Below are 282,226 nucleotides of genomic sequence, written 5' to 3' on the forward strand. Positions count from 1 at the left end.
CGTGCAAACATCATCTGCACTTTTATTAAAATGTTTCCATTAGCTGGTGCTGATTTGACTCTCATTAACTTGCCTGTCATCAAAATGTGTTTTTAAAAGTCTGTCATTGTATCTTTGAGTAATGCTTACATTATTACCATTACTGAGCGTGAGCAGGTGTCAGTGACTCAGGAGTCCTCTGGTTTACCTCCAACTCCTCTCAGACTGGAAAGCTGCTCTGAACCAGTCAGGAGCTACTTTTATCTTGACGTTTAGTGAGTATGGCCTGAGGTCGTCCTCAGCCCTCATTTAACCTCATCTGTAAAAGCTGACAGACTGCTCTCAACATTTACTACTGATATTTATTATTGACATGTTACTTTGTCCTCATAAAACAATAAGAAATAGAACTTTATTGTAAAACTATGACTTGACTTTGATAGCATAATTTCATCTTGAGTTTCTTTTATTGTGGTCTTTGAGAATACTGACTTAGAAAAGTATAATGATAAAGAAAAGAAAATATAAATTTGCATTGAATGAAATTGAATGAATTTTGACTATACTGTGATACTATGGTCGAGCCCTCACTTTGTTTGACCAAAGAGCAACAGAATATTACAAAACAAAATATTAAAAATTCAGATAAAAGAACCAATAACATATGAGCTTTGCTAAGTTTGAAGTTATATGGCAAACTAAGCTGAACAGACAGCTTTGATTTTAGCTAGAACATGAAGATGAGGAGTTGCATAAAAAGAGCGGTGCTGCTGCCGTTTTATGGACATGATGCAGGTTTAAAAAGTCAGACAAGCAGAAAATGATTATCTCCAAATCATGTCACACAAAAGTAGTTATAAGTAGTGGTATTTGTTCTGTTTTTAATTCTAGTCTGGCACATTAAATGTTCTTAAAATACCTGTGCATTATGTGAAATATGTTCTAGTAATACAGTTCAGAATGTAGTAATAAATGCCAGGCAGTTATCATACCAGTTTTTGACTGCTTCAGAATAATTTAAATTCATTTTTTAAGAGAAATAAAAACAAAATGCTTTGACATACACACACACACACACACACACACACATACATATATATATATATATATAAATAAATATATGCCTTTCCGTCCATGCTTTAAGTGAACCATGAATACCCTAAATTTTAGGCCATACAGCCCAGTCCTATACTGAATGCAAAGTTTTACCATGTTCCTTGTTTTTCAATGAGAAGCAAAGTCTTCTTTGAGTCGTGCTTTTATTGTGAAAAGTAGTTCAGTCCTTTTTTTTAGAAAAGCAGATGTAGAAATGTTCCATAAAAAAATATTGTATCACAGAAAGTGAGGCGCACTTTCATTTATCTGTATAAAAATAACTATGCGACATTTGAAAAACAGAAGTGGTTAAGACAAATGTCAAGCAGCCAGGCGTTTTATGAAAATAAGATTTCACTTTTAACAAAACACACATTGATGAGGTCACTTTTGAGGACATTACACAGGCTTACATTCAGTTCCTGGAGACTGACCCAAACCATAACCTTAACCACTTACCCAAAGTCTGTTTTTTCCTAACTGGGGACACAGCTTTTGTCCCCATGTGGACAAACTGTCCTCAATAAACTGGTCTCTAGTCTGAAATGTGTCCCTGAAAGTAAGCTAAGTCACAAACAATACCAGGAATCTTTCTACAAACGTTTTATTTTAGCAATTTTAAGTGAAAATGTTTTATTCAAGCCTATCAGATTTGGTTTTAACTTTGAACTAGTATAAAATTGACCAACTGGCTCTAACATCTCCAGTATAGCAGCCAATCACAGCAGCAGCTCGTTAGCAAAGATGCTAATCAAGAGACAAAAACCTAAAGGGTCGTCCACAACAAGAACAATAACTGTGGTAACTGCAAATGTTCACATCTGAGGAAAACAGACCTTTTACTGCTGTACACCACACAGAGAAAATAGAAAACTAGAAGTTCTTCAAAGACAAGAGGAGGAGAATCCAACACTCTGTTATAAGGGATGTTGTTTTTTGAAGACACTTTTTATATATACTCTTGAATGTGTCAACATCGATTTGATGGGTCCTGGTGATCGTCACAGAGGACATCAGTAAGGACCAAACAAACTTGAGAGTCTCTATCAGCACCAAAGACAATTTGGCAAGGGCTGAACAATTCATCAAAACTTTAGTGAAATCGTGAAATGATCAAATGCAATTCTCCAAATCACAGGAGGCACAATATTTGTTAAAGGCAAAATGTGTCATTTTAAATAAAATGGAGTCGTGCTGCAGAGATGACCTGACCTACACTTCATATCTCATATATCACCTGTTCGGTACAAATCTCAGCAAGAGTCACACATTATCATTTTAGTATGTTTTTCAATGAAGAGGAGAATAATTACATTAAAATCAAAATTCCCTCTACATTGGGCTGCAAGTAATGATAATTTTGATTTTGATTAATCAATTAATAGTTGTCTGCCCATAAGATGTCAGGGAATAGTGATAAATGTTGATCAGTGTTTCCAAAAGTCCAAGATGACATTTAAAAAGCTGAAACTGATCAATCAATTATCAAAATAGTTGGTGATTAATTTAATAATCTAGTAATGGTTGCAGCTTTACCTCTATTACTGCATATCACACTGCAATTGTAGTATCAGTCAAAATCATCCAATTACTTTCTTTCCCCAAAAAAGTGTATCTCAGGTGAAATAGCTTTATATGTATAATTTGCAGCCCAAGATTGAATTACAAACACATTTAATAAGTTGTGGCCTATATCCTGTAAATTCAGGTGGATTTTGACTGACTGTTGTGTTTCTATCAGTCATTCATTCAAGATTTGAACGTGATCCCAACCAAATCATTTGCCACTTGTTGTTGTAACAGTTGTGTGGATTCTGCCGTCTACTTGTGTTGGAACGATTTATAGAACTATATATTTATATTTATTCAAAAATCATAAAATACTCCAAGGCACTCTCTTTTAAAACTATTAAAATTTTGGGACCCCCTCGAAAACGAGATGATACATCTCAAGGGCTTTATCCTAATAAATAAATTCTGATTATCATGGCACACATAAAGGCATTTCAACTGTTTTAAAAGAGGGTTCCTTGGAGAAGTGATTTTTTTCACACTGTCAGTAACAGGATGAATGAGTTCTTTAATTTCTAACAAATAAGAGCACTATCTTTTAAACACTTAATTTAGTAGTGACATCGCTACTTCTAAAAGGTGTGTAGGACTTAGAGGCAACTGGTGGTGAGCCTGCAGATTGCAACCACTTTGTCTCACCCCCTTTCAAGTTCGTAGGAGAACCTATGGTGGCCAGTGTTTTGTTTGTGTGCTCTGCGCTACTGTAAAAACATGGTGTCCTCCATGGAAGAGGACCTACTTACTCTGTAGACATTAAGGACTCATTCTGAGATAACGAAAAACACAACAATTCTTACTGTGAGGCCACAAAAACACATAAATATTATATTCTGCCAATAAACCCCCATAAATCTGACACACTGGACCTTAAACTTTAGATTTAGTTCAACTCTAATCCTCCTCAGTCCTTTTCAGTTTACATCTCAGACTCTACAGTTATAAAAGTCTCAGTGATGCCTGGAGTGTGCCTGTGTTTCCATGACACAGTGTGAGAACCAAACCAGTAAAACAAAAAGTAGTTAAAACAGAGTGAATCATCAGCTTAATTTCCTCAAGTGTGAACGCCTCATGAAAGGCAAAATAATTAATCCAGCAGCCTGAGTGACACCTCAGATCATTTGACATTCCTTTGGTCTATATTATGTCACATATATGTACACGTACACACACGTGTGCACACACACACATATTACCATAGCAACCAAAACACACAACCACAAAACATAGATAATAAATTCGGCTTAGCCCTACCAAACCAGTCTGCAGTCCATGTTCTTCAGCCTCCAGACGTCTTCAGGGATCACTAATGATAGATCCTTTTCCAACGTCAGTTTATCCTCATGATTACATCCTGTTTACATGTTCATTTTTCCTAAGTTCAATCCCAGTGAAAAATACCATTATAGATCCATTTTACAAACCCGGACGCACCTGAGGACGGCTAAACAACATTCTTTTAAACCTCAGGGTGCTGGGTCTTCTTGTTGTTATGAAACACAACAGGTATTCCAAATGGTACAATCCCCCTCTGTGTGACCGACCAGGCCGACCAATAAATCAAAATCCCATTCGAGACTTCTTCTTGGGTTGGGACGACTGTGACAGCCCCAGTCGACCCTGTGAACTCTGGGACTGGGACAGGGACTGGGAGAAACCCGACCAGACGGAGCTGTCCTGAGACAGACCCACCCTGACGCCCCTCTGAGAGACAGACATGGAGCTGCGGAGCTGATAAAGGGATGAGGCCACAGGTGAAGATGCTGGCTGATCAGTGCTCCCCTCTTCCAGGAAGTAACCGTCATGCTGCGAGCACTCTTCCTGGAAACAGAAAGGAGACGGATGTTTTGAGTGTAAAGCCCAGTGATTTTTCTGTGTTCTTAAACTTTAGATCATCTAAAAACGTCAGTTCCCCGTTGGAAAGCACTATCTGAAAAGATTGATCTCTGTGGGGATTCTTTCCATGATGTTGTCAGAATACTTAGAATAACCATCTGTGCCTGTCAGAAGCAAAACAAGAACTTTTAGTTGAGTGCAGTTCATTTTATGGCTGCTGGCTGAGGTGATCTGCTGGATCTACTGGTCATTTAGACCCCAAAATACAACCCAGACTGACCTGCCTGCAGTCCAGACCTGTCTCCCATTAAACATGTGTGGTGCATTATGAAGCACAAAATACAACAACAGAGACCCCAGACTGTTGAGCACCTCAAATTTTATATCTAACTAGAAAAAGACAAAATTTCACTTTTAAAACTTTAACAACTAGTGTCCTCAGTTCCAAAACACTTCCAAAGAGATGTAACACAATGCTGAACATCCTCCTGCCCCAACCTTTTTGGAATTATGGGTAAAAATAGTGCCCAGGTTTAAAAATAATGGAATTACCCTTTAAGTCCAGGTAACTTCTACAGTAGTGTTTGTGTTGGCTGGACAGATGGGTCATTAGAATTGGTTGAACATGACAAACTCCTGAACGCATCGCCTTTCTCTTACCTGTGGTGCATACAGAGCGCTGAGGTAGTCCTTGGCGGGACGTTTGTTTGTCTTCTGACTAGACGGTGTGGACTGAAGTTTTGGTGTCTGGGTCAAGGCGAGGATGCGGGGGCTGGTGCGAGCCTGCTGCTTACTTTGTTTATCTTTAACTTTTTGAGGGGTGGTGGTTGGCGTGGCAATCGACGTGGTGGCCGGTGTTTGAACCAAAGCCTCTGATTGCATTGTGGAGGGTGTTGCGGCTCTTGGTGTCCCATGGTCCAAAAAGCCCCCCAACTGGGATGCCATACTTTCTGAGTCTGACCACACCCCCTGGCTCCCTGCAGAAGACCAGCCCGACAATTCAGAGAAGTCACTCAGCTCTGACTGGGAGCCGACAGATGAGGTGAAGCTGCCGGATAGCTCCAGGCGCCGGCCAGACGCTCTCCTGGCCTCCTTCTCCCTCCTCCTCTTCCTCCTCAGAGCCTCCATCTTCTGCTCCCTGTTCAGCCCCAGCTGGTCCTCCCACCATGCCCGCCACTCCTCCTCCCCCTGCCAGGAGAGGGTCAGACGCTGGCTCAGGTGATCTGTCCAGTCTTCGGTGTCCACCGCGTTTGGAATCGGCGATACCACATCTGGAGCCCCGAGTGAGGCTGAGATGGTGCTTTGGACCAGCAGAGAACGTTTGGACATGCACGCCCTCAGATCCCGTCTCAGGTTCTGTACATGCTCCTCTTCTGTTGACTTACTCGCTTTGTCATTAGATGGGCAGAGGACGTCTTTAGTTTTGATGGTGAAGTTCAGCAGGCCGTGTGAGTGAGGATGCTTTTTGCGACTCTTCTGCATCAGTTTCTGGAGCCAGTGTTTCCACGTGGCCAGAGTGTTGTCACTGAGTTTCACCAGAGTCTTGTGACTCAAGCTGCTGGAGCCGCTAATTGCCTCCTCAACGCTGGTGGGTTCCTCAGTATTATCAGCCTTGTTTTCACCCACTTGTCCATCTTTCTTACTTGAGTCCAATGTGCTCTCGTCCTCCAGTTTGGCATCATCATTGACACTGACATGCAGCAAAAACTGGTTCCACTTTTGACGCTTCCTTTCTGATTCAGAATCTTCAGAGTTAGAGTCGGAGAACATATTCTGTGTTTGCTGTTCCTTCTCTGGTGTTTCAGCAACAAACTTCTTCGCAGTCGGAACTTGAGTTGGCCCGATTACGCCCTCATCGCTCGACGTGTCCGATACAATCAGCTGAGAGTCTGCTTGAAGCTGTTCTGCAGTTTTTCTTCCCGATATTGTGGTTTCTTTCAGAGTTGGCAATGTTTTGGCTGCTTGTTGAGGTGGCGTCTCCTCCTCTGCTGATGGACGCTGAGAGGTGTCTGTCTGCTCAGGCTCAAGGATCTGATAGAAAACATCTCCTGCTTCCGTCAGCTGCATGATACAGATGCACTCCTCACCACCTGCTTCTTTCTTCTGGATACAAGTCAAACCTGATAATAAAACAGAAAACTTCAGCCACATCACATAGGTGTAATTATTTTCAAGAGGACAATAATACAAATCTGGCAACCCCTGTCCATACCTGCAGCAGGTGAGGACAGTCTGTTAGTTGCGGTGTCCAGGCGGTGAGGGATCTGGACAGGAAGGTGTTTCAGACTGTCTCTGGGTCTGAGTAGGGCCTGAGGAGGACCTCGACTGAAACAGGCCTCTGCTCTGCCTCCTGAACACACACAGTTTTATAGAGATAGTTAATACAGAGGCTGAACCCTCTCTTGAGGTCACAAAGTGAGATTGACTGCATGCATCCATTTGATTTGCTCTAATCCCTGTCAACTGACCTGAGTACTGAAACAACATGATTTCCTGAGCAAAGTGGGAGCCCAACAGGACCTTAGAAGAGTCAAAGGAGGCAGAGCCGGGAAGCACATGACAAAACATAGGTGGTGACTGCATCATGTGATCCCACTTAAGCATGGGCACGGTGGGGAAACGCTCATCCACAATGTAGGCAGAGTACTGAAAGACAGAGACAGAGAGATCATGTTAATAGTTGTAAATCAAGAACTGCAGTATTTGGAGAAAAATGAATAGACTGCCTGAGAAAATTAAGATGTGAAGTCAGTTGTTTCAATGTGTCAGATTTGCATTTAATCCATATTTTATATATTCTGCTTCTCATTTTATTTTCAAGTTGGAGCTGCAAGTTGGGAACATGAATGGCTGTAAGTTTCTGTCTTTGAGTCTTAGCTATAGCTTAAGTTGCTTTCAAAAGCTTGAATAAACTTAAGAGATTTAAAAAGAGACTTAAATAAGCCCGACAAGCAAACAATATTGGCATTTTATTTCACTTCAATGTTAGTCTAAATAATGAATCACTGCAAAAAATGGTAGATGTGGTCAGTGATTAGTAAGACTAGTGCTCTACAACCATGCTAGCACCTTTGAGAAAATGTACCGAGGCACAGTGGTGCTCTGAACCAATGGTGAATTTCACTTACACTGGGAAGCCAGAATTTATTTAAGTTTACAGTCTTAATATGGAATATCCGCTGAAGTCTGATTTCTAACTCAAACAGTTGGAAGAACCTCACCCCAACCCCAACCTCAAAATCCATCCACTGTTTATGAGCACGTCTGTCTTTTGAGTCTCATTCAGTCAGTCGTACACACAGTACTGTCCACCTTCTATCTGTGGCCATGTTCCTACACTGTTTTTATGTGCAAAATACCGTAAATGAGCAAGTTCGACAAAGGTTTTTCCATCTTAGTTTTCTGACATGTACTTGAATGTGGTCAACTCTGGTGTGACATTATTTCCAGCACAGACTTCTGAGGTAGATAGAAGGCAGCATAAATACTAACATGCTCACAGTGACTATGTTAGATGTAATGTTTACCATGTTAACCATCTTAGTTTTGCATGTTAGCATGCTAGAATTTGCTGATGAGAAGATACTTCCAGGTACAAGTAAAAACTTTGACCTGCTGGTGGCGCTGCAGGAAAAGTCAGGGGATCACTTATGTCAGCAAAATTAATGTAAATAAAATGTAATCTGAACACAGTTAACTATTCCATTAACAACACAATTTAAGTTTTGAAAATTTCCCTAACAACATTTCCAAACTTTTTAGGTTCTAAGTATTAACGCTTAAGAGAAGCCATTTTTTTCAGCCTCTTAAAACCTTGTCTTCCAGCTGTGAGAACTCTGACATCTAGTGGTGACAAACAGGTACTGCAACACTCCATACAATGGAAATGTTACCTGCCTTGGGCATCATTTTAGACACTTTCCAAAATATTTATACATATTTGCCATCATTGGAAACTTTGGGATCTGAAGTAGACTTTAAAATTAAATTCTGTGGGTTTGAACAAACCTTAGACAAACTGAGCTGCTTGCATTTATGTTAACATTAATGTACCTGAGTGGTAACCAGGTGGTGGAAGGAGTGGATGTCTCCCAGATATCGACACAGAATGAGTCTCTCCCCACTGCGACACTCTGAAGTGCTGCTGATACGAAACAGGGTGTGGCTGACGACAGGATCCACCTGGAGGAGGGGAGGGAAAGGATGGATCAGGGGGATGAAAGACAGAGGCAGGGAAGAGAGGACACGGGGGCGCTTTAATGACCTGAAAATGAGTCTCAACGATCAACTATCTTTCTCCTTGATTGCTTGCTGCACCTTTCAGTGCAACAGCCCGGTCACAAACTCATGCGACAGACAGCTGTGGTATAGTGCTGCTATTTTTTCTTCACATTTAAATGCTTTCTTTTTATTCACAATTAGATTACATAATTGAATTTAGAAAATTCGTTGACAGCCTTACAAGACATGAGCAGTTAAGCCTGTGTAGCTGTTTTTCAGCTCAACTCAAAGATAACTCCCGTGTTGGATTCAGTTTCTCATTTGTTTATACTGCATTCTTTAGGGAAAAAATAAACTAACTAAACTGAATCTTGTCCACAAATGGTAAAAAACCAAACAAGAAACAAACAAACAAACGCAAAAAAAAAACAATTGAAACAACCTCCACATTATCCACAAACTCTCATCTCACCCTGATGTCTGTGAGCTCCACCCCTGTCCTATCCGCATACAGCATCACCCTTGGATGAGCGGAGAACTCGCACCATCGCCATGATGACTTGGCATTGAAGTACAGATTCTGGTTCTCCTCCCGAACCTTCTGCATCCTTTTGGGACAGAGTGTCACATGAAATTTAGTTTGAATCCTGATTGGACTTTAAACAAATAACCCCTACATCTGGAAGAGGAGTCAATTTAAAAACAAACAAACAAAAAAAACTTCCTTACCCTCTGCCAACAGTCCACAGCTTTGCTCCTCCGCTCTCACTCGCCACCAGAACTTCACCCAAAACATGAGGACTGACAACACAAAGCAAGCAATTTTGTTCACCTGGAACTCTGGATCTATGGAACTTCACTCGAAGTTGACGCATGATGATAATGAAAATCACTCACCTGACGCTGATGCAGGTCGCCACCTCTTTGGTGTTGACAACTTGAAGCAGACGAGGTTCATTCTTTTCACTGAACCTCCAAACTCCACACAGGTGATCCGACCGCACGGCAACACAACCTACAAACACAGAACAAACACACACGTTAAAATGTCTGCAGAGTCTGGAGGAAACCATAAAACCACATCACTCTCCTGATTACATTTTTTGATATTTCCTTGTTCTTACAGTCGTTTAACTGGGAGGTGGAGCTGATCTGTCTGACGGGGGCTTTCAGCTGGAAGCTGAACGGTTCGCTGCTGCTGGCGTCCACAAAGGAAAAACCTCCTCTTTGGTGCTGCAGCTCCACTTGGTGGAAGTCTGGGGTACTGTGTTAAGGGCCAAACGTGTCTTCACCTCTACTTGGAGAACCCTGAAGCAGTTCACAAGATGCATTTCTGTTCTTTAATCTAAAGCTAGAAACTGTAGAAATGAGCAGGGATTGTTTAACTCTGTGTGAGTGAAGGACCAGAGATTATTCAATTCACTGACTATTTTATTGATTCATTTATTAGTGAGAACTGTTTGCACTGTTCTACACTTTTTTGGCTTTTGCCTTTATCTCTGTCGGTATGACACTGAAATTTTCCAATGGGGATGAAAAGAGCTACTTCTTACTTATTATCAGGAAAATTACTGAACACCTTATACAACCTAAAAAACAATGCAAACTATTTTGATTGTTGAGTAATTGTGTCAGTCACTATTTAAAACCTAAAATTCAAATGCAAAACATTCTTTCCACCATCTCAAATTACAGGTTTTGATGCTTTTTGTTTGTGTATGATAGGAAACTGTTACAGTCTGGTGCTAGCCAGTAATTCTGATGAGAAAATTTAAAACTCATCCTTTTTAGATTCATCATTCAGTCTACAACATGCAAAAATAGTTTCCCAAAACACCCTCTTCAAATGTGTTGTTTTGTCTGGCCAACAGTTCAAAAGCCTAAACTGTCTGATATAAAGCAGTGAATTGTCACAGTGGAGAGGCTGAAGCCAGATGACCACCATTTTTGCTCTATTTACTGTAAAGTTAACAACTGGGTTCTATCTATCTGGTCAAAGATAAGGTTATGAATATGACAAGACATTTGATGCCATGTTTCAGAGCTTGACAGTTTAATACTTACTGCGACAGACACATTTAGGTTGGTGGCAAAAAGCACTCTGTCTGGCTCACAGTCCCAGTTGATTAATTTGCTGTCAATCAACTAATAAATCAATCAACTAATTATTTCAGTGCTAACTTTGGTATTGTTAGCCAAAAGGATTGTTTGAGGATTAAAGAAACGCTTCTTAAACAGTCTACTGAATTTTTAAATCAAGTCTGAGGTACTATATTTGTTGTATTACCTACAGGAGATGGTGGTCAACACCTAATGTTAATCTAATGTTGGTAAAACACTGACTAAATACATCATACAACCCCACCTCAAATACTCCAAACTATCCCTTTAAAAGTCTAGTGTTTCATCTCTTCTGCAGGATACTGAGGCATTCCAGGCCCTGGTTTGCGGGGTAGAGGAGGCAGCCCAGCTGAGAGCCACTGCCGCTCTGTGAGAAGGGGATGAAGGCCAGAGCGCCCCCCGTGGCTCCTTCAGAGAACAGCAGGCGGTCCCGTTGCTCCGTCAGCTCCTCGTACAGCAAGCCGCCCAGCAGATCAGGAGGGATGTCCTGCACCACGTCTGACATCAGGGCGCTGTACGTGTGCACCCGATCGGAAGAATACGCCTTGTGACATCTGGAGAGAAGATGCAACGTGACAAAATAAAACACCGGCCAGGCAAATGGAGACACTGAGCGGTTTGAAGTTTCCACAGACTAGGGCTGAGCAATATAATGATATTATATTGTATTGTGATATGACACTAGATATCGTGATAGATTTTGGATATCGTTATATCGTGATATGTCAGAAGTGTTGTCTTTTCCTGGTTTTAAAGGCTGTATTACAGTTAAGTGATGTCATTTTGACAATTAACCAGACTGTTCCAGCTGATCTCATATTTTCCTTTACTCACTTAGACATTATATCCACATCACTGATGATTATTTATAAAATAATCTCACATTTTGTGAAAGCACCAATAGTCATCCCTGTAATATTGTTGCAATATAATAAAACAAACCCTCAGCCACTTACAGCCTTTGTAGTACACGACATATCATCAGTCACAACTTACATGATAAAGAATTATTGATATCGACCAAAATCAAACTTCACTATCGTGACAGGTTGTTATCGCCCAGGCCTACCACAGACATTCACTTTCACAACAATCAGTCCGGTCCACTCACATTTTATACTTCAGTAGGTCAAGGAAGGATGTCACTATCCCCATTTTGACTTTTTTCACATCTTTCTACAAAACAAGAAAAACAAAACTGATAAACATTCTGATGACATGAAAACCAACAAACACTGCCTCCAGCTCAGAGCAGCTTCACACCACAGATGCTCTTTCACTTCATCTTATGTTTTTATCTTTTGCATGTCCAAATTGTACATTAAACAATAGATGTTAATAATCTATCACTGACTGATCAGTCACCAATGTTAAATAACAACAGATGGAGCAGCTTCACTTCAAACAGATGAATATTTTTGAGCCTTAACTGATATCTGTAAATTGTTTCCATTTAGAGTTGCAATGATTTAAATTAATATCTTTTGAGTTGTGGACAAAACAAGACATTTGAGGACGTTGTCTTGGGCTTTGGGGAACAGTGATCAATATTTTTTTATTTTTATGGACCAAACATGGACAAAATTAATTAACAGAGAAAATGATCAACAGAAAAAAATTGAAGATCTATTTTTCAAAGCACAACATTGTGACTGCATTACTTAATCAATTAATCGAGAAAATAATCAATGGATTAATCACCAATGAAAATAATCATTAGTTGCAGTCCTATTTACATCATCTAACAAACACTGAAACAAACAAAATAAAAGTTAAAGAGTAAAAATGAACAGTCTTGTCATAGAAAGTCGTTGTGAACCTCACCTTTTTCTGAAAGAGGTCGAAGTTGAAGTTTGTACCCAGAAGTTCACTCATGCACCCGAAGGCGTCCTGGCTGTGATCCAAGTAGAAGTTCTGCATCTACATACAAAACATGTTTACAGACCTCAGAGCACAAAAAGGCAAAAAATCAAAGGCCTGAGTGCTCGGTCTTGTTCATAGCAGTTCTCCTAATTCTGAACCTGATCTATGTTACGTCATCCACATCGTGAATTAAACGTCGCTTTCAACGTTTTTCATGTTAAAACCAAAACTTTTTAGTCTGTATGACTGTGAGCATGATTTTTATGATTTTAATATGTGCCAGGTCACTAAAGTCCAGAGTCATGTAGGAATATTTTGATATTTGATACTTTTGACAACATTAGTCCACAGTACAGATCTCTTAAACCTGACACTATCTTTAAAGTTTTTTATTTGTTGCTGAACTGTTGTACTCACATGTTCTGTGAAGTCCAGTGGATCTGGAGGTTTCGAAGACCAAAGCAAAGCTGGGAAAACAACATAACAATGAATTGCAGCAGAATTATATGTTTTCTCAGTATTTCATTTGGCAATATTTGGAAACTTTTTTTTAAAATGCATCCTGTTAACTACACCAATCTTTCTCTGGCCTGAGAGACCTCAAACCATTTTTGAAAATCAAGGTTTTGCGACCTTGCTTTATTTGTCGGTGTGTTTTAGAAATTTCTAGTTATTTATAATTACTAAAGGTCTCAGTGAAAGTTTACATTTTCAGTGCCTTGATGCCATTTTGGACAATAAAGTTTATTGTAAATATCCTGCTTCCATTATACACCTGTCACAAGGTCTTGACCACTTTTGAGAGATCATTGCCAAAAATCTGTGTGTGTGTGTGTATATTCAATTTTCTGTATAGTATATTCTGTATAAAGAAATTGGCTGATATGTTGATATTGGAATTTTAACTCCCCAGTATCTGTATCTGCCCCCAAAATCCAATATCGGTCAGACCCTAGTCTACAGACATTTTTTGTGTATCAGTCTGGTGAACTCAATCAATGCTAGTGATCTCAAAATGCCTGATAATCATTACCATATCTGAGACTGACTCTATTATTTCAAGAGCTTCTAATGCATTTGAAATTCTTTTTTTAAAATACCTACAATTGTGAGAAAATTGGCTCAAAAACAACAACCCTCCAAAATGGTATGTCACTGTACTCCAGCTTGTCACCTTTACGTTAAAGACTGAGTGGATCACATATCAGATATAGAGCTGGGCAATATATACAGTTGTATGAAAAAGTTTGGGCACCCCTCTGAGGCTGCATAATAATTTACTTTATCTTCACAGGAAATGATCAAAGTGGCATGCCATTCATTTCCTAATCAAAGCTGAGTACTGGGGTGTTTTTGAGACAAAAACTTTAAGTGTGGCGATATTCAATTGTATGTAATTAAATCAGAGGTTAGAAATAGGCTGTGCAAAAATTTGGGCACCCTTGTCATTTCACTGATTTGAATACCTGTAACTACTTATTGGAATACAAAATTGGTCTGATGAGCTCATTCAGCATTGAACTCCACACACAGGTGTATCCAATCATGAGAAAAGGTATTTAAGGTGGCCAATTTCAAGGTGTTCCTCTCTTTGACTCTCCTCTGAAGAGTGGCGACATGGGGGCTTCAAAACAACTCTCGAATGACCTGAAAACAAAGATTACTGAGCATTATGATTTAGGGGAAGGCTACAAAAAGCTATCTCAGAGATTTCAGCTGTCAGTTTCCACTGTGAGGAACATAGTGAAGAAATGGAAGGCTACAGGCACAGTTCTTGTTAAAGCCAGAAGTGGCAGGCCACGAAAAATATCAGAGAGGCAAAGGCGAAGGATGGTGAGAATGGTCAAAAACAACCCACAGACCACCTCCAAAGACCTTCAAGATCATCTTGCGTCAGATGGTGTGGATGTGCATCGTTCAACAATTCAGCGCACTTTGCACAAGGAAAAGTTGTACGGGAGAGTGATGCGGAAGAAGCCTTTTCTGAGCACACGCCTCAAACGGAGTCGCTTGAGGTATGCAAAGGCACATTTGGACAAGCCAGCTTCATTTTGGAATAAGGTGCTGTGGAGCGATGAAACAAAGATTGAGTTATTTGGGCATAACAAGCGCCATTATGGATGGCGGCAGAAGAACACAGCATTCCAAGAAAAAAACTTGTTACCCACAGTAAAATTTGGTGGAGGTTCCATCATGCTGTGGGGCTGTGTGGCGAGTGCTGGTACTGGGAATCTTGTTAAAGTTGAGGGTCGCATGGATTCCACTCAATACCAGCAAATTCTTGAGAATAATGTTCAAGAATCCGTCACAAAGTTGAAGTTACGCCGGGGCTGGATATTTCAACAAGACAATGACCCAAAACACTGCTCAAAATCTTCTCAGGCATTCATGCAGAGGAACAAATACAATGTTCTGGAATGGTCATCCCAGTCCCCAGACTTGAATATCATTGAAAATCTGTGGGATGATTTGAAGCGGGCTGTCCATGCTCGGAAACCATCGAACCTGACTGAACTAGAAATGTTTTGTAAGGAAGAATGGTCCAAAATACCTTCATCTAGAATCCAGACACTTATTACAGGCTATAGGAAGCGTCTGGTGGCTGTTATTTTTTCAAAAGGGGGCTCAACTAAATATTGATGGGATTTTTCTGTTGGGGTGCCCAAATTTATGCATGTGTCTAATTTTGTTTTGATTCATATTGCACATTAACTGTTAATCCAATAAACCTCATTTCACCACTGAAATATTACTGTGTCCATCAGTTATTTGATAGATCAAAATGAAGTTGCTGATACAAACACCCAGTGATTTATAAATGAAAATGATGGAAACTGTCAGGGGTGCCCAAACTTTTTCATACAACTGTAAATATTATATCGCGATATGACAGTGTTACCTTTTCCTGGTTTTAAAGGCTGCATTACAGTTAAGTGATGCATTTACTGAACTTATCAGACTGTTCTAGCTGTTACAGTATTTGTTTTTACCCACTTAGACATCATCTCCACATTACTGATGATTATTGATCAAAAATCTCATTGTGTTAATATTCTGTGAAAGCACCAATAGTCATCAATACAATACAGTTGCAATGATTGGTAAGTGTACAAAAATACTGTGACATTTACTCAATTTTATCACCTCAGCCACTTCTACCAGAAATAGTACACAACCTGCATGATGAATAATTATCAATATCGACTTCACTATTGTAATCAAATATTCAGCATAGAGTGCCAGACCTGGCCCAGCGCTCCAGATCTGAACTGGAGGGTGAACAGGGACTGATGTCTGAGAGCTAAACAACCTCCAGTGAGGTGAAACCAGTTGTCTGGGACTCACAGTTTTTAGGGGTCAGGAGGGGAACAGGTACCGGCTCAGTGTGAAGCCACGTCTCCCCTCTGGTCTGATGTCTGGGCGTAAATGTCCAGCTGGAGAGAGGACCAGAGCCGCCCTGAAACCACAAACACAATCAAACAATAAGAGTGTGACGGAGCAGACAGAGAACAGATGACATGCTCAAACTGTTGATCCAATCCTACTGACAGTCCAAATCCCCAACAGATTATATACAAACAGAGAAAGCACCACAGTGACAACCAAGGCTAATAGTGGTGTTTTCAACATAATCTAAATTTGATATAACAATAACTTTGTGTCCATTGAGGATCAAAAGTTTAACTTAATCAGGGCTCAATAATAAGGACTCGTGCCCAGGGCAAGTGAAATGCCATGTTGGGCAAGTAAATCTGACAACTCATTGAAAACAGGCAAAAAACAAACAAACTGCTGTACTATTTTGCTAATCATTAAAGCAATTTTTCATGCAAAATGGCAGACGGTAACGTCTCATAATTATTGACAGGTAGCTTTAAAGTAAAATAGCTGCAAAATTCTCAAATCATGTCTTCCTCCCAGTTTTCCCTGCAGCTGACTGTGAATTAAATGCAGCGTTATCTCTCTTATGCTTTCAGCCTCTCAAAAATGGACATTTCCAGTTTTTCTGACAAAATAGAATAGATGTTTTCCACTATTTGCCAATTAAGACACTGCAGCCCTACATTAGACATGACAGTTAACTTTAGTCTTTGTTGTTATTTAATAAATGCCAATAAAACAATTTGTTGGGAGCCAGTAACATTTGACTTTGGGCAAGAAGATTTCTGACCCACTTGTGTGTAAAAAAGTTGCTTTTGTTGACTTATTTTGAATTTGAAGTGCTTCTTTTAGTCCAATGAGTGTAAACTAGCTTCTGATAAAGGAAGAGTCTTTCATATTTCCTTGTTTTAGTCAACACTATTATGATCTCTTCATTACTGTCCTTTGATAACAGAAACCCATTTCTGCCAATGTGATGAAAGAAACATGATCCTGTAGTTATGAGAAACTTTCTTAAAATAATTACTATCTCAAAATTAAGACTTAAGATACTAACTCATTATTCCATGATACTCATTCATTATTGTGATAGCCTAACTCAATATGTTGAGATAATGACAAATTATTTTGATATACTAACTCAATATTTTGAGAGAGCTTCATTATCTGATATAATAACTCAAATGTTTTGAAATACTTGTTCATTATTTTGATATGCTAACTCAATATTTTGAGATACTAACTCAATATTTTGAGATATTAATTCATTTTTTTATATATACTGATTTAATATTTTGAAAAAGCAACATTATTTTGAGAGACTAGCTAAATCTTTGTTTTAAGATACTTATTTTGAGAAATTAAATTATTATGGGAGGATTCCCATTATTTTCAGATACTAAGTCACTATTTGGTATCCAAAATTTCTCTAAAGATTTTAACTACTTATAAGTAATTATAATTTATAATACAGTTCCATCACATTAAGGACAGTAATGGCTTTTGAATAAAAACACTTTTAGGGAAATATGTTTGGTACACATTTACCCAATAAATTATTAGCCTATTATAATATTCTTCTTCTAATGAAATGAAAAATAGCTCATACATTCTTACAATGCAGCTGATAATCTCACATGAAGTTTGGGTTATTACAGTCGGAAGCTATCACAAATTAGTAAGAAAACCTCTGGTTTGACACTTAACCTACCATTATAAACCGAGATGGTGTGTAAATAAAGGCATCTGTTTCTTTTGTAGGTAGTTGTATATGCTCATGTATTATTCCGGCATTAATCTGACAGCTGACTCACCTGAGGTCTGACTCTGTCATAGCAGCCCCAGTTTCCAGCGCAGTGCTTCAGGACCAAGTCTGGCGGTCCGCAGTTGTAAAACGAAGGAAAAAGCTGCTGTGGAAACTGATAATCCATTTTATTTGTCATTAATTAATCCCAATAACCGCCTGACTTTTTGGTGGCGCAGTTATCACTGTCCCCTCACTCTGTCAGCGAGTCTGGGAACATGTCTGAACATGTTGTTCTCCGGCTCAGCTAACGTTAGCTCCTGAACCGCCCCTGCTAACCAGCACTAATGAACGCGTTTCTCCTCTTTTAGTCATCACGACACGCGGTCAGCAAATCACACCACAAGCTGTACGTGTCGAAGCAAACAGGGTCATCCGGAAAAGTCTCCAAACTGTGATAAAATGGTCCAAAATCGTCACTGAATTGCCGAACACGTGCAGACTCGCGACCAGAAAAGGACAGTCAAGCTCGGCGCGTGGGCACAAGGGAACTACAACAATACAACTTCCGGCCGGCAGGTCGGTTTTTTTGGGGAGATGAATGAGAAATATTTTACACATAAATCTATAATATAATATAAACGTGGATTTACACACCTTCCCCGGAACTGTTAATCGCATAGTGTGATGTACTACTACTACTACTACTACTACTACTACTACTACTACTACTACTACTACTACTAATAATAATAAATGCTTATTATTAATTACCATTTATTACATAACTCAGTCTTCTGAAGAGGAAGACCATGACATGCAGTTGAAAACTCCTAAACAAATGAAGGATAAAAAATGGAAGTAAGTTAATTTTTACGTGAATTTGTTTTTCATTTATTTCATACTTTACTTTTATTATGTACTTATATTTGAATTATTAATTATTATTTTATCATTATCATCATTACTTATTCACATGGTAATTTATTTGTGAATTTATATATTTTTTGTCTGTATATAAAAAAGCTTTCCATTCTCGCATAAATGACGAAGACTTTATTGAGGACTAAGGGTCGTGTCTAGAAGGGAATCCCAGACCCGTGAGAGATCTCGCGAGAGTGATAATTTTAACACAAACCTTGATCGTTCCTTAACTCTTGCCAAGTGTTTTCTGTCACTAGACCTACTCACACTTTAATCACAGCGTTGTTATAATATAACGCATAACGAGTTTGGACAATGTACAGAAAGATGAAACAACGCCTACAAATCTCGCGAGAGCTTCATGGGTTAAGGTTTCCCTTCTAAACAGGACCTGACCACCGAATGCTGCATGCTTTTACTTTGAAAAACATGGCAACGGATATGGCTCTCAGTTGTCGCGTGATCAGCTGACCGAACGAATCAGTTTGTCAGTGGGACGAGCAGCTAAAAACAAGCCGTAAGGGAGGATAATTTCTGTTTTTATTCGGCACGGGGAGGAGCATTCGTCGACAAGCTTTCCATTAGAAGGAAATGTTCCAGTAGGACTCATTCTTCTGGTATGTTTATACAATTCTCAACAGTGTGTTTTGGTTGCGTTAGCCGTGTTGCTAACCCGGTAGTCGCGACATTGCAGGTGTTAGCCATGGTGTTAGCGTTAGCTCTTCACAGATCACTGCCCAGCTAATCTGTCCTCTAGCTAACGGTAACGTCTCATAATTATTGACAGGTAGCTTTAAAGTAAAATAGCTGCAAAATTCTCAAATCATGTCTTCCTCCCAGTTTTCCCTGCAGCTGACGGTGAATTAAATGCAGCGTTATCTCTCTTTATTGTCCAACGTTGCTGCGCAGCCTGTAAACCTGATTGTGTCGTTGATGCTGAACGTTTAATTATTCGATTGAAGCACACACCTTTAATGTGTCCATGTGTAAAGTCTGCACTATATGTTGCTTACTTCAGTCAAACGGTCACTGCTGTTTCTGTGCCTGTCGTCGTGACTGGACAGTGACTCGTGACTCACTGACTCATTGTATTTTTGTCTGTAACATGACTAATACGTTAACATACTGATCTGACAAGTCCCAACGTTAATGATTATATATACGGGGTGTAATGTTAATGTCAACATGTTGCTAGCTATATTGTGTGTACATATGATAATGTGCCAACATGTTACCTTAGCATATTAGCATGCTAATATATTGTATTTTATTTGTAAGGGACCATACACAATATTAAACTTAAATGCTACCATATGAACTACAGTTAGCCAGAGGCTGATTTTCATCTGCAGGCCTTTTGCAGGTCCCCTGGTCATCCACAGTGACGGAATAGAACAGCACTAAAGAAACTACACAAAAAAGACAAATGACACAATACAAATTACTCACAGCAGAACATCACACACACACACATACACACACATACACACCCTATGTCAGCACCATACTTATACCATACTAGACACTTAAAGATTTGTGCAGGGGGATTGAGTCACAAGAAAAAAGATGATTAAAAAAAGATGATAAAAGTGAAATTAAAATAAAAAAAACAATAGTCTAGATTAAATGGTATGGGCTGACAATCATCAATCAGAAGTAGAAGATGAAAGTCAAATAAAGGCAAGCTAAAGTCAGCCTGAAAGGGAGGTAGCATTATTGGGCAGCTGCTCTGGTGGCTCGGATCATAAAATTTAAAATGTGCTTTACCAAATGTTTTTTGTGCTACTGTCCAAAAATGAAAGACTTGTGTCAGAGGACCTTGGAGGCCTATTTGATTTATACATTACAAACATTACATGACAGGTACTGCAGGTAGGCTGGTGCAAGATCATATTTTGTGTAAGTGAGTAAAATAACATGGAAGATCAACAAAGGCGGTGTGTAATCCAGACTCCAATGTTTAGAGACATTAGTCTCTACAGTGTGTTTGGACAATATGATGATCAACACTGCAAGAAAACTGTCCATTCTAATACTGTTTACACCCAAGTATCCATGTCTTTTAATGTCTCTGGCTGTATTAGAGTGCTGTGGGCAATGTTGCAAATCAATGAACAGGTCTGCTTAATGGCAATATTGACTTTGTAGAGTGTTTGCATCAGTGTGTGGAAGATAATTAATTCACTGCATCAACCAACCGGTCATCCTGATCAGATCCTCTTATTTACAAAAGATTTTCAATGGATTTTCCAGAAAATTTACATCATCATGATATATTTTGACATGATATCAAGTGTATTTGCAAACATAAAACAGCATGATGATGACAAACAATCCATTAACATACATAAAAAGAATAAAAAAAAAAAAAAAGTTTGCCGATACATTTCTTTGCAACAGCATCTGTACTGCTCTTTGATCAATGCCTCATCACTGCCTTTTCACTGTGGTCTCTGTCTCATGTTGTCCCTCTTGCTCTTGCTCTCTCTTTCCAGACACATCAGCATCATGTCAGGGAACAGCTTGGTTCTACCCATAGTGCTGTGGGGCCGCACGGCTCCCACTCACTGCATCAGCAGCCTGCTGGTGATGGACGACTTCAGCACCATCATCACCGGCTGCCACGATGGACAGATCTGCCTCTGGGACATGACACCTGAGCTGGAGGTACTGAAAAGGATCAAGGTGGTGGTGGTGATGATGATGACGTGATCATCTTCTTATAACCCAGTGGTCTTCCTTGCTTTTCTTTTGTCTTCTGCTCAGATTTGTCCCAGGGCCATGTTATTTGGTCACACAGCCTCCATCACCTGTCTGTCTAAAGCCAGTGCGTGCAGTGACAAACAGTACATTGTTAGTGCATCAGAGAGCGGGTGAGTACATCGTTATCACACACACACACACCTATCAGACGGTGATGACTTGCTTTAAAATGTCACAACAAAATGACTTGTTCAGATGCATTTATAACCTCAACATCTTTTAAAAAAAACTCATACAGTTTTATGTTATTCCACTTTTTTGCTTTTTTGTTGTAACCGCAGTTTTTCAGATGTCTCCTATGTTGTTTCTTATTTAGTTATTTTTATCACATGGGTGTGTTTTTCAGTTTCTGTCCCAATTTGTGTTGCAAAATAGCCTAATTTCTGTATCCAACAGAACCAGACAGCAGCTGTTTAAGAATAGCGATCCTCTGAACTTTAGCACTTTTTATGGTCTACCTCTTTTGTTTTTGCCTTTTTTCTTCTCCTTGTTCTCCTGCTTATTCTTCTTTCTTCTCTATTTTCTTCTTGTCTTTCTCCTTAATTTCATTTCATCTTTGTCTTTTTACTTCTTCTCATTCTCCTTGTTCTTTCTTCTCCTTTACTATTTTGTCTCGTGTCTTTGCTCTTGTCCTTCTCTTTCTTCTTCTCATTCTTCTTCCATCTTCCTACTTCTTCTTCCTCTCCTTAATCTTCTTTCTCCTCGATTTTCTTATTGTTTCTTCCCTCCTTCCTCTTGTCCTCCTTCTTCATTTTCTGTCTTCTTCGTTTTCTTTGTGTCCTTGTTCTTCTTTCTTCTCCTAGATTATTTTTTCTCTTGTCCTCCTCACTCTTCTTCTTTTTCTTGTTCTCCTCTTTCTTCTCTTCATCTTCTTTCTTCTTTGTCTTCTCTGTTCTCAAAATTCCTGCAATACCTGCAACTCTGGTGTAATGTGTGTAGCCACTTGCGTTTTCTCACTTGGCAGGTAGCTCAACAAGAGTTGTCTAGGGTTGCTTACTCAGGCTCTGTGCTGTGTGGATTAGAGACATATGATTTCAAAGATATTTTTAATTTAAGAAGTTTTAAATAATTCTGGTCCTGGCAGTTATGTTGTCCTTCATATATTTGTCATTTGTCTTCATCCTAAACATACCTGTCTGTCATTGTATATACAGAAACTTTAATCTTAGTTAAACTGCAGATAACTTCCTGCTCATTTACTGTGCATCTAACTTCAGTTTGTTCATGTTTACAGAGAGATGTGTTTATGGGATGTGAATGATGGACGCTGTATTGAGTTCACCAAGCTGGCCTGTGCTCACACTGGCATACAGGTAAGACACACTCACATAGCCCGAATTCTCAGAAATAAGCTGGTGCTCAACTGTGGCTTAGTCTCACATAAGCACCAACACAAATCCTCTTTTTATTCACTGGTTATTTCCAATTGCTTATTCTTTGCCGTTTTTCTTCACACATCGTGCAGATTAGATTTTTCAGATTATAAGATGGAAGGAGCTGCCGGAAAGCTAAAAAGTGTTGTTTGTTCAAAATGTGCTGTCTCCCACTCATGTCTCCTCTTGCTCCTCTGTGGTTCTACAGTTCTATCAGTTCACCATTGGCACTCAGAAGGAGGGGCGTCTGCTTTGTAATGGCCATTACCCAGAAATCCTTGTGGTGGACGCCACCAGCCTGGAGGTCCTGTACTCGCTGGTGTCCAAGATTTCTCCTGACTGGATCAGCTCCATGAGCATCATCAGATCTCACCGAACACAAGGTGAGGGAGATGATCAGAGCTGGCGCAGAAGAGGAGAGTAAATAGGTGGATTTGTTTCTCTTGGGGAGGTTGGGTGACTTTAATTCTAATAAAATCAATGTTTGCAGAAAGCAAAAAAGACACCCTGTAATTTGGGTGAAGGCAGTCAGATTTAAAAAAGCTGTTTTCTTTATGAAAAGAAGTTAAAATTGTCCACATAAATAACAGTGTTGGTATCTGCAGTTTCTCAGACTGTATTTAATGTCAGTATTATGTATTTTTTATGTCGTTTAATGCAACATGTGCAGTGACTGTAGAGATGGAGGGTCATCTTGGATAAAATTTGGAGCAGCATAGTCAATGTCACCAATGCTTTACACTTCAAATCTACTTTTTATAAAGACGGGCAACATGTCTCCACTTCCTCCCATTCTACAAAAATGAAGCCAAAATATCCCAGATACAAGTGATGCCACCTTGAGCTGGCAATGCCATTTGGTGCCAGAGTCAGCACAGTATCGACTCTTTTACAGTTTGTAAACGGTGAGAAAGCTTCGCTCGCATTTTGGCAACGGAAGTATGGAGAACCACAACAGCTTGTCAGTGGGTCACTGCAAACACGAGCAGTTTTTTTTTTTTTAACTTTACGTTTTTGGGCTTTTCTTGCCTTTATTAGATAGGATAGCTGAAGAGTAGAACAGGAAAGGGGGGTGAAGAGAGAGGGGATGACACGCAGCAAAAGGCCACAGGCGGGAGTTGAACCAGTGGCCGCTGCAGAGGACTGACAGCCTCCATACATGGGGCGGATGCTCTAACAACTGAGCTAAACAGCCACCCCAACATGAGCAGTTTTGATCTCTATCCAGTCAACACATTTAATAGCTTGCAGCTGTAGATGCTGCTGATTGCTCTGAAATGGTTGTGATCTCATCGGAATTCTGAACAACTTAAGTTGAACAGTGGAATATTGATTCTGACGCATCACATACGCAACAAACATACGTTTTGGCGATTTTGGTGCTGGTAAAACAACTGCCTGGATGACTGGGGGAAACTGCTACTTCTGTTGCCGAAATGCGCGCGCAGCTTTTCGATGACCTCGGCTGTAAAAGGGTCTATAGGTCAAGGTTGGAGCTGCCATGTCGAGGTTCTGCCCACACAGTCGGCTGACTAGACCACAAGCATAGCTCCGCTGTTAATAATGACGTGAAACCTTTTTATGGCCCAGTCATACATACAGGAACTTTGGTGAACTTTGAGGGGGTGGAGTCACAGCCTCGGCCAATAGTAACGATGTATGTATGTGTACCGTTTGCCTCGACACATGATGGGCATTCCCCTGCATTTGCATATGTATAACCAGGCCTTTATAGCATCAAATAAGTCATTAAAACCAAATTTAGCAGAAAAATGAACACATGAACAAGCATCAGCATAAGAACTACTGCCACACAACACAGTTTATGGGGAAAATGTATTATTAGTGTACTTGAATGTTTTAGTTTGGCACATATCACATCATCAGGGTTCAGTTTTGAGTCTCTGTCAAGTTGTTCATCTTTATACACAGGCAGTGTTGCATGTTAATGTGTATAATATGTAAAATCATGTACTGTTAACAGGCAAATGGCTCTAACTGACTGTGTTCCCTCTGTCTGTCTGTGTAGAGGACACGGTGGTGGCGGTGTCAGTGACGGGGATTTTGAAGGTCTGGATCATCACAGCTGAGGTCAGCAGGATGCAGGTACACCGCCGTACAGATGTTTGTTTATTAAAAAAACAAAACAAACATCTTTTGTCAGACCTGTGTATACTGCCGGAAATTTGTAAGTCGAAGTGAACTTATAATATTGCTATGACTGTTGGAATGTGAAAGTTCATGAATAATGCGTAATAAATACACCTCAACTCCATTTCCCTCAATAAAATCCATATATCAAGAAACAAATCAAAACAAATATAATATATATCATTATCTATTTTTTTCCAGTCTCAATTATTTATGTGTAACAGCTCAGGCTCTCATTTGTGTGTTCAGGACCTGGACCCTGTGTTTGAAGAAGAGTCCAAACCCATCTACTGTCAGGGCTGTCAGAGTATTTCCTTCTGTACGTTCACTCAGAGCAGCCTGCTGGTCGTCTGCTCCAAGTATTGGAGGGTAAGAACCTGCATTACCACTAAATAATAATACACACTTAGTAGTGAAATTTTGGCCTTAGTCTGATCCAGCCCAAACTCACAGCCACGTTAATAAATATATGTATCTGTTTGTGTGTCAGGTGTTTGATGCAGGCGACTACTCGCTGCTCTGCTCGGTGCCCAGCGACAACGACCAGGCCTGGACCGGAGGAGAGTTCATCGCCGCAGACAAAGTCATCATTTGGACCGAAGACGGCTGCAGTTACATCTACAAGTTGCCTGCCAGGTAAAACCCGCTGCTCCTCTGGCTCTCATGTCACTGCTCAGTATCATCTGATGGTGTGTGAACCCCGCAGAGGAAAAACACAGACTCACTGTCAAACTCAGCCACAGTCGTAGGAGCTGTGCAAGCAGTGATGTTAAAATGATAGTTTGGATTATTTGATAAATCAGTAGTTAGTTTGGTGATGCACCACGTGTCACCAGCACAAAAGTTAAGTAATGAGTTGCTGCGGATGAGGTCAGAAACAACAGGTATTTTAACCACTTTTAAAAGGTCCACCTTTGAAGAAATCTATATCAGTTTAAGTGTCCATAATATTTAGAACATTTTCACCACTTTACCTTGCTGCCAGACAGCCCTTTCTGATACATGTAAGTATGTTTTTAAGCCAGATATCAAACCAACCAAACTCCACAGGCAAAATTAGTCACTTTACATTGGAGAAGATGGGAATTGCTGGTCGACTGCTGCCTCAATCTGTTGGTTAGTTTGTGTTATTGTGTGACTTCAGTAAATCCAAACTATCCTTTTAAAACACCAAGGTCACACAAACTAACTAGCACCTCGACGCAGCAGTAGACCAGCAACTCCCATGTTCTCCGGGGTAAAGTGACTAACTTTGCCTATGTTTTTTGATTGGTTTGGAGTGAGTGATCTTTGGCTTGTATAACGGTGGCTTCCCATTAGAAAAGGCTGCCTGACAGCAAATTAAAGTACACTTATATACTTAGATTGTTTTTTTTTTTTTCTTTCTTTCTTTCTTTCTTTCTTTCTTTTTTTTTCTTTCTTTCTTTGGTTTAGTTGGACTGTTCTGGCCAAAATAAAATACTTTTTGTTTCTGACCCTGGCTGCAGAAGTTAGTTGTAGCTTCTGTGCTGGTACTCCTCTGTGCTTCTCATAAACTACACCACCATCTACTCTAGGTAATACGATGACTGTGGATAGTACCTCATACAACACCACTTAAGATAATCTGAACTATCCCTTTAAAAGTGTCCATGTTTTTTTGATTACATAAATACTGTAAACTTCGACTTTTTGTGTGTGTGTGTGTGTGTGTGCATGCATTCCTCAGCTGTCTGTCTGCGAGTGAACATTTCCGCAGTGATGTTGGGAAAACCAAAGAGGGCTCCATCCCTCCGCTGATCTACAGCATTGCACACCACTCAGACAAACAGGTCAGTCCAACGTCCTTCGCTCTGTCCAGCTATCAGTGTATCATACAGACAGGTTGTTCATTTTAAAGCTGAAACTAATTTCTAGATAACACATGACTGATGTTTTTTGTTTTTTTTAAAAGGGAGCTACATAAGGACGGTTCCATTCCACACTGTCAGCAAAAAATATTGTAAACAAAGCTTTTGTCACTTTTGTGAGGAACGGTATGAGGCACGAAAGGAAAAACGTGACAGGTCAAATATTTTGTTTTTATTTTGCATTTCAAGAATAAAGTTAAAGTGTTTAAAATAAAATTGAAATGTCAAAAATAAAGTTGAGAATGACATTGAACTTTGATTATTGGTGCCAGACACATGAGAAGGAATTATTTCTTTCTTATTTATTTATTGCACTTTTGCGTTATAGTTAGTAATTTTTTTTTATGCCTGGCACAAAGTTCATCTTTATTCTTGATATTTTGACTTAATTCTGAAATTACGAATTCTTTAGCAGTATTTTTGTCCCTGACAAATTATATTCAAAATGGATTGTTTCACAGACCTGGAAGACATGGAACAGCTCAGAAAAGTGTTTACTGTACACTCTTATTGTACACCAGAAAAAATATTTCTGATGTCTTACATTTGTAGCATATTAAGACATTTTTTGTCCAGGATATTGTGGTTTCCTTCCAATAATCGATAGATACTGCAGCTAATGATGTAGCTGTCTGAGGCGACTGTTTCCAGAGATAGACTCGACACACGATCAGGGCCCTGTTATTCAAATGTGGCTTAAATAATTCATTTAACATGATCCCCACTAATTTGATTGTATGACACTGCAGTAAGCAGTAAATGTGGGACATAAATGGCTACATTTGTACAGGTAACTGTGTGTAGTTGTCCTGTGGTAGTTTGTTGGCCATCTGCCATAACTGTATTACATTTGTATTGATGGTGTTTGATTTGATGTAGGGCTCACGTCAAGCACATGGATTAGACCATGTAATTTTTTAAAGGCCAGAAGGAAAAAGAAGTGAAGTGAAAGTGTTTCTGTAATTTCCATCGCCTCTTTTATTGTCATACTTTCTATAGAAGGTGTAGGGTGTAAAGTGCAGTTCCCCACAAAGTAACAGAAGTGACAACATTACAGAACTGGAAAGACGACGTGGTGAAAGAGAGGAAGTGGAATAATTTAGGACTGTCCTGATGAATCAGTGTATTCTGGTCTTGACTTTCAGAATGAAGGCATGGACCATAAATTTGGCGTGGTTGCTGTTTCCTCCATGTTATTCTGTTGTCTTGATAAATTCAAAATGATGTCTCCTCAGCACTGATTCCAGAGTCATGTCATACTGATCACTCTGCTGCTCCGAGGTTCTCTTTTTAACATAAACTCTCAGTCTCTCATTCACTAATCAATAGCAGTGTGCTCTACTTAGTTGTTTTTTCCTGTAGCTGTCAAGCAGCAATCAATGAAACACAACACTGCACAGGTGTTTCACATAGGCCCTGATTACGCCTGGTACTAACATGCATCCTGGGTGCCCCGAGCACAACTGGACAGCTCTGTACAGATGTTAATGCATGCAAGATGCATTGTGACGATAACCTAGACCAACCTGTGCCCTGTTCTTTCAGCAGTGTGTATGCAATGTGTCCTGGGCTACAGTGAAGGACCACCTTCTCAAGAGTTGTTGAGTGAAGAGAAAATTTATAGACTTTGCAAAATGGCTACAAATTCTTTATCGTGCGCACCCTCTTGTAAATTCAGCATTATATGCAATACATTAAGCTGCACTACTACTCTATGCAACTCTATGTTGGGTTGTTTGAACACACCATTTCTGATTTCACCATTCACACAAAATTTATGAAAGAAGACAGCATTTTATTGATGGTAGATATGTCAATTTTTGCTGGTACAATAAATGGTAACAAATATAGCCTTTTTTTTTACTGTCTGTAGAAGAAAATGCCCAAACTTCCTTAAAAAATTGCGATCCCAATTTTGTGAGAACTTTGTGAAACGTTGTTTGTAACAAATTCTTAATCATTGTGTTTGTATGTCCCAGTGTGTTGGCTACTACTGTTGGGCTGTTGATTAAAATCAACAGCACATTTAGTCTTTGCAAACAGAAATGCTATAGCTCCATGTTTATCTGCATATAGAGCAGAGAGGTAACATCTGATCACAGGTGCAGAAAATGTTATGTTCAACTGGTGATGACTTAAAAGCAATTTAAAAAACCTGCAAAACAGAAAATGGTGAGTATGACATGACTCTGAGACATTGCCATTATTGGAAGAGCAGCTTTTATCTGAGAATATAATAATAATAATAATGAAATCTACAAAAGTAAAATTCTTACTACTTACTAAGCTAAATCATCAGTACCTTTTAGTTTTACACCAGATGGGGAAAGGTCTGGCTTAATCCATGTGTGTGAGCCTGATACTCGGTTCTTTCTTTCTTCTGTTTAGTTCTGATTTCATTTTGGACCTTCAGTATGTTGTTGTTATATGTGTATTTATAATTTAATGTCTTGTAGGTATTTATTTGTTGTCTGTGCATTTTGTTCTTTTTGTTGTTCCTTTTATCATTCTGTCCTTTGATGCTGCCATGCCCTCTCCCTCCTTTGACCTCCTCACTCCTCTCAGAAGGAAGGAGAAGGAGGTGAGGAGGAGGTGGTTGTGGAGGTGATGTGCCTCCCTGCCAGCGGGTACGACTTGGAGCTCTACACCGCAGAGCTGCAATACCGCCACCGGCCTATAGAGGCGCCAGTAAGCCCCAGAAAATGCACACTGAAAAAAGAAAACAAAGGCAGGAAGAACAAGAAGGTTAACCTTCTTGGCTGAGCTGCAAAAGCTAAAATGATCAGAATTCCAGCACTTACACCAGGCATTTGGTTGAAATATAGTCTTTAACAATCAAAGAGTCATTATTTTCACACCCACACCATTTTGCATGACAAAATGAACACAAATATTTACATGTGTGTATGCAAAATGGGTTAAAGTTCGATTTTCTGCACCATCAAATGAAAGTAAATCATTATACTATATTTAAAGGACCATGCCAGTAGTTGGGCATGTTTAGCCTGTTGACTGCAAATTGTTGATTCTTAATATTACTGCTGGATATGCTGTTTTTAATTATACCCTATACATATTGAATATTAGTAAAATTAAGCCAAACTTAAGGTTAATTTAGTTGGTTGTTGTTGTATTTTAAAAGGTTGATGTTCAGCAGCCAATTCTCATGTCCCAGAGGTCAGAGCGTCCTTGAATGCAGTCCTTTTCTTTTCAGAATTGGCTCCTGCAAACATATTACTGTATGATAACAACAGTTAGAAACACTTGGGCTGTAAATTAATCATTTTCAATGAGTATGTCGATTTTATTAAATGTTTTTTAATTAATTGGCTAACTTTTTTGTCTACAACATGTCACTTTAAAATGACAAGTGTGAAAAATGTCTCATTTTGTTTAACCAGCAAAATATATTCAGTTTATAATTAAATAAAACAGAGAAAAGCAGCAAATCCTCACATAGGAGAAGCTGAAACCAGAGAGGTTTTCTAGCAATCAAGTGATTTATTAAGAATGCAATCCCTATTAATAATAACAATTTCAGTCATCTAATCTTAGATAACTAAATGTTGACTAGTGAATTATCTCTCCTCAGCTTGATTCCTGCTCCAGTTTCACAGAAGAGAAGTTAAAGTCAAATATGTGAACAAACACTGGTATGGTCCTTTTATAGTGAGTCTGGTGTTTGATATAGATGTTCAGGCTTAAGATTTTAGATCAGTGTGAGGTTTTGAGATGAAGTGTTTGAAAAATTATTTATTTACTTTTTTTTAGTTTTTGCAAGAAAGGTTTTTTTTTTGTAAATTGTAACTTTGCAGCTCAGCCAGAAAATAATGACCGGAGATGAGAGGAGCAAACTGTGAGAACAGCAGTGAAAACACAGACATCCACTCAGTGGCTCACATTCACCCCGCACTGTTTTAACAAACAAGGAGGTGAAGTCGGTCTCATGTTGTGTATTTTTATTATTTCTAAGCCATCAAATTAAGTTGTTGCATTTCAGAAACAAAATGAAATGGCCTTAACTCATCAGAGTGGCTCAGAGGGAATTTCACCTCGTCATTAATTCTATAAATTTATGATGTAGAAAAATATCATTGAATTAAAAAATATCATAAGCACAAAAATGGTCAAATACATAGAAAAATTGGATTAATACTAATAATACATTAAAATCCTAAGAATTGAATGAATAGCGCCCTCTTTTAAGATTTATCTCTCCCTTTTACTGAATTCTTTTTAGAAATTAATTTTTTGACTCCATGAGCCAAAAGAAAGAAAGAAAAATTAGACAAATAATAAACAATAAATAAAATTACAGTCAGATGTTGCCGGATTTCACAATCTGTCCATCTTTACACTCAAACTTATAACACAAAGGATCATGTTTAACCAGTCAATCATAAGACAGACCCTGATACAACACATATCATTACAGATGTAGTTACTGTTTTAGATGGTAGTTTAACAATCGATGTCAGTCAGCAGAGGTGCTATTTACATCCTATTATAATCTCTAAAGATAACATCTTGGTGCTGTACTCTATAATCTGACTGAGCATGTATGGTAGGTAGATTGGGGGGAAAAACAGTGGGCCAAGCATGGACCCTTGGAGAACTCCATAATTAGTAGAAAAATAAAAAACGGTAATGTCTGTAAGTCTAACCAAAAAGTAGTTACATGTAACAGGTGGTACATTTGGTTTGAAGTGTTGGAGTAGAACTGTAAGCCACTGAGTCGATGACATTTAGGGAGCTACTGTCTGTTGTGTTTGCTCCTCTCTTTGGTTTCCCTCCTGCCTGACTGAGAGACTGAACTCATTCTGGTTCACCTGATTTCATGCTCTTTTCCCACTAAAATAAAACTCCTCTTCCAAAAGCACCATCACCCTCCTCATCTGTCTTCATACTGATGAAGATGCATGCAAAGTCCCCAAGCTGCTTTATAACTTAATATTGACCCGCCGAGTCCCTGAGTTTTTAACAAACAAAATATCCACAACAGGAAGTGATAGAATAACATTATGTGGATTAAATTTGGTTGCCAGGCACTTTGGACTACAGAGTTTATACATTTCTCTGTAAACTTTAAACGCAAAGGAGACACAGTAACGATGTAAAGAGATGAAATGTAGAAATGTTCTCGTCGTGACAAGATTCAGTTAAAGAACAGTCACCATCTGTGGAGTTCAGATTATAAGAAAAGCTCAGTATAAGAGATTCAACATTTACATATTTTGATATTTGTGTTTAAATACAGTGTCAGATACAGATAGGACAGGAGGAAATGGTGTTTCTGTGTGTGGTCATCGGACCTCGTTCAACAACTGATAGCAAAAAGTTTTTTTTGTTTGTTTCATCCCTCTGTGAATACTAGATGGGTGAGGTTTTCCTGTTGTCTGAACCTTTAAAGTTATCGAGCACTCAATTTCCCGTCTTAAATCACCCTGTTGGGCTTTATTTTGTCATCAGGACCTGCTCACTGTATGAAACTTCTCAAAGGGTAAAGTTTATTCACTTTAACTACAAATAGAAGCAGACCTTTATATTAGAGACAGGCCATTATATTTTATCAAAATTAAGCAAATAAGCCTCCCTGATTTCTGATCTACTTTATTTTGGATTTGTACATGATGGTATCAATTTAAACTAAATACTTCTTATGTGATTATTTGTTGTTGTTATTATGATAAATAATAGATTAAGGATAAAGTACATTTCCACAGAGAAATCCACCAGTCCAATCACCAGTCTGCTGCTCTGATTTTGTTTTCTCTCACAAAACACTATTTCCATCTGACCCTTCCTAAGCCCCACCTCTTTTCACTTTGTACTCCAGTAACAGTTGAGCAAGCTTTGAACCTGGGTGGAACCTCAGTCAACTTTCCCCATTTCCTGTATTTGTGCTTTGTGCATCTATGTTGAAAGGAAAATCAAATTTTGAAGATGGTGAAACATGTTGCTAGGGGACCAGTAAAAGCACCATGTAGTCACGTCTTAATTAAGCTAATGTTTGCAAAATGCTAGCTAAATAGCAAGCTAAGCTACATTAATTTTAGCTAGCTAGTTACATCTGTTAGCTACTGTTAGCAAAATGCTACCTCACTAGCTAGCCAGTCCACATCTGTCTAAATAAATAATATATAAACTATAATTTCGCTAACATTAGCTAACTTAAGATGTAACTACATAGGTATCCTTTACAGGTCCGGCCAAATGCCAAACTTGCTGAGCTGTTTTTGGAGCAAAGAGCAAAAAGAGGTGGGACTTAGGAAAGGTCAGTCTTCAACTTTGTCAGTTTTTAATCACAACTAGGATGCTGTCAGTGAAACTTTCTTCTCTGTTTCAGTAAAAGACTTTGTGCACAGATGTTTCAAATTAAAAGCCTTACAGATGTTCAAAAGAAATAATCTATCCTAAACCTGGTCGGCTTTCAATTTAAAATGTGCAGTAAGTCTTGAATTCTTTTCACAGTAGCTTTATACTAATTTAAAAAGGTGAGGAAAAAGTGATTGGAGTCACTTAGTGGATGAAAACTGAAGAGCATTGGAAATGTACATTCTTCTTGCCTCCATGGTGGAAATTTTCCTTGTAATTTTACACCTAATTTAAAGTCAAACTAGACTTATCCCTCTAAGTCATCACCCACGACCCACCAGACATTTGTGGCGGTACCTGCATCCTCGGAGACTCCACTCTCAGCCAGTACCTTCTTATTTTCTCGTTATTTCACTGTGCGTTTAACAACCCAAAAAAAATTATATTTGATGTCCTGGGAATCAGATTCACAGCTGACAAATCCTACTTATCCTACCTTTAAGTTAAGTTTAATTCAGATGAATGGGTCAAAACCCCACCCGTCTGCAGCACAGAGCCAATCAAAACAAACACAAAAAAAAAAAAAAAAAATCTGCAAGTCACCATGTGTTGATATTATCTTCTTCTGCTGTTTGCTCAGAACATAACACTCACTTATGTTGGATTTACTTATTCGCTTCTTGTATTGAGATGATGCTGTGTGTGTGTGTTGTTGTGTGTTTTTAAAAAAACATTTGGTGGCACTTTGCATACCCTCTCTGATCGTCCACAGTGTTCAGATGAGCTGAACTAACCGTTGTGGTACGCACTGGACACCTCAGCCATTCCTTGCTTCTGCACCTTTATAAATTTTCCAGTTGCCATGGTGATGGCAGCCCATCCTTCTTACACACCCACAGGTTTACTAGCTTTCATCCTGTACATCATTATCACTGCGATGGATCATTACAACCCTCCACCTGCCAGCAGCTCCTGGAAATGACCGTATTCTTAGTGCTGTGTTCAAGATTCAGTTAAACTGACTCTTATCTCTTGTTCGTTCTGTCAGAAGAAAGACCAGAATTAGCATTTAGCAGGCTAGATATTACAGTAAGGATTCCAAGCAGGGTATTTGTCCTCAACCTTTTGACATAACCATAGTGTCTATGTGTACTAACCTGGACAGGTGTGAATCCATGGGTCTGTCAGGGCCTTGACTACAGATATCAGTCCCTGCCACAGCATGATACTGCAAACTAACTGACTGCCTCTGCTGAGGTCCAGCTGCTCTCTGTTAATCCAGAATACCACCCTGAAGCAGAACTGCCAGGTTGACTGATTGGCATTATGTGTTGAACAGTTTTCATTGAAGTGGCCACTTTTTTTTGTCAAACATGTCTTTAGTGCTTTTCCACTGCAGGAATTAACAACTTGTAACCTGGGGCTTCTTTTAAACTGAGCTTTAAAAAGCTTGTGAGAAGGTTGTTCTACTGTTTTACAAACTAGGTGTTTATGCACTCTTAAGTAGGAGAGTGAACTAAGCAGCTGTAGGGTAGACAAAAATTTAAGTGGCACTGATATTGTTATTGACTTTGTGTCATGTTTATGTGAACATGAACCAATGGAGGAGAATGTAGTTTAATGTTTAACTGCTTGCTTTTAAGTGCTTTCCATTTCCCCCTGAATGATCTCATCCACCCAGTATTAATGAGGCCTCTTTGTTTCTCCAATGAGCATGCTTCATTATTTTGCTTTTTGACAGGCTAGCAGAGGTAAAAATAGTCAGGGTTCGGACTTCTGTTTCAAGCTACTACCTCTGTTACTTTTTTTAATGTGCAGTCAAGTGCAACACTATGAATACTTTCAAGTAGAGCCAGAAAGTTTGCACTATTAGCTTTATTTGTATGACTCAGCACATCTGGCCTCTGTGTGGCCTTTCAGAACATGTATAAACACTTTGGTATGTTGAAGTTGTAGGACATCTAGTAAGTCCCAGAGGTGCGGACTCGAGTCATAGGAATTGGACTCAAGTAACACTCAATAAAATTAAAGAAGAATTACAACTTGACTTGTACTTACAGACCAATGACCATGACTTCAAGCCCACAGAATTAACTACGTTCCTAAATCAACCAATGTTGACGCTGCTCATCCAGATCCACTTTGTTACGTTACTGAGCGGCAGTTGGGAAAAAATATATCAAAGACTATTATATCCAACTACTAAAACTATGCAGTGGTCAAAAAATGAATTGCAGTTTGCAAAACATGCATGTTGGAAATTGACTCAGGACTTGCCTGCCTTCGCTTGGAACTTTACTCAAGACTTGTCTGTCTTGACCTGGAAATTTACTCAGGACTTGCCCATTTTTACGTGGAACCTTACTCGGGACTTGTCTGTCTTGACATGGAACTTTACTTAAGACTTAGTTATGACTTGCAAACAATGACTTAGTCCCACCTCTGGTGAGTCCTGTATTGTAAAGCTTACTACTGAGGCCTTTAGTATCTCCTCTTGAGCAGTGCCCAAATTTAGTTCCAGGAACAGTGGAAACAATCAAACACACATAACAATGACTACATTGTAGGTTTTGTTTAGTTCCTGCAGTAAAAATGGGCTGTAAGTACAGACACCTTTTCTTTTGATTAAGTTATATCCTACAAGCTAGGAACTTTTAACGCAAATAGAAATTTCCAATGTACCCTTCTTCTTCACATGTTTTTGAATGACTGTTTATTTATAGTCTAGTGCTGCCTTCAAATGGAACTCTTAAGCTTGTGACAATGACATCAAAAGTCATTTACACAATATGCTTGGTGATCAAGTGGTTATGAGAAGACCACTGCTAGGCAATGGCAACATGGATGCCCCACAGTCTAGATGTCTAGATGCCACCAAGGCTAACAATTCAGCAAGGTAGCAAACAGATAATGTAATTTAGGAAATGCAAAGTCATAATCCAAAGATGAAGCCATTGGGAATATCAACATCTTCCTAAAATTACGAAGAAGACATTGCAGTCTATTACCTATTATCATCCATTGAAAGATGAAGTTCCATGGCCTCCACCATGTCTGAAAACATCAGCAAACACGTCACAACTCAAACAATGAGGTTTCAAAAAATGTTCACTTGTGAGTTCATGAATGCCACAAGAAGAAGGGCGTTCATATGGACTGTTCTTGTCAACACAACCCCATTTGAAGGCAGCAGATAAAGCAAAGACAAATCTGAGGGTTCTCTCTTTTTGAGTAATCACTATGGGAAACTCTAATTACCATTGAACAAAACAAGTTAGTTCTGTTTTGGGGTGGATTGTCCCTTTTTGTGGATAAAAAGCTATGCTGCCCTCCTCCCATCTTCACCATTATTCCCCGGTAACCTCTGTAGTGGTCATAGTGCAGTTTAAAATGTGAACAAAAAGGGAAGTATGTGTTGTGATTCCAGCAGGACTTATTTGGTAGAGGTCAGTTTTATCAATAAGGGCTGAAATTACTGAGCTGTGGTACATCAGGCTTTTGATTGGGCTCAGAACGGCACCAGGATAAAGTTGAAGCCAACCGCTGCACCCAGTTTGGTGATTATTAACAAAACTGACCTCATTTCACTTGGTGCTACTCTCTCATTGGAGCCCTGGTAGGTCTCCTACCTCATGTTTAAACCCGTCAGGCTCTCATGTATCCAGAGCGATAGATCTGACACAGCTGTCCATGTCTATGGCTCTTGATTTTGTCCATGATTTCCTTCAGTGGACAGACGTTACACCTCACAGTGCTGCCTGGCAAACTCACCTGTTAATGGACAGTGATAGCTACTGTAAAGACACCTGATCCACTTCATGTTCCACAATGTCAACTAGCCCTTACCTGAATGAAAACCCCAGTAAAACCCAAACCGCATGTTAGAGTCAGTTGGTATTTACTATTAAATGATTTTTACATGTGTCTCTGGTGAATCTGAGATGTGTGGTTCTGTTTTCATGCAGTTTGCTGTGTGTTGTTGCTGTTTGAATGAAGGCAACCAGAGAGCAAAACCAAACATTTCAGCTTCACATGGCCCTCAGATAGAAAAATACTCATTGTTAAGAAATATATGAGCACTCTGATGAATTTTGGGCTGATTTTCAGATGTTGACATGTCTTTTTTTTTCCCCACCATCCTCCAGCTCCTGATCTGTCCCCCTGTGACTCGGTTCTTCTTTGGCCGACGGGAGCCCTTCCATAAGCTGCTGATCCAGGGAGACTCAGCGGGCAGACTGTCCCTGTGGAGCATCCCAGACGCCTCACCGCCGCAGCAATCGACCACTCCAGGTAAGCATGGTGTGACTGACATGACACTTAATTATTGCCTCTTTATTATCAAGCTATTACCCCACTATTACCATGGTACAACTGAGCTATCATTTCCCCAAATATATTCTTATTTATATAAGAAAAGTTCAAAAGAGCATATGTGACACATAAACAACAACAAGAACTCGTTGCCTTCAGTCACCCCTCTTAGTAGTCATTAATACTTGCCACTGTCTGTGGCTCAGGACGTATAGTGGGTCATCCACTAATTGGAGGACTGGCAATTCAATCCATGGCTCCTCCAGTCTGCATGTCAAAGTGTCCTCACCTTGCCACTGACGGCTGTTCCATTAGTGTGTACGTGTGTGTGATTATGTGAATGCATGGGTGAACGTGACAAGTAGCTGTAAAAGCATTTAAGTAGTTGATAGAAAAGTTTTCTATAAATGCAAGTCCATTTACCATAAACCAATATCAGTTCAACATAAAAATGAAGACAGAAAGTCCATATGCTTCACATAGTTAATCAATGGTCCACAACACTGGTTTATTACTAAGCAAAGTGATAAATTAACGTCTTTTCAGGTGACTTTTTGTTAGTGTGTTGAGTGTTTTGGTGATGTAAATTCCCTTAGATGGTGGTGGTAAAACATGGAGGTTGAGTGACATCTAGTGGCCAAAATGTGTCATGGTGTTGTTGACTTAAACTCAATTTTGTTTATATTTTTTTTGTTGGTTTTTTTTTACATGGCTCATGAATCAGGAATAGAAATGTACTGTTGTAAAAATTAAAGTAAAGACAAATACCCAAATTTTACTTGTGTAAATAAACAAAACTTCTCTTCAGTTTGATTTTATTCAAATTAATTGACAAAGGACATTTAATTTTTAATTAGTGGGATTTGAGCAAACCAGACACATTCGATTACCTAAAAAAACAACAGAAAATATATTCCATTATACAGTATGGAATAATATATATATATATGTATATATATATGTATATATATGTATATATACATTAAATTTTGTTGAGATGATAAGCCACCATATCCTGATGTATCTCACATCATTTATTTAATAGATGTTGGTCTCAGTAGTCACCCTTAAATAATATAATAAATAAATAAATGAATTCACAATTAAATATTGCATGCATGTGCCTTGTGATATAGTTTCTCTTCTTAAAGTTTAATGTTTTATTTCATCTTGCTTCCCCCTGGTCTTGACCGTTTGTCGTCTCTCTCTCTGTCTCTGTGCAGAGCTGCAGGTGTCATCCACCATCAGTCTCCAGGAGGCGTTTGATAAGTTGACCCCCGTGTCTTCAGGGATCATTGACCAGCTCAGTGTCCTGCCTGGAAAAGATGAACCCATCAAGGTTTGAACCCAGACAATGGACCTCTTGTGTTTTAAGTCCAAGGACATAATAAAATGTTTGAAGAATGTGCTTCATGTAGACAACAAAGGGCTCCACTATCCTGTAAAAAGTACCTTCAATTTAGCGTTTACAGTCAGACATCTAGATGGTATAGTTGGTGTTTCTGATCCTGATTTTCAGTTTCTCTTTAATTCTAGTTGTCTGAATATCCTCTCTGACATTATTTGTATTTGTGGAAAGTCCAGACATTGTAATATATTTGTGTGTGTTTGTGTTTCCTCAGGTGACAGCCAGCGTGTACATCCCCTCTCAGGGTCGCCTGGTGTGTGGGAGAGAGGACGGCAGCATCATCCTAGTTCCTGCCACTCAGACCGCCATTGTCCAGCTGCTGCAGGGGGAGCACATGCTCAGGAGAGGTGAGACAAGGAGGGACACAGGGAGAGGACGAATGTTGTGGGCTGAAAAAATGGAAGCCCCAGTTAACTTCTGTGAGACTGAAGGTTTAAATCAGTTCTGAAGTCACCCTGCTACTGACTTCAGTTGTATAAGCCCCGTCATCTATCCTCAGCATCTCATGTCTTCATCCATTGTGAGTGTTGTGTCCATCTGTCCTGCAGGCTGGCCGCCACATCGTACCCTGCGCGGTCACCGGAACAAGGTGACATGCGTCCTGTATCCGTACCAGATCTCCCCTCGCTATGACCAGCGCTCTCTGGTGTCCGGAGGAGTGGACTTCTCCGTCATTGTCTGGGACATTTTCACCGGAGAGATGAAGCATATTTTCTGCGTCCACGGAGGAGAGATCACCCAGCTCATTGTCCCGCCTGAAAACTGCAGCGTAAGACCACTGACAAAAAAAAAAACTGATGTCTTTGTTTCTTTGAAGTCTGTTCTTTTTGTTACAGAGCAGCTAACTAAACTCCTTTTCTTTTTTCAGTCTTATGTTTCTTTTCTTTTCTTTGTGGTCTGTGTCATAAACACGCACAATCTGACATTAGATTCAAATATTACAGAGGTGATTTATTGTTGCTATGGAAATAACTTTAATGATATTGTGTTGTTGTGGTCAGATGTGAATACACTGACACACACACAGCTACCCATTAAAACAAATGAAAACACCACATTGTTTGACTGACATTAAGATGAAATAGTCTGAACTGTGTTGTTGCTATGGAGACCAGATGTCAGATACTGTTGTGTTGTTGGATCTTTACTATAATGACCTATCACATACATGCTTTAATAAATATATTTTATGTTTTGCATCTACTCACTCTTAGTAAATCAGTGAAAGTGAAAGTTTTTAAAATCTTATAAAACTATTCCCTTGCAGACTCGGGTGCAGCACTGCGTCTGCTCGGTGGCCAGCGACCACTCGGTCGGCCTGCTCAGCCTTAGGGAGAGGAAGTGCATCATGCTGGCCTCGCGACACCTCTTCCCCATCCAGGTCATCAAATGGCGTCCGGCAGACGACTACCTGGTGGTGGGATGCTCTGATGGCTCCGTCTACGTCTGGCAGATGGATACAGGTGAGAGCTGGGTGATGTGGCTGCACTCATTATCATCCTGGAATAGGGGGCAAACTCTCTGGCTTGTTTGTATTTCTTTAAACCATTAACTGTAAAGATGAATGATGAGTCTCTGCTTTCTGCCACTGTAGAGAAAAGACATCAAAACTTCCCAAATACTAGCTCGACTAGTTACAGTAGAGAGTGTGCTGTTGTGTGTAGAAAGGAGCCCTAGCTTTATGAAACTCTTGCACATGAGCAGTTGATTCAGCACAATGGTGCTTGACTTGGCAACGCAGCTTCCTGAGCATCTCCCTTTATATCTGAGTCTAAATATTCTTGTATTCTTGGCCAAGTTTGAAGCGTATCCAGTGATATGAGGGAAACACTAAGACTAATTTTATTATTCTTGTCATCTCCATGTCTGACAACAAAGGACTATGAAAGACTGATATCTTTAGGGGTAGGAATCTCTTGCCACCTCACAATTTGATTTTATTCCAATTCCACTACTTTTAAAACATAGTGTATTTGTAATAATCCAGAATTACTTTAGTTAGACACAACTTATGTGCAGTTTGGCTCCTGTCCAGATCTCTTTTCTCCTCAACTTCATACAACCGGAGCGGGCAGAATGATTCCAAAGTATCGATACTTCCGACATGTCTCATTTTTGAAGATTGAGTCTGGTATAGGAAAAACAACACCAAGGAAGGAATCAGTTTCAGCTCCTCTTTTCTGCATTTTACCGTTTTTATTTAATCAAAGAGCAGAACAGCTCAACAGCCCTCAGTTGTGTGGTGAATGTGTTCTTTGCTTCTCCACTGCTGTCTGTGTCTGTGTGCACTCAAACAACACGCATCATGCCTGCACAGCGTTCCACGGTGAGCACCCTGGACAGTTTAATCCAACACAGTGACGGCTGAATGAAAGAGTAGCTTTGTTTGGAGATATTTCACAGCTGTTAATGAACACGTGTGGTCAGAACACGACAGCTTTGTTCAAACACTCAACAGAACACTACGAGGTAGAGAACTTGGAGCTGCGACAGAAAAGAAGGGAGGAGGTGGAGGAGGGAATGCTTCAGCATCCAGAACCCCAACACAGAGACACAGTTGATGGGAGGTTTTTTTTTCCAGAGAAGCTCAGGCAGAAATATCCAGGTATATAGTAATTAAATGTAATTTTAGTGAAAGTGGCTCTTCAGCACTACTTAATGTCACATTTTTAAACTGTAACTTCTCATCACATTAGATATATATTCAGACATTAAAATTAGATTTTCAGAAACTTGTTATCTAAATTAATTCTGCTAATGTAATTGAACATATACATATACGTCAAAGTTGAAATATGAAAGTGGCTGAAAATAATAACCTACAGTGTAACAGTTAAAGGATTTCTATGTTTTGGCAGATTTAGCACGCTGTTCTCTACATGAAAGAACATGAGCAGCACCTCATAAAAAAAATTATTGGTATTGGTGATTCTGGCCCTGAATTACTTGGTATCAGATCAAAACTGATTTTTCTGGTATTTCCCACCCCTGCCTGATTCCAAAAAAGTCATGATGCTGTGTAAAACATAATTTAACACAGAATGTGTTCGTTTGCTGATCCTTTTTGACATATCAATTGAAAACAAAGATCATATATTTTATATTTTATCTTGTCAACTTCATTTTTGTTTAGTAAATATATGCTCTACATGTTTCAAAAAAGTTGGGACAGGGACGACAAAAGACTGAAAGTTGTTGAACGGTGAATGGTTAACCGCTAACAGGTGATCGTATCATGATTGGATATGATGCACATGTTTATGTCCATTACATCATAATGTCAAGAACTGGGTTTTAAATCTCTGACTTTTCTGCATCAATTCATAATATTTCCAGAGAGAATCACAGTGCATCTAAGAATCAGTGTTTTCCCTAAGTCACCCTAAATCACAGCTTGTCAGATTTATACTTTGTCTTTTTTACAGATTAAACAAACAAGATGCAGGATGTTAATGAGTTAACATTAGAGGTGTTTGTCAGTGTATTATTGAACCTTGACTGATCCAGTCTTTATGATTAGCTGGGCTCCTGAATCCAGCTCTGTACTGAACACACAGAGATGAGATTAATACTGATTATTTCATATAACGCTGAGAAAAAAAGTAAAAACACTATCCCTTCCTTTAAACTCATCTTCAGTGTTCAACCTGCACCTTTAATCCTCTGTTTATTCGTTACCATGACAGTACAATCTGCAGTAAACATGTATGTGGCACAGCATAGAGGTAACATCAGCCTGAATGATGACTAGCCACTGGAAAGGACTGTGGTACCTGTGTGTGTGTGTGTGTGTGTGTGTGTGTGTGTGTGTGTGTGTGTGTGTGTGTGTGTGTGTGTGTGTGCGACCTGAGTGAGCTGTAGTGCTGGGAGATTGCAGGGTAGCTAAGTGTGAAATTAAGGAAGGTGTGTGTGTACTCAGGCGTTAGACATGTAATAGGGCCATGGCTCACAGGCTCTTCTTCTCTCTCTCTCTCTCTCTCTCTCTCTCTCTCTCTCTCTCTCTCTCTCTCTCTCTCGCACACACACACACTCACACACACAGGTACAACGGTAGCACTTCTCCTCTCACTCAATACCTGAGCCGATACTGATGTCATCTCTGTCTGCAGCTAATGATGTCTCTCTAAAGCTCTGTCTCTTTCTGTAAAGGTGGGGGATTGCTGCAGTCAGAGATGGAGAAGACTCTATCTGTGAGCTGAATCATATTCAAGAGACAATAGATGATGATGCTGAGAGCGTGGAGACAAACTGAGTTGGAGACCGTTTGAAAGAGAGATGAGAAGATTGATGTAAATTGCAGGAGAGTGCAAGGGCAAGAAGAGAAAGATTAATAGAAATAGAGAGCGCAGACAGAGAGAGGCTGAGATGAAACTAGTCTGTTTTTCACTCGGTGTACCCTCGTACACTACATGGCCAAAAGTCTGTAGACACTTGAACATTACAGCCATATGTGGCCTTACAGAAAAAAAAAAGGTTTATCCATTGTTTTACAGCCGCTCGACTCGAGCTTTGTTGTCTTTAGTTAAAGACACACCATCAAGTAGTTCATAACGGAGATGCAAATCCTTGCCTCACTGGGCTGACTTGCCGAGTCAAACCGAGTCAAGCCAGGCCAACATGTGTATGGAAACACCTAGTGATAAAAAAGCAGTATTACCAGTCTGTTATTTGGCTTTATAGCAAACCGGTTTGAAAATTTTTTGCATCGTCACAATCATAAACTGAACATGATGTTCTAAATCCATGAGCATTAATCTACGCCTCCACAACAGACCATCTCTCACATTAAGTGTTTGAAACGGGATTGTTTGCTTGTTTGTGTTTTCAGGAGCCTTGGATCGCTGTGTGATGGGTATAACGGCCGTGGAGATCCTGAACGCCTGTGACGAGCTGGCTCCGGCCACCGTGGATGCTCTGAGCCACTCGGCCGTGAACCTGAAGCAGGCGATGACTCGCCGCAGCCTGGCAGCACTGAAGAACATGGCCCAGCACAAACTGCAGACGCTCGCCACCAACCTGCTGGCTGCAGACAACGCCGACAAGGTAACGGTCATTCTACTCTCACCACTCTAAAGGACATTGTCCAGGTGGTTAATGATTCTCCTAGCTATATTCTTACAGCGCTTGGTGTAAATTTCCTTTAGGCTGGGTAGAACATCACCTACCGTATGTTCGGCCACACCAGCCACAGTCTTCTTGCTGTCCTGTTTGCTGTTACTTTACAAGTGAGTGATGTTCCCCGTCAGGTAACTTTTGATTGTGCAGGAGTAGAAATTCTTCAGTTTTTGAGGGGGTCTTTAAGTGGCTGAGGTGAAACAGCCTTGTGTTTATCTCCACAGAATCAGTATGTTGTGCCCAAGTCAGGCTCTTGGTGATGTGGACAGTAAGGCCCTTAAAACCACCCTCTCCACAATGACCCGTTGATATTAAGGGGGCTGTAGTTCCTGCCCTGCTTCGTTGTGACTCCAGCTGGACAAATAAACTCACAAGAAGTGCTGCATGACCTGCTGCCTGTCGCCATTGTTTGATTTCCTCAGTGACTCCATGTAGCTCTCATGATGTTAGGCGACATCACCAGAGCTGTCAAATGAATGATTTACCTGTCAGGCTATGTGACTTCATGTTCACAGCTCTGTGTTCATTTGTAATTAGTCAGTTTGAACATAAACCTGACCTGCTCTGGACAAAATAAACCCGGGAAATGAAAGAGATGAAAGAAGACAATGGAATCGTTGTTTTGTCGTCACTCTGCTGACATCTGATGCTGAGTTTGAATTGATTAAGATCTGATTTATGTGAAGTTCAGATGTCTCTTCCTCCTCATGTTGTCTTTTCTCTTTCTCTGACTCTTTGTGTCTTTTATCACAAAACAGACACACAATACCTTTAACTAACACACACACACACACACACACACACACACACACACACACACACACACACACGGACTGGTCATCTTGGTCAGATAGCTGCCTAAAGTCACAGACCAATTAAAACTCTGCTGGAGACGAACCAAAGGTCAACACTGCGGCCAGCGTGTGTGCGTGTGTGTGACCACTGGTGTCTCCCAGGGAAGGATGAACTATCTTAAATGTCAAAATAATAAAAAAAAAAAAAAAAAAAAAAAAGAAGAAGTGCAGGGTTTCTTTTCTCTGAGCTGGACTTTCCAGAGAGCAGGTTTACGGGTTTAAAGAAAAATTCCGCCCAGATTTAAAGAGCTGTGAGCCACTGTTACAGAATGGACTCCATTACTCTTGTTTTTAATTTCTCTTGTTGAGAAACCCTGTCTTTTAATATTAATTTTTCAAAGTTCATCAGTCATTGTTATGCTCTTGTCTAATAGGTGTTTTCGGACTAGAGGACTTTTGTCATAGTTTTGAGAAAGTTAGAGGACCTCCTAGTTTGTATCGTTTCAGCACCACAGGAAATAGGAACAGCTCTAGCTCTCCTAACACAGTTTGAAGGAACTTTTTTTTTAGTCCCAGCTTCACAGTGGGTGCTTCCAGTTACTTAGAGCGATGTATGTGTACTGTGATCGGTCCAGGTGTAAATGTAATTCACTGGTCAACACATGAGCCAGTCCTTGTAAACATGAGCTTTAGGTAAGATTTAAATAGTTCCTACATAAAAGTGCTCACAACAAGGTGTGTGGATTATCTTGAGTAACCGGGTCATGATTTCTAGAAAGAGAGATTGCTGTGGAGTTTTTCAAAAAGAATTTGAGGGGTGCTTTGAGCACCCCAAGCCGAGAGCCACCTAGTCATAGATAGTTATTATATTCAGAACAGCGCAGACATCTTTATAGACAGTCTCTCCAAAACTTGGCAACTCAGGCTTGGCTACTCGACAAAAGTATTGAGATAAATAGCGTGATAGGTAAGAGTAAAATGGATATTTTTGATTTTGGGGTGAACTGTCCCTTTAAACATGAAAACAGGGTTTGTGGTCACAGTTTTAGGATTCATTGTTGAATGTCAGCTGGAAACCTGTCAGTGGTTTATTCTTAATTCTAAGTATGAGTAACATTACATTTCATTCATAAAGTACCCTGATTTATACGGTTGCAAATTTTGTGCATTTCCCATAACCAGTAGTTCAACATGTAAAATCAATGATTTATTAATCGTTGATAATTAATAAAATACAATACAGTTGAAGTTTTATTTGAACAGTCCTAGTAACATTAGTTTTTTTGAAACATTAATTTATGAAGCACAAACAATTTAAGTGAACAGAATAATAAAACCTTAAGACTCTCCTTACTCAACAAATGGCAAATAAAACAAGGTCAGATGGGGCACAATTACATCAAGTCATTTTTAGACTTACAAGGCAGAACAAACTGAACCGTGAGAAAACCTGTGAGTGTCTCAGAGAGGGTGAACCAAACCTACATTATTGGTTAATAAATTTTGAATCTGTTAAATTTTTAACAGCAAAAGATTGATTGGTTAGTGGTTGGTTCATGATCGATTAATCATGAACATCCATGAAAGCATTGCATTTCCAATATATCTTATATATGTACTTTGGCTGCTATTACAATTTAATTTCTCTCCAGATCAGAGTAAACTATATTTACCTGCATACCTACCATTGGTTATGTTTACTAATTTGCATATTTTTTTGTATGTAAAATTGAATTCTGACTAGTTATACAAGAATTTGTAGATACCTCAAATAAAATTATTTCTAGTGTGAATATAATTTTGACTTTTTACTTCAGATTTACAGATCTAAAATTCAATTCTCTTATTAGTTAGGTCCAAGCCGACATTAATGTCAGTAATTTAATTTAATTTAATTTTGATGAGTCACAATTGAATTTTAGACATCTAGAAATCCATTAATGGATTGTAATTGCAATTGTAGACATCTATAACTGATGTTGCCACTAGTATAAATTTCATGGTTGAAAAATTGACATTTCCACTAATGAGAATTGAACTGTCTATCAATAGTTACATTTTTTTTAATCATAATTAATATTTTGAGGATTGAGTTGTAGATATCACTAATTAGATTTCTAACTACTCAAAATTCCATTATGGATGTGTTGGCTTGGAATGATAACATGTCAACGTTGAGTTATTGTTGATATCTGTAGTTGAGTTTAAATAAAAGTCAATGGTAAAAGATGACTAGCTGTAATTAAGTGACAGTGTGTCAACAATGGATACTTATGCTCTTAGGAAATTGATTGTGGATATTTAGAATGACCAACTTTTCTTTTTTCACATGCTTTGTTTTCCATGATACAAACTGATATCGTTGTACAATACAAATAAATCAAATTCAGACAAGTGAGAGATGAACTGTAGATATCTTCATCAAAATCTGGATGTGCATTATGGATGTGTTGGAATTCTAAGTGATCAAAAAGCAGTTGTTGATATCTACATTTGCTACAACTGCGACTGATTAAATGTTAAAAGGGCTTGTCTTAGAGTTGCAGTAATAAAATATAAAAGCAGTACAAGCTGAACTGAGCTCTGTGTAAGCAGTTCATCTATCTAATGCAGAATGAATGAGTCAAATCAATTCCTGCAAGATCACACAAAGGAACATGGTTGTACAGCAGCACAGAAACAACATTAAACATGAAAACAGAGTTTGTGTTGTAGTTTTAGGATTTAATATTGAATTTCAGCTTTTATGAGAAAGGTGGAAAGCTTTTGTACCATATAACAGGTGTCAAACAAATACAAGTTGTCATATTGAATGATCTGAGCCACAGTTCAGACTTCTGTCAAAAACTCCACTTTCTTTATGTGGAGCAGTTTGTCTGTGTCGACCCCTCAGAGGATCAGAGGTTCACTTGTCAGACTCCGATGATCTGATCTGCCCTGACGGAGTAAACCCCGCCCACCTGGGCCTCCCAGCACAGAAAACAAACGCTATGAATAATTTAGTATCTGAACAGCGTTTAGTTCAGCTGCTGGTACAGTTTGACTTTTACAGTTTCACCCGGATGCCATTTAGCTCAGTGCTCCGTCTCCTCTTGTGTTCGCTCCGTCCTTTTTCATCCTCTTCCCTTCCAGCAGATAACCTTTGTGTTGTTTCTTCTCCCTCCTCGGTTTATTGTAGGTGTCTCCCGGGTTTTTCCTGCCATAACTGCCCATAATCACAGCTCTTTTCTGAAAAGGCCAACACACAACAGCTGCAATCTTTTCTCTCCCCGTTCTATCAGAAATACATCACTGTTGTTCTCTTGTCTGCCTCCCACCTCTCTGTCATTTCTCTCTCATATCCACTCAAATTATGGGTCAAAACCACCCACTATCCCCAGTGTGTGTGAGAGTGTGTGCTCCCCTGATGTGTGTAATGACAGATAATGACTGTGAAATGTCAGACTATCAACCCAAACATTACACCCAGCCGGCCCCGAGCCTTCATCTGTGTGTATGTGTGTTTACAACGGATGTTTGTTGTTGTTCAGATTTCTGTTTGTGTGTGTGAGGAAGTCAATGTGCGACTTTGGGTTTGTCCTCCGGCAGGTTTGCTGAACCTGCCAATCTGTGGACGTGTTTGTCGTTTGAAGGAAAAAAAAAAACCTGGAGCTAAAACAAATAATAGAAGAACAGAAAATGTATCAAACACTGTTTTATCAGTTAAAAATGTCAGATTTTCTGTTCTCAAATGCGAGGATTTTCTATTTTTCTGTTGTATTTAAATGCAAACTGAATATCTTTCGGTTTTGGACTGTTGCTCCAACAAAATAAGACATTTGGAAATTAAGGCTGCAACTATAACAACAATTTTAATTATCAATTAATCTGCTGATTATTTTCATTATTTGTGTATTATTGTTTTATTCTGTGAAATGTCAAAAACTGTGAAAAATGCTCATCACAATTTCTCAGAGCACAAAGTGGATGTCTTTGAACTGCTTCTTTTGTACAACCAACAATCCAAGTGAGGTTTCTGCAGGTCCTTAAAAAGCCTAAAATCCAATAATTGTAGGTCCCAAAATGTCTTGAAGGGACAGTTTGACCCAAAATCAAAAGCACATTTTATTTCCCCAGGCCCGTAGTGCTATTCGTCCATCTCGAGTTGACAAAAAATACGTTTGAACAACTCAGCAACAGTGTCCCTTTCCAAAAATCATGACTCGGTTACAAAAGATAATCCACAGACCCTGTTGTGAGCAGTTTAATGCAGGAACTAGTAGTAAAGGGAGTAGTGTTAGGAACTGCTTTCTTTTTTATTAGGAAGAAAGTAGTTCTGGTAGATTCTACTGCAGAAAGAAAATATGTTCCTACATGAAACTGCTCACAACAAGGTGTGTGGTGGTGTGTAGGCAGACATCTCTACAGCTGATATTTGCAAAACTCACACACCAAAAAATCAAAATGATACACCAAAATCTAAATGATAAACTGCACCACAGGCCAGGGGAAAATATGTGTTTTTGAACTATCCCTGTTAATGTTAATTTATGAAATTGCATTAACTTAAGACTCTCTATAAATCTGTTTTTTAGAATAAAAAAAATATGTATTGATCACTTGAACAACTCCAAAACAAACATTCAAACAATAACATGTTTGTTTACTTTGTTGGCAGTATGGACATGAAATAGGTCTTTAATTACATTCATAATGATAATTTTAAAAGGTATTAAATTGAACTTGTTGAAACCTGCAGAAACCTGCCAAAGACGCTGCACTTACTGTCATAAATGACAAAGAAAAGCTGCAAATCTTCACATGGAACCAGCATAAATTTGACATTTTTGCTTTTAAAAATGACTGAAATGATAAATTGATCAAAATCTCTGGCAACTAATTTTCGTTTGATCGACTATTCAGTCGCATGACTAATCGTTACAGCTCTCTTGGAAATAATTGTTTTGGAGTTTTGGGCTCACGATCGGCAATGTTCTTTTTTTCGCTTTACTATTCAAAGACCGTACAGCTTGATTAGAAAAAATGCAATGAAAATCATTAGTTGCAGCCTGGAATAAAAACTGCACTGTTCCAGATTACCAAAAATTCATTGATTAAGACAAACCGTCGACCTAATAAACTTTTATATAGCACCTTTGATACATTTGGTTTAACAACAAACTATAAAATAAGGTAAAATTATTTGAAATTCTTTTTAAGAAATAGCAGAATAGCAGTCCAGCAGATAAAAATGGGAAAAGGTCAAATTAAGGCGAAACAGATTATTTTATCCAATTTTTGGCTGGAAGTGAAAAGACTAAACTGGATCTGATCATGAATGTAAAATAATTTCACACAATGTTGAATATTTATTCAGGCTTACAAATCTCTCTCTGGTAGCTCTGCACTCTTCCATAAATCTTGCCACATGTTTGTGCTCTGCACTCCTTTCTGCTTCACTCCACAGTCTCCCTACCTTTACTTCTGTAACGTTCACAATCACAATGTAGATTATTTTCATTTAGTTTAGTCATGTGACTCAAGGCGGTATGGTGCACAAACAGAACATACAATAATAACCAACTGACAGCAGACAACATGGCTAAAATAATGTTACTTAGACAAAACAACTGTCTTTTTATGAAAACAAAATTAATTTATAAATAGATAGATGGTTCAAATTAAACTAATCAGATACTTTTCTCTAGTCTAGAATTCATTATACTCACATTTTTACATTAAAACAAAACAAGATATTATCTCCCAGATGGTGTCATTACAAAGGTTGCAGATCCTCTGCTTTCTATGCAGCCATTTATATCTTCCACTGACTCCGTAATTCTGGTGTTGTTGACTCTAAAATTACAGATAGCCTTTTGGTTTTCATACAACAAATACTTTTCAGTTTGATCTCTTAAATTCTACATGCATTTCTACATAATATATCACATGATGCCATACATCTGAGCTCAGTCCATCACTTTTGCATGAGCTGATCTTTCAGTTTCTGTTCAGCTGGCTGCTGCGCAGTTTGCAGACAGTCACAGAAGGCACCTAATGGTGGCTTTGAAGTATCAGCTTTTTTTGCCCAGTCTTTAAGATTCCACTGCCCTCTGTTTTCCTCTTTTCTTTCTCTGTGAAAGTCTGTCAACCAGGCTTGTTCCTGGGCTCTGATCTACAACAGTAACACACAGACATTAGTACCTGATAGTCAAAGGTATAATGGGTATTAAAGGTCCATGAGTATTCAAGTGACGAGATCAAAATCTGATTACAAAGACCTGACAGTTGGCTGATGTCTCTTAAATTTCTGAAGTCAAAATTGTAAGCAGAAGAGTGTCCTTTACTGTTTTTCTCTTAAATTCCAGAGTGCTGATTTCTACCTTCTTTTGCAGTCAAACAGGTGAAGTGTGCAGAGAAGAAGATGTTGAAAGAATTTTCTTCATGTTTATATTCAGTGTGTGTGTGTGTGTGTGTGTGTGTTTGTCTGTGTGTTTTGGACTCCAGTGGTGTTTGCCAGAAGGGCCCTGCAGGACAGTGACCTTTAGACCTACTGCCCAGCAGCTATAGGACACTTTGTGTGTGTTTGTTTGTGTGTGTGCGTGCATGCATGCTTGTGTGTGTGCATGCGTGTGTGCGTGTGAGTGTGCAAAGATAAGATATTGAATTGAAACGTCAGTTTATCTGAAACAGAAAAGACACAAAACAAGACTAAATATAGCCAAAATCTCTCTCTTTGCATAGATCCAGGAGTCAAGATTATTTATTTTCATTGAACTACTGCAAGACAACAACAAAACAAAATCATGATGCCAGTCTCTGGGATTAGACAAAACGGTATAAAGAGAACAATAAATATAGTCAACAATAAAGTGAATATTATAAATTAATAAAATATAGAAATATGTGTATGATTTTGTCTAAAACACTGCCTCATGCACTAAGAAGATTTTGAGGAAAAATGTTCAAAATCTTCCAGTTTATTCTGTGAAAATCCTCAGTTTTTTTGCTCCAAGGTGTGTGTGTGTGTGTGTGTGTGTGTGTGTGTGTGTGTGTGTGTGTGTGTGTGTGTGTGTGTGTGTGTGTGTTCATTTAATACCAGGACAATCACAAAATCATCCAACATCTGTGTGCTCATTATTGTCTGTGGGTATGTGGTTGCAATGTGGCTGTTTGCCTTTAGATGGCAGTGTTCATCCACCAAAACAGCACACACTTGCAGACCTGCACACACACACACACACACACACACACACACACACACACACACACACACACACACACACACACACACACACACACACACACACACTGACATTGACACTGAAAAATGGAGATGAGCTTGTCCTGCTTTTGCCAGGAAAAAAAAATCCAAGACATCTAACAAAACCAAAACTATGTGTGCTGAGATCACTGAGGCCACTTCACTCTGCTCATATGTGACATGCAAGCTAGCACAGTGTATTTTATGATAAAGCACACACAGTGTTCTGTTTGCTGTCTTTGTGGGAAAATTTTGAGCTTGAATCAAACAGCTCTGGGAATGAATGAATAAATAAAGGATGGGAGGGAAAGCAACAGTAAGCTGCATTTATACACTCATGAATTTACATGCATTTGTCGACAGCTGACTTTTTTTCACCCCTCGTTCACACACACACACACACACACACACACACACACACACACACACACACAGAAACCCTCAGGGAGGACTTTCCTGTCAAAGCTGTGATGCTGCTCCTCTGTGTGTGTGTGTGTGTGTGTCCGTGTGTCCCAGCTGCAGGTGTATTGTGTCTCTCGGTCAGTCAGGAGTCTCCAGAGCTAATTATTGTTCTGTCTCTGTCTCTGTCACACAGTCACATCCAGTTCAATTCAAATAGCTTTAATGGCGTGGAAGGTTAAAAACAGTGTTTCCAAAAGCAGAAGGTGCAACACAGAAACACATGAACTATTTGATTAGCTACAATAATAGAAACAATATGAAGAAAACAGCCAAATCTGAAGCATTTCCACACATTGAGAAACAAACATTACATAACTGCAGAAACCACATCATACCAGAAACCATATATTCAAATGTGTCCTCAACAGGCACTGTTATTTTGTCCAGTTCTGCTTTGGGTGGAGAGTGAGTAAAAATAAAAAGACAATTATGGAGACACAGATGGCTGGAAGATGTAGACAGTATGTCAGTCTGTCTGTTCTGCAGCAAAGTCCAGCTCCATATTCCAGCTAGGGAAGGGAATTGTTAAGATTTTATTGATTCCCATGCCATTATTGATTCTGCTCATCGGCCTAATTCTTTGTCAGTTCCTTCATTGATTGCTTATCAGTTTTTGTGTGGGGAAAAAAGTAGGAAGGAGGAAGAGTCTGCCTGTCATCATCTAAAACGGATGAAATGAGAATATTTGTGCATCATTCCGTTTCATTGAGTTTTTTTTTGTCAAAGAAACAAATCTGCCTCTGTGGTGCTGATGTTATTGTAACATCTACCCTCGGTGTGGATGTGCTGCTCAGCACATCAGTGGCGCTCATGTGTGAAGTGTCAAATACATGGCATTCCTGGAATTTAAGCTCCTGTTGTGTAGAAGATTGTTTCCATGTATTGCTGGTCTTTCCACCCTTACTTGAAATGATCATTTTACAGACATTACAATAAGCACTACTGTCATTTTTCTTTGTGAAATGAAGCCACACTTTGGACAGTTAAGAGAAACAAATGGAAAATCCCCCATGAGACACATTCCCATTAAAATCCAGTTTTGCCATTTCTTTCCCTTTATTTCCTCGCGTCATTCTTCCCTCCCTGCCTCGCAGAGCGACTCTAACAGGATCACAGTTGTCTGATTGCAGCCATCATCAGGTCATTAACATGTAAACAAACAGAGCTGTTCTACATACAGCTCCACACAGGTGTCTCTGCTAATTTCATTAAAATCGAGTAATGTGTTAGTATTGGTGGCAATTACAGCTAATGGGGTGTGTGTGTTTTGTGTATCTGTGTGTCTGAATAATACTTCGTCTTTAAGGGGATGACTTATTTAAATCATTATTCTCTGCAGTAGTTTAGCTCTATATAGGTAAAGAAATATGTTTGTTGGCAGTCTTGTCATCAGTCCACTTATCAGTATGATTTTATTTTAACACTGGATAATATAAGTCACTTTTAGTGGCTGTTTACTAGGGCTGCAACTAATGATTAATCGATTGGTTATAAAATCTCAGAAAATAGTGAAAAATGTCAATTAGTGTTTCCTGAAGCCCGAGATTATGTTCTCAAATACCTTGTTTTGTCCACAATCCAAAGATTCACAATGCTCAACTGAGAGAATTTGAACTTTTTTCTTAAAAAAATGACTGATATTGAGTAATAATTATCAAAATAGGTGGCCATCACTTTAATAATTGATTAACAATCAATTATTCGATCAGTCGTTGCAGCTCCACTCATAAACAGACACTCATTCAAGATTAATTTGCACTCTTATTAACGTGAAACGGGTAAACAAGTGTGACACCACGGCTGTAGCGTTGTTGTCAGCGTAGCGAGCATTTCAACTTAACATGTCCTCGATCTCTGATGACGCATCGTGGTCATTTTATGACTTATTACAGCAAATATGTTGCATATTTATCTTTCAAAAGACACGGGGAGGCAGGGAGTACTCAACCCAGTTGCCTTATGAGAGATGTAGAGAGATGTTTGGAGCTTGAGTCGTTTTAGGGAATAAAAGTCAGAATATCTCAGCCTTCATCAGTCTTGTGTTTTTTTTTGTTTTTTTTTGTGCAGACAACACAATGTCTCCTTCATCTCTTCAAAAACCAAACAAGCAAAAATAATGCAACATTCAAATACAAATTTTGACATCCCTTACAATGACAACAGAGCACTACAAGCAAGAAGCTTCGAGGCATTTGGGTCACCCCTAGACTTTAAAACGTGTCTAGTCATAAAGAAGGACATATGGACTGTGACTGGCCGGTCAGGTGACAGATTGAATATGTCCCCAGAGGGAGCTCTGCCATCTGACTCTCATTAGTCTTCATATTTTCTTTTTTTCTACAGGAACAAAGCACAATATGATCACAAAGTTGGAATCAGAGATTCATCACTGCGTTTAGGTCTTATTTTTTATTTTTTTTTCTGTGTCCCCCAGGGCAACCTGCCAAAATACTCCCATAATGCCCTGGTGGTCCAGGCCATGAAGACCAACCTGACGGACCCTGACATGCACGTGCTGTTCTTCGATGTGGAAGCGGTAATTATCCAGCTGCTGACAGAGGAGGCCCAGAGACCGAACCCCACGCTGGTGTCTCCAGAGACGCTGCAGAAGAGCCAGGCTGGGGCCGACAAGGGGGGGTCCTTCCTGGCCAACAAGATCTTTAAACAGGTCAGTGAACACAACATGGACATCAGCAGGTTTTAAATAAATAGACACGATATAATTTGTCTTAGAATTTTTAGGATTTTATTTAGTTTTTTAATCTTGTTCTTTTTGTCTCATACCACCAGGTGAAGGAGACAATGAAGGAGACCATCAAGGAGCACCTGCTGGATGAAGACGAGGAGGAGGAGGAGGAGATGAGGAGGCGGGAGGAGAAGTCCAAGTCTCTGAGTCTGCTGGAGTACAACCTGACCATGGACACAGCCAAACTCTTCATGTCCTGCCTGCATGCCTGGGGTCTCAACGAACAGCTGGACAGCATCTGTCTGGAGCGACTGGGCATGCTCAGACCGCACTGCCCCATCTCCTTCGGCCTGATCTCCAGGGGGGGTCACATGTCCCTCATGCTGCCCACCTTCAAGGTAAGCTATCCATCTGGTGAGAAAACGAGCTTATTTCATTATCTCAAGGTGATGAAATGGTTAATTTATGATCTCGAGATAACAGCATTAAAAAATTTGCAAGGACGGCCATTCTCTGCTTCCATTTATTTCAAAATGAATAATGAATAACATAAAGAAAAATAGATGTTTTATATTTTACACTTTAGATTCCATCACTGTCTGCCAAAGCACAAAGTTATGAAGTGCTCCACATTAAATAATAAGATAATACAATAATAAAATAATAACACAATCAGAATAAATGAACAAAAAAAAAGACCTGACAGCGGCTTCCTTCTCTGACTGTTCACAGAGGGACGTCAGACATATCTGTAATAACAGTTTCAGTAAGTGATTGACGTTTCTGTAGCACCCTTATGGAGCGAGTGTCATAAAGTGCTTCAGCAGTCAATAAAAACAACTCAACACCAACAAATAACAAAGTGAGACAATACAGAGAGTGTCAGGTCTGTCTGTAGAGAAAGGTTTTCAGATCCTGTTTAAAATGTCCACTCTGCAGTTTGAATGATCTGACAGGAAACACATGAGGCAGTATGTGGCATCTGAGCTGAAGAAAACACAGATAAAACACACAACTGGTCACTCATGTTGACCTGTTTACAACACACACGCTTCAGCATTTCCACAGCCGCCGGTTGATTTGTCTGCCTCTTTTTTTTTTTTTTTTTTTTTTTTTTTTTTGTCCCCAGGAGTCCTTGCTGCGGCAGCTGTCCCTGGCGACGGGTCTGAAGCTGACTCTGTCGGACATCGTGGGAAAGGGGACGTATGGCGTGTCGAGGGCCGTCACCACGCAGCACCTCCTGTCTGTCATTTCATTGGCCAACACTCTGATGGGCATGACCAACGCCACGTTTGTCGGAGAGCACATGAAGAAAGCACCGGCCAGGTAAACTATATTTTATCTAAGTATCGACCAGGACTTTCCTCAGAAAAAGTGAAATTACCTTCCGTGACACTAAATTCTTCCGGTAAAAGTTTATTCAGAAATTGCTGGTTTTCTTATTCCATTCAATACAGTTCAAAGAGAATTCTGTGAGCAGCTCTTAGTGGCCATTTGGGGAACTGCAGTTGAACACACTTGAGTTGGGGATTGTCCTGATTTTATCCTGATTGGTTTTAAGTCAGACCTCTGAGCTGATGAGCAGTGTGTGAAAACTTATTTGAATTTTTAGATAAGTGGACATCAGTTAATAAAACCAGTCCATAAAACTTTAGGATCTTTGTAGCTCTGACTGCAAAAACCAAAGATGTTACCCGATACAATTCCTATACCTGAGGACCACGTATCAGATTCAAATTCAAAACGTCAGTGGATGCTTTGTCCAGAGTATCTGAAAGATATTGAGAAGAAAATCTGAGCTCAAGCTCAACTTATCTGGATTCTCCAGGCAGAAAAACACACCCCTGATCCATCATCAGTGATTCCAGCTGAAATACAAAATAACAATCCAAACAAGCGAGAACGGTAACTAAATTCAAAGCACAGAAACACAGACGCTGTTCACATACACAAAGATACCAGCAGCAGGTTAAGTTCAACTACTGTCAAGTGTGTGTGTGTATGTGTGTGTGCGTGTGTGCGTGCGTGTGTGAGAAGCTGATTGTTTAGTCTGTCTGAGCTCTCATTGTGCTGTGAAAGATTTAACACGGAGGTCGAGGTCCTGCTGCTGTAACGCCAACACACAACATTTCATCATTTCGTCAACCTGCACAGAATAACCCTGCAGGGAGGGCGAGCAAGGAAGAGTTAGAGGGGAAAAAGGCAGAGAGAGAGAGAGAGAGAGAGAGAGAGCACGAGAGACAGAGAGATGTGTAGGGAATAAAGGTGGTCGAATGTTTCAGCCTCCTCAGATTTTTATTTCACCTGTTTTTATTCTTTAATTTCTGTTTAATCATCTTTATTAAATAATTTGGTTAAACATAAAACTCCATTATAACTCTCTCTGTAGTTTAGCCTCTGTAAAGGTTCAACATATCAGTGCTCTGAAGTTAATTTTATACAGTAGCTTTAAGACCTCTCAAACATCCCCTAAAGTTATGATGAAATGAGTACAGGTTGGATAGGTTCTCCACTGGGGTCTTGTCTTACACTGGTGTACAACAGGTTCTAAATTCTATCATAAGAGCTGTGTTTTTAGAGTCCGAGATGATTAAAAAGACCCTCCACCCTAACATGGTCTCTCTAGTGTGATCGTTTCCACCAAAAATAATCTCATTGGGACCCAAAAAGTTGGTTCCTACATGGAACCAAAAAATTTTTGCACCTCAAGTCAAGTTTTTCCTTGACTTGAGGTGCAACCTGAAGTGGGCGTGTCATTTACTACAGGTTTTTGTGCTTTGCTCAAGGCGATTCATTGATAACATATCCTTCATTACAATGATTCTGCCCAGTATTAGTGGAAATGTGGGCTGGTTTGCTAGAAAGCACTAAGGTTCCAAGTAGGGCTGCATGATTAATTGCAGTCATAATAAAATCATGATATGGCCAAGTGCAGTATCCAAATCGCAGAACAAAATCACTGTTTTTTGAAAAAGGAAAAACGTGTGAGAAAGTGCCTTCTGCACAGATGACCTGGTCTAAAATTCTGGTTCTTCAGATGAAAGAAAACATGTTTGTTTGGTGCCAACCTCCAGAAATATCACATCATCAGGATTTCAATAGCTTTTTTAGTGAACACGAAATGCAATGCAAGACTGATCATTTCTGCCAATCGTATCACATATCGCAATCGCAATTTTAAAGTAACTGCAATATAACTTTTTTTTTTTTTTTTTTACCAAATCATGCAGCCTTAGTTCCAAGCATCTTTAATGGAACCATCTCAAGAATTAGAGAGGATTCGGAGGAAAAGGCGTATCAGTCACTTGAGCCATAACCATCTCTCAAGTGTGTATATGTCAAGTATACATGATCAGTGCTGATCAGTGTCGGTAGACAGACTACATCCTATGTGAGCACGATTTATTCCTCTTGAGTGGCAGTTAATGTTGTGTTGCTGATAACTGTGCCATATTCAGAGCTGGACCCCCAACATTGCATACTATGTAGCCATGCCTCTTATAGTCCCGGCTCTCCCAAGTTTATAGTGGAAATTTTGGATATAGTTACCCTTTAAGTCTTCTGGGGCAAGTCCAAGTCTCATCAAAACCAGTCAAAACTAGTCAGAACCAGTCAGAACCAGTCAAAACCACTCAATCAAATGTCAAGTCCTTCAATGCAAATTTATTTTACAACTCCAGTCAATCAAAATGAGTCCAATTTGTGGTTTAAGACTTGTTAAAGGCAGTCTCAGATCATGCTGATTTCAAATCCTTGAGGGTAAGTATAAGTCCAAAGTGAACTGGGACAAGTCAAGGGTCAAGTAAAGTCGTGTCATTCTTGTCAGGTCCAGGTCAAGTCTCAAGTGCTCTCAAAGCCAGTTTCAAGGCAGGAGATACGTCATGGAGATACGTCCAAATACAAAGGTCTTTTCAAAGCAAGCCACAAGTCAAATATGATATCCTTCAACGCAAGTCCACATCAAGTCTGAAGTCCTTGAGAGCAAGTCCAGTTCAAGTCAATTGAGACTACTTCAGATCATGTTCTCAAGTCAGTTTCAAGTCAAATCTCAACTCTGTGAGGGCAAGTCTAAGTCAAGTCTTCAGTTTTCATAAGCAAGCAGTTTTCAAAAGAAAAACAGAGGTGATAAACAGCAAGTGTCAGCTACAACAGCAGAAACAAAGAGCACCACAGCGAGAGGACAGAGGACACTGCACAGCCTTTTCAAAGGTGCTTATTATTATCTTATAAAGAACTCCTCCTCCATGTTATGTCCAGATCAGAGAAGGTGATTGTGCAACTACAGGTGGAAGCTGAAGACTTCTTTTTAAAACTCAAACAAGGATCTTCTCTCTAGCTGTCTCCACTTCGACACTTCAAACCAGCAGTGGTGAATATTTGAACGTGTTTGGGTTTTTGGCTTTTTCATGTTCTCTATCTTACATTTATGACAGCAGAGAAGCTTCCTCACTGTGTGCTGGAATTTGAAAAGATGTACCCCCGAACTCTTGGTCTTTTAGTATTTCATCACAACCACAACAGCACTGCTGACACCAACTCAGAATGAGGGCTTGAGCTTGTCTGTGGGACAAGACCTGAAAGTCTTCCCTTTTGGAAGACAGTCCTAGACAAAACGTGTCTTGCTCTTGTTTCCTTTCCTAACTCCGGTCTGAGAAAATAGCTGCTTACTGTATGAATTACATCAAGCGCCTTCTTCTCTAGGACGTATATCCACTTCGAGCTGGCTAAATTACAAACAACGCATCTTTTTCTTTGTTTTGGGGAGATTTCTAGTTTTCCTGTTGGTCAGGTTCTTCGGTGTGGTCAGAAGTCGTGTTCAATCTTTACTTTACTGAGGAAGAAGGGCTTGTTGGAGTATTTTTTTCCAGCATTGACACAACCTGCGCTGTACGCTTGCAAAGCAGGAGAGGACAGTTCTAGATTGAAGATAGACTAAAGATAGGACAGAAGGACACATTTAAAGACCCATAATCTACACTCCTCCATATGGATTGATTTTCACTTTCCATTAAATGTGTCCCACAATTCCATGTTAATGTGTTAAGTTTGACTTGTAGGCAGAAAAACACGTGAAGAACATTTAAACACTCTGAGCAGAATTTTGAAGTGATTTTTTTTCTTTGGTTTAAATTGAATCAAGTAAAAATGGTTGGATTTAGATGGATTTAGATGTGATTTAGATAACAGCCCTAAACCCCATTTACCAGCTTGTACACACATTACACATGCAGATACAAAAAGCAGCACTCCGATAACACCGTGAATTGACAACCCACACACTGAATTTATTTAGCCTGATAAAGCCTCATATCAAATATAAGTCACATAAACACATGGAGTCTGAGGAGGAAAATTAAGTTTGGTGACCAACTGTAAAAGCCAACCATAGTCTCTTCAGTGTAAGAATGTATTGAATTATTTCTCTTCTCATTCTGTTATATTGCGGAGTCTGGTGCAGTTTGTGCTGTAATCACCATCCACTGCAGCTCAGCACGGAAAGCATTGTCCGTAGAAACACAAAGAGGGAGTTTTTATTAAAACGACAGAACTTTGTAAGCTACTCTCCTGACTTGTCTTACTCAGACTCTACATGTAAACTTCAAATGAACAGGAAAAATAAATTATTAAACAAAGACTGGATTTTGTCTTTGTGAATTGTATTTTACTAGAATTTGTTGTGCATAATCTTTGTGTTTGTTAGCGAGACAGGTACCCATTTTCCACTGTTACATTCAAGTTCGCACACCTAATTTTGAACCTGAGCCTTTCGACCAAAATTAAATGGGAAAATTTGGTGCCAAAAAATAGCAGGTTTTCCTCAACCTGATGATCAAACTGTGACATTGTCATATTCTACAGGTTGAAAAGAGAGGATGGACAACAATGAAGAAGTCAAGCAGTAGTTGACATTAACCATGGCCTGATGGCCTGTAGCCACAAAAAATACTCTGTGGCCACCAAATATTCCATGTAGGTGCCCCCATGTGGCCACCAAGTTTTATCCCCGTACTGCAAGCCCTCCCCAACACAATGTGACACCTCTACAAACATCCCTTGGATTCCTCCGTGCCTGATTGTTCAGCATTCTATGAAAACAGCGAGCTAACTACCAATATGTTGGGACTACCAAAGTCTGGGTTTATGAAGCCTACTCAAACTGCTAACATGTTTCTTACAGAAAAAACAGAAACACACAAAGGCAACTATGGAAAAAATGAAATGACAACAAAAAGTATCAGTGAATGGAAGCGGGAGCTTAAGTGGTAAATAATGCCTTCACAGTGTCACAGTCAAGTTGCATTAAAATTCATTTTTTGTATTATTTTTTACATGCGTTTACATTTGGGCTACCAAGAATGTACTTGGGCCACCAAAATTATAGTCTTGGAGGTCTGTGGTGCCGGTGCTTAAAAATATTAGCATCTGTCTGTGTTGAGTTTGAAATTGTCATCAAAAGTGTGTGCCGCTAAAAACAAATGAATAACAGAACAAAAGCTTGCAGGTAATCAGTGATCTGCCATCTTGCCGTTACTGTTTAGATTCATGGTGCAGCGCCCTCTGTTGATGACCTTGGTCTATTTATTTTCTGGATAGCACCAAGATTCCAAAAATCCTGAAGGTAACTGGTTAAAGAACCAGAGCTAATTTGGTGGAAAGACAATAAATGTGTGTATTTCTTTGTGTTTTTGTGTGCCACACTGATACAAAGATGTGTGTGTGTGTGTGTGTGTGTGTGTGTGTGTGTGTGTGTGTGTGTGTGAGAGTGAGAGAGATTGTCTGTGTGTGTGTGAGAGAGAGAGCTATATTGAAAGGCAGGGAGAGCAGGTGTGTGAGTCGGGTGGGGGTGTGAGGGGCATGCAGGTGCACGTTCTTGGACTCTGTGTGCTGAATAGTTCTCACTGGATGTTCTTTGTAGAAAAAATAATTCTGTGTGTGTGTGTGTGTGTGTGTGTGTTGGAACTATTGAGAAAAGCAACAGAAATATAATAGTAAGCAATAGTAAGAAGAAGACGAGAAGTTAACTTTTTTTTTTTTGTTGTTTTTTGAGAATTTGCTTGCTTTCTACTATTTGCTGTAGTCCAATGAAGACTTTTAAGGTTCCCCTTTCTCTTATTTATTTTTAACTGTCCTGTTGGGTACTTCTCAGTACATTTATTGAAACAAACAAACTAGCCTTCTGTTTTGTATTTAACTTATTTTAGGGGCTTGAAAGTTTATCCGGTAATTGTCAAACACAAAGTCCTGTTACTAACATGAGTGTTGTTTGTAAGAATGATGGGAATGTACATTATACTGTATTTATCAGGACAACAGGAGGAAGTGTAAAGTTTGCATCCACAGTAACTTAGAACAGAAGCAGATGAGAAAATGGAGAAGCTTCTACATAAAATGATCAACTTTAATTTTGAAATGGGGCAAATCAGAAATAATTGTCTTATTCTAATATAAGCCTGTTTCAAATAAAAGGTCTCTCTGTAGTTCTCTCTGTTGACTATTTGAGAATTTATGGTAATGCACTCATAATACACCTGATTTATTTTGTGACACTGCAGCCCACCTGACTCCTGTGTTTTTGAAAATTCACCATATCATGGACACTTCTCATCTTAAGTCTAAAGACAGGAAGTCTTGAGTTAAACTATGAAGAGTCTAGAGCCCAGTTTGATATTATAGAAGCAAATCCTAATTAAAGGAATCCTGTCTCATCCGATCTAATCATATCTTATCACAGGTTAGGAAATACTAAATACTTAATCCAACATTTCTTATCAACTTTTATGTCTGTTACCTAGCAACCAACCTAATTTAGTTATATAGCCCGCACTAAACAACATGGTAACTGTTGTTTTTTTTTTTTTTTAAAAACATACTGAAACCTACATTGAAGCACGTGAAAAATGAAGTAAACACAGTGATGGGCAGGAATCCAAAGATGTTCATTTTGAAAAATTTACAACAAGGCTAACTTGGGAGATAATAGAGAGAGTGGGCTAATATAACAGATGCTGTAGCTAACCCTACCGTTCGCTAGTTAGCTAATACTACAGGTGGAAAAGTGAAAAGCTGGACAACAGTTACCCTAACATTAGGAGGGCTTCCAAAGTCTGGGTTTGCTAAGCCTACTAAAACTGCTAACGTGTTCCTTACAGAAATAAGTAAGTTAAAATAGCAACATTGACTTAGGGATAATTCATCTGTAATGGCTTTTTTCCCCCTACGTCAGGCGCTAACCCTAATTACCATGGTAACCAAACAAGAAAGGTTGGGCCAATTATGAAATTTCTGAACTACAGCCAATGGACAAAATAGATGTGCTAGTGCTTCTACCCTGTTTGTAAAAACAAGCCTGGGATCCCAATCCAGACTGACTTTTGTCGCTTTTCCTAGCGGTAGATTTTTGGTAGTTTTACTTGCTAATTGTTGCCTGGCAACCGATGGTGATCATTCCATTGATTGTTGTATTGGAAGTGTTTGTGTGTCTCTGGAAGTTAGATGCCGCCAGTCTGTTCAGACTCTGGATTGTGTCCTCCACCCAAAATTCAATAGGCTGGAGCCTGAGAACACACACGCACACACTGAATTTCTGTGTGTGTGTGTGTGTGTGTGTATATGTGTGTGTGTGTGTGTGTGTGTGAAATTGAAGCCGTTGTTTTCAGGAAACCAAAATAAAAGACATTTGTTTATGTGGGCACCCGGTTTTATGTATGTATGTGTTTCTGTGACTTTGTTTCTTTGTATTTTGCTGTGTGTGTGTGTGTGTGTGTGTGTGTGTGTGTGTGTGTGTGTGTGTGTGTGTTTGTGTTGGCCCTCCTCTCTCCTCCCTGCTCCTTTTAATATTTCATGCCTCCTCTTTGTGATCCTCCTCCAGGCCTCCCAGACCAGGAGGAACCCCGGAGACTCCTCGCAGGACGCAGGCCGCCCCCCCTCAGCCTTCCAACCCGGCGCTACAGGCCCAGATCAAACAAGGTAACTACAAAAGGAGGGGGCACTCGCTTCACACACCCCCAGGGCCCTGCGGGGAGGGTGGGAGGGAAGAGAGGCGGGGGTTTGATAATGCAGCCCACCGGCAATAAAACCCACAGAGAGTTATAGAAAAAAAAACAGAAATATCACAGGAGGAAGCTGCTGCTGTTTCCTCGGTCAGCAGGTCTTTAAAGGGATGTTCTGCTGTTTCTGACGTGAGGGTAGAGTTGTTGGAACTTGAGCTGGAGGACAAACCTGCAGCTTTGTTTCTGGTCTCTTCTCTCTCAGAATTTATTTTTATTCGTGAAAGACTGACTGAGCACCGGAATTGTTAATTTTAAAAAACGAAACAGTTTCACATGGCAAACCACAGACTCACATGGGGGTTATGGCGTTCTGTGCAATGCTCAGTGGAACTCAGTGGAAGTATTTTGAGGAGAGGCTGATCCACATTCACTTTGACAGCTGTGGTTTTTGCTACAAATTCAGAGATTCATACTGGAAATATTGAGACTATCCTCACATGAAAAGAGGATTATGTTTTGTTCAAATGTCTAAAATAACTATTTTTTTCTGCTTACCTTATAAGGGCCTGTGAAGATGTCTGAATTATAACAGTTGTCTGTCAGGAACAAACAAAAAAGTAGTCCAGCGTTTGTAGGGCAGCCCCCGAATAAAGATTTTCTTAGTCGACTAATAGTCATTAATGCTATGCTATGTTTCAGACAAATATAAAATCATAATACTGAGCTTTTAAAATGTGCTTTTTCCAAGTTGCATGACGCAAACTGTAAATGTTAAACACTGAACATGTAGTTAATTTATTTCAACGTAGTGTAAACCCACACAGGTGTTGTGGTTCATAACACAAGAATATGTATATAGTTTCCAACTTCACAAAATCCACTTATCAACATGACAGATGATTTATTCTTACAAATAAACTTGCTACAAACTCCCTCCTCAACTGCTTCATCCCTCCTGTCGCCGCCTTAACCTAGCATGTCTTTCATCCCCAGTTTCTGAGTCCTGGTCTCTAAACGCTTTTCTCATTGCTACAACTGAGTGGAAATGATTCAAGAGTTTTTAAAAAAGCTATACTGCAGAACCAACCAATGTTAGTCTGTTATTTTGGGGCAGTGACATGCATAAGTCTTGTGCCTACCACTGAGGAGAATGGTAGGCGGAAAGGATCTTGTCTGGTTAGGTCAGTGCTCAAAAAGTTTCAGGGGCAAAGGTTTGTTAGCAGCTGTTCTCGCCACTGTTGGAGCAATTATTTTGCATTTAGAAATCCCCAGGGGCCAATATTTCAGCGATTTTAATCTAAGGATTAAATCTCAAATGTTGGTATTTCAAAACCAGGAGACGTCATGCTGATCCTACAAAACTGGGATTTGGTAACGGAATCCAGGTCAGATATTATTTTGGGGTGTTTCAAAACGCTAATATGGAAATAAGGATGTTTTTTTGTGCTAAAAATAAGCATTTTCCTGATTCCGGTGAGAAGGTAGATTCAGCATTTGTTGGACATAGAGATGTAGAGCTCGTGGGATGTATTTTATCATTCTTCTTTCATATTAAATTAACACAGATGATGTCAAAACAATTTTCATTCTAAATTAAACAATTTATAAACCAATATTTTCAATTATAAACCAAGGAAACTCCAAGCCGTTAAAAATGGGTAGGTGCAAAAATAAGAACTTCACGTTTCTTCATCTGAAAGTGCAATATGCTAAAAACGCTAACAGGAGTAAGGTTCTGCTTTAGGTCACCCTGACCTACCACTGGCAGCACTGACCAACAGTCAGTGCTGGTTTGTTTTTTAACGATGACCTTGGTCTTTCTCTAACCTTTACCAAGTAGAAACCAAACATTAATCACAGCAGTGCTAAATCAGAAAATGGTCACACAAATAAGGCCATTTGTGATGCTTTTGGAAGCCACTGGTAGTCGTAATGATAGGACCAAAAGATCATAGTCGAAAGAAGTGACAAATGAGTTGTTTTGTCCTTTCTGTGAGGGTTGGAAATATTACGGTATGAATCACAGGAAAGAGATTTGATTTTATAGAATCATCAGCGTGATCAGACATTTCTTGAATCAAGGCAACGGATTCGGCTCCATGTGTTATGTCCGTAGCTCCTTATACTACAGTTGTGAGGAGGCACGTCATGTGTCAGTCCAACAACAAAGGAGAGGTGGATGGAGCAAATGTCTATAGAGACGGAAACAAAGATACAAGTAATACAAATGGAGACAGGGGGATTTCACTCAGTAGAGATGAACAAAAGTAAAGTTTTGAGTCTTTCTTTGAAGAGAAAACCCTGCTCTGGTTCACTGTAGGGGACATTTTAACCAGCCATCACCATCTGCCTACCACACACACACACACACAGCTACCTACCACACTACAACAAGCTCAATACCTACAAATACACACACCAAAAATCAAGTTTGTGAGTGCAGACACTGCACACACACACACACACACACACACACACACACACACACACACACACACACACACACACACATACATACATATGCCATGGGTGGCACCCTCAGGTGTTGGGGGGAGGCGGGGTTTTAGTGCTATTGTCACGCCTTAATGGAGGCCAAGCGTGACAAGCGTGCGGACTTATTCACGCCACACGCCTATTCACCACCATTCAGGGGGAACGCTCGGCCGTGACCTCTGCTCAGCCAGCTCCTCCAACCTGATGTGTGTGTGTGTGTGTGTGTGTGTGTGTGTGTGTGTGTGTGTGTGTGTGTGTGTGTCAGAGGCTTTGTGAGGGGGAGCGCTCTTAACCCTGCTCACCGCCCCTTTTCACATGGAAATAAATGAGGAGGCCCCTCTAATATACTGCAACATTTACAGTGAGATGAACAGAGAGAGCAGGGTGTCTGCTTTCAATTTAACACACCTAAAACCATCTTACAGATACTATTTTACCGTCATGTCCACATTAATGCAGGGAAGCTTGCAAAAAATATCTTTATTTTGTTCTTCTTCGGCCCACACACTGCCAGCAGTTTTTACCAGTAAGTTTTTCCGAGACACTTAGTGAGTGGATCAGAACAAAGGATAATTCCATGGGTTTGGGACAAACCAAGCAATGAAAAAACCCCTCGCAAGCTGTGCTAAAATGATCCTTTAATAGTCTACAGATGGTTAGACAAAATGGGGCTTTCTGAAAATGCAGATGTATAGAGATGTAATGATACCAGAAACTCACAGTATAATACCATGATAAAAAAAGTCCACTTTACAATATTTATGGCAATATTAAAAAACAAAGAAAACTTGAAAAAATGTCCATTATCGAATAATAAATCTAATGTGTACAGCATTAATTGTCTGTATAAAATGTTTTTCCTTTTTGTTTTTGTTTTGAAGAGCAAAGAACGGAACTGAAAGCCTTTTTTTTTCAATGGAAAAGATGTTTTTGCTCTTCTCCTGACCGATGGGTTTAAGTTAGCCTGTATTACATGTGAAAGTGCCTGCCCCTTTCCAAACAGTTTCTGAGGACGACTTCCCAGATGTTTCTCTGTAACAGACCATCTGGCATGTCAGGTTAGGAATCCCAGTCTGATGGCTGGAATCTGCTCCCTACAAGGACTTTGTTGTTCTTTATACCTAAACTGGGGGTCCAGGTGTAAACATTAGATTTATAATTCCTTAGTTAAGACACCAAATTTTCAAATTAGAAATGAGTATTTCAGTATTGTCTGCATGTATAATGATTGTTTAATTTACCACTAACATCCTAGTCTTTTTAGAGGACGCTGTCCTGCAGGCTCAGCCACTGGATGACAAATTATTTTTAACCTCCTCATACTGGAGATCTTCCTTTGAAATATTTTTTTTTTTTTTCCCACACCTCCTCCTCCTCTTTATAGCTAAACTAGGGGTCCAGGTGTAAGTGGCTGAATAGCTGCCATGTGACTGTTCTCATCCAGATGCAAGTAGACACCCTGTTACATTATATTTATAATTCCTTAGTTTAACCACTTGTCAGGTACTGAATTTTTAGGTTATATATAAGTATTAAAGTATCATCTGCAGATGTAACTATGATTTCATCACCAGCATCCAAGTCTTTTAAAGATGGCGTCGTCCTGCAGGGTCAGCCCTAAAGCAAATGATATGTAATATAAGATGGCCAAATTATATTTAACCTCCTCATACAGCAGATCTTCATTTGAAACTTTTGGTTTTTCCACACCAAAGCTGACAAACTGCTGTTGACTGCCCTCAGCCATCTCCTCTGCCTATCTTTCTAATTTCTGTCTCACCCCTCCTCTGTTCTTCTCTTTCTCTGTCCGTCTCTCTCCATCTTAACACTGTTGTCCACTGCATGGCTTCAGCCTGCTGCCTGTTCTCTAGAAAAACAAAAAATAATGTTCCACGAACACACACACTCTTCAGTGTTTCAACTTTCATTCACTCTCTCTTTTGTATTTGTGCACATCTTTCTTTCACTGTTTCTCTCTGTTTTTGTGTTTTTTCCCTTCTTGACCATCAACTGACACAATGTTGCTGTACCTGTGTTCTCTGTTGTGTCTGTGCTACATGTTTTCTCTGTGATATATGGACTATTTTATTGACAGTTTTTAAATGTGTACCTGTTGCATTTAGCTGCTTAGCTGGTTTTGTGTGAACAGTAAAGCTCTGCACTGTTTATGTCGGTACTGAAATGTTAAAAAAAAATGTCATTAGCTGTTGTATATTTCATATGTTTAAGACATGATTTTACTTTTGAGAGAAAAGCTGGGATTTCCTTTCTTTCTTTGTCAAATACCTTTAATGGGATTTTAAAAATTAAAGTGTTCAGATTCTTTATTATTTGATCTTCACAGTGTAAAGGTTTCAGGTTTTTGGCCCTAGTGTAAAGAAACATAAAATGTATATTGTTATTACAGGATGCATCAGATCAAAATATTTTGAACTGCATGTAGCTTGTTTTTAGACATATGGGTCATATTTTTTTTGAAACAAGGTTAATGTTTTTTTTGTTTTTTTTTATTGTTAATAGTTTTTTCAGCGTTCAGTACTGGTTGATAAAATGCTAGTGCTGCAGTCTGAAACCTTTGTTTCCTGGTCAAGGCAAGGACTTATGTCAGCTTTTGTTTGTTTGAGCGTGGTTGGTCTCCAAACTAACAGCTAATTTTTCATCTCTTTGCCAAGTGCTTGCTGGGAAATCAAGTGCTATCTTTGTTTTATTTTTACATTTTTGTGCCTTTCACGAACTTGTCTTCTATAACTTTGTCACTTTTCTCTGCATGGAGGGTCCTCCTCTGCTTTTTTTTTTTATTTTTATCATTTATGTTTTTTATTTTGTTTTCTTTTTCTTCCTAATTTTGGGAGAATCATTTTGCTAAAACACCTTTCTTTTTTTGGGGTCTTTTTTTTTTATGGAAATAAATGATTCACCTGTAGCTAGGTGGGAAAACACTGTCCAGAGAACGTTTACCTACAGAAGATGAAGACCAACCCAGTTTTATGGATGACGTATTCAAAATTTCACAGTAGTCTTTGGATCAGGTTCTGAGTTGAGAAAGAGTCCAAAAATGGTTTATTTATTTGATCGGTCCATATGAGCATAATGGATTTTTAGAATCTGAATTCTTGAATTTCATAATTTATTTCACTCACACTGTTTGCTTAAACTACATGAAAATGTGTGTGTGTTGTGCCAGTATTTCTTTCTTTAGTCTTGCTAATGTTTGCAGCTTTTACTTACTATTTTGTTCTGTGTATTGTTTTACATATGTTCACAGGACCTTGTATTAAATAGCAAGCAGCAGGTGTACATTAACTTTTAAAATGATTAACTTGATAATGTTATTTATCATGTGTTTTGTGGAGAATCAAACTGTAAAGTTGTCAGCAGTAATATTAAGTACCCCAATTTATGTAATTACTCCTAGGTTGTTTGAGCAGTAGTGTGTGGATGTGGTAGTCTGTATGGAAATTTTTTTGCAATTCGATAATGAAAGTTGAAATGTCGAATAACGTCAAAATGTTGGGGGAAAAAAATTGAAAAGTAAGCAATAAAGTCAAAATATTAGGAATAAACATCTTAACAAAATGCCAAAACAACAAGCAAAAATCTTCTCTCAACATTTCAACTTTATTCTCGACATTTTGACTTAGTTCTCGAAATGCAAAATTTAGAGAAATCTTCCTCCCCATACGCCTGGCTCTAATACTGCTCTATAACTGGTGAATGAAATGGATTAACATACGTCCATTTGCTGTAATCCCTTGATTTCTACTTTCTTCAACTTTATACCCATTGCCCATGGGAATTATTTTCATTGGATAATCTAGCACCTCATAAAATATGTCCAATATGTCCATTCAGTGATAATGCACTGTTTTATTTATGTGCTGTGCACAGTTGTGAAATAAGGGAGTGGAGGTAAGGATGGTGGATGTTTTTGTTGCGTGCGTGACTTTTACTAGGAGACTGCAGATCACATCCTGTCACAGCCTTTTTATTTTAACCATAACTGATCTTTCACTGATATTAGCCATATCTCAGCCACGGTTTATTTACCATGACCACTGTTTTTCTCAAACAAACGAGGCTTATTTTCCTAGTTTTTCATTGTTTTTTCACCAAAGACTCTCTCAATGTAAATGTTTAACCTGCTTATTTTGGAATAAGGGCTATTGGGTTTGATGTAAACCCAGTGTATTTTTTTTTTACTTCTTATTTCTTTCCATGTGGCAGCTTTTTCTTTCTTTTCTTTTGTATATATGTTTTTGTTTTCTCTTCTTGCGTGTTATAAATACATTTTCTTCTCCCCTGCTTCCTGACTGCTTGTTTCCTCTCTCTGTTTGCCATTGTATATATTTATATCTTCCTAACCTGTTCTTTCTTTCTTGACTTTCTCTCCTTTTCTTCCTTTACAAGCTGCTGTAGCTGCCACAGCCAACACCAGTACTGTTACTGCTACTGCTGGGGCTCCAGGGGCCCCTGGGGGTCATCCTCAGGGGGCCCCTGGCTCCCCCAGCCCCGGCCCTGCTTCTCATAACATCCCCTCAGTCAACGAAGGTACAGACTGAACTGATGGGTACCACTTAGGGAAAATCTCGCAGCCATACTCTTTTTTCAGTTACTTCTCTTTGTCTTTGGAGATCTTCTGCTTCCTAGATCTTCTTTACTTCCACCCTTCCATCTGTCTTTTCATTTAGTTCCTTCTTTTCTTCCCATCTATATTTTTATATTTTAATTTTTCACTCTCCATTCCCATTTTTGCTTTTCCTTTGTTCTGTTGTCTTTTCTCTCTCTCTCGATGCCATTAGAATTCTTCACCTCCCTTCTCTTCACTCCATTAGTTATTTATCTCTTAACTTTTTTCCACTGTTTCCATCCTTCTTAGGTCTCATCACCTCATTTCTATTTTCTTGCATCAGTCTTGTTTTTTCCCGCAGACAATGCTAGGGTTTCATCTCAGGTGTATAGCTCCAGTTTTTGCTCCAGTGTCTTTGTCTATGTTTTGGTCTACAGCGCTGTCTGTTTATCTGCCTGTCCGTCATAGCTGAGTTCAGTCCACTTTCAAACCAGTCAGATGAAGAAATAGGTAGTTTTTGGTCTCCAAATTTGAATTATGTTAAACTTTTGGCACAGGAAACTGTGATCTGATTTAGTCATGGGAAATTAAACCAGTCCTGCAATATTTGCAAGAGATATCAGTTTGGCAAACTTAAGTAAAGAAAAAAAAAAATTAGTCAATCTGCTCCAAATTCAATAATTTCTGACCACAGTAATCACAGCAAATACTCGAGTGGCCAGGACAAGTTTCCTAGTGCAGCAAAATTTGATGAGACATACAGCTGTGTCATCTGCAAACAAGTGGACTTTACTGATGTTTGGATCTGATGCATTTGAGAGTGCATTGACCACAGTCCTTATGCCCTGGTCCTTTGTCTTTTTTCAGTTGTTGGCAGTATTGTGCAGTCCTGCCCTGTCTCTAAGTCTACCTGTCTGTCCTGAATGTGTCCATGTGTCCTGACGTTTCACTGTCTTTGCGCTCACTGTTTGCATGCTTGCTATTTCCACCTGATGGAATGGGGAGTGTGTCACCGGGGAGAAAAACAAGCCAACAAAAACAATTTAAACAGACCAAATTTAAAAAAAATAATAATAATCTAATTTGTGCTCAGTAATGCTGACATTCAGCTGTCCCTCTGTATTCACTTGCAGCACGTCAGTCTGACGCTGTTCTTACAAGCTTTTAAGAGGGATACAAAGAAGACTGAACGTTAACTAATTTTTTGAGTTAATCATTTTAGGTTTTCTTGTAAATTAACTCAAATGTCATCATTGCAACTTCTAGTTGGAGTCTTTCTGGTTTTCCACACAGAGCCTAATGTGTGTTTTTCTTTTTAAACAGCTGTTATAAATGCTTCCTATTTTTTTTAACAGGATGTTGGCTTTTTCCATGGAGGCTTGTTGCCCCATCCAATGAATGTTCTCTCAAATGATTCAAACTGTTCCACAGTTGTGGTTTCTTCAGGGAAATAAAGTGCCTTTCAAAGATGATAACCTTTAGTTTCCAGTTTACTAAAACACTGATCAAATATTTTTGTTTCGTTTTATACCGGAAAACAGCAAGCATGCACACAGAGGCTCATTCCTTCTCAGTACATATAGGAATATTTAGAACTGAAATTGCCTCTAAATTTCTGTAGGGGTTAATGGCAACAGTAGGAAATATGTTAAGTTTTTGTATGATGCTTAATCCCAAAACACTGTCCTGCAGAAACCTGATTATTTTCAATGATTTGAATGATATAGAGAAAGAGAACCCTCATGTTTTCTACTCCAGCCAATTGTGGTGAATGTAATTGTTGCTACTTTTTATACTGTATTGTAGTTTGATCTACAGAAATGCATCATATTTTACTTGGTTTTATGTAAAATATTTATTGCTAAACTAATTTGTTTTAAAGCAGTTAGATAAATGTAATTCAGTTAAAAGTTTGATATAAAAAAGTTTAAAATGGCACAAAATGGAAATACTCAAGTAAAGTGCAAGTACCTCAGATTTGTACTCAAGGGTTAGTCATTGAGAACTGATTCCAAGTAGGAATCAAAATAATTTTCTTTATTTTTAATTTTTTAAATTTTGATTCTGCTTATTGATTCTGACACAAATTTCACGCAAATTAAACCTTTTACTGAAAACACCTTCCATGTATTTACCTAGCTTTCTGTCTGTGCTTGTAGACATGCTAATTGAATGCATGCCTTCCATCTCCTAATGCATTCCTCGTATTTAATCTGAAGTTTAGCTTTATTCTCAGTTAACATACCAAGCCATTGTTAGGTTTCCTGACTAGCAGGTGAATGCAGCACACAAGGACAAGAGGCTGCCATCTCTAAGGCTATTCAGCTAATGTCAGCTTAGCTCAGTGTTTCCACTGGTACTCAGCCGTGAAGAATACAGGAGGACACTCAAAGAATTGTAATGGAGAATTGTTAAGAACTGAAATCGATAAGCAGAATCAGAATTGTTCAAATCAAATAATACCCAACCTCATACTGAAGTAACTACTTGAGTAAAGTTAAAAACTTTCCACCACTACTTTTAGCCTATATTTTAGTTTGTAGTATCTGGTCTGTCAAGTCAACCAGCCTGCATTTCCACCAGTTTTGAGTGGAACCATTATAATCAAGGCTGTCATCGACAGACCGCACTGCAGAATGCACAACAACCTGTAGAATATGACACACAGACTTTAGTTCCCAAAGAAAACCTGCTACTGTTTTGGGCTACAACTGGGAATCAACCTTTCAGGTTCTGAATCTGTTTATTTTTGGTGGAAATGCGTGGTATGGTTGAATGAGACTTGGGCCGGTTCCATGTTGGTGGAAAAGGCTTCTGTGTTGTCCTTCGTAGAGCTCTGCTAGTAGTAGCGTGATTTTGCTAGATTTTGCATAGCGAGTTACACAAAAGACACTTTAATGTCTGATTTGTACAGCCATAGCATCTGGACTGTGAAACATCTATAGAAATTTGCTTGGAAAAACATTTAAAACTAACTCAACTCAAATATTTGGATCTGATTTGCAAAATTTGCAGTTCATGTGGTGTTCTAAAATCAGTCTGCCTTTAGAGCTGTAGCTCATAGAGTCTGGTAAGATGATGAAGCAGGGTGTGCCATATCATACTGGTATCATGACCCTTCTTTTGTTTAGTAACTCCAGAAATAGCAGGTAGCAGGTGAACTGACTGGATTTCTGTTTTTCCCCCAGCATGAGTTTTTTGCTTTACTGTTTTTGATTAAAAAAAAATTGGTGACTGCACTGAGCAGTGAAGAATAACAATTTGTAGTGGTGGTGGGAGGTAACAGATTTAATATGATTTTAGGAACAAATTTAACAAAATGATTCCAATTGTAATATTTAAACATTTGAGGTTTCTGCAAGACAGTGTTGCACATGATGCGACTAGAGGTTGACTGATTATGTTTTCTGATTGCCGTTACTGAGACAATTTGGTTTTAATGGTGTAAGACAGACATCACATATTTGACAATATTTTTGTGATATTGATTGCAATAAATCTGTCAACCTCTACATAGAACGATCCTGAATACAGTATATTTGTACTGCACCTAACAGTTTGAGTTTCCCCTTTATATTTCGATGGCGGAGGTAAGTTTATATGGTGCCCTGGGCAAAGAAATTTGTATGGAATTTCTTTCCTGCTCAAAAGCAATTCAGTGTCCATTCAAGTGCATCTCACATACATGCATCTTCTCTGGAAACCATATATTGAACCAATATATGTGAATAAGGTCCTTGGTTTATGTTGAGTATCAGCAAATACACATTTCAGCCCATTTTTTGTCGCAGACATGTATACAGTAAAGCTGGTGTACATTTCTCTTGTGCTTGGTGTCAAATATCCAGTAAATATATATACCATTGTTTTGACTCAGACTGATACAGCCGGATTTGAGCCCTGTTAAAGCGATACCAAGTCATTTTGAATGTCAGGATAATGCAACTGTGAAAAAGAGTCATGTACTCATAGAATCTGTGTCATTTGTTCTGAAAACCTACAAGCTATTTTAAAGCTTCTCTTGTAGTGTTCCTGAGTGAAATGAAACACACTCAAGTTCATCATGCCAAGGTATCGTTATGAGGCTTTTGTCGATCCAACTGACAGTGCTGTATATCTGTTGTTTACCTGTTAAATGCTATCAGGCATACTCAGGCTCTGGTTAGCTGAAATAACTTTGCTCTAACCATGACCACAAATAATAGCCAGTAATGTTCCCATCCTGTATTTAACTGTCGCTGTGTGAAGATGGTGTGACATACGAAGTCGAAGTGTATGTGTTTGAGGATTTGAGAAACTCGCTGGTGTCATATGAAAACATTTTCTTCAGTATGAAGAGGCAACTTAAAAAAAAAAAAAATTAAAACATTACTTGCTTTTTTCCAAGTCCATACTTAATTGATATTAGTCTCATGTCTGTACTGCATTTAAGTGAAGCTTAATGCAGTGTTTAATCAGTCAGCTTTTGCTAGCACTCTTTTTTTCTACACAAATTTATTTATTATTTATTTTTTTTCTAATTTTAATTTCAAACCACTCAAAAGGCAGTTAAATTTGAGCACAATTTATTAATTGATAATTGTAACAATCTGAAAAATATTGGAGCTAATGTTAGCTGCCAGTCTGCCACAGTGTGGCTAACATTAGCAACAGCTGCAGCCTGCTCTGCTCGCAGGTTAATGTCCATATCTGTGCTGAATGTGGTCACACATTGCTCCAGTCGAATAGTTCTATCCCAGTCTATTCTGATACAGACTACATTCATTCTTATTTTCACTGTCGATATCAAGATTCTGCCAAACTGCGCTTCTTTTACTTAGCCGTTAACAACATCTAGGCTGTCAGGGCATTGCACTGAGCAACAGACAGCTGCATAACATCTTAGAGGCAACAGTTGACTGGTACTGTTCATTAATGAAATACTGATAGATAGTTAATGACTTGTATTTCTGATGCTGACTAGTGACAAAGGTGACTGATCGCACATAAGCCTAGTTTTGATACTGATACTAGGGTATCAACAGTTATGCAAGTCTATGTACAATCAGATGTTATCTATAGATATTTTTCTTCCCCTGAGGATAATCCAAGTTATTTTGTCACCCCTCAAACTTTCCATCAGCTTGCACACAAAACAAATCAGAAAACAGTGCTGATGAGGTGCTAAGAAAAGCTTCATTACATTGGAGAAACTCTTGTACATCTGGTCAGACTTCACTCTGATGAACAAAAGCATAAACTCGAGGTTACATCTTACAGAATCACATATCATCAGGGCACTAGACAGGAGGACGCTACCTTACATAAACAACAATAGCACAAAAGCTGTTAGGACTTTATGAAAGGCTCAAGGTATCTGTGTACCAGACAGACTGGCAATCTTAAGACAAAATATGAAACATTCCAGTCTAAAGGACACCATTGTCACCACGTCTGACAGAATTATACATCAGGCACGTATTAAAGTTATTAAAAGTTGTCTTTACTCATTAATAAAAGTTCTTTTTAATCATTAACTCTTGGACAGCATGTTTGTACTGTCACTTTCAAACAAAAAGTGTTTTTATATGACAGCAGCAAGATTTGTTAGGAGCACGAGAGGCTTTGAAATATAGAATATCCCTATTCTCTTTTCTGACTGTGTATGTGTTTGTGTGTATGTGTTTGTGTGTGTGTGTGTGTGTGTGTGTGTGTGCGTGCACAGGTTGGAGCCAGCTGGCAGCCATGCACTGCGTGATGCTCCCCGACCTCCTTGGCCTTGACAAGTTCAGACCTCCTCTGCTGGAGATGCTGGCGAGGAGATGGCAGGACCGCTGCCTGGAGGTAACACGCACTCAGTGTATGCAAGCCTCACAGGCCAAACAGTCTACTCCAAATTATATTTATATACTCCACCTTACCAACAGCAAACACATCATAAAGAAACTTAAAGTTGCCTGGATTACTGTTTTTTATTAACAGGATGAAGAAACATTTTAATGCAATGTTGGATAATGTCAGCGTGCTTTTGTAATCTGCAAAGTATTTACTGTTTATGATATATCTTTATTTGTTTCTGCTACTATTAGCCGTCCATCTGTTCATTTTTCTTGAAATGGAAATGATTTACGTTAAAAATCGTCTCAGTCATAAGTGAACTCTTTGTGGTTTTAGGTGCGAGAAGCAGCACAAGCTCTACTATTGGCTGAATTAAGGAGGATTGGCCAATCAGGACGTAAGGACACCATCGACATGTGGGCTCCCTACCTGCCCCAGTATGTGGACACCGTCAGCTCCCGTAAGTACCTCACGCTGCTTTATATCTCAGAGAATGAAATCATGAAACGTGCTAATTGTGAGCTTGTTAACATGCCAACGTTAGAATGCTAACATGCTAACATGCTAGCATTCCAATTGTGAAAAGGGAACTGATTTTACACACCAAAGTCTGTTTCCAAGTGTTGAGGAGCTTTAGCCGCCACTAGCGTACCACACCTGAATCACTGACCAAAGTGTTGGCAGTTGACTAGAATTGGATGGTGGGTAATGTAGGCACCAGGTTTTGACAAAGAAGAAGCATGTGAGTATTTTAAGTATGTTAGCATGCTCACATAGCAATTAGCTGAAAGCACAACTGCACCTAAGTACGAGTCCTAACCTGACAATCTGACTAATAGACTTTTTCAGTACACATATGCTAGCTTGGTTTAACTCACTTTGCCTCCACACATCAGCCCAGCACTGCAGGGATTTGCATCACCATTACAAAGGGTCTTCCCATTTGATGGTGTATCTTTTAACTGATGATGTTCCTGTCTTGAGTCGAGTAGCTGTAACATATTTAATTTCCTATAAATGCTTTATAGTAAAATTCTCCTGGTATTTTGTCACTCAAAAGCTTTTGTAAAGAAGCAGCAAAATTATGAAATATTGGATTTTCATTAGCAGTGACATCACGCAACTCATATACAACTGAAAGTGAATACGAGATGGTAAAATAAAGCAGATACCTGAAAATACAAACAGTGGTGCAGGAGAGGAGATAAACTTGAAACCACAGAGGTTCAGTTGGAAGCTACAAAAGTAGAGAGAGCTGAACACACAAACACTTTTAATACTCTGCTCTCCTGCACAGTCATGAGTTGAGCAACACATGCTTGTTTGAGGGGAAGAATTTGGGTCGTAACGGGTTTGCTGTGGTCACAGCAACCTGCATGGAGGTGGGTGGAGCGCACTTTTGCCTGACTCAGGAGATGGTTAATCCTTGGTGCAACTTGGCACAGCTTGACGTGTTTAAACTGGCAATGGAAATGCAAATCAAAAGTAACGATGGAAAGACTTTACTTTAGTCTGATGCTGTGTTAATGTTAGCTGAATTCTGTTCAGTCGCAGTGGTTTCTGTGTGAGATTTCTGCCCTCTCTCGGATGTAATGGAACTAGATGTCACTTGGCTTGTGGTGGTCAAAGTGCCAAAAGACATTTATATGAAAAACTCAACAGCAATGTCTATTTCCAGAAATCATGACCCGCTTACTCAAGATAATCCACACACCTTGTTGTGGGCAGTTTCATGAAGGAACTATTTTATTTCTTATTTTAGAGAAAGTAAGAGTATTTCAAATGTATATTTTTGGCGCTTTGATCAAGTTGAGTGCCATTTAGTCCCATTATATTGGAGAAGCTGATATCTCTAAAAACTCTGGATAAATAGCAGGCCAGAGGAAAGAAATATATTTTTGATTTTGTCCCTGTTATTCACTTCCATCAAAGAAATATGTTGGTTTAGAAATTATTTCTCGAATACAAATTACAACAATATGTACAGCTGCATCCATCTCATCCAGTTATCTCCGTTGTTGTGGCTGCTTTAATGGATGTAGCAAGATATTTAGCTAGCTGGCTATGTGGAAAGATGATGAACCTGTTCTTAATCCCACCTACAAAGCTGCGATTGGTCAGTTGTTTCTTTAACTGAGAGAAATGGCTATAAATGAGCCCAACATGAAGCCTGCTTGAATCTAACATCTCTATCTCTCTATCCCCCTCTCTCTTTCCATTCGTCTGTCTCTGTCTTTCCTTCACCGTCTTTTCTCTGTGTCTCTCTCTGGCTATAGTTAGACCTGCTGATGGGAAGAAAGGTGAATCTCCACCTTCTTTTACTAGAAACAGCCTTCTAAAATGCTGTGTGTGTATGTGTGTGTGTTCAGGAGTCGCCCTGTGGTTGCTGAGGATGCTGGGGGTTTCTCAGGGGAACAGTTGCCATGGAAACGGGCACCGGTCAGTGTTGTGTTACCACAGCAGTACCGCAGGCAGGGGAGGTGGGAGGGGGAGGCGATGGGCCGGTGACCTCGGGGGACGAGGGAGGATGGAGGGAGGGGGGGGGGAGGGGGAACAGAGAGAGAGGGAGATAGAGCGAGGTTAAAGGGTCATTGAATTTGATCCGTGTGCTGCACAGCAGGACTGGAACAGACAGTAAGATGACTCCTGCTGGTCCTGGAAATCCTGGAATATCATGGGAGAGACAGGAATGTGTTGAATCCTCTGGAGAAGGCCTTTGAACTTGAAGCTGTTTGTGGGGGTGTGTTTTCTACAACACCAAATATGTTGTTTCCACACATTTTGAACCCAAAATCCAGCCTTTCTCTTCTTGTAAAACAGGGTATGGCAACCTTTTCTGCACTGTGACCCCCTGTTTTGTTCTCGAAATTGTCTTGACCCCCACTCTACCATCACATAAATACTGCAAGTCTGCTTTTGCCCTGAAGGTAACCAGCAGTAGCAGCAGTAACATGGCTTAAAGCTTTGGATTTGAAAGCTAAAAATGTCTGCAGTCCACGAAATCTATTCTTGTCCCAATGGAAAAAAAAAACATTTTGTTTGAATTCTTTTAATTTCTAAACTTGCTCTGTGCCAGAAAACAGCCTTGTCCCTGACAAGAACTCACTCATTTGAACATTTTAAAAATGTGTTAAAAGCCTTCAAAATCCAAAACCCACAGTACCTATGTGCTAGTATAATCATCTTTGATTTAAAATATTTTTTTATGTTTTTAATATATATTTTAATGAAAATGTTGACCCTTTAAAGTTGTGTCTGAAATTTCCATCAGATTTTTACAAAAACACGATATAAAAAATGTTAACTATACTCTAAGGACCCCTTTGAAGGTTCTAAATCGCCACAGTCCCCAAGGCTTTGATGGCTCTATTAAGAGGAAGATGACAAATGTTTTCCACCTATCATTAAGTTAAGTTTTTTTCACCATCAAACTTATCATTTTTAGTTTGTTCTCTGACTGTGCATTCACTCCTGAAGTTTGTCATCAGTGTTGTAGCCTCTACTGAAGGTTCCATCCATTGAATCCACACCAACTCTGACCTCCATCACAGCTTCATTGTTCTCAGAGGCAGCTGTCCTGTCAGCACCGCTGTACCTGAGGAGCTGAGAGGTCAGCAGTAGGACTAATTGTCTTCACCAGGTGGAGTAACATAAAAGAATTACAGGAAAAAAATTGTTTGCAAGCAGTCTCCAAGCCTTGAACATTGATCAATTTAATAATTATTATCTTTGCAAGCTGCAAGAATTCCTCTGTATGTCACGATTCTCAGTGTGCGGAGTTAAAGTGAGCTGTAGTGTGTGTTGTTGAGGCTGCAGAGCTATGCAGCACAAAATTCACAAAATGTACTTGCACAGCAGACAGTGTTGTAGGGGAGAAAATATGAGCAGAGACGGGAAAAGGAAATAATTTGAGTTTTCACTATAAAATAAGCGCACAATCGTTTTCATGATACAATACACAGTATGTGACATACTGTAGTGCTGACTGCTGTCCTTCACCTGGGATGGTGAGTGTAACATAAGTGGAGTGATGGGACTTATTCCACACTGTTGACACTGTCATCAAATAGCCTCTCTGTCTCTGTCCCTGTCTGTGTGTCTCTGTCTCTGTGCAGCAGCAGCAGAGTGGTTGGTGTTTGAAGGAAGACACCTGTATTTATCCATTAGCTTTTAGTGCAGAGGAAATGTCACTGAGTCAGTGAAGGAAACCCACTGTCACAGCATGGGGCTGACCAGACAACAACAACAACAGCACACACACACACACACACACACACACACACACACACACACACACACACACACACACACACACACACAGAGCCGTGGCCATGACCTTTCAGCTCCTGGAAGTGTTTAAAAGGCTTTAACACAAAGGAAACAGGGCCAGCTGGAGTTGTTAACCTGCACTCAGAGGGAGAAGGAGAGAAATAAAGTGTCCACTCCATCTTCATTGTTGCTGTGGTGTAATTAGCTGTTTTTACCTGAAAGGGACACTCCACCCCAAAATCAAAAATATGTATTTTAACCAGGCCAGTAGTGGTGTTCATCCCTTCAGCTGTGTTTTTTTTTTTTTTTTTTGGTCTAAGTTGCAAAGTTCTTTCTAGTCAGTTACACTAATTATTGATATTTCACTCATGTGCAATGCCAGTGGACATTGTACTAAATTATTAGAGTGAAAAACAGAGGGGACAAGCTTATAACTGTTAACAAAAGCAACGCTCTGGAGTCTAAACCACAGAACTGTAGAATAACATTAGGCTTCATGATTAAAGACCATCCAGTCAACACTTCTGTTCATATTTGCACACTCCTATTCTCACATTTACCCCCACTCAAGAAGCACATGTGCATGAGAAAAGAGCAAAACAGACACAGACGTTACCAACAGAGGTGACAGGCCATCATTCCTTCAGTCAAACGAGGCAAAAATTAGTGTGTCCACCTGGCTGACATGATTCTATCAATACTGATCAGAGCTAGAGCCAATAAATATGGAAATATGATATTCATTTTATTCTGTTAATTGGAAACCCAATAAAAACAGGTCCATCACCCGTTTTAGGACACTAAATTTGGGAAATGCTGCTCTTAAAGCTAAAGTGAAACTATTTCTTGGTGAACATCAGCCAGGAGCAGAGACATCTTGCAACCTGTGCTAGCTGGAGATGCTGCACAGCAGTACTAACAGACAATAAAACACGAGCGTGAAGCTTTAATCTTCGGCGTGGAAGACTTCCAGAGCTGCAGGGGGGGACAAAAGGGAGCAGGGAAGGCCCGGGAGAGAGCCTACGAGGCTGGGCAGGGAGAAAGAGTCAACCTGGGGGGGCTCTATACACACTTTACACTCTCATATTCACACACACTTGATTAAACAAAGTCCCCAGCATTGTTCGCCCTCACACACGCATGAACACACACAGTTTGAAGGGTCAAACTGTGTGCGTGTGTGAAGCAGCTGTTTCTTTGATCACTGAACAGCAGTCGCCATTTCCTCTCTCTCTCTCTCTCTCCCCTGTCTTTGGTTTGCTGTCTGCCTCGATCGCCCGGTCCTGTCAATGACCTGCTGCTGTTAAAGATCCGCCTCCTCCTCTTTTCTTCTCTCCTTCACTTTTCTTCTTGTCCTCTCATCTCCATCTCCTCACCTTCTTCTTTTTTGCATGTCTCTTCATCACTTGTCCTGCTCCTCCTTCTCTTCCTCTTCTTCGCTCTTCTTATTTTTCTTCAGTTTGTTTTGTTTATTCTTCATTTGATTTTCCCTCCTGTCCATCTTTCCTAACCCTTCCCTGTTTCCTTTCTTCCGTCTCTGCTGGGTGGATGGATTTTAGTTGAGTAAGTTGAGTAGTTTCTTCTTATATTCTTCTATACATCCGTCCTCAATATTGTGACCCAAAATAGGTCTCAGACCTGTTTTTATTGGGTTATCAATTAACAGAGTAGAATGCATACATATATCCTCCTAAATACTGACTGGGGCCTTTATTTGAAACAGGCTTATAATTGAGGTAAACATTTATAATTCCGTCAATTTGATAAGAGTAATTGCTCAAAATGGATCAGGAAACGCAGAATGAGAGACAGACGAAGTATTTCAGCATGTCAACCCTCAACCCTCATTAACCCCCACTCAATATGTTCTTATATAATAGATATCCTATATATAATTTTTAAATAATAAACAACAAAACATGTTGAGAATTTAAGATATAAAATGATGAAAATTGAATATGAAAGGAAACATGACAGAAACAGCAGACACTGAACATGTGGAAGTCTTGTCTCAGTAGAAGAATAAGAACAGCCATGACACATATCTGAAATATGTATGTAAATGCAAAAAAGTTTCCAAAAATAATTCAGTATTAAATGATAATACAAATGCTTTAAAGGAAGCTGACCAACTTCATCTTGAAGAACCATGAAAAAACTGTTTTGTTAATCATTTTAGCAATAATTCTTAAAATAAACAAGGCTGAACAATTCATTGAAATATTATTATTAAAATTGCAATATAGTGCAAATCCAAATCACAGGAGCTGCAGTCTTTTTTAATAAAGGCAAAATTTATGATAACATACCATTTAGGTATTTCATTGTCAATTTATCTGTCAGTTATTTTCTTGATAAAATGTCAGAAACTGGTGAAAAATGTCAGTCGTTGTTTCCCCAAAGTCCAAGATGACGTCCACAAACAAAAATTTTCAATTAACTGTCATAAATGAGTAAAGAAAGAAAAAATAGTCACACACAAAGACATCTGACCTTTTTTTTTCCTTAAAAACTGACTCAAATGGATTAATTTATAAACCAAATAGTTGATGGTAATAATTGATTAATTGTTGCAGCTGTAATTAAAAAAGCATTGTGGTGCTACATTCTTTTTGTGAGTACCATTCCCACTAAAATTGTGACTCATATTGCAAATGCAGTATCTGTAAAAATAATCACTGTTTTTTTTTTTTTTTGCCTACCATTCAGGCCTTAAGAAATCAAAATATTAAAAAAAAAAAACATGATCAGAATGAAAAAGAGACTGAAGCTGAGTGTCGAGTCGTCTGTGATCTAAAGAACTAGAAGTGTGTGTTTTAAACAGGAGGAGGGAGAGCAACAGACAGAGGATCCTGGAGGTTAACAAGGCATGCTGGGAGCTATGTGTCATGGCTGACATGACAAGCTTGACCTTGGAGCAGGGCAGAATGCCTACTCCTCCTCCTCCTCCTCCCCCTCTACTCCCCCTGTCATCCACCCCTCCTCCATCTCCCTCCCTCAGCTCCTGCATCCCTCTTTCTCATTCCCGCACCCAGAACAGTTGAGTTATAGGTCGGGCCTCTCTGTGTGTGTGTGTGTGTGTGTGTGTGTGTGTGTGTGTGTGTGTGTGTGTGTGTGTGCGCGTGCGCGCCTCCGTGCCTGCGTGATGAACCACCTTAAATAAAGGCTGCAGACCAGAATGAGCCGAATCTGCACAGTGGTTATTTTGAGGTTCATTTTTATAACTCTGACGTAACAGACATAATTTCTGAATATTGGCGCATTCTCATGACTTACATCAAGAGCCAGTGCAGGAGGTAGTGTGTCCTCTGTGAAGTGAGGGTGTGGAAGTCCCACCCTAATGCAGGGAAACAGAGTTTGTGTCCTGTTACAGACATACGATTAATGCTTGTTTAAAAAATAATCCACAAAAAGGATCATTCCTCTCCTAACTTTAACCTTTTTTTAACATATAGAATGTAGGGCCAGGCTCTTACCTATTTGCTTAGTGTATATTGTTGCATACAGTAACACAAAAATCCCCAAAACTGTACACACATATCTCTATCCAAAGAACACCTCAAACTTTAAACTTTCAACTTGAGTCAAGTAATTGCTCCCACTCAAACATTTTTGATAGTGAAGTACAAAGTATTCTTCTCAAAAATTTCTCAGAGTATTAGTCACTTTTTAAATGACTGTGATGATTGAATGTGAAAATCATTGTGTTTTAGGTCTACATCTGACAGTCTGCCATCATAAGAGTAGGCAGAATCATGTTAATTTCACTACAGGGGAGACTTGATGTTCTCAAAAAGTGTATGCATATATCAGTAAACAGCCATAATTAGTTGGAAAATAGCACCATATTGCATAACAGCGAAAATCCAATATTGTGCATACCTATAAATATATACATTATATTTTGTTTATATGTAAATTCCCATGTGATATATTGTGCTACTGTGTAACTCATTATAATTCTGTTTCTCTACATTGTTATTTACTGCTGCCACCTCTGTCTGTGCTGTATGGCCTCTGTTGCATATCTGTCGCTCTTCATGAGGTTCCCCTCTTTTTTTCTCTAAAGTGTTTTGTTCCACAGTGTTTCCTCAGAATCAAGGGTCAAAGATGTTGTTTGATATACAGATTGTAAAACCTTCTCAATCCAACTGGTTCTTCTTTTCTATTGTAGTGTTTTGCAGTGATACAGAACACTGTCGTCCGTCCTGTCAGTAAAACTCACGTGGACTGAAACTGAACTGAGCGTGAGGCAGAGTTTATGTAGAAACATCAACCCGTCTTTTTGTCCAATCACAGCAGAACATCAGTTATGTTTTAATTAAGTTCAATTAAGTTTTTATCACTTTAACGTTTGAGACGGATAATCAACAACCAGGCCGTGTATTGGCTTTCTCTCAGTGTGTCTGTGTGTGTGTGTGTGTGTGTGCATGTGTGTGATATAAAGCTGTACAGAGTCATTATGTTGAGCTGTCAGCAGTGTGTGTGAGCAGGTTAATTGGAACATGAAGCACAATGTTAACCCGGATTAATCAATGTAATTGCACACAGTGTAATTACAGTTTTTTTTTTTTTTATCGGTGTGTTCAGGGTCTCCTCGTGAACTCACGTGATGGTTGTATTATTATTATCTTTTTTCTTTTTTTAAATTTAAATGATACAATTTCTGAAATTAACTCTTTTTTTTGCTTGGTTTCTGTTGTTTTTCTTGCGCAGGGGAACACTGATGAGGGAGTGCGGATGTGTTTGTGTGTGTATGCATGTGTGTAATTCATTAATTCGTCTGTTTTCCCAGAGATTAGCCCAGTACAGGCTCTGTTACCTTTAGTCGCTTCATTCATTAGCGCAGCAACATTCATTAACCTAGCCGCTAATGAAAAGCCACTCTTAATTGGCAAAGGAGAGATAAGGGCTAAATGAAAACACTAAATATAGAGGGGGCAGCTGTGTGTGTGTGTGTGTGTGTGTGTGTGTGTGTGTGTGTGTGTCCATTAATTCTCTAGATAACGAGGTGGCCCAATAAACCTTTATTAGCTACTTAACCAGGACAGTTAGCCTGATAATAAGGATCAACACAGAAACCTGGTGTGATGAGCTCGCTAACAACACACACATACATGCATAATGGGGGTCATTGAAATACCACACACACATGTATATGTGTTCATGTACTTTTACTACACGTGTGCACACATGTATGTTAGTGCTGCTTGAAATGCCTCTACCACACTGTGCACATCTATGTTTCTATCTAGGTTTATATAATACTTCTATGGGTCTTACGCTTCAAACTGTGATGCTCTAGATACCTGTCTTGCATCAGTTTTGCATGTGCAGTGGTTTTCTCTAAACTGCATATGTTTTGTCAGTCAAAAAAGGGGTAAACATTGATTTTGGTTTCACAGAGGACACAATCCCTGGTCTGCTGGGTCAAAGTCCTATGTTTGAGGGTTGAAGTCCTGTCCTACTTAGTATAACTTAAATCTGTTACATAAGTTAATAAGAAGTCAATTTTGACATTTTGTTTCACGCAGGACACAAACTCCACCCTCTTGGGTGAAAGTCTTGTGTTTGTTTACCCAGTCATCCACCCCGCTCCTCCATACATGGACTTTCTCGCCTTTTATTCTGCAAAATCTGGAGCATAGACACACACAAACACACCCCTGCTGGTCCATCCATTCCGTGTAACAATACATGCTGATATATTGACCAAAATGTCTGTCTCTCTCTCTCTCTCTCTCCTCAGCTGGGACAACCACTGAGCCCTCCCCACCAGCCCCGCCTCCTCCTGAGGCTCAGCCAATAGAGACCAAGGCTCCTGAGGAGGAAATGGACGTCACGGATGATGACATCACAGCAGGTAGGGGCATAAAAGTCTCTTTGACTTAGTAGATTTTGAGTAAAGATGTTACAGGTTTAATATTCATTTTTTTCATTTAGAAATGTTGAGTTTCAAACTCATTTAGAAACTATCGGTGTTGGGCCGATTGGTGATGTAAGGACGTGTGATATCAGAACCGTCGCTGTGTCTAATCATGAGTTATTCTCTTAGAAGGTCAGTGTGGGGATGAATAGACATGGAGAAGGCATTTTTAAGGGAAATGGGTGACATGACCACGTGTTAGCTGAAAACTGCACTTGAAATTTCTTTTGTTCATGCTCCAGAGACTTATTGACTGTGGTTCAAACCTTCCTACCATCAATACTGACATATCAGGATCCTGGAAAGCTCGCTGTGCTCATGATAATTAAAATAAACCATTCTGTGGATGACAGGGATCAGGAGAGGTGGGGTTGACAGGAGGATATTCAACATCTTATCAAAGATCCAAAATGACTTAATCTTGCCTGAAAACAACGTCACATTTCACCTTAAAGTTAGTGTGAAATGTTTGAAGTGCGAAATGAAAGGATCTTATTCCCCTGTGACCTGTGGAGCCTCATCTGGTTTCATATAAGAAACATTAAAAACACATTTATCATTTATGTGCGGCTGAATTCAGGAGTCTTGCTCTGGTGATTCTGAATGTAGGTTAATCACAGTGTGTGTGTGAGTGTGTGTTTTCTAATCAGTGTCACACAGCCATGTGTAATGCCAGTGTACTGTGACCTGCACGGTGTTAAAAGCAGTTTGGTGTTTAGTGGGCACACATGCTCGCTCTCTCTCTCTCTCTCTCACTCACACACACACACACACACACACACACACACACACACACACACACACACACACACACTCACACCCAGTCACACTCACACACACACGATAAGGTGAGAAACATTTCTCCCCATGAAACGACTCACACCTGCAATACAGGTAGGAAACACACACACACACGCTTTTCCAGTCCATTTATCTTTTGTCACATTTCTCTGAAAGTTTAGCTGTGATGGACTCACAGACTCAGACAGACAGACAGACAGACACACAGAAAGGTCTAGTGATTTGTGGTATTTTCACCTCATCATTTGTTCGTTTTGAGTTGTTCCTTTTTCTTCCACCGCCTTTTTGTTTCCTTTGTTGTTCCCTACTTCCTCCTCTAGCAGCTGATCACCATCATCTCATTAACTATAATGGATTCAAAAATCACAGAAAAATAAAAGTGAATTAACTCATATGTCTAAAGGGAAATTTACATTCTCTCAGCAATCATATATTCTAGAAAAAAGCCTGCAAAAACACTGCTCTGTGTTTTCACCCTCTTTCCTTCCTCCTCCCTCCGTCCTCCTCTCAGACCAGTCAATATCGCAGATGTGTCTGACAATTTATCATTTCTCACAGCTCATTTTTCTCCTATTGACAGCAGTGTTTTTTCCATTCAGTCTCTGCAGTATTAAATCTGTTAGCAGACGCCTCAAACACAGTCAGAACCTGCTCTGCTGTGGAGGAAGAAACTCATCGAGTTTTCAAACTTTTCTGCTTTTTGTTTCACTGTCTCTCTTCCATCCATTCAATCCTTTCCCCCCTCCTGCCTCTGTCTCTTTTGTCAACTTTTCTTTTGTTAAATCCATCTTTCAGAATTGTGAATGCGGTTGTGCTATTTTAGTTTCAAACAGCTGCACGTGTAGTTTCTGATATTACGAAGCAGTTACAAAGCTGCCCTTTAGAGCTGCAATGATCAGTCAATTAAACAATTACTAACTGACTGTTAAATAAATCGCCAACTATTTTGATAATTGATTAATTGTTTTGAGCCATCTTTTAGGAAAAATGTCAAAATTCTCTGATTGGAGCTTCTCAAATGTGAATATTTTATGGTTTCTTTACTTGTCTATGACAGTGACTCTCGATTCTGTGATTCTGTGACTGAATGTCTTTGGGTTGTCAACAAAAGAAGACATTGATCAACATTTTTCATTATTTTCTGACAGTTTATGACTAAAACAACAAATGGATTAATTGAGAAAATAATAAACTGATTAATCAATATTGAGTTGCAGCCCTACTGCCCTTTAAAGCAATAGTTCTGATTTTTTGAGGTGGGACTTGTATGAGGTGCTTGCCGATAATCAGTGCATTACCTACAGTAGATGATGTTCAGTGTGGTCCCAGTTTGTAGAACTAGAGAGAAGTCCTGGCATGGAAGCTTAGCTTTGTACTGAGACTTGTTTGTTCGAACAGTCCAGCAAAAAAGACACACACACCATCACTGAGATCTTAAGAAAAGTAAAGTTTTAATTCAGTCTGGTCTTGCAATTTTCTGAACCAAACAGCTGATATGCAGTGTGATACAGTGCAACACAGGCAGGTGCTCTAATACATAGTAATAGCTACGGAAGTATACGGTTGAGAAAATGTACTTGTACTTTGGTACTGGCGGGGTCCGCCATTCCTTGAGGGCTTCACAGATAAACGATGCATGTAATCCAACATGACTTTAACTCATTGATATCAGCCTCACAGTTTACTGTTCACTCTCTTTGCAACATGGGAGCAGTGTGGAGGATTTAGTGGCATCTAGCAGTGAGGGTTCAGATTGTAACCAACTTGTCTCATCCTCCCCTTTCTCATATAAAATGTAAGAAAATGGTGAAAAATGCTTCCCAAAACCCAGAGATGATGTCCTCAGATTTCTTTTTTCTTTCGTCCACAACACAAAGATGTTAAGTTTACTGTCATAGAGGAGTAATGAAAGCAGAAAATAATGAAAACATACTTATATGATATTCCATTTCTTAAATATTCTGCCAATAGATCCCTCTAAATGTTACACACTGGACCTTTAAGTTAAAGAGCAGTCGAACTGTTGCTGATTCACATTAAAAGTGGTCAAACAAGGGGGAAGTTGTATTCTAAAGCAGCCTCAGTAGAAATAGTGTCAATGTCGGTCACCAACATCATTCCACAATGACCTGTTATAATACAGTAATAGTCAAAAGTTATATTGACCAAAGCAGGGCTTCAGCTGATCATTATTTTCATTATCTATTAATATATTGATTTTTTTTTGTTGTTGTTCAATTGTAAAGTATATGAAATATCAGAAAAAAGTGAAAAGTTCTGAGTGTTAGAGGCAAACATGTTGATTTTGTTAACAATCTCTAGAGATATTCAGGGTTGCAGTAACAGAGAAAAGCAGCAGCTTGTCACACTGGAGAAGCTGGAACAAGAAGGAAGGGAGCAAAACAGCAGGAAAAAAGAAGGGAGGGAAGGAAAAGTGGAGGGAAGAAGGAAGATGACAGGAGAAGGGGAAAATGGAAAGGAAGGAGGAGGCAGGAGGAAACAAAAGAGGAGGAGACAAGAAGAGGAGACAAAGGAAAAAAATGACAGAGATGTCGACACAGAATCACTTGGCTGGAGGCTGTTACCACGGCGATAGACTCATCACTTCAGTCTACTGTCTCCCCTGTTACACACACACACACACACACACACACACACACACACACACACACACACACACACACACACACACAGTTCAGGATGCGCAGGTGACAACAGTTGTTGCTCGGTGCCACAGCTGCAAAACCTCCCAGGCCAGAGCTCACACACACACACACACACAAACACACACACACACACACACACACGTAAAAACATAAAAACCTGTGTGTGTTGCTGTAATTATGTCCCTAGCAGTGTCAGGGGATGTCATTAGGATCCACAGCACCCCCACCCCCACCCCTGACACACACACACAAACACACACTCTCCCTCTCTCTCTCTCTGTCTCTCTCATTCACACACACACACACACACACACACACACACACACACACACACACACACACACATTTAGTTAATTGAATCTCTAATGGCATGACATTTTGATGTAAAAACATGTAGCCAAACAGAGTATACAGTAAATAATATATACAGTGAATACATGACAAACACTAATGATTCACTTTGAATGGAATGGAATAAGGAAAAAAAGTGGTATACTGATAACATGAGAATAAAACAAGAAATACTCAGAAACAACGTAGTACAGTTCAATTTTCTACCATGAATAGAGGTTAGATGTCAGGAAAAATTCATTATCTGGTATATAGTATTTTCATTCAAGTACAACTTTTTTATCATAAAAATATAAACATTCAACTTAGCATTATTGCTGTAATAAAAAATAAATTAATAAATGTAAGTGGTCCATCTATGGATGCTGAGAGCAACTGCTTTATTTCAGCTTGTGGTCCCAGTACAGGAACAGGAGACTGATGCACTCATTAAGGAGGAGGCTCAAGCTCTGCACCTGTGTGACACTGTTGCAGATGGTTGCATATATTTTCATGTTTGTATTTTTCATCCTATCAATCCATTTATTCCATCCATCCATTGTCTTGCTATTATCCAGAGTTGTTTTGCAGTGGCATCAGTCTAAGCAGGGTATCCCAGACATCCCTCTCCCCAGCAACGCTTTTCAGCTCCTCCTGGGGGATCTCGAGCCGTTCCTAGGCCAGATGAGATATGTAATCCCTGCAGAAGGTGTGGTGGTGTAAAGGGAGGTGTGCAGGAAGCATCCTTATTAGATGAATGAACCACCTCAGCTGGTTCTTTTCGATGTGAGGGAGCAGCGGTTCTACTCTGAACTCCCTTCAGAAGCCATAATTCTTATTTAGCTTTGAGTCAGAAGTGCTAAAGAGTTGACATATTATGGTCGAGACACATCTGAAATCAATATTATTTAATGAATTTGTCTAAAAATAGAATGTTTACCAGTGCCAAGCAGTATTCCCACCTTTTTTAAACCAGGAAGTGAGACAGGGGTACCTTAGGGTATAGCTAACCCTTTTTTATGCCGTTGACAGAAGTCTGGGACACAACTTTAAAGGGTCAACATGAGAAGGCATTGTTAGTTTCGGAGGCTTTTAAAAACATTTTTAATTTGTTTGAAGTTGTGAATTCTTGTCTGGGACAAGGCTGTTTTCTGGCACATGCAATGGACTTGGAGTGTTGATACGTTTTTTTTTTTTTAATCAGAGATTTTTACCCAAAAAAAATCCACAGTTTGTTGGCAAAATTTGCCAAAAATTGATTTTAATATTCGTCTGACAGCAGCTGCCCATGGTTGGTTATCTCTGACTGCTGGCTGTCACTGCTTCACCAAGAGGTGTTCAGTCTGTCTCTGCTCCTACTACTGTATGTAGCCATGAGGCCACGCCCCCTACACCCACCTCCCTCCTCAAGGATTTGCTCCTCCCCTCTGTTCTATCTTATCTATAGAATTTGGGTTTTGTTGTTTGGATTATTCTCCTGTCTTCTGGACCATTATTCAGGCTGTAACAACATTGTTAGAACATTGTGGTGTACTTTTCATTTTAACACAAAATATCTGCTTCTGCATTAAAACCTGATCATATCCATGTGGAACAGTATTGTGGTTCCACACAGAGAGAGTACTTCATCTCTCTCTCTGATGGAGGAGCTGACCCCGGGGAGGTCAAAGGTCCCTGCTGGACTCCCCCCCCTCCCTCACACACTGAAACACACACAAACACATTTTCTCCATGCTGCCACTCCTTTTGTCTCCTTCAGGATTCAGAGCCCTGCAGACACGACCAGCTTATTTGTGTAAAATTCAACTACAGATGGATAATTGCAGTAGTATTATTTTCTATTGGACGGTAGCTCCTCACCCTGCTTGTTGGCAGGAGGGAAGGTAAGCGCCCTTGCGGGGCGTCTACAGCAGCACAGATAGAGGTCAGAGGTCGAAGGTCGGGCTGACCTTCGCCTCTCGGTGTCATTAGCCCGGCTGTGATTTGGTTAGCTGAAACGCTAGCCTCCCCTGCTAATCTAATATCAGAGCCTGGAGGTCGTTTGGGTCAGATCACATTTCTGCTCACAACAGATTGAACTTATGGAGAGATAAATGGTCAGAGCCGCGACTGCGAGCGCTCTGATTGTTTCTGATGATTGTGTCTCTTGTGTTTGACGCAGTGAGGGACACAGCTGGTGTATGGGAATATTATTATATTACAGACAGACAGAAGAGTGAAGTTATTGTCCAAATGTTATTAATGTACAGGAATGTATTTCTGATGGCTCTGGTGCAGAAACAGCAACATCTAAGACATGGGATAATGTAGTATACTAGGTGACATTGTAGTATGGTATGATGCAGCATTGTATGCTACGTAGTAGTGTAGTAGGGCTGCACAATTAATCAAAATTTTATCGAAATCGAAATACGGCTTTTTATAATTTTCAAATTGCAGGAGGTGCAATATTTGTCAAAGGCAAAATGTGTGTCAAAAAAAACGTTTAAATGAATGAGATTCCACAGACTATTAGGTGAGACAGGTACATAGGAGAGAGGCAAGTATTAGAGTTGGGCGATATGTGAAAATGTTCCAAACGATCATTAGGTACGTTCGTGATTAACTGCGCCTCGCCTGGAGAGTAGACGAGATCAGGAGGCTGCAGCAGGAGGTGGAGACAAAAAGCTGCAGTCAAGTCGGACAGTTTTCAACAGACTTACGAGAGAATAGAGGAGGAGACACGAACATCCTGTTAGATCACCTGTAGGTTACCTGTAGTCTGCAGACCATGCTCATAGCTGAAGAAATAAAGTGCGTTCTTGATCGCTGATTGACATTAAAATAGAAGAGATCCTCCTTTTGACGCATGTGACATCTGTTCTTTTATCTGCCTTGTAAAGCACTAAACTGTTCTTTTGATAAGTCATATATATATAACCTTTATTATTATCAGACACAAAATATCTGCTTGCTGACAGATTAAAACTTCATTGCACAACAGAAGACTGATATATCCAGCATTAAATATTACAATTACTCAGAAAATTAGTATTTTATACAACACATGGTGTTTGTTGTCAAAATTAAGAGCCAATCAGAGCCTGTCAGCTTGTCGATCAGGTGACAGCCGGGCGTTTGCAGTCGGTGGAGAGCAGCTGCGGCGCCTGGCTCTACAAACTGTGGCCGCCTCGATCTCGTGAGGTTATGGTTGCCTATGTGTGCATGACGTCAGAACAAGTCGGGATCAAGTCGGACACAAATCTAACCAGCATGCACTGTGCGGCGATCACCGCTGATCGATTCTGCGCAGGCCTGGCTCATCTCGAACGCACCTATTGTCAGCCCATCCATCGGCGATTGGTGATATCATCGTCCCCCTCCCATCTCCTCCCGTCCTCTCGGGTCTCAGCTGGGAGACGTGCACAAGTGGTGAATTCAGTATGTTACACAAAATAGACAAAATAAACTCACGAACTGTCTATAAATTACATGTTCTCACAATTATTTTCCATTTTAAACGGAGAAATACAACCATACACATTCTGAATTTTAGTTTCTTTCTTTTACTGAACTAAGACGACCTTAATTGGCTCATTAACGCCTTAATTCAAACTCAACAGAAAAGCTTGTAAAACTCATCAGAACTGTCTTTGTTAGTCTGTCCACTCTTCCAGCAATCACCAACTCTGGTTTGGTCAAAATAAGTCCTCACTTTACAGCGTGGAAAGAGTTTAAAGAGTCTGACTCCGCAGGCTGTTTTCCTCTCACTCGTCACTCAGCTCAGCTCACTCATGGTCGGCTGAGTGGGTGTGTACCGTGCCGCTGGATGAGAGCGCGGTACAGAGCAGACGCTGTCACTCTGCAGACTACATTAGCAGAATAAAATGACAAATATCATCCTAAAAAATCGTCCAAAAAAAGCAATCGGCGATTGGTTCAGCCCACCGTTGACAGACAATATATTCGTTCAGTCGCCCAACCCTAGCAAGTAGACCAAAAAGTTGCAAAAGGACTCCTGCACACTGTCTGACTTGCAATCTAACATTTATTTGCGTTGTTTCAGTCGTAGACCTTCACCAGACAAACCTGATGAAGGTCTAGTACCAAAACCTTGTGAAATAAATGCTGGATTGCACGTCAGAGTTAGTTAGTTATTGGGACTTAATTATATTGGGTCGGGTTACAAGTTGATAGATCACCAATAAAGTGAATGTATATAATCAATAATGTCCATTCATTAATTGGTCCTGAACTGGAAAGCAACTACAAGAAAAGAAACAAAGACAAGAACAACAAAAACTTCTGCCAGTCACATTTTAATATTGTGTTTTTGTTTTGCTTTAATCAAGATTTAGTCATTTATTTAATAACTTTCATTTCAGAGCCTGTACTTTTTCACCTTTACTTCACTAAAGAAGTTGAATTAATACTTCTACTTTTACACAAGTATCTGTACTTCTACCTGAGTACAGAATGTGTGTACTTATGCCACCTCTACTATTCATTCATATACAGATCATTTGTGTTGAAAACCTGTGAAACACTCAGTATGGTATTGAACCACAGAAAAAAGACACACACTCATTCGCTGCTTTAGTAGCTTTAATAATATCGATAACATATTGATAATAATATGACACACATTCTCTTCCTCTCTCATGCACTCACACACGTACACACCTGTCTTATGGTTGAGTGGACGGTGTGATAATGTGCACATGAAGGGGGGATGGGCAGAGTGTGTGTGATCGTGTGTGTGTGTGTCAGGGTTTATGAATGTGTCACAAAGATAAAGCACTGGCCTTGGGCTTGTGTGTGTGATGTGTGTGTGTGTGTGATGTGTGTGTGTGTTAGTCTGCTCACGGTTTGAACACAGGTGTAGATGGAGAGTCGTGGAGACAGAAACGACTGGTTTACTGACCACTGGATTTCTGGGTCACTGTCTGGATGCCTGACTGGCTGTTTGATTACTGACTGACTTAATTTCAGCCTGATTGGCTGTTTGACTGAAGGACCAAGACTGCTGACTTACCGACTGATGTTTTTGCTAACTGGTTTAAAAACGAGGTGATTGGTTGGTTAACTATCTCAGCTCCCAGTTAAAAGCCTATCACAGACAGCCATTCACAGCGTGATGGTTTGACTGCTAAAGTTTTTGTATTATTAGATTTTTAGGGGCTGTCAGCTCAGTCCTGTACCTGGAAAGTTATGTTAAATAAAAACGTCATTTAGGTCACACAAAGATTCACACATTATACTCCTCGCACACTCTTATATCTCAGAAAATTAAGTCAAAGCTAAAAAAAATCAATGCATAAGCAAGAACTGTTTTAAATTCCAAGAAAATGTAAATGCTTGCATATATCCATTTGTGAAGAAACACATTACAGAAAAATAGTTCCTTCAATTTCAAGGTCAGAAAAACTGCTGGAGAGCAGCATGCTCTGGTCACTGCCATGAAAGTAGGGCCCCGTCTATGTGAAATTTTATATTTTAAGTAAACTACCAACCACCATCAGTTTCACTTTCTTCCTCACAACTGTATTTACATTTTTCTGTCCATTTCATTCAGATTCACTTTTCTTTCTTTCTGTTTCCTCTGTTTTACTGTCAGCAGTGATCCACTTCAGGAAAACACTGAATTCTGACGTTCTCAGATACTTTTTCACTGCAGAGATCTGCCTGTTGAGTCTAATCCAGTTGGATTAGACAGTCAGACTTCTTGAATTAATCTTCACTTCAGACTCAAGACAACAAACTATAAATTTGTCATCAAGCTTTGTTTTTATTTCATTGTTTGTTTGTTTTGTTTTTTTAATATTTCATGGCATTTGTATATGAAAAATGGCTCCTATCCTCTTTAGCAATCTGATACACAACAAGATATAATATGATTATAATTATTTAAAGTAGTAAAGTAGAGAAGTTCTGTCAAAGATCGGAAAAGTCTGATTAAATATTGAAGTAAAAACTTATTTTTTTTTTTTTTTTTTTTACAATTCTGAAAGTTTTGCCTTGGCAGATTTGGCATCTTCGCCCAGAACCATTTGTCTAATATTGTAACATTCTGAAGGTCCCCCTCATGTTGTCAAAACAGCTCTGACCCATTGATGCATGGACTCAACAAAAAGACTGAAGACGTTAGCGGCAGATCCTTTACGTCCTGTAACTTGTGAACTGGGGCCTCCGTGGATCAGACTTGTTCTTCCAGCACATCCCGCAGTTGCTCGATCAGGAATTTAGTGGCCAAGCCAACACCTCGTCACTGCAAGGCCACCGTCCACCACTGCTCCATGGTCTAGTTCTGATGCCCAAGCATCCATTGTGGGAGGTCTTGGCAGTGGACAGGGGTCAGCATGGACACTGTGATGACACCTTCCTATCATAGCCAGGATTAACTTTTTCAGCAGTTTGTGCTACAGGAGCTCTGCTGTGGGATGAGATCGATTAGGCCTCACTCCCAAGGAGCCTCAATCAAACTTGGGCACCCATGACCCTGTTGCTGGTTCACCACTTGTCCTTCTTTGGACCACTTTTGATAGGAACAAACCACTGCATACTGGGAACACCCACAAGACCTGCCATTTCAGAGATGTTCTGACTCAGTCATCTAGCCGTTACAGTTCGGCTCTTGTCAAAGTCACTCAGATCCTTACGTTGCCCATTTTTCCTGCTTCCAACACATCAAATCACAGAACTGACTGTTCACCTGCTGCCTAATATATCCCACCACTTGACAGATGCCATTATAGCGAGATGATCAATGTTATTAACTTAACCTTTCCAGAGGTTTAATACTGTGACTGATGCAACTTCTAATGAGTCTTTTCAATGCAACAACTTAATCGACAGAAAGTTGTTTACTTTTTAAAGTGGACAGTGCAGTGTAATGCAGCATGTCTTTGGACTGTGGGAGGAAGCCGGAACACCCAGAGAGAACCCACACAAACATGAGGACAACATGCAAACTCCTCACAGAAAGGCCCTGCCTGCCACTCAAAAAGATATTGATATATAGATTTGCCTTGATATAGTATTATAGATTCTCTTTTTATGATCTGTAAATCTAGATGAGGCTGTTGACAGTGTTTTAACTGTGGTTTAAACCTCCAGCTATAGTGAGGTAAGATCAGGAACTGCAAACTTTATGCAAACATAAAATCATAATCTGAACAATGAATGAAGAGACAGTAAAAAGTTGAACAGTAGCATGACAGAATACATTTAATACACTGAAGATGTTTTAGGTAAAAGAACTCTTGAACTCACATGCTCATTCTGCATCCTCCAAATTGAGGGATTTGTTTTAATTTGAAGGATTAAAATGTGCACTGATGCTTTGAAATCTCTAAAATTAAGACCTATCCAGCATCTAACTCTTTCCCCTGATGACTTGGCCCTGTTGGATTTATGTGAAGATTTTAATAGCTCTGTAAGATCTTGCTGTCCCTCCTACCTACCTGTGTGTGTGTGTGGTAGGAAGATAATTTTCTTTGCCTCTCACTGTAAGTTGTGATGCTTTTCATTTGGCGCAGTCGAAATCTAATTCTGTCAGTTGGCTCTGATTCATCTGCGAGCGAGAGGAGAGTGTGACTAAGCTGTGGTGGCTTTAATAAAAATAATTCCTTCTTTATGAAGAAGTGGCGTGATGGAGGCCCTCCACTGTCCCCCGCATTAGGGAAATTAACATCCAGAGCCATTTTTCAGAGCGCTCCATTAACAGCATGAATCTGACAGCCGCAGAGAGCCGAAAATATTGGTTGTATTAAAAACCTGTCGGATCGTAAATTAAACTGCAAAACAAACACATAATAGATAATGGAGGATAGAAAAATAAGACCTCAGGCTTTCAATATTGCCAATCTGTGCCTTCATACAGTCACACTGAGTGGAACAAAGTTAATGTGATTGAGGGTAGATGTTGCTGGAGAAAAGTCCTTGTACATGCGTTTATACTGCATCTGTCTGAGGCGTATTAGAAGAGGCGAGGAGTGGAAGAACTCCAGTCAAAACTGCACCTCTCAGTTGAAATCTTAACCTAATAATCATTATTTAATCTCTGTAAACACATGTCTGCATATGAATGCAGGGTCTGTTGGCAAAGAAGAGGATTTTCATATTGGAAGCGTTCTGGTTCCCTAGTCTGAGTAATATTGACCAATCACGTTCAGTCAACAGGCTCCAGGGCACAGACATGGAAAAAGCCCCCTGCCCCTAATTTACAGGTGTAAGCCCACATTGAAACACATAGTGTCTCTTTTTTTGTTGTTTGTGTCATTTTGTAGTTGTATTATGTCTCTTCAGTTAGTTTTCATCTCATTGTGGTAGTTTTATGCCTCTTTGTCATACTTTTATGTCTCCTTAGTGTCTCTTTGTTGTAGTTTTCTGTCTCAGCTGTCATTTTGTGTCACTTTGTGGTCATTTTGTGTCTATTTGCGGTTGACTAGTTGTTGTTTCCCTTTGTGGTAGCTTTGTGTCTCTTCTGTGGCTTTTAACTCTTTGTGGTAGTTTTGTATCTCTTTGTGGTAGTTTTGTGTCTTTTTATGGTAGTTTTGTGTCTCTTTGTGGTAGTTTTGTGTCTCTTTTGTGGATTTGTATCTCTATGTGGTACTTAATTGTCTCTGTTGATTTGTATCTTAATGGTAGTTTTGTATGTCTTTGTGTCTCTGTTGTGATCTTTGTTGTATTTTGTCTCTTGGTAGCTGCATGATTTACTTTGCAGAGAAATGTTAACAGAGACTTCAAATAGACATTCTGAACCCAGAGACAAACAGTTCACACTCAGAGGACGTGTTTGTACTAACAGCACCTGTCTCATAACTTCCTGTTGACCATTCATCCTTTGTCGATCAGTTTATACTCTAACAGACAGAGTTTAGATAAAAACTGGATGGTACAACACAGCTAATGAGCCACTGTAGCTTCCTCTGTTTCTGTGCGTCTCTCTGTTGACTTAAAGGTCAACACTGTCAGACGACTCGCAGTTGGTCAAGGAGAATAATCCATCTGAAAACTGATGGATGTTAGTTAAAGGACTAATAAAAGCAGCAGTTTGACTTTGTCTGTTCTTCTTCTCTAACAAACTTGTATCCAGTTTGTTGGAGGTATCTCATGCGGACGCCCCGTGACCCCTCCCACCCGCCTCCCGTGCGGTCTAATTGAAGCGCTGTGTTTCCAGCGAGCGCAGATAGCTCCTCTGTCTGTGTCTTAAGACGGTAAAATACACTTAACCTTCAGATGGACTCGCTCCGGTTGGAAGGGCAGCCACCGTTTCAGGACTCAAATCTTTTTTCTCTATCAACTTAATTGTGTTTTTCAATTATTTCCCCAGATTTTCTGTCTCCTGACATTTGCTGTAAGGACAGTGTTTTACCCCGCCGACTCCCCTCGACCCCCCACACTCCCCCACTCCCCCCCACGGAGCACCAGCGCTCTTTTGTTTTATCCAGCTTCATCCAGAGTAATATAAAGGCTTGTCTCAGGCTTGAAGCTTTTGTCTTCGAGTTCTTGTATATTCATTTTTTTTTTTCACTAAATCTTTTTCTCTCACAGCATTTTACTGTCTGTCGTTCACTTTTTCTCTTCTTCCCTCTTTCGTTCTCACATCAGTTTCCTGCTGGTATTGATCCCTTTCCTCAGTCCCTGGTGATCAGGTTTTACCAGTCTCCCATTGATTACCAATGGAGGCAGAGTTGAGGTGCATCATGGGAAGATGCTGGGGCTGCAGCTCAAGAGGGAAGGGATGGGAAGGTTGTTGGTTTGATTTCCTCAGCAGTGTTACTAAAAAACAAGACATGGGCTCTTTTTATCATAACAGAAACATATAATATATACAGTTTATTTATAGATCTTTGTCTTGTTGTGTATGTATTATGTATTATGTATTATGTATATATCCATATTTCATTATGGCTGGGTGGCAATTCGTGAAATTAAAAAAAAAATTCTCAGACTTCACGTTTTCAAAACTCTTCACACAATCAACACAGGGGCAGCCAGTGTGGACTTAACTGTATGTAATTCATTGCTTTGACACGTGATGCATTCAGTGATCATAAGATTTCAAGATTCATGCATTGTTCTCTCACTCAAACACATGGATTTATAGCCAATTTCATTCATGTTGAATACAGTCTTAAAAACTGTTTAATTTACCTTCAAAATCTAACATAATACAAAATTAAGCTGCAAAGAATTAAATAACATTATTTATAGAAACTGGTAGCTGTCTTACTGGATACACATGTCTGGTTTAATCTTACTGGGTGCACTTAAAGTCTCTATACTTAGCATTCATTCACAGTATACGCACGTGTGGTTATGATTAAGGCTTGTCTCAGGTGATAAAAACTAATAAAATTGTTGATAAATACCGAAAATTAATTTACTGTGACATGAGGTTTATTGGCAAGGTTTATAGGAACTTTTTTTTTTAGGCTTTCATCTTCAGACTCATTTGCAAATGTAACTGCCAGAGCAAATGAAAACATGAGCTCAGCTGATTTGTCTGGTTCACAGGCTGCTCCTGGTTTGGTGCATAAAAATAAACAAAGTAAATATAAAAAAAAGATTTAAAAAAAAGTAGCATAAATATATGCCAAAAATAAGTGTGCAATATGTGCAATATGTTATTTAAATTAGAGAGCTGAACAGTTTTGTGCAGGAATGTGCAGAGTATTCTCCAGGGAATGTGCAGAAGCTCACATAATGCAGTCTATAAATAAATATATAAAATATACTTGAAGATAACATACAATAAACCACCAATAAAGTTTCAGTCACAATACAGATCAACAACTAAAAATAAAACACGCTTTTATTTAGACTGTCACTCAGTTGAATACTGAGGATAAATCAACAGCTTTTATTATCTGGATGACAAGTTAATTGGCTGAGAGCTGACCCCAGTTGTGTGTATGAGTGTGTGTGTGCATGCATGGGTGTGTGTATGTATACTGCTGTATTGATTATTGTTCTACAGACAAAGAAATCACAGATTTTCTTTCTTCCTTTCTTCTCTTCTTTTTTCTTTCTCACAAATAAATATGATTACAAAACGTAGCAAACATTAAAATATAGATTTCAGTGTAATAAAAAAAAATAATTGACGTAATATAAAATCTAGCTTTACCTTCGATAAAGGTGAAAGAGCTCTTACAGTTTTTCCTTTGTTCAGTAACATTTCAGTTTTTTCTGATCTTTTTATGACTCGTCCATATTTTCCAGTGATTGCATGGACTCCACAGGTTGTTGCATTACACCATCCTGCCCTTTTTTAATAGATTCTTTCCTTTATGGATAATGTCATTTCAGCCAGAGAGCCTTTTTATCCCGATCCATCCCATGGTTTTTATGAAGATTTAGCTGAGCTGAGGCGAGCGGCGAGGGGAGCTCGTCCGTCCCCCTCTTTAGTTTATTGGGTTATGTTTGGGAGCAGGTTGGCCAACAAATAGGATTTAGATGCAATGTCATTATAATAGATCTGCCGGTCGTGAAGGAAGCAGATCGATAGGCTTCAAAAATCAATCAGCCCCGTCCGCACGGGTCGGGAGGCAGCAGGTACGCGCAGACAGGAAGTGATGCTACCTGACGAGTGTCCACAGAAAACCTCACATCTCGCAAATGATGACAATTCAGGACATCTGCAAGTCTGGTGTTTGGTGTGTTTGGAAATCCTTAGTTTGAATCTGTGAAAATATTCCAACAGGCTTCAGTAATGGAATATTTGAAAGCACATCCGTAAAAACTAGAAACCAGTAAAACCTGACGTTTCTCTGCTCGCTTTTAGTTTCCAACAGCTGTCACCAGTTATGCTCCACTTATAAAGGAAAATTCAGATATTTCTTATTCTTTCTTATGTTTTATTCTTATCATTGTGTCCAATTTGACTATTTTAACAAAGATAATAATACAAAAATGTCCTGAAGTTCATTAATTATGACCAATAGAATGACCACATTTATGAGAATTAGACTCTGATGAAAGAATTTTCCTTGACGACGGTCTAAGAAGTGAAGAACACAATGAAGTCATCTTTATACAGTGCATATACACTCATCCTGAATCAAACTATACAAAGATAAATTATATTTTCCCAAGAAAAACACAGAGGCATAAGCAGAAATCCCAGGGGGGACAGTAGGGGACACAACCAGTCCATCCAGGGAAAAATATGATTTGCCTCCCCATCCCCCAATATATCACTGTAAACACAACTGTGTCATTTCACTGTATTATTAATAATCAATGAAAGACCTTGTGCTGATTATTGACTATTAGTAGGACATTTTTTTAAGAATGAAAAGATTGTGACTCCTCCCCATCTTGTGCCAAATTGTTTTGGGTACTGATGGGCAAGTGCTTCTTGCCTTCATTGATTAGGGTGGTTAAACATGAGGAGTGAGATTGGTTACATGTGTGGTGTGAGTGAGGTCTGACGTTGGTGGCTGACCTTCTTTAGGTACTTCACAGAAAGGATATGTTAGAAATTTCCTATCTGCAACATTTTTCCAAAAAATGTCATCATCAGCTATGAGCCATTAGAAGTGTGTGGAGGTGACTGTATCAGCAGAGAACCTGCCCTCTGCCTGTATTTCCTTATTTTTTCTCATTGTTTTGCCGTGCGAAGGATGTTTCACCAAGTTATAATGTTGGTATTTGACATCCTGATGTGTTCATGAACAGCTCGGGCAAATAGTACTCACTCTACGTTAATTTCTAACCAATCAATACACTAAAACACATTTGTAATCGCCACCAGTCTTCATTTTTGCGGCTTTGAGTTACAGGTCACTCTAAATCTTAGCTAGCGGTTAGCAGAAGTTTGCTAGCCAACCACAGTAACATCAACCAGCGTTTGAAGCTTGCAGGATGACGTGTGTGTGGTAATAGCACTGCTTTTGGTGTTCCCCTCAAGAACTGCTCTGGAGTAGAAATTCAATTTAATCCTCCCCTCCAAAACTGATATCAGATTTTGCCCCTGCGTAGAATCAGAAGGTTAAGGCAGCTTTTACATATGCAGCCTGACAGACAAAAAACAAGGAGGAAAAAACCCAATCAGCATTTGCTGCTACTCATGAAACTTATTTCAGTAAGCGCATGGTAGCAATTGAACCCAGATGAATGCATCAGGATTTTGGTGGCGGCCTCTATTCCTACAGTATAATTTGTCTGGACTTGGTGATGTTGTGTTGATGATGTTGCCTCAAGTTGTTAAGTCAGCTTAAATTTTATCCTGTGGAGTCAGTTTTCATTTTTAAATTAAATTGTCTGTTCTATGTTGGGTTTTTAAATGAAATGTCAATAAAAACTCTTGTTTTCTGTTGATCACATAGAGAAAATGTAAAGCTCATAAGCTCAGTGCAGGATTTTAGTCTAGAAAACAGCCAGAGAATTGATTGAGCTTGACAAATTGGACTAGTCAGTCACTGTGGGCAGGATGTCACCACCTTGTCAATCTCCTGAATATTGTCAATAAATTTTTAGTAATTTCATAAATTGGGTGTTTGAGATCTAAAACCAAATGTGCTTCTGTAGGTGTGCAGCCTGTTTCTCCCCTCAACCCCCACAAATCGGACAAGGTTTCCACAACAGCAGCCATGTTTATTCCGTTTTGAATATCATAAGCAGACATCAGTGACAGCGCGGGAAGGGTTGTCCATCCAGTCAGGTATCAGAAGGTCTGACAGAACTGATACTGTTTATTTCCTGTGGTTAGTGAACACACCAATACTGTACCTTCCTATGTAAGTACACTGAGAAATGAATCTCAATCCCCATCATCCATCATTTCTAATAGTTTAGAAGGATCCATCTGTAAAAAGCAGGTTTATATACAGCTAAATGTCTTTTGTCTTTGAAACCATCCATCTGCCCGGATCAGTCTCCCTCTCTGTACTTTCTCCTTCTCTGTGTAAATCTCAACTTTTTAGTGATTCTGGTTGGGAGTATATCTCTAATTCTGTTATCTACTGGCCCAGTCTGGCCCGGGGATGGATGCCATCTATAATCCATTTATCAGAGCCGGCCGCTGGGCCTTCGTCCAAATGACAGCTGCCCTTAAGCAATCTCATTATAAAAAGCACCAGGATATAGTATGGAAATATGGGGGGAGGGGGCTGCTAGGGTCTGAAAAATGGACTGAGAAACAAACACACAATGGACATTTTTTAAATGTGTGCATTTCTATATTTTTAATCACACTTGTGCTGTCATTTTTCCAAAATCAGTAATGGTTACACAGCTTTACAACACCAAGTGGCTATGCAAGTGGCTACAATGCATCTTGGATTTCAATCCATCACGAATGCTTGTTTGAGCCATCTGTCCGTCTGTCCTTTGTTTATCCATCTATCCATCCATTTTCTTGTGCTTAGCCTGGGTTGGGTTGCAGTAGCAGCAGGCTAAGCAGGGTACTCCAGACATCCCTCTCCCCAGCAATGCTTTTCAGCTCCTCCTGGGGGATCTTGAGGTGGTCCTTGGCCAGATGAGATATGTAATCCCTTCAGCGATTTCTTGGGGTCTCCTCCCAGTTGGACGTACCTGGAAAACCTTTGAAGGAAGGTGTTCAGGAAGCCACCTAATCAGATACCCGAACCACCTCAGCTGGTTCCTTTCAACATGGAGGAGCAGCGGTTCTATTCTGAGCTCTTTCCCCTATCTCTAAGGCTGAGCTCAGTCACCCCACAGAGGAAACTCATTCCAGCTGCTTGGATCCATGACCTCATTCTTTTGGTCACTCCCCAAAGCTCATGACCATAGGTGAAGGCTGGATCGTAGACTGACTGGTAAATCAAGCCTTTTCACTACAGTGTTTAGGTACAATACCTCCTTTACTGCTGATGCTGCAATAATCCACTTTTCCATCTGGCGCTCCATTTTACCATCACTCATGAACAAGACCCTAAGATATTTCCAACTTCTTCACTTAGAGCAGAAACTCACTCCGAACCTTGAGTGAGCAATCCACCATTTTTCCGGCAGAGAAACATGGCCTCAGTACCCAGGCAGGTACTGCTCACCCCAGCACAAGCTGAAGATCACGGTCCAAACTTGGCTATATTGCAGTTTTATTGCAATTGCTATGAATTGTGCAGCCCTAGTCCAAATGGTGTTTTCACCAGAAATGAACCACTCCAGAGTTGACTTGTCATTGTTCTGAGATCACACCTTCGAGGAGCACCAGAGAGCGGCTGGTTGGTCTGTACCAGAGTTCACACCAACCCAAGTGAGCCACACCACGGGGACAAAACACTCCAGGGTTCAGTTCAGCTGGACTAAGGCTGGTGTGACGCCAATTCTGCTATACTCAAACTAAGCTGTGTTTGAATTTAACACAAAATGAACTTCATGTTGTATTCCATTAGAGTGTGATTATTTTTTTTTCTGATGTTGCAGAAGGTGCTCTTAATTTCACATTAGGCAGTATGCCTACACAACTAAACCCTGTGGGAAATCCTGCTGAAATAATGCAGACTGTGGTCTGTAACTTTCTTCAAGCCATTATCACAGTCTCCTGAGTTTATCCTGAGTCGTCTTTCTTTACTTTTCAGTCATCATTCCCATAATTTAAGTTCATGTTACGAATACAACACATGAAGAGAAAACTCCATGGCGGTCAACAGGAAGTACACACAGCAGTGAGCAACTCTCCATCTCTCTCTTTCCATTCATCACACCCAGCGTGCCTGATCACCTCTCACTCCTCACAGACACAGAGTGTGTGTGTGTGTGGTGACCAAGTGCTTGTTCCCTTGCAATACAAATCCATAATAATGCTGTGCTCGCCCATCCAGAGAGAGAGAGAAAATAAGAAATAGAAATCAGGGGGTGGAGGTGGTGTGTGTGCGTTTGTGTGTGCGTGTACACACGCACGCACAGTTTTTATGTAGTCCTTATTGGGCCTTTGATCCAAGGTGTGTAAGGAGCTCTCATCTCCCACTGTGATACTCATACAGACACACACCCACACACACATTGGTCACACACACACTCTTGTATTCCTCTTAGGGCTGCAGCAGTTCCCCACTGTGCAGACCCTGTTACACGCACACACACAAAGGGGGTTATTTTGGGGTCGTCTTGGTGAACACAATGGACGGACACGCCCACACCCGCGCACACTCACAGGCACACGCACACACAAAAGGCTTTCCAGTAGCACGTGTCCAAAATCCTTGCAGAGGTCTGTGAACATGACCGTCTCTATATGTGTGTGTGTGTGTGTTTGCACTGTGACTAAAGGCTTTCAGCGGGACAATGAGACGTGTGCCTGCCTGCGTGTGTGTGTGTGTGTAAGTAATGGTTAATACCAGGACAATAGAAGTGTGCCTGTTCAGTTGTTATCGGCTCACTGGAGACTCACAGGCCTGCTGTTTTTTTTAAACCACCTTTCACCATGAAAAGGAAGAAAAAGAAAGAAATGAAAAGGGAAAAAATGTCCCCTGCAGAAGAAGGAAATAGACAGACCTACAGTATCTTCAGAACTTTCAAAATAGACTGCAACACTCTTAATTTATCAAAATTTAATGAGTCACTAAAACCAATGAAGTATGTTGAAAGCAACGTTTGCAGGTCTGGTTTCTTTTCAGTTCCTGTATTACCTTATCATACGGCAGACATTAGATGGAGCTGTTGGCAGTTTTTTTTATTTTTTACATTCATGATATATACAGGAGGCAGATGAAGCAAATCCCTCAATTAGACATGTTATGTAGTGAATCATATGTTATGTTATTTATGTTAATTTATTGTAAAATACTCAGCTTTTGGTTTTGAGTCACTTCAAATGCAAAGGTGCTTCAGGGAGATTTCTAAAACTTAAAACTTTGTTTTTATTTAAAATAAATATATTGATAGTTTGAAATATAAGTTTTACATAATATACTGAGACCTCCCTACATGTTTATTTTGAAGTGTATATTTTAAATAAAATCACATATAATTGAATAAAGGTGTAGCTGTATTTTTGGGAGATAAAATAAAAGGCCAGAAAAGATTTAGAATCCCTGCTATAAACTCTATTGTAGTGAACTGTATTGTATACTATTGTAGAGCAGCTGCTCCAAAAGCCCCAGACTCATCGCATGTTGCTTTGTTTTTAGTCATTTGTGGAGGAGTCTTGTGTCCAAACGTAGGTCTGAAGACCTTATTATTTTAGTTGCACATGGTGCATATTTCTAAATACATTTGTCGGAGTCTGTCGGAAACGTTGTTTGCCATTTGCAGGTGCTGTGGGGTCTGAAGAAGCTGAAGGGGGTGTTGAGGGTGAAAATTCTTTCTTGACCTCAGTAAAAGCAGTGGGATCATGAGTTAAGATGAAGTAATGTCACTTTTTATGTCATTTGAAACAAATTATTCCAATTATGAAATACAGAACGTTCAGGCATAAAGCCTGAAAGTTTATTTTCTGTCTGTAATTTTTGGCCCACTGCATAGTTTTGCCACGTGGACCAAATTATCTTTGGTGTTATTTTTTTCCAACTGGCACCTAGTGATGCAACAACAGTTCTTCATGGTTCTGTCCTGCAACTTGATTGGATGCTGTTGAGTTGGTTCAGAACAATGATCTGGACAGGGTGGGGGATTAATGTCGAACTGCTGGAATTGAATAGATTGGTGTTAACGTTAGTTGATTCAGGAAATTAACGGTAATGAATTGACTTGTGGCACACTTTCTAAATAGCATACTTTTTATTCTTTGGTTTGGGAGGACGGTACAGAGTATTTTCAAATCGCAAGTCATTGGTGTTAAAGTCGAGTCCAAGTTATGTGACATGAGTCCACACCTCTTCAACTAATTAAGGAATTATTTAAGTGTGTAATACCTCATCTAAAGATCAGTGTGAACCACCACAAGGCACTCATGTTCATCTTTCTGTTGTCTCCACCAGGTTGTCTGTCCAACCTTCCACCAAACGCCAAGAAGATCTCCAACTCATACGAAGAGCGCCGTAAACAGGCCACCGCCATCGTGCTGCTGGGGGTCATTGGGGCTGAGTTCGGCGCGGAGATCGAGCCTCCAAAGGGTTCAGTGCGGGCTCGAGCGGGCGGGCAAGCTCCTGAGGGCTTCGGACTGACAAGCGGAGGGTCGTCCAACTACTCACTGGCCAGACACACATGTAAGTACAGAGATAACACACTCATATCCTGGATATCAACAATTGTATTTGGAAGGATATCTGAACAGGTAAGAGTGATAATTCCAGATACTGTAACTCAGGAAATAAAAAACAAAAAACAGCCCACTAAATCTTGAGATGCTTTAAAAAGGTAACACTGTTTGAGTGCAAGTAAGTAAGTAAGCAGTTGTGGGACACACAGCAATGGCAGAATTGGCACTGACACTGTTATTGATTTTCTTTCTCTGTAATTCTTTATTTTTCTATAATCTTGTTTCATCTTTTTAATTTCTTCCCTGCACTGTTTGGCTCTGTGCTGCCTCCATCTCCATTATTGTCCGACACAGAGAAACATTCTCGTCCACCTTTTCATTCCTAACCACTGACTCCAGCTTCCCTTCGAATGACCTGCTCTCCACAAACAGTAATGAGGGCCTGGACATCTTGGTTTGTCCACCAAGTATGTCCCAGTTGTTCTTTGTAAGCCGCGGTGCTGGTGTGCCTCGAGGGATGGCAGTGTTAGTTGGTCCATCTCGACTCAAAGATATCAACAGCTATTGAACAGACTGCCATTCATGATCCACCAGAGATTGATTCCTACTGACTTTTTTGATCAGCTGACCTTCCCTCCAGCACCACCAACAGATTGACAGTTTGGATTTTGAGTAAAATACTGTAGCTCGATAACTGTTGGTTGGATTTCAAGGATAGATGCTAATAGTTTGAAGCTCTGACTCCAAAAATCACCAAGCCCTTAAATTTGGTGATGTAAAAACAATACAGAAAAGGCAATTTTGTGCATCTTAACACAGATCTCCTTAACTGTGATGCTTGTGTTGTCCACATTAACACAAAAAAATTAATAAATAAAAAAAATAGGGTGTGTTACCTAAAGTAACACTGTACCATAATGGTAAAGAATGACAAAAGAGAGTTATTGTTAGGGATGGGCGTTTTAAGCCAAAATGCTATTCGATATTCACTATTTGACAATTGTCCAAAGTTCGTACCCGCCCCCTCCTCCCACCATGCTCGCACAACCACAGACACACATTTACACATAGCAGCAAAACATGCATGCATTACGCACATGCCATAGCCGAGGCCGCACCAGCTTCTGTACAGAAACAAAGCTGAGCAGCTCGCAGTGCAAAATAAACTTCCACAAACAGCAACAGACAAAAACTGTTACAGCATCTGATCACCTACTCTCACTATATAGTTGCTTCAAATGAGGCTTAGCAATATCACAGTGTCTCTTAGCTGTCACGCAGCGTTACACAGTTTAGTCCGATAGCAGCCAAACCTCTGGGAATAGCCGTGTTAGCAAAATAGTAGTGCCGAATTCAATAGGATGAGCTACAGAAATACTAAATACTACATATACTAATACTAAAACAACACAAATTCGGCAAACTTAAGGCTTTCCAGTTCAGAGGTTGCGCTAGACTTTTTCATTGTCTGTCATTTTGACTGACAGGGTCATAAAAATCCCGTCATAATCTATTTTTACCTATCAGGTTAATTTTTAAAATGATAATAATTACATATTCAATAGCATTTAATTTTGATTCATTTTTAATTAATATTCAGTCCAAACAAGCTGAACAGAGAATCCACACCTCCATACCTCTTTTATCAACACCATCATCGTTATTGGGCTTTTTGAAGAAACTTCATCTGCTGACACTCAGCTGCCGTGACACTAGGTGCATTCGAGATGATCCAGGCCTGCGCAGAATTGATCAGCGGCGATCGCCGCATAGTGCATGCTGGTTAGATTTGTGTCCCGACTTGATCCCGTCTTGCACATGTGGGCAACAATAACCTCACGAGATCGAGGCGGCTGCAGTTTGTAGTGCCAGATGCCGCAGCTGCTCTCCACCGACTGCAAACGCCTGGCTGTCACCTGATTGACAAGCTGACAGGCTCTGATTGGCTCATAATTTTGACAACAAACACCACGTGTTGTATAAAATACTAATTTTCTGTGTAATTGTAATATTTAATGCTGGACATATCAGTCTTCTGTAGCAGTCAGGCGAACTGAAATCCACACAGATGTTGTCATCAAAAATTAACTTTTTGTCCAATCAGCTCTTCTGTCCTCCGGTGTCAGATCATTTTGAGCAAGTAAATGTTCAGTAAACAGCCTGTCACTCTGAAATAAAATACGTCAGAGTCTGCAGATGTTGCGTCGGTGAACTTACCTGGACCAGTGATGGCGCAAGATCTAGTAATATCACATTATTTCCGGGCTCCAGAAAAATGGCTTTTAAAATCTATTTTCCCTTGTAGATTTTAAAAGACAAAATGATAGTCACATGAACTACTCAATTTTTTTTATATTTTAATGACTATTTGAATATTCAAAAATCATGTGCCATCCCTAGTTATTGTTTAAAAATTGAATACATTTTTATCACAGTAGTAATGGAAAATATTCAAATGTCTGACCAGTTTAAAATGTATGAAACTGAAAAGCATTTAATATGAGCTCTTTTTCTGAGTTTGTTTGCCTGGACGTTACCCTCAGTCAGCATTGTGGAACAGCCTGTAGGAATGATTGTGTTAAAAAGTGTCGGCATATTTCAGCAAACTTGCTTGTTTTCAGTTTCCTGGTGCGTCTTTCTTGACATACAGTATGTTTGTTGTGTTGCTGCTATCAGCTCACAGCTTATAAAAATTAAAATAAAATGGAATAGTTATCACTGCATTTTACACCTTATCTTATATCAGTTGAAGAGTATACAAACCTAAATACCCAATACCAAAAATGTCATGGTGGAATCCGTAATGGGATGGTATTACCTCAAGGCAACATTTACATTTTCACAGTTGACTGACTATAAATATCAAATAAAGTACATGTTTTTAGACCATTTTTGTTGCAAGTGATGATGGAGCTGAACCATGTGAGGGAGGCCACAAAGAAGGGATTCAGAATGACCACCAGAGAGTCATGTGACAAATAAAAACACTGCTATTAGTTTCCTCAGGGCCCTGCCTCTTTTTTTTAAAGTATTGCACCATAATTTGATAAGGAAGTATTGTGTGAGTGTAAAGGGCCAAAAATGGGTATGGTACCCAGAGGCACCTCTGGACCATAGAGGGTTAGATGTGTCAGATTCTAGCCACATAAACTCCTGCTTCCATTAACCCCTAAACTTTTGTTGCTGTTTCGTTTTTTTGACAGTCCGCCTTATGTTCCTGGTTCTTCTGTAAGGATTGCATTAGCAGCTTGAGTAGGCTTTGTAAACCCAGAATGTTGAACTAAAAGGCACAAAGGAATCTGGATGTTTGTGGAATTGTGACATTTGTGTTGGCAAAGGCTTGCAGTATGGGGATAAAAGTTGGTGGCCATGTGGGGCCACCTACATTGAATATTTGGTGGCCAGAGAGCAACTATTTTTGGCCATGATTAATATTAAACCATGGACTGACAATCAAAGTCCCAGCAAATGATCCCTAAGAACTTTTGTGATCCCTTGACCAGCCTTGTCCAGTCTTTTGGTTTATGACCAGTTATTTGCAGCCGTAGTGTTTCATGCTATTTAGTCATCGACAACCTCTCACCTTCTGACAGATCCTGACATGTTCAGTGGTTCCTGTTTTGGTCCAGAATCACGTTTTTTCCAAACTCAGAACTACACAACTGACAAAGTAGAAACTTCAGTGTTGGATTAGAGGTGAGGAGAGAGATGGAATTGATTTTCACCCACCAAGCTTGACACCTTAAGGAGCTTGGCACTGACTTCCACACACACTCGCATACATACACACACACGCACACACACTCGCTGAGCCCGGCCTGTGCCACGCTGTGCCTGCAGCGTTGGACCTTGGTGGGCATCAAACCTGCACTAAGCAGAGCTGCTCTTCCATCCTGCTGCTCCCGAGCTCTGATTGGCTGCCTCTGGGGGCGTCCGCCCAGCGACAGAGCCTGCACTCACACTGATAGGCTGTGGAGCGTGATGCTGCTCAGTTGGACCTGTACACAGCGGTCAGCTCACCTGTGTGGATTCACTGGACAAAACACACACACACACACACACACACACACACATATAGAGAAACCGCAGAAAACCTCAAGCCTGTGTCATCAGATGAAAACAATTCAAGATTTAATTGATCGCCTTGAGTAAAACTCCACCCTTTTAAAACCGGGTGACTGTCATTTGGGCATCAATTGAATAAACCAAACTTAAAGTCATCAGTGTTTAATGTTGTACTAACATCAAGCTGTCCTACTAGAACTTTGTCCAGAAAAGAAATATGGTGCAGACTACGTTAATACTGCACCACAGCAGCTGGAGCAATCCACAGCCATTCTGCACAATGCTTGTGATTCCACCAGAAGTGGCTCTCCGATCTGCTCCGCTTCAAATACGCGCCGAGTCTATTTTTGATGGATGCTGTGTCAATTAGCACAGAGCAGCTTGAATGGGCAGGAAGTCAGAAAAAGCAGGGAGAATCCATTTAATTTTCAAAATAAAAGACCCCTTGCAGACTCACAATCATAAAGACAGACAGAAACGAAACTATTTAACCATTTAGCCTGCTTATCCATGGTGGAAGCACAAAGAGCAAGGAAAGAGGAGCTAATCAACAAAATCTGAGCAAGTAAACATAATCAGGCGGGCAAAAGCCACTGCTGCTGAAACGCCTCTGAAACGCTGTGGATGGGGCTTGCAGCCGTTTAGAGGAACAGATCAGAATCGTGGTGCAGACGTGCCGTGCTTGGTGGAATCAACTGGTAACCGGTAAGATTCAACACTGGACAAATTGTTTCTCACCCAAAAAAAATGGACCTAATGCAAGAACATTTACCATGAGGCCTGCTCATATGAGTGCCCCAAGTCAAATTCTGCAAACCCTCTGCACAGACTTTGTCATTAAGTGCTTATTTCAGCCTTTTGAATGCCACCTGGCCATGAGCAAATGGAAGTTTGTTTGCTACATTTTTTATGTAAGGCTACCATTTCTACGCTGTTTGCGGGCAAGTTTCATTCACAAAAATATTGCCCAAGAGTGATGAGAACTTCAAACTCTGAAGCTTGAAGCCCTACAGTTAGAAACAAGCATACAATATAAAAATGTACTAGTGTCAGTGTAAAGGGAATGGTTTGATGCCATAAAGAGTCTTGCTCGATCAAAGTGGTCTGGGACTTAAGTGTTGATTGAATCAAAGCTGATCACATACTAGACAACGCTTGTAATTCCACCAGAAGCACTGCAGAATGTTTCAGAAGCAGATCTCTGCTCTCCCCGAGTCTATTTTTGAAAAGTCTATTTTGGAAGCTGCATCAAGCTCCACAGAGCAGATCAAATCAGGCAGGATGTCGGACACAGAAACAGAATTGAGCATCAGGTTGATTTCAAAATTAAACAAGCTCTCATTTGTAGAAACAGAATTATTTTACCTACATGGCCTACTTACCCATTGCAGAGGTAAAAATAAATCAAGGAAAGACAAGCAAATCAACAAAGTCTGAACAAGTCAGCAAAATCAGACAGGCAGTCAGATTTGGCAACACATTTTTGAAATGATTCATGTAAGAATCATATGTGTTTAGTAGAGCTGTAGGAGGCTCGTGGAGCTTGCCCCTGTCCTTGTTTCAGTGAAACGCTACATCAGAGGTGGCGAGTGCAAAGTTGGCACAACCCATAGAGTCACAATTGCCATGTTTCCATCTAAATATATCATAATGTTTAACCTAATATCAAGTGGATCTGCAAATAAAAGCTTGTTTCAATCCACGACCACTTTATGTGATCATTAGGAGTTTGTTCAATAAGATAAACAGTAGTTTTCACCTGTTCTCCAGTTGGAAAACCATGATGTCGTTGCAGAAGAAGAGGGTGCAACAACACAAAAGTAAATTAAAGCAAGCTAGTCGGACCTCAAATGGTGAAAAACAACATAGAAAACAGGATGGAAAAAATCTGTATTGATGTGAGCAAGCTTCCAACAGTTCTGTGTGGAGCCATGATGGATGAATTACATAGCTATGAGAGCCATGAGGAGACTGTCAGAGGAGAAACAGCTGATCAGTCATGTGAGTTAAATGTGCGCTACATCAGAAACTAGTGTTCATCTCCCATTCAGGGCATTAACTCTTTTGCATAAAAGGCAAAAGTCAACTAAAGCAAGCATAAAAATTGAGAACATTTTTTTGAATTTTGCCATTTCCACCGACCTGATGCAATACTTCAAAATGAGCATAAAACTATTTGGATACAAACACAGCTAATGGCTACATTTACAAGAAACCAGCATAGGTCGCTTGTAGAAAATAGGAAAATTAACAACAGTCTTATGTCACGGTCGCACACTTGGTTGACCCATTCATTCACCATGACCTGCTCCTTACGAGGATTTTGAAGCCGTAGCATCGTGTTATTCCTAGACATTCTTCATAAATCACTCGCTCACCAGAGGTCCTTGTCACTTTAACCCAAACACAGGTCATATTTCAGCATTTGAGCAAACTAAGGCGCATCTCCACTGACTGAACTGAGGAAGCTGCTCCACAGAGAGGCTGAACCCTGTAAAACAGCTTTTACTTAATCAAAAGCTCAAGCAGACAATTACAAATGACTGTAAAAAGGAGGTGGCGGAGGCCATTTTTTATGCTCTCTCCTGTTTCTTTCTCCTCTCCTGTTTCTTCAGTCCTTTTCTTCCCTTCGCTCTGTTCTTCCAGCTCTCATTCAGTTGTTGTTGTTGTTGTTTTTCTCCCTCCGTCCACTCTCCATCTCCCCCTTCTCCTCTCTGTTATGAAATTGAAAGATGGATTGGTGTTGTTGGCATACAGCGCCATGTGCGTGATGAATGAGAGCTGTCCACCCAGAGAGAGGGAGGGTACAGTAGTCTATACAGCACAGTATAGATTGATGTTTTCATATGGTGAGGGGGGAAATGTATAGGGAAGATGGAGGGGGGTGTGGATTGAGCCTAAGGCTGGAAGGAAGGAAAGAAGGAAGGACGGATGATGACAGAGGGAAGGGACGATATGATTGGACAGGATAAAAGAGACAAACTGTACATCAGTGTACCATCTCTGGACAATAACACTCACAGTAAATGTCAAAATACCTCGAGTTCCTTCTGAGGACCATTCACTGTGAACGGTGGCATTTTAAAACATTCATGAGAGCCGATCGGAAATTGAGTTTTAGTTGCAGCTCAGAAGCCCTCTGCTGTGGATCAGACCAAACAAATTTTCAATCTGGCAGTTTTAAATACATAGAACTAAGTTGTATGAGTACTTTATCAGCAGTGATTTTAGACAAAGGGTTCATGCTGTCATGTAGTGGATTTCTAGTCAGTTTTCAAAGTGTGCATAAAAACTATGTGTGGAAATGCTGGAACTTCAAAAAAGAAGTCAGAATATTGAAAAAAAAAATTGCTCAGCTTTGGAAAAAGCTTTGGCAAAAATGCAGCAATGGAAACAAACTTATGAGTAAATCATGAGACAAAGACTTAAGACCTGTGAGGAGTGACGGGGTGACAAACCTCAAATTAATACATGAAACCAGCCGGCTGCTCCTCACCTGAAAAACAGACATGCAGGTTGTCTGTGCAAATAACTTATTATTACCCATATTTACATTTACTGTTAGGTGGCAACATCTTGTGGCTGTAGTAATTATAACACGAGCTGTATAAAGGACAAGAAAGTCTGCATATGGAGGAGGTGGGATGGATTGATGGACATGTCTGGTCAGTGGGTCACAGAATCACCAAAGTTACTGGTGCCAATTTGCTGGGACCTTGAATGTCTGTGCGAAATTTCACGGCAATCCAGGGTTGCTCTGTGGCTACCAAATATTCCATGCAGGTGACCCCCTGATGCCAACCAGTTTTATCCCCATGCTGCGATGGTCACACAAACACAGGACTTTCACCCAGGAGTCTGGGGTTCATGCATTGACTAACTGACAGGTTTATGTTGCATAGCGTTGCGTGAATGACCTAAGTTGTGACCTACATTAGTAAGTAAGTTAATGTACTTATTTTCACCCAAACCATGTTTTTTTCCTAAACCAAACCAATCTAGTTTTACCTAAACCTAACCAAACTGTGACCATTATGTGTCACTATATCTCTAATGTCACATGTAGTCCCCATCAGTCATACTGGACTCATTGATAATCAACCTATTGTGTGGTTTAGGTATGAGGACATGTTGAACAAACAGAAATGTCAAATTTCCAACAAGTTTCCACCTTTTCTGTTCATTTGAGGTTTGACCCGTACTCTTTTAATTATATTATCTCTTCGCTCTCCTCTGCAGTGGTGTAATGATACCTTGCTGGTGAATTAGTGTCTGTTTACCTCGATGAAAGAACTCTAATATGGTGCACCCCTCAGTTGGTAGAGCGTGCTTTGTCCTCAGCAGCCATTCAGTTCTTCTCTCTCCCTGCTTTTCTGCCCCTGATCCCCTCTAAAAAACAAACCTTCCAATATTAACATAACAGTAGGGCAGGGAAACATGCATTCACTGTCATTTTGCCACTTGTGTGGAAATTTGTTGGACGGAAAATTGGCTACTATTATTTTGGGCCAATCAAACAACATGGCCAGTCGAAATGTTTCTCAGAATATATTTTTAACCAGTTTACTCTTCTTACCAACTGATGAAATAAGCTTAAAAAAGTACTGAATAACTTTTTTTTTCTGCTGATTTAGTAGTTTTCAAGAAAGTTCTCAATTTAACGATATTGGTTTGCAAATATTTCCCCATACAAGTGGTAAGCAACTTTTCAAGGTTAATATCACTTGTTTCATTAGCACAGTTTTAGGATTAGAAGATGTTACTTATGTCCTGACATTAAAATTTTGTGTAAAATTGTACATTTATTAATGATTAGCCAATCATTAAGCATAGTAGTAGTTGCATCAGCTAAATCTTGGGCTATTATATATTATATATATTATATATAATATATTATATATATTAATTAGAAGATTTATTATTTTTGTTATAATGATTAATAATTTCTTTAAAATGTTAGTGTTAGCTGCATGCTTGGATTTAATATTGGCTAGCAAAAAAATAGGGGGTGCTGTAAGCAAGGTGACATAGATACGACTTGCTGGACTACTGCAGCTGGCAAGCTAACTGCTAACATGCTAATTAGCCACGAACATGCTGTGACAGTACAATAGCCAGCCAAACTAGCCAACTTGCTAGCTACCAGTCAGTGGTGGACTGTCACACAGGTGTTCTTCATGTATGCAGTTGTCGTTGAGCAGTTACTGCTCATTATTTTTGAAATGTATTTTTATCATATAGATTTTAACATCACCCACAGCACCTCCCCCTCTCTCATTCTTTCTCTTTTTGTATGTTTTGTTGTTCTTTCCCTCTTCCTCTCCGTGCAGCCAGTCTGATCCGGCTCTCATCCACTAACCAAGTCCCCAACATTGATTTACCTTCACCTCTCATTTAAGCTCAAACAGAGGAAGAGAGAGAAAGGAGGAGCAGGGCAGATGGAGGAAAGAAAGTAGGAAGCCTGTTAGCGGTCGACTCGGCCTAGTAAACTTTAGACGTCACCAATCTGTCACTACTTCACACTCGCTACTTCCCTACCTCCTTCCTCCCTCCTCTTCCTCCTGCTCCTCCTGCTCTAATCACCCTCTCCGTGTTAATGCGACATGTTTACTGCTCTAACTAACAGCTCATTATGGCCGGCTGATGCTTTGTCAATAGCTATCGGTTCATTTGTGTACGGGCCTGCCTTTAAACAAAGATGTCCGCCATGAGAAATGGACCTTAGACCGGACCTTTCTCACTTCCTGCTCCCTGACTGGAAGGGAGGGACTGTAAATTTTAAAATCTCGATCTGGCCAATTACAGCTCTGATTGTTAACGGCCGGGTAAAAACAAAATAAATACAAATATGGCAGTCAGATTAAACCTCCACCAGGTTCATTATGAACACACACACCACACACACATGCCCACCCACAGTCACTGTCACTGCAGCACAGCGTTGAACTTTGACCTCTGAGGCTTGGTCTGTGTCGGGGGGGTGTAGAAGTTTTGCTGGATCACTGTGTGAAGAGCACACACACACATATTAACAGTGTCAGCGGTCTGGATTTGACTGGTCACCTTTTGCCCCATGAGGCCTAAATCATACCGACCCCCCTTCACCATCCTCCCACACAGTCACCCACCAAGTTTGTTTATTGATTATCAGTTTATTTGAAGCTAATGTTAATTTGATTTCCAATTAGAACAGAAAAGATGTGCAACACAGACAGTTTGTTGCATGTTACACTTCTTTAAGCCTCATTACTGCTGTTTTTTGCATTTAAGCCAGCAGGCAAATTTGTAGCACATTTCATACACGGGTAATTCAGTGAGTTTCATAGAGCATCCATATAATAAATACAATTTAAAAAGAAGAAGAAAATATGTAAAATAGTATTTAAATGTGATCATTAAAGGTAAATCATACATCAGACTCATAAGAGATGTAATCTAATCAATGAAATCAAAACACAGTGCCTTGGAATTCAGGAAGTACTTTGTGATCTTTAATCAGAATTTTAAACTTCATTCATGAATGAATAAATGAATACTTGATATTTTGGTACCACCAAAAAGGTTGGTTGCACTTTATAATAACCATCATTAATAAATGTTAGATTGATAGTTAAAGCTGCCAAAAGGAACTTTCATATTGTGTTTATTTTTGGAGGCCCCTGTGGACAAAAGTGGTAGTGTTTCCACTAAGATTAAAATAATAATAATAATAATAATGATGATAATAATAATAATAATAATAATAATAATAATAATAATAATAATAATAATGATAAAGCATCAAAAGAAAATTAATCTAAATAAAAATCTCCTCCTGACTATACTGCTCACTGTAACTTTACCTGTGATCTTCTCATAGATAGTCTCATCTCATGTAGATCATATAGAGGCATCAATAATAAATTCATATCATTTCATAACCTGTTAAAAACCCCTGTTAGAAGCTTAAATTATCATTTTTTATTAATTTCTTTTACCTTTATTTAACTCAGCATGTCAATTAGAACATTCTTATTTACAGTGACGGCCTGTCTTTAGTTCAAAGGTATTATTTATGTTTACTAATTATTAGTAATGCCATAATTTGTAATCAGATCTGTACTAATGTAATCGTCATAATGTTCTATTCTATCTAAAATACAATATAAATTAATATAAATAAGTTATTTTATATTGCTCAAGCTAATGATAAAATAACATAAAATATATGATTAATTATTAGGTCTTCATTGTTTATTAACAGTAAAATGACTTTAATGAACTATAACCTTACTATTTACTAATGATGGCTGTGTTACCAAAAGTAGGATCTTTTTTTTTCTTGTTTTATGATCAACTTACACACAGTGTCGTGCAGATAGAAAGTCACTGAACACTGTCTGGTTTTGCTGCAGGCAACATTTCAAGCCACACAATAAAGACTAAAACTGAGGTCTTGACTGAGCATTTAGATCCTGATTTTTTTGTAGCTTCGGTACTTGCAATACTTTAATTAAATGACATTGTATCATTTTGAAAGTGTGGCATCAACAAAATATTGAAGAATTAACACAGATTGACTTTGCACCCTGTATGAGGATCAGCCCATTGGGGGATTTTGAGTTCTTTCATGTGTACTGGTAATTTAAAATAGAAAAATTCCATTTTCAAATGAAAGCTGATACAATCAGTATTACAAAAAAAGTAAATAAGGAAGTGATTGAATTCTTTGTAAAACTACAACAGAAAATGTATATACTGCAATGAGAATATGAGGAGCATATATGAGATTTGCACAGTGTCTTATGCCAAAGTAACTGAGAAAAAGTCATGACACACTAGAAAATAAGTCACCATGACTCAGCTGTACCAGTCATGCACCCTGTCAGTACTCAGTCACTACAGTTAAAAAAAGGGAGCATTAAAAAAAAAAAAAAACTTTTCAGGATATGTATGACTAGAATCAAATTAATTTATGTTTGAAGAGAATTAGGAGGGAAAAGTGTGAAGGGATAGTTTAACTGAGTGTCATTGATTTCTGCTGGTGGTCTTGATGATTTGTAATAATCACTAACTGGAGGTCAGAGTTCATTCAGCCTTTCATCACTGCCTGTATTTATAGTCCACTGCTTGTATGTATATTGATGTACGTAACAAAACATGATTGATTTTTAGCTCTTGCTGCTGTTTGCTCACATCATGTTGCTCACCGGCTGAGGGTCAGAGTTCAGCACCCTATCACTGATTCAGTCACAGGATGCTGACCAACAGAGGTGTGGAAAGATTTGCCACTAGACTTGGACTTTAACACCGATGACTCAAGAACTTGAAAACTTGATGCTTTCCCCTGAGTCCAAAGATTTAAAAGTAAGTGATTTAAATAGTGTGCCACAAATCAATTAATTTCCCTTAATACTAACACTATTCATTCTCGGCAAGTTAACATGTACTTCCCCAGATTCACCCTCTTGGGCTGTCACTATATCAGATTTTCACTACACAATTATAATGGGCAAAAGAATTCACAATAACATTGATAACATCATCACAATATCTAAAGATTTAAACAGAAAAAAAACTGTTCAAATTTGTGTTTTCCTTTGTTTATTGTGCATTTTGTCTCTTTTTTTGTAAAAGAATTAGACTCAAAATAACTACAAAAATGTAAAGAAAGCACATTTATACTTCATGGATAGTGAAAAGGCAGCCAGATAAACAAAAGAAATGGAAATGACTGAAGAGCTTACTGTATGTTTAAGAGGCACTGGATTATTTACATTATTTTATAACGTGCATTATTAACATGATATCAATATTTCATTTTTTAAATATCATGGTTATCATCAATACCGGTATATTGGGACACCTTGCAGTTTGAACCAATCTGACAGCACCTAAAAAAGTTGCAGAGGAGAACCATGAAGAAATAAGATCATATTTCTGAGCTCCAGTACAAAAACAAAAACTCAAACACATACAAAAACTATATGGTCGTCAAAAAGAAATTGTTGTATGTCAAACGTTCAACATTTTGTTTCAGTGTTGTTAAAAATCACATTACATTTGACTTGTTTAGGACATGAAACTTAAAGTTTAAGACTTGGGACTTGTCAATCTTGACTTGGGACTTCACTGTAAAGACTTCAGATTAACTTGGTCCCACCTCTGCTAACAACAAATCTACTCTGCATATTTGACTCCAGCAGACCTAAAAAAAAACTGCTAACAGCGTTAGCGCCGATGTCCATCTCTTTCAGTCTATGTCACCCATAACAACATAGCACAACGATGCTAACACAGTTAGCTGGCGCAATCTGTCGCTGGTTGTATATATTACAACAATGGTACACAGCAATGCTAACATGGTTAGCCTCCAGCTATATCTTTCATAGCCCTCTCCATAGGCTGTGTGTGTGTGTGTGTGTGTGTGTGTGTGTGTGTGTGTGTGTGTGTGTGTGTGTGTGTGTGTGTGTGTGTATATAAACCAATAAAGAAGGGGGTTTTGCCATTTAAGGCAGGAGGGCTGATGATGAAATGCCAGGAGATCCAGATGATGAGATTAGCTGTGTGTGTCTGGAGACTGAAGGGCCTTTAGATCCACCACAGGATTATAAATACTTAAAGTAAATGATCTGTTTTAGATGATATGTTTCTTCATATTATGACTGTTTAACATTTACATTTCAAGCGAAAATGCAATGAACTGTATTGATCTCTGAGTGGACAGTAGAAGAAGAAAAGAGCCTTCTTGAGGCTAATGTAGACTCCCAGAGAGCAACTTTCTGCTTGGTAGATTTACAGCTTCACAGTTGCAGACCAGATTATTCTGCGTACCCATCACTGACTCTGATTAGATAAATAAATGACCAGTTAATTTAGAATAACTGACTTTAAGCAGAAGGTAAAAGTGCCACAGAAGCAGCAGGAGATGTATGTCTTTCCTAGACACCAGATGTTTAATCTCTGTCTCTCTGTGCTGATTTTTCTCTGACTATATCTTTGTGAAGCACTTTGCAAAGAATCTGCTAAAAGCTCTGGACCTCAGGCTTCAGCGGGTGAGACAGGCAGAGAGACAGACAGAAACCTGGGGGGAAATGGGGTTTTTTTTTTGTGTGTGTGTGTGTGTGTGTGTGTGTGTGTGTGTGTGTGTGTGTGTGTGTGTGTGTGTGTGTGTGTGTGTGTGTGTGTGTGTGTGTGTGTGTCTGGGGGAGGGGGTGTTATTGAGGGATGGGGATATTTTCTGGAGTCTTAATGGTCAGTCTGTCCCCACAGAGACTGGCTCAAATGTCAGGTCAGCTATGAAGTGACCTCCATCCTGCTCGCTGTCTTTATCCTCTCAGAGTGTGTGTGTGTGTGCGCGTGTGTGTGTGTGTGTGTTGCACCACAGTTGAATCATTTTTACCCAAACCTAATTTCAAACATTAGGATTCGTTAGGATTTTCTTCATAAGAAGATATTATTTCTTTATGGTAGTTCCTTTGTTTCAAATGGTGCCTATCTGTTTAAATTCAGCAGCTTAGCCAGTGCTTCAAAGTATGACCCTGTAGAAACCCATCTATGGTCATTTCTACAGACGTCCCTCTAGCATTACATTTTAATGTGCCATCAGATTTAGGTGAGGTACTATAAAGAACAAAAAAGTGCATGTTTGTAGGAGGTGGTGTGGATGGAGGGTCACTGAAAAAGTTGTCACTGATGTTGGGTAACATACATAAGTTACGTGTTGTACCAAACACGTGTAAGTTAGGTAATGCACGTAAGTTGGCTAACGTAAGTAAGTTAGATAACTTACATAGATAATGTACGCAAGTTAGGTTACATGTAACATACTGAAGTTAGGTACCATATGCAATATGTAAGGGATGTATATAAGTTGGGTAACATACATAAGTTAGGTAATGTAATTAAGTTAGCTAATATACATAAGGTAAATAACATACTGAGGTTAAGTAACATGCAAGTTACATGATGTACATAAGTTAGGTAATGTACATAAGTTAGCTAGCGTACGTAATTTAGGCAATATATGGAAGTTAGGTAACCTATACAAGTTACGGGTTGTAAGTAATTTACGTACATGCTCGTTTGAACCCCAACCATGATCTTTTTGTAAACCTAATCAAGTAGTTTTGTTCCCTGACCTTACCCAAGTAGTTTTTGTGTCTTAGTAGTCTATCCAGACATTGCAAAGTTATTATTGCTAATTTGAAGTGGAGCCCTGCAGATTCAAAATTTACGCTAGTGGAGTACCTACAGCATCATAGCTTGAAGTGTAGGACCACTGATCAAGCTGCTGTATTTGACAAGCGGGGAGTGGAAATGTGTTACAAGAATAGGATGATTTAATGTTAAGTAAAAGTCTTGCATGTGTGAAATAAGAGGCTTCATGGTGGCCGAATTTACCTGATTATCACATCTTAATTCATACTTTGTCCTTTAATTATTTACTCCTTCACCAAAAGGAGAGAGAGAAATTGTGAAACAAGAGCTGATTAAGTCACATTAAATGTGCTGTAGTAGAGATGGAGGTACAGCACTCGACCTCCACAGAGTAACATCGAGCTCCTGTCGTTTTCAGATAGCCCCTCTGGCCCTAATCTATTCTGCTTAACTCTGATTCTACTGTTTCTACTGTTTGCAGGTAAGGCGCTGACCTTCCTGCTGCTGCAGCCCCCCAGCCCCAAGCTGCCTCCACACAGCACCATCCGCCGCACCGCCATCGATCTGATTGGCCGCGGCTTCACCGTCTGGGAGCCGTATATGGACGTGTCAGCGGTGCTCATGGGACTGCTGGAGCTCTGCGCTGATGCTGAGAAGCAGCTGGCCAAGTGAGTCCACTGGTGCAAACACACACAAACTCAACTTAAACTGCTGTTACTGATAAATGACAAATATATTATTAATCATATATTAGTTGTTTGGTCCATATTTGTCATAAAATGGTCAAAAATGTTGATCAGTGTCTCTCACATCCCGAAATGACCTCAGACCTCAAAGATTTTTAGTTTAGTGTCAGAGAGGAGTTAACCAGCCAAAATATATTCCAATTTAAGTAGCTGGAGAATTTAGACTTTTTTCTTCCAAACCAATGAATTGATTGAATGACTTTAACAAGATGTAAGTCGGGATATACCATGAACTTTCTTTAACAATTTGGACCCATCTATGGTCATTTCTACAGACGTCTCTCTAGCATTACGTTTTAATGTGCCATCAGATTTAGGTGAGGTACTATAAAGATGTAATCCGGACTGATTCACAGACCATTAAATATGATACAATATACCAGAGTGTTAAGAAATCCCAACAGTATGATTTTCATTACCATCCAAAATACAAGCACTCCTTTTTCTATGTAACTCACATGGAAGTGCTGTATGGAGGTGTTGTAGTGCGCAGCACATCACCAGAGGTCAATCTCTGATGGACAAGGAAGTACAGCTGAGCTGATTGGTCAGAGTAGTTTAGTGTGGTGAGTGTGTAACTTTACTTGAATGTGCACAGAGAGGTAGAAAAGATGAACAGCGAAGTTGTCAGTCTGGCAGTAAATGTACAGTTTAGGTTTGAGTTTGTCAGTGAATAAAAGCTGCAGCCTCTCAAGACTAAAGCAGAGCTCCTGAATGTGTGTTGTCTCTCAACTGCGGGAAAATCATCACTATCATGATCAGCTCCGCCTCTGTTGAGGGAGTACTATCAGCAGTGGAGTGTAGTCGAGTTGAGCCATTGTATTGTATGTTCCCAAATTTTACTCCAATATCATCATAATACCATGTGCCCCGGTAAAATGTCTAAAAGGTATGAAAAAATAGATACCAGTGAAGCCTGACAGACATTTTCCCAGTGAGGTTAGGCTGAAGTAACACATGCACATAAAAACAAAGCTTATTTATAGATTTAAGTGATACTAAAAGATATAAACATAAAGACATTGTGGTTCAGAGCAGTCATGTCTTCCCTCTCAGATTCCAGAGTACAAGCAACAGCCTGCTTATAGATCCAAATATATATATATATATATGTGCACACACGCACACACACACACACACACACACACACTCGCACACAGAAACACTCAGGCATTATAGAGCTGACACACTGAGTTATGGAAGCCAGGTTATAATCTGATTGCAGGACATTATGATGATGTAACGATGTCTGCGTTGCTCTGACATGTGAGTCCTCTGTCTGTGTGCATGTGTGTTTGTCTGTGTTCATGTGGTATCATGATTTTTTCTTTTCTTTTTTTTTTTTTTTTTTCTTAATGCCCATCCTGTGGCCACTGGAAACTAATGGCGAGATTGCCGTACAGTTTCCTGCCCTTTAATGACCAGTTCAGCTTTGCTCAACTGAGATACAAGTTTGTATATTGACAGAGAAAGCAGGGCTCTGCTGATGCCGGGACAAGCAGGTGTTGACCAGACTGCTAGCATAACCTGGCTTATGACACCTTAAAAGAAAGACAGATAATGTTTCTACTTATGACCCCAAATCACAGACTGGGACGCAAACAAGATTTATGTGATCTAAGATTAATTCTCATCACATTTTAGCAGAAACTAGGTTTAAAATGAGTACATCCAGATTTAACATTAAGTAGAACTCTGCTGCACTATTAAAAACTATTCTGTTTAGTAAATCCTAGGTTCAAGTCCAGCTCTGACCTAAACTGCAGAGTGTGGACTGGTAGCTGGAAAGGTGTCAGTTCACCTTCAGGGAATTGTCCAGGTGCCCTTGAGCAATGGACTGAACCCTCAACCACTTCACACATTGGTCGCTAGCTAGTTAAAAAGTCATAAAATCATCTCATTGTTGGGTAGCTGGCTCAAAAGATTTTTTAAAAAGTTAGTTTGCTTGCTAACGTTAGCTAAAAAGTTAACAAAACATTACATTATTTGCTCATGATGGCACAGAGACAAAACGTTGGCTAATGTGATGGAGCATCTTAATTATTTTGCCTAATCCATCTGAAAAAAACTGCCATTTTATAAGTTAACTCTCCTCAAGTTGAAGTTTAAAGGTGATACTGGATCAATTTTAAAATGGAGTTTCAAGTTTTGGTGCAGCGAAATTAAATTTAAGAGAAAAAACTTTAAATTTAAATTTTCTTACTTTAAAGATAGTTTAAATATTTGGGGCCACATTATTTAAAGATAAACCATAATTTAATCGGGTTTATTAATTAATTCAGGTTGCTGCTACCTGGTTATTCTTCCTTGTCAGATTGGTGCATTTGAAGGTGTTTTTCAAGGCTTAAAGAGGTAAATGTCTGCTATTATTACTCAGTATTTCTATACTATAGTATGACCCAGTCACAAGCTGGTGTCAAACACAGATGTTGACAGCATCAGAGTCCACTTCACTTCCTGGACCCCCAACATCACCACCTACAGAGAGGAGGTCAAAGGTTCCCTCATACAGTCGTGGTGGTGGTGGTGGTTGTGGTTGAGTTAATGCTGCGTTTTGTATGAGTGAAGGTGAGAGGTCACAGAGGAGGTAATTCAGTGCCATATTCTTGTGTATGGTACAAAGGACTGCGTGTGTGTCTCTGTGTGTGTGTGTGTGTGTGTCTTGTTTCTTCCTCCCCACTGAAATCTAACTGGCCAACATGAGTTGATCCTATTAAGGCTGAAACTCGAGCTGGGTCAGTCTGGTTAAATGAGTATAGATATGTCTGCTGCCACAGTGTGTGTGTGTGTGTGTGTGTGTGTGTGTGTGTGTGTGTGTGTGTGTGTGTGTGTGTGTGTGTGTGTGTGTGTGTGTGTGTGAGAGAGAGAGAGAGTGTGTGTGTGAGAGTGTGAGTGTGTGTGTGAGAGTGTGAGTGTGTGTGTGCGTGTGAGTAAGAGAAAACTTCAATTTTAGTGGAATACATATTTTGTAGAATAGAAAGTGAAGAAAAAAGAGTCACAAAAAAAATGATAAACATAAGTTATGAATTACATATTTCATTTCCTATAAATTGTTTACAATAAAAATTCCAAGATATTTTGTTATGTATGTATTTTGTTACTTTTATTATGAAGCACCAAAATGAGGAAATGTTGGTTTTCATCAGCAGCAACTGAACTAAAGCCCCATACAACTGAAAGTGACATAAAAAATAAAGCAAAGACCACATAGATTCAGTTAGAAGCTACAAAAGTACTGAGAGCTGAACACAGAGACTTTTAATAACCTCTCTTTGCTCTCCTGTGCGCACAAGCTGAGTCTCACAACACACGTCACAGGCTGGCCACGGTTGGTGAGACGTCACCACAACCAGCTACGCAAAATCCAGGTAGACTTTCAAAATAAAGGCACAAACACTACTTTAGTAGGATTAGGAAAAGATCATGGTTTGGGTTAAAAATAAGTTATGGTACTTATGCTTCTTATTTAAGTCCTTAACAAGTATAAAGTACAGTAATATAATACCAACATCTTAAAAAGAAGTCAGCGTTGACTGTTGGTTTCACACAAACGACACACTCTACACACATGTGGTTGATGGTACATTGCTAGCAGTGCTGCACAGTGCAGTGGTCAAATTCTTGGGAATAACACTGTACAGTTTGTGTGTCTCTCACTTCCTTTTACACCATTTTTCAAATCACACACAAACACATAGATACAGATATAGTTTATGACCATGTATAATTAATAATGTGATGTCTGTGAGTGTTGTTGCCTCCTGGTGTTGAAGTTAACCGCACAAGAGCTGATCAATGAGACACAATAATCAAATCAGTACATTACAATACAGAGGGAGTGAATACATTAATACACACAGATAAAACACACACACACACACAAACACACACACACACACACACACACACACACACACACACACACACACACACACACACACAGTGTGTTTGAGTATTCTTTCACTGGTTAGTTTGTACTGTTGAAAGAGGGGAAAAAGAGAGAGAGTGTGAGGAGTTGAATGCATCACTGAAGGCAGTGCACACACACACACACACACACACACACACACACACACACACACACACATATGCACTTGTATTTCCATTCAGCTGACTTGCAGTGAGGCTCTTTGTCCCTGATACACCCAACCAGTCGTCAATACACTCCTTGCAGAGTTGTGTGTGTGTGTGTGTGTGTGTGTGTGTGTGTGTGTGTGTGTGTGTGTGTGTGTGTGTGTGTGTTCGTGTACGCATGTGTATAATAATCCCCTTTCAATAGACAGCAGAGATTTGAAAAAGCTCCTGGTGTTGAAGACTCACACATTATACTTTTAGACACACAAGCCAGAAAATAAAATAGACAATACACCTTTACCAGTGTGCACTTTGTCTGTTTGTTGGTGTGTGTGTGTGCGTTACCCCATGTGTCATAGAGTTCTCATGGCAAAAACCTATTTCAGAGATACATGTCTCATTATGTCACCCGCGTCACGTTTACATTAAAGGTAATCTGGCCTGTAACACTTCCAGCACTGCACACGTCTGAACTGAATGCCATCACATTGATGTAAACCAGGAGTCTCATGCTCAAATTTTCTTGGGGCTACTGATTCTGCTGTCATCTCATAGCAGGAGCTGTGTAGTATCTCTGAAAGTGTACTTTTTGTTTTCATTGCTAATATATTTTCATCATAGCCATGCAGTGGACACAAACTCAGCAACTCTCCTCTCACTTTCAATTAGTCATAAATGAAAACCCTTTGTGAAGATGGTGAGCTGAGCTTTGTCAGTTTTGTCTGTGGTTTCATCAAAGACTACAGAGTATGTGATAAATTTTCCATCTGATGGAGTTTATGTCATACAGAGTTGACAAAATGTTATAATTTCTTCATTTCACAGCATAGTCATAGTGAGCAGCCATTTTATATTTTAAAGTGTCTCAGAGTTCTTAATGTTAATCAAAATACACATTTTTAAACCATTTATCTTTGATTTAGAAGGACTACAGAGTACATGTTATGGTTGAGTCATATCTTATAGTAATATTATTTAATGAATTTGTCTAAAAATAGAAAGTTTACCCGTGCTTGAGCAGTATTCCCACCATTTTTAAACCAGGAAGTGAGACAGAGGTCCTTAGGATATAGCTTAACCTTTTTATGCCTGATTAAATCATGTTTTTGTGAAAATCTGATGGAGTTGATGGAAATCTGGGACACATCTTTAAAGGGACATTTTTCTTTTTCATTAAAAAAATGATTTTAAAACAAAGATGACCTATGTTATCAGTAAGTATTGTTAGTTTTAGATTTTGAAGGCTTTTAACAAATCTTTAAATTGTTCAAAGTTGTTAATTCTTGTCAGGGACAAGACTGTTTTCTGGTACAGAGCAAGTTTAGAAAATGCAAAGCAAAGAAGACCAAAATATTTCATGAATTACATATATGTCATATATGTACAAATCCTCCAAAATTAGAGTGTTGTTATTATTATTGAAATTTTATTTTGGTAAAACATTATTTGTTCCAAGAATGGGTCTAACTAAATACACCCTAACTCAGGCTCTGTTCTTAATACACAGACATAAGATTGATATTAATTTTCTCATCTCACTCTCAGAAAATGCAGTTTCTTCTTAGTTTCTGCTAACTCAGATTTTGGGCAGTTTTTGCTTGCAAATCAAAATGTGGCTAAAAAAATACAAGTTAAAACATGCTTTGAATCTTACTTAAAAAAAAATCCTATGAAAAGTAAACAAACAAGTTATGTGTAAGTGCTGAAAAAGTCTTCTGAAACTTTCAAAACTTGTAAAGTCCATCAGTAAATCAGTGAATCCAGAGTGTAACCTCATCAGATGTCCTGCAGTGAACTGGCATTTAAAGACCTCTAGCTGACCTGCTGATGTTTCCCTCTCTGCTCTCACCCGGTCACAGTGTGATGTGTTGGTTGTCGCCACCGCAGAGATAAAAGCATTGTTTAATGTGTTTGTGTCAGATAGAGAAGAGTCTTTATTTGACATGCGGGGATAAATACATCTCTGTACATTGTGATTTTTGTTTATGTGTGTTTCTGAAAGATTGCATTTATCATGCAGAGGTAAATCAATGTTTTATTTGTGTGTGTGTGTGTGTGTGTGTGTGTGTGTGTGTGTGTGTGTGTGTGTGTGTGTGTGTGTGTGTGTGCGCGTGTGTGCGTGTGTGTGTGTCGTACAGAGATAAGTACATGTTGTTGTCACTATGGATGTCACAACAGGATGTTTCAACACTGGAAAAAACATGATCGGAAAACTACAGGTCACTTCTCAGAACAAAGCTGTTGTCTGTTTTGATCCGTGTGTGTCGCCGTGTGTGTCAAAAACCAGTCTGCTGCTAAACTTTTTAGCAAATCAGTCAGTAAAACACAAAAGTGAGATTCTCACTCTATCAGAAGTGATTCAAGAATGTTTTTTTTGGTTTTGCAAGAGAAAAGACTCAAAGAATGAAGACTAACTGGTTGGTTTGTCAATTAATTGATAAATCAATCGAAAGAAAATTAATTCCCAACTATTTTGATAATTGATTAATCGTCTCAGTCATTTTTCAGGCAGTTACCCCGTGTGCAACTCAGTGAGTAAACCAGTCAGTCAGTCAGTCAGTCAGTAAGTCAGTCGTATACACACAGTCTTGGTTTCTTGCAGCAGTGACTCCGATCATGTGACTGAGGTTATTCACCCCTACCTCACACACAAAAATCAATACTTCCAATCCTCACTGTGTGTGTGTGTGTGACTCAGTATTGACTGGGTAATGTCAGCGTGATACTGGCTGTGAATGCAGTCATGTTGCCAGGTTCACACACAGTGAAACCTCTGTGTGTGTGTGTTTGTGTGTGTGTGTTTCTTGTCACTCCACATACTGTAAATTCATCAGAGTTGAATAAGTTCATAATCACTGATGAAAATGTAATCTAACCCAGCATAGGCATTAAGATTAATTATATAGAAGTAGCCGATCTTCTCGCAGATTGTCTTGTTAACTTCTGTAGTTAATCTAGAGACATCAGTATTACAGGAGAAATCTGTAATACAATTACTATCATAAATCATAACCACAATATATCATCAGAGATTAAGGAAACATGTTAAATTGAAATATTCACTTCTGAAATCAACGCTACAGCCTGTGTCCTCTTTTAAAATTTTTATTGCGGGCTGAAATAACTGTTGTTTGCCAGTTTTATGTTTATTACAGTTAAAATTAGTGCTGAATGTTCGCCAAATTAGTAAGTGTCTGTTTATAAGTTGTAAGAAATCATTTATAATCTTATAGAAGGGGTAGATGTTTATACCATGTTAAATTGACAAAAATGTTAATGGAGTTTGGCAGGCAGTGAGACAGGCTGCCACTTCACTCCAGAGTGTCTTATTTCAGAGCAGTGGGCTTTTGTTTTGAGGACAGGAGCCGGCAGAGGGAAAACAACTCATTTCAACCGTAGTTCATACATTAAATAGGATTTCAGCGTGTTTAATATACAGTCTGTGGCTCGCTGTGTGCACAGCATTTACTCATTTTTTCACGCTCAGTTGCTCCACATTGCTCCTTTAAATCCAGACTGTTTCATAATGAGATTTATACACTTTTTCAGCATGGACTTTTTTGATCTTTCTTACACATTTGTTTACTAGAGGGGGAGAGGCGGCTTTAGTGTAAATACATTAATGTACTTAGTTTTTGATATCGTTAACTAAAAATTCTGTTTGTTGTCCAGAATTACTCTTCATGCAAAGATCTGTATAAACCTGGGGACGTATCACAAGTGTAAAATAAATCCTCAGTTGTTTCTACATTTGTGCTGCACAGTTATCATCATCAAATTTAAATCATGTTCCATTTAATTCATTTAAGAGATAAATTTCATTTACACCTTCAAAATGTATTTTTTTATGTCTAGAAATAATTGGAAATTTTTAGGAATTTTGATCTAACAGCCAGTATGTCAGTCTTTCCTTAGTCTTTGAGATTAAGTGACCTCATTGTGGTGCCAGGGTACAACACCACCTTTAGCTATGACCTGAAGCGCCCACATATAGTTTTAGCGTTTATTCTCTTTTTCCTTAATGACACTGACACTTTGAGCGTGTGTGTGGCAGTAATAATAATCCAGATTATTTGATTACATGTTCTAAACGTTGGTTATTAACCTCAGCGGTTGTCAGTACAATTAGCTCCCTGCTCTCCTGCTGCCTTATATCAACACTGTGACTGTTTCCAATTACAGCCGCCCCTCCAAATGAAATTAAACATTTCAATATTGCTGATATATTGCCAATATATTACCGGTATTAATTACAGCTTCTGTAGCTGTGATCTATAATCAGAGGAGATGAATCGTGCAGCTCGGCCGTCCGTCCACCCATCACTCCCCCTCGCTCTCCCTCCCTCTGTTTCTCTCCCCAGAGTCATTTCTTAACAAGGTGGCCTCTCTCCCCCTCTCTCTCTCTTGCTCTCTCACACACACACACACACTCAGAGGGGTGTGTGGCCAGCTGTTAGGGTGTGTGTGTCTAATTCCTGTTGCATTGTGGGAGTCCATTATGCCGTCGTCTGGTGAATGGCTCCCATTGACTCGGCCTTGACATTATAAGCTGCCCGCTAATCTCTTCACTCCATATATTAGTAAGGCTCCATCTCTCTGCCACTCGCCTCCGTTTTATCTCCTTTTCTTCCTCTTCCCATATAAAATTGTCCATTCAAATGTCTCTGTGCCTCTTTACATTAATATAAAATCTCTCTTAAGTTCTATATATTTATCCCTCTCATCAACAAATCCCATGAAAAGACTAAAACCAACAGTGAATTTATCCACTAACAAGTATTGTGTGTGTATCGAAAGCCTGATATATCTTCTTCCTCTGTGCCATAGAGCTCTGTTGTTATCCAAAAACTATTAAAACCACATTATCAAGTCACGCTGTTGCACCGGGTGACACGCACGCTGTAGTTTATCTTGACTTTAATCCCACATACACCGTCCCGATGCACCAAATATTCACTACAGCAGCAAATGTGGATTAATCCCCGGCTAAAAAATTAGTCCCCAACAAATTCACTATTTAACAGAGGTGTTGACTCCTCCTGGCTTGGACTTAAAGGGATAGTTTGGATATTTTGAAGTGTGGTTGTATGAGGTATTTATCCATAGTCAGTGTGCTTCATTCAGTAGATGAGAGGGTTAACAGTGGTAGACCAGAAACTCCCGTGTTCTGCGAGGTAAAATGACTGTTTTTGTCAGTCTGGTTGCTGTGGAGAGAGTAATATTTGGCTCATAATGTTGGTTTCCCATCAGAAAAAGGCTGACTAACAGCAAGATAAAGTGGTGAAAATATCCTAAATATAACTTACACTTAAACTGATTTATTACATTAAATATTACATTTAAGTTGCCAAAATACATTTTTTCTGCTGACCCAGTGTATTGCTTAGCTTCCTGCTGCTTCTCCAAACTGAGGACGTGTGGACGGCCCTCTACTGTAGGTAACACACTGACTATTAACTCATACAATCCCACTTCAGAAAATCCAAACACTCCCTTTAACACGAGTGATTTGTTATTTAACTTGGACTTGGCATTTTGAGTTGGAAAGACTTGATATCTTCCCCAAACCAAAGATGATCAGTTACGTTAGAAAACAGTGTGCAGCGAATCATACTCTGAATCAATCCAACAGCAGCCAATCAGGTTGCGTGAGGAGGAGTGACATGTGCACATGGTGCAGATGATTCCTCTAAGTATCACATCCAGATGTAAACACTGGCTCTAGTGTTTTTGAGTATTTCAAAGCTGCTGTAACTACGTGCTTGGAAGGGGAGAGTAAGACGAGGTGTCTGCAATCTGCAAGCTCACCACTAGATACCACTAAATCCTGCACCGCTGTGTTCTTTCTGTCAAAAATGTGTAAATGGCATTGCATTATTTACCCAGCTGTTTTTAAAAATTACTGAGTGAAACCATATATTTGTGAGCTGTTTTTAAAGATGGATATTTTCAGTAAAAAACAGTGAGACTCCAGTATTTCTAATATTTACATGTACCTAATATTAATGTACTGATAATTAAATGTATGTATAAATAATGGTTTATAGTTCTGGTTCTGATGTCAGTGTGTCTCATGTTGTCTGTAACCTACCTACAAAAAATCCTTTTTGACATTTGAATGAAACCTCTAATCTACCCTCTCTGTCTCCGCAGTATCACCATGGGTTTGCCCCTCAACCCGCCGGCGGATTCCGCTCGCTCGGCCCGTCACGCCCTCTCTCTTATCGCCACTGCCCGCCCACCGGCCTTCATCACCACCATCGCAAGAGAGGTGAGACTGAACTGAGAAACATCTTCACATACATCTAAACAACAGCTTCAAACAGTCATCAGTCTCACATATTGTATGTTCCTGTAAATCGAGTTTTTAATCATATCAAGTTGGATCATCCAAAGTTAGTCTTTTTAGCATAGAGTTGTTTCTTTTGGTTTTTCAGGACAAGTGAACAGTGGTGGAAGGAGACTGTCAAAAAGAGGGAATTTTATATATAAAAAAAATGCATGACTTTGAAAGATACCTGCTTGATTTGTGGACCAAATTAGAACTGTAAACTGGAGTGAAACTTACAGTATGGAAAAACACCTGATAGTGACAAATTGTGAACCCATCCTTTTTGCAAGTTACATTATATTTTATGTTCTTTATAGAACTATTAATTAATATATTAAACAACTTTGTAAAATGAAATTGATTTTGTAGAAAAATATTTTTGTCATGTCTAAAATGTTTTGTAAGCATATTCATGTGATTATAATGCATTTCTATGAATTTTTTTTAGAAATATTGATCATTCATGACAACTTTCTAACAAAGTTTCTAAAGTATTATAAGTGGTGGAAACAAAAATGTATTGTAGTTTCAGAATTCATAATACTTTGTCTTGGTCTAAGATATCATAACAGATTATAAATACATCATACATCTATAATATGCTATAGCATGACATTGTGAGCTTTAAGTATAGTGACAGCACTATATAAGGTCATTAGCAGTTGTACGATGTTTATAAGACATTTCATTTCTGAAACTTGAAACTTATAATCTGTTATGATACATTAGAGCAGTTCTCCATGTGTCTTTATAACTGGCTATATTACTTTATAAACCTTGGTATAAGTTGTCATTCATGGTTATAAACATCTATAAAAGAGGTTTATAAATTTTTATGAATGCATTATGTCTTATGAATGTGCTTATAATGTATTACAGCCATGTCCTTCATAGAAAGCATCAGCAATGTGGTAACATTTCTGAGTGTAAGGTATCAAGAAATGTATTCTTTTGATATTAGAGCCCAGTCTAAGGTATCATATTAGCAGTAGTACTGAACAATATTATTGGCTGAGGCGTGTACATATACACTCTGAAACCATAAACACTCAACTGAGGAAGAAACTTACTAATTTAAAGGTCTCAAATGTTTGCCTTTGTATCATGTCTTTCATATTCCCTTCAGATATGTATTCATGTGTACATGTATTTTTGTTTTCCAGGTTCATCGGTACAACGCAGCTCAGGCGAACTCTCAGTCGCAGCAGAATGTTCACACAACCACTCTGGCCAGAGCCAAGACTGAGATCCTGCGAGTGATTGACATCCTGATAGAGAAGATGCCTGGAGACGTTGTGGATCTGCTGGTTGAGGTAAAAGTTAATACATATCAGACGTTATATCACTAATTATGAAGATGACAGCCTCCACAATCCCAGTAAAGACCACCCACTGGCAGATTTGGCTTTTTATAAAGTGTTACCAACATCTCTGCATGCTGATTATTTTCAAATATCACCACCTCCTTCTCTCCTCCTCCTCTTCCTCAGGTGATGGATATCATCATGTACTGTATTGAAGGTTCCCTGGTGAAGAAGAAAGGACTGCAGGAGTGTTTCCCTGCTATTTGCAAGTAAGTGTGTGTGTGTGGGGGTGTGTCAGGTGGGGAAGTGTTATGGAAAGTTGACCAGAGTTTTCAGAGTTTAACTCACAGGTACAGATATCAGCCTCAGGGTGTGTGGCCAAACCTGCTCAATCAGTGTGTGTGTGTGTGTGTGTGTGTGTGTGTGTGTGTGTGTGTGTGTGTGTGTGTGTGTAAGCGAAGATATTAATTTGTATTTTTATCTTTTACACACCAACATAACAGTTGGTGCATGTGGGTGTACATAAAAATGTGAAAAGACTAGATGTTATGTTTATTTTATGTAACAGTGACTTTTAGAGAAATCCTGGACAATCTGCTGCCTGTCTGCTAAAGACTGCTGTATGAGATATAAGCTGTTGACTGTATTGAGTTTCAAAACAAAACAGAACAGAGAGATAAAACATAGGGTTTTGAACAACAGTGATTCCATTTCCAGTAGCAATACTGTGCTTTACTTGCTCTGATGATCTCAAGGCTAAGAAAAACAACCTGAACTCTTGACATGGGTGAAAAAACAATGTGGTATACAGTCCTAAATAGTGCTGCATACCTTCATGTTGGGCAGGTTGGATAAATCGAACAAAACCAACGTGACATTTTCGAGAAACTGGTCATGCCAGTGTTTGACTTTCGCTTATTCCAAGTTAATCCTTTTCCCAAGCCACAGCCACAAGGGAAGCTACTGCCTGTCAGAAAAAGACCTCCGCAAAATACAGACCCCTTTGTTTTCCCAATAATGATAACTCTTTACATGGTGAGTGAAAGTTGCGGACGTCCACTAGTTTGACTGGATGGGCGTAGCTGCAGCCAAAAAGCCAGTATGTATGTAAATAAGGGCCTCCCAGTTTGTGGCCAGCTGTAGCTCTCTGCTGCCCATTTAAGTGACCACTTGAACATCCTTAACTTGATATACTTCTGTTTAATTCCACAGACATGGAACTGGTTCTGTTATAGGTCGTGCACCTCATTTTGAACTGTTCAGAACATAAATAAATTGCTTTGGAACCCCCAAAATTGAGTCCCAGCTAGAACCAAAAATCAGCACTTTGTCCTTGACCTGAAGTCCAATGCAAAGTAGGCGTGTTGTATTGTAGCGGCCATTGCTCATTGTGCAGTGTCTTCTGTTGAAGATCGTGATTACAGTCATTCTGCTCTGGCTAATTTGTTAGATAGCGCCAAGCTTCCAAGACTTTTGAACAGAACCTGTTCAAGAACTAGCGCTAGTTTGGTGGAAAGGGAGTTCAACATGGGCATTTGCCACCAGTCAAGCCCTGACCCACCCAGCCATCTGTTTTGGGATTCCCTACTCACTGCCAGGAAGACACATCAGCAAAGGTTAACCCACCACCTGCTCAGAATCATTTGGTTGGCAGGATATTTTGAGTTAGGCCCAAAGTTTTGCTTCAGGCCTAAAAGACAAATAGGGCAATGTCCCCTTTCTGCTGTGAGGACATTTCTTGCACTGCAAACTTTTTGAAATGGTTTTGTAAAATTCCTAAACATGAAGTGTTCAATAATTCCAAGCGTGCTGATGTCAAGTTAAAAATCTCATTGGTTGTTGTGATGGTCTTGTGATGCCCCAAAATACAAAAACCTAATCTGTAAAATGATGTTGTTAAATATTTTTCTCTTGAAATCTTCTTTCTTTGCTTAATGTTGGTGTGTTAACATGTGTTTGTTGTCCATTTGTTCAGGTTCTACATGGTTGGTTACTGTGACCGTAGTCACCGCATCGCTGTCGGAGCTCGCCAGGGTTCAGTGGCCCTCTACGATGTTCGTACCGGAAAATGTCAGGTACAGTAAGAACACCGCTAACTTCAGCAGCTCTGCTGTTTGAGCGTAAGAGGAAGGAAAATCTTAAGCAAGTGATTAGTTTCTGAATGACACAAAGTCTGTCTGTCCATCCATCCATCCACTTATCAACCTAATCTATCCATCTATCTGTCCATCCATCCATCCATCCATCCATCCATCCATCCACTTATCAAGCAAGTTTTCCATCCATCCATCCATCCATCCATCCATCCATCCGTCCGTCCGTCCATCCATCCATCCATCCATCCATCCATCCATCCATCCATCCTCTATTTATTCATCCATCCTTTCATACTCCCTTTCATCCACCCTTCATTCCCACACTCTTTCCATCTGTTTATCCCCCCATTTTTACCTTCAGGATTTGATGCATTAATTTCTGTGCACCATTTGCTTTATCATCCATCCATCCATCCGTCGATCCATCCATCTGTCCATCCTTCCATCATCTATCCATCCAGTGCCATATCCATCCATCCACGAATGAAGCATTCACCAATCTGATCATATTGCATTAATCCATCTACCACCGTTTCTTTCATGAATCATTGAACTTCCATCATTTCATTTATCGGCCTAACTCCCCTTCAGTGTGTCCAATTGCTTTTTTAATCTATCTATAATTGTTCTGTCCATCCATGTAAAGCACCTATTGCCTCTAATAACAGCAGAGCAGAGGAGGAGATGAGAGGAAACAAGAGGAGGGCAGTACAAGGGGTGTAAATAGTGTAAATGAGAGGGGAGGAGAGAAGACAGAGGGAAGCAGGAGTGTTTTGTTGCCTCGACTTATTTTCTCCTCTCTCAGTAATTGATTAATGATGAAGCAATGACTCTGTTAATCACGTTTTTGTCTTTGCACACATTTATGTTTGATTGTGTGTGAGATTGTGTAGTGTGTGTGTCTGTGTGTGCTCCTTGCATGTGTGTTTGTGTGTGTTTCTGTGTGAGTGTGTGTGTTGGTAATTTGCTGCGTATTGATTTGCAGTAACCTGAGCAGTCTAGTCTGGTGGAGGGGGTCATTTATATCTGATAACAGCACTGGCCCCCGTTCACCCGACATTTAGTTTGATTGTGTGTGTGTGTGTGTGTGTGTGTGTGTGTGTGTGTGTGTGTGTGTGTGTGTGTGTAGGTGTTTACTGTATGTTTGTGTGTACGCTGTAAAGACAGGAGATGCTTTTCCTTTGTGTGTTATTTGCCGTAATTAACATTTAATAGGTAATGGCTTTACAAGAACGGTGTGTGTGTTTGTGTGTGTGTGTGTGTGTGTGTGTGTGTGTGTATGCACGTGTGCACTTGCGCTGAAATCATCTCAAGTGTTTCATTTCAACTGTAAACTAAAACTCGTCTTCATTAACAGGGCTGGGCATCTTTTAGGTTTTATTAATTGTGATTCTTCTTTATTCTGGCTCTTATTGGTTCTTACTGAATCATGCTTCCAGGTCTTGGCAACTTATTTTTGCAAGGAAGAAACTAAATGTTGGATGCAACAATTTTAGCAGATTTTACTGCCATAACAATTTGTTTTCAGTGGTGACCAAATATCCTGTCAACAACAGAGAAAGGTTGGATGTCATTTGTTTTTGTTTTTTTGTTTTTTTATATGATACCAGTGCTAAAACTAGACTTTTAAGACAGCACTGGTGCCTAAACGGTGCTTGGATGGATACTTAAAAAAAAAAAGATCACAAAATAAATGGTACAGAAAATTTGAACATGAATTTGAACAGTATGGTGGAGTGTTAGCGTAGTTGGTAAAGCGCTCGCCCCGTGTACTGAGGATGTGATACATATATATGTAGATGTTGATGCATCTGTAATGTCCAAACCAGAGGGCTAATGTTAAAAGTGACAGGCATGCGGTACCAGAATGAGGAACCATAATCTGTGTAATGCTTTGGGTACCCAACCTGAGCTATAAGGCATAGCGAGTCACTATTTTTCATCCTTTCTGCTCAGAGCTGTCATTAAGTCTGTGCAGTAGAGCTGCTAACAACCATTGCAAGGTTTTTTGCCATGTGAGCGGCAGCTTCAGGGATGGTCAGTTGATCGCTTTGGTTCAGACTGAAATAACCATGGTCCAATAGCCCAAGCTACACTGATGCCCATTGTAATCATTATTCCATATAACATGTTTCCATAAGTGTAATTTCATGCGTATTTTGAAACTATCACATTAGACAAGGTCAATGGAAACTGCAAAATTTGAAAAAACATCCTCAATTTCACAAAAAAAGTTACATACTCAAGTGAGTGTAAAATACCGCATAGTGTTTTAAACATTTGCTGTCCTGTGGAACTGTGCCAAGTCAAAACCTGTTGACACCCAGTCCTTGTTAATAAGACGGTGTTTTTATTTATCAGCGATACTTAATCCAAAAAAAAAAGTTTTCAGTGTGGAAATAAAGTTTTAACATATCCATAGAAACTTTTCAGACCTCTTCAGAAAGTTATGGATAAACAGCAAAATAAAATTTGTGCGAAAATCAGTGGAAAATAATCAGATCTTTCTATAAAAACTGTGTAAAATCTACAGAAAGCAGGCAGAAATGTTGCAAAGTAAAACACTTAGATTTCCACATAATTTAGGAAAAAATGAACCCAGCCTTTTGTGATCATATGTAAGGTCATACTGTATATTACTTATCTAGCAGAAGGTGGTTTTATCAATTCTCCAAACTAAGTTTCTAGAGCAAATTTAGGAGACAGAAAATGTTCAATAAATGGTTTGATTTATTTGGATGAGGAAAGATAGAAAGGAGATAGTGGAGGGGGATGGAAGAAGGAGATGAGAGTTTTTGTTCATAATCTGTGTGTGTGTGTATGTGTGTGTGTGTGTGTGTGTGTGTGTGTCCAACCGTAGCTAGCTATTCCCTGCATGACCATCTGCCACAGCTTTGATCAGCCTCCGTGAACAGCCCTTTGTCAGCTGCATTACTCTGTGTGAGTGTGTGTATGTATGTGCGTGTGTGTGTGTGAGTGTGTGTGCGCGTGTCCAGCTGCTTGCTTTGCTTCTTTAACAGACTCTACTGAGTCCACTAATTGAACACAAAGAAACAATCTGACTGATCTTTCTCTCTGTCTGCATCTGTTTCTTTCTGAAACCAGAGGAAACACTTTGTAACTGAAGGTGTAGCTCGGCCTCACAGTTGGCACCTCCCACTGTACATCCCATCAGAAGCCAAACAGTGTAGCCCACCAAAAGCTGAAGAATCCCATACACTTAAAGGGGAAATTCACCACTTTTTACATCTTATGTCCTGTCGGTGTTGACAGGACATTAGACAGTTTGTGCTATACTGACCAAGAAAGCTGAGTTCTCGTGCTCGCTGAGTTGTGCCAGCACTGCCTACATGTCCCAGGATGCATGGCGTGCAAGCTTCTGTTGCCATGTATCACCATCCAAGCTTTACTTTCCTGGCTAGAGAATGAGAGAAATACCCATTTATCAGGCCCCCTGGCTGTCCAGAAGAGAAGACTAAAACTCCAAGCTGAAATAGCCTGTAGTTTCTCCTTAACACTAGTGACATCATTGTGACATCACTGGATGCAGGAAGAACAACATATTTTGCAGCAGAAGAAATCAGATAGACTCACTTAGCTCAACTCTAGTACCATTTGTAGTTATTAGCATAGTTAGCTTTCCACATGTAAGATTAGCTGTAACCAGGTGTTAGCATTATTAGCATTCCCTTATTGCAACAACTTTACTTTGGTAAGTCTTTAGTAACAGTTTAATAGAGCTTTACCCTTTGTGTTGCAAGCTGAAACCTGCTACAGTTCCATACCCCAAAACCTCTACTGTAGAATCTAGTAGTTCCTGCATGAGACTGCTCACGACGGGGTTTGTTGATTATCTTGAGTAACCAGGTCATGAGTTCTGGAAATAAGCATTGATTTTGAATTTTCAGATGTATGTTTTGGTGCTTTGAGCGCCACAAACCGGGTGCCATTTACTCTCATTATATTGGAGAGAAGGCAGACATCTCTACAGCCGATTGATCTAGATCAGGGGCCTGCAGCCTGCAGCTCCAGAGCCATATGTGGCTGTGGAAATAAACAATAGTTCTTTTTTTAACATTTTAATTAGCATTTATCATTGTTGTAGGTCTGAAGTGATTCTTATACTCTCTAATTGTAAAAATGTGCAGCTTATGCACAACAAAAAAACAAAATAAAAATCTCTGCTAAAAGGTGCATCAAAGGCCCTGTGATTTTTCCTCTAAATTTTGATGGTGGCTCCATCCTCCTGCCAAATCCAAAAAGTCTCTGGAAAAAAGAGAGAAATTAGTAGTTGCAGCTCCAGACAGATTTTTTGCTTCTTCTTTTTTTTTTTTGTCTAATATTGGCATGCAAAGGTTGATCTAGATGGATAAATAGCACCACAGGCCAGGGGAAAAATATGTATTTTTCATTTTGGGGTGAGCTATCGCTTTAAAGGCTGATGTTGAACAGTGGTTAAACAGGTGCTTTAATAAACATTTGTTTGTCAGGATGTCATCCAAGCCTGAGCACATGTGGCCCGTACCTCATCCTGCAACTCAGTGTGACAAACACAATCCACAGAAAGTACCTGAATATGCAACATACAGTTTGCTTTTATTACAGCGCTCCCTCATGGTGGATGTAGAAACATCTCTCGCACACTGAATACACAATCTTTAAGTAATGTGTTTAAGGTTTGTGTGGAAAAAATCCCTCCATTGGGTAACATAATTCTCATCCTAAGAGGAGGCGGAGTTCAAGAGCCGTCTTAGTTATATGGGATGGAAATATGATGGTATGACCATTCTGTGTGGTGCGCACACACACGCACGCACACACTCATGCACACACGCGCACACACACGCACACATACACAGGCACACAGAGCTGAGTCCCTAGGCGTCAGGTGTATTGAAGTACAGAGTGCTGTAAATGGTTTCAGTGTGCTTCACTGCTCTCTGATAGGCTGATTGATTTGGTAGGCAGTCCACCGTGACACACACACACACACACACACACTCACACACACACACACACACACTGATCATAATATATATGAAACATCAATATTTGATGCACATTAAACAGTTCTACTCTACATCCTGGTTCTGTGTGTGTTTGTGTGTGTCTTTCCATCTCTAAATATACCCACATGCTTTTCGTTCCTTTACTTTTTCGTCTTCCTCTTTCACCAGTCGTCAGGTCCTCAGATGTCAACATTTAAATGATATCTCATATTCTGAAATTCTGTAAATACTGTTGAATGTGATCATTCAACACTGGATTCAGTCACAGAGCTCTTACTTTGAACTCTTGGCGTGCTGTTCTTGCAGCCCTGCATTGTGACTGGACAGCAATTTTGATGTTACTGTCAAGTGAAAAATTGGTCTTATTTTTCAGAATAAGTGCTTGGAGCCTGAATGTGCCACTGGAATACTTGCACACTTCCTCTTTTTAATTATTAATTGAGAAGTTTATACATTTAGGAAAGTAATTTACTTGTACTCTTAACAGCTTCTATTATCATTGCAAATTGAAGACATCTTAAGATTGAATGAACTTCAGTCCACAGAGCAGCAACAGGAGCTCTGACTGGCCAGCTGTTGTGCTTAAGCCAGCACTGTGGTGTTGGCAGGAATCGTGTGTGTGTGTGTGTGTGTGTGTGTGTGTGTGTTTGTGTGTGTGTGTGTGTGTGTGTGTGTGTGTGTGTGTGTGGTTGTGGTCAGGGATCAAAGCTCTATAGTACTGCAAGAACTGAATAAATAATATTAAAGTCCAGCTGAAATTGAATTTGCATTTTTTTCTGCTAGAGCAGACATATTTGCTGTTCTCCGTTGAGAAAAACACCGAAACCAAAAGGGAGGAATTCATATTTTATATATTTTGGTTTCATGACAGCATCTCCTAATTTCTCTTTGTTTTACTGGAGTAATGTTCCAGTATTTGTCTGCATAAGTAGAGCTCCTGAGACAAAAAGCACAGACCTTTTTTCTTTCCTTTAATAATAAAAAACATTAACAGCACATTTGAAAAACAGATTTTTTGACTGCCAGAAAAAAAGAGATGACTAAATGTGACTTCAGTTTGACTTGAACAAAGGTGAAGGCTTTAAGTATTTGGAAGTGAGGGTTTGACATCAACCATGTCCCGTGGCCACAAAAAGTTACTCCGTGGTCACCAAATATTCCATGTAGGTGGCCCCCTGTGGCCACAAAGTTTCATCCCCATCCTGTGTTGCTTTAGCAAACATAATGCTACAGTTCCACAAATATCTCAAGTCCTGTGTGGCTTTTATTGAAATTTTCGAAATTGGGGAACAGTTCTCATTTCTGGCTATCTACTGATATGCTGGGACTACTGACAGACCCTCCAGGAAGTTGCGATGTTGCGATTGCAGCAATTCAAGCTAATTCAACCAATCCCTGTGCATTCTGTGCGACATTGCAAATTTGATCAATCTTCTTAGCTTCCCATGAGTTCCACCAATCACAGCAGTCCCCCCTGCAAACATTAGACATGTACATCTCAGTGAACACGCTCAGTTTTGTTTTGTTATTCACTATTTTTTTTTTCTTTTTTTGTATTTTTCTTGTTTTTTTGTTTGTTTTTATTGGTCATGTGTACTGAAAAGAACACTTTTTTGGATATTTGTCGTTGTAATTGACTTTTGTTAATGCCATGTGCACTTTTATTTTAGAATTTTGTGCTGTTTTTGAGTTTGAGCTCCAGAAACATTTTGCCTCTTTGTGGAATATCCCTCAAGCGCACTTCTTTGTTAAAAAAATAAAGCAGATTTTTAAATTGTTTTGTAGTTCTGAGCCTGGTTAGCCTGGTAAGGTTAATTAGAACCCTCAGAACAGAATGCAGTTTTGTTGTCCCTGGAACAAGTTGCCTTTGATCGTTAATGAATTATACAAATAAAATTGCAACTTTCTTTCATTGCAAAAAATGCCTAAAACCATAGCAACATGTATTTTTTTTTTTTTTTTTTTTTTTTTTTTTAGAAAAGCTGCTGTGAAATCAGGCACTTTAACCCACAATGAACCCAAAAAAGTGGATGGCCCACGAAATCCTAGAGGGACTGTACTGAAATCTGAGTTTATTAAGCCTACTCGAACATGATTATTACAGTAGAACCAGATACAGAAGGCAGGTTTTGACAAAAAGAAGTGGGGAAAAAAAAAGCAGTTTAAGTGACCAGTTTCCTCAACTAGCCAAGAAGTCTAGCTTGTTCTTCTTCTGAAACAACACCTTTAGGAAATGCCACATCACAATTCATGGGAAAAGTGGACACAGTTAAGGAAGGCTGTGTTAAGTTGTGTTAAATTACCTTTTGGGCCACTAAGAAAGTACTTTGGCCACCAAATTAAAGGGCTTTGTGGCCTGTGAGGCCCGTGCTTAAACATATTAGTGTCAGTCCCTGCAGCTGTTCACTTGAAGAAGATGCGTCCCTCATTGGCTCATTGTCTGCAATTCCAGTTAAAGACACTCACTACTTAAAGATACAAAAGAAAAAGAAAACACAAAACAAAGTTTGAAGTTTATGTCAGAAGTGTGATGGTTTGGCTGCTGTAGCTCAGATGGTAGAACAGGTCAGTTGATCCCCGCCTGCACATGTTGAACCGTCTTAAAGCAGGACATTAAAGCTCAAACTGGCTGTTTGGACGAATGCCTCTGCCAAATGAATGTGACGAAGCCAGATTTTATCTCGACCATAAAAGCTGGATGTTGGTGTCATATTTCTCTCTCATCGGCTTAGATATTGTTTGGTTTGAGCTGATGAATGTTTGCAGACACTGTGTCCACTCTGTTGGCCTTTTGATCATTTTGCTTTTAAGGACAGCAGTGATGGGAAATGTGATTTGGGATCTTGCCAAACAGAAAATAATGGAGGAGAAAGACTGACAGAGGTGAAGGATGCAAAGAAGGTTAAAAAAAAAAAAAGACAGATGATGAATAGGTGAGAGAGGGAGGGAAGGTAGAGGGGGGTGGAGGCTGGGAAGAAATCAAACTAATTCAGCTTTTTTCTCAGCACACTGCTGGAATCTAATAGGATTTCCCCTAAAAGGAGGAGGGAGAGAACGAATTAAAAAGATGAGATTTTCATTTCATTGCGTTATTATTTTTTTTTTTTTCTGCTTTAATCGCCACAGACGGGTTATTATTTCATGGTCTGGGTGCCTGAGGCGACGCGTCTTAATCTCATCTGGAGGTGAGAGTTTGTAATCCCAGTCGCAGGCAGAGGCAGGGCGGCAGATTTCTGGAAGAGCGATTATTGCGTTACACACCCTGCATCTGGTGGGACGGTTTATTGCGTTACGCATGGCGCGGTGTCGCTTTATTTCGTCCCCTGAGTTCTGGAGGCGAATGGCAGCATCTGTTGGACCAGGAGCCGGCCCTCACCTGATGGAATTACCTGGTCCAAAGCAAACACTTACTGTCAAGGAAAATCTGGGCAGCAAAACGAGTTTTTCTGAGACACCTCGATGAAATTTCAACAAGGAGCAAAATTTGTTCTTCATCTCGTCTTTATCACAAAACAGAATTTATTGCAGTCTTTGGCTCAGAGCTCGAGCTGCTGCTGACGGTTCATTAACAAGAGGAATCTTGTGGAGAACTCGAGTTCTGCTCTCGTTTTAGCTCGAGTGGCTGATGAGGACAGATGTTGAGGTGCTTGAGATACGCTTGAGGAGTTTTTTTTGTTTGATACTATAAAGTGACTATTTGTTCCAGTCTGTTTTTCATCTGTGAAACGGCTCCATGAAACCTCAATAACACTGCTTCACACTTTATAAACTGCTGAAATTGTGGTACAGTTTTTGAGCCAGCCACAGCAGCGCACACACTCACAAAAAGACTTTTTATGTCTTAGTGCCTGTCAGCAGCCACTGAGACAGACATGAGAACCCTGGAACACATTATATATAACATTCAGGGACATGTTCCAGACAGGACAGTGAGGCAATATGAGGGAAACCAGAGGAAATCGTGTTGCATTCAGCACAATGAATAAAGCAGGATGAGTTCAGGTTGCTTGGAGTGTGTGATGATGAAGTCGCAGCCTGTGCTGGCAGACACACCAGCAGCAGTGTACGCAGGAGGAAACGAGAGCGATCACAGTTTAACGGAACTTAATCTGTGAGATTTCACTTCAGCGCCAAGATCCATCAAACTCACATTTACCTCCAGCTGCAGACAGAGGCACTCGCTCCTCTGTGACATCATACCATCCTATTTTATGAAATGTCTTACTCACCCAGTTCCATTTCCATACAATAACAAGCCAGTCTGTAATTTGTTATTGATTATGCCACATTTATTTCATCAAGGCAGCAGGAGATGTGTTATTTTATTCAGCAGGACTGCAGAGTAAATACAAACTCAGTATCAGTGAGTACTGAAACATAGAGTCATAAAGTCAGACTTGAGTCACAAATTTAATGACTTTGGCCCAAAAGTATCCCAAAAATTAAAAAGTCTGTTATTTAAAAAGAGTGAATCCACAACTTAGTTCATTTCCCTTCATGTTCTGAATCAGCTAGCTTTAATGCTGTTTATTCTCAGCGAGTCGACACTTAATTCACCAGATCCACTTTGTTTGAACCAATCAGACAGCATCCAATCAAGTTGCAGGAGAGAACCATGAAGAAGTAATGTTATGTTACTGAGCTCCAGTTGGAAAAAATGACACCAAAAATAGTTACATTGCTGTGCCCACTACATTTGATGTTTGATGCACAGAAATCGAGGCATAACATTTGGAGATAAGCACATTCTGACTTGTTAGGACTCAACCCTTCTAAACTTGGAGCTTGACTTGGGATTTGAGTGGTTTCTTACTAATTTCCTTTGATTGATTCATGTTTACATCACTTAACTCTTTGTAAGCAGGGATCTTCAAGTATTCTTTGTTTCTTCTCTCTACTGCATTTGACCCAAGGGCTGATTTTTATCACAAACCTCTTCACCAACGGATTCACTGAAGAAAACTGTTTGTTCGAGTTTTCATATAGATCCCTGAGGACTTCAGCTCCTGTACGAAGTTGAAATGAGTCTGTTTCACTTGTTTTGAATGATCTTCTCTCTCCTTCTGCCTCTCTGCAGAACATCCACGGTCATAAAGGTCCCATCACTGCAGTGTCGTTCGCCCCCGATGGCCGTTACCTGGCAACATACTCCAACGCTGACAGCCATATCTCCTTCTGGCAGGTAAAACACACACACACACACACACACACACACACACACACACACACACACACACACTCACACACACTCACACACACTCACAAATACAGACGAGACATGACTTTAATCTTACAGTATGGTCTTAGAAAGTTTTTAAGTTCAGTCATCACAGGTGATGTTTTCTCCATTTAGTGTCATTAATGTCACTGATAGTTTTACAGCTGTCATCAGCTGGGTTCACACAGAGAAAGCTTTTTCTTCACTCCCTATTCAAGGTTTTAAGTTAAATTCCAGCAGCTTGTTCAGGTGCCTTGTTTCTCCGTGTTAAAATTGTGGCCTTTGGTCATTGTGTCTGCTGACAGAAGGTACTAACTAAAACTCATCACTCTGCCTTCCTGACTGCACTTTCAAACATTGTAGTGTCGGTGCTGGTAGTGTAGCCATGAAGGAAAAATCACAGCAGCACGGAGATGGCACGATTTTAAATAAATCAAAATAATAAACTCTGGGATTTTGCTGTTTAAAAAGTCCATCCACTGGTTTTCTTTCTTTCTGAAGCGGGCAGTTTCTGTGTCACCTGCTGCTGCTCTGTCTTCAGTCCCACAACATCTGTTTATACAGACTGAGCAAATACACTTTATTTTAAGGTCACTGTAATAAGCATTAGTTAACATGTAATAAGGCCTTATAATATTCTGATTAACAGTATGTGTTAATAAGACTTTAAGTGTTAATAATAGGTTTGTGAACATTTCTAATCAAAAAAAAAAACTTGCTAAAAGTATATGACTCCTTATGAAACAAACTCCTTATTAAACATTAAAACAAACTTATTGAACAAACTCTTTATTAAACATGAATTTGTTTATAATGGCATTAAACATTTAATGAATTTAACTAACTCAGCAGTTATGCCTTTGTCAAGATGAGATAATTAGATCATTACATACTTTATTTTAAGCTTATATTATATTTTAGATTAATATGCACACAAATTGTTCTTTATTCACAAACTACCAATTATTTTCTTTTACAAAATGAAATATTTCCCAAACAGTTTTTTGCAAAAATGCAAATTCTACAAAAACATGTTCATTTCTGTGGAAAAAATGACGCTTGCAATGAAGTGAAAATCAAGAGACTTTGAAAAAATGATGTTTTATTTCTTGAAAGAAGGGTTCCTTGACATATGAGGACCATAACTGTCAAAATGAGAAATATAAAAATAAAATTGAAAATTAAATGAATGATTTAATACATTAATATGCTATTAAATGCAAAGGAATGTAAAAAAAAATCAAACAGTTCTTTATTTATAACATTTGTTTTTCTTTTCTTTTCATCTTTTACTTTGCAACATTTTGATGCTCTGACTTTTTTTATATTTTATTACATTATATTATGATTTATTTACTTTTCTGTTTATCTTATGCTACATACAAAAACTGAACAAACAAATTGCAAATTAACATTTCACCACACAAAATAAATATGAATAACATCTAAAGACACAATAATCCAAATCCAAAGTCAGGCGACCAATCAGACAGGTGAATGATAAACACACACACAGACAGACACTCCTTATCTTCTTCCCAGAACTGTTATTTTGAATGAAAGGTCTTTACGACCTCTGACACGACTGTCTGCAGACACACACACACACACACACACACACACACACACACACTAATGGCATTACTGTAAGCATAAACCGCTGCTAGCGCGCCGACAAGACGGCTGCTGTGGTAATGAGCTGGCAGACGCTCTGTCGGTGTGTGTGTGTGTGTGTGAGGGAGGGGCGGTGTTGTCTCAGGAAACGATAGAGTTTCTACTCACTGTTTTTCCTACACACACACACACACACACACACTGCCTTCTTCACTGGACGCAGCGACAGAAGCCTCACGGGTTAAACTGGATGTTTCCTCAGAGGGTTCAGCAGCTCCATCATTAACAGGAACTGATGATGATGAGGGTCTTCTTACCAAAATGTTCAGAGACTCATTCTCACTACAGATATTCACATTACAGTGTGTATGTACAGAAGGTATAAGCACCAAGAGAATAGAGAGGATGAATCAGGTACAAGAGCAGGAAAATTTCAGCTCTGATTCTTCCTGATCCATCTGTTATTATTTGTTGTTACTGTTGCAAAGAATGAAGTAATTCAATTAAATGAACAAAACAAGAGGATGATGATACTGTTGAGCTGGAGCAAGTAATCAATTAATCAATTTATGAATCGATCATCATATTTCTGCAACCATTAAAAATACAAAAAAAGATTGCCATGTAGAAAAACTTGCCTACAAAGGTCCAAAAACACCTAAACAAACACATAATAATAACAATAATAATACAAACAAAGGAAGTCCCTGTTTCCCAAGGATCCTGGGCAGCAGTAGGTCAGTCTGTAAAAACTTGGCTTGGGAACTGAAGGGTTGCCAGTTCAAGTCCCACACGTACCAAAGTATGGAGGGCAGACTGATCGCTGAGGCATTGCTGAGGTGCCCTTGAGCAAGTTACCAAACCCCTAACTGCTCAGGGTGCCTGACAATATGTATGTGTGCAGCCCCCTCACTCAGATGCATGTCTATAAGTCTTGATTGTGCATGTGTGTGTGTTTCGGGCCTGTGTATGTACGTACAAAATTACAAAAGAGTGAAAAAAATGTAGTTTCCCCTCGGGGATTAATAAAGTATGCCTTCTTCTTTAAATATAAACCATCCAGAGTCCATCCCTTATCTGCAACTATTTATACGTTTTAGTGGCATGTTGCTACGAAGGACTCTGTACCACCTACCAGTAGCTGGTACTCAGAGTGTAGAGGTAATACACACTCTGAATACAAGCAGGAGTTTATAATATCAAAAAAGTTTTTGACACCAGTCTTGAATCAACATGAAATGTGTGCAAGTGTTCTTGCAGATGGCCCCGAGCCTTAATAAAGAGCCTGGATCTGCTCGATGTGTCTGCCTCTGTAAAGGAAGTTTTTCCTCACCACACTCGTCTCAGTGCTTGCTCTTGGTGGGAACAGTTGGGTTTATAAAGAGTGTGGTCTAGACCTGCTCTATTTGAAAAGTGCCCTGAGACAACTTTGTTATAATTTAGTGCTGACAGCTCTGAGCATTTCACAAAGTTTGTGAAGTTCCTTTAGGAACTTTTCAACCCTAAATAAATTGGTTCAGAATCCGAGAAAGTTGGTTCCCAGCTGGAACCAAAAAATAGCAGTATTTTTCTTGAAAACCAAAGTCGGCGTGATATATTCTACAGGATATTGTGCATTCTGCAACACCCTCTGTCAATGACGCATCCTTACAGTGGTTTCACTAAAAAGTGGTGGAAACACAAAAGCACAAAAGTTTCAAGATTCTTGAACAGAACCAGTTCAAGAACAAAAGCGTGTTTGGTGGAAAAGGACCTCTGGTAAGTGCTGATGGATCCTGCCAGTAGCTTTAACTTTTACAGGCTCAGTATAAACTGATCAACCAGAAGCAGAGTTGATTGACTTATGGATAATGTGTATGGGTGTTGTCCTCCTCAGATGAACACCGGTCTGCTGGGCAGCATCGGGATGTTGAACTCGGCCCCTCAGCTCCGCTGCATTAAGACCTACCAGGTCCCTCCTGTGCAGCCGGCGTCTCCGGGCTCCCAGAATCACCTGAAGCTGGCCCGCCTCATCTGGACCTCCAACCGCAACGTCATCCTCATGGCCCACGACGGCAAGGAGCACCGCTTCATGGTCTAAACCAGATCTGCATCTCCAGCTGAGCCCCCTGTTGTTTGATCTTGAAAGACCTCGACCTGTTCAAGGGTTTTTGCTAAAGGGTAGAATCTGAAATGTTGCAGTGTGGATTCACAGGATGGTCAGTTATGTTTTAGCTTCAAATTTGTTGAAGTGAGGCTTTTCACCGAGTTCATTCAAAGGTTTGTCTTAAGAAAAGAAAATTTTACACAACGAATCAGAAGGAAGAGTAAAAACCCAGCTCAGGTCGAGGTTTGGACTGGACGAATACTTGGTTTTAACTCCCATAGTGATAATTATGAGGAAACTCACTCTGTAATATATTTAAAAGCCGTGATAGAAGGCTTGTTTACATTATGATTTGCGTTGATGTATTTTTTTTTAGTTCTCAACACCTTCTTGTCATTCCTATTTATTTGCTGTTTTGCTGGATGCCACCTTTGACTCGCTGCCACTTGACTTCCCACCTAGTTTTTAGTTCATTTTGGTGCATCTTGTTGTTATTATAAGTTTGTAACATAATGCAGGTTATTGTGGATTCACTTTGCAGAAACACTAATTGGAACATGGCACTCAAAATCAACCTATCTTAGCCCATTTTTCCCCATTTTCTGCTCCTTATATTAAGGTTTGTTTGAGCGGCAAAAAGTGAAAAAACCTCAAAGTAATTTATTTCATTCCCATTGCTGGAATGAATTATTTGTAGTAGTGCTGAAAATGTCTTAAAGAAATTTACCCCTACCTTCTTGAGGGCTTTATTATGGAAGAGTACTAGGGCTAGGAATGAAGCAAGGAGTAAGAATTGTATTAATTTATTTTATAATAATTATTATTTATTAGGCATTTCTAGAATAAAGTCGAAATAAAGAGAAAGTTGAAAAGTCATGAATAAAGTTGAAATGGTATTTTGACTTTATTCTCAACATTCCATCGTAATTCTCAAAATGCTAAGAAAATCTCTCTCTCTCTCTCTCTCTCTCTCTCTCTCTCCAGCACCAACACTGAAAGTTCGACTTTATTTTCAACGACTTTGTTGTTGAAATTCATAAGTTTAAAAAATTTAATTTAATTTCCCCCATCTTCCTAGCCCTAATAATCTTCTGTACCTCGGTAGTCTCTGTAATCTGCACATCAGTGTACACACTTTTCACATTTCTAACTGTGTGTTTATGTGTGTGAGCACTTTGGTGTTTGTGTTTTTATTTTTGTGACACCTTGGAAGCTTTTCCATCCTCTCTGAGCAGCAGAAATGTGGGTGTATGTGTTTAACACCCAAGTGTATTTTCACAAACACACATTCTCACTTTCAGACTGCTCATCCTAAAAGCACGATCACAGGGAACCTGGAGGAGGTGCAAGCATTACTCACTGCAGATATTTCATAAAGGACAAAAACTGAAGCCTATCAATATTTTGGTCACATTATTTGTGGATAATGGCAAAGCTGTAGTTTAGTAAAAGGGATTTCAGGTTACTGGTCCTAATTCAGTTTACAGTTGACCTTCTTGAGTCTGTGGCGCCTTAGTAACTGGTACTATTTGGTCCAAAAGTAGTGAAAGATATTTTGATAATGCTTCATAAAAATTTCTTTCTTTCTTTAATTTCACTTTACAGTGAGCATTCTGGCTTTTGTGGAGTTTCTGTTCCTCTCAGGATGTCAGAACTCTTCTGGAGGTCCGTATGTTTAAAGGAAAAGAGCGGCTCCCTCCTTTCTTGCCTCATTTTACCCCTCGCTTGTATTTTTTTGGGGGGGCAGTGTGTGTTTGTTTGCAGACGATGTTGCTTTATACTTCACTGATTGATATGAAAACTTCTCATTTCTTGCTTCTTTCTCTTCATTCATCCTGTTCCATCTGACTTTTGGGAGGACATATCTAGATATGAAAGTGTACATATACAGTATATTATATCATCCTGTGGTCTGTTCATCCTGTACAGTGAGCGTTGATCTGTTTGGTGTATTTGTTGTGGCTAATGTGACTGCCTGCCTGGCACTGACTAGTTCTTCAAATGAGTGAAATTCTGGTTTAAGTTTGAAAAGTTTCACATTTTAACTCTTTTTTTTCCATAACACACTTGGAAAATGAGATGTGACTTTTTGCTTTTCCTTTGGCTTTAACTGTCCCTGATCATTTAGAATTAGCTGAAAGGGCCAAAATGTGGGAAAGTCTTCTTATGACAGTAAAAATACACATGAAGAAAGAGAAAAGCAGGAGAAAATTAGAACATCACAGTATTCATTTTACTGTACATGTTTGGTTCTTTGATAGAGATCTAGTCTCTATCAGACAATCAACAATGAACCAAAGATCTTGTCCTTTTATTGAGAGAAACAAAAGGTGATTAAAATGATACATTTACAGTTTAATTTTTATTTTAATTTTAATTTTTTTCTTATCTTGCAGTATAAAAGAAAACTTAAATGTTGCGAACATGCCTAACTGATAACAGCAGGCATGAACTAGCTTGTTAGCCTGGAACTAACCACTATCGCTACTTCCAAGGAAGGCTAACAGTGTAAATCAGTTTAAACAGCCTGGTCTCACCAAATGGTGTAAGAACAGCATGCCAATGTTTTATGTCATTTTGTGTTATCACAATGCGTTTTTTTTGCTTTTCAGACCCTTTAGTCGGTACTGACTCTATAATGTGCACAGAAGACGTGCCATTTTTAGCACAACTGTCATAGAGATTTTTTTTTTTAAGTCTGTGTATGGTGGAGGTTAGGGCGAACGGATGGGTCAACCAAGTACACAACTTTCACCCAGGACACCGCTGTTTCTGTCCCTTCTGAAACCAAAAGTCAACACTAACTTATTTTAACTTGTGTAAGGTACTTAATTTACATTAGCTTACATACGTAACTAATGTATCAATTAACCCAAACCACAAATTTTCCCTAAAGTTAACCAAGTAGCTGTAGTTGTTGCCTAAAACTAAGCAAACTGTGACCGTTTCACATAGCACATCATCACCAGAAAAAAAAGAAAACGTGAAAGAGTACAGACTGCTTATTACAACCCATTACTCAAGCTCAATAGGTCGGCGCCTGCATGCCGTTTATGTCAGGTGACTTGCGTAATGTACTTATTTTAACCCAAAACATACTTTTTCCCTAAACCTAACCAAGTAGTTTTGGTACCTAAACTCAACCAAACTTGCCGTTTCACAACGTGAGCCACATGTTTAACGTCTGACTTATACCACGTGATGTACATCACATACTTAATTTCCAATACGTCTATCACTGGTTCTCTCCATTGGTTATATGTTATTCTGGGAGTCACTTGCTGGTTTCACTACAGTAACCACATCAAAGATTACTAGACTATTGTTACCACATCCAAAACTGACATTCGGAAAGCTTAAAATGCACACACGGCGCGCAAAATGTCCTTAAAAATGGCGTGCTATTTTTTTCACCATCCCCTGAGATCATGTTTTAAACTTAACAGCAGCTGAAAATGTTTTTGTTGACCTTCATTTATTTATCTTCCCACCTTGCATCAGTGGTGTATAAGTGTACTCAGTGCACCGTGACATCAGAGTCAGGTGTGATGACACGTGCAACAAAGCACACTTCTGATCACATCATTTGAACTCTGGTTTAGACGTTTTCCAGCGTGACTGTGGTTGGTGATTTTTGCACATTATTCCTGAACTGTTGATCAGGACCTCCTTGTTTTAAAATGTCATCATTGTTTTAGTGCTCAGAGTTTTATGCAGAAAGAGAAATATATACAGATACTATATAAATATATAAAGATATGATATTTATGGACAGTTTTCTGTCAGAATCAGACTGAGTTTAGATGTTTTTACTTTGATTTTTGTGACTCTTGGAAGCAGCTGATTGACACACGCAAATTTGACATGACAGTTCACTGGCTTTAATTCTATATTTTCCTTCCTTTCCTCCTCCCTCCTTTCCCTCTCCTGTCTGTCCTCCCTCCTCCATCTCCTGTCAGTTTCATTAGTGCCGTCAGAAAGCTTCTAACACTGTTACACACCTGTAAACCCGAGCGTGTCAAAGCTTTTCACAAGTTCTTCCTCTCTTCAAAAAAAAATCTCCAGCAGCTCGTGAGATGGGTTTCTGAAAACACACACACACACAGTCACACGTCAGGTCCAGACAGCTTTGAGATCTTAATCTTTCGTTTTCTCCGCCGCTCTTTACAGTTTGAGGAAATATGTTTTTGGCAGCCTCATGGGGGAGGAAAGGTGAGAAAAATAAAGGAGGCAGGGAGGAAGAGCTGAGGAGTAAGTAACAAGTGAGGAAGATCAGGTCATCCACCCAGAAAAAGAAGGGTCTTCGGTGAAGGTAGTGAACCGAAATGTCTAAAAGAACCTTCTGGTGTTTCTGCAAATATAACAACATAAAAAAAAAAAAAAGAAAACCTGTGGTGCAGTTACTGAAAATGCCTCAAAAAACTGCACATAAGTTGATTAAATTGATCTTCACAGCAGTGTGAAGATTACTAATGACAAAGTGATGCTGTTCAGTGACTTGAATATGATAAATACCGAAGGATTTTTACATTTTTAGGTTTCTGTTTTTCTTTCCTGAAAAACAGCTTCCTCAGTCTGTTTCTCAGAGTGAATAACAGTGGATTTACAGTTTTCAACATGTCTGATGTGCAATGACCAGATTGATTGTGTTTTAAAAAGAAAAGCAAACATTGATTTCTGAATTTCACACTAAATGTAATCATCAGTTTTTCTTATTAATTTTATTTTGGTTTGATTATGTATTTAGTGTTTATACAGTAAACTCAGCCTAGATATTTAAGCGTGTGCGTGTGTGTTGTAGTGCATGTACATAGCCCAAGCTTCCCTGGTTGAATCTACTGTGCATCAATATAAACAACATGTGTTGTGTTAAAATGTGCTGTTGTTGTTGTTGACTTTGTGTCCAATAAAGATGAAAGTGAGACACTTGGTGTCAAATATCTGTGCTCCTGTTTCACTCGCTATAATCATTCTTTTAAATCTAGGTTTGGTGTATATTTATGTTCTTGGTGTTTAGACTGAAATGTTGTATTTCCCTGTAAAGGAAAAAGGGAGTTTTATCTGGTAAACACATTATACGTTAGAAAAGAGTTGTTGAAAGCATGAAAAGACTGAGTTCTATGTAGTACTGAAATATGGAGTTGGACTGTTAAACTGTGAAATGTACCTTCAGTGACTCTCTCAGTCCAAATCAGCTCAGCAGTTCACTTCAGCTCACTTCAGTTCCAACAACCAGACACAGAAAAAAAAAAATACCACCCTGTCGCTGTCCTCTGGCCCTGGTGGCTCAAACATGTCTCGACATGTCCAATAGAGCTGCTGGATGTAGCGTCCATGTTTCAGGTCGTTTTCAGCTCATAGTAGTGTTTGACACTGAGACAACAGAGCGGACATGTCCCCAGCGTTTCAGAGCAGAGAACACTGCTCATTTTCAAAATCATTGCACTTCCTGTACCTGTTTCACAATTAAAAAAAAAAAAACTACTGCATGTTTGGTAAATGAGTGCTTTTAAAGATTTGAAGCAGCAGTAGAAAATGTTAAGTTTGTATCAGCAGTCAGTCACTTTTAAATAAAGCGGTAAGTTGTTCTGAAGTTTATTTTGGACTCCGCAACCGACAATCAGAACTACTATATAGGAAGTTAATTACAGAGTGTGAATACCTTAAATGACTGTTGCTGAAAAATGTGGCCCATAATTGATATCAAACATGGGACTTTTTCAGACTTAAAGTTATTTGTAAGATTTTAATTATTTCAGACGTAATAGTCACGCCACTCTATTTTTAAAAACATTTTTACCTAAAATTCAGAGATTCTATACCTTTCTGTTTCTGTCTGACTAATTATGGTGCACACACACACACACACACACACACACACACACACACACACACACACACACACGCAGTCTCTTTTAATGAACATCATTGAGTTCAGAGCATTCGTGTTTTAACGAGGCTATGATCAGAGAGAAGCAGATCAATGTCTTCCTTTAATCTTACATCTCTTTACCCTTCTGACAGTTTCTGTTTCCATCTGTCTGATATTTAAACTCAACTTCATGTTTTCATCTCGTTCACTTTAAAACATAAAAGATGAAGCGTGTTCATAATTTAAAGGTGGATAATGATTAAAGTTGTACTTGTACATGTAAAGTTAACTCTGCTCAATTATTCACTTTTAACTTTAGAATAAAAAAAGGAAGAGTGAAGCAGTGAAAATGGCAATTAAAAACAGGAACAAAGATTCAAAGTTCTCTCTCTGTCTCTTTCTGTTTTATTGTTTCTTGTAACATTTGGAAGTCAAACAATCAACAATGACACAAAACTGAAACTTTGGTTAAAGGAAACTGATGTTAACTGTTGATCAGATACAGAAAGCAAGAATCTGGCATGTTAAAGTCGTAATATATTCCATCACTGGAGCACTTTGTAAGGTGGTTTTATGTGTTATAACAAATGACTGATGCAGTGTAAAATAATCCTGATCCGGTTAAGAGGTTAAGAGCCTTGTGAGTTACTGTTGTACTTCCATAAAATCAGGGAACTTGTGATGGAATGAAAAACATCAGTGAAAACAGAAAGAGCAGAGGCAAAGACAACTTGACTTTTAGTCTGTAGTATGAGTCAAGCTCCGGAAACACTGAATCTCAAATTTCCCATAATGCAGCTTGATTTTTTGCCAGATCCTCTGTGCCTGGTAAACACATTCTCACTACCAGCTGGTGACATACAGCGGCTTGGCCAATGAGCCTGCCCTTCAAACTGCAGGGCTCAGTGGTCAAGCTTGGAATCAAAACATCCAGGTAGACTTTCAAAGTAAAGTCACAAAAAGTACATTAAATACCATTAGTAAATATGCAACATGTGGGTAGACTTTCAAGTCACAAAAACTGTAGTCACAAAAACTATGTTAAGTTATGTTGTTAAAGTTATGTTATGTTAGTTAACATAAATAAGCATCATCCAGATAGACTTTCAAAATAAAGTTAAAAAAAAAAAAACTATGTGAGTTAGTTATAATAAATATGCAACATCCGGGTAGACTTTCAAAATAAAGGCACATCTTATGAGCTTCACAGTAATTATGTACGTCATTTAAATGAAAAATAAAGATCAACATTGACTTTTGTTTTCACACAGGACACAAACCCCACTCTGATTGACTCATCCATCCACCCCACCTCCTCCATAAGTGGACTTTGTTGCTCTTTATACCATGTCACCTGACTTTGACGGCACATTGAAACAAAACTCTAAAGGAACTCCTCCAAAAGTGATGCTAAAACTTACTTACAGAATCATAGTTTGAAGTTTAGAGGCACTGATTGAGAACAGGCTGTAAATGCACGCATCTTATACATTTCACACCTCTTGTTATAAATCTTTCTTTCTTTCTTTCTTTCCCTCCATCCTCCTGTCATGTCTCAGGCTATACATCAAACCTCCAGGTGATTTTGACCTTTGACCTTCCAGCTACTTTAACCACTAATTCTGACCATTTATCAGACCCTCTCTGTTCTGACTTCCTCTTGTTCTATAACCTGATTTCTTCCCCCGTCTGTCTCTTTCCTAACATGCACAGGATCTCTCCTCCTCTTGCTCTCCCTCTCTGTCTTTAATCAGTCCTCAGTATGAACACCATCAGGTATTGATGGGATCGATCAGAAGCTGTAATCTGCAGTCACAGCTCAACATTTTCCTCCCCTTCTCTGCTTGCCTCCAACTTCGCATTCCTTCACACAGAAGCAGGAAACATCCTGCAGACCTTTGAAAAGTTTTAAAACTAACTTCAGACAGAACATGAGCGCTCATGCACACCGTGTATCTGCTGTTCCGGTGGTTTAAAGCAAAGATGGACTGGAAATCAAAATCAGCCTTGGACTTTTAAATCAGAGCAGCTCCCCAAAATCCACCAAAAACTCACCCTCACTTTAACTGAGCAGGTCAATTTCCCACTGTCCTCTAACTGACCTACTGTAGTTTAGATGAGAGGAAAGATTTCTGAGTCGCCTTCCGTGAGTTAACAACAGTAAGTTTAACGAACAGCAAGTTCTTTACAAACTTTTTTTTTGCCCTGGGTCATGCCTCACAGGCTATATCCAGCCTGCTGACCTGCTGATGCAGCTCAGGGCTGAAATAGATACCTCATCATCTGCAAAATATACCAGTAATAAACAATTATTCATCTTTTTGAAACATCGGTCTTCACGCATATTCTAGCAAAATAAAGCTGAGTCAGGTGCTTCTCAGTTCAAGACTGATTTATTTGAAAGACTAACACCGTGGCAACAGCCAGCTTTGGATCCATTATCCAATAAATTTGACATTCTGTTCAACTAATTAATTTTTAATTCTGATGAAGACACATTAGTGTTTGAATGTTTGTCTGTTTGAACAATTCAAGGCAAGGAAGTCATCAAATCTGTATTTTTGGTTACAGTTAAAGGTCCAGGTTTATTTGCAGAATATGGCAGAAATAGGGCATAATATTCATAATATTCATTATACTCACCTGAAAATAAGAATCATGTTTTTGTTACCTTAGAAGGGGGGTCAGCAACCTGTGGCTCTTTCGCTCCTCTCCAGTGGCTCCCTGTGACTTTGGTAAAAATTTATATGGAAATGAAAAACTGTTATGTTTTTTTAACATTTGAATTTTCATTTATCAGTGTTGTAGATCATGAAAAAGTTGAGACAGCTCAAAATTTCAAGGCGACGTACTGCAGTCGATTTTTTATTTTTGAACTCAAACTCTTATATTTTGAAAGTTTAACCAGCTGCTGTCTTCTTCAGATAAACTTCCATCTCTGAGTTTCAGAAACTCCCAAAAATGTTCTCAAACAGTTCAAGTGATTCAAGTAAAAGTGAATGATGGCTAAAATTTTAATGTTTTCACTTAAAACCATTTAATTTTCAGGCACCAAAATAATGACAAATGACTAAAACTCAAAGATTCAAGTTTATCTAAAGAAGAAAAGTAAATCATGGATTGGCAAAACTTTTTAGAGTTTATTTCAGAACAGAGTTTGAGTTGAGCTCAAAACTCAAAAATCTATTGCAGTACGTTTCCTCGAATGGCTGAGCTGTAACCTCGCCTCCATGACTACACTCTTAGAAATAAAGGTGCTACTTAGAGCCATAAAGGGTTCTTCAGCTTGTCCTTGTAGAGGAACTTTTTTGGTTCCTGGTAGAACCTTATTATGGTTCAACTTTCAAAGAGTTCTGCCTAGAACCCAACATGAAGGGTTTTCTAACCTTTCTTCCCCCGTGAGGCTGCCAGAATCATCTGTGGAAGGTTTCACCCAGAACCTCCTATGAAAGGTCCTTTTATGGTGTATGCTTCCACCCAGAACCCTCTCTGGGGGCTCTATCCAGAACCCTTTTATGTTGCAGGGGTTTTATCAAGAACCTACCCAGAGGATTCTAGTGAGAACCTTTGTTATATTCCAGTGGTTTTCCTACAGAGAGCCTTGTTATAATTCAAGGTTTTTATGTAGAACCCAGCTGTGAGGTTCTACTGAGGACCTTTTTATATTCCAAAGGTTTTATCTGGAATCCAACCAAGGGAATCTACTGAGAACCTTTTTGTATTATGGTACAAAGAACCCTTGATGAAAGAGTTCTCTGAGGATTTCAGTAATTGTTGAAGAACTCTTTCTACTAAAAAAATGGCTCTCTGGATGAAATTTGTTCTTAATGGAACCCTTAGTCTTGCAAAGAACCTTTGCCAACCTTTTGTTTTTTTAAAAGGGGCCCTTCAGAAGCAAATGGTTCTGGGTAGAATATGTGCTTATAAGGAAGAACCCTTATTTCCAAGAATGTAGACAGTTCCTTCTTGCAGTGATTCAGTTGGTGAGTGCACTCAGCTGTTTGTATATTTATTCACATATTCACTCTGAATTTTCTTTTTTATTGTATTTGTCCACAACTGGACAACAAGTGTCATTGTCCACTTACTTCGTCTCTGTGTTTTTGTGTGTTTGTCCATCTACCTCCTCGAGGGTCATTGTGGAACAAAGAAAAGAGTAAAAGTCTAAAAAGCAGCAGGAGGTTCAGTCTCTTTGGTCTCAGATTTTCTTATTGATCCACTGAGTGAGGCAGCCGACCAAATTCTTTCTCTTTCCTCCTGTCTTTCTCCTCCCTCTCACTTCTCCTTTTGTTTCTTCTTTCTTCTCCCTCTCTTTCTTCCTTCCTCGCTGAAAGAATCCACTTCTTTTAAAAAAAAAAAAAGAAAAAGAAAAATCACCACATATTCACCTTGGCAATGAGTTTCTCCTGAGCTTGTTGTCTTGTTCAGTCAGAGCGGGGGTGTTTCTCTCACACAGCAGCGAGCTCACTCTGGAATCAAACTGCCGTTAGTTTAACTCGCTCTGGATGTGAAAGTTTTGTCGAGATCACAAAGTCACGCTGTTCCAGTTTGTGTATTTATCCATTATTGATGTTCCCAAAAGTTGCTGCGTTTCAGCTGCGAGTGGTTTTATTTTTCTCAAGATAAACAGATTATCAAAAGATCTGCGGTGGTTTGGGATCGATACGATCTCACAGCTGGATGGAAGAGAGTTTCAGGGAAAAAAACAAAAATATTTCATCTGCAAATGTTGCAGGGACCAAACAGTTTGAAACCACCCAGATACAGTAACACTACTGTTTGACTTTTAAAAAAGTATAGAAGAAATTCATGAAAGATCTGCTTTGAAAGAAACGTGATGTTGCCTGTTCTTTTTAACATAATGAGGAAAGTGTTTAATGTGTGTATGTTGTATATCAGCAAACATGGCAGCCTGAGTTAAATACTGAATAAGTCTTTTCAGTATTTAACCACTTATCTCCCTCGCCTTAACAAAGTGTTCAATTTGTAGATTTGCATATAAATGTTCAACTTGCTAATTTTGCAGTAATTTTGAACTTAAATATTAATATTTAATAATTAATATTTTATCCCTAACCCTATATTGTTGTTCCCTTTATTAATATTTTTTAAACTCAACAGCAGCATTTCTTTACAGAAATCATGACCTGGTTATTCCAGATAGTCCACTGACCTTGTCATGTAGGAACTACTTTCTTTCTGCAGAATCTACTTTAGAACCTACCAGAACTAGTTTTGTTATTTTTCACACAAATAAAAAAAAGGCTTTTATGCCTTTAATTTATAGGAAACCTGAGGATATGACAGGACAGGGGGAGAGAAAGTGAGGGAAAGATGTGCAGCAAAGGGCCAGAGGCAGGAGTCAGATCCACTGCTGCAGCAGAGGACTCACAGCCTCAGCATGTGGGGCAAATACTCTCTCAACTGAGCTACCACGCCACCAAGAACTAGTTCCTACAATAATCTTGCTCACAACAAGCTCTGTAGATTATCTTGAGTAACCAGGTCATGACTTGGGTTTGAGTTTTTCAAACGTATATTTTTGGTGTTCTGAGCGTCACAAGATGAGTGCCATGTAGTTTTATTATATTGGGGAAGAATGCCGACGATGTCTCCAAAACTCTGCAACTATTTTCGTTATTTTTTCATGGTTAGAATAATAACCACTTGGTTAAGGTTTTGGACCAGTTGTGAACCTGATTTCTTTAATCCCTCTATTTGTCATGAACTGAAATCAGTGGCTTAATCTATAAAGTGATCATGGAACATCAGGAACATCATAATTATATGGTTTGTTGTAACTGGCACCAACACAAAATCTCACTTCAAGACTCTGGTCTGTCATCACTCCTAGAGTTTGTGTTTTGAATTCAGATTTCAGGTGAAATCTTCTCACTGCAGTCTACTTGCAGGCCTTTATCCCTACAAACAGTTGTAAGTAGTCCACTTATCCAGTCGCATCTTTTCTCTGAGCCTCCTGACAGCAGCAGCACATCTCAACATCAGAGCCTTCAACCTGCTAAGTTCCCTTTAATCCTGAGAAAGTATCCGCGCATACTTAAACGTGGGACAAAGCGCACGGTGTCGACGTTTAAAGGCAATACGAAGGAAAGTCGATGTTAAGTGCCGAGTGAAAAAGGAGATCAAAAACAGGACAATATGTGTGTTTAGCTCCGACAAGCCTGGAGTTTGTTGTTAAAGTTAGTGAGGATGGAGGAAGAGAGGAGAGAGAGGAGGAGGAGGGAGTTTGGAGGGGATGGGGGGGGGTTAGGTTTCGATTAGTTAAGAGCAGAGAGGCTGTGATTCTGCTCAGCTGGAGAGAGAAAGTATCGACGTGGAGTCAGAGAACCTCGGCTTCCCCTCGCTTCCCTCCCCTTCAGTCCCTCAGGTAGGCATTAAAACCCAGCCGAGCGATGGAGGGATGGACGGATGGAGGGATGGAGAGACGGAGGGATGGAAGCCCCCGAGAGCCAAGCCGGGGCTTTGATTCGCCGGGGTTTCTCACATCAACCGCAGGAGTCCGGGGCCCGCAGCTTGAGGAGGGGCCGCCGTCTTTAAAACCACAACGCTGTCAAAAATTAATCGCCGCCGCTTTACTTTTCAATTATCAATTCAGTGTCGAGCAGCGCTGCAGCTTAGAGCGGGCTTAACGTTACTAACGGCTGTTAAGACGCAGGGGTTTGTGGGATTGGAAAGGGAATATTGTGTGTGTGGTGTTTTAACGAGGTGAGGAGATCATCTGAATACACTTAAAGAAGTGAGGAGGACTGAACGTGTTTTTATGTTGAAGTTGGCAGAGGTGTGGAAATTTAATGACTTTAGACTCGACTTGACAAAATCAAAAAAGTCTTGCAACTTGACTTAGACTCAACTCCAGCTGGAAAAAGAATATACCAAAGATAATTTTGTTCACGTACAAGAACTATAAGTTGGTCAACAAAATCTGTGGGTTGAATATTGCAGATGAAGACGCCACAACTTCAGCTTGAGCTAATGCTTAGCTAACATTACCTTTGAAGCTAAGTAACTTTGTATTTACAAGCTAGCAACCAACACGCTGAAAATGGCAAGTTACCCTAATCTTAACCTGGACGCTAACGGTACAAACGTAAACAAGCTAGCAGCTATTACCTTTTCTTTTGCAAGGATTTAGCCATTTTAATGCCAGGGCATTTAAACAGGTCGATCACAATGAAACGTTTAGTCGTTCTTTGTACTGAACAACAAACAGAAGAGGTTCATCACACAATAATGTCACTGTACGAAGCTATAAGGACACGATTGAGTGTTTATGTACAGTAACAACTATAGCTTCTCCTTCAAAGACATATTTTATATTATTATTGTGTTTTCATTAAAAATCTTTTTATACAGCAGCCTGTGAAGAATAGTAGATTTTTCAGAATCAAAAGATTTGAACAAATCAGTCGTATTCTCATTCTTTACAGTTAAAGCAGGACAAATTTTAGCATTGAGTTTTGACCTTCGTGTGAGTCACTGTTCAATGACACTGAATGTATATACTGGAAGCTTCATGACCACGCCCACCCCCGACTCAATTTCACCCATTCTCATCTGGTCACCCTGTTTACAGTACACAAGTAAAAGCAACAGTAAAACACTGCATTACATATAAAAGAACCTGAATGTGTAGAGTAACTTGTGACTATAGCTGTTTTAATTAATCATCACTATAATCAATACATTACCATGACATGCTCTCTAACAACATCTCTCTACCTCGTCACTTTTTGCAGTGTTCTGTCTGTACAGTGCTGAACTCTGTTCTCTTGAACGGTACAAGAGCCTCAAAGAACAAACTTTCTAATGTTACATATTGATCAAAAATTACTTATGCAGCAAATTTCACTCCGCTTCTCTTAATTCCTTTCATCAGTCGGTGTGAGGGCTTTTCTTCATCGAGCGCAGCGTGAACCTCCTGATGAGGAGGGGAGGCGGTTTTTATCTTGGCGTGACCTCGTTATTTATTATAAAGGAACCAAGAAAAGTTCACCAGCTGCTCTACTTTAGTCTCTTCACTCATGTTCACGAGTTAAACAAGTTCACTTCTTCTACTTGTATTCTCATGTGCAGATGTTTCACTTCTTACAGCTGCAGTCGAAAGAACTGTTTGAGTCCAGCTAGAGAACTTTGTTGCACATCATACTCTTCTCTCCTCCGTGTTTCCCTCTGTATGGTTTTTAAATTTAAATTTAAATTTAAATTTAAATTTATTTTAAATTAATCAATCTTAATATAAGAAATTCTTATTAATGTCCATTAATTCATGATGACATAGTTTAAGAAGTATTAGGAGGTAAAAATGTCTTCAAATTTAACAAGTAATCTTAAAGGAATCTTTTGATTTACGCCTTGAAAGGCCCTTAATTTGACATGCAGTAATCTAGATAGATCTAACTAATATATTAAAACCTCTTAATATGTTAGAATACATTCATATATCCTTTAATTAACCCCAAATTTGGGATGAACCCCTGAATTTTCACCTTAAATTACAAACTGAGGTACTTTCATGGAACAAACCAAGGGATTTTTCCTGTTTAACATGATGAAAACCTTTAGTATATTACAATTCAATCATTCATTAAATGATGTGCCTCACATTTTTAACTTATTAAAGTGTAAATAAAGGAGAATATCAAGGTAACACTTGATGGTTTATTTGATAGGGACAGATGCAGTGTTCATAGACAAAGTGAAGATCCAAAATTAGGTTGAATAAATTCTACATAATTTGTTCACTGAAGGCACTAATCAATATATTAATCTCTTTGTATTGCCAGCGTGTGACAGGATTGTAATGTAACTTCAAAAATAACACCTTCCCTGACTTTCTCAGTTGTCTTTAAAGGGGCAGTTCACCCAAAAATGAAAATTCAGTCATTATCTCCTCACCCTCATGCTGATTGAAGGTCGGGTTTAGTTTTTGGGTCCACAAAACACGGCTGGGGTTTCACAGGAAAACAGTTGCAGAATCTCCCAAACAATGGGAGTGAATGGTGACCAGTTTTCAAATGTAAAAAAAACAAGAGGAAAAACATAAAATAAAATGCCTCCATCCTGCTTGTCCATTATGATCCAAGTCTCCTTAAGTCCTGACATGCTGCTTGCACACACACACACACACACACACACACACACACACACACACACACACACACACACACACACACACACACACACACACACACACAGTTCAGACAGTGTGCATGTGAACATGAACAAGGCTCCCACCTAAGGATCTACAGTGAAGATTCAGGCTAAAAACAAGGTGTAAATAATTTTTTTTTTTAGTTAAATGGCATGTTGGGGCTTTAGGAGACTTGGATTACAGCAGACGAGCAGTATGGAGGTATCTTATGTTTTTCTTCTGTTGTTATTTTCCTTTTGAAAACTGGCCACCATTCACTTCTATTGTTTGAGAGATTCTGCAACACTGTTTTCCTGTGAGACTCCAGCAGTTATTTTGATAAAAATACTATTTAGTAAGTTAGTTAAAAACAGGTTCATTCACAATTATGTACAATGCATTAGCTAAATGCATTAGTTAAAAACACAGGCACTTAATATTTTTTTATTGTTTTTCTTTACAGTTTTCACCAGTATGTCACTGATGAAGTGTGACAGTAAGTGGTCAAGCGTACTGTGACTCTGTCTTCATTGGCTTCAGTTCACCTTGGTGTTCAGTCAGAGTTTCCATACACCCTACATGAGAACACTACAAACATATAATACTGAAAGTATATTTTAATCAGTGATGGTCATCAGCAGAAAATAAGAATCATTGTGTTTTTGTTACCTTATGACGCCTGTTGACCTGCAGCTAGTCCTGACCTTTTTGTCTTTCATTTGAGAACAAAGTCAGAATAAGTGAGCAGCTCAGAGGAGTCAGGACGGTCAGGAAACACAAGTGTCAGGGCTTTCTGGTCGCCGCTTCACAACTCTGATCATGAAATCACAATATCTCCCTGTAAAGACTATTACACTTAAAATCCATCCACTGTTGCTGTCTAGTAAAGGTGTAACGTCATAAAATAACAGTGTTTTTGTTTTTCAACTGTGTGTGTGTGTGTGTGTGTGTGTGTGTGTGTGTTTCTGTGTTTCTAAGCTCATCAGAGTCAAACCCACGCACATTACTGTCTGTTTAGAGCATCCCGCCTCCACACGCGTCCCCTGACCCTCTGGGGTTGTGACCTCTGACCCCTGATCTGCTCATCACAATGTCACCACGTCCATCTGTGTGTGTGTGTGTGTGTGTGTGTGTGTGTGTGTGTGTGTGTGGGAGGAGGGAGGGAAGGAAGGAGGAGTTCCTGGAAACAACCCATCTGTCCCTTTTTTGGACACACAGATGTTTGGTTCCTATCCTTGTGAGGACTCTAGTTGACATAACAGCACCAAATTATAACCCGTACCTAATTCTAACATTAATATAACCTTAAAATCAAGACGCAGACAAAGGAAAAAGTCCAAGATTCCACAGAGTTTCAAACACACCTGCACAGAGTTAATTATCTCTGCACTAAAGTCCAATTAATATTTGTATTCATTTTTGTTTTAATGTATTAATATACAAAGTTTTATTATATTTCTCAGTGGTTGTCTTTAATTCCTACTTAATTTCTCAGAATAATGACATACTGTCCTCACACAATAACCTTTCAAATGTATACTTGTACAAAAAACTAATTTATATGAATTCATAACTAATAATTATAAGGTGTTCATTAAGAAATAATTATTATGATTATAATAATAAAGTTGTCATATTAGATAGTATCGGAGCAAAGAAACTAAGTCACTCTAACAGGAAAACTCGTACTTCAAGAATAAGAATACGAATTTTGATGTAATCAGTCATAAAATATTTGTAGTGACATGTTCTATGATCATCTCTACAATATATCATAAGAACATACATAAGACATTATAATGTATTTATAAGGCTTTATAAAACTTTACAATTGCTTATAACCACCTCTCACAACTTATAACTAAACTGCTGATTTGATTTTAATCAATTTTAATATTTTAATAATATTAATAATAAACTTAACCTCCCATCTTATTACATGGTTTATGAAGCATTATCAGTTGTGGACATAATGTATAATAAGTTCAGCATTCATAATGCCATATACCTCCATGCCAATGTGACATAACAGATTAGAAATTAATGACATTGAATAATGTCTTATAAACACCATAGAACTGATAGTAAGATTATGCAATGCTACTACTATACTTAAAACTCATGCTGTAGTGTATCATTGATGTTTATAAGGCATTAGTCCATTTCAGTGACTTTGAATTTATAATCTGGAATGACACATTAGAACAGTTTTCTACATGACAACTTATAAGTATTATATGTGGTCAATATAATGTATATAAGTTCAGCATTCATAATACTTTATACCTCCATTCAAGAGTGATAACAGTGTTTGGAAGAACAATATAAGTCCTGGCTCACACAGCACATTATAACCACCATGACTTTAGCCAGTTATAACGACACATAGCTCCAACATGTCATAACATATAATAAATTCTTAAGTTTCTGAAATGGAATAATGTCTTATAAGCATCAAAAGTACACTATAGCATGACTTTGTTAGCTGCTGCTTTAAGTAAAGTGAGCTTATAAGGATATTAGCAATTGTAGGTTGTTTATAAGACATTATTCTACAGCACAGTTGTTATTTTAGCATGGAGGTATACAGACTTATGGATGGCAGACTTATAACACATTATGTCCACCACTTTATAAACTTTATCATAAGCTGTTATGCGTGATTATTAACTTTTATAATGCATAGTAAATGCATTAATATGTCTGATGTGTCTGATGAGCATTACTTTGGCATGGAGGTATGAGGCTTTATGAATGCAAAGTTTATAGGTAATATATTTACTGGACATGAAAAAACACTGGTATAGTCCTTTAATCTGGCTTCTACATTTTCCTTCAATGTTTTTTCTCCACATCTGTGTTTTGAATTCAGATTCCAGATGAAATCTTCTCACTGCAGTCTACTTGCAGGCCTTTATCCCTACAAACAGATGTAAGTAGTCCACTTATCCAGCTGCATCTTTTCTCTGAGCCTCCTGACAGCAGCAGCACATCTCAGCATCAGAGCCTTCAACCTTTAATCCTGAGAAAGTATCCGCGCATACTTAAACGTGGGACAAAGCGCACGGTGTCGACGTTTAAAGGCAATACGAAGGAAAGTCGATGTTAAGTGCCGAGCGAAAAAGGAGATCAAAAACAGGACAATATGTGTGTTTAGCTCCGACAAGCCTGGAGTTTGTTGTTAAAGTTAGTGAGGATGGAGGAAGAGAGCAGAGAGAGGAGGAGGAGGGAGTTTGGAGGGGATGGAGGTTGGGTGTAAGTTTCGATTAGTCAAGAACAGAGAGGCTGTGATTCTGGAGCAGACTTCACTTTTAAAATATACAAAACCAACACATATCCAGTACCAGTGCTGGGCAAGATCTGCCCCAAACCACACATATTCATAATACAAGACAAATTTACTGCACTGCACTTCACAGGAAAGTAAGAAAAGATGGTCTGTTGCTTGATACAAGCCTAAATTATGAGCAGAAGCAGACAAATCTGCGAGCCCGTGTTTTATTTGCTCTGGCAGATGCGTCTGGTCTCTGTGCTGTTCACACAGCTGACCCAGGCCGCTCTCATTCACAACTTGTCACACACCGACGTTTTGTCACCGTTCCTCCACGACTCATACAGACGTGCAGGGCGACAACATCCACACCCACTCCAGCGCCAACGCCACCACCATCAGCCATCTTTAGCTCTAATACCAACCATTCAAATAAGCTCTTGGCCATTAACCTTGTTGCGACATGGATGCTGGAATTAGACAGTGATATTCCTTCTTTCACCTTAAAACAAAACAAGAAGAAAAAAATGCCATTCAGTGGGTGATTACAGAAAAGTCAGATTACAACAGTGATTAAAGAAATTACTGCAAGACATTAAATCATGGGTGAAATACATTTACTGTTCCTTTATCAAATTCAGTGTTGAGAGATACATTAATTACAGTGTTGGTCAAACCGTATAGAGCAGTGGGCTCAGTGCAGGGACCGGACTTCAAAATAATTCAAAAGAAAATTGTAATTAGGCCTTTTCAGCCTAATATTGTTTAATATTTCCACTTTCTTAAAAAAAATGTTATTTTTATTAGCCTATATCAGTGTGAAGACTCCATAATAACAAGGGTATTTACTAGAAAATGTTCCCAGAGCTCTGCTAATGAAGCAGTTCAGTGAGGACTTATGGTTCTAATCTGTAATGTCAGAATGCAGCTCTGATTGCAGGTAACTGGTGGTAACAGCAAATTAATTTAATACAACAGGTCCCCGAAATCTGCTGTCGTTTTAATAAAGAAATAAGACAATAATTGACCTGTTGCCATCATTCTGTGAGCAGCCGTTATCTGATGTTATGATGCACACACTACTGGTGTGTGAACAACAGGCCACAGTGAAAGCAGCTGGTTACCTGGCTGAGAAGTTGTTGTGCGTCTTGTTACCTGCAGCTCTTCATCTAACAGCTCACTGTAGCTGCTCCTGCAATATTTCAAACCAATCCAGTGTCAAAAAATGACAAAAACAACAGTTGTTTCATTTTGTAGATGCACTTTTGATGAATAATCACAGTAAAGCTGAGGTCACTGATGATGAAGTATTTTTAGTGACTACTTCAAAATAAAAGTCGAGTCTTGTTTTGTCAGTTCAGTGCTTTTAATGTGAAGCTGCAGCAGTAGGAAGAGTTCAGTTTTCATTTTTCAGTATTTTCATTGAGAATTAATTTCTGATTACTGTACAATGGACAAAATGTGATAAAGTGCCCTCTAAAGTGCTACTGGAGAAAATCTGGAAAAGTGCCCTCTTGAATGCCCTTCCAGTGTGTTGAAGTGGCCTCTACAGTGGTTTCTGGAAGACAAAATGTAATAATGTTCATCACAACTTTTGGTGTGCTGGTACCCCACCTGGTGCCCTTTTTATGTTTTTTCACCCCGCCCCTCAGACAGTCTGAGTCCACCACTGTCTTGCTCAGTCACATGACCTATGCCTCGTCAATCATAGCAGTCTGTAGAGAGTCTGATGGATGGATGATAATAAGGGAACTTTTGTCACAGATTGTTCTGTAGTGCTTGGGAGAGAACACAAAGTGCTCTTTCTGTAATATTATATGCAAGTTCTGTTCTTGTCTGACAGATGTTTCACCACTGCAACAGCAGTTTTGGTGCCTGAGAATCCCATGTGGGCTGAACACTTGTATGTGCGTGACACAGTTAAGACTTGGTTTTCAAGGGAAACTGGTGTTGAATTTACATTTAAGGAGAGAATGAAGCTCCTGTCGGTGTCTTTAAACTGCTGAAAGCCTCTCTGACCTGTGACCTGCTTGTGAAGGGTGGAGAGACTCAAACATTGTTTTTCACACAGGAAACAATACTTTTCAAAATTCCTCTTGTTATTCTCAGGCAGCAGATAAACTCCTGCCTCCGTGTTCACATCAGTTTCATGCTCGGTTTGAAAAATGTGATCAATATGTTCTTGTGTTTGATGTCTTGAACAAGCATCGGTACGATTCTGCTCTTAACCGCCGTGATTTGTACACCGCGGGGCAGAACCATTGATCACATTTCCAAACCAAGAGCTGCTTGATGATAAATATTTTATTTCTGTGCGTGTCGATAAATGACTCCGTAACAACGGCGAGTTGTTGTGAACTCATCCTGGACACAGATGATCTCAGTGAGGATATCGATGGATTGTTTATGAGCAGCTGATGGGAGATGAATTGGTTTTGTGGTGTAGCATCCGCTCTGTATGTCAGAGCTGCTGCTCATAATCACGCCTCAGATGATTGACAGCTGGCTGTCTTCAGCCTTTGATCCACACATGAGAAAACAAATGAAGAGGGAAACCTCTTATCTCCACTTTACAGCTCCTGGTATTCAGTTTGTATTCATCAGGATCAGGATGTGTGTTGGCTCTCTGATCCAACCAAGAAATGTTGTTTCAAATTGGTGAAAAAAAAAAAAAAAAAAAAAAACTTTTGGCAGGCTGGGAAGAAGGAAATCAATCTTTGAACTGATGGATGATTTGGGAAACGATCAGAATTCTGACTTTATTGTCAGAACTGACTTTAATTCTGACTTTAAAGGTGTACTATGCAGGATTTGTCAATTGCTGTTTTTTAACACATCATTCAAATTGGCCCCTCCCCCCATTTTAATAAGCGAGAGAGAGACTTTAGAGAGACTCTGTAATGTCAGAGTTCTGATCTATGCCTCACGTCGTCCAGATGGTTTGGTGTGAGGTGGTTCTAAAACTCAGTCCGAGCTGTCTTTAGTCTCCGTCTTGATGTTCCAGTTAAATCAAACATGTTCAATATTATCACACCAGTTGCTGCAGGACAGGAAGTTCTGTAGCAGTGAAACTTTCTGAAACTTTTCAAGCATGTGAACTTTTCAAAGTGTGAATGAGTTTGTGAGTGACTGTTTCCCTGAATCAGGATCCTACAGCTTGTAAATATCTAAACAGTTTGTTGGAGCTCCTGTCAGTCTGTCTCTGCTGATCTTGGGTGTTCATATCTGGACTCATTGGAGTGCTGTATAAAAAACAACAAAAAAAAAAAAAAAACAAATAAATCTGTTACAGAATAAAAAATAAATGATACAAAAGATAATAGATTTACATAATTAAACTTTATTTATTATAGTTATAGTTAGTTAATTAGTTAGTTCTTTTAAAGACATTTTATCAATAAACAATAATATATTATTATAGTAAAGTGAAAATTCAAAATCAATATGTACAGAAATAAATGTACATCCTTCAAAAATACCAAAAGACCCTGCAAGATCCTCAGTTTTTACAAAATCTTAGTCTGTGACTTAAGACTCTGTGATTTATGACTAATTGTCCTTAGAGGTGTCCCAAGTCTTTTCAAACTCCTTTAGTGTGTGGTAGGCTTTAATTAAGATACTTGGAAATAACAATGATGGAGAACAAATTGGTGGTGGCTGTTGCCTGGAGGAATATGTTTTTACCAGCTGTAGTTACATTGATCTGAACAGAAAACAACAGTCTGGGGAGCAAATTAGTGCTGTACTTTTGATTTCAGGTAACTTGTTTTCATTTACTTAAGCCATTTAAGCTGTGAAGCTAAGTCCAGTGTGATATTTATAAAGCGCCTCTCACACTCAATCACTGCTGGTCCTCTGCCCGTCTATATTTAGATTTCACATGTTTAAGTGGCTAATTCTCTACTAACTAGGAATTTAAATTCCTCTCAACAATTTGTAAGTAGCCATTTTTTTTAAGTGTCTCAGAGTTCTCTTAATGTTAATCAAAATACACATTTTTAATCCATAATTCTTATTTAGCTTTGATTTAGAAGGACTACAGAGTTGACATGTTATATTTGAGACACATCTGATAGAAATATTATTTAATTTGAATTTGAGCTTGAGCAGTTTTTCTGCCTTTTTTAAACCTGTAGCTTTTTATTTCCCCTTTTATGCCTGATTAAATCATGTTTTTGTAAAACCAGAAATCTTTAAAGGTCCAACATTTTCAAAATTAACAGATTTTTAAACATAGATGATTATAATATTAGTTATCACTTAGTTACAAATTATTTATCAGTATTGTTAGTTTTAGATTTTGGAGCCTCTTAACACTTTTTTTCATTGTTTAATTTTTAATTCTCAATATTAAGAAACAAAGCAACTTGCCTGGAAAAAAGTTAAATCCATAGAAATGTGTTCTTCATCCCCTGAAGGAATCCTGGAAGGACCAACCCTGTCTCCTAGAGATTACATTGATGTAATACTAACCTGTTTAGAGGGAATTAAGATGCCTGGATTATGTTGTTAAGTGGCAACTTTTTTCCTTTGTTACAGGCCTGTAACACTGGAGACTGGAGGTCACATCCTGAGTGTGTCCCTAGGTTTCAGGAAAGTAATGTTAATCAAGTTTTAGTTGCTGTAAAATGAAATTGTAAACAGAAATACATTTTTGCAAATCTTAAGGATTGTAAGTGAACAGTAGCACAATCTTTAAAATCTGCAAGTCTGTGAAAAAGTTTTTCACCTTATCCCTGCTCTGCAACAGGCACTTTTTGATCGATTCAACCTGAAGAAAATACATTATTGGAGACTTTTGGTGAGGAACATCGAGGTGCAGGTTTTCTAAAATTGAACCCCTCAAACAAAGTCCAGCAGAAGCGAGGGAAAGAAAGATTTATTTTTCCTCCACTAAATGGCAAATGTCAATTCAGTGATGCCACCACGTCTGAAACACTCTCACATCAGTCTGTAATTTCAGCTCAGACCGAGCACGAGAAGCAAACAACAAAACCAACAACAAACAATAACAAATAACAAACCGCCGTCTGCAGCAGACACATGGTGGAGAAGCGGGGTTGTCACTTGACGGCGGTAAATCGCCTCCAGGCCAGATTCCTCAGGTCTATTACAGCCGGAAGCCGAGCAGGAGAGACGGCGGCGGGCAGGATGTGACCGGCAGCTGCATCGACTGGTTAAGGCTGAAGATTGGTGAGAGCGGACGGATCGATACACTCGGAGCCTGGACACAGAGCTGGACGCTCAGAGGGAGAGAGGCCTGTGATTACTGCACAGAGAGAGAGGCCTGTGATTACTGCTTCTTTTATTCTCTTTGTTTGTTGGAGAGTTCAAAACTATGTTAAATGGAGACTGAACCCACAGGTACACAATGAGAACAGCCAATCAGGTTGCTTGGGAATATGTCAAAATGAGGGTGTCTTATAACTTAAAATGAGGTAACCTTTTCCATCATGTAAATCTGTACTGTCATTTTACTGGAACTTACATGTCTGTCCATTGGTTGTCCAGCAGTGGTGGATTCAGATTGAGTGTGAGGGGCAGGCGCGAAAAAAATAAAAATGGCACCAGGTGTATTTAATGGGGGACGAGCGTGCTGAAAGTTGTGATGCACTTGATCATATTTTGTCTCCTGAAAGCGCACTCTAGAGTGCACTTTTTCCCATTTTGTGCACTGGAAGCAAACTCTAGAGGGCACTTCAATACTTTTTGTCCATTGAAAGCGCACTATAGAGGGCACTTTATCATGTTTTCCCTGCTGGAAGCACACTCTGAAGGGCGCTTCAAAACGTTTTGTCCACTAGTGGCACACTCTAGAGAGCACTTTATCGCATTTCATTGACTGGAAGCACATTCTAGAGGGCACTACAAAACAATCTATATAGTGGAAACGTACTCTAGAGGGCACTTTGTCACGGTTTGATGAGATGAGATGAGATGCGATGAGATGAGATGAGAGCCACTGTCTACAGCGGTTCTGGTGGAATCTCAACCATTGCGTAGAATTGCCGCAATCAGCTTCGGTGGCTGCGACACAGCCGTGGCCCATTGAGTCAAAAAGTAAAACAGGAGTGTGGTTTACAGAGCAGGGGCCTCATTTATAAAACTGTACATAGGATTCACCTTAAAAGATGGTGTACGGATGAAACACAGAAAGTGCTTACACACAAAAACATTCCAGTTTATAAAACAAGGCATATGCACGTCCTACGCCGGTTTTCTTTTATAAATCACAGCAATCATCAACATAAAATGTGGCGCACCTTCTGTGGACATCATAACGTCCATAATTGCCTATAAATGGTCAATGACATGTCCCAAATTAATATGCATTCACACTGACTGCAGGAGGACGATTGTGGTGAACGCTGAGAGAAAGACTAAAAAAGGAACGTCACGCATAATGAAAACAACATTTGTGTTACGGAGGTTGAGACAAGGAAAATATGTTATTTGGTGGACACACTGTGGACATTACAGACACCAAAAAGGTGTCAGAGTGGCAGCGTGTGGCGGATGCTAAGAATACTGCTGAGACCAATTAAAAAATAAATAGTCTGACAGAAAAGTATAAACCAGACAGCGCAGAGCCAGAGGCCGCGTGAGTGCGTGTATTTGTACCACAGATAGCAGAAAGACACCTCGGTCTTTTCATGAGAAACTTACTGTCAGGGAATTGAAGACAGAGGGGGACACAGAGTGAGCCAGACACACAGGAGGAGTTGGTATCTTGTATAATGGATAATGTGTATTCTCTTGTCTGAGTTGAGAGTATTTGTTGTCTGAGTTATTTGCTGTGTTGCAGCAGGTCAGAGGTGCTGCAGCTGTGCGCCCTGCACCTCCACTGCACACTGCGTCTTTACCCTCCAGCAGCGGCAGCATCCTTATAGAAATAATCGACTCCACACATTTAAACACAGAGATAAAGCAAACTGAAAGCCATTAAACAAACACTATATATCTGCTCAACTGGATCACTGAAAACAGCATTGCTACAAAATGAATCATTGAATGTCACTGATTTTCTGTGCCTGAAAAACTTTGCAGGAGGTCTATGGACAGTTTAAAGTATAAGTAGAAATGTGCACCCTTTTCTGCATAGTATTTTTTTTTATAAATCCTAATGTTGGCGGTGAAAATAGCGTACGCGCAGCAGCCTTTATAAATGTACCCTTTAGCAGAAAAAAGTTCTATTTCAGCTGGATGTAAAAAACAAAACAAAATAAAAGTCCAGTTAAACATGAATGAGATAGTTCTTGTACCTGTCTAATCTTCAATTTGTCCCCAAAATAAATCAGAAAATAGTTTATGAGGCTTCCTGCAGAAGAGTGAAACTAAGAGGAAGCATACAAACTGTGTTTTTGTGCTTTTTTGAACAGTTTTGTCACAAAGAGCTAAAAGGACACAAATCCAGTTTAAATGGGGGAGTGTGTGTATGTGTGTGTGTGTGAGAGAGAGAGAGAGAGAAAGAGTGTGACCTTGACACTAACAGAGCTTTAGCCCTAGGCCTGTCCTTTAGCTGGGGGGAACCTAAACACACACACAAACAAACACACAAACACACACGCACACTTAAACATTAAATACACATTAACACGCACACTTACACACAAATACACTTGTACCACACACTGCACAGATGAAACACACATGCACATAAAGGAACACAGATCAAAAGTATGCACAGATATCATTCATCAGTTACACACACACACACACACACACACACACACACACACACACACACACAGTTCCCAGTGTAGCCAGCAGGGCTGTGGCTCATTAATATTGCATTGATTGGACAGAGAGGAGCAGTGGACTGGAAGAACAGTGTGTGTGTGTGTCTGTGTGTGTGTGTGTGTGAGAGAGAGAGAGGTTAGAGGAGACAGGAAGGAGAGAGGAGGAGGAGTGTGAGACAGATGGAGGTTTTGGACAAGGACTAACAAAACTCTGTACTATCAAAAACATGATAAACATATTCTGTACAGTTTAGGTTGTAACTGATCTCATGTCAGAGAAAAAAACTACGTTCTACCACAGTCTGACCTAGAGGACCTTTAATGTTGTACACACTACAGGTTGCAGAAAGTTCAAGACTTAAAAGACTATTTAATACCCCTCAGAATGCTGGCCTCTGTAGTTTTTCACCTCATGGATCTCAATGATTTTCTTCCTCTTCTGCTCATCCAGGTGTGTTCTATATCTGGACCTGCTGATGTGGACACTCCCTGCAGATGCCGACATAATCTCAGATCAGTCTGTCGGTGATCACTGTGTCCTCCTGCAGGTCTCCACTTCTTTGTTACCCAGAATCCTCTCTCGTTGTTGCCAGCCCGTGGGACAGGAGAAGAAGCTTCTTGCAAACCCCCACAGTTCCTAATAGTGCTCTAGAATCCACAGTGGAATACATCCAGCCTCGGAAGCAGATAACCAGCGGAAGTTGTCAGTTAAGGTTAGTGAAACTTCCGCCTGTGGTGCGAAATACAGAGTCTCAGAGAGTCAGAGACCCTTTGTTCTAAATGGTTGCTTGTAATTGTCCAGAATAGTGCAGCACGTCCAGAATTCATTAATCAAATCACAAAAGATTTAATGACAAACATGAAAACTGCTGTTCTGTTTCTTCTTTCATTGCCATTCTGCTTCAACATCATGTTGATGGGTGTGCACAGCTTGTGTCTAGTTGACTGCTTTAGCTTGCATCCATGAAATCTTGTTTCCATCCTTCCAAGACTTCAGCATAGTGCCCTGCAATTGCCACCGAGTATTTAACACACCACTTGATTCACACCTGATGTTTTTGTTTACTCTGGTCTGCATTAGCAACACTAAAATGCAAAACAAACCCCCAGAAATCCCAATTTACTCATATTTCACAATGCTGCATGAGAAATATAAAACCTAAATCTGATTGGCCTAACTGTACACTGTAAACACAAATAAGGTAACAATACTTTAAAAACTGAGGCAATCGGTTGCCACATTATTTTTTGAGTTGATTAACTCAAAAGTTGGAGGTTATCAGAGCTTAAATATAGTTATTGTTACACGTCCTCTTTGATTACAGTTAAATATTTGATCAAGCCAACTCAAATATTTTCAGTAAATGCAACAAGAAGTTTTATTGACACCTCCCACTGCAGCAAGTTAACACACTGTAAAAACAAAAAAGCTGAGAAAACTTACAAATTCAAGGCAACTTAATTCAATAAATTTGCCCAACTCAAGTTTTAAAAAAGTTTTGTTGAAAAAAAAAAAAATTTTTGAGCATCCAAATAAGACAAATCAGGTTCATAGTTTGCTGTGATCGTTTTTAAAATACAGTTTTTGGGTGGTTTCTAAAACTCACAGGATCCAATTCTATCTAAAGAGGAAAAGTAAATTATCCCAACAAAAGATTATAGGTCGGCAAAACTTAATTTTGTTTATTTCAAAACTTTCAGAGTTTCAAAACTTTCTCAAAGTTTTGAGTTTGATTCAGAAGTTGAAAGTTTTCTCAATTTTTCTTTCTACAGGACAGAACTGATTAATTTTAAGAATAAAAAACAGTTATTTCATGTTTGGTAAAGCTTTTAAGTTTTTGCTGTTTACTACAATTAATTAATGTGAGTATTTGGTTTTACAGTGTAGATATTTATGACCTGTTGACACAAGTGGCCATTTTTCAATCAATTAATTTAACACCTTTTAAAGATCTGCAGCAATTTTATTTGCATGTCTGATCACAATGTTTTAAAAATTCAGACTTTCTCCAATATTTGAAGTGTGTTAAAGAAATAAGTAAAAAGGAAAGAAGGGATGGATGAAGAAAGGAGAGATAGAACAAGGGATGGACAAAAAGGAAGGTGTTAAGATGGATGAGAACAATATCAGAGATGGGTGTGAGGGAGAGAGAGAGAGAGAGAGAGAGAGAGAGAGAGAGAAGGAAGAGACAGAGCAAAGAAAAGAGAGAGAGAGGGAAAGGAGGGATGGATGTATGGGTGGATGGAGGGATGGAGAGAAATGAGGTGAGAAGACAATTAAAACAGTCAACAGGCACTTTGGATTCCCCCGACTGCATCTCATCATTACATCACACACACACACACACACACACACACACACACACACACACACACACACACACACACACACACACACACACACACAAACACAGTTTACAGGCGAAGTGAGACAGGCGGGCCAGACACGAAGCTCTTTGGTTGCCGCGGGAAACACTTCCTTGTTTGCCCTAACGCCCTCACTTCCTGTCCGCTGAGACGTTTAGAGAGCTCGTATGTATATATGTCTGTAGGTGTGTGTGTGTGTGTGTGTGTATGTGTGTACAAGTGTAGTTTTTATGTTGCATGGCTAATTTTGACAGCATGGGAATGAGAGAGTAAGTAATGGTCCCAGCAGACTGTGTGTGTGTGTGTCTGTGTGTGTGTGTGTGTGTGCACACGCATGTGTGTGTCCAGAGAGTTGCATCCATTAGTGATAATGGGGAAACAGAGCTGCTATTAGCTGTTAATGGACAAACACACAACCACACTGCAGGCTTTTCCCTCTCTCTCTCTCTCTCTCTCTCTCTCTCTCTCTCTTACACACACACACACACACACACACACACACACACACACACACACACACAGGGTTGCTAAAGTGAGAGCTCATCCAAGTCAGTAGAAAACCTGTTTTAGCGAGATGAAAATGTGTTCCATCTCCATGTTCAGCATATTGAATTTTTGACCCAGTAGACCCACAGAGCCGTGGAGCCTTTACAGGACACTGGACTTTCCTTGATGAGCTGACATCCCTCAAGGGCCAATCCATGAGAAGAACTACAGGTTTCACAGGTTTCACAAGCCGCACATTTGTGATTTCACCCATATACAGAAAGGTTTTAACTTGCCACAAAGCCACATTTAAGTCACTTAAGGTGCTTGATTACAACAACAGTAGAAGTTCTTGCATGTCACACTGTGCAAGATGGGTCTCATGAAATCTTTGTCTGTGCAACATCAATTTTAAGGCATGTCAAATAGTGCAATGAAAATAGTACAAGCACAGATTTGCAGTAGCTGTGACCATCCACATGCATGCATCTATGAGTTCATGCATCCACACAAACTCACAAACAATTGACCTCCATTGCAAAATTTCATCCTCATAGATAGAAAGTTGCAGTTGTGTGTCTTTCTGTAAAGTTTGGTCATGTCAAGGTTGGGCTGTTTTCCTTTCCTTACAGTGTATTTTTGTCTTATTTTTCCATGTTTGGTCACTCATCTGCATTATCCTCTGCGACAAAATAAGTCATGTTTGGCCACTTAGGAGAGGCGCATGAGCAAAAATCACTGCAGTGGAGCAGCTGGTTTTTGGGACAATGTTGCCTCAATGGATCTCTCGTCTGACTCTCCAGCATTTTCAGAGTTTCCAGAGAAGAGCCTTTGGAAGATGGCTGTGACGCCACACTGCTGTCTGATACATTGCTCTCAAAACATGTTGCTTGAAGGCAGCTTCTGCTAGGGGAGTTGTGCTACTGATGCATGTTGTGAATGTAAAAATGTACCTCAACTAATCAAGGCTAGTGCATGGACTATTTTCTCATTTGTCTGTGGTGATGGAGAGCTTTTTTTTTTGCCACAGGCAATGCACCACACTTTGACATTTGTTGTCAATCAACAAGGTGGATCTTCAGCTTGGTAAAAACTGTTGTCTTCCCTTTCCTAAAAAAGCTACATGTGGTGTCACTGCCTGTGAGGGCGTGGCATGCAGGTAGCTAATCACAGAACTGAACTGAAGTTTCTGTGAAATAGCACGGACTGGGACACACCCTGACTTTTTTCCTGCTCGATTGATAGTTTAACTTGCATGCTTGCATCACTTTCCAGAAGAGCCTGAATAAAGCTTCAGAGTATAGTTTAATGCTTCTAACTCTTCTTGCCAGTTGTTTGCCATTAATAATTTGTCAAGCTGTTGCATCAGCATGTCAGAGAGGCTGCCATCACCATAGAGCTTGCAGATGCCTGCCAAGTAAGCCATGGTAAAGTGATACCTCCTTGTCTTATTGTTATCTTTCCTGCTAAAAAGGGCGGTTTGTGCCACAAAATCTGCTGTGCTTTGGTATAAGTAGCAAGTTCTGCAGTCACAAAGACGTGGTACTGTCCCAGCTCTTCAACAAGCACTACCAGACATATCAGCATGTATATATAGTGGTCAGATTGGAAGTTGATTCTAATATGAAAGATATGCAGAGAACACTGATAAGTGCACAGAAAGTATTTAAGTAATTAATCATATCCATATTTACCTGTGTAGTTTTTGTCCATCCAAGTCACAGATTTTTAAAGCAGCAAGGGATCTCAGCAAGACCCTTGCTATGCAGTGGAGATGTGGCCTCTTTGGCACACAACAGTTGCCATAGCACCAGTGTTCTTCAAATCCCTGGTGTCTGTGGTTTGGTCAGACTTGTCAATGGCTATCAACAATCCCATGTTCAAACAAATTAGAGAGTCTTTTTGGGATGTAGACACTGGTTTTTACTCTTGACATCTGGTCTGCTGCAACCAATGGGACAAAGTGTCTAAGTGTGTACGTAATGTGATATTTTCTCAAATCTAAGTACTTTAATTGCCAAAACCTGCCAAAATAGTTTTTGTCTTTATTTTTAAGTCTACCCAAACATGGCATAGTTATTATCGCCACTGTAGCTTGACCACGGAGCCCTGCACATGCAAAACTGATGTTAGAGGGGTTACCACAGCCTCATAGTTTGAAGCGTAGGACCACAGGCCAAGCTGCTGTGTTTAACAGGTTGGGAGTGCAAACTTTTAGACTGTGGTGACCCCTAATTGGAGCAGCTGAAAGAACTGCTCTCACAATGTGGGAATCCAGGTCCTAAATTTCTGACACTTTTGATGGAGCCCATCTTTGGATCACCAAGGCTCTAAATCGGCCTTCAGTGGCCTTCAAGTCTCATATTGTATTCTCAGACCACTGTTTTAGACGTCAGACAAAAATTTCACTAGGTTTCTGACACCCAACTCTCATTTGGAACAGCTCCAAATCACAGCGGCGCCTGGTAGACTGTGGTAGAATCACAGGTTGGGTTGTGACAAAGTCGGGGGTACTGAAAGGTTCAGGGGCATCTGGATTTGACTTGTGGATAATTACAGGTATCGAGTCGGTTCTGGTCTGGTTCTTTGTGGGTGCGGGTTTGCAAAACTGGACCTGTCTAGGACTCTGTCTTTTCCTACCTTTGCCTTCCTCCCTCTCTTTTCACTTCTGTCCACTCCACTGCTTTTTCCTTCTTTTATTCTTCCTCCAAATTTTATTTCCTGTTTCCTTCCTTCTCTGCACACCTACACCCCTCCATCACTGCTCTTTCTCCTCTCTCCCTTGCTGTCACCCTTTACCTCTTCTACTCTGTACTCCTCTTTCTCAAATCTGTCCCTTTCCTCCCAATTTTATCCTCTTTCCTCTCGCCTTTCTCTTCTCCTTTTCCCCTCCTTTCCCCCTCTTTTGTCCATCTCTCTTCTTCTTCCTCTCCCCTTCATATTTCTTTCTGTTCCTCACATTCTCCCTTTTCCTCTCTGTTTTCCTACGTCTCCCTTCCTCTGTCTCTCTCTTGCTTTTTTTATTCCCTCTTCCTCTCTATTTTCCCTCTTTCCTTCATGTTTCTCCCTCCCTCCTCCCTCTCCTCCCCTCTGTCCCCCCTCCCTCTTTCCTATTAAGGTCAGGATGGTGCTAAGTGTCTATCAGTGCTGATGAGGCTCAGGAGACTCCTTTGTTCTCAATGAGGGTGAAAATTCGAAACAGCCACAAGAGTGAATAGCATAACCCCCCCCCCCCCTCCTCCTCCTCACCTCCCACCTCCATCCCCTCATCCCTCCATCCCTCATCCCGTCGTCCGATCAATCGCTCCTTCTCCCTAACAACTCTATTGATCAGATGCACTAACAACATCTTTCATTTATTAATTATGAGAGAAAGTCTTCCTGGGATTTCTCTCTCTCAGTTTGTTCTCCTGACCTCCCCCTCCCCTCCTCCACCTCCCTTCTAATCTCCATCCATTTGCCCATCCCTCCATTTTAGAACTCTGATACTTCTAAATTTAAATGAATCTAAAAATATGTTTAATTGGGGGCTTGTTTTACAACCCTCAACATTTCATGTAGGAAAATATGGAATATTTAAATATGAAATTACTGTCTAGAACTTATTTTTTGTTCAGGTTTTTGTTGGTTTGAGTTAAACTAAACTTTTTGATTACAGTCTTTGTTCTATCTTCAGGACTCTGCTGGTCTGATACCACCCCTCTCTGTTCATTTTTGAAGAGGGTGTTATCAAGATGTGCAGACCAAAATGCCCCTGGAAGCAATTAGATAGACCTACAACCAAGCAACAAAACATGACCCATAACCAATCAGAGAAACGAAATGTGGGATGTAGTGTTGTACCTTTGGTTTCCAAGCAGGACACATAATAGCAGCCACCTGGCTGCAACCTTTCTTGTACTACAGTTTAACAGAACACTAAAATATGTTTCTGAAAACATTTAGAGCCACTCAATATTAAATAAATGCTTATGACTGGTCAGACCAGTCGAATGGCTGGTCGAATTCGATCTGAAAGGAAGGGGGGCCACACGTATCTACCAGAGCAAATAAAAACGAGCTTAGCAGATTCATCTGGTTCTCAGGCTAGGATTCTGTGCGATGTTAGCTTTTATCCTAGTCTTTCTTCCCCTGCTTTCTTCTCCCTGCCACTTGTGTCATCTCTTTTTCATTTACAAGTGGCCTGTTTATCCTTCATTTAACACCATTGAGAAGAAAGCTTGGTATTCCACCTGTGTCCAGGTGCCATGCTAATGGTTTCTGTCCAGTCTCTAGTCCTGCTAGCACACCTTGTACAGCCCTGCTTGACAAGCTGATAAGAGACTGGTGGACTGTCCCTTGGCTACATATGCGAAGTTCAAGTTCTTACACATCCCTTTAGCTAGCCCTAACCGTAAAACCAGTTAACAATTATGTTTTTATTAACTGTAGCATAATCTTCCCTCTATATTGACAAAGAGTTTTTGTTGCCTAACCCTAACAAAACCCTTAACATTCTTTCCTTAACCCTAACCACACCCTAGTCACCATGCCTCCTTGTGCAGTTGAACTTGCTGTCTGGACTTGCTGAGTTGTCACCATGAGAAAGCCAGAACCAAAGGAGCCAAAGAAGAAAGTGAATGACAGACGGACTGTCAACCAGATCCAGCAGGATTTGGAAATGGTGACCTGCAACGAGGTCTACACCAAGATATTGAGAAAGTTGAGTGAAGTGAACTTTCTCCACACAACCAAAGAGGTCTTGGAGAAGTTGAAGAAGCAGGACTAAAAAACAAACTAAAAAAGATTAAAGACCACAACAACTGGAGTGTGTCTTTCTGGAGGACTGGCAAGTGCTTTGACCGGGTTAACACTTTGCTGGGACACTGGCCAGCCTTCTCCCCCTCTTTGATGCCTCCTCCATGTTGACCTCTCCATCTGATCTCCTTCTAGTTGACCCCTCCATATTGTCTGCTTCATGTTGCTTCCTCCTTCATGCCTCGTCCTCCTTGTTGACCCCTCCATGTTGTCTCCTCCGTGTTGTGTCCTCCTTGTTGCATTTCCAGACTCGGTGAGTCTTCATTGATTGGAGGAGCGAGCGCTGACAGACTGACAAATAGCCTTTTTATTAACGGCCTGTCTGTGCCTGGTAGCCAGAGATCGCGGAGAACAATTCAATTCAGTTCAATAGACTTTATGTCTCCCTGCAGGGCCATTTTCATTACAGGCATAAAAACACTGATTAAAGACAAAAAATAGACATCACTCTCATAAACTCTGCTGTACCACAGAGCAGTCTCTTCATGTGCTTTACCTGCCTGCTCTCAGGCCTCATGTGTTCATATTATTTATAGCCTGGTTATCTGACAGGATGATAGGGATCTGTATTGACAGACAGCAGTCCGATTTTTAGTATGAGGAGCCCATCAGCAGTGGAAAAATGTTCAGTTTGATTGGTGCTACAATTATCTGTTTCCAATTTGTTCTCCCAACATCTTAAATAGTAAGTGGCTGATATTAGCAACACAAACAGGAGCTGAAGTCTTGTGGTTTACGGGTGATTGTGTGAATTTGTCACTTTCTAAAACTTTCAAATGTTTATCTATTTGAGCAAGCATCTGTGTGCTGCGCATGTGAGAGTGGGATTGTGTGTGAGTGTGTCTGCCTACATGAATTGATTTTTGTGCTAAATTTTTATTGATTCCATTGGTTTTCTTAGATGGAGAATCAATGGTTGTTTTGACTGATAAACTGGCTGACATGTTATATGATTATGCCTTTGTGCAGTCTGTAGGCTTTACCTATACCTTATATTCATATTTTGTGCATTCTTTTAAGGATTCTTTGGTTTTCCACACGTGGCCTTGTACTTTTATGATGTGGGCAACGAGCCAAAGACAGACCTTTCACAGATTTTCAGCTGTGACCAGCGGTCGGTCAACAAAAATTTCTCCACTCTTTGGTGGCCACATTTTTTGCCCTCAGAGTGATGTTGAATGAGAGTTGCCTATAGCAAAGAGGAGCATAACTTCTAAACAGCATTGTTATAGTCAAGACCACCTAAACCAAGACCAAGTCAAGATCAAGACCAGAATGCATTGACACAGAGACGAGACCAAGACTTGAGGGGTTGAGACTAAGTCGAGAACAAGACAGAGGCTGGGCAAGGTCGAGTCAAAACCAAGTGGTGTCATATCTAGCTCTTTTACCATGGTGTCTATCACGTATGTCTGAGCAAGGGTTGGGGGAACGCCAAATTGGCATTTGACAATGTCCACAGTGACACACCACATGTCTGTAACTTAGACGTATTCAGCCTCTGAAGCTTAAAACAAAGTTAGCTACCTGGCTATGCTGAGGAAGCTAAGAAAACTACAGCGCAAATAATGACATTGAAAGAAGAAACACCAATGGGGCATGGGGATGTAACAAGGGTTGAAAAAAAACCCCACAACACCTGACTTTGTCTTAGCAACTCTGATTGGAGACAGTGCCTCAAATATGGAGGGTCTTTAAATCGTGAAGTTATAATAACAGAGGGCTCTGTGGTCGATGATTGTCAGTTAACTCTAATTGGAGCTAACATGAGCTTAAGTTGACGTAATGTAACTATACATTAACTATAAAGCTATATGTTGCATATTCTTTATCACAAGCAAAAATGTAAATTTAGCTAGCTAGCTGCAGAATTTACACACTGTTGTGTATTTTCTTTTGGATGCTGTTTTGCAGATGAACTCTTTGTGATTTATTTAGGTAGACAAATTTCAAAACAGAAGATTTGGCTGACATCTCCTGCCAGACAGCAACAACTTCTTCTCTCATTGACTCCCAGCATTCACTTTCTTGGAGTGTGTGTGAAGGAAAGCAGGTAGGGATGACAGCTGGTACAGCAACAAATTTAATATTAGAAATGGAGTTACTACAACATTTCAGACAAAGCCCAGATTAAAAAAAAGGTCGAAAAAAACTGCAAATTTGTGTATCAGAACTTAAACCATTTCTTTCCTGCAGATATAACAAATATAAAAGCACAAGAACCAAGTAGCTAAGCTATATTTACTAGATAAACATTTGTCTTGAGTTATTGTTACTCTTCTAATCAAATACTTTAGTCTCATTGAAAACCTTTTTCATAAAAGAAAACTATCTACTACTGTGACTAGTCAAAACAAAGAGTACAACCTTGCAGTTCTCGCAATCAGTCAGGTTGCTGTTTAGTTTGTATTTGTTTTGTTTTTTTGTTTCTTTTTTTTTTTTTTTGCAAAATGGAAGTTATCGTTTATGTAGTAGTTACTGCTTGCATTCGAGTAGTTTTGCATCCAATAACAGCAACAGATGTTAACAGAATAAATCAGACAATGTACAGGCAATTTAGTGGTCTCCCTGTAGTCGTGGTTGTGACCACTCTTGAAATAAAATCCTCCTTATCTCAAATTTGGTCAAGATCAAGAGAAGACCTTCAAAAAGTGAGATCGGTCTCAAGATCAGGACCGATCTCGAGTGCTACAACATTACTGAAATTCAGAAAGACGTTGAAAGAAATTCGTGGAAAGACACGAGGGCTTTCCTGAGTGCTGTTTTTGGGGCTTCAAATCTTCAATGACCATTATTAGCGAATAATCGAAGCTTTGGAGGTTGGGCAACAGAAGCTATTATATTTTCCTCAAACTTATTCACTTACACTTTGTTATGACCGTAATTACGAGTCTAATAAAAGACGAGAACAGGAGGGGAGACATCAGTCACAGCGCAATTGTGCATGCGGAGCAGAAATGCTCCCTTGCAAGGATGCTGATTCTGTTCACTTGACATACTCATTTCTGTGCTGCTTCTTGTAGTTATTCTCAAATATATAAGTGTGTGTGTGTGTGTGTGTGTGTGAATCTTGTAGCAGGGTGGTGAAGTATTGGGTGTTTCAGATCGTTTTTCCTCCTCGAGGACACGCATTTGCTCTCTCTCTTTCTCTCTCTCTCTGGTGTCCTCTGTCTCACCCGGCCCCCAGGGGTGCTGTCACATCATTGGTCAGTGACATGACAACCAATTAAGGACTAATTAATCAAGCTCCAGTTGATAGGTAATATCCTGAGCCACTCGGGGTGAAACTGGGTGTGTGAATGTGTGTGTGTGTGTGTGTGTGTGTGTGTGTGTGTGTGTGTGTGTGTGTGTGTGTGAGAGAGAGAGAACGAGTTAAATTGAGGTAGAGAGCAAAAGAGAGAAAGTGAGACTGAAGGAGAGCGAGAGAGAAATGGTTTGTTTCTGTCCAGATTTCAACCCAAACAAGAGTGTGAGTCAACGTTTCCATCCATTGTGCGAAATGAATATTTTCAAGATAACAGCTGCATTAACTCTGCAGCTCTGCTCCATCATGACATTTCTTTTATTTCAATGAATTAATTTGTCTTTCTGTATTTTTGTTCTTTTCTGGTGGAGTGAAGGCTGTAATATTAGTAAACTCACCCACTCATAATCATCTGCAGATTCTAAACCACAAAATCTCTCCATGTGTTGAGGTTAGAATGGGATATTTTTGTGTGTTTTTAGACAGAAATTGAATTTTAAAAGCTAGAAAGATGACAGAAAGTTGTTGAGTATTGTGGATGAGGGAGAAAGTAACAAATTTTGTGGATTGCCACTAGTGTTGTAAAGCATGCTCAAAAAGTTTCTAAATATTACGAGATTATTTCACATATGTTGTATATGTAATGTGCAATGTATACAAAATTTTCAAACATTATGTAACTATTTTACCTTAAGTTTGTGTAAATCACCAAAAAATATGTTCTGAGTTTGTCTGACCACAGAAACTTGTTACAAAAAAATAAAAATAAATAAATAAATAAATATGTCAAATTAAGTCCTGACAAAATGAGCAGTTTTCTCTGCTGTGAAACACTGGGGACATGTCCACTCCACTGTCCCAGTGTCAAACACCACTCCAACATGAAGCAAGGACGCTCTGTTTAGCAACTTTACTGACATGTTTGAGCCACCAAAGCCAGAGGACGGTGACAGGATGGTATTTTTTCCCTCTGTGTTGGGTTGTTGGAACTGAAGTGAGCTGAAGTGAACTGCTGGATTGATTTGGACTGTCGCTGAAGGTATGTTTTTTAACTGACCGGGGACGTGTCGGTTTGTCGAGCTTATATAGTGTTGGGGGACCATGGCTCCTGACAAATCTGCCCCAAAAATCGGGAGCAATAGCTCACCAGTCTAACTCGACTACATACGTGTCAGTCTTTTCACATGTTTTCAGCAACTATTCTCTCACAATTATTTTATGTTTAGAAGCAAAATTCCTTTTTCCTTTACACAGACTTTAAAATAACAACAAAAATCATTTTGATGTTACTGTACACTGACTTGTAATAGGGTGAACGGTGCCTCTGTCATTCCCACTCTGTGCCTGGGACAGTTGAAAGTAGTATTCAGGACAGGTGTAGGACACTGAGGAAAATGGTTCATTTTGAGGTTTATAGATCACAGGTGCATAAGTTACAAATGGTCTTAGAAGCTGCTAAAGCAAGGTTTTGCATGCTCTGCATCTTTTATTAGCCAAAAGTGAACACACCATCGTAAATGATCTTAAGACCAAGTTCATATATAAATCTAAGAATATTTTTATGAATGAGACCCCTGGTCTGCAGGTTGATTCACCCCACCTCCTCCATACAGACTTTCTCGCTCTTCATGTCATATCACCTGCCTTTTTTTTTTTTTTTTTTTTTTTTATAAATAAGGACTAATGTGTGACCTGCATGCAAATTTGGACTTTGGTGTTGGTACTGCTTGCAATTTCAGCCTAAAGTGGGGAGTTATTTGTGCAGAGATTGAAGAGAATGGGGCTGAGTAGATACTCATTTATCCTAGAATACAGAGTCTAAACCCCAGGAACATGTTTCACTTTTACAGAAAGACTGATGAAAGATATGCTCAATTACAGGTTGCATTAGGTTACAGACGCTAAACAGGAGCAAAAGCCATGGACTCTATCACACAAAACCTAACAACCCTCCCCAGAAAAACAAATAACAGGACGGCAATGTCAGGCTGAATAATGACGTGGTAACTAAATCATCCATCTGAAGGCTCGTGTGGCTCGGACAGATTGTTGTTTTTGTTCTTACACACCAGTAGGCTATTTCCAGACCTCTGAATCACTCTCCAAATGTCCAATTTGTTCAGTTATATGAAAAGACCTGGTGTTGTGCTCTTGGAGATGTGCTGTTTCTGATAAGTGGGGAAACAGTCAACCAATCAGAGCCTTGTTGGCAGGATTAAGAACGGGGACATCATCATTGTTAACAGCTTATTAGCTTCCTTTCAACACCACAGAAAAATGTCCACAAATGGTGACAAGTGTGAATAAGATGGCTGTATAGGTTGATGTCTGTCAGACATAAGATGGAGATAACAACTCTTAAAGGGAGGGAAAAGGGAGTTTTTCTTGTAAACATGTTGTACATTTGAGAAAATAGTTGCTGAAAACATATGAAAAGACTGAGACTGAAAAGACAGAGTTAGACCGTGAAACTGTTGTTCACAATTTCTGTGTTAAGGATTTTTTGGGCAGCCCTGAAACATGGCTCAGTGACATGCCAGAACCATGGTCCCCCAACACTATATAAGGGTCACGACCCAAGACTCGAACGGCATGGTCTCACCCTCCTTAAAAGCCAGTTACAAATGTACCTTCAGCAAGTCTCTCGGTGCAAATTACCCCAGCAGTTCACTCCGGCTCACTTCAGTTCCAACAGTCCGACTCAGAAGAGAAAAAAAATACCATCCTGTCATCGTCCCCTGGCTCTGGTGGTTCAAACATGTCTGGACATGACCAATAAAACTGCATCCGTGTTTCAGGTTGTTTTCACGTAGTTTGACAACGAGACAGCAGAGCAGAGAAAACTGCTCATTTTGTCAGAAGATGGACTTCTAGATGGAGTGTCAATGTTTCAGAGCAGGAAAAAGTTTTTTTTTCTTGATTTTCAAGACCCAATTCTATATATTTAGCGATTCTTTTGATCACTGAAATTTCTCAAAAGAAAAAAATAATGTTTTTATGGTCCATTACATGATCTTTAAATTAATGCATTTCCTTGATAAGATGAAAAACATACAGCTAACTGTTCCAACCTGCTATCACAGCTTGTGTTGACTGAAAATAACTACATTGGGACTGATGTATTAGTCACAGCTGATTTGTTCGAGCAAAATACCACCTGCTTTCCTCAGAGAAAACAGCTAACACGAGCATGACGTCAGACAAATTAAAAGCGCATTCAGTCAGATTATCAGGCTAGAACATGTGTTGTCTGCTGTAATGCTTATAGATGGATGCTATTTAAACACATAAGGCAGTTGTACGTATGTTGACTGTATGTTGACTGTATACAGTCCTCCTGCAGTCCAAACACATGGAGCAGTAATCTGCCCTGCAGTGAAACTCTGTCGGCCCTCTAAAAATAAATGCGATCACTGTGGGGGGGCCCGGGGCCCTCGGGCCGACCGAATGGAAGTATTGATGAGAGTAAAGGAAAGAGAAACACACACACACACAGAAGCAGAGTGTTAGAGCCGCTGGCTAGAGGCCACAGTAAACCTATTGATCCATTGTTGTTTTCAGCCCATCTCTACACGCGCCAACACACACACACACACACACACACACACACACACACACACACACACACACACACACACACACACACACGGTGAGAGATGCTATTATTGTGGGTTCTTTTTGTTTTGTTTTCTGTTTTTCTCTCCATCTATGCCTCCATTTTAACCTTTCTAATACCTGGGTTTACATGGACAGAACACTCTTGAACAAAACACATGAATAAAAAACTGAAACGTGATGAAACTGTTCTAAAAATGGCTCTGTTCTACTCAAGTGTCCTAGTAAGCCATGACAGTGTGACAGTAAGCCAGCAATACCAGGAGCTTGAAACTGAAGCACCTACATGGACATAATTTATTTTATTATATACAAACCTGTGCTTTTTGTACTGAAAATGGGCTATTACATTTTCTGATGTGTGTGTACAAATAAAAAAAACCAGCAAGGATATCTACACTTATTTTTTTTTTAGCAAAATTTATTTAGTCATAAATATCAAGTACAGTAGCAGAAATACAAGAGAATGGACCTAAATACAGACTCAGAAGCAGAGCTGGTGCAGTTTCAGTGACTTAATTAAAAAGGTTTATGAGATTGTCCAGGAGGCGCAGAAAAATAATCAGTCCAACGAAGGCTAATGTATCCAAGGGAACAAAATCCAAAGTCTGTATGACATGCAAGGTCCACCAACATAACAAGATACAGGTGAGACTAATCAGGACGGGGCAGACAATCAAAATTGGTGGGAAACACATAAAGACAGGAAGTAAGGGGAGGAGAGTTGAGTATCAAAATAAAACAGGATACACTGACTGAACAATATGAAACGAAACAAACATGATGTACGTATTATTTTATTTCAATTCAACTGTATCTGATTACACCTTCAAATGGAGCAAACAAGAATATAGTGTATATCTGACATGTCACTAAAGTTACCTGGTTAGGTCATGGCAAATTTCGTTTGCTGAAAAATAAAGCTCTTATGTAAACTTTGACTTTTATTATTTTGTCAAACTACTATTCAACTGCTATGACACATCTTAACTTTATCTGATCAGATTTATCCTCAATGGTATTAGGAACTCCAGAAATGTGACTTGCAATCAAGCATGACCCCAGAGTTTGTTGCACTCTGATTGGACGAGCTTGGTCTAATTGGCTCGTTAGGACGTCTTCTGTGTTGAAGTAGATGAGATCAGCTTGTGTACATGTGGAAATCAATGTTGAGACTGAGCGGTGGAATGGCAAACAGTTGCCAAAAAGAGAAAACACATTGACACAAACACATTGTTTTAGAGCTTGTGTGTCAGACTGTGAGTGTGTGTGTGTGTGTGTGTGTGTGTGTGTGTGTGTGTGTGTGTGTGTGTGAGTATGTTTGTGTGTTGCCCTCTCCCTCCTGTTGTGAAGCTGGCCCTCATGCTCTATTTGCAGTGATTCCATCGCCCTGTTCCCATGCCCTCTCTCTCTGATAGGGAATTAGCTCTCTCTCTCTCTCTCTCTCACACACACACACACATACACACACACACATACACACACACACACACCAGAAAATGCCTGCACAGGAGGTTGAGCGGATAGGAGGAGCAGAGCCTGCTAAATGCAACACACTGCTTCCACACGACTGACAGTAGAGACACCTTCAAACAGCTGTACACGTGTCCTCCAGCTCACAGTTTTGGACAGAAAACACTGTTTAGCACGAGGATGATGGTGTGTTAATGTACAGCGTGAAAGTCATGACATCACTTCTGTAACTTCTGGGTGTGTAGTCTTTCTAATAACGTTTCTTCATAATCTGCTTCTTCATACAACAAATGGTCTGACGAACAACATGGCACAATTCAGGTGAGATCAAAAAGATCTTGCCATTAACCACCATATTTTTCCCAAAGTAAGGTCCCTTGGTGGTCCACATGGTCCATGATGAATATGTCGTTAATTTAATGTTATTATGAAGTGAAACTGACTCACTCACACTCTGGATGTCTGTGAGCTACTTTGTTAACTTCGTTACACAATTAGTTAACACACAAGTTATTGCAAATTTATTATTAATCCCTGATGATCCACCTTTTGACTCATCTTTGTGGCTGACTGTAAGGGACGTAAAGGTCTTATGAAAGTATGTGGGCAGTCATGGTTATATTGTTTAAAACATATGTACGTCTATTTTCGTATGTAAAGGGAGCATGAATGACCCTTACTTACGTTTGTTTATTGTGTTTCTCTTGGACTAGTCCAGGTGGAAGTGTTGTTGTCATTGTTCCGCTGTGTTTTCTTCTTTCTTTGTCATTTAACAGCAGACTGCAGCACTTGGAGGTGTATATGCTGTGTCTGTCAGGACAGGAGGAACTGCATCTCCGGTACCTTTGGTTCTGTTAAAAAAAACAACAACAACAAAAAAAAAAAACAAGTCACATTTTCAAAATTTTGGCATCGACTTGGTACTGACTTATCGGTTTTCGTGACATCCCCAGCTGAGATCATGGCAACATCACTAAAAACAGTCAAACTAACATGAGCAGTCACATCATCTGACAGGTTGTAGAAAAACTGATTTGGGAGAGAAAATGAACATGAAGTTCAAATTGTTTTGAACTCAGTAAAACTTTATATAGAAAACAGACAAACATTATGAAGCTCTCAGACTCATACTACACTAACTTATCAGTCATTCACAGACAATCACTGATGGTTAACACAATAACACAACATTCTCATATTGAGAAGTACCTCCATTATTACTAGCTTTATGCTACTTCCAGTCAGCAGTGACCCCTAGCAGGTAAAGTAGCAAAACTAAATCGAAACACCATCACATCATATCACATAACAAGGTATAACTGTGCTAAACGTTGAGAGGCAGAAACAGACAGAATAACAAATGTATAGACAGAGACAGACATAAATACAGCAGACGGGCAGACGGGAAGCTGGTTTGGTGACAGCGAGTCTGTGAAGGAGCAGCAGTGTCACTCAAGAGATTCATTGATCTGAATAACGTATGATTGATTCTATTTCTGTCTTTCTTTCTCTCCATCATATCACTCCGCAATCTGTTTCTTTCTTCTCTCTTTCATTGTTTTTGCTTTACGAACTTTGATTGGCCCTCCTCATCCTTCCATACCTCCCCCCTTCTCTCTCTCACTCTCTCTCTCTCACACACACACACACACACACTTTACACACTTTAACATGGCCTCTGGTCTGTTCTCTACTCACAGGGTAATCAATAGACAACATGTTGAGCTCTATACAGGCAGAGCTACTATGGATCCAAGGCCTAATTGCATGACTGTACAGCGAACAGAATGTGTGTGTGTGTGTGTGTGTGTGTGTGTGTGTGTGTGTGTGTGTGTGTGTGTGTGTGTGTGTGTGCATGCTTGTCAGTGTTCATTTTGGCCCCTGACATTGATTTACAGTTGTAATTCTAGTCTCAGTCTTTTGACAAAAATGCATACCTGTCAACATTGGGATTTTCTGGCTTCCTGGCCAGCTATTAAAAATATTGTAAAGCAACAACAAATGCACACCACAGAAACGTGTTATTAACCACACAGTCAAATTAGAATGATTAAAAAATCGATAAGTATATAAAATTAGGTCTCAAAGTCATGAGTCCGCTGTCTCAGTGTCAAACACCACTATGACCTGAAAACACCCTGAAACAGGGATGCTCCATCTATCAGCTTTATTGGACATGTCCAGACATGTTTGAGCCACCAGAGCCAGAGGATGGTGACAGGATGGTATTTTTTTTCCTTCTGCGTCGGGTTGTTGGAACTGAAGTGATTTTTACACGATCTTAAACGTTCTAACTCCAGAATACAACAGTTCTCAGTCTTTTCAAATGTTTTCAGCAACTATGTTCTGGACATAGTTGGACAGGGACAGGGGGACAAAAGTTACTTCAATCTAATTAGCCTAGTACTGTTGAATATTTTCACTTCCTTACAAAATTATGCAGTTGTGCCTTTTTTGTGCATGTGTCACCTGTAGTTACTAGTGGTAACAGCAAATTTGGTTTAATACGACAGGTCACAGAATTCTGGGGGCAGCTAAACAAACTGTTGTGGTTTTAATAAAGAAGTCTGGCGATAATTGGACTTTTTCCATCATTCTGTGAGCAACTGCAATTTAGCTCAATTTAGCTCATTGTGGCTGCTCCTGACTGTTACTGTTACTTCCTGACATATTTCGGATATGTAGGATAGTAGACACATTTTTGATGAATGATTACGAACAAAGAGATTGTATTTCCTGTGACTACCTCAAGATAAAAGTCAACTTGTTTCCTCAGTTAAATGCTTTTAATGTGAAGCTGCAGCAGTACCAAATGTTTGGCTGTGCAATTTTGTTTTTTTGTTTTTTTCTGAGAACAGTTGGAAGTATACAAGATATACAGAAAAATATTTAAACATGAGAACGAAAGGAGAAAAGGAAAAAATACAGATGAATCCCAGGAAAGAACAGGAGGGTTAACAGGTATTATAATAAGGGTGATGTTATTTGACTTCCTATTCTAAGGTCACAATTAGATTTTCCAGTTGAAAAATATATATTTTTAGCACTGATTCAAATGCCGTTGTTAAACTGTTGAGTCTTAATTTGTAAAGATCAACCGATCACTGGTCTTATGCCCGAATAACTGTCATTTACATTCTCAAATTCTTCTTTAACAACATACACTACACAGTATCAGTTGTGATATAAAGGTCGGTAAGCTGCCGTGTCAGCTTAGATGTCTTGTTTTTTTCTTTGGACGTGCGCTGGATGCTGCAAATAGGCAGCAGTGGAAAGACGACAAAAAAAATCCTGTGAGAATTGTGATTCTGTGTTTGATTTCGATTAGATTTTGCTTATTTCAATTGTTTTTCAATTAAATATTGAAGACTGCAACATCCCTAATGAAAACGTGCATTAGTTTTAGTAATTTGACTTTAGTTAGTGTCAAACCCCTGAAAACTAATGACTTCTGGTTTAAAGTCTAGTTTTTGTTAGTGACACTGAGGTCACATTTTTGTTTTGCACATTAGAGGTGTCGTTTTCATTGAGAGGCTGTTGGAAAATATAAAAGAAAAGATCTCTGACACCAGTACTCACTTGCATATGTGATTTGTCTACCTTTAAGTGCTGCCTGTTTTGCAGCACTTCTAATAAATGTGAATTGTGACTTTCATGTTAATGTTAAATATTACAGATGATGGCACAGGTTAACCTACAGAGATAAACTCCAGTAATGATTTTTGTTCCGCCCAAAGTGTTGCCACAGAAATGGACTGTTTGTGCAAAGCAAGGTGACCTTCACCATCAGACAAGGTGGGACACATGCTGATGATGTCACGGTGATGTCATCTGTCAGGAAGGTAATTGTGTGGTGACGTTTTTAATAACTGAAGCTCATCTCGGACATCGTCTGTTCTGGCCTGACCCCACAATCTGTTACAGGGACAGAGACAGGCAGACCCTGATGGAGAGAAGGACTTGGAAAGATAAAGACAGAGGTGAAGAGAAACAGAGACAGAGAGGTTAAAACTACAAGACCAACAGAGGAAGAGGAGAGAGAGTAGAGGACTACTGACAGAGGACAACTGCTGAGAGACAGACAAACAGACAGATACAGAATGACAGAAAATAAACACTAAACACTTTTAAAACTCAACTTAATTTATGATTTTGTGCTATTACAATAGCATAAGAATATCTACAAAATGACTTTTTTGTCATTGTTGGCCAGATAGTGGTGTATAGATGACATATAGATCAATGCACATAATACAAAATACTTAAACATCAATTTTGACTTCATGGCCAGTGTAATGAAAAACAAAGTATGAACATGTTTTGTAAATTATTTTCAGTTTTATTCAGTTAATGGAGTTGAATTGTTTTATGAAGTGTCTATTTGCGGGTGAGAACAGTTATGTATGAACTATAAATTTGACTATTTACACCCAGCCTCCTAGTTTAGCTATAAAGAGTAACAAAATCCCTATAGAGAGGAAGTTGTGCTGGTTTTCTCTTGCACTTTGATTAGGTTTGATTTCAGCAACAAAACTATTTGGTTAGGTTTAGGAAAAGATCACGGTTTCTCACTGACATGTGGGTGTACGTAGCCAATGTGGCGATTTACACTCAGAATGCAAGTAGCATTATTGGCTACGGACACCTGGGTGTTTGTCTCTGCCGAGCCAAGCTATATACACCTGGGTGTACGTAGCCACATGAGCTATTCCACCCCAGGTGCAAATAGCATTGCTGGCTGCTAACACCTGGATGTTAATAACATCTACCTGGGTCTTAATGCACTATTTAGTTGTTTCTTTTTATTTTAATAAACTTATTTTACAGTCATACTGACTTAGTGAGTTATACACACAGGAAAAGTCACATTAAATTAGATTAAATGCACTTTTATCAGGGCAGAAGCACATAATACAAACCATAACAACACTTGTTTAAAATATGTGGTTGCAGAAGAATTGCATTTAAACATGCTAATGTTAAAATGAATATACTGAACAATCTTAAGGCACATCAATGGTGCAAATTAAATAGTAAATCAAACATTAAATAAACATATAATGCTGTCTGTCAAAAACAATTCAAGTTTAAATATAAGGTAAAACATAACAAATACTAACAGGCATATGCTAAATGACTAAATATGTCCTGGACATTCAGGCTCTAGTAAGGCACATGGATAAGTCAAAAGGCGATGGCGGGGGAGTGAGGCAGTGAATGACTTATGGCCCACACAAAGACGCAAGTTCTTTCAATGTAGCCTTGGTAGCCCTTCTCAAAGAGTGTGTGTGTGTGTGTGTGTGTGTGTGTGTGTGACAGAGAGAGAGAGAGAGATGAGCTCCATAATAACTTCAAAGTTAAAAAGCTTTCCTGGCATAACCACAGTGAAGTACAGGATTACCAAAGCACAACACAATAATGTTGACATTTACAACATATTGAATGTATACCTTTACTTTATGTTTATATACATTTTGAACAGAGAACCAACCAAACCAAAGTGCTTGATGAACTAATAAACATGAAAATAAAGAGACACCCCCCACACACACCCATCCGATCCCTTACTGTGAAAAGAAAAATAAATTACATGAGCAAATTACTGATTGTTGCATATCTAGGACATATAATATGTAATGAAAAGCAAAGGAATAATAAGAAAATAAAAATGTGTTGCCAGATGTAGGTCAGCAGGTCGGTCTGATTCCTTTATGCTGTGGCAGGCAAAGACAAACTGTCCAGTACTATTTTTACTTTTTCAGTTTCTGAGTTAAAAAAACATGTCGATGTTTATTATTTATTTCTTCTCACCTACAAAGCCACATGCATGCCTCTCATCTCTCATTTCCTCTCATCATAATGTGAACCACTATGGAGCCCATAAGGCAAAACGGGCCAAAAAAGTTTCTGATGCACATTGTACACTATCTTGTCACCAGAAACATAATCTTGTGCATGTTTTCCGTGCTCACGAGAAGCTGGATTTGGAGTTATTGGATCACATGACATGGAGCAGTGATGTGCAGATCGTGCTCCGTGCAGCCTTGGTGCCTCTCTCAGAGTTTATTCTAATTTAGCACCTGAAAAGTCATAGTGTTTCTTCAGACACTGTATAAAAATCACGGATAATAACTGTAACAATACAATTAAAGGCAGCAACAGCACGTCATCCCTTTCAGTTTTTTGTGTTTGCTCAGTCCGAGTACAGATAAACCAACAAGTTCAACAAGTTCTTGTTAAGGTGACTGTTAATGGAATTATTAATAAAGAATCCATGCTGCTCACCTTGAGTTGAACAGAAGTTTTGCTGATGACCCATCACATCTGTAGCATATCATCAAACGTACCTACCACGGCTTGGCTGGTGTGGGAACCCCAAAACTGAGCTTGTTGGACAACTCGCCGGCGTAAAATCCTCATCGATCCACTGTGCAGTTAAACTGATGAGAGACAAACAACACTGCATCAGGCTGTGTGCTTTTTAATGAAGTTATGTAGCTGTGCTAAATCAGGGTCTGTGATGTGTCTTGTATCTTGGCTCCAGTACTATGAGAAGATGTCGGGCTTGTCATCAAAAGCAATGTACTGGGTAAGAGCTCCTGTTATTTTTACTGCCCATGGGTTGTCTCCGGACATTTTCTCTTGCTTCTGCAGCGTTTGCTGCAAAGTTGATTGTTGCCATTTGCTGCTGCTCATATCAGCAAACTCCGTGTGTTGCTTTGGTTCTTTAGGTTTTTTTTTTTATCAGGTTCCTTGTCTTGACGGAGGTAGAGCACAGTTTGCAGTTTGCTTTGCTTTCATCTTTGTCATTGATTTTACAGTCTGTGTTCATCTACACATTATACATGTTAGAATATAGTGGCTGAAAACATTAAAAGACTGAGAACTAGTATGATTTTCTGTTTTCAGGAATTTTTAGGCAGACCTGAAACATCAATGACGTGCCAGAGCAAAGTTCCCCAACGCTGTATACATCCCACGAACCGACACTGCCTCACTCACCCGTCACCCTCCCCAACAGTCAGTTTACAAATGTATCTTCAGCGACTATTTCAATCCAAATCAACCCAGCAGTTCACTTCAGCTCACTTCAGTTCCAACAACCAACAACAACACCGAAGAAATAAAAATACCATCTTGTCACCGTCCCCTGGCTTTGGAAAGTTGCTAGATGGAGCGTCCACGTTTCAGGTGGTTTTCACGTTGTAGTGGCATTTGACACAGAGTGGACACAGGCCCAGTGCTTCATGACTTTGAGACCTAATTTTATATTCTTAGCATTTTTAACCACTCAAATTTGGCTGGGTGTTAAATAACATGTTTCTGTAGTACAGATACAGTGAGACAGACAAGACAGACAGGTACTGACCAAGAGACAACATGAGTCAGACAGGCACAGGTACAGAGGTACAGTAAAACACAGACATGTTCAGAGACCAACAAACAGTAGAAGATATACAGGACAGACAAACTATACAGACCCAGTAAAACAGGGACAGGTGCAGTGAGACAGTAACAGTAAGATAACAGCTACAGAGAGAGTAACATTGTAAGACAGGCGGACACAGATTCAGGGACAGTGTCAGACAGAAAGACAGGTACAGAGACCACATGGTAGACAGACAAGGACACAGACACAGTATCAGGCAGTCAGGTAGAGAGACAGACGGGAACAGGTGCTGACCCCTGCAACGTCTCCTCGTGCATCTGTCCTCTTTCGTCCCCCTCCTTGCAGATAAGCAGTGGGACGAGACACAAACTTATGATTTGCCCTCTCCGCGCGGGCCCCATAATTCACCTCCACGCCTGCCGTTCGCTGTCACCGCACCAAGAGCCACGCCGGTTTCAGGGTGAAATACGGCGGCCCCGGGTGTCCCCACGGCCCTCTCCAAAACAACGTTACGCTGGAAAAATGGCGGGAGGAGACGCGGGGTTAATAGAGCGATCCTCCTCTTTTAATTGAAAAAGTTAAACGAGGCGACGGGGCGAGGATGTTATTACAGGGAATGAGACGGGAGCAGGGAGATGAATGGCGGCCTCTGAGGTTGGGTTAATGAGGACACAGGGGAGCACGTAGGATCCTGGACATGAGGGTCAAACGTGTGTGCGTGTGTGTTGAAAATCAGGGTTCACAAGAATAAAAGCTGAGTTTTTAGGTGTTGAATGGCAAATTTAACCAGTTTTCACCTCTTCAGAGGAGCTGATTTGGGTTCACACTGGCATGCACTCTTCTGCACTGAGGAAATGAAAGAAAAGGAATGAAACTGACTAGAGACAGTTAATTCTTTTCATGAAGAAAACGCAGAATTGAGCATCATTCTTTATCTGGGAAATGGTACTTTGATGAAACTACATTGCTACAAAAATCTACAAGTTTTTTTTTAGGAGTGCAGGGACGCTAGATGGAGCTTGATCATCTAAATCTCAAACTTTCCGAAGCTTTGTTTTCCGGGGACCCACTTTTTATCCATCAATAATAATAAAAGAGTTGATTTGTGCATAAATGCACATTCCTGAACATTTTTACTGCCATTTCTGCACCGCCTTGTATTATTTTGATGCATGTTATTGAAATCTTACCCATTTTCAATACTTCATGAATAAGAAATAGGTGTATTTAGGCTGAGTTAATAGGTCATTTCAGTGTTTTTATTTCCTCGGATCAGGAAAACAATATGGGACAGTTCATAAATGAGACAAAATAACTGCATTTTGGCTAAATGAACAGGCTCTAGTTTTTTCTCCCCATCAAGAAAACAGTATACACATTTTAAGTCTTAAATTTGTAGAATTTCTTCCGTAGTCTTTTATTTAGTTGGTGACCCAAATAAAATCTCCTGTAACCCAAATCCATCTATTGATAAAGCCACTGATAACACGAGATGTGGTTGAAACTCACGGTTGGAAGTCTCCATGTATTCAAGAGTTGTGTTTTTCCGGTGTGAAGGAGCAATGATCATTTGTTACTGTGGTTTGTGAGATGTAGTTAAGAGCTCTGTAGTTGTTCCAAAATGAACTGAAGAAGGCAAAAATTCTTGTGTTCCCAAGTTCTTGTCAAATTTTTCGGAGGATCAATAGAAACCATCCTGACCAGAGACATCACTAACTGGCCTGGGATGCTGCATAATTCATTGTTGGCACGCCACCTTATTAATTTGTTTGTTCTTCTTGAGCCTTGTATTTGTTAGAAATGCAGCCATCCATGGAGACGCCTAGGTTTTTTTTTATCTGTCATCAACAAGTGTCAGTGTTTGCAGCAGTTTCCTCCTCAGTCAGCTGTGCAGAGCAGCGTCAGGAGCACAGCTTCTTAAGGTGATCCTCTGCTGTCTGTCTTCATTTTAAAAATCTTCCAAATTGTTTGCTGTTACAGCTCTAGCATTCAGTGGACTATGTCTCTTGTTTGGACTGTCCCTTCAGCTCACTTCAGTTCCAACAACCTGACACAGAAGAAAAAAAAAAACCTTCCTGTCACCGTCCTCTGGCTCTAGTGTCCCAAACATGTCTGGACATGTCCAATAAAGCTGCTAGATGGGTCGTCCATGCTCCAGGATGTTTTCAGGTGAGAGTGGACACACCCCCAGCATTTCAAAACAGAAATTTCATGATTTTTAGACCTAATTTTATATACTTAGAGATTTTTTGTAATCATTCAAATTTGTCTGGGTGCTTAATACCACATGTTTCTGTGGCGTGACAAACATTTATTGCTACTTTGCATGATCTTTAAAATAAAATGAGGCAACAATTGAACTAATTTGATGTTACAAATCTGGGGAGGTTTTTTTCTGGTACAATTAAAGGACAAAATGCCATAAATCAGACATTGTACATTCCCCACAAATTAGTAAAACTCCCTGAATTCTTGAGTGCCCACAGATGATTAAAACAGATTAAATCACCTCATGGCCACAAAATGAGACAAATCAAGCGCTCCTTTTTCTGTTTAATATCTGAAACTGATCCAACTCTCCCCCTTTAGGCCCCGTCAGCTCTCACGGCACCCCTCCCCCCTTTACATGCCATCATTTATTAATGGTAAGAGGTCTGCATAAAGCATTAGCAGTGTTTGTGATAAACCATTAGTGATGTATTTCATTTCTCAGTAGGAAACAGAGGAGCGTTGGGGGCCGTTAATATCCGTTAATGTTAAGAGGCGGCGGAAGGGGAAGAGGTTCCTCCCTCTGAGGTGATTAGACCCGTCCATTTAGTTAGAACACGCACGCACACACACACACACACACACACACACACACACACACACACACACACACACACACACACTTTTTCCACTACAGTCACATGTACATGTGTGCACAGCGAATATACACAAATGTTCATTTTTCATGGTTTTGTAATCTAATTACATATATTTACTGACTTTTTTAATCTTTCAAATTTGGCTGTGTGGTTAATAATCTCACATTTTGGAGAGTTTTTTTTTTTTTTAACATTTATTTAAGTTTGCAGTAGAATATTAAGGTCAATTTTATATGCTTCACTAGAATTGCATAAAATAACAGCATGAAATAATTTGATAATTTAATATATTTTATGACATTTTGTAAATAATTCAACATCACAATAGCAACATATTTTCATGCGTTTCGTTTTGCCGTACTTCTTTTCTGATGGACTGTGTTTTTTTCCTCATGCCATCCAGAAAGTGTCCATTTTTCTAAATTTTGAATACTTCTACTTTTGATACTGAAACAAGCAGACTTTGTCTTACAGGCTAAAGTCAGGTAGCAGTATTCCCTTCTGCACTGTAAACACCACAGATCACATGACAGACTGTAAAATTACTGCCTGTGGTTACACTGCACGATGTGCGCTGCTGTGTATCTGTGGCTGTTTTTAGGTAGGTAAACACTAAATTCCCCTGGTCAAAGGTGCATTCTGGGTTAATATCAATATAATAATCAGTGTTTCCTAATCTGGGGAACAAGTTAAATGAATATGATTTATCTTGGTGACAGGTTTGCTGATGCTATCATGCTAATGTTCATTTTATTTCACTAAAATTCAACTTGTATCCTTTTGTTTTTTTGATCAGCTGCTTTCCCAGTTATTGTTAATGACTCATAATACTTGTTGAGTGGGGGGTGAACTTTTTTCAGCTTCTGAAGGGGGGTGCATGCCAGAAAAAGTTTAGGAACCAGTGGTCTAAATGAAGTGAAAGGAAACTGCAATGCAAAAGCACTGGTCAACAATCAACTCTGATTTTTGAGCAACATGCACATCAAGTATCCTTGTAAACAGCAGAATTACCCTTTATTCTCAGCTCTGTGTGTGTGTGTGTGTGTGTGTGTGTGTGTGTGTGTGTGTGTGTGTGAGTGAGTGAGTTTGTGTGCGTGTTGGTCTCAGGAGTCTTAGCAGACAGGATCAGATATAAATTAGTAATGATGAGCATGCAGCTGGTGTGACTGTGTTTGTCACTACAATGTTCATCTTCACACTTCAGTGACTGAAATCTCTTCAAAAGAACAGAGAACAGTCTCCACTTTACCAAGTGTCCAAGATTCACACCATTTAAGAGTTTTCTATTTCTTTGACATATTTTGTGCATTTTATATGCTGTACTTTTAGTAGTTTGCTGCATGAAAAGACTCAACTGGAAGACAAGGAATAACATCTGAAATATTCAAAAGTAAAATGTCATAAGATAAAAGCATCTGTCAGCCCCTGCAGCTCTGCAGTGTCACAGCCTCGGTGTCAGCGTAATAAGTCAACTGCTAATTACAGAACAAGTGAGATTACAACCTGAGTGTGTTCCAGCTGCCGCCTGCTTGTCAAACATCCCTCCAGCAGAAATCAATAGGTCATCATCTCTACATATTACTACATATCAGGAGGAGGGGGTGGATGAGTGGGGGGGTTGAAGGAACGACGAGGAGAGGAGAAAAATGAGCAGAGGAATGGAATGTTATATCTGTGTTACCACTGCTGGATGTAAGAACAAAATTCCTGTCTTTACTTCCGTGTTAAGTTTTGATGAAAGAAAACAGAAAACACTATTTTATATCGCAGTTTGCAGGCATCGTGAAAGACAAAGATACTGACTGTCAGTGACAACAGCTGGATTGTGTGATTGACTCTGCTGCAAGGCTAAAATATTACAGGGAAAACATGCTTCTACAACCTGGTGCACACTGGAGGATTTTCACACCTTAACTGACTTTGAAAACAGACACAACAGACATAATGACATCAGAGTATTAGTGGCAAATTCTTGACTCAAGCACAAATACAGATACATGTGTAAAAAAAAAAAAAGACTGGTAAAAGTAGGAGTAGTGATTCAACTTCTTTGCTCAAGTAAAAGTGAAAAAGTATAGTCAAAGTATAAAAGTAGAAAGTTGCCCTCTGAAGGACATTTCTACTGGCTGTTCCTGCAAAGTAACACATCTTTATGTCATTTTTGTCTCTTTTCATCTTGTTACGTGATTTTCGTCTTGTATCTTACTTTACATTATTTACTTTGTTTTTGTCTTGTTGCATATTTTATGCCATTTTCGTCTTGTTGTGTCATTTTTGTCTTGTTACGTCTTTTGTGTTGTTTTCATCTCATCTTGTCTGTTGTGTGTGATGTACACTGATGGATACATTAACAACTAGTCTATGTGTTATTGTTCCACCCATTTATGTTGAAGTCAGTCTTGATGTTTGGAAGTTGGATGCAAAATAAAAATGAATAATTCCCTTCAAATCCATTAAAATCAAAGGAACAAGCCTGTTTTGAAAATGTAATAAGTAGAAAGTACAAATATTTGTGCTCAAATGTAGGGAGTAAAAGTAAAAAGTTGTCAGAAAAACAAATACTCAAAGTACAGATACCCGAAAAGTATTTGTACTTAGGTACTTCCCATCACTGGTGGTACATGATTAAATTGGTAAAGGACATGTAACAGAGCTCCACATACAATTATGTCTGTCCTTGAACTTTTGTTTTACAAGAAGCTAACAAGCCTGAATTTTCAGGCTTCATCAACTGACCAGAATCAAAGACTGCAAATGATTTAAATGAATGGATGTTGTTGTCAGTGGTGGACAGTAATGAAGTACATTTATTTGAGTACCATACTTAAGTACATTATTTGAGTGTCTGTGCTTTACTTGAGTATTTTTTTTTAAACATATGATTTTCACTCCACTGCATTTCAAAGACAAATATTGTACTTTTGACTCCACTACATTTCCAGGAAGGTTGTTGTTACTCAATACTTTTAGTCTAAGCATCACTTTGAAGTCCGCTGCTGTTCTTTCTTTTCTAAAATGCATTTGGCCACATGCTGTGATCCTCACAGAAGGAAACCAATCACAGTACCCGCTCTCTACTGGGATTGATGTAAAAGCAGAAATACATCATCCAGGTGCACTCTGTAACAAGAACAAGCAAGCTCTCCATCTTTCATTCAAACTATGGCAGAAGAAAGACAAGCTGACAAAGCAGAGCACCCATGGCTCAAAGTCAGTGTTTGAGATTTCAAAAATGAGAAATGATTCATATCATTTCAAATGTTTACTGTGTTTACCACGAACAAACTACATCTCAGCTTTCAAGAACTCACTGTTCAACCTGAGAAAGCACATGGAGGTATGTTAACAAACATTTGTTCATTTTAAATGAAGTTCCCTGAGGTTGTAGTGTTTGCGGCTTTATGAGATGACCGATGATTGAAATGCCATGTTATAAGATTATAATCTGAGTGAAATATTTGTCACTTCAATTCTCAATCGACCCCCTTCAGGCCCTTGCCTGGGAAGGGAACGTCCTGAGGCATTTGAAAAGGTACTTTGTAATTTGTAATTTTGAATGTTCAGGTTTTTAGTCTGCAAGTTCTGTGTAATGGAGGCCGCTACTTCAAGAACACCGCAGCAAGACCAATAAATATAAATAGTACTCCTAAATGCATGCTGTCAGTCGCTGCTATGACACATGAATGCAATGCTATGGATGCTATGAACATGCACAATGGCTGAAAAAAATATGACATTTTCAAAGATTAAATTGGTTGGTTGTCTGAAGGTAGGGCTCTTGCAAAGCTGAAAGAGCTAACATCTTAGTCATTAAAGCTCTGTCAGTATTGCATTTTTCCTGTCACAACATCCCATCATTTTTCCTTAGCACTAATTCATCTTCAGTTAAAACTGTTTTCCTCTTTGTCTCCAGATCGCTTCAGTGAGATTTTCAGTCCAGATCACGGGAGGTAACTTGGATTACACTGCAACCCCTGATAACATGACAGTGACTGAATAAGTGGATAATAATGGCCGGTACCAAAGAGTAAGTGCGTGCCACTCATCTCCCACAAGACAACAGAAGACCTGTACTAGAGATCCCAATTACAGTCTGCCAAATCAGAATGATAGAGTCCAGGAATTTGCTGAACTGAACAGAAGAACAGTGTTGATGTCCCACTTTCTAAGCCTCAGCCTATTAAAAGATGATCTTCAGTGGTATGTACCACACGTTTACTCATCTGAAATGATCAAAGAAACAGGTACTGGACTGTTTGATGCAGATGACAAAATAGCACAATGTTAAAGATCCTAGGTTAGATATTGGGACACTGCACCAACTGCAAAACCTGATTAATCGAAGAAATGTTGCTACAACTGGTCTGGAAGAAAAATAGGGAACAAACAACAGTTATTTAAGATGTGACCAATGCTTCCATCATAGCTGCTGCATTATTTCTCATTGGAGACAATACAAGACACACCAAAGACACACTCTCCACTTGCAACCTTCCCCTCGAACTCAGGGAAGCTTAATTGGATGAACACACACCTGTTTAACGTACTTGACATTTATGAGATGAATGATAAGATGGTAAAGTCAGACAGAGGAATGGGAGATTAAAGTGCAGAGGCCAAAAATACACCTGTGGTTTTCATGACTGAAAAGGTAGTGTCTTCAAAGGACAGCTGTAGACCTCTGCCCTGGAGAGACAGGTCGGTCAAAACACAGTTGGGGTCTTCAACTATCATAGTGGGTGTTAGAACTATAGAGGGAGGAACCAATGACTCCGGTGCAAAGATATTCACAGGAAACAAGGTAGAGTTCAAACACAGAGTTCTTTACTGAAGGTCCAAAAGTAGTACATGTATAGAAAGTCCAAAACAAAGCAGCAGAAAAACTGTTTAAAATACAAAGACCAGAGGGCTGTACTACGAAGTGAGCTCAACACAGCCAGGCTTTCTTTGCATGATCTGGCTTGACAAAACCTAAAACCCCAGTCAGGGATAACAGGTATCATGATGGTGGTTATCAACCTGCTTTATTAATCCAGGCTTTCGTCTTCAGACTCTGTGCACGCTCACATAAAAGGGGCATCTGTTGCATGATTTGACTCTTCTTCCACATGAAATGAAGCGATCGCGAGCCACTTAAGTCAAAATCATCAAGTTGTTATAATTATGAGCTGTGGAAAATATACAAAATACATTACGGCAAAAAGCAACACTGTTGCTGTAAATAAAGCAGGAGAAGAAGAATGCTGTCAGAAAATTACTGATCGATTAAATGCAGTCTTAATGCTGTGGTTTATTCTAACATGAAAACTGCACATTAAACAATAAAACTCCATACAGCAGATTTAAACATGATGAAGTCTGTCTGACACTGTCCTATGATGACAGAGACGTGGACATCACTGACGTTTTTGGCCAAACCAACGTAAAATGAGTGTAACTGATTAAGATTGTCTGTGATAAATGATGATGAATTTTCTGATCAGTGATCTGAGCTGCAGTATCACCAAGACAAAACAGATAACAGTAAAAAGTATTCAAAGTGTCTGTAGTTGTTTCATCATTATTTTACTGTGTGGATTATATACCATGTCAATTTAAAGTGTTAATATGATCTGGAGCAAACGGGAAAAATGACTCTGCATCACCAAATGGAGGTTACCATCATGACAGCGCGATGCAGACAGTTTGTGCCGCTGATACATTACATTATGTTTCATTTTTACATTATATGGATTCATTCAGTGATATTAGACACATACAGCTCAGCAACTTTTCATTTTTAATGTCTTCCCTCAGTTTAAAAGTTATATCACTCATAAACAACCTTGTTAGGACAATAATTAGTCAAAGAATGGTGCTTTTTACAGACAATTTAATCTGAAACTCTGAACATAACCTGCTCCTGACCGGGTTATGAGTTTAGTAACAGTTACCATGGTGATCTAGCCAGGTTAAAAGAGAGCCGCCTTCGTGACACTGAAAACCCTGGCTTTAGATACCTCGCTAACCCATTAATTTCGCTTAGTAGTTACACCCCTCAAGGAAACAACTGAAACAAACACTAAAAAGCAATGGACACACACAAGGAAACAAAGTAGACAATTTTGGGAACAGAGATGGAAACAGTGTGGATGATCAGGAGCAGGTGAGCAATAGACAACAGGTGAAAACAATCAGGAATCAAAAGGGTGAAAAAAAGAACAGAGGCAGGAAGCGAAAACTCAAAGAAGAGGGAAGGAAAGAAGTGAAAAAAGAAGCAGGAAATGAACAAGAAATAACTCCAAACCATGACAGTTGGGTCCTTGAAGTAGCTTTACAAGAACAGAACTAGGATTCTATCAAGGAAGGTGATGGACAGAGGACCGTCTGTCTCTAGAAGTTAAAATGACTTCATTTCAAACAAGCAAGTAGGAACAAATGTTGTCTGGAGGCTCACAGCTGCAGCTTGACATACAGGCATTTCACTGTCCTTGTATTATACATCAGCTGACATAGAACAGGACCATAAAGGAAGAACATACACCACATTTAAAAAACAAAATCACGGCCAATCCTTTGCACAGGTTAAATGTTGCTGAAGTGGTACAAGAGATAAATGAGGGAGTGTTGGACCCTCAGTGCTGACAGTGTCAGAATACATCAACCATTGACCATTGTTCTAAAAGAGAAGTGATAGCAACAATCAGGACATCAATGGTTAAACAGGGAAACTACAAGGCAGCTACAAGAGGATGTGTGTGTGTGCCAACAGATAGACACACTCTTCACTGAAATCCACTTAAAATGAGCCACTAAGTCACAGTCAATGATTAAACAATTCAGTCTGAAAGTCAGAGCAGTGATGGGGTGTGTGAGCTAATATTTGGATAGGTATTGATTGTCATTTTTACAGGTCATTTCCTCTGAAGATGATTAATATGTCTGTTTCTCTCTCATCCTACGGTCCACAGTCTCTCTCTGAGTTTAACCTCCAGGCCTCTGAGGACGCAGAGGAAGAGGAGTCAGCATTGTCTCCTACAGAGTATCTTTATATTATTATATTATTAAGATACAGTAATGCAACGTATCTGCAAAATCCTCACTGACTTTTATCTTTTTTCTACAACATGTTTGTGGCAAGTTTCATTTAGACAATCAAATAACTTGATTAAGATTTAGGAAAGACTGTGGTAAAATATTTAAGATGTTTTAATAATGTAAACTTTAACTTTTTCCCAAAACACAGAGAACAAAAATAGACAAAGGGACAACTAATGAAAATCTGTGAGATCCAAGCATAATACAATGCAATACAGTACAGTCCAATACAATTAGTTCACAGAATGGCACCTCTTCATCCTAATATGATCAATAAAGGGCTCCCAGATCTTGAGAAACTTGGGGTGGTTGTAAGACAGGGTATACTGAATTTCTTCAAGGTTTAGACAAGAAACCATGTCATTTAGACAATTTTTAAAGCAGGGAGGGTTGACAGATTTTAACCTTGTTTTGCTGTGACCATGCCAAACAGAGGTTTGTTGTTAATGCAGAGGGAAAAGTTAAAGAAAAGTCAGAGCAACCCAGTATCACAGAAAGACCAGCTGTCTGCTGTACATGTACAACTCAACTGTCTTACTAGAAACTCTAGAGCTTGGGGCAAGAGCAGAAAAGATGGACTAGGGTCCCATCACCCAACTCAAACTTATCACAAGTAGCAGAGACCAAAGGAAAAATTCTGTTTAGTTTGGTCTTGGAAAAGTGCAGGCAGTGGTGTTGTGTAGACCATCTACCCACTGGAAACATCCAGTGACATAATATCTCAGGGCCACCAGAGCACTGGTGGTACAGCTGCGTTCCTTTGACTGATGTTAAGAGTGATATTTCCTCTTTTGTCCTTATTCTTTTCATTTTCCCCAAACTGTTTGGACTGCTTTTCATTCAAAAATGAAAAATAAGTGTGGTTAAGCTGTGTTCAGGTGTGTTGGAGCATGGCAGTTGAATGGCTGTTACTGAGTCACCAGAGGGCTGTACTACAATGGAAGTTCTACACAGCCAGGCTGTCTTAGCATGAGCCAGCTCTACAAAACCTAAAACCCTGATCAGAGATAACAGGTGTGATACCAGTGGTTATCAGCTTTCTTTGTTATCTCAGGCTTTCTTCTTCAGACTCTGTGCATGCTCACATAAAAAGGGGTGTTTCATTTGACTCTTCCTCTGCTCAAAGTGCAGCAATTAATATGCCACTTTAGTCAAAATTATTAAGTTGCTATAATTAATATTAAAAATATATTGTGCAAAATGTAATATATAAACATATTTAAACATGATACTGTCCCATAATGAAGGATACATAGAAACTTTAGTTTTTGGCCAAATCAAAGTAAAATTAATGTTACTGATTCAGTTTTATCCATGATGAAGAGGATAAACAGTTCAGTTCTAATTGGTGTTCTGAGCTGCAATATCAGTCTTCACATTCAGCTCTATAACAGTTTCCTTGACAAAAATTCCACAGCATCATAAAACTCAACTGGGTTGAGTCTGTCCCTCATTTTTCTTCAAGAAACTTGATTATTTTGCTCAATCCACCTCAGAATCAAAAGCCAATTAAAGGTTAAATCTCTTCAAGTGTTGGTTTAAACTTAATGGATAACAGTTAAATTTGAGTTTAAAGTTTTGGTGCAACAGAATTAAATTTAATCTAGCTTTAGAGTAAAAACTGTTTAAAAAAAGTAAAAAAAAAAAAAAAAAAGTTTAATCACGTTTGCCGACTCCTCACTCTTTGACGTATCCATCGTATCCTGTGGTGTCTTGGAAGTTATAGCAACTAGCGGCTAGTTAGTCTTGCATAGCCAGACCTCTCTCCACAGCACTCAGAGCTGGACAAAGGTCCATGCATACACATTCTGCTATAAGGGGAAAAAGCATCCTGCCTCGTTCGCATTTCTTTAAACCAATCACAAATGTCTTGGCCCAGGATGCAGTGATGGTGCTGCTGCAAAATAGTGTCAAAGTGGAACTTGTTTGGGTGGAACATTTTGCACGTCGGGACTCTGTCTGGCATTAAGATGACTACATCACTGCAGAAGACAAGGTAACAGCTGATATGTTTGTACCATTAGCATCCTAGGTGCTAATTAGCCGTTTTCAGCATGTAGGTTGCAACTAGGAGGTTGTTCTCTTGTTTCCAGGGGACTTTGAAAATGTAGGTAGCGGACACGGCAATGCCACTTGAAGCAAACGAGCAATGGCGAGACTAATACCAGCAGCGTGCATCTGGTGAGTCAGACTAGCAGCTAGTAGGAAAGACACTGTTACCTTGAATAATTACGGATTTCTCTGGGTTTGACCATTGTTGGAAACATTTGCACACATCTCAACAAAAAATATGACACAGGTCTGCTGTTTCAGACATTGTAATGCAGAGATTTACATATTGCAGGTTGAATTCAGGGCTAAAGACCTTTATTAATTTCAGTGCTGTGGCTGCACTGAAATGCAGGTTATTTTAATGTTTTACTTTTAAATCCTATTTGTGTATGTTGTATTTTTATATTGCCTCGTGTCTCTTTCATATCTCGCTTTAATGCCTTTATGTCTTGTGTAAAGTACTTTGAGTTGCCTTGTTGTTGAAAGGTTGCTTTGCCTTAAGGTCAATGCATTGATCCTCAGCATTGATGTCCGTAAACTCTCCAGAAAGCAGTTTTATTGTCGCAGCCCGGCTACATCCTGGCGGCCATCAATTTACTTCTGCATGTGATGCTGAAAGGCCAAGACCACTTGTACCAAATTGAAACCGGTCTGGATGTAAGTAGCTATAAATTACAAGTAAGCCAGTTATGACTGAAACTCCAGTCCTCATTCACACAACAAAAATAAATCACCTAAACCCTGATAACAAATATCTCTACTCAGAATGAGTAAAATTATGCAGGTTTTTGTACTATTAAAAGTGATTCATCTTTTTATGTATTCTGATCAAACTCACATAGATTTTATCTTCTAATATGAATAGATTTCTTAGGGGATTCTGGGTAATACCTGATGGAAATGAAGCAGGTGTAAAAATGAAAAAAAATGAATTACTTCATCTCCTCTGTTTCTCTGTTGTATCCCTGCCACCATCTACCCCCCCCCCCCCCCCCCCCCCCCACACACACCCGACTCCTCTGTGACACTCAATCACATTTACTCTCATTTTCACCTTCATCATCTCATAATCAAACATCCCAGATTACATTTTGTGAAATGAAGTCAGTGTCACTCTGCCTTTTGAGTCGGACTGTCCCTGTTTATTCCACCTGATGAGCTGGGAGGTCGGTACACTGTAAAAAAAATGAGTCAAGCTCAGAGGTACTGCAGGTGAAGGTGGAAGACACAGTAAGTCTTTCTCTTTGTTAAATTTACAGGGGGGTATGTCTTCTATCTAGTACAATTAGATATTCATTTATCTAATATGTGCAAAAAATTGGATGTATCATGTTTCTGCTTTTCAATAAGGCTGATGAATGCAACTTTATGGGACAATATGGGCCTCATGACACAATACAAACAGGATCAACAAATGATTTGTCTTTCTTGACAACTGTATGTATTTTTTCCAAAACAAGGTCCTGGTGGTCCACTAGAAGGAGGGGGACTGTACCTCTTTATTATGTGATGCTATCCAAGTTTAATGTTAGCTAGGAAGTGGTTGAATGCTAATGTTAGCTGTTGTCTGATTAAAGCCAATGGGTTAACAAACATGTTGTTTCCTCTTGAGATACAGCCCAATGGCCCTCCAGATATTTACTATCCATTGTCTCTTCAGCTTCTGATCCATCAGGAAGTGGTGAAATGATGACAAATTGAACTCTTGACATGAAACAGACAAACTAAAAGTTATTCAGGCCTGAAACAGAAATAAGGAGAACAGTGTTTTTGTCAGAGAAGTAAGTATTTCAACTTAATGTTTCTTTGATCTCTGATGACATATTCTGGTCATTTTATGATTTATTACATGAATATATTTCAGATTTTTCCTTTAACCATACTATAATGTTACTTTGCGAGACAGCTGGAATCACAAGATCACATGAGAATCTATCTTGCCAGGCTCCAAGCTATCCATTTGTGTCTGCCCAAGAGGTGGTGCGAGCCAATCAGCATCCTCGGGGGGATTACTGGCAGCTACAGGCGTGGTTTTAGGTGCATAGACAGCGAGAAGCGTCCATGGAAACGGCTGGTCTCAAAGAAACAATGGCGGCTCCTGAAGAGGTTAGCATAGACACTGTGATAGCATCAGTTATATCAGAACTGGAGAGTATTTCTTCATTGAAAGAAAAGCAAAGAACAACACTGAAGGCTTTTTTTCGCTCTTCTTCCTGTCGGCTTCAGCGTCGGTTCAGTGAGTTGATCTGATTGGTTTAACTTTGCTCATATTAGACAAGACATATGGTTCATTCTGTAGCCTGGTTTTCTTGAAAGTGCCTGCCCTTTTCTAAACATCTGGTGCATCAGATTAACCATAATAAATTACTGTCTACAAATTCTACTAAAAGACCAATGTGTTACTCTATCTCTTAAAACTTTCTCATTGATCTGCTCTTTTTTAACTTTTAGATTTTTCAAACAAAAATTTTGACTTAATTTTTGTAATTTCCTGAAACAGCTGTCGTTTTTAGTAAACACTAGTGAAACTGGAATAAGCAGTGCATTTGTTTGAACTACTTTCAAGAGTGGATTAATACATATTTGCTGCTCTAGTGAGTATTTCCAGCAGCAGCCTTTAAGTTTTCCAGCTGTCAGTTACCTACAGTAACACTGTAGCCTGTAAAATTAACTGGACTTTTTACTTGAGGAACTCCTGAGCCCTAAACTAAACACGACAGTTTTATTTATCAGGGTGGTGAAGACAGTTTGGCTGCTCTCTGGCCTTTCAGCACCTTTAGGGGCTGTAGCACTGTGATGAGGACAGATCGCGTTACAGAGGTTGGAAGCGTCTGCACTGCTTACACATCACCAACAGTCACTTGTGGTCTGACTACAGACTACGACAGAGCAAAATGATTTGTGAGGCTTTTCATATTTTACAGTGTTCATCTCATGGGGTAAAATCATCCTAACAGATCAGATCAATGGTGGCTCGTATAAGGACGGATCAATACTGTTTAGAGACAGACTGATCAGTAAAACTGGCGAGTTCTGATGTCTGGGAGCCTCAAGTTTAATGAAGGAGACAGACAGAGACAGACAGGGAGGAAGAGGAGGAGGGGGACAAAGGAAGGAGGAAGGGGGGAGTTTATCTACAACTCTGCAACTACTACTACTGATACTTCTACTGGAACTTGATATTTTTATTTCATTTTGTAGTTTGTTAAGGGAGTTTGTTCAAAATTAAAAGTATGATATTGCAAATTATACTGCAACTTCAACTGCTGCTATTAACAATACTCCAATACAAAATAACAATATTAACAATACAAAATAAAATAAAATAAAATAAAAATGTATAAAAAATGTAAATGTGGTGGAGAGAAAAAACAATCAAACATGATTATATCTTCTAGCTAAATAATATTTATGATGTCAAAGAGATATATATGTTAAATATAGAAAAACAAAAAAAGATTTATAAAATGTTGAAAAATGTTCAGTAGGGATTTAAGGAAGATGCAATTCTATGAGAAAAGGAAAAGAGTTCCATAAGATGATACATAAGTTGACTGTTAATGCTGCAATTTTTCTTTAAAAGAATTTTAATCTGAAGGCGAGAGGTAATTAATTTTGTTCCTGAGGAGCCTGGAGGTGAAGCTGGAGGGTTAGCATTAGGGTTTAAACATCCAAGTTTATATACACCGATCAGGCTTAACATTCTGAGCACTGACAGGTGAAGTGAATAACACTGATTATCTCTTCATCATGGCACCTGTTAGTGGGTGGGATATATTAGGCACAAAGTGAACATTTTGTCCTCAAAGTTGATGTGTTAGAAGCAGGAAAAATGGGCAAGTGTAAGGATTTGAGAGAGTTTGACAAGGACCAAACTGTGATGGCTAGATGACTGGATCAGAGCATCTCCAAAACTGCAGCTCTTGTGGGGTGTTCCTGGTCTGCAGTGGTCAGTGTCTATCAAAAGTGGTCCAAGGAAGGAACAGTGGTGAACCAGTGACAGGGTCATAGGCAGCCAAGACTCATTGATGCATGTGGAAAGTGAAGGCTGGTCCGTGTGGTCCGATCCAACAGATGAGCTACTGTTGCTCAAATTGCTGAAGAAGTTAATGCTGGTTCTGATAGAAAGTTGTCAGAATACACAGTGTATCACAGTTTGTTGTGTATGGGGCTGCATAGCAACAGACCAGTCAGGGTGTTCATGCTGACCCCTGTGGACCACTGAAAGAGACAACAATGGACACGTGAGCATCAGAACTGGACCACAGAGCAATGGAAGAAGGAGGCCTGATCTGATGAATCACGTTTTCTTTTACATCATGTGTATTGTGTATTTCTTTTACTTTTTTGAGAAGTGGTATCTGTACAGTTAATTCATCTTTGCTCAACTAAACATTTGTGTCTTTTGTCCTGCAGCAAAGTGCCAATGAGAAGCTTTTCCATTCTGGCTGTGGAGTGAAGGAATCCTGGATGTGATTAAAAGACGCCTGCTTCCCCTGTGGAACGATGGCTGAGCAGTGTTTTTGTGTTTTGTGATTTTCAGAGTGAGTGGTGACCATTTCTGAGAGGTCCAGAGTGGATTTGTGAATGTCTTTGTCTTCTGTTTGCAGCTCCATCATGGGCTTCATCAGCAAGGAGAGGAAGAAGAGCAACAAGTGTCCCGGGACCTTCCCACTCAGGTTCAGTGAGAGCAGCAGAGAGGGAGCATCACCTTCACCTGGATCCAACACCATGTCCACGGTGAGCACACCATCAGTCACTCATGTCATCTTATAATAAAGATTACTCATTTTGATTTGTCAAACTCAACACATTTGGAAAAGTAAAATATTTCTATTATATTATTAATATATATTTATTTATTTCAGTAGAACATCCAAAAGCAGTGCCAAGTTTTGAATTTTTTCACTGTTTGAACTTGAGTTTGTTATATTTGTCATTTTGGAACCCAGACAAGCTGGTCTTCCACTCTGTGGAGCCGAACATGAAGAAGGAGCTGACTGCTGTCTCCCTGCCCGACATCATCTGCACCTACACGGTGATGGCCACCGAAAACATCCCTGAGAACCTGCTCCGCTTCCTCTACCCCGACATCCCAAAAGACAAGGCCTTCAGGAAGTACTACCCCAAACCCTCAGAGAGTAAGTCACACACCTGCACACATTACTCAAGTACAATCCTTGACTACTTGTATTTTTTTATTTTATTTATTTTTTTTAATAGAAAATTCAGAATTTAAAAAATAAATGAATAATAGTAATACACTTGGCACTTGGAGCATAGCATTTCCCAACAAATTTCTCTTCCAAATCAAAGAAAACCAAACATTTATGGCTGCATTCATCAGTGTTTCCATGGAAATTAAGAACTTTTTTCAACTCATTTTCACTTCTTACTAAAAAAGAAGCTTAAAAATATAGGGCTGAACAGAATATAATGTCATTGATTTAATATGTTAAGGTTAGTTTACCTCCTCTTTGGTAAGTGTGAGACGAGAGTCAGTCAGTCTACCAAGTCTACCACAGTCATGTCAATTCCATGTGAGCAGGAGTCTGCTGAGTCCCCATCAGTAGCACCAAGTCTGCCACAGTTAAAAGACCAGTGTGTAATAATTACGGGAATTTATTGACATAAATGGAATATATTATAAATAAATATGTTATTTATTATTATCAATCAACTTATACTCATAATATTTATGTTTGCGTTATCTTAGAAATAGCCATTTATAGTTACATAGGGAGCAGGTCGCCTTTTACGGGGGCCGCCATCTTGCGCCGCCATGTTTTCTGTGGCTGCGCAGAGCGGACGCGTTACGTAAACTCTGCAGCGTAAATACAGGCGAAGAGGAGGACAGACAGCAGTGTTTACTGGCAAACTATCTTGTTTTCTGAAGGCTGACAACCACAGTTTTGACCAGTGGATGATCATAGCTGTTATTTACCACAACAAAAAGAAGCAGACTGCAAACTCTTGTTTCTCAAAGACGCGAAAACATGAAGAAAACAAACAGCAGCATGAGAGGAGACTAACATCGGTGTGGCGTTTACCACATGGAAATCACTGATGAGGGACTGTTTTCACAGCAACACCGAAGTTGCCTCTTTTCTGCTGGACAGGTAATTCATCCTACACATGTAACTGCACTTTATTATGAGAGAGCTTTAGCTAACAATATAACATGGCCACGGACATAACGCTAATTATTCACACAAGTAACGTGTTCGTCCTGTGTTTCTGTTGATAATATGTGTTTGTTACCACGATCGTTATTTTGCATCTTGTTTCAAAAATATGATCAGAAGCTGAAATATCTGATGGCGTTACCGAGATGAGCTCACGGCTGCTCGAAGTTATTGTCTATAAAAGTGTAGAGCTAATGTGGCTGTAGCTGACTGCTGGTTTATGAGTTATAGCTATAATTTAGTGTGGTTATGAATGTTAAGATGAGCCATTCCTCTCTGCACCGTTGATTGTAACAGGATGTGTTACATGTGTGTGTGACTGTGTGACGTAGCTCGTATTTTCTTTATGTTTCTGCAGCTATGACAACCACCCTGTAACATCACCTCCTATTTCATGTCTCAGCTGCAGCTTTATCTGCCATCAACTCTGCTTCTACTGGGACAGACAGGTTAGTCATCACAATGAAATAACAGTGTTGTCCTCACAGGTTTGATTATCAACCTAACGGCGCTTTTAAATAGGTTTTTCATTAATAGTTTATGTTTAATATTATATCTCCATATGTGCCATGTATAGAAAATGCTGTGGTTATTTTTTATTACTATATTACTTGTTATTGTTTGCCTATACATTCATTATAATGATGTAAGACATAGTCATAAAGTGACTGTAATCTACATTGTTACTTTTAAAATCATAATTGTAATCATAAAAGCACTGATGTTTTCATGCTATGGGATATAATTTTCTTCTTCTTCTCTTCCGTTCTGGTGGTTCTCTTCATCTTCGATTGACAAATTTTTGCCAGATGATCTGTCACAGCGTTTCCTACTGCCTGGCACTGAAAACAACATTTGATGGAATATCTCATCAGTGGCGGGGAATGAGTTAACTGCTGTAAGGGAAATAATAAACTCCCACTGTTGACATTAATGAGTTAAAATAAAGTGCATTTTTCTTTTCTACTACATTCAAGCAATCTAAACTGTATTCTTCAAAGTGACCTGCTTCCGTACAGCTTATAGCATGCTTATGATGCTATGTTGTTCTTTCTTTTACCGTTTGTCCTCTTCCTGATTATTAATGCATATTACTGTAATGACCGTGATTGATTAAACATAAACTGAATTAGTTTGTGGTGTTCAGCTCGATGACAGCAGTAAAATTTTAAAGACACACACATTGATCGGAGGCCTCAACTCCAAACTCACCTTCTTTACTCCTCTGCTCCTTTCTACTCCTCTTTGTTACACACATGCTATTTCTGTTTCTCTCCTGGTTACTTTCCCAAATTCCTCTGTAATGAATGAGTTTTCCCGTGTGTGTGTGTGTGTGTGTTAGTGTGTGTGTGATTGATGCTGGACAGCTCTGGTCACGCACCTGCTGAAATTGATTGGCCGGAGCGACTCGTGCAATCAGTGAGCAGTGACCACCACCTTGTCCTCCCCCCTTCTTTTCTTCCTTCTCCTCACCTCCTTCTTCTTGTCTTCTCTCCCTCCTTCCTCTCATCATCTCGCCTCCTTCCCTCTTCTCCTTCCTTCCTTCCTCCCTTCTCTCCCTCCACCTTAGTCCTTCATCTCCTCCCCCATGATCCTCCTCCATTTTGCCCCCTTCGCTTCTCCACACCTCGTTGGTCAGCCGGGTTGCCTGGCAACAGCTGCTCCATCTCCCCCTCCCTCTCGCCCAGGTATTGTGGATGTGTGAAAGGGGAAAAGAGGAGGGGAAAAAAAGGAAAAAAAGATGAATGATATTGGGACAGAAGGGAGAAATTGGAGGGGAAGAAGAGGGGAAGAGAGGGAGGGTTGAAGGACTGGATAAGAAAATAGAGAAGGGGAGGGATGGAGTGAGGATGAGGGAAAAGATGTGGGACAAAAGGGAGAAAAAAGAGATAAAATATGGGAGGGCTTGGAGGGAGGGAGTAGAAGTATGAGGTGATGGAGGGATGAATGAGGGAGGAGCAGAAGGAGGGAGAGAAGTATATGTTCTGCAGCACAGAGACCATCTCCTCTCACCTAATTCTCCCATTTATCTTTTCTCTGGTCTCTGAAATAGAAAGAAATTGACCTTTCAGCCTCTGGACATGTAGAGCCTCTGGACTCAGACCAGAGTGCTGCAGAGACAGAGTGAGGCCAATGGACTCAGACCAGAGCTTTATCCAGTCAGAGTTTAACCAATGGAGTCAGACCAAAGTGCTGTAGAGACAGAGTAACGCCATTTGACTTATCAAGCCAGGCTTCAATCAATGGACTCAAACCAGAGTCTTACAGAGCCAGAGTTCAACCAATGAACTCAGACCAGAGCCTTACAGAGTTACAGTTCAGCCAACACACTTTGCAGAGTGCTGCAGAGACAGAGTTTAACCAGCGGACTCAGACCAGAGTGCTGCAGAAGCAAAGTTCAGCCAACAGACTCAGACCAGAGTGCTGCAGAGGCAAAGTTCAACCAACGGACTTGAACCAGAGCCTTACAGAGTCTGAACTTGGCTGTCCAGAGTCATAGCAGGGATGCTGGTCAAATTGCAGCTTTTCTTGAACGTTGACGGGTGTCTCTGTAGGAATTTTATGCTCAAAGTTCAGTTTAAGTTTCAAACGTTTCAGCTTTTACCTTGTTTGTTAGAGGCATTGAGATCGCAGCTGTAAACTGAAAGCATTTATTTGTATTTCCATCACCAGTTATAATGCACCAAGCTGTGTTGAGTAGCACCTGAGATGGACGTTCTCTCATCACGTCCCATGACCATGCACTTTATCACAGGTTAGTTACTGATGTTACTGAGTAAATGACATGTGCTGATTGTGTCTGTCAAAATTAAGTGTTGTAACAATATAAAAAAAAGTGAGAGATATACATGAAATGCATCACCTGAAGATTCAATAAGGTAGTTCTCTGTCGGGTTTGTCCACTTTGATGGAGACAGACTAAAAGGACTCTTATTTACTGAAATTTTTTGATGTATCAACGTTGATCATTGATGTGCAAAGACACAACACAACTGTTCATGTGACAAGCCAGAGGATCTGGGCTCCTAAGAGCTAAACAGCAGTACAGTCTTCTTATTTTATGCAGTTAATCTTAAAGACGTCATAATTATTCTTGTATTCTTTTATTCAGTTGGTTTATGTGCCACGCTTCATTTCTTGCAGTCCTGAAGCAAGTTTATTTTGCCTGTTTTGTCTGACAAGTTAGTTTGAGTTGTTGTCTTATATTGTCTCTCCCTGTCACCGGGACTACCTGCCTGCCTTCCTGCCTGTTTTGCTATTCTGCAAAGTCCATCAGTCAGCTCTCCACCCTCAGATTCCCATTGTGTGGGTATGTTTTTCTTCTTGTGTCAAGAAGCCAGACAAGTGCCCTGAAAAGAAAAATAATTGCAACACAAGAATAAAATTAGTGCACAGAAATCTTTTGCATTTTCATGTTTGAATTTTGGTTCGGCCCGGGTTTGTTTGAAGTCCTCTTAAAGGCCTGCAGAACCAGAGTTTGTCCACTGAATTCAGCTTAAAGGATATAACAAACAAGTTGGTGTGCAGGTTGGTTAAGTTATAATCTGATCCAACTCTGCCTGTGTATGGTTCTGGGCTGTTTGGCCTATTTGACTTTGTAGCTCAGTCCTTCACCACTGTCTCAAAACACACACACAAACACACACACATACAGAGGGAGCAGCCCATTGCTGTCCACTGTCTGAACTATGAGTGATGTACAGTCTGTCTGCTGTCCTCCATCGATACAGTGGACATAACAAAGCACTGCAGCCTACTCCACTTACGCACGCACGCACGCACGCACACACACACACACACACACACACACACACACACACACACACACACACCTCATCTACAGAGAGGAACAGGTTCAATCTGGAGGTTGGGATGATGAATTATGAAATGTGGAAACTGGATTCTTCAATGTGACCTTGGACATTCAGCCGAGGCTTCATTTACACCCGCTGTCTGTTCTCCACCTCCACAGCTCCACCTCACCTGACATTTAACACAAAATAAATACACTAACTACTGAAAGCTACTGAATATCAATCACATGACATTAAAATGGATCGGATTTTTTTTCTTCAGACTATTAATGAAAGAGATTTTAGGGCCATTTGTTCAATAAAATGTTATTGAACAATTGCTGTTTGTCTTACAGACATTTGGTAGGTGTTACATTTTTATTATCTCCCCAACATGTAAGCCGTGAGGGGATCAGATTATGCAATGTGTTGTGAGTGTGTGTGTATGAGTGACCAACAGGACTGGAACTAATCTCACACACTGCTGGACCCGTCAGACTAATAACTTTTGGAACATTTATGACTGTTGGCTCAAGGACCTCTCGTGATTCCCAGTTTTAGAAAAACCTTCAAAAAACTATTTTATTGACTTCTCTGCTGGCTCCTCCCTCCTCTTAACCCAGTGTTTCCCAAACTTTTTTTCTGGGGACCCAATTTAGGCCCTAATAATAAATGGAAATAATCTTTTTGCTTAAAGCTAATTAATTAAAAAGAATATTATAAATCTTGTGAAGAGTTAATTTGTGCATAAATAAATATTCCTGACCATTTTTTACTGCCATTTCTGCATTACCTTGTATTATCTTCATTCATTTTATTGAAATCATATACATTTTAAATACTTCACAAATAAGAAATACATTTAATTTAGGCTAAATTAACAGGCCATCTCATTATTTTCAGTTCCTTTCATCAAGAAAAATATATAGGATGTTTTAGCCTGCTTCATAAATAAAACAGAATTAACGGGCTCTTTTTTTTTCCTCTCATCAGTAAATCACAAAATAATACACACAAAAACAATAACATTTTAAATCTTAAATTTGCTGAATTTCTTTCATAGTCTTTTATTTATTTGGCAACCCAAATAAAACCTCCCATGACCCATCTGTGGGTCCCAACCCACAGATAGATTAACCCGCTGGTAGCAGCTGCAAGTCATCAACAACTGCTAGGCTAAAAACAAGGCTTACCTACCTGTCGGTTGCAGGCCACATTCAGGTCTTTGACATTGAAAAGTTTGGTGTCATGTTAAACCAGAACATCTGTAGATTAATTCCATATCCAATATGTTATGATTCACTAAAATCAGACACGACATGAGATACATGAATCCCTGTTTTGTTATCTTCACTGTACCTTGATGACTGCTGCTGTGTATCAACACCGTGCATCTGTGTGGTCACCATATTAGAGTTCAACGTGTAACATTTGAGTCTTATTATGTCTTTTACATTGTTTTTGTCTTTTAATGTCTTTAATGTCATTTTTTAAAATCTTATTGCATCTTTTTTTGTTACATCATTTTTGTCTTATTATGTCTTTAATGTCATTTTTGTCTTATTATGTCTTTTTTGTCTTGTTATATCATCTTTGTTATGTCTTTTATGCCCTTTATCTTCCTGTTGCATCTTTTTCCTCGTTACGTCTTTTTGTCTTTGTTACATGCAGCAGCCTGCTCTCTCTCTCTGTCTCTCTCTCTCTCTCTCTCTCTCTCTCTCTCTCTCTCTCTCTCTGTCCGGCTTGTCTTCCTCCTCTCTCTGCCTGCTGCGCACCTGAGTGCAATCGGCACTCAGGTACGGAGAGGAGGAGGGGATAAGAGGGACAGGGAGTGGAGAGATGGGATGGGCACAGCACGGCACATGGTCAGGTAGGAAGTAGCTTTTCCCTTCCTCCTTGTTTTTTCCTCCCCAAGCAGGTTTTCCCCCATGCATGTTTAGGTGCTGGGGTTTTGTTGTTTTCTTTTGTTGTGTTAGTTTGGGCTGGAGATTACCGGCAGTTCCGTTATCCGTCTCTGTTTATTTTAGGTTTAGTTTCCTTTTAGGTAGTTTAGGGGGAGACGCTGGGAGCGACTGCCCACTGCGTGGTTGGCCCAGCGTCTTCCCTCTTTTGTTCTTTTTGGCCGGGGTCTCCAGTCCTTCTTTGTTTCCCCTTTAGTTTGTTTGTGCTTTTGTTTAGTACTTTGGGTTACCAAATAAAGGTTGTGGGTTAAACGTTATATTTTGGTGTGGCGTCCTTCTTCATATGTTACAGCCTTCTACCCCTATTGAGCCGTGTGTTTCCTTGTTTGTATGGGGGCCGTAACAGTCTTGTTACATCATTTTTGTCTTGTTATGCCCCTTTTTGTCCTGTTGCATCTTTTTCTTCTTGTTACATCTTTTTGTCTTTTTATATCTTTTGTGTCTTGTTATGTCTTTTTTTTTGTCTTGTTATGTTTTGTTATGTCATTTTTCAGTCTTGACGTTGGGAATGCAGTGCACAATGATGCAAAATTAAAATAATCAATACAAATGCATTAAAACTAAAGCAATGAGCCCGTTTTGAAGATGTTAGAAGTGAAAAGTCTGGATATTTGTGTTCAAATAAAAAGTTGTCAGAAACAAAAATACTTTAGTTAAGTAGAGATACCTGAAAACCCTATTTTAGTACAGTAACAAAGTACTTGGTTACTTCCCACCTCTGTCTTTTAGTTGCACGTTTGAAACATATTGGCAACCTAAAGGTTAAAGAAGCTGGCATGTCTCCAAATTGATCCCGGGCCCAGCAGTATAAATCTGAGTGAGGGGAGATGAAAAAGCAGTGCTTCCTTCTCCTCATTACAGTCACCGCGGTGCTCTCGAGCAAAGCACTTAAATTAATTCATGTGTTCATGTGTGGAACTTGAGTGACTTACATTTTACATAGATGAAAAATCACATGATTTTCTTTTAAGTGTTGGAGCTGATCAGAGGAGACTCTCCCACGTCTTGTTATGACTATTTGTTTCTCTCTCTCTCTCTCTCTCTCTCTGTGTGTGTGTGTGTGTGTGTGTGTGTGTGTGTGTGTATACAGTACATGGAGTGCAGTAATTTCACGCTCCTCTAGCCCAGGCGGAGCTGCAGCCTCTGATCATCCACCCTCCTCTCAGCTCTAATGACTATTGATTATTAATTGACTCTTTCATGAGATGTGAGCTCCTCTGATTGGTTTCATATCACAGAGTTCACATGAAAATCTGATCAACCTGATTCATGAGTTCATTCTGCTTTTATCGAAGTGCTCAGTGGACTGCTGCAGCTCAGCGAGAACAAAGGAAAACTATACACTTCATCCTTTCACAATAAAAGTCCATATGATTGTTCAGTCAACAAGTATGGATTGCATTAACATTTGTTGAGATTTGATCACAGTGCGGACGTGATCACCTGACCAAGGTGATCTGGCTGTCTCAAATGCATTCCAATCCCAGTGTGCACTGCATGTATTTACACTGGCATTAACAAATTCTTCCTTGTTTAGATAGAATATCCAAACACAGATCACATGTTAATCCCAGGTGTAAATGGGATCCAGTTGTTACTGCTAATAAAATTGGCCAAGTGTGCAACCACTTTCCAGAGAGCTGATTATGGAGCTGTCCATGGTCCTGACTGACATCAGTCTGGAATCCTGCTGGCAGAAGAACCGCTCAAAACCTTAACTGAAGTAAAAGTACCAATACAACAATGTAAAAATACTTGTGAAAGTCCTGCAGATGTAAAGGTATCAATTATTTATTTGTCATTGTACAACACAGTAAATGCTCAAATAAATGCTATGCACAGTAAAACATATACATTAATTACATATACATTAACATAATAGAATAGGATAAAATGTTAAATAAATTGGTAACACTTTAAGTAACACGGTAAATGTACTTGAATGATCGTCCTTTGTGGGGCTTATATGGTGCTGGGGGACCATGGCTCTGGCATGTCATATTTCAGGTCCACCCAATAAACAGTTTAATGGTCTAACTCCACATTTCAGCGCTACATAATTCTGAGTCTTTCCATCTTTTCAGCAACTGTTTTCTAACATGTAGAATGTGTTCAGAAGAAAAATCCCCCTTTTCCTTTACAAAGACTTTAACTAATGCAAAATTTAAGGTATTTCAATCATCGTGATTTCTGTTTTAATAATGGTGTTCATGTGTTCATGTCCTCTTCATAGGTAAGTCTGCAGTTAAAGGGACTGTCCAAAAACCTGACTAGTCACAGCAGTGCTCATGTATTCTGTTGAATTCCAAGTGTTTCAGTCCTGATTAAGCATTACTTCTTCATGACCTCATTGTATTCGTGGCCCTTTAAATAAAGTGCAGACCTGGTCCGTCTTTAACTTTGAAAAATAACATATGATTGATGGTGGCATGATTTACTTTAGTTTATTTAATTTATAAAAGGACAGCGTGCAATGGCACTGATCATTTACATAAAATAAAAACATGGTTACACCACATTTATCAAGATGCTAATGTCCATCTGTAGTCCTACGCATACAAGCAGATGCAATAAATAAAATATAAATAAATAAATCATTGTGAAATCACATCCGTGTGTAATTATCTATGGGCAGAATATAGTAGAAAAAAGTATCTTTTTGTTTGTATATAATCACCTGAAAATAAGAATGGTTGCACTTTCACTACCTCAGAATTAGCTGTTTAAGCTGGATGCCAGCAAATTCAACACACTGGTCCTTTAAAACTATCCAGTAAATACAGCTGCCATATAAATATTTCCTCCTGAAATGTAGTTAGGTAGAAGTATAATGTGGCATGGAAATACTCAAGTAAACTACAACTGACAAGTACAGTACTTGAGTAAATGGTGGAAAGATACTTTCCACTACTGCTTCAGTTTGGAAAATAGACACCTCTGCTTAGTCACTATAAAGAAAATATATATCCATTAATTTCTCTGTCTCTTTATCCCTCTCTTTTCATCTCTTCTTCCTGCTATCAGCTGCTGCTGACCATGAGCAAGGCACTGCCACAGCAGCTGGCCCAGTGGTACTGCAGCCTCAGCTGGTTTTACTACAGTTGATGAATATTGATGACAAACTGATTTTCAGTATACCTCAAGATGAGAAAAAAGGAATCATCTTTATGTAAGTAGGGCAGCAGTGAAACTCTACCCTACTTTAAATCTGTCTACTCACTCTGCACCAAACATACTCTACAGGTGTAAATGTCCTTATTTTGAATCAGCAGCTGTTAACAGACTTTCTTTACTTTCAAAACTGCGGTATAACTGTAGATACAAGCCAGTAAGACAGTGTGTCAGGTTTTACCTCTGAAATGATTGACTGTAGCAACAATAGAAGCAAAATGTCTTCATATTGTAGCTCATGCTGCATGTTACATTTCAAATTTGTTCATTTAAATTTTATTATACAGTGAAAGTAATATAGCCTTTAATTTATGTAATGCATATCTTCTGTAGTATTTGTAAGGGAGACGTTAAAGTGAAGTTAAAGTTCAGTCAAGTCCGAGGTGAAGTTAAGAGCAGTGCAGTGAGGTACAGGCAAGTGAGCTAAAGTGAAGTACAATGCAGTGCTGTAAAATGCAGTGAAGTAAAGCAAGGTGCAATGCAGTAAAGTGAAGTAAGTTCAGTGCAATAAAGTGCTGTGAAGTAAAGTGAAGTGTAATGCATAGTGTTAGCCAATCAGGTGTAGTCCACTGAGTTAAAGTAAAGTTAAATGCAATGCAGTGCTGTGAAGTGCAAACAAGTAAAGTCAAGTGCTAAGCATAAAGTGCAGTACAATGAATTACAATGAAGTGAAGTGAAATAAAGTGCAATACAGTGAATCACAGTAAAGTGCAGTGACTTACAATGAAATGTAGTGTGAAGTGAAGTGAGGTGAAATGAAGTGCATTGCAGTGAATCACAGTGATGTGCAATGCAGTGAATTACAATGAAGTGAAGTGAAATAAAGTAAAGTGCATTACAGTGAAGTGTAATGTGAATTGAAGTGAGGTGATATGAAGTGCAGTGCAGTGAATTACAGTGAAGTGAAATAAAGTGCAGTGAATCACACTCAAGTGAAGTGCAGTTAAGTGAAGTAAAACATAGTTAAGTACAGTGCAAAGAATTTCAGTGAAGTGAGGTGAATTACAATGCAAGTGCTATACAGTGAATCACAGTGCAGTGAAGTGAGGTAAAGTGCAGTGCACTGAACTGAAATACAGTAAATATAGTGACTTAAAGGCAGAATGAACAGGTGTAGATGTAAAGACTGATACACAAATAATGGCTCTCAATCATCACTTATGACCCACTAGAAGTGTCTTTTGGTGTTTGTATCTGCAGAGACGCTGCCCTCTGCCTGTATTTTCTGTTTTGTTGTGTTTGGGACATTTCTGGGCTTTGGTGTGTGTGTGTGAAGCCCACAGCTAATAACACTGGGTAGGTTGTGAGGTCAGCACTCTATAAAAACGTGGTGAACAGGTAACATCGCTGTCTCTGTGTCTCTCCTCTGCTCTCTGTCTGTGTCATGGACGAATAAAGAGCTGCAGCCAAGTGTGTCTGTTTGACCAAGGGTTGGGCTCTGTTAACACACACACACACACACACACACACACACACACACACACACACACACACACACACACACACACACTGCCATGAAACAATCAGAAAATAACATTTTATTTCTCTGAACATCATGCCCTCTCTTCATTCACTTTCTAGCTCGCTTGACCACCGCTGTTCTCTCATTTAGCTGGGGCAGAGGGCCAACCTTGAATGGTGTGTTAACAAACAGCAACTGACAAATCCTCATTCTGCCTCTGAGGTAAGTGATGAGAAGTTAAGGGCAGTCAGTAAAAACACTTCTCAGTCTCCCTGATGGATCCATTATTATCTCCAGACGTCTGTCTTGGGGGGGATCATACAATTGCTTTTATGTTAGCTTGTCCACAGCTAATCTCGCACACTACTAGACCCATCAGCCTAATTCTTTTTGTGCACATTCTTGTTTGCATGCTGAAGGACTTCTAAATCTTTTTTTTATGGCTCCACGCAGGTGATAGCTGTGACCAGAGGTGTTATGTTTTCAGGTTGTCTCATTCTTGTGAACACAATATATCAAGAATGTCTGAAGGGTTTTTATTCAAATTTGGTAGAAATGTTCGCTTGGACTCAAAGATGTACTGATTAAATTTTGGAGGTCAAAGGTCACTGTGACCTTCAAAACATGTTTTTGGCCAAAACACAAGAATTCATTCGCTAATTAGGACAAAATTTCACATAAATGTCTAATAATAGCGGTGCCAGCAGTTCTGGAGTGAAACTACTTACTGTCACTATATTCTTTTTGGGTTGCCTGGCTGCGTCTCCTTAAAGCGACACTCTGGCCTAATTCATGTCTACTGAGTGACCTCTTCTAGATTTAAAGAAATATTACTCGGCTGAGCTCGGTCCAAACTCTTATAAAATGGCATTAATTTCTCATGGAATTTTCAAAGTTTCCAAAGGCACCAAATATGTCTTGTGTATACATATGTCTATGTATGTCTATGTATTTTCTCTTGAAGCAATAGTCCCTGTCCACAGTCAGGTCTGAGGAACATCCAAAATAACAGATTTTTTAGATGTAGTTCAAATAAAATTCCATTCATCTCCACTGTATCTGGTGGAGGCAGAAGTTTCAGGGGTAGATATTTCAGAACATCTCCACTGTTGTCAGAAGGTAAACTAGTGACAGCTGGTGACTCTTCAGGGGTCACAGAGATGAAGAAACATCATTACCGAGTCAGCTGCTCTCTAAAGAAAAAAAGAAATCCTGATGGCCTGTTTTATCTATCGGAAGCTGATACGCCAGTATCTTCATCCTGGATCTCTCCTCTTCTCCTCCCTCTTCTCTCTGTATCACTTTACTTCTTGTCTATCTGTTACACTCACATCTCCCACCCTGACTCCTTTTCTCCCCTCATCTGGTTTCCTTAATTTAACTGATTCCCAAACACTCTCCTCTTACTTTCTTTTTGTATCTCTTTCCTTTTCTCTGCTTTTTTCTTTATCTGTTCTTCCATCTTCTCTCAAAACAGCATTTTTGCATAGCAGTTATAAGATATTTTTTAGTTTTATTTGTATTATATAAGATGTACGATCTCTTTTGCATTGAAATGAAGTGAACTGAGGTAACTAAGTATTTATTGTGAAAGGTGCTTACTGTTTCCTCTGGCCTCCTGGCCTTGTGCAGTACAGTAAAGTGCTACAGTGCAGTGAGATCAAATAGAGTTATTGCAAAATAAATTACACTATGTAAAGTGAAATAAGATAAAATGACAAAAGTTATGCAAAGTAACATGCAATGCACACATGCTAAATTGAAGTAAGGAAACTGTTAAAGGGAATTTTTGTTTCCTTTCTGTATGGTTACTCGTTCTCATGCCAACTTGTCACATGCCAGTGGTTTACTTGGTTATGTTTAGGGCAGGACCATGTTTGGGGTTACAATAAGTACTGAAGTGACTCACAAGACAAAAGTGCATCAGTGTACCTTAGCAACTTGCAAGACAAAAATCTCATGACGGAAGTGATGCACGTAACATTGTGTACCATTGTGTACCATTGTGTACCTTTTAAATAATGTTTTAGTTTTCACATTGGGCACAAGTTCACCTTTTTTAGCTTTGACTGCACAGATTCACACAAATGCCTCAAACTACATTTATCATAATGTCTTCATACCTAAACAGCAGAATAGGTCAGTTTCCAAAGATTGTGTGACAGGTGTACCAGACTTTAAAGTCTATGTAAAGGAAACACATTATACATGTTAGAAAATAGTTGCTAAAAACATATGAAAAGACAGAACTATATAGTATTGATTTGTGGAGTTAGACTGTTAAAAAGGAGTTTTTGGGGGGACCTCAACCATGGCTCAGTGATGTACCATGATTTTGAGACCTAATTTTATATAATTAGTGATCATTGAAATTCACACATCAAGTGCACAATGCCACAGATTGTCGATGATCACATCCACAACCGTGCTGGTCACAGTCACACACACTCAAGACACATGCTTGCATGAAGTCATGCTCCCTCTAATACAGCATCTTAATATAATAATATAATACAGCCTGGCTGTAACTTGGCGCACTTTTGGAGAAAATGTTAGAAGTCATTTAATAGTCAGTGTCTATTTATGAACATCCAATTTAACTTTACAAGAAAAGTTGCAAAAATGTTTGTGAATGCTGTCAATCACACTTCTTAGATAGACTGAAAATCGGACTCGGCCAAAAGAAAATTGGAAAATTTTAATCATGCTTGTCTACTGAGATGTTAAATAATAGTAGCTGATTATTTTCTGCATCAACTGGAAACACTGTGGAGAAAACTGCAGCACTGACTGGTGACTAGGAAGACTGGGACTGCTGATGGTTATGCTGTGTGCGTGTGTGTGTGTGTGTGTGTGTGTGTGTGTGTGTGTGTGTGTGTGTGTGTGTGTGTGTGTGTGTGTGTGTGTGTGTGTGTCATAGCCATCGAGACATTTTATTTGAAGCTTTAGGATCTTAATCTGTGTGTCTGTTTGACAGCCTTTACAAAGCCTTAAGACCCCCCTGTCTGTGAGTGAGTGTGTGTGTGTGTGTGTGTGTGTGTGTGTGTGTGTGTGTGTGTGTGTGTGTGTGTGTGTTAGCTTCTATCAGGCCTTAAGACCAGTAGAAAGGTCACTGTTGAAATGCCAGCAGCTCAGCAGCCTGTCTCACTGCCTGATGTCTTCATGTGACTCTTCTTGCTGTCTGTCTGTCTGAACACCATTTGAAACAACTGTGTAAAATGATTGTTAAGGAACCTTGAGTTTGCCATGTTGGATCCATTACTTATCTCAAATGCTATTAATAATGTTGCCCTAGAAAGAGCTCTTTATATCTACTGAGGGTATAGGTCCTCCTCCACAGTGGTCGCCACATTGCACTGCCATGTTTCTACAGTAGCCCAGAACAGACAAACCAAACACTGATTCTAGATCCGGCCTTTTTGCAAGTTATGCAGCCACTGTGGGTTTCCCTATGTTTATGCTTATATGTTAGGAAGGGGAGGGTGAGGCAAATGGTGCTCACTTTGTTGCAGTCCACTACCTCATCACTAGATGCCACTAAATCCTGCATCTTAAATTCCTGAGTCATAGCATTTAGCTGCATTTTCATTAAAATTAGTAGAGTTAGGTCACACTCTTGAACTTTTTGCCCTGTCCGTTTTTGTAACATTAGATAAATACCAATATTGTTTGTACAGGAGGTTTTCATTACTTCCGTACTGATACCTATTACTATAGTTCATATAATAAGATTATTTCCTTTTAAAATATTTTGCAATATAATGCTTCATTATCACTTTAAACTACATATATGCAATTCAAATTGTACATCGGCTTGCCTATATCAAGTAGGCCAATTTTCACTTATAAGACTCATTAGAATGTATACATATAACCAGTGTGTATTGTGTTGATTTTTTGGCATCTACTGTTGAGGTAGGAGAAACTACGCTAGCCATGAAAAAATGAAAACCTGTATCTAGCGTCAGTATTTGGTTTGTCTGTTCTGGGTTACTGTAAAACACAAAGAGTCTTATTTTTAGGTGACATACACTAATAAAAACATTATAAATAGTATATAAGCTGTATGCACTGTTGTAGGTGACCAAGGGTGACCACTCCAGGAAGAGAGGACATGAGCGAATAGGAGCCATGTTAAAGCTAGCAGGCTGCTCCTGGATGTCCAGTCAGGAAAATGAAACGGGACTCAGGTTGGCCAGACAACGGGAAACCAGAGACTGTTGTGCCCACACAGAGAGACCTGCTCTACACCATCCTGGATCAGGCTGTTGGACCTGAAGAGCCAATCACACTCTGAGCTGACAGGACACAGTGGGACGAGGGAGGAGGACTCTGTTTTTACATGGATGATGCTTCATGCTCGGACACAAAGAGTCAATGGACAATGTTTCCCAGATGCTGAACTTCTAATATAATGATGTCGTCTATATTTTCATCACCATCTTGTTGCTGCTACATTTAACCTGACGCAAAATTCCAAAAAAATCATTTCAGAATGATTTCATGGGTGTATATGTGCATATGTAATTATCTTGTTTATGTTGTATTTTGTGTCTATTACAAAGGAACAACAACTCTGATTTGATTGTACAATCTTGTGTTGTATAATGACTTCTGCCAATAAATCCCCCACTGGACCTACACACTGGACCTTTAAGATCAAATATGAATGTATATTGAACTGGATATTTAAATAACATATCTGTGTGTGTGTGTGTGTGTGTGTGTGTGTGTGTGTGTGTGTGTGTGTGTGTGTGTGTGTGTGTGTGCGTGCATAGGCCTACTTCCAAAACAAACTCAGCTACAGTTTTTATTAGATGTGTACTGTATGATCTCTCATGGAGGTGTTTCATAAGGAAAAGTGACACCTCCCTGCTTTGACATGAGCACTTCATATGTTTCTATTTTTGTATCTCCTCATGTTTCTCAGGTTGTTGAGTTCACCCTGGTCCTTCACACCCCTGCGGCCCCTCCAGCGTGTCTGAGCGGCGGCTGACCGTCCTCCCCCTGCGTCTCTCTGCGTCTCTGTGCCTCCATCAGGACGCAGAGCTCCGCCTCGGATGCTGCTGGTGCTGCTGTTGATCTGATTACCGCGATACCAGAGCGGCGTCTCCTTAAAGCGACACTCCGGCTTAATTAATGAGACTGTGTGTAGGAGAGAGGAGGAGAGAGGAGGAGGAGGAGGAGGAGGAGGAGAGACACGCCGAGGATGCAGATGACGAGAGGAGGGAGCAGCAGCCTCCACCGGTCGCCTCCATCTTTCTCCCTGCAGGACGCCGCTCCGTTTCACCGCTTTGAGGTTATGAAACCGGCTGTAATCTGACCCCGTATACCCGCAGGAAGCCCCCAAGACCCACCTCCTCCTTCCTCTGCGCTCCATCCTGCGATTCATGGACTGTCAGTGCGTCACGCTCGTTCCTCCTGCGCCTTTTCTTCCGCAGACGCGTCGCTGCCTCCTGCCTCATATTTAGGTGATGAAATCGGCTGCAGAATCGCGGCCTGCAGCTCCTCACTCCTGCTCCACATACGGACTCTCTAGCCTTCATGGCTTCTCTTAAAGACGTCCGTAAATCCGCGGTTTGCGCGTCCTTGCTCGCCTGTCCGGCCTTTTGCGTTTCTGCCTCCCTGTCCGCCGCTCATGCGTCGCCGCTGCCGCGTCACCGCCTCTGCTCTCCCACTACACATGGGCTGTGATATCTGCGCGTCAACTCCGCGTCTCCGCCCTCGCTCTGCCGCGGATGCGGTGCGCCTGGGTGCTCGCAGTCTCCTCGTCCTGGCCCGTCAGTGAGCCTCTGGTCCGGGGGGGCTGGTGCCCGCAGAGAGACAGGATGGTGCGGATAGCCAGCGCGCTGGGGCTCGTCATGTTCAGCGTGGCGCTGCTCATCCTGTCCCTCATCAGCTACGTGTCCATCAAGAAGGACTTCCTGCTCAGCACCCCCAGATACGGACCTAACGGAGGATCCAGGATGTCCATGTTCCATGCAGGGTTTCGGTGAGTCCAGGCCAGGCTGAACAGATGGAGAGCTGCTGACTGCTGGTTTGCATCACATTAGCTGAGTGTTTGTGTTTTAGTTATATCAGGTGTGAACATGCTGACAGGCAAGAAAAGCAGTTGAATGTACAGAGCTGATGTAGTATGTGTCCTCTGATGTCTTCAGTCCTCATAAATGATGTTACTCACTGTTGTTTTTTATAATTTTTCCAGTTGCACACTTGTCCCTCAGTTTTTGCTGGTAGGTGCATAAACTTTGTCCACTGAGACATACCTGAAGAGTCTCAGGCAGGTGCTCAGACTCAGATGAAGGCCTCTCTGCTGTCTGAGGCCTGACAGCTCACACACTGTACCACTGTGCTTTCATGTAGTGTTTGTCATTCTCTACCAGGCCTATTCAACTAGCCGCCTGTGGGCTGATACAGCCCTTTTGAATTTTTCTATGCTAAAGAAAGAAAAAGAAAGCCTTGTAAGAAGCTGCCTGTCAATCAGGCTGGCATGTGCGTGACATGATAAATAAAACTAAGGAACATATCTCTGAGCCACTGAGAAATCTAACTCACATTAACAGGGTTGGATGGCATCTATTTTTTCATACCTTCATACCCTCCTGACCTTTTACCAGTGTATATGGTATTCATGGACTTATTTGTGCAGGACTTGACTGTACTCCACTGCAGATAGTAGGCTACTCCTTTAACACAGGTAGAGTTGGTCGTCATAGCAACACTATTCTTGCAGTTGGGAGACAACACACACCCACACACACACAGGAGCTCTGCTTTGGTCTTGTGAAGCTGTAGCTTTTACTCACTGACAAACTACAACTTACACTGTACATTTACTGCCAGACTGACAACGTCACTGCTCACCTTATTGCTGTCTCTCTCAACATGCTACACTACTCTGACCAATCAGTGGACTGCAGTGTTTGCTGGTGTACCTTTATCATCAGGACTAAACTCAAAGTACTCCCAAACAAAGGCAGAGACATTTTTATTTTTTCCTAGTTCATCCTGTAGCCTTATCAGTTTAATAGAAAGAGGAGCATCTGTATTTAGGACAATGTTGAAAATCATACTGTCTGGATTTCTTAATAAACTGGTATACTGTAATACCTTTATAATGCCCAAGCCTATTAGTTAAGCTAACAAGCTTCGGAATGTCTCTCAAAGCTAAAGAGATGTACAGCTGATTATAAAAATTGCCAATTTTAGAGTAAATAGACTGACAAGTATTTATTTTCACTGCCAGCTGCAACACTTCGTGAACCGGTGTGTTTACTGTGTAATGAATGCATTGCTATGATGAAAGAATATAACTTGAAGAGGTACTACAATTCAAATCCTGGTTAGTTTTCTGCCACTTCTCCTGAGGGCTCAGAGGAATATACATTACACTGTAAGAGTTATTTGTAGCCATTAATTGATAGAGTATTCTGTGTGGCCTGTGAGCACTTTGTGACTTTACCATTTGGTCTTCTTGCTATAGAAATTGATTAGCTGTGCTCTATAGTTTGGTCAGTGACTGTCAGAATATATATATATTTTTTCTTAGATTGTACTTAATTAACATAATCATTATGTTTACACTATGGGGCCAAAAATATGTGGACAGAGCCAAGCTTACTGTCCTTCCCCTGTTTCCTGTCCCTATGCTAAGCTGGACAAATTGTCTCTAATCTCTTTACACAAACTTTAAGACATTACACAAGTATAGACATGAGTTTCGTTACACTAGTTACTTACATGTGTAAGTCATGTGTGACGTGATCTTTAACTAAACATAGTTTTTCTACATATTAGACAAGTTGGGAGTGAAAAGGTGTAACTGTTGATATTTCTGCTACTATTAGCAGCTGTATGTCTTACTTGTAGGTTTAAGTATTCAGCACTTGCCTGAATTCAGAGTGTCCTACTTCAGACATTATTTGAAATAGATGACAAAAGATTCTGATGCTAATGAAGTATTGTTGTTGTTACTGCTGCTCCCTCTGCAAAGCTTGATCATTAAGATGCTTAAAAATATTTGATCAAAATGTCTCAGGAGAATCAGTTCAGGCTATTTCCTAACATACAGCAATGATGTTATTAATACATTTTATTATAAATGTACAGTACAGTCAGGCAGACCGCATCCTGTCTCTCATGCCGATGGTGGATGGCACTCATTTGGGGATTTTTAAAACATAAGGAGGCCGGTTTGCCCTGATAAACTCGTCCAAATGTAGCACATGTCAGTGTGTTTCTCAGTCAGTGGAAGTGTGTTATCAGCCCGAAGGAAAACAGGGCATCTGTCACTTAATCCCACAGCTGTGAACTAGATCAGCTCATTAACTCACAGCTCTTCTGTCTCTTCTTAAAGGGTAACTGTTTTTTTTGTTTTTTTTTTTGTCGTCATTGTTTTTAATCAGCCAGTTTTAAGTCACTTAGACACAAAAGCACGAGAAAATAGGGTCCAGGTTGAAAAATGCTCCTTGAAGTCCATATGTGTCTATCCATTTTTTATGGACATTATAAAGTATTTTGTTTGAAAAGATTTCAATATGATCAAAATTTTCAAGTACTGAAAAATAAAACTTTTGCAGTTGCTCAGGTGTATTTTTTATAGTATATAGAAATTCCACTCATCGTTTGCATTTGTTTAAACAGCAACTGTATTTGTATTAAAAGAGAAACTGAAAGCATCAGGGTGCTGAGTATGATATAATAGTGTTGTTGTACTGATGGATTAGCTCTGATATGTGACATTACATTAAATTTATTAAGGCGACAGGTAAACATGGAGGAAGTGTGGAATGTTAACCATTAACAGCATGACCACTGACAACATATATAAACAGGAACATATCATCATCATAAAATATGCTTATAAATCAGAGTAATAATAAAGCTTGTCTCGAATACAAGTTTCTAAAAAAATACCTTGTTCTCTTTGCAGTTGAGGTGACAGAAGGCCTCGGCCAGTACCTGAGAAATCATGTACGCTTCAGAAAGTCTGTATGCTGACTAAATCATTTGAGTTAGTGGACATTAACATCCCATAATGCAATGCTCAAAGGAAACAGAGGAGCTACTAGAGCTGTAAAACAGAATAAAAGGTGAATTATTATTCAACAGCTCAGAGGAGAAGAACCCAATCAGAGACACGAATCAGATAGGATGATAATGATAGGATGTTTTTTGTCAAAATGCACCTTGGGAATCTTAATCATAGTCAACTTCTCCCACGTGGATTTCCCACACATTCTCGCTCCCAACTTGTGAAATATGGTGACTTGGTCAGTGGCCCTGTGCTTCAGACTGCAAAGGCACAAAATCTTCTCGGTTAGTTTCAGGCAACAAAACTACCTTACCGTATTGACGTGAACCCTGTTCTCCTGGGTTCCTCCTTCCTGTTCCTCCATACACAGACTTTCTTGCTATTTATCATACATCATCTGACTCTGATAGCAAATAAAACACTAGAGGAGCGCCTCCAGAAATGATGCTAGAGGTGTACGTACAGCATTGTAGTTTGAAGTATTTGGGCACTGACCAAGCTGCTGTATTTCATGCGTTGGGAGAGATAACAGGCTGGGTATTTATGACCATGGGTTTGTACCTTCGATTTTTTATCAGAGGACCAGACATCTTAAAACACTGTTGTTAATCTTTTGTACTGATGCTGCAACCAGGACAGTTTCATGCCAAAGCATTGCTCCGATTGTGCATCACATAACATGAGGGGAATGTCTATGGGAAAAAAATAATGTACTTTTACTTCCAGAATCAGGGGCGCAAAGTCAGGACTTCATTGACTTCTGTCACACATATCATGTCATTTCTTGTTAGTACAAAATGGTGAAGTACATAGTTTGCTTGTACACATTCTGCAAAAAAAGTGTACTATAAAAATGGAGTGGAATTTAGACACAGTGTTGGATTACGCTGCCTGACTTTCCCTGTCTACAGTTTTTCCAGTCCACACAGGAGAGCTCTGATACCCTTTTAACAGTTTTCAGTAGGGCCACTGCAGTACGACTCCACAGAAAATCATTCCGTAAATCTTTGCTGTCCGACGTGTTGGGTCAGGTCCGAGGTGTGATGCTAAAACAGCATCATTTCTGATGAAGGTTTTGGAGGCCAGCGAGCCGTCCTTGGCTCTGATTTACAGCGTAAGAGCCGAATTCATTTTCCTTCCGCCTGTAATCATTTTCCTCTCTGCTCGCCGTCACCGTAGGCCAAGGTTATGCTTGGAGTGAGTTAGAAGTGCACGGGAGCAGCATTTTGAAGAGAAAACATCCTGCCAGTGGACAGATGTAAATTTCCTGCTGTGTTGTTATGGAGTGAAAGTTTATCATCTCTGTATGTGATGCAGCCAGTGGATGAAGAGGCTATTAGGCCATTTTAAAAAAGGATTACAATACATATTACAGTGAGAGTTTCCAAGTATAAAATAGCATGTTACAAAATTATATTAGTGACCTCCTGACCTTTCCTATACAACTACTGTAATGCCCAAATTTCCACTCGACTCTAATGGTCAGATTTTCATGAAATTTACTGGGTACATTGAGGCCTTGGTGAAGTGTGGTGTGTTGGTGGTTCAAGCTGTGGCAGCACTTGGTTGTGCACTAGTGTTGGGTGGTTGGATGAATATATCAGCTCTCCATCACTCCATCATTTGGGGGTAATTTATTATCATTTTATTTTACTAATTTAATGGTCTGCCTCCAAAGACAGAGTTTGGAGCTCAGGGACAGACTCATCTAGCAAGCTAAGAGAGACAGCTTGTATCATACTGTTTTGAGCCAGAATATTTTCACAGCTAACATGGTGAAATAAGGATTTATTTTGACCAAACCAGAGTTGGTGATTGTTGCAACAGTGGAAAGACTAACCAAGATGATTTTGTTAAGTTTTATTTTCTGTCTGTTGATTTTTAAAGTGTGATTTACGATGCGCTAACAATGCAATAAAGCTAGCCATAGTTTGGTAAAGAGAGAAACTTGAATTCAGAAGGGGTATGGTTTTATTTTTCAGTTTAAAAAAGAAAAGCTGTGTAAGAATATTGACTCTTGCATTTTGTGAGTTTGTTTTGTTTATTGTACATAGCACACATCTCAATATATCAGCAGTTATCATGTGAGCTGACAGTGACAGGTTGGAAAATTGTCCAAAGTCTATCGTGCGCCTCCTATGCTTTGTAACTAGGCCCTCATCAAGCAAAGAGTTCGGTCAAGCTCCAACAGGGAAAAATGAAGGATAAGTTAACTTATAAACGGTTACTTAGCCACATACTGTTTGAGGCAGAGAAAAACTACCCTAAAGTCAAGAACATGAAGCTGTATTTAGGTCTCTCAACTTTTATTGAGCAATTGACTTTCTGTCATCTGTTTTTGTAACAAATTGAGACAGAGATAGCTGTCTCTTATTTAAGAAAAGAACAAGATTGGCTGTAAGCTGTACAGAAGTGAAATGCTGATATTTAGCAGGTATGCTGACCTTTAACATAAAACTATTATATCACAAATCTAAGTGCTTCATTGTTACAATAGTAGTGATATAGTCATAATAAGCATGTTGGTTAGCACTGTTGCCTTACAGTGAGAAGGTTGTGGGTTTGAATCGTGGCTCTGGCAGGGGCTGTTCTGTGTGGAGTTTAACCTTTTAACCTTCTTTCTGTGTTTGCATGGGTTTTCATTGGGTACTCCAGGTCCTTGTTCTCCTCATACTTAGGATGGGTCAAATGCAGATAACATATTTCACTATAAACATTGTACTCACACGTATAACCCTGTATGTGATAAATAAAGCTGATTTACCTCATATAGAATAAGTATTTGAAATGCACTACCACTGCATGCCAGGTCTTCATAGAGTTGACTTAAGGTATTCCTAAATGTAAGTTGAACGACACTGGTGATGTTTAAGATAAGAGTGAGTGTATTTTGTTGATTTTTGTTTTACATTCCTTCTGCAGCGAGAGGCCGCCTCGCAAACCTGACCTGAGGTGAATACAGAGTGATGACGCTCTAAGTAAAGACACAAGGATGTGCTTTGCCTTTCCTTTTCCTTTATATTAATTTTTTTTATTTTTCTGTGGGAGTTGGAACTATCTATCTATCTATCTATCTATCTATCTATCTATCTATCTATCTATCTATCTATCTATCTATCTATCTATCTGTCTCTCTGTCTCTCTGTCTGTCTCTCTGTCGATCTATTGATCTTTGGTCTGACAGCTGACTTCATTTGAAGTGTTTGACATCTGTAGCAACAGAATCTCTGGTCTTTCTTGGAAAACCATTAGTAGCTTCTGCTTCAGCTGTTTTTTGCCAAGCTGACACCTGCAGCCATCCAACTGTTTGTGTCACGAACAAGACACAAAGCAACAAGTCTATGGCCCTGAGTTTTCTCTGAAGCGTTTTCGATGGTGTGGTGTTGGATTTGAAACAGCATGAAATAAAGAGTTCAAACAAATACTAAAAGTAAAAATTTCCAATCCAATTTTTTTCTGAGATCTCATTTTGTGGAGTTTAGGCTGTACCACAACAGAATGACGTGTCGACATTATTCCACTATTAAATCAGTATACCTATGGTCAGCCACAACATTAAAGTGAATAACATTGATCTTCTTGTTACAATGGCACCTTTCAATGCTAGCAGTCATCTCTTCAAGTTGATGTGCTGGAAGCAGGAAAAATGGGCAGCGTAAGGATCTGAGTGACTTTGAGACAGGTTCTGATGGGACAGACGACTGGGTCAGACCATCTCCAAAATAGCTGCAGGTCTTGTGGGGTGTTTCTGCTATGCAGTGGTTAGTACCTACCAAAAGTGGGTCCAAGAAAGGACAACCTGTGAACCGGTAACACGGATAGGGGCACTCAAGACTCAGTGATGCTTGTAGGAAGCGAAGGCTAGCCCATCTGGTCCAATCCCACTGAGAAGCCACTGTAGGAGAAAAGTTCATCATAGCCATGACAGAAAGGTATCAGAACACATAGAGCATCACATAGCTACAAACCAGTCAAGAGTGCCCATGCTGACCCCGGTCCACCACCAAAAGCGCCTACAATAGGCTCTAGACCACTGAGCAATGAGGCAAGGAGGATGGTGGCCTGGTGTTGACTTGGCCTCCATATTCCTCAGATCTCCATCATCTGTGGGATTTAGCAGCCCGAACCATGGAGGCCCCATCTCACAATTTACAGGATTTAAAGGCTCTTGGTGTCAGATACTAAAGGACACCTTAGGAGGTCTTGTGGAATCCATGCCTGGATGAGCCAGGGTCTTTTTGGCAGCATGATGGAGACCTAGGCCTACCATTATTAGGTTTTAATGTTGTGGCTGATCGCTGTAAATTTCTCTTAAATAACCTTGCAATAATATGGAAGTTTTGAGTTATTTTACAAGCTTATCATTTTATTCAAGGCTATTCCTTGATACTGACATGAATCATCTACATTTGGGGATTAGTAACAAAATAGTACAAAGGCCTAAACATAATCTTAGTTATTATCTTTTGCACACAAGATGATAACTTCTAACTCATAACTTCTAACTGTAAAGATTATATGTAATATTTCTAAAATCTGGAATATGTTGAAATGTTTCCCATTGTGACAATAATCGCATAGCTAAGAACTCTTGATACAAAGTGAGATCTTTTCCAACAGCAAGTTGCTCATCTTTGGTATTTCCACTGTATTCCTCTGGGCAAATTCTAATTCGTAGCTTTTTCATGCTGATCCAGATTCAGCGCTGCACCTGTCTGGCTGAGCCTCACGGTCTACAAAGATGGCGGACACTGCAATAACAAAATAAAGCTGCTGGAGGTCTGACTGCCATCAGATCCAGGTCAAACAGTATTTACACATACTTTGACTGGGCGGGCATCACAGAAGTGGAGTTTGCCATGCAGGACAGCATAATGTACAGATTGTATGAATCACCACATAAGCCTTAGGTGTTGGATTTCATCCAACCTCTGACACTGTCTGAACTGTCCTGATGCAGTAAACTTCACCGCCCTTGCTCTTCATGCAACATGAGCCAAACTTAAATTTACTTGCAAATACTATTTGACCAGTTGTGTCTGTCATAGCAGAGTCTCGACCTGAAACCTTGGCATTTTAATGTTTAATCAAAGGCAGAAGATTAGTATTAAAGAGGCAACTTCTCTTTTTGAATCAACCTTTCAACCTAGTTTACCACAAAGACTTGAAACAGGTGAAAACTACCAGCCTAAAGCCAACAAGAGAGAAAAAAATAGACCTACCAACAACTCCAAGGCTGTCTGATTTTCATGTTCATTCCTGTTAGACAGAAAGCAATTTAAGCAATTTTCTCTACCTTGAAACCCGCTAAGATTTCCTATCATCCAACGATGATTTGTATATTTTCAGTGTTTTATTGTTTTCAACAATTAATAACACAGAAGGACTGAAATGTCCAGGTCTATAAGATGTCTATCCAGGTAGTTATGCATGATATGATGTTCTTATAACTGCATAACCAGCTAGCCAATGTTAGCTACCCAATCAACTTGCTAATACCTGAGACCATCTCGAGTATTAGCTAACAAGCCGGTCAACAATCCTTCCCTTGGCCAGCTGGGTTGTTTACAGTAGAATTAGGATAGGACTTAAACCTGTAATGCCTCTATGAGGACAAAACTGTTGAGCTGTTGTGTGCAGTTACTTCACCCAGCAGTTGTTGGTCAACGAGTACCTCCACTGCTAACTGCTATTTAAATCATGAGTTTTACCATTTCTGCACCTGCAAAATAAACAGTACAAGTTAACCAGCCTTGGAGTTGTTGGTGTATTTTTGTCTTTTGATGGAGTTAAGCTAACAGATTTTCTATGCTTCCACTCTTTGTGCTAAGCTACGCTTTTTGTTTCTGTACCGTTTTCACAGGGATGAAACTGATGACTTTTTTTTTTATTATTATTTGACTCTTGGTTAAGAGAGTGTTGCTTTTACAGGAAATGCTGACTGATGCTGTTCTTGCCTGAGGAAGTAATTCTGACAAAGGACAGCATCATAGATAGAAAAAACTCAAATACATTAAAAATGTCAAGGTTTCCATGCCAAAATCAGGAATAAAACAAGCCTACAAAGTAAATTAAGTTATGGTTAATCTCCACGTTAAGTCTTGGTTTTAATACTGAAAGAATGGAGGCTTCTTGCACTGCAAAATAAATGTTCATCTTATCAAGTACGTTGAACTGATGATCTGTCTTAAAATGAAATCAAACTGACCAATGTTGACATCATTGGATTTATCATGCAGTACAAATTTCTTGAACTGCAGTAGCATAAAGAAGACAATATTTTAAATGTGGACAGTGGTCTTAAAACCATCTTGAAAGTAAAAGAAGTACATGAAATTTGCTAATAACTTGCTAAGATGGACAAAACCTCTGCAACTGTTTGGCCTTACTGCTCATTTTCCCGCGGTGCACTTAGTTGATAGGTAGAAAAGAGGCTGAAAGTCTGCGTTTACACTGAGCTGATAGTGTAAATGAAATTGTTTGAATTGGTTTGGCACTGCTGCTGGTTCCCTAAAGGAACAAAATGTTCTATATTTACCGACCAGCTCCTCAAACACTTGCACTTTTCAATCCTTTTGGAGGCATTTTAGCTTTGTGAACAAAGTGACAGCAGTCATTCATTTTCTGCAGAGCCCATCTGAAGCTCTTTAAAGAACAATTCTTATTTATTATATCTTGGGTCTATTTTTTGTTGACATCAAGAAATACTTTCAGTCAGATGGTCTCACATGGTTATTTTAAATTGATGGAAAATTTTACTCATCTTTGATTGAATGGATGAATGCTTTCTAAACCTAAAACACAAAACATTACAGATTTTTATCTCAGATCTGGAATAGAGTTTTCCTATGTACACAAATCTTTTACCATTTTTACACTGGAATTTCAGTTTAGACCTTGTTTGTAAAAAGCATTTACCTCCAAATACAGTGGTTTCATGAATCTGGCAAGTTTGCAAATTGGCTTGTCTGATTGCCTGACTGCTTGTGTTTCTTGGCCTGTCAGACAAATGATGCTTTCATGGTTTTCAATGCAGGTAAATGTGGATGTTTTATATTACCCACAAATCTTTTCTTTTTTAATGTAAAAGAGCTAAAATGCTCCTCAAAACATTTTAAAGTGCAAGTGGATGAGGCTGATTTCTTCCTAGCATAGGAAGACTGGGTTAACCTTCTTGTTTCTATCTCCTCTTCCTCCCGGTGCGTGTAGCTCTCAGCTGGCGATGAAGTATCTGGATCCAGCTTTCACTCCTCTGACCAATGCTCTCAGCGAGGACCTGCAGAACTCCTCTAAATGGAGCTACAACAGCACAGCATTTATACAGCTCAAGTAGGTTCACACACACACACACACATGCACACACACAGAGTCTCTCTCTTTCTGTGGACTTTTCTGATGGCCCTAAAAAGCTCAGCGTGCTTTTAGCAGCGAGCACCAGTGGTGAAATACTGAGCAAAGAGCACTTCAGCAGAATCACAGTAACCAAAAATGGGGCAGTAATCACATGGAGCATTTATCGTTTACAGAAAAAAAAAAAAGTGGCAACACATTTATTTGAAGGGGTGTGCATTATAAGACTGACATGACACGATCACAGCCATGTCATTAGCATGGGGAAGTCCTTTATGACTTTTGTCGTTTGGTCATTTATGTCATTTTTCATGCAAAGCTGACATTGTTTGAGTTGTCTTCCTTATGACAACTTGACATTAACATAATCTGTCAATGTCTTTGTTGTGACAATGTGATATTATCAAACTGAAAGACCCTGCTTAGCTTTATGTGCCAACATTACATTACACTGTCATATGTGGTTGGTTGTGACACTGGCTTAAATGAGACCAGTATTTTCCTTGACCTCAGCTAGAAATGGCGGTTTAACATGCTGATCTGTGGATGTGCAACTTTCAAACTTTTAAAAACAGACTGCATCCATTGTTGTCTTGATTATTGTCAAGTTGTCTTAACAAAGACATCTCAAACAATCTCAACTTTGCATTAAAAATAGAAGAAGAAGTCATAAACATTCATGAAGACTCCTTGTTCATGACAGGTCTTGCGACATGGTTATGACACTGTCATGTCAGTCTTTTACACACCCCTTCAAATAAAATGTTACTCAAAAAGATCATGTTGAAACCAGATAGCTTGAGTTGTTGTTTGGGTTAAGGTTGGAGTTTAAAAGAATTCAGTTGATTGTTTCACAAAAATAGCTCTAAGAACATTTAGCACAAGTTAGTTGAAACAAGTTCAAGTCCCAAGTCTTGGTGAAGCGTTATGATAGGTCCTTTAGGTCCAGTCCAAATCAAGTCTCAAAACAATATTCACGTCCTTAAGGACAACTCCAAGACAAATCTTGAGGCTTGAATGCTTTGAATTTTGTTTTGCAAGCTTCAAGTCCAGTCAAATCTTAACCAAGTCAGATCCCACGTCCATACCAGAAGTAGTTTTCATGCAACCAGAGAGCTGAGATCACATTCAGATGAACTGGTCATCAGTTGAGAGAAAGCATCAGTAAATGAAATGCCCCATACTGATGTATTTTAATATCTCAAAATGTAGTTTAATCTGGTTTGTAGGGGCCAGAGGGTGAAGAAACAAAGCAGTAACAACACAGGAGAACAACTGCATCAACAGCAACAATGCACTCCTCCATCATCTACAAACATTAATCTGCATAATAATCAGGTTTAATGCAGATTGAGAATTATATACATTACATGTGAGTCACAGTCATCATGATCATTGTTTCTGATGAGACTGGAGGACAGAATTTAAATGCAGAACTGGTATTAACTGGGTTTATTGTGTTCATAGTTCATTAGATCAGAACTGCTGAGTTTAAACCCCACATAGGCTTTTTCCTGTAATCCACTGTTATTACAATTACATTTAAATGTGGTCGCCGTACCACCTGTCTTATCCAGAGATGTGACTGTACCATACAATGAGCAGAGTTGTAAAATACATTACATTGCATGTAACATTACATTACAAATGAAAAAACACAATTCACAATTTGTGAATGCCAAGTTGTCAATAATCATAACCTGTCAAGTATAAGTATGAGTTCAACATCTCGAGAGTTTACTGTTCTAGCCTATCTACCTTGTGACTGGGTGGTTCACGACAAGTGACATTGACAAGCTAATGGCCTTCCTGATGAGTTGAATAGCTTTCAACAAACGACACCAGATATAGCTAACTAGCAAACCAGCCAGATTTGGTTCGCTGGAGCTCATCATAAATTGCCCAGCGGTTTATCCCAGGCTCAAAATCAAACCCACCATTGTGTATGTGGACAGTGACGGTGCATTCAGAATCGCAACAAAACACATCTGTTTCTAAAACTTCTATTGACAAGTAAGAGGTAAGAGGTTTCCTCCCAGAAAGTTTTCCTTTTAATTACTTCATGTTTAGAAGTGCAGGGGATGGACATAGTAATAGCAACATCCATGGTTTTCATATACTGGGATACTTAAAGTTGGAAGGTTCATGGTGTTTTGTCCACCTGGAACAACCTACAGTCTAGTCCAACACATTGCAGGTACTGCTGTTATTGTGTCCAGCCCCTCTAGACTTCCTAGCACTGAAGGATGTATAATATGGTTACTATGAAAAAAAGTAAATTGTCCAACTTGTGAATACTTACAGCAAGGATGCAGTAATGAACAAAAATGTCGTCCTTGTCTTTCAGAAAGGAGATTGCTCAGTACATCGACATCCCCCACAACTTCACACTGACACGAAGTGCAGTCCGAATTGGACAGCTAATGCACTATGACTACTCCAGCCACAAGTATGTCTTCTCCATCGGTGAGAACTTCCGCTCACTCCTTCCTGAGGTCTCGCCGATCCTCAACAAACACTACAATGTCTGTGCGGTGGTCGGAAACAGCGGCATCCTCACTGGCTCGCGCTGCGGCCCTCAGATCGAGAAGTTCGACTTCGTCTTCCGTTGCAACTTCGCGCCAACCGAGATCTTTAAGAAGGACGTTGGACGACGGACCAACATGACGACCTTTAACCCCAGTATCCTGGAGAAATACTACAACAATTTGCTGACTGTGCAGGACAGGAACAACTTTTTCCTGAGTTTGAAGAAGCTGGACGGCGCGATCCTGTGGATCCCAGCGTTTTTCTTCCACACATCAGCCACAGTGACAAGGACGCTGGTTGATTTCTTCGTTGAACATCGAGGTCAGCTGAAGGTCCAGCTGGCCTGGCCCGGAAACATCATGCAGTATATCAACAGGTAAGCACTGAGTTACACTGCAGTACATTAAAAATAACAACCTGGTATTAGTAAGTGTTTATTCAAGTTTTTTGATCAGCTCTCAGTATACAAATTAGGGAGGTGGAATGGTAGACTTTTCAACTAACACAGTGTGTCTCAAGTCAGGGGCGTCCCCCACTTGTGGTGCCCATGACCTCCAAAGTGGAAATTTTCAGAGATCTCTGAGTTCAAGAGCTGTGATGTGTTCGCTGATGTTTTTAGAAATAGCAAAGGCCATGGAGGTCATTTTTCGATGGATGGTAAGTAAGGCTGAATATTGGTACTCGATACCTTAAAGGTATTGATCAAAATAACCCAGTACCAAGTTCTATTGAAACTTCTCCAGTAGGGTTGTTTGGATTGTTTTTTTTTACATTAGAAATTACATGTTTGTTATCACAGACAGAGTGAAGTACATGAAAAATGTACCGTTGGGTACCGATACTGAAATCGAGGTACTCGTATAAGTAGTAGTAGTTCAAATGTGAGCGGTACCCAACCGTTTTCACCAGTTAAAATGAAGTACTCCAGTGATATCGGAATCACTTTAAGGATACTGGTATTGGTACTGGTATTGTAATTTTGTAAATGATACCCAGCCCTAATGGTAAGTTAATATATTGTGGTTTTAGTCATATAGCGTGTTTCTTCAGAATTTTATAATATGTCTGAGGAAAATGTTGATATTCCCAAAAGCTTAATCTTTTCATTATGCCTCGGCATTTCTTCTATTATGTTAACAGCTTGTTAGCTTGCTAAATTGTTAGCCTTAGTGGCCTCAATACACCAACACTTTTGGCGTCCCTGTTGCTGTTGCCTAGCAGCAGTGTCCTCACAACCTAACCACTTGTACACCAAGTGTATCACGTACACAACAGGAGTTCCATTTGAAGTGAGCAAGTTTTTTGCTGTGCCTCTATAAGATAGCAGTGATAGGTGGATTTTGGTGACCTCCAAACCTAAACTCCAAATGTGGTCTAGTTCAACCATTTGCATTCTGATTGCAGTGCAATCTGCATGAATTTACACCTCCAATAACACATGTTTTTACTCATCCATAAGATATCCAGATACAGATTACATTTCTTTAAATTAACAACAATATAAAATAGTAAGATCAAATCCAACAATGCATTCATCTCACTAGTTTATGGCTCACAAATATATAGTTTCACTTTAAAGACCAGGTGATGAACCCAAAATGCAGACAGAGCAGACTAGTAGCTGTTCAAAGATATTTAATAATAATAAAAAAAAAAAAGTTCAACAGGCATATGTGAAAGGCAGGCAGGTCAAAACCATAGAGTGCAAAAACAATAAAAAAAATCAAAGGAAGGCAAATGAAGGATACAAAATCCCAAAAGCAAATCCAAAGTCCAAAAATGAAACCCAAGTCCAAAGCACAGGGGATAGACACAAAAGGGCTATGATGAAGTGACACAGAAACAGAGAAACTTGAGGACTAAATAGACAAGGAATTAATCAGACACAGATGAAACAAATGGTAATCCAAAAGGGCAAGAAAAAGACAAAGACAGGAAGTAAAGTCACAGAAACAAGAGAGAGGATAAGAACTATAAAAAATGAACAATGAAAATTCCAAAGCATGGAACCATGACAAAATGTTGAGGACTGTTTTCAACTGCACTTCTCATGAGTATTTCCAACAGCAGGACTGTCAATGTGAGATTGGATCAAAATACAGTGTGTGTTCATGGTAATGGAGGAACATGTCATCCAGTGCAGGAATGTGGCTCACTGATGTGTTTTAATAGAAGATATGTCTATAACAAGAAAGACTGTACATTTTCAAGCCTAAGCCCGTTGCCTATACATTGCATTTACAGTGTTTAGTACTCTTGGTTTTTGCTAAACACAGTTAAACAGTTTTTCTAGTCCAAGAAGTGCTTCGTATGGAAGTGGTCGGGGTGGATAGTTGACACTGATTTATTCAGACTCTTGCACCTCTTAGCGATTTTCTGCTTGTGGACTCGCACACAATTAGGCCCCATTTACACCTGGCAAGGATGGTCAGCGCTGTCTCTTAAAGCAGGACACACGTTGCATGTTTTTCTCTGTGTAACGTGTCAGGACCCATCAGTCTGTCCATCTGTTGTCTCGCTCTATCTTTATGTCTGTGTTTAAAATGTCCCCATGTAGCCCTGTTCTATTTGCAGTAGTTAGCAGAAACTAACGTGTGGTGTATTGTATTGAGCTTTGCTCTATATGGCAAAGAGGAGATTTAGGCTCCAAAGCCGGATTATAAAGAAACAGCTATTTAGTGAAAGGTATGGCACAGAGCTGTAACTGTGTGTGTGGAGAGGGATTTAGGCCTGGTGCTTAGTGTTGTAGCAGCAGAATAGGCTGCTCGTACAGTAGCCTAATCTTCACCAATCCCATTAAAACTACCTGCTCTGGAAGAATTACCACGTTTAAGCAGCTCAGACGGCTTTCAGCACCTTAAGGACTCTCGGAAATGCTTTTGTTGAGGCCAGTTTGGAGAGTTCCCCCCTCTGTGACGCTCCAGAGCAGGACTGCCTGATGAGAACATCAGCAGTGGTCAGATTGGGTTGTTTTTTGTCTTATTTTATCATCTGAAGCTGTTGATTTCAACAGTTAACTTTTTGAGAATGGGGTGCAGAAAAGTTTCGAAATCTAGGTTTATGCTCAAAAATACTCTTATATTCATCAAATGCATTGCTTATATTTTTTGCAAAAAAAAAAGAATCAGAGCAAGGAATTACTTTTTGTTCACTAATTGATTCAGATTAAAGACATTTATTGATTGCAGTTAAGGTATCTGTAAAACTGAACACTTCCTCCAGGTAATTTACTTTGAAAGGCCTTTGAGTGTGACAGTAGCTGAATAATGACCAAAAATGCCTGAGTAGACTCAATCTGAGTTAATTAGTATATGAAGAATGTAGTTCTGTTGCAGTGAAGCAACTCAGAGCAACAGAGTGGTACTTTGTACTGATGAAGTTAGTGCTGTGTGATATACATTATATATTAATCAAGATTATATTTACATATATAATGGGTAAATAGAAATAAAGGCCTGTCTCTTATAGAAACCTATTTTAAATATGTTAGATAAGGCCTTGTTTTTTCCTGCCTTTAAATACATTTCCTTTTTTCTAACACAATATATAAAAATAATGAACCAAAAATCATGAAACTAAGTCCTTTCGGCCTAAACCAAGGCCTGTTGCGGTGACGGTGTGACGGCCCTGCTGTAATTTAGGTTGGCTAAACAGTGCAGTTTGTGGTATTTTGCAAATGACTTAATTTCTGATAAATGAAGATGCTATAGAGGTGTTCATAATATCACAACTTTGACTTGATTTATGAAATAATTTGTTGCATTTGTTCAGCTTTATGGTTTGAGCAGGCTAGCTAGACTGACTTACACAACATTTTCAAGCAAAAGAATTCAGTCAGTCTGACCATTGCTTTTTCACATGTAGCTATATTGTTACCTTCAAGGCATGTTTCTCAAGTAAATTTAACACTACAGCAGAAACACACAAACACAGAGCAACAAAGCTAACACTAGCTGGGCTAATATTAGCACTACAGTATAAAGTTCCACAAAAAGCGACATGAAAAATATTTACAGCCATCCTAACTGCTATTCTTGTTATTTAGTTGGCTTCAAATGAGGATTAACGTTCACACAGTGTCTCTTAACTGTCCCTCAGTATTACTACATCAATCTATTATTGCCTGCTAGCCACATGAGCCATGCAAAATTAACACCTAGTTCAACAGATTAGTCTATGAAATAAACAGCATATTTTAAAACATCAAAAACTTGGAACTTCCAAGTCTGAAGATGGGTCACCTGGCATCTGGTATGGAACCATCTTTGAGCTTGAAGCACTACTGGTCCTCATGTTGATGAATTTCTTGATGCATTGATGCATTCATTTAACATCTGCTGAAGGGTTGAAAAGAAGGACCTAACCAAATGGAAAAAAAAGATAAAAATGTGAACATGGCAATTGTAGAAGTTGCTTGCCATTCCCTGCAGTTTGCTTGTCAATAGCACAATATTTCAAAAATGTGTTTAAGGGCTTTACATTGGTCTCGTCAGAATTTAATTGAGGTGTTTTTCTTTTTTAATTGGCTTACACTCAACATACTTTACTCTTCTCCTCTTCTTGTAACCAACAGCTACTGGAAAACCAAGCAGCTGTCGCCGAAGCGCCTGAGCACCGGCATCCTGATGTACACATTGGCGTCCTCCATGTGCGACCAGATCCACCTGTACGGCTTCTGGCCCTTTGGCTGGGACCCTAACACGGGTAAGGAGCTGCCGTACCACTACTACGACAAGAAGGGCACCAAGTTCACCACCAAATGGCAGGAGTCCCATCAGCTTCCGGCCGAGTTCAGACTCCTCTACAAGATGCATATGCAGGGATTGCTGAAGCTCACCCTCTCGCACTGTGCTTAGCCCTAAAACTGGCACAGGCCAGAGATACCAAGATGCTGAACCAGACAAGGGACGGATTCAATCTTGGCTTTAAGGCTGAGTTGGTGCAATGTGTTCTTAAACTGCTTTTAGTCCAAGATTCCTGAGCACAAGCCCATAATCCCATGCTCAAGATGACCGGTTTGTCCAAACCACAACAGCTCAAGAAGCAAGAAGTCTATTAGTTTCTTCAATAATGTAAAGAACAACTGCAGTCAGGTCTCTGCAGCTGGACTTCTAGGCAGTGATGCTTTTCAAGATAATATCACAACCTTGAATTGCTTCATGGTGTTTTTATCAGTCATCACTCTCGGCACTACAGCTACAAATCAGCAGATTGACTGTTTGAAACCAAGGCTGTGTTCACGGAAGATCCCTTGTCCATTTCCATGAGACTACTGTGTTGATGCAGTTCAGGGCCATTGCAAAAAAGCTGATCCTGGCTCAATGTTTGCTGTAACTTAATGCAACATCATCCAGCAGCACACTGTATGGGCCAATCAGATGTGTGCAAGTCCACATTGCTCATAGAAAAAATGATTGTCACTGATAACTTTACAGAGTTGTAAAATGCTGTTTCATATTATTATAACCAGCTGTGCAGTATTTTGGCATCTGATAAGCCTTCAAACTCATGGATCGGTTACTCAAACTGGGCTTCCTGTATTTTATCATCTCACTAGTATCTAAAGCCTCATGCTACCACCAACACAGGCCCTAGCATTTTTTTAATGGAGTGCTTCTTCCGATCTAAACACCCTGTCAGACAGCAATGTCGTTATTCAAAGTTTGACTACAGTGGCAGAGTTACCGAAACATTTCTTAGGCTGGGATCAGACTACCCTGATATCCCTGCCCTTTAAGATGGTCACCATGTTACATTGTGCGATCATAATTGTCTTCTTGCTGTGTCTTGGCTAAGACAAATAACAGTCTGTACATGAAATTCTGACCAATCATAGTTTGACATCTTTCACAACTTGGATGACATGAATAGGTGATTTGTTAGGAGGTTTCAAGGAACGATTTTACCATTACACCTAAAAGCACCATTATTCGTCTTCCACCTTACCATGTTGTTAACCACTACATAATCTCTGTAAACACATACCTGTATTTGAATGCAGAACCTGTAGTCAAGGGACAAGATTTTAGTATCTGAAGCATTCTGGTTTCCATTTGTAGGCTGTTTGTAGTCTGAGTATTTTAGACCAGTCACGTTTGAGTGGGCTTTGGTTGCAGGCAGATAAATGGACCGTGTGGAAAGCAAACGAGGTTGAACACACTGGCCGAAATGCAACCTCGGTATTGTCTGACAGTAATTTAGCTTTTTCTATGCAGATAACTGTTTATAGAGATGAGTTTAGTTGTCATCTGTCATCCATTCTCGCATGCCCCCAGAAGATAAATCATTGCAAGGCAACAGCCGACAGGTTTCTTAGATTGACCACTAGGTGAAAGAAAGCAAATAAAAAGTTCTCTTCTCTCTGTCGGGACATTTTTAGGTGTTCCAAATGCTGCATCAGTTGTCAGTAGACATACTGGTCTGTAGTCTGAACAGGAAGAGCACTTATAGTGGACTTAGACATAAATCTAAATCTCACCGCTGTCTTCAGTCCCGAAAACAAAGAAATATGTCACATGTCGTGTGTCATCTTCACTATTGGATGTAAAAAACATTAAGACCTGAGGAGAACGATCGTGTTGCAAATGATTAACAAATAAGCACAGGACAGTACTTTCTACATTGCTATATTAGACAATTATAACACTTTAAAACATTTTAAATTGAGGCATGCGGCAGAAACTCTTAAACAATAACTTAAATGAGTGCAAAATTTAGATGAAAAGATTAGTCACAGTAATTTAGTCACAGGTTTATAGAAAATCTTGAAATGTTGGCCAGATTTCCACATATTTATTCTTAAAGCTCCATTCCCTTAATTTGTGGCCACTAGGGGCAGCAGAACAAATTGAAAATGCAAATTCTGACATATTAATACTTTGAATAGTTGTTCCAGCTAATGTCTAAACAAGCTGCCTATTTAGACATCCAGCTGACACACAGCAACATCGTCATCATTTGAGTTGTCCACCTTCTTTTAGCTCTGGCTTGGTCTCCACCAACTCCTGAGGAAAATATCCGAATTGTTAGCTGCTAAATGTTGTGCTATGTTCACCAGCTGATCTTGAACTTTGTCTGTCTGCTGTGTGGTACCTGGCCAGTAGTGTAATAAAACTGGGATGGAATTTAAAACCCACAGAATGCAACAACGTGGGAGTCTACAGTCTGCAGCTGATTGTAAATCAAAGGGATTATAGATTAGTCTGATCCAAAATATTTACCTTTAAACAAAAAAGAGGCCATACACCAGATGTTTGCCCTGTATTGAAGCACACTGCTTTGATGTTGAAGAAAGAAAATGACTTATGGGGAAAATTGTGAAATTATTAGATGTTTCATTTGCTAAGAAACAGCAAGTAAAAATCTTGAAATTGAAAAATTTAAACAAAAAAGCAGCTTATTCTCTGATTTTTCACATAATATACAAATGTTTTGTATCATATCTGATGCAGCCTTTCTTTTTATAACAGTACTGTAATTATCATCAAACAACAAAACAATATTTTGGGGATTGCATCAAATGATTTTGGCTAAAGTAAGGTTGGGCTTTGATCAGGTTTTATTTGAATTTAATGGCATACCCACAATTTTCATAAATCTGGTGACAAAAATTTTGGCCGTCTTGCATTCCATAGAGGTATTCCACAGTGTGCATTTTCCTACTCAGGTTTTTTACATTGATGGTTGCTTTAATCTGTGTTTGTCAGGGATGCACCGATACCAAGTATTTACATTTGGATACTGAGTACTGATATGAGTACTTAATAATGCCATTACAGTTCTTATAATGACTTTAAAAAACGTTTTATTTTTCTCAGATGTTCCTCTAAGTGTAACATATTGTTGTTGGTGTTTCCTGCTGCTAGAATTAGCAAACTTCCTGAACTCTGCGTCGTGTTGGGTTTTAGACGTTTTATCAAACTGCTCGTGTTGAAGGAGATACTTTTCGTAAAGTGGTATCAAGTGTGGTGGTATTAGAGTAGTTTTATGAGTACATGAGCATAGTATCGGACCGATAACCTGATCCTGGTATCATTGTCGGTGCATCCCTAGTGTTTGTGTGTTTATGGAGGCATTTTTGTGTGTCTTGTGGTATGTTAATGTTTTTCAAGTCCATCAAGTATGTGTCATTAGTAGTTTATTAGTGTTACTAATTTGAAATGCTCAGTGATCTATTGACATATTTCTGTCGATACATAATTTCCATCATTTCCTGTCATGTCTAGATTGTTCCACGCAGCAATCTGGCATTTGCATCTTGGTATTCACCTAAAAAAAAAGACGCACACAACTTTACGGCACAAACTTTACAAATCAAGTGGTCTGGTGGTTAAAGAGAGAGTTCAGTCTGTCAAAACTCCAGGCCACCAAGCCCTCATGGTTTTTAGGCATATCAAATGTGAATTATCATTTTTGACGTGCTTTTTTTTTCTTTTGCAAAAGAGTGACTCGTCTTTTCATTGTTTTATTTTCTCCATTTATTTTCATATTTGCTGCAAAGTAGAGCAAACAGGAGCGAGAGAAACTGGGACTATTTTTGTAATCTGCAGCTGACTTTTAGCTGTTTTGCCTCTTATTTGTTTTTTAAGTCTCCTATGGTTTCATTCCAACATGAAATATCTATAACTTGAAATGTGATATTTTCAGGACTTTGACAAAAAGATTGTTGGCATGAAGGTTAAACTCACTATTTAATAATAATGTTATTTTTTGACTTGAGCACATTACAAACTTGTTAAAGTCAGTAGGACTTGTCTTCTTTGGTCACCTTATATTTTTGTGATATAAAGTATCATAAAATATAAGTGTCAGGTAAAGTTTTAAATCCAGAATGTATTTTTTGCATTATGAATGGCTCCATCCATATCGATATGTCTTTAGAGATCATTCTATGAAGAGTATTATATACTAAAACCACATTAAGATATCATACACAATATGCTGAACTGTAGATTAACAAACATGTTTTATTCATTCAATACTTGAAATAAAAATATATCTACTCTGTATTTATTTAATCATTTAGTCATTAAAATGAATGAAATTATCAATTTGACAAAGCGAATCCTGTCTTGTTTGGAATGGGTGTGAACTGATTGTTTTTAATGACCATTTTCTGTTAAAATATTTTATGTAAGTTTGAGGTTTTTTATTTCATCCATCCTTGAGAATTGGAACAAATAATGTCCTACCAAAAAAAAAACAAACACGATTTCCAATGCTGTGGGAAAATTTTATTCTTTAAGGAGTTATATATGTGAAATATATGTAATTTATGAAATATTTTGGTTTGCTTTAATTTTTCTGTTTCTAACCTTGATCAGTGCCAGAAAACACCAATGCCCCAGACAAGAATTCACAACTTAAAACAAGTGAAAAAAGTGTAAAACCCTTCAAAATGTAAAACTAACAATACCTACTGATAACATAATAGCACATAAAAATGTGTTGTTATAATCAATGTAATATCACTATAAGCGTATGATATATTTGGCATATTTTCACAGCTTTAACTCTGATTCAGACAACCTTTTCTGACACGAAACTGACGTTATATAAGCCAAATCTCACTCTCTCCAAAGCCACCAGACTCCTTTGGCAAAAATGGTACTTTTACCTTGCAGGATACGGTTAGTTAGTTTGGATTCACTTAACTAAAATTATAAATAATAAATGATAAACTTATATAATTGGGCTTTCCTGTCGGAAAAGGCTGGATGGCAAGGCAAAGTGCTGAAAATATAAAGTGACACATAATAAGGTGCAGTGAAGCAGCCTGACCTGCTGTCAGTCATCAGAGTTAGTTTTGGGTCCAAGCAGTGCTGATGATGCAGGATGACATCATCAAAACTATTCAATCAATAAGCTACCTGATGATCTCTGACATCATGTTCACTCTTCTAGGTTTCTTGCAAGAAAATCAGAGCTACAAAGCAATAATGTATCATTTTTTCCCTTCATGTGGACCCAATGAACCCAAGTACAGACCTGTGTGAACGTGCCCTTAAGGTAATGGCTGCGGTGGTAATAAGATGTATCAGAAAATATGTGTGTGTGTGTGTGTGTGTGTGTGTGTGTGTGGACATGTATTACTCATTTTGTGGGGACATAAATCTCTTTACACACTCATATTGTGACAACACATGTTCCTTATGGGGACACAAGGTGGGGTAAGGGTATGTCTCCAGTAAATGAATGTTCGTCAGTGTAAAGTCCTGTGAAGTGATGGAGGCATGACTCTGTGTGTGTGTGTGTGTGTGTGTGTGTGTGTGTGTGTGTGTGTGTGTGTGCGCCACATTATCAACAGTAAACAATGATTTGTCCACATTGCACAAGGGTCAAACCGCCCTCTGTGACCTTTAACCTTTAGGGGGAAGGAGACATGTGGCGTAACATGTTGGAAACAGAATAGAACAACAACTTTATAAAATGTCCTCACCCATCAGTGGCTGGTACTTTGCCACAGAGCAATAAGGTTGTGGGTTCAAATCACAGTTCATCCAGCCTTTCTGTGTGGAGTGTGTGTGTTACCCCGTGCTGCGTAGATCTCTTCTGTATAAGGGTACCTTTAAAATGTGTTTAATAAACTTTACTAAAATGTTAAACTTTGCAAAATTTCCCTACTTTTTTATAATGTTCTAATTTCTGAAAATGTCCTCACAAATGTCCCCAATTTCCAAACAGGTCCTCACTTTACTAAAATGTCCACACATTGCTAAAATGTCCTCACTTTACTAAAATGTGCACCCCCACATTTTAAGAACATGTCCACACCATGAAAATGTTCTCAAAAATGTCCCCGATTTCCAAACAGGTCCTCACTTTACTAAAATGTCCATAATTTACATAATGTCCACACTTTACTAAAAATTTCCTAATTTTACTTAAAAGTCTTCACTTTATTAAAATGTCCTCAATGTACTAAAATGTCCACACTTTGATAAAATAGCCACAGTTTTACCAAAATGTCCTCATTTTGCTAAAGTGTCCTCACTTTACTAGCATGTCCACATTTTCCATAATGTCCTCACTTCAGTAACTAAAAGGTCCACACTACTTTGCAAAATGTCCTCACTTATCAAAAGGTTCTCTCTTTCCACAACTGTCCTAATTTTATGTCATGAGGTCTAAAACTTAAACTGTCCACAAAGATAGGAAAAAAACAAGCACACACATTAACACACAGACACACAGACACACACACACACGCACACACACACACACACACACACACACACAAATGATGTCAGTCAGTCCGCAGATCGATATTGTGCTGCTTTTTAGGGACTGTGGTGAATTGACCAACCTCAGAGGTCAGAGGTCAGGGAGCGTCCTCAGACCACCATGAGGACACTGAGAGCAGGACGACAGAAGGGAGATCTGATCTGTAATTATGAAAATATATCCGTATTTCTTTTTAGTTTTTTATTTATCATGACTTTCACAGTTGTTTTCAAAAGTTGTCAACACATCAGCAACACGTGTAGCTGCAGCAACACTCAGTCAACAAAAAAATCCATTGCAATGAAGCAGTATTTGTCTCATTAAGTAAATACAGACATGCAAAAGTCTTTGCTTTCCTACAAAATGAATAAACACATAAAGTTCATGTAACAATTAATACTTAATATGATGCACTCCAGAACAGAGACTGATCTCAAATGAGGTTCAACACTGTAACTGTTTATTTGAATTCAAGTCAAATGTGGCATTTTTAACTGAAACTGAGCAAAATCTAACTTCTGTTACGTAATAAATATGCTTGTGTGTGTGTGTGTGTGTGTGTGTGTGTGTGTGTGTGTGTGTGTGTGTGTGTGTGTGTGTGTGTATCTTGTCCCCCAAATGCATAATCAATCACTATCTCCCTCTGATGAATGATGTCATTATTTCTGCACCAGTGAATCTGAAATTATCAATAATGACCATAATGTTATTTATAATATAAACCTAAATAAGGTGCAACATAAAAGACATAGAAAGTTGAATAAATAAAATATAATATAAAGAAATGTGCACAGAAAATCTTTTTTATACTTTAACATGTTTTTCTTTTATTGATATATGTCTGTATGTTTTCTGTTTGCAGAAAAGCTTTAATCATAAAATACAATATTTTGTTTTTTAATGTGCGGACATTTAAGCAAAAGAAACAGAAGCAACTGTCGGCAGAATGTAGGTCAGCGTGTATGTAAATGAGCGGGGTCAGATGGCGTGCGCCGGGGTGGCTGACCTCTGATCTCTGACCCTTTTAGCCACACGGCTTCATGTCAGCAGCTGGTAACAAAAGAAAACCTGCAGGAGCCAACAGCTGGATTTCAAACAGGCCTTTTTATTATTATTATTTTATTTGAATAAAGCACCTTGTAAACTTTCATACATTTGATATTTTATTTAAGTGTTTAAAGAAGTTAAATATATATTTTATTAACAGATAAAATAATTAGATGACACAAGATTTTAAGATCCAGCAGTGAAGATAAGGTTTGGAAGGATTAAACTTTATTGATTGTTTGAGAGAAAAAGTCACGGTTGACGTGTGAGCATTTCAGAGATTATTTAAAATAACAATGAGCCTGACTGAAAAAACTAATGACACAGTAAAACAAGTGTCACATTAACTGGAAATGTTCAGCGTTACATTGTTGTGACTGTCGGAGTTAAAACATAAAAAGAAAAACTTTATTGATTCTTAAAGGAGGAAATGAGGCCAGTGCAGCAGTGAAGAGTGAAATACAAACACAACATACAAATGAGTAAGTAAGTAAATAAGGAGGAATGTCAATAAGAAAAAAAGCTAAATAAATATGCTATAGGCAGTGGGTTAATATGTGAACGAAAACGTAAGGAAATACATAAATAAGCAATAAGATCAACTGTTTTTAATTATGTATGAATATGTGTCTTTGTTGTTTGTTCTTTTTAGTTTTGTAATGAAAAACAATTATACAAAAACTACATTAAGAAAACTAATGAAAATATCAGTGACTGTAGAATAAACACAGCAAAAACTAAAAATAATAGAAAGGTATATACATTTTTATTTTTACATCCAAAAATACAAATCAATATTTGAGCTACACATATGATGTTCATACTGTATTACTCAACACTTACTATTATCTTGTGGCAATTTAATCACTTTGGTGCATCAGTTTGAAATGATCATCTACATGTGTTTGTATGTGTTTTTAAAGTGAAATATATCAGTTTAATGTTTTAGGCCAAGTAAAGAAATACTGAGTCAACAAACTGAGTCTACATTTTTTTAACATAATGTGAAAAATATCATTTTAATTTCACAAATGACAGGGGAAAATTACAAAACAGATCATATATACACGTATACTTTAACACTGACTATATGTGTGTGGAGCTTCCCTGATGTGTTTTGTTGTCGTTTAATAAATAAAAAAGGAAAAAGGAAAAAAAGAATATCAGCCTATAAAGTAATTAAATATCACCAAGATAAAATTAGTAGTGAACTAATGAACTAATGTCCCTTACATAATTGATAATTTGCAGTATACAGTTATATATACATACTGTACATGTTTCCAATTGTGTAGACTTCTGTCAAGTGAGTTTTTAGTTGTATATTAATTATTATTAATAAACTATAAATTATAGAACTACACAATAAATCTGAGTTTTAGATACATCCAAAATCTTCCTGCAAAAATGTAAGTATAATACTTTCTCCCTAATTATGGTAATTAGAAAAAGGGTCTACAAAAAGAAAGAAAGAAAAGAAAAAGGAGAAAGAATAAGGAAGATCAGGGGCAATTGTGACAGGGGGCAACTGTGCCACACTCAATTCCTCCAATCAGAAAGAAGTAAGTTATTCTAAGGATTCTGTCTCACAAGTAACAACATTTTGAGGCATGAAAGTTATTTTCTCATGTACAGTATTTTTCTTCTGTCATTTTTATATATATATATATATATATATATATATATATATATATATATATATATATATATATATATATATATGTCTAATGTGAAACAAATATTTTTGCAAAAAAAACAAAAAACAGTTAGCAATGATTTGATTACTTTGAGGTGTGTTTTTACATGACTAATTCTTTCAGTGTTACAGCTGCCCCCAACCACTGTAAAAACTGGCCCCACCAAGGCAGCAATTGTAACAGTGGGAGTTCTTGCATTAAATGTAATATTATATTCCTCTCATTATTATTGAAAATATATCTGTTATATTATTAATTAATTTGCATACACTGTATATAATCCTTGGATCAAAAGATGACTTGTGTATTTCAAGTAGTTTGTGAGTTATGGAAGAAAATGTCAACAATGTTACAATTGTCCCACATCTCCCCTGTATCTCAGTCTGTATCACATACAGGACAAAATTAAAGTAAAAAGAACTAAATAAAAAGTCAAAAATGTTAGCTTCAGTTGTTCTCTGGCTAAATTTATGGAAAAAGTCAACATAGTAATCATAGAGGATCAGTCATCAGCGGATCCAGACCCACAAAGAAGTCACTTTAATCAGTATCAGCTTGGTGCCTCTTAAACTCTGACTCTCAGTCTTTTTTGGCATATTAAACTGCTCTGCTAATCTGCTGTCTTCTCTGATTTTAAACACATGGACATCTGAAACATTAATGTGGCTCTTCTTCTTCTTCTTCTTCTTCTCTTTGATCAGAAGTGCGAAAACTCCTCAGTCTGCAGCCGTCGCCCTGATTGTCGGCACCTTCTTTCAAGCCCAGAGGAAATCAATAAATCAAATGTTATGATTAAAAGAGCAACATGCCAGAGGACATTAAATAATCATGCAGGGAGGAGGAGGAGGAGGAGGGGGAGGAAGACCCCCCCACACACACGCTTCGGTCCTCTTGTTAATAAATGATGATTCTGAGCCGAGATTTGGGGATTTACTTTGTCAACAGGGAGGTTTATTTTAAATATTGTTCTCTGTGGCTTTTTAATATATTTGACAAATAAAGTAATGCTGTGACTGAGCAGAGTAAATGTGTGTTTTCATGCTGTAGAGTAATGAGGTTTTTAATGAGCAGTGTTTAAGGCCTAAGTCTGGGCCAGGACTGTACCAAGTCTGCTAGAACAAAGGGGGGGTCCAGGCGGAGAACACTTCTATTTCTCTGTCTAGTTCAGAGTTTTTTTTTTTTTTTTTTTAACAATCTCTTTATTGTATTTTCCATAAATTCTGAACAGCCTGCTTGAGAGCATATGAAGATAAGATATCACAATAAAATAATAATGATAATAATAATAATGGTTTAAAGAGATTCAAAGACGGGTAGAACAGACAAACAAATAAACAAACAAACAGATAAAGAAGAAGAAACGTAAAAACAACCTTTTTTTAAAAAAAAAAAAATAAAAAAAATATACAAATAATAATAATAAAAAAAACTAATCCCTTAAGACCAGTCCCTCCCACCCCTAGACAGGAGTCGTAGTAAAGGCAGTATTATCATAAGTTAAAAAAAAACAAAAGAGTGCAATTTACTGCTGAAAAGATAGACAGAAGATGTACCCATCCAGTGTTATATTGATTAATCATTACCTGTCTACATATAAGAGTATTTGCTTGTATCAAGCCTGTCTTATTGTCAACCCATTAAAGACTATGGGGTATTACCCATGTAGCGCCTAAAGTCAGTCCAGCATTTATCAAAGAGGTGTGGTTTTCTTTTGAGATTGAACATAGTTTTTTCTGATGCCATATACGAGGAAAGTTCTCTAAGCCACAAGGATACAGTGGGAGGGTCTGAACTTTTCCATCGCAAGGCAATGCATTTATTACCTGCAATCATGGCCAGTTTAATGAACCTCACCTTATTTCTTTTGGCAAGAGGGATATCAGATACATCACCTAGTAATGCTAGTTTTGGGGAAAAAGGGATCTCAAATCCACTAATCTTCTTAAGGGTCTCACATATTGAGCCCCAGTAATGATTTAATATATTGCATTTCCAAAACATGTGTATAAGGTCGCCTGTTTCTGTTTTGCACCTAGGGCAAAGGTCTGAGATTGATTCATTTATCTTGTGGAGTCTCTCTGGCATAAAATAGGTTCTGTGAATAATGTTAAATTGCAAAAGTTTATGACGGCTGTTATATGAGAAGGTTAGTGCTTTCTCACATACTGATTCCCAATCTTTGTCCTTGTAAGATTCTATTGTATGTTAAGGATATAATACCTTTTGGGTTTCTGACATCTTTTAGTATGTCATCAGTCGGGAGATGCTTTAGAGGATTAGAATTTCCTCTATGAAATCTGTTTATGAAGTGTCTTACCTGCAAATATTTAAAAAAAAATGAGTAGTTGGTAGGTGGAAGACTTTACACAATTGTTCAAAGGACATAAGTATGTTATTCTTATACAAGTCACCAAACTTCTTAATTCCTCGATTGTGCCACAACTTGGTTATGCCGTCTCTAAGTGCATTAGGCAAGGCAGGATTGGTGTGGAATGGAGTATTACTGTGCAGTGCAATAACACTATTAAGATGTGCCTGAATGGCAAACCAAATTCTAGATGTATGCTTAATTAGTGGATTATCTAGTTCAGAGTTATTTTCACATGTTCTTTTCATGATTTGTGCTCTCCCATTCACATTTACAGTACTCAGATCAGCTTGTTTAAGTCGGCTGTTTTGTTGCGGTTCAGTTTGCTGTATTTTGTAGTTTTAGCCCTCTATAGTGCAGTGTTGCCTCTGGGTGAAATACCCATTTCTGGCCCTTTACACTCACATAATACATCCTGAATCATGGTGCAATACTTTAAAAAAAGAGGCAGAACTCTGAGGAAACTAATATCAGCATTTTAATTTGTCACATGACTCTGAGAATCATGTTGGATCCCTTTTTTGCAGCCTGGTTTCACATTACTAGATGACTTAAGTGTTATTTTAAATTTTTAAATGTACTTCATTTGATAAGTAAGTCATGGAAAACTGTTAAAATGTAAATGTTGCCTTCAGGTAACACTGTACCATTATGGATTCCCACACTTACAATTTTACTATTGTGTATTTAGGTTTATATGCTGTTCAACCAACAGAAGACAGGACAAAAAATGCACTAATAACTATTTTATTGTAACACATTTAACACATATGCACTGAGCCAACGATGGCAGCAACACAACAAAAGACAAAAGACCCACCAGGAAACTGAAAGCAAGCATTTAAATGTAACACAAATGATCAAACACTGAAATGTGACTCACTGTCTTGTTTCGAGGAGGTTCTGATTGTTTGGTTTGATAGATTGTTGATGTAAAGTTTGCAGAAATATGCGCATACACATTCATTCCTACAGGCTGTTCCACATTGTTGACAGAGGGTAACATCCAGGCAAACAAACTTATGAAAAGAGTTCATTTTTCATGTTTTTCAATCTCAAATGACAAACATTTTAAACCAGTGAGGAAACTTAATATTTATCATTACTATTGTAATAAACTGTATTCAATTTTTAACAATAACTCTCTTTTTCCATCCTTAACATTATGGTATGGCGTTGCTTTAAGGTAAGGCACCTTAAAATTTCACCCGAAAAAGAACCTTTTAAAAATTTCTTTAAATTATGTTTACTTGGTCTATTTTATGACGAAAACATTATAGAAGAATTGTACCAAAGGGCCGATTTTGGTGATTTCTGCTTTGTGTTTCTCGTAATTTTTAAGTTGAATAAAAACATATTTTTACTATTTAAAACTTGTGTCCTCATGTTGATCTGCTCAGTCCCTCACAGCTTTCGTGAAATAATAAAAGTTCTTGCTTTGGGATTGTCAGATGTACTGTAGATTGATTGAGTAAACTGTTGCCTTGATCTGCTCGGCTGTGTTTCCAGCACTGTCCAAATCACAGCACTGCAGCCTTCCTTTGTCTGATTTATTCTCACTTTAAACAAACAAACAACAACAACAAAAAAAAAAAACAATAAAAACAAAAGCATTCCAAGTCAGAGTCAGAGATCATTTTTGCACTTTTTTACAGTTTCCTCCTCTGCTGAAGACACAGCTGATCATCTGATGAATCACAATAGATCCAAAAATACTTATTCAGAATATAAATCCTGCATCAACCTGTAAGTCAATCATTGCAGTAAAGACTGTGTTTACTCCCACAATCAAAAATTGAGGATCTATCACATTCAACCCTTAATATTTAAACATGTACAGCAGGAGCTGATGAATGAGCATGATGCAAAAACAAAATGAGATGTTTTATCTGTTGGGTAAACTCTTCTCTTCTGCAAACTCTTTGACTTTAGTTTAATTTATAAGGTCAAAAAAATGAAGCATCAGTAATTTCAGAATTTTTAATTTATTTTCCTCAAAATGTGTTCTGTAAATCTCTTCCTGGACGGTGCACTGTCAGTGTTACAACATGGTGCTTTTATATAGTGAGAAACTGGAACAAACCAGCTCAAGATTCATATAAACATTGATATGATAAATTATGTTTTTTTTTCTCATCTATGTGCTTGTTTCATTTTGTAATTTTAAAAAGTATATTAGTATCTTTAAATGTTAAAATAAAAACGTCCCCTCAGGTCACCAAATATACAGACATACAGAGGATACGACCTGCAGCCACGGTCACCAGAGGGTTGTTCGACATTTTCTCCTGTCCATATGTATTTAAACTGTACTATATTACACTGCACACACACACACACACACACACACACACACACACACACACACACACACACACACACACAGTGTTCGGCAGTGTTGACTAATGTGCACAGATGAGAAGTAAAGCTGCTCCCAGATCAGTGAGAGGAAACTGAGCTCACATGGAAATTCATCACTGATATTGATCTGAATTAACATGAGCTGCCTCCGCCCTCGGCCATGTTCTCTCTGATGTTTGCTCAAAAATATACGAGTGTGTGTGTGTGTGTGTGTGTGTGTGTGTGTGCAGTCAAACTGTCAGCTGCTGTGTGACTGAAGTGAGTTTAATGAGGCAGGACGATGAAGCCCTTTTAATGATCTGAATTATGTAAAATATCCTGATTAAAAATATTATTTCAGTTCATATTTCCTTGCCTTCTTTCCTACATCTTGTCCAGTTCCAGTAGCAATTACAAAAAGATTTTGATTCATGAATCTTTTTCACTGTATATTACTGTGAACTATATTATACTATATCTAACTATATGTGTGTCTATATTTTTCAAAATGTAACATTAAGTCACTGGTTATTTTTAGTTGAAATAAAGTAGTAGATTTGTAAACATTTATATGAAGTCTAATTAAATAACTGTAGTTTCAAAGGCCTACACTGAGGTCATGTCTTGTATATTTTTTGGGGGGAACATTTTGGAATTTTATCAAACTGGAGGTTCATATTACAAGTTTATGTTCTACAATTACAACCCACAAATGTTCAGCATTTTACAGTCTGTCAATACATTTTAATTTAAACTTATTTAAAGGTAACAAATAATTTGCTATGAATTAATTCTTTATGCAGAATTTACAAGGAATAAAACTTAATGGATGATTTGATAAATACAGAAATTACGAATCTAAATGATTAAAACATTTACACTTTCTTTTTGGTAATACTCTGAAGGGAGTGGGGCGTGAAAAAAATAGGAAAAATGTTATAATTTATGTTAATATTTTGTTTTTATAATATAAGTTTAGTGCCTGTGTCCCAAATTATGCAAAACTGTAATCTGACCTCAGCTTGTTCAATGAAAAAGTATTGGAAATGTTTGCAAATATTTAATATTTGATCATGTAGGTCCCACTGAGATCAAGGTCTCATTTTCAAGAGAGAATACGTGCTCAGGGTTTTATATTAATAAAACATTAAACAACCAATTTAAAATGTACAAATACAATAAGACCACAAAAATAACACAGTAAGAATATAAATAGAAATAAAAAGGAGTATGATTGCTATTAATTTCAAATGTATTGTGCAACGAATGAGTTATACTAACAATGTGGTAATAATATTTCAATGATTGGTGACTTGTGCTGCATTGTTTATGTGTTGTGTGTGATATTGTCACTTTGAAAATCTTTCTAAACATTTTTAACATTAATACTGTTGCTTAGTAACACTTCAGTATCTTTTATGTCTTTCTGGCTAATGTGTGCAGAATGTGATTATTAACTGTATTGTGTTCAGTTGTTTTGTCCTGCTTTGCATGGCTGCTTTTATGGAGGAGTGAGTCTATCAGTGTTTTTTGCCTCTTCCTGTCTCTGCATGATCTGTGCACTGTGGACTGTCTTATCTTTGTACACTTTAAGTAAGAGATTCTCAATTTATCTCAGTCAAGGACTTCAAGATCATGAATTTGATGTTTCATGAATTTCATGTAGCCTTGTTTTGCTTTTGTGTTTTGCATTTTTACACTTCTATAGTCTTAGTTATGTACATGATCATCACAAGAGAAAGATATTACACATTTATTAAAGTGTTTGCACAATCACAGCAAAGAAAATCCATAAAACAATGCAACTGACATCAGTTCAATTGACTGCAAGTATCAGTGTATGTGATGAATAATTTTAATTTAACTGTAGTCAAAAAGTATATGTAACTAACTCCAAATATTCAAGATCTGATATCCTCCAATTTCTGAGTTTATTAACTCAAAAAAATGTAGGGTTGCCTTTTTTTTCTTGAGGACTGATAACTTATTTGAGTTTAAAATATATGTAAGCTAAATTAAATATAGTTTGTCAGGCTTCATCTGCTCATTGGAGGGACACTGTAGGCATAGAAGACATTTCAGCCACCTGTCCAGTTCAGTAAAGTCATACTGGGATATTTGCCGTCGTATTTCCTCACTTTTGTTCTTTTTTCCCCTTTTACTTCATTTGTCGTTGTACACGATTGTTTTAAAAATCTGTTTTGTCAAAGGACTGTGGCTGAAGATTAGCTAGCTGGCTAACAATGGCACATTTACAGAAATTCTGATTCATGTGGTTTTTCCTTACAAATGAAGAAATGAAAGGAAATAAATAAAAAGCTTAAATAAATAAAAACTTTCTTTCTTTTCTTCTTTTGTTGAGGGTGATCCCCTAAGATGTACTTTGACCTGTCAAATTGTAGGTATTTTGGCTGTATTAAGTAATTTAAGGATTGAATCTAAAACCAATAAATGAACATTTTGTTGCAGCAGTTGAAGAATGCACAATGAATAATGTACAGATTAATAAAGGAGCGAGATGAAAGGCTGTTAAATGAGTGTTTATTCAGAGTTGGAAGCGCAGTGATAATGGCGTGCGGTCACATTTGAATACAGCGGGTCGGCTCTGCACGCGGCCATTGTGCTCCCATTAAAAGCCGATTTCACGGCCAACAGAACCGCAACAAAAGAGGCAGCAGGTCCAAAAAGTTTGAAAAGACTTGAAGAGAATAAAGGAGGAAGAGAGAGAGGAGGAGGAGGAGGAGGGGGGAAGGATGGGAAGAAAAGAGGAGAAGATGGAAGAAGAATAGGAGGAAGAGGGAAGATGTTGGAAGTGTGCCTCATACTTTTCTCTAGTTTTGACTGAGAAGAGACTGTGTGATGCTATAGTTTTATTTATATTATATTTGTGTGTGTGTGTCATTACGTATCGCTATACCTACACATAATACTTTTTATAAAGCTGTTTTATTTTGATATGTATTTATTTAAATGCAGTCAACTTATTTTTCCTGCCAATATTCCCTATAAATAAATGATTAATCCCCTGAATTCTACTACTGTCTCAGTATATCTGTCTATACTCTACATGTCTATATAATGTTATACATCTGTATTTATGTGTATCTATTTATCTATAAACATCTGTGAATAATATATTTTATTATCTGATATCTTCTATTTCTTTATTATTAAGTTACCTTGTGTCTATATGCTTATACAAATCTTTACATCATCTCTAGTTACTGTTTTGGTTTCTGTGTTTGAATTATCCATTCTTAATCTATAATTTGTAATCTTATGTATAGATCTTTAAAATATCAACATGTCTTATTTTGTCATCTCTGCCTATGTCTATGAAACTCTATTTTATTTCCATATATCTAAAAAAAAAAAAAGCTATGTATTTTATCACTTATCAATCAAATAGATGTTTTTGATCACTCTAAATTTATGTAACTTTATATAAGTAAACTTGCTCAGTGTATCTGTATATGACTTCAAAATATCTCTGTCTTCATATATGTTTATTCTAAGCCTTAAACCATCTCTGTATTATTTCAAAATTTATCTTTGTATATATTTTTGTCTTTAATCAATGTTTATACAAATCCTGTATCATATCTATATATTATTAATTTCAATGCCTAAATTATCCCTATTAATAACGTGACTTATATACTATATACTGTATGTGTATGTGTGTGTGTGTGTGTGTGTGTGTGTGTGTGTGTGTATGCATTTATAACCACATACATACTACATAGATATACATACATACACATTTTAAAAAATGCACTTACATTTGATAATTAAAAATTAAATCTCTTATTTATTTATATATGTATGTAGATATGTATACTGCATATAAAATATACATTTATATATGTGTGTGTGTGTAAATACATATATGCATACATATATACTACTATATTTAAATATACTACATTTTTAGTTTAGTTAATAATTTAATCTCTCTTAAAGTATATATTTATATATAGCTGTGTATATATAACTACACACATATATACATACTTACATACATCATAAATATCCATACATTTTAATAGTTTAAAGTAAAATCTCATATGTATATACATATGTGTGCATAGATATGCATACTGTATATAAAATATATATTTCTATATGTGTATATATGCAAATGTATTTAAATGTCCATTTTTTAAGTTAAATTAATAGTTAAATCTTTCTTAGGATATATTTGTATATTTGTAAATATATATATATATATATATATATATATATATATATATAGTATACATACATTTTAATAGTTAAAAGTTTAATCTCTTTTTAAATAAATATTTGTATATATCTATATATACATATATATCTATTTCATATTTAATCTGTAAAAATATCTCCATAAATCTATTTTGTTGTCATGTACTGCATGACTCATGTCTGTCTGTAAACCTGTATATGATTCATGTCTACATAAACCTCTATAATACATTTATACAGCTTGGAATCATTTCTTTATGTATATTCACCAAATTCTACAATCTCTATATATATTTCTCTACTTCTCTACATAAATCTCATTCTATTATTCTCTGTATTTTCTCCATATGTATATTTAAAACTGTATTCACACTCAGTCCAACAAAACAACTAAATATTTTTTATTCTCTCTATTTGTGCATGTCATTTATATCTAACACCAACATGTCTGCCAAGAAACATCAAAACACACTGAATAGCCAGGACTCACCAGCAACCAACCACTGCAGGAGGAGGAGGAGGAGGAGGAAGAGTTTACAGCCGGACAGATGGACCCTCGTCCAAAAACTGCTGGCTCATTTAGAGAGAGAGGGGAGAGAGAGAGAGAGGGAGAGGGAGGATGACACTGGTTATAGTGACAGAAAAGAGAGAGAGAGAGAGAGTCAGTGGGACAGATGCGAGGCAAAGCGGAGCAGTGTTTGTCACTAACGCTATAGATTAGCATGTGGTCTCCAGCACAAAGCTGCAGATCAATACTGCTGCTCTGTACACAGCAGATGGCCCGGGACAGAGAGACAGACACACAGACAGAGAGAGAGAGGACAGAGCTGAGAGGAGGAAGCAGGAGGAGGAAATGTCCTGACCGACCTGCAGCTCTGCAGCTTTATTCACATTTTACAAGCTGCCGCTCGCTTTCAATCACACACAGCAGAGGAAACTGCTCTCTGACACCAACTCCTGTCTTCTTTTCTTTTCTTTTCTTTTCTTTTCTTTTCTTTTCTTTTCTTTTCTTTTCTTTTCACAAGTGCAATATCAATATTTCACTCAGGGGTAACATTATTTCATACTGTGCAACATCAATATTTCCTGCGTGCAATGGTGTTAATCCAACTATTGTGTCTGTTTCTTGTTTATATTTCCTCTTGTTTATACTGTTTTCATTGTTTATATATTTCTGTTTATATATTGTTTAGATCATTTATATTTTGTCTTGTTTTGATTGTTCATTTTGTTAAGAATTCCTCTTATTTATATTATTCCTATATTCCCTTTTGTGTACATATTCCTATTATTTATATTATTTATATTTCCAATTGTTTATATTATTCCCATTGTTTATATTATTAGTCTTGTTTTATTTTCTCTTCTTTATATTTCTTCTTCTTTGTATTGCTTGTTTATTAATTTATTACCTTTTTATTAATCCCCTTTTGTTGCTGTAATGCAAACTTCCTCATTGTGGGATTAAAAAAGGATTATCTTTATTCTATCTTAAATTCAGTGTCTAACAATTATTTATTTTAATGCATCTGATGTAGATGTTGGGATCAAATGATACCAAAAACTCAAGGTACAATAATATTACAGTCAAAAGTGCACAATACCATATTTATCATGATTTTAAAAAACAACAACGAAATATGACTTCATTTTTTTTATCTGATGAGAACAACATCCTTTGCTCACCTGTTTTTCCTTTTAACTTCTGCTTTCCTTCTTTAAATGAAATAGAAATAGCCAGACCTAAACGTGCAAAAAAAAGTGGCATGAATTGTTAAACAATGCAGCAAACAAGGAAGCAGTCCTTTTAAATTGTGATATTTAATATATTGTTACATGCCTATTACTTTTCTTTTTTGTTTTGTTTTGTTGCATTTATCTTTCATTTCTTTCTATGAGTCCTTGTTTCTCATTTTCTCAAACTGAATGAGTAAAATCTAAATACATGAAGCCATTACAATAACAAATGCAAAACGCTAATATATAAGCAGAGAAATGTAAATGATACGTGCAAATTCTCACTGCTGTGTTGCAGCAACATGACTGACAGACAGAAGATAAACAGGCCAATGATTAACTCAGCTGTCAGTGAATCTGCCTCTACCACTCAAACCTGCATGATCAGGCCTGAAAACAACTCACTGACTTTTACCTCTATATGTAATACAATCCTTTACATTTTCAAATCAAAGTGGTAAAAGCTCCAAACAGTATCCTCTCTTCACATCAATACATTTACTCAGTATTTCAACCAAGTATGCAAGACATATATTTAACTTACATATATTTATATATATATATATATATATATATATATATATATATATATATTATTGTTGTTTATTGTTTTATTGGTTTTCTTTTTTTCATATTTCTCCTCCTCCCATACAAATTCACCATTTCTTCATGTCAGAGTAACCTTTGATCAAAAACTAGTGACCAGATGATTTAGGGAACTACTGAGTCTTTTTAAAAATGAAACGATATATTTGTGAACTATTTTTAAAGCTTTAAATCTTCTACAATGACTGATGGGATTAATGCTGAGAGCCAGAAACACATCGGTAGTTTTGTTCTTATTTATTGATATTAATTGTTTCAGTAAATTAAGATTTGGTAACAATTTAAAAGAAAATTTAAAAAGTGGTTATTCATATTTTCTCCTTACTATTACAGAGCATAGATATCTATCTGACTGTTGTGTTTATTCCAATTCCAGCAATTAAAAAACAATTATTCATATTACCACTGGCAATTCTCGTCCTTCTGTCTGTGTGTGTGTGTGTGTGTGTGTGTGTGTGTGTGTGTGTGTGTGTGTGTGTGTGTGTGTGTGTGTGTGTGTGCGTGTGTGTGTGAGTGTGAGTGTGTTATTGATTTGTTTACACCCTGCCAGTCTCTCAGCCTCTCAGTTTTTGCAGCCGTTGGACAGTCGACCTGTTTTAACACTGAGGACAGCAACAGTGACTTTATGGGGCAGAGTGGGACAAACTTTGAGATGAGCTTGTGGCTAAGACTCATGGGAGCTGTAGTTATCGAATACTAATAAAAATGACCTTGCTTTTATCCATTTTAGATTTGACAAAATGTTTAAATTTTAGTATAAGTAATTTTTTAAAAAAGCCTAAGGAAGACGTTTCAGCTTCTTGAAATAATGAAATAACACTTCTGTGAGGGGGCGGAGTTTCAGTGGCTGTCTGGCACTGATGTCAGCGTTTTATTTACACCGCCATATTGACTCCAAACTCTGTCACTTCCTCCTCCGCCTTTTCTTCCTCCCTCTCCTCCCCCTGCAGCTGCTCCTTTACAGTCTCCCTCCCCCGTCTCCTGAGCCTGCCACCCCCCCACCCTCCTCTCCATGTCACTCATTCATTACTTCATCCCTCCTTTCCTCCACCTCCAGTTCTCTACACCTCCTCTTTCTTCACCTCCTCCTCCTCATCTTTCTTATCCCTGTATCACCTCTGTGCTCCATCTCCTCCTCCACTTCCTCATTCTCCTCTTCCTCCTTCTCACTCTCACGCAATTCTTGCAATTTTTCTTCACCTCCTCTTCCTCACCCTGCTGTACGTCCCACTCCTCTTCTCCGTCACTGCCTCTTCGTCTCTCCTTTTTGCTCCTGTCTCACCTCCCACCTCCCCTCTTTGGATAGTGGAATGTCAGGTGGAACATAAAATGGTAGCTGCCTCGCAAATCGGCTTCCCTCAACAAGACAGCTAAAAGTTTTAAGAAGAAACAGACAGACAGACACACAGACAGATAGACAGACGGACAGACAGGTCGTCTCTCAGCAGACCCCCTGCCTGTCTCTCTGACAGCTGATCAAAAGGAGAAAATGGGTCAGGCTTCTGTTCTTCTGTCCTTAATTACACAACAGTCTTTAAACAAAGCAACATCTGCCCAACTATCCATCCTGCTCCTCCTCCTCCTCTCTTCCTTTTCAGCCTCCTCCACCTTCTTTTCTCCTTTTTACATCCCCTCATCCTCCTTCTCATCACCTCGGCTCAGTGAATTTAGAAATTTCCTCGAAAATGTGGTACTAGTTATAAAGAAAAGCAGACAGTGTTCAATGGTTCATGGTAGCAGAGCATTCACTCCCAATAACTAGAGGAGGCAATTGCTGTGGTGTGTGTGTGTGCAGTGTGTTACATTGAGTAATGTTATATGATTGAACTGGATGATAGTTGAATAATGAATGAATCTTAAATGAAGCTTTTTCTCTCTTTAATTACACCACAGCGTTCACACCCACCAGAAAGCAAGTTATGAAGAAACTGCGGTGTGAATGCTGGATGCTGAAGAGCTGACACCAAACTGCACTGCTGGCTTTAAAAGTTAAATGATGTCAATAAAGTATGAAAGATGTGGAATATTTTAAGGTTCTTTCTCAGAAACTTTATATAAGCCAATTAAATAAAGCATTGTCACAAAACAGCTTTTAATTTTACTTTTGCATTATTGCTGCTATATGAAGAGGCATTTTCATAAATATCTTATAATATTTCCCACTTAAGTTCTTGAAGTAACAGATTTTTTTTCATTCTGTAATGTTACATGAATTAACACTGTAATAATTTAAAAAAGACAAATGTTAACTTGGGTTTAAATTAAGCATTCACACCCAATAGAAAGCAGCTTCTGAAGAAATTGCAGTGTGAATGTTGGATGCTGAAAAGCTGACACCAAACTGCATTGCTGGATTTAAAAGTTGAATAATATCAATGAAGTATGAAAAATGTATAATATGTTATAGTTCTTTCTTAGAAATGTCATAAGAAATTACAGGGCAGAGCAAGTTTTTAATTTTACTTTTGTACTATTGTACTTTTAAAGTTGAATAATATCAATAATGTGTCAAAGATGAGGAATATGTTAAGATTCTTTAATGGAAACTTACAACTTCTTAAATAAACAACTTTTTTATATTCAGTAATATTAAATGATTTTAACAGTACAACATTCTGAGTGTAAATTTTTAAAGTTAACGTAAATAAGTCACAAGACATTGAGACTGAAGCATTTTGAAAATAATACAAAAAAGTCTTTCTTTCCAGCAAAAATGTGGCAAAATTTAGAGATTCAAATAGGTTTGGTGTTGTGCAGATTGACAGCTGGTTCCTCAGTTGGAGAAGCAATTGACCAATCAGAGCTTTGTAGGTGGGATCAAGAATGGGCGTGTCAACTACCCACTAGTTACCTGGCTATATCCATGAAAGACTGTGAGAGAAAAATAGCCACAAATTGACCAAACATGCTGATGAGATTTATGCAGCTGTGCAAATTGTTGTGAGTCAACTCACAGAAATAACTTTATGTATTTTTTTCTGGTTGACTTGAAAATTGTTAAGCTAATTGTTCCCAATCACAGTTCCCATGTCAACTGAAAATATGGTTTGCAGGACAGATACTTAACCTAGTACAGGCTGATTAAGGCAACACAAAATAACCCCAGCTCCCAATCAGCCAACATAACACAACATCAGACTTAATAAATGAAGTGAAACAAAATGTCAGTTTGGTCTGATTATCAGGATACAAAAGGCCACAAAAAAGCAACCAGAAAATGAACCCAAACCACAATAATAAAATGCAACATGGATTATCTATAGCATATTCTTCTTAATACAGAAAATATATTATTTGATTGAATAATACAACTGAAAAACATAGTTGAAGAGGATGAGGGTCTTTCACTTTAAAATTACAATAAAGTTTGATGTTGTTATGTTACCATATGATAAATGGGGTAGTATCATTAGTAACTTAATACAAAATAAGTGTCTGACTGTTTTTGTTGTTGTCTTTACTCTTGTTATTTTATGATGATGGATCAGAGGCAGAGAGAGAGACGCAGAGAGAGCAGACAGAGTTATTTAGCAGTCATTTGTCCTTGGAAGTGTAATGAATTGTAAAGTGAACGGGCTACAGGCCATAATGCTCTTTCAGTGCAGCTCCCACGCTCATCACTCCACCCAGAGACTGTCGATAACGTCCCAACACACACACCGACACTTCATTTACACCACAGCAGCCTGCACTCAATACTGTGAGCTACACAGCTGCAAACATCTGTCCAACACCACACAGCACAACACACAGCAGTGTTCTCACCTATTGTACTGTCACTCATCTCATGTGATGTTATGTCATTTAATGTTTTAATGTTAATGTAATACTGTTCCATGCCTGATGATGATTCATGACATTTAGGTGTCATTTCACATTGTGTCATCATAGACAGAACATCTTATGTTACGTTAAACTATGTTATTTACACTATTATATGTTAATTTATGTCATATTATGTCAGGTCATGTGTGTGTGTTTTTTGTTATGTTACATCATATCATTTCATTTTATGTTGTTATCTTATGTTAACATGTTGTACCATGCTATGTCATTTAATCCCATGTCATATCATATGTATTATGTTCTATAGTAGTGTGATACCTGACCATATAATGTCATGTTAAGTTACATTATGTTATGTCATGTGATGTCATGTTATGTCGCATCATGTTGTGTTATTTTATGTTATGTTATACTATATTATGTTAAATCATGTTATTTTACATTGTCATGTCATGTCATGTTACGTTATGTCATGCCTAAAGAAATCAGTAGATGTTTCATCTCTCAGCATGTCTAATGTCATGTCATATTATGTGATGTTTCATCTCATGTCATGTCATGTAAGCTGTATCATGCCGTTTCACATCATATGAAATGCTTCATGTTGTGTTATGTATTTTTTTTTATGTCATACTATATCAAGTCATATCACATTATCAGATTTTGTTTCACCTCACATCATAATATATCAAATCAATGTCATGTAATTTCACATCACGCCTGTCATGTCTTGTCATGTTATGTCATGGCATTTCATATACATTATGAGATGTTGTTTCATTTTATGTCATATTTTGTGGTGTGTCTTACCTTCTAACTTCCTGTTGTGTAGCTCATGTTATAGTCACACACTGACTATGTCATACCACATTAGATGTATTCAGTATCTTGTGTTCACCTCTCTGCCCTCATCGATACATTCTCTTTGAATTGAGAAAAATTCCATAAATTAATCAATTAAATCATTACGTTTTAAGCAGCATATGTATATATATATATATATAGCATATATATAACATAACATAACATATATAGCCAATATGTTATATTCCTCCTTTTACATTGTATCATGTGGGGTTGTGTTGTGTTATTCTTATGTGAAATGTTGCAGCAGTCAGGACAGCTGATTTCAGATTTTCTCTGAGTTTTATTTTCTATCTTTCTAACCAAGCTGCGTTTAGGTGGTGGGGGAGATCAGATTGCCAGGATGTTCAAGATGACCCAGCGTTGTGTTCAGGTGGTACTTTGAATATCAGACATTGAAGTCAAACAGAAACCTTTGTGGAAGTGGTCGCTGTGAAAAAGGTTTCCTCACTGCTGGGGGAGGTTTTCTTGTCTGTCATGTGGTTATCATGTGTTTTTTCCTGTCACCTTACTTTATCTCAACAATCAGAGGCAGCAGGTGATGAGATGAGAGCTGAGATGAGATCAAATTTTAATGATCCCTGTGGGCAAATTGTGTCTTTGCAGCAGCAGCAGAGGAGACAAACCAGCATTCTCAGTTTGTTACAGAAGATTAAATCGTGTTTTCTTTTTTTGTTTTTGCTGTTTCACATACAGTTTGGTGGATATCTGCAGGATTACAGACACATCACTGACTCTCCACACACTCTTTCTTGCTGCTGTATGCTTTCAACCACCCAGCCTTTTTGTGCAAAGACTGAATTAATTTCACATTCATTTTCCTGTGACCCCCTGAGTAGAGTGGACATTTTTCATCAGGCCTTTTTTGTTCAGCCTGACCACAACATATAGCACAATGAAAAATCCCTGAAGTGATTTCAAAGCAAAACTATGAGAATACTATAGGGCTGGACCATATGGACAAAATCAAATCTCACAACATTTTTTATGAAAAATGGCAATATTGATCAGTGTTTCTTATCATATTGCGGGGATTTTTGCTTTCACAAAATATCATCACAATGAGATTTTTGATAAATAATCATCAGTGATGTCTATATAATGATTAATGACAGCAGGTATTGATATAATATCCATATGTTGCCCAGCCCTTGAAAACTAGTGAGTATTGAATTTCAATTTTCAGTATAATTTTCATATTAGAAACAGAAATTAATGAGTTGATTGAACTAATTCAACTCATTATTTCAAGATTTTAAATTAAAAGAACTCATATTTATAAGTTCTCAATTGTTCTGAAAATACTGGAAATTTTAAATTTGATTAACTTGAATAAATAAAACTTGCATATTTGCATTATGTTAATGAGAAAAGATTAGTTAATTCAACAATGTTTTTGACTACACTAACTACACTGTAGGATAACTTTGATACATTTGGATAAGAATATCTTTTAGTACTACATGTCTATACAGTACAAAATGAAGAGATAACTGGGAAAAAAAACAAAAAACCTTAGCACCAAACCTCATTTTAGCCAACTGATTCTGGAGCTTTCTATCATATCACATGATCTTCATCAGCTGATGGAGTTTTTCCCAGATGACATTGAATTTTGGATGTTTAAATTTCCATTTTTGAGCATTTTGAGGACTTCTCGTCAAGGCAAACTACATCTCTTGATGAAGATCATATGAAATGATCAACCAGACCTGCAACTAAATGGACCATGTGGTAAAATTGTTTTCTGGACTGTTGGGTCAAGAAAAAGCCATAATAGTAATGTTATATAAATACCATATGCATGTTTAACAGAATGTCTTTCATTTTCAAGTTGAGGTTGAAATACCTTAAGATAAAGTTGGTTGCACAGACATACTATGGCTGGGTTGCATCAACAAGGATTAATTTTGAAACCTGATTAAATCATGATTTATCTCTAAATTATGTTTCACTAAACTAGCTTAAAATGAATAAAGATTCAATTAAAACCCCATTTCAAAGCTTAGTTTAGGTTTTAGGCTACTCTAAACCATGATTAAATTTAATGCTGTGGCATCCAAAGTTTCAACTCCTATTTATAAGGTTTAACTTTTTTAGATGAATCGGGCAAAATAGTCAAGTTCCTTGAAGAAAGGGGAAAACTCAACCGAATTGAGTTTTATGATGCATCTCTTCTGTCTTTCACTACAGCTGATCTGTTGCTGCTTGGCGGCCTCTTTTTTCTTACTGTGCTGCTGTCTTTAATCTTCCATTATTTGGTCATATTCTCACACTAATAGCCATCAGGTTTTTAGATTTAGATTTAGATTTGAGGAGCAGATATTAGGTTTTAGTTCTGTGACAGAGCTCTGCTTAATTTAAATCTGGATTCACTCATTTTAAACCCTGTTTTGCTAAATTCCGATTAGAACTAGTCATTGCTAGTTCAACTCAACAAATATTATTAATGATATTAATCAGTATTTTGTAGGGAGAAAAAAAGCCCAATAATGGGGAAGAATATGGCACCTTGCACTCACATTTAAATCCTACAGACAAGTCACTGTAGTAATATTAAAATCATTAG

At 38.9% G+C, this 282,226-nt stretch overlaps 3 protein-coding genes and 1 pseudogene across 7 annotated transcripts; 3 read left to right on the top strand and 1 right to left on the bottom strand.

The window, feature by feature from the left end:
* Positions 1–4,030: 4,030 nt before the first annotated feature.
* On the bottom strand, positions 4,031–18,361 carry taf1c (TATA-box binding protein associated factor, RNA polymerase I subunit C). 2 transcript variants are annotated; one of them, XM_084746048.1, is made up of 15 exons: positions 17,880–18,361; positions 16,030–16,141; positions 13,102–13,151; positions 12,646–12,741; positions 11,933–11,997; positions 11,125–11,375; positions 9,825–9,956; positions 9,598–9,715; positions 9,430–9,501; positions 9,173–9,308; positions 8,533–8,661; positions 6,948–7,125; positions 6,692–6,829; positions 5,140–6,599; positions 4,031–4,464 (listed from the first exon to the last, which is right to left on the bottom strand). In XM_084746048.1, the coding sequence occupies exons 1-15, from the start codon at positions 18,006–18,008 to the stop codon at positions 4,204–4,206; spliced, it is 3,327 nt and encodes a 1,108-aa protein (XP_084602174.1). In that variant the 5' UTR covers positions 18,009–18,361; the 3' UTR covers positions 4,031–4,203. The 2 variants fall into 2 exon arrangements, with proteins under 2 accessions (XP_084602174.1, XP_084602175.1); XM_084746049.1 differs by lacking the exons at positions 11,933–11,997; positions 13,102–13,151; positions 16,030–16,141; positions 17,880–18,361.
* Positions 18,362–19,188: 827 nt separating this feature from the next.
* Positions 19,189–153,774, top strand: wdr7 (WD repeat domain 7). Of its 4 annotated transcripts, XM_084746563.1 has the most exons (31): positions 19,189–19,350; positions 21,229–21,400; positions 21,500–21,606; positions 22,731–22,809; positions 23,078–23,252; positions 24,899–24,975; positions 25,270–25,389; positions 25,511–25,656; positions 26,729–26,831; positions 37,370–37,514; positions 38,759–38,874; positions 39,158–39,290; positions 39,492–39,712; positions 40,211–40,406; positions 43,772–43,986; positions 54,992–55,225; positions 55,348–55,641; positions 56,373–56,569; positions 64,113–64,210; positions 71,134–71,274; positions 76,998–77,116; positions 77,447–77,570; positions 87,129–87,242; positions 108,976–109,203; positions 124,882–125,068; positions 135,374–135,491; positions 136,715–136,864; positions 137,042–137,124; positions 138,831–138,930; positions 149,038–149,142; positions 152,669–153,774. In XM_084746563.1, the coding sequence occupies exons 2-31, from the start codon at positions 21,242–21,244 to the stop codon at positions 152,870–152,872; spliced, it is 4,488 nt and encodes a 1,495-aa protein (XP_084602689.1). In that variant the 5' UTR covers positions 19,189–19,350; positions 21,229–21,241; the 3' UTR covers positions 152,873–153,774. The 4 variants fall into 4 exon arrangements, 3 of the variants coding, with proteins under 3 accessions (XP_084602689.1, XP_084602687.1, XP_084602688.1); XM_084746561.1 differs by lacking the exon at positions 71,134–71,274; XM_084746562.1 differs by lacking the exon at positions 71,134–71,274 and having other exon boundaries at positions 24,899–24,960.
* A 62,593-nt stretch (positions 153,775–216,367) lies between these two features.
* LOC146308083 (signal transducer and activator of transcription 1-alpha/beta-like) lies at positions 216,368–235,149 on the top strand (annotated as a pseudogene).
* A 774-nt stretch (positions 235,150–235,923) lies between these two features.
* st8sia3 (ST8 alpha-N-acetyl-neuraminide alpha-2,8-sialyltransferase 3) lies at positions 235,924–256,165 on the top strand. Its single transcript, XM_084746350.1, has 4 exons — positions 235,924–236,844; positions 247,096–247,215; positions 249,584–250,141; positions 254,339–256,165. The coding sequence occupies exons 1-4, from the start codon at positions 236,591–236,593 to the stop codon at positions 254,619–254,621; spliced, it is 1,215 nt and encodes a 404-aa protein (XP_084602476.1). The 5' UTR covers positions 235,924–236,590; the 3' UTR covers positions 254,622–256,165.
* Positions 256,166–282,226: the final 26,061 nt, after the last annotated feature.

Source organism: Lutjanus erythropterus, chromosome 20, assembly GCF_056507025.1.
Source record: "Lutjanus erythropterus isolate fLutEry1 chromosome 20, fLutEry1.hap2, whole genome shotgun sequence".
Taxonomy (NCBI): Eukaryota; Metazoa; Chordata; class Actinopteri; order Lutjaniformes; family Lutjanidae; genus Lutjanus; species Lutjanus erythropterus.

Bases quoted from the DNA above. Each gene is read 5' to 3' on its own strand.
- taf1c (XM_084746048.1), bottom strand. From the start codon at position 18,008: ATGACAAATAAAATGGATTATCAGTTTCCACAGCAGCTTTTTCCTTCG. The intron at 11,376-11,932 runs GTGAGTGGACCG...TCTTCTCTCCAG, and splicing joins GACCTACTGAAGTATAAAAT to ATGTCACAAGGCGTATTCTT. The intron at 6,600-6,691 runs GTATGGACAGGG...TTTTATTATCAG, and splicing joins ACTGTCCTCACCTGCTGCAG to GTTTGACTTGTATCCAGAAG.
- wdr7 (XM_084746563.1), top strand. From the start codon at position 21,242: ATGTCAGGGAACAGCTTGGTTCTACCCATAGTGCTGTGGGGCCGCACG. The intron at 77,117-77,446 runs GTAACACGCACT...TTGTGGTTTTAG, and splicing joins GGCAGGACCGCTGCCTGGAG to GTGCGAGAAGCAGCACAAGC. The intron at 136,865-137,041 runs GTAAAAGTTAAT...CCTCTTCCTCAG, and splicing joins TTGTGGATCTGCTGGTTGAG to GTGATGGATATCATCATGTA.
- st8sia3 (XM_084746350.1), top strand. From the start codon at position 236,591: ATGCGGTGCGCCTGGGTGCTCGCAGTCTCCTCGTCCTGGCCCGTCAGT. The intron at 236,845-247,095 runs GTGAGTCCAGGC...CGGTGCGTGTAG, and splicing joins ATGTTCCATGCAGGGTTTCG to CTCTCAGCTGGCGATGAAGT. The intron at 247,216-249,583 runs GTAGGTTCACAC...CTTGTCTTTCAG, and splicing joins ACAGCATTTATACAGCTCAA to AAAGGAGATTGCTCAGTACA.